The sequence below is a fragment of the Aulonocara stuartgranti genome (assembly GCF_965226115.1).
Source record: "Aulonocara stuartgranti genome assembly, chromosome: 13".
NCBI classification, from domain to species: Eukaryota; Metazoa; Chordata; class Actinopteri; order Cichliformes; family Cichlidae; genus Aulonocara; species Aulonocara stuartgranti.
Genome location: NC_138949.1, coordinates 31,461,483 through 31,749,840, shown reverse-complemented (window position 1 = coordinate 31,749,840; position 288,358 = coordinate 31,461,483). Strand labels below are relative to the sequence as shown.

Here is a 288,358-nt window from a genome sequence, read left to right as displayed (position 1 = left end):
TCATTGTTGGACTTCATTCTGTTTGCCTTCATGTGTAAAGGGCCCATTGACAGGCTGCTGGCACATCTGTGCTGCTGCAGTATGGAGAGCAACAACACAGAAGATGTTACTGATGTTAGCACAGACAGGTCAGATCATGTAGTCAGAGATGAAGGGAAAGAGGAAACAGGGTCACATGATAGGGAAGATGAAGAGGAATTAGAAAGTGTGAGATAAGCAAACACCATCTAAAGTCTTTCTTCAGCTGAAGCCTCAGGCTGTAAGAATTGTTTTGTTGAGTAGTTGGATGATGTCAGTTTAAAAGTAGAAATTGTTTCATAATTTCTTCTAAAGGCCCCGTGGTGGTGAGGTAGCCAGAAGGACCCGGGTTCATATCCAGTTTGGGACCTTTCAGTTTGGAGTTTGCATGTTCTCCTCGGGTCTGTGAGCGCCCTCGTCAGGTACTTTTAATTCCTGCAGTCCAAAACCTGCATTAGGGTTAGTTTAACTGGTGATCCTAAACTTCCTGTAGGTGTGAAGGGTTTCCTGTGTTAGCTTTGTATTCAACTCCTATAAGGAGGATGAAAAGAGACTGATGAAATTTCTTCTGAAGGCTTCTTATATTCAAATATTAATCACAGAAGGTTATTATTATGTTATTGCTTTTTATAAGACATTTAATGATCATATCCAGCTTACATTGTTTTTTTTTAATATCATACTTAATTATATTGTTGTTTAATTTCTTGGATAACTTTTGTTTTCCCTCACAGTAACAATTTATTTCCCTCTGATCTTTTGAGTTAAGACACAATGTAGTGTAATATTAATATTATTGTTGTAAGATGCTTTCTTGGTTGCAGGTTTTTTTATGTTCAAAAATTATTATTATTATTTTTCTGAAGTTTGAACTGAAATACCTGATATTTTCCTCATTTGTTAAACTCCTCTTCTTTGAGATATCAAAAATAAATAACTAAATAAAAATTGTCCATGGAAGTTATGATCCTCTATGCGCATTTAAATGAGCATTTAATTTCTTCTTACAGTGACTCACAGATGTCATCAAAACTTCAGAGCGAGAATGCTGAAACTATTGAATCTACTGAACAAAAACCTAAAGCAACTACTAAGGCTAAATTTATTTGTGGTACAAAACATAGATGGGAACAAACTTTTTTGTGATTCAACAGAACTGGGTGGTTTGAGGTAATACTTATTTAGTTTAGTTTACTGCACTGGTGATATGAGGCACTGTATTTTTCTTCAGAGCTGTATTTGTGAAATAAAATACAATCTAGCTTGGAAAAAATAGCTTTGTCTAATTTTTTGCAGTTACAAATTGTTCATCCATTATGGGTCCTACATTTAATCAAAAGGCCAGCAGGTGGCAGTTCTCTGGTTTTATAAAGATGTAAAATTAAAGTCTATGAGAAAATTGCTTGTTGTTGCTGTCATCTATGGCCACAGTAAACTCCTCACAGATACATTTATGTTGTCAGTTGATAGTTTGAATCTTAAACAGGCCTACCATTTAAAAGTATCTCAATTTGTCAGTCATCTATGCAGGACCGTGTTCATGTAGAAATATTTCTATTTCTGCCTGGCAACACCACAAACTGCTGATCACTGGGTTTATAAACAACCTAAAGCAGTCGCCAAGCATTGAAAGTACTTGTACAAAGCAAACTTGTGAACACAGATTGCATGAAAAAGTGTACAGAAAATTTATATTTTAGGGGGAAATAAATCAATACATAAGTGATAACAATTTAGATTTTAAAAAAAAAAGCAATAAATGAAAAAGTATCATAGATAAAAGGTTTAGTTTTCTTTTATTTTGTATTATTAGTTTCATGTAGCCACTATGTTAGGTTTATAAAACAGCACAGATCAACTGATTAGTATCAACGAAACTTGAATGTGGGCTACATCTTGGAAAAAAAAAGTTGCTTCTATGCTGAAAATAAACCATCTGCACTTTGAGTGTGACCACATGTCTGTGGGGGTGGGGTGTAAATTAGGCTCCCACAACTTCCACGTTCAAGACAAACTCATCATATTACACATTTTACCCACAGTTTCAACTGAAGGCAGACCTCAGGTAAGTAAAGACAATGTTTACAATTATTGTGATCATTTATAAGGAGCATAATTCAATTTATTTTAGATTGATGTTTCTTAAATTAGTTGTCTGATCCTGGTGAATATAAAATAAGTACTGTATTTAGCTGCTGACATGATCAGTTACCAGTTGATTGGGTACACATTCCTAGTCTAAATTAAACTTGCCTTCATGAAAATGACCTTAAATTAGACTGTCTTGATGCATGGTCAATCATCCAGGTAAGTAAATCTCCAAAAGTTTATTCTGTTCTTCTGGATGTAGCACTTTCTGTGGGAGAAACAGTGGACACTCTTTCAATGATGAGGATGTACACATCCTGGACAGGGAGGAACGCTGGTTTGAGCGCGGAGTCAAGGAGGCCATTTACGTGAAAAGGGAAAGACCATCTCTGAATCGAGGAGGGGGCCTAAGGGTACATCTGTCACCATCTCACAATGCTGTGATTGCAGCCATTCCCCAACTCACTGTGAATGGTACTCATGGCCATTGATCAGTGTTTTGTAATTAATCGTTATGAGAATTTGCATAATTATGATGAAGAAACTGACCTCTCAGCCCATCGTTCCTTTGGTGGGCTGGTTTCAGTCATTGTGCAATGGACTGTTTATAAGATTTGGGGAAACCTGCCTTCAGTTGAGACTGAAGAAGTCACTTGGATGAGTGACAAAACATTTCACGGAAAATGCTACGTCCAGATGAACAGAGTCAACCTTTGGAGATGAAATTAGACTGGTTTTAACTTCTTGGGTAAATATAATGTCAAATTTAGCAGTTGCTCAAAGTTAAAACGTAACAATATAAAAAAAAAAAAAACTTTAATATGGGAGAAACACAACTGGACAATCACTTTGGTAACAACATTTAAGTAAAAATCATATGTTAAAAATCCCAGATGTTAAAGTTTTTCGATATTTTCTTTTGTTATTAAAACTTGATGCTTAGTCGGTTAGAGAAAAAAAGAAAAAGCCAATATGAAAAACACATTTTCTGACTGTGGCACTTAGAGTTCATGTAAAACTGATGGTTTTAACAGAGTTTAAACATATTGTTTAGCTCTGAAATTTATATACCTAGTTCCTCTACCTAAGAAGTTATCGCGGATCCAAAATACTAAAGAAATTACAGTTTTAAAAAGTTTCAAATACACATTGGGGGTCAGTAACTGTCACGGCGGGTGAGGAGAGCCGTGTAGAAAAGGAAAAAGGAGGATCCAAGTGCAGGCAGTCGTGAAGGTGTAAAGGTGGTTTATTGAACATGAAAGTAAACACAAACGGCAAATGGCGCTGGAACTAAACTATACTGGGATCAACTAAACTACAGAGCACAAACCTTAACGAGAACGACCAGAAGAAACTAACGGCGGACAGCAGGGAGAACACGCAGATGAGGGAGGGTGGAAACACAGACGGACCAGCAACTACAATGACGGAGGACATGACTTAAATACACCTAGAGAAACACAGGGGAATTACACACAGCTGGGAATGATCAACAAGACGAGACAGAGGTAAAACTGAACACACTCACATGAGACCCAGACCTTCACAATAAAACAGGAAATGAGAACACCACACCAAGACGCAGACCTGACACTGAGAGACAGACAGAATGACACATGGAACCTGAACTAAACTAAACGTGAGATACAACCGAGAACAAATCCTTAAACATGAAACTTAAATAATAAACATCATAATCATCATCATCATCATCAACACAACAAGAGAACAAGAAAACAATCCCTGATGCAAACTAAAACCAAAACATAATAACCTCAAACATGGAATAACAAAAACATGAAACTCCACATACTGGGTCCAACGGACCCAGACCCGTGACAGTAACTCTGAGAAGTTTCTCACAAAGTAAAAGTTTGCATCTCTTTACTATATATTCAGTTCAGTCCAGTTCAGTTCTTTTTTATTTCAAACATATACATTCACCAACGTTTCATAAAATCATTCCATACAGTTGTTTGAAAGGGAGTAGGCAGAAGTATATACTTATTTAGCCCTACCCCCTCAGGTTTACATCCTCATCATCTAAATTTGAACAACAAAAACGTATACAATGCCTTCAACTTAGAACATAACATCTCAAAAAAATATTTTCACATGTTCAACTAAAACTATATTTAGATTTGCTAATTTGCAGAAGAAAATAAACATGAGTTTGACTGCTGTCTTGGGTTAATTGCATTTTCTTCATTCTTATACTTATTTAATATTTCTTTTTTGAGTTTTATTTTAAACTGGTTTATATCACTACTGACCTTTATTTCTTCTTTTAACTCATTCCAGAATTTAACTCCAGCTATTGAAATAGACATCCTTTTCAATGTTGTTCTTACTCTTTGTAATTTTAAATTCCACTTCCCTCTAAAATGATACCTCCCTTCTCTTTCTAAGAATTATATATTACATATACGAGTTTAAAAAATGTAAAGAACACTTTTAAAAAGTCTTCATCGGAATATATCATCAGAGAAGCTAACTACAACATTGATCTGGTAAGTTGAGTGGCGTGGGTGTTATTAATCAGTTTCGGCTGCTTTGGTCTTAATGAAATTAGCAAAATGTGCATCAGAGGGGCAACAATGAGACAACCACCCCAAAAAATGGTTCTGCTGAAACTGCAATGAAGGGACACACAGTCCTCTATGGGTTAGGCAACGGCACCCTGACTGTGATTTAATATCAGGATAATATCCTTGGAACCCAGCCCTTGCACTGGTGTAGTGGGTTCTGGGTTCCTCCTGGTGCAACACAATACTCGGTCTTATGTGGTGAGAGCAGGCAGCTCCTGGAAGATGAAGGAATTAATACCACTGACTGGACCCCAAACTCACCTAAAGCCAATGGAAAACCTCTGGGTCAATTTCCAGGAGCTCAGTGATGCCCTTGTACCCACATCATCCTAGATGTAGGAATAGATCCCCCAGGACACAAGCCATGCATACAAGCATGTGGGAGCATTAATAATTATTAATAATAATTTTTGGTGTTTTGTTGTCTCTCTCCTGTTTCTCCGTCTAACTGTGTGTGACTTTTCCCACACATGTATTTTAAGTCAAACGGGAAAAAAATATGAGTTTGAGGAGGGTCATTTGGAGGAACTCAGTGTTTTTCCAGCATTTAGAGCAAACCAGTGAATCACTTTCACCACTTGCTGTTTCACTTTTTTTTTTTTCAGAGTAGAAAATTCTTCTACAGCAACTCCACCACACAGAAAGTCAGATGGAGATGTGGGGAGTCCTGATATGGATCGAGGTCTGCTTCTTCCTTCCCGTGACCATACTGTTCTTCTGCTGTGTGTGTTGTGCGGTACGTAAGTATGTCACATCTTTTTATGTCTGTGAGTGTGTGAACAATGAAAAAACAAAATTAAAATTAAAATTAACAATAGAATAAAATATATTAAAAAAGAAAAGAAATAAAAATTAGCCCAGCAACAGACTGCCGACCTGCCTACCTTTGGCCCAGTGACAGCTGGGATACGATCCAGCACCCACATGACCCTGAGCAAGATAAACAGTTGGGTAAAAGGAAAAACTGAAATAATAAATAAATAAACATGGACTGTTGAGTCATCATTAAAATTAAGTGATTGCTTAAATACTCACAAATAAAATAGTCTGACAATCAAACACTTTCCACACTGTAAAATATAAGTTGTTGTTTCAACTTAAAAATATGATGTAAAGGGCTGCCTTAAAATTTTAAGTTAAGTCTACACAGTCTCTTCAAGGTAACGTTCAAGGTAACTTTATTTCCAGGGTCCAGGACACTTCACCAAAGTATTGCCCCCCACAGCTGTAGCAGCCACTGCAGGCACTTAAATATCCTAATATCTCTGCCATTACAATATACAATGTGAGAAATCAAACGTAAAGCTGAAGTGAACAGTACAGCAGCGAAATGTCAAAGACCCTGGTGAAGACATGAATAAACACAAGACACTAATAATATCAATGCTAGCTCGCCAGTTAATTTCTCTAAAACCCAGACCATCTCCAGTGTCAAAGATCTTGTAATAATACATTTGGTGTAGAAAAAGTACACATGTTATCATGTGGCATCTACAGGGAGGAGGGAGTTAACCCTTTGAGTTAAAGCTGAAAGTCTGCACTTCAATCACCACTTGATTGTTTCATTTAAAATCCACTGTGGTGCTGTAATTATTAAATTTACTAAAAGAAACAATGCTAACCTTCACAGTCTTGAGAGTCTGTGAGGGATCTTCCTTTAGAAAATGATTATTGGGAATATTTCCAAAATGAACTTCCACCAAAATACAACAGCCTGTGAACTTGAAAGAAATTTACAAGTACAGAGACAATATGAAATAAGCTTTATTAATTAGCTGAGTTAGCTTGCTAATATTGCAACAGTGTTTGAGTGCACAACCTTAAAGCTAGCGGCACAATACTTATGATTTGGTCAGTGCCACATTAAACCCATAAAAAAGGTCATATGTCAGTATTAGGTATTAGGTCAGTATTAAGTTTGGTCATGACACACAAGCTGGACCTTGTCGGCTAAAGTTACATTAGCTAAAGCAAACATTTCGGTAAAAGAGAAAAACCCGCGTCATGCCATAAATTCAAAACATGTTCCAACTTTTGTAGCTCTCTTTCCTTATAGTTATAACCAATGTTACTCACCTTGAAAGCAGATTCCAATGAAGACGATTAGAAAACGTCCAAGTAATGTGAGCATGTGTGTTTTGTGCATTTTATGTTCAATATAGGTATTTGTTGTGCCTGAAAATGAACAAATAAATGAATGAAATGAATGAATGAATGTCGTTAACCGCCAATTCCCCATGATGCACCTCGATAGCAGTCACGTGGAATCCTGCTGTGCTCAACTTCCCCACATTGTCAAGTTCACATAAGTTGCTGATTTAGCTGGACATGAGTTTTTAAGTTAGCTTTTTTTGGTGTAATTGGGACGTTTTTATTTTGTAATTCTATGTTATAACAACAACTTCAGTCATCTATTGTCAAACTGATATAGAATAATATGTTACAATAACAAACATCTAGAATTACATTTTACAGTGCAGTTACACTCTGTAGATTCATCTTACTACAAAAGTAGCCCATTAATAGTGTAGGAATAGAGAATAAAATAATAAATTCTTAACATATTATTTTATTGGTGCAGCAAAAGTAAAGTAAAAATTTAAATCATTCAACTTCACTGAACCAGATACAGTCATGTCATAAATTAACACGTCCCATGTTAACTGTTGGGCTTTTGACATACAGATGAGTGAATAAATGAAACTCCTTAAAGCCAAAATCTCATGTAGACGTTCAACATGTTTGCAGTTTGGCTGAAGAAAAAAACACATGTTGGGTCTAAATTTTAGCCTCACATTTTTAGACCATTCAGTGACCTCTGCACCGGACTATATTGTTATTCTACAGCAAAACAGTCAACACTTAATTTTTTTTAGATATGTCTTAAGGTAGCTGTGATCATTCTCTGTAATATTCTCAGTAACTGCAATATATAATTCTATATACACTGTTTTTTGAGAGATACCAGGTTTGTTTGGTTCTGGTTGTCACTCATCTGTGTTGCTGTTATAGTCAAAGAAAACAGGTTGACACAGTGGGACGCCTGCTGTTCACTTTTTGTAACTGCTTCTGTTAATCTTCCTGTTTGTTCTGCATCTGACCTTTCTAAATCCTGGAGACCAAATTTTACTTTCTTATTGAAAAATTAAATTAAATTAAAAAATATTTAGTATATCTCCCGCACTTTCGCTTCACTGTGATCAGGCAGGAAGGTGCTGTGTTTAAATATTCGTTTTGTTTCTGCTGGACATGCAAGTCAGATTAATTTGATATTCTAGGTGCCGATGTGAGTGTTTGAAATTTGTGATTATTTTGAGGTGTATGAATAATTAATTCAAAACAATACATTGTAATTATTATTATTTTTCATCTTTTCCAACATACAAGTAACTTACTTTTTAAGAAGTAAACTAAATATATTTTATTTATTTATTTACTCTTCATACACATTAATCTACACTTATGACTATATAATCTTTATTACTGTATTAATGTGGTTTCAATTAATATTTCCTGCAGGGTCAAAGATATCAGGTTCCTGTCATCTATTACACAAACCTCATCATCTCCGTTCTAATCTATCGCAACATGATGTTCTTTTGGGAGGAAATACTGCATTACAACAACATTGCACGTTTCATTTACTATTTTGCTGTGACGGCCAGTCTTTACTTCAAGTTGTGCATTGCTTTGGAAAGGTACCATGCGTGTGTGTGTGCATGTCTCTGAATATTATACTGAACTATGAGGCATCGTTCAGAAACAAACTATTCTGTGTGATAATCTGATCATCTGTCTGTTTTGTGTTGCAGGTATTGTTTCATCGCCTGCCCACTGTTGGACTGCCTCAGACAAACTGAGGGTTCTCTGCTGGTCTGTACTCTGGTCTGGGTCCTTTGTAGTGTTAGTGTTGCTGTTGCCATAGTCTTACATGACCTTGTACGTTTAATCATTTATGCCGCCCTCCCTGCCCCCCTGTTCATCTTCTGTCTCGCTGGGACACTTAAAGCTCTGCCTGCTGCCACCTCAGTGCCCACTGAAGAAAAACGAAGAACTGTAGGAACCTTGGTTCTGTTTCTGCTTAATTACTTTCTTATAAACCTTCCTGCAGTCATTCTATTAACTCTTAACTTGCGTCTACTAAATTTGACTTTTTATTCACCTCACTCTGTCACAACTACTGATTTTATCACTATGATCCTATTTCTTTTAAGTTCATTGTTGGACTTCATTTCGTTTGCTTTCATATGTAAAGGACCCATTGACAGGCTGCTGGCACATCTGTGCTGCTGCAGTATGGAGAGCAACAACACAGAAGATGTTACTGATGTTAGCACAGACAGGTCAGATCATGTAGTCAGAGATGAAGGGAAAGAGGAAACAGGGTCACATGATAGGGAAGATGAAGAGGAATTAGAAAGTGTGAGATAAGTAAACACCATCCAAAGTCTTTCTTCAGCTGAAGCCTCAGGCTGTAAAAATTTTTTTGTTGAGTAGTTGGATGATGTCAGTTTAAAAGTAGAAATTGTTTCATAATTTCTTCTAAAGGCCCCGTGGTGGTGAGGTAGCCAGAAGGACCCGGGTTCATATCCAGTTTGGGGCCTTTCAGTTTGGAGTTTGCATGTTCTCCTCAGGTCTGTGAGCGCCCTCGTCAGGTACTTTTAATACCTGCAGTCCAAAACCTGCATTAGGGTTAGTTTAACTGGTGATCCTAAACTTCCTGTAGGTGTGAAGGGTTTCCTGTGTTAGCTTTGTATTCAACTCCTCCAATTGTTATTGTTGGAAGATGTTTTATGGTTGCAGGTTTTTATGTGCAAAAATTACCTTTTTTTTCCCCAACATTTGAAGTAAAATACCTGAATTCCTCATTTGTTAAAATCTTCTTTGAATTATCAAAAATAAATAAATGAATAAATATTGTCCTTGGAAGTTGCATTCCTTCTTATTATCTTTATTATTATTATTTTATTATTATTTATAAACAACACAGAACTGAAAATACATTGTGTTTATTCACAGTATTTTACATTCAAAGATTCAAGATTCAAAGTGTTTACTGTCATGTGTCCATAGAAAAAAAGGCATTTCTCTGTGCAATGAAATTCTTTCTTTGCTGTCCACACACAGATGCCGATTAATATATACAATAGAAACAGAACAGATAAAAATACAAATAGCACAAATAAATAAATGAAGACAACAAATAAGACAAAATATTGAAGTGTGAAACAGAGATGTGTGCAAAAGAGCTATGAGCTTAATATTCATTGAGCCAGTTAAACAAAAACACAACTAAGGTTTACTTAATATAACCGGCCAGACAATTAACAAACAGGGGTATCTGCTGAGAGATATGTGACGTCATGTGCACATCGCTGCATGAAATGAATAGTAGTATCAGTTATATGAAGTTCTAATCAGTATCTGTTTCAAACAATATTTTTGTTTTCTCTTGCCTCCTCTACTCCACCACTACTCTCTTCTCCTCATCTCCATCTCCTCCTGTTCCTCCTCACCTGAAGTGTTCGAACATAAGAAATCAGGACCATGTTTATTTATTCTTGATATTGTCGCAGCTGGTTATCATCAGCAGATATCAGACCCAGCCATCTCTGGACAGCTGACAGGAGTCAGCTAAACAATAATATAACATTGTAAGCTAACATTATGCCAGCTAATATTAGACTTTAGCCTTCTAAAACTCTTTGAGTACTGAAAACCAGTGTGATTAAATATTATATATATATCAGTATGGAGCTGGATAGGTTAGTGGTAAGCAGAGGCGGAGCCAGACATTTGAAACACCCGGGGCTTAGCCCAAAAGGATAGTATGCATGTGGGATTTTTTTTTCCCTGGGGGGGGGGGGGGGGGGGGGTAGAAATGACTGAAAGATTAATTGGCTCTGTTTTGAGTTTTGTTCAAAAAAGAATGACTTCATATAGGGAAAAATATATATCACATGTGCAGAACACCTTAAACTAGTTTTTTAATTAAGCAGCAAGGCAGAACAAAATCAGGGCTGTATCAAGACACGAGGACTAAACCCCAATTCAACCAGACCAAGAACTGATCCAGAATTAAAACAGGACTACAACAGTTCAAAATCAGGACTACTTGGGACTTAACCAAGACAGAACCAGAATCAGAACTAGATGATAGTAGCACTAAAAATCATCATAGACCTGCACTACATTTATTTTTTAATTTTACCAAAGTACAATATTTAGATTGAGAAAGGTTTATATAATTATTTAGCCTTGTTGTGCAAACAAGCCTGCATAACTTAATAAATATAGAATTTGAAAAATAACAAACCTAAAAAGAAACACTAGGTATGAGATACATGAGTACCTATGATACGGTGATACTTTTGGTAAACAACCATTTGACTAACATGTGTGTCTCACCTGCTCTTGTTCCCTCTCTGTTCCTCTCTCTCTCTTTGTGCTGACAATCATCAAATATACAGATATTTACAAACTCTTCAGATAAAAACACAAACACTTTTTAATTGTAACATCAAATCAGACTAAATGTTTATTTTTTTTAGATTGATAAATATAAAAAACATATTTGTTAACTTTAAGAGTAAAGAGAGAAATCGTCTGTATTTCTTAATTGCAAATGGCACCAAATTGTATTCAAAATTGAGCCACACTTATGGAGCTCCATAGTTCTTTTCCTGGTGTTTTGGTTGACATCTCTTGATTTTCCCATGTCACAGAAACAGGCTCTGTGTTTTGCCTTATATGCATCCACAGCTGTGCCACCTGTTTACTCACATGGACTCTACTAACCTATCAGAAGCTTCTTCAGCTCAGAATGGAATCGTCTGGAGTTTTCTTATTAATTAACAATAAACTTAGTGTACATGTACTCCTAAATTTGATGAAAGTGATAAAAAACAGAAAGCTCTGTCTCTCTTTATTGTGACATTTAACTAATTCAAAAGATATTTCAATATTTATCTAAAACAAAAGTTTACTCTAAATTGATGTTGTGCAGTAAAAATGTTTTATGTTTTCTCCCTAAAGTGTAAATATCTGGTTACAAATGTGAATATCCTGCTGTGTACTGAAATTCCTCTTGTTTTGCATACAAATATACTGAACAACATACAAAGCATAATATATAAAATAACATTTACCTGAGTTTTTCTTTGAAAGAACCCTCTAATGTCCATTCTTATATTTCAGTACATAACTGAAACCGATTTAGTCGGGGAGGGTAAGAACTGAAAATATGAAATAAACACACGTAAGCTAAGAATCTCTAAAAAAATAGCATTTGTTCGGCTTTTCATTTCGCCATTTGTTGATTCACTTGAAGAGCAAGTAACGTAATATGGGTCAAGTGATCAGTTTGATATCAATCTTTCGTGATGCACCGTCATATTTACATTATTTGTACGGTACGAATGATTTGCTTTGGTACCTGGTCAAACTTAAGCTCTCCTTAGTATGGCTGGCTCCGTCTCTCCAACAGCGCACTGACGGGCAGCAGCTGCCCCGCCCCCTCGCTCAGTCGCTTAGTGCCTGAGCTTGGATCATACCAATATCAGGGGGGGATTCACGCACAGTCGTAAATTCCCACAGTGTGCACTATGTGCTTCGAATATTGTGTGTACTTTTTGTTTTATACAGTTGTCAGCCAGGCATCTAACTATGAAAAAATTGCACTCCAAAATACCCCGGGCTTCTGACAAAACAACCCGGGCTTAAGCCCAGTAAGCCACCCCCACGCTCCGCCCCTGGTGGTAAGACTACACGCCTTTGGAGCAGACTGAGGAATAGAGGAACTGACCTGAAAGATAGGATTATGGTGAAGCTTGAAACCTGAATCCCCTGTAGCTGGTTACCAAGACTACGTGAAGTACCCTCAGAAGGTCTGCTAGATGATTCACATCATCTAGCAGACCTTTGGTCCTTTTTCTTGGTGTTGCTGTCATTCGGAACCGCTACGTTTATCACTACAGTCGTCTTCTTCTGTGTGCCTACCACCACTATGACCAGTTGGGTAGCCACCACCATTTGACCGTCTGTATCTGGAAGTCCAACAGGTAGTTCGATCCCCTCAGTTCTGACTACCTTCCCTCTCTTTGATATCAAATGACTACATTTCTCCAGTCCGAACAACATTCCAGTGTCATTGCTGTATATCCTGGTGGTGTGGATCAGTTAATCAATGTCACTCTTGGCATACAGCTTGATGTCATCCATGTACAGGAGGTGGCTGACAACTGATACACTCCGTAGTCAGTATCCATAGCCAGTGTTGTCAGTGATTTCACTGAGAGGGTTCAGGCCTGCCTACCCTGCCACTGAGAGTACAAATTGGCTGGTTCTGTGGAGAACGGCTGGTTTATTCTGCTGCCTTCTATCTCTCTGGTGTACCTCATCAAGCAGCTGGCCAAGGCTGTGAGCCATGGCTTAGCAGTTTCCAAGGCTTCAGGTATGGACAGCCTTGGAAACTGCGCCTTGTTTCTTCTTTGTTTTTTTGTTGCTGTTTTTTTTCTTCAAAATACTGTTCAAATATATATAGTGCTGCAGAAACTGTGCACCTCACCCCCCTTTCTTCTCCCACATGTTTGCACTGAGTAGGAGATGCTCTGTATCTCATTGTACATTGGTATAGTGACAATAAAGGCATTCTATTCTATTCTATTCTATTCAACTCTTTCTATTAAAGTAAATAAACAAAATATTGCCGGTAAGTTAGTTTGCATTAAAAGCTTAATAACCTCTACAGATGTGTCAAAACTTTCACACCCTGTCTCTGTTCACACCTCTGAGGTCACAGGTTCTGACTGAAGATAGCGATCTTTAAAAATCATCAACAAGGTGTTTGTTGCCACTTCAGCTACTCTCATCTGGTGGGTCTGTGGGTTTTAATATGGTGCAAACAGGAAGATTAAGCTTGTTAGAGGTTCATACAGTCACAAATATGGGTTCATAAAGCAGCTGCCAACTGCAGGTTTTAATAAAGTTAAGAAAAACACATGTATATACTACATTTGTTTGGGAGTATTTCCAGCTTTAATTCACAAGTGATGTTCTAATAATTATTCCCATAAAAAGGAAAGTGTTTTTATCAAAAAGCAGCTCTGTGCTCATTATACAAGAAAATATAATTGTTAGACATAAATTTTTCAGTGTTAAATAAGAGATTATAGATTCACCAAAACTGCAGAAATTATTTAGTTTGAAACTGAAATACAGATTTAATTTTAGCTGTAATTCATTTATATGGTTATTTAAATGAATACTGCCAGAATTTTTTTATTTTTCAAAGAGCAGCAGATTCTGTTCTTCTTTAATCAGTTTACTGTTATCCACTCGATGATTGTAGTAAAGATACGACTACTTTTGCCTCCCTCTATAACCTGTTATAAAGATACTATTCAACAATGTGTACTAGCTTGTGTAAAAATACTGTCACATGTATAAAGAGACATTAGAGCTTTTTGGTTGTCTACTTCATGGGGATCAGGCCATCAGCTGCCCCGTGGCTTTAAACTGCTACTGCTAATAATGTGCCATGGAAACACCTTTGAGACCAGATTTCTACCTGAATAAAAACTTTTACTAACAGTCACAGGAGCTGATGTCATGTTTGCTGTCACAACGTTTTTAATCCCTGATATTTTAAGTTTGCTGGATCTGAGTTTTGGTTTAGGCAACAGTTGGACTGAGTAAAAATCTTGATTAAAATGCATGTGCTTTTGTGACTGTAAAGCAAAATAAAACCATCAGCAGAACAGAAACGATGCAGCTTAGTTGTTGTACTGATCATTTAAGTTAAAATATATCTTGACTCTCGCTGGCTTCATGTTTGGGCATCTGTGAGTTTGAACATCAGTGAGTACGGGGTGGAGATTATAAAGTTTGTTACCACAACTTCCTCGTTCAACACAAAATTGTCATATTGCAGATTTTACCCAACGGTTCAGCTGGAAACAGTCCTGAGACAAGTAAGGGCGACACTTATTTTATACATGTTCATATTATTTCTATCTGAAGAGAGGAATAGTTATAAAAAACATAGAAACTGACTGAATTAGAACATCTGGAGATAGTTTATTAAAGTCACTACCTTCTTTTCTTTTGTGCTTGGAGTGAGCAGCTTTTTGTGAATGTGTGTGTTGGTAATGCACTAACTGTACCTCCTCGATCTATTTGACTAATTAATATAAATAACTTCTCCCACAGAATGTCAGCGTAACTGTCGCCTGCATAGCAACACAATGTGCAATGTGAACCATGCAGCCTAATCACACATGTTGATTTAAAACAGAGCCTGCAGCAGTAGATGTATTCATATGTATTACTGCTATGGTTAGTGCACTGATAGCTTTGACAGAACTGAATTAGATTTATTTCAGTACATTTGTGTTGGTTCATCACAACATGTTCTTACTGAGAGCTGAAAATTCCTGGTCCAGCCAATTTCATCGCTCTGAAAATTTGCATCGAGGTGTTTTTGTTTTCATTGTTGCTGTGCGGGGATATTTTATGAGCAATTTGTGAATCGTTTTTAAACATTGGCATGTAAAGTTTTCAAGATCAGAAATGCAAAGTAAATTTTTACTTTAGAGTTATTTTAATTGAAATTTATGGTTAATCAAATAGCTGTTAACTTCTCTGTGATCTCACAAAAAAAAGTGTAATCCAGTTGAGTTTTAATCAAGTTCAAGTTCAAATTTTATTCGCCACATGCGGGTTGCCCTGCAGTGGAATGGACCCGCCCCCCGACCTTACATACACGACACAGACATCAAGTGTTAGCAATTGACTTTAAAGTGTTATTTTTATACTTTCATACTCCCTCCCTTCACCACCAATGTTTGTTATTCTGTGCCAACATTCTCCAGCACAATTCGGGCTACTCCATGTTATTATTATTGCGTTGCTGCTTGTTTACCTACAATCAGTAATTTCATGACTGAACAATGTTAACAATGTTTGTTTTTTTTAATTTATTTTATTTTTTTGCTTTGCCACACAAACAAAGTGCATTGGTATAGATTCCAACACAACCCTATCACAGTATCTTTGCCCGAGTTTCGGAAAGTCCTTGAAGTGATTATGTGGATCGACACATGTGTCTGCCTTCCTTTGACCATACTGATGATCTACTGTGTGTGTTATGTGGTAAGTAAATAATAACTTTTTTCTTTGTGAATAATTTGAAGCAGAGATGAAAGCAGATTTTGCAGATTATGTGGTTCTGTTGGCTTCATCGGGCGATGGCCTCCAGTTCGGTTTGGAACAGTTCGCAGCTGAGTGTGAAGCGGTGGGAATGAGAATCAGCACCACCAAATCTGAGGCCATGGTCCTCAGCCGGAAAAAGGTGGAGTGCCCACTCCGGGTCAGGGACGAGTTCTTGCCCCAAATGGAAGAGTTTAAGTATCTCGGGGTCTTGTTCATGAGTGACGGGAGAAGGGAGATCGACAGACGGATTGGTGCTGCGGCTGCAGTGATGCAGACGCTGCTCCGGTCTGTTGTGAAGAGAGAGCAGACAGTTAATCTACGTCCCTACCCACAGCTCGTGAGGTGTGGGTAGGGACGTAGATCGACCGGTAAATTGAGAGGGTAGTGACCGAAATAACAAGATCGCGGATACAAACAGCAGAAAAGGGCGTCCTCTCTCTTAGAGATAGGGTGAAGATTTCGGCCATCCGGGAGGAGGCTCAGAGCCGCTGCTCCTCCACATCGAAAGGAGCAGATTGAGGTGGTTCGAGCTTCTGACAAGGATGCCTCCTGGGCACCTCCTGGGTGAGGTGTTGCCCCCGCGACCCATCCCCAGATAAGCAGAAAAAGATGGATCAGAATCAAAAAGGGTTTTATTGCCAAATGTTGAGCAGGTTTACAAAATTAGGAAATTGCTGCGGCAAACATACTGTCAGACAACGCTTAAATAAACATAAAAAATGGGATAAATTGTAGATTTAGTGAAATAAATACATAAATAACAAGGAAGGGCTGCAATGACCTTTATTAAGGATCATTAAAATTAAATAGTTCCTCACACCTGAGTTCAAGCTTAGTGCGATTTAGCTCACGGGTCGAGAAAATGCCCACATCCCACAAATAAGCTAAATGAGCAGCAGAGTTTGATTCTGACCCAAGGCCCTCTGCTGGGTGTCTTCTATTTCTTCTCCCCAGCCTGTCTCCTCATAATAATAATAATAATAATAATAATAATAATAATAATAATAATAATACATTAACAATGATCAAAATGATGATATAAACATATATTTTATTTATATTTTCTTGTGTGATTCTCTGTTGTTTCAATCCAAATAGTTGAAAAGTTAAAAGCTTATAAATATTATACATACTATCAGAGACTGGACCTTTTATTAATTATTTGTTTTTGTATTTTTTGTTTTTTTGTAGCACTCTATCTTTTGCATACTAATAATTTAGTTTACAAATAATTTGACTTTAAATTAATTTAAGAAACAAAAGCTTTGATCAGCCGATTTGGAGCCAAACAAACTTTCTTCTTTTTAGTGAACGAGCCATAAGAACCTCCATCAGCTGCACCTCGGCAGTACAGATACCATCCTAGTGACAAACTGTTCCTCTAAATGTGCAGTAATTTATTTTTTCACAGTGTTACAGAGAAACCCTGTGGGCAGAAAACATGGAAGCATGTAGTGTTGTGAAGTAACCCGACTGAGTATTTTGTCCTCTGTTGCTTTACATGCACCAGCAGTTTCAACCATAAGAACGTTTAAAAAAGAGAAGTTTTGACATCAGATAAAAGTCTGAAAAGCAAGGAAGTCAAGAGACACTTTGATTTTAAAAAGTTTTCAACAACCTAAAAGAAAAGTTGATTGTTTTGTAAATTAGTCTCCTTCTGGTGCCTGAGAGCATAATAACATAATAAACAATGTCATGTTTATTCCTGCATTTATTTATTGTTATTTTAAATATTAATTTATATTTCCTGCAGGTGCAAAGGAGTCCAGTCCCTGTCATCTATTACACAAACCTCCTCACTTCTAATGTAATCCAGATCTGCATAATGATTGTTTGGTTATTAAGAATAGGAAGTAGCATACCTGCTGTTATTCACCTCTCGTGTGTGATGGCCAGTCTGTACTTCAGGATGTGCATTGCTCTGGAAAGGTACCTGTTTGTCTTTTAGTGTGTGTACCTGCATGTCTCTGAACATTATATTTTACTGTGAAGCATCCTTACAGTCAGAATCATATTATTCTACACTGTGATGATACAAATTAGTGTCTCTCCTCTGTTGCAGGTGTTTTCACATCGCATATCCACTGTTGGACTGCCTCAAAGAAACAAGGAGTTCTGTGCTGGTCTGTGTCCTTGTCTGGGCTTTTTGTATAGTCAGTGTCCCTCTTGCCATAGTCTTAGATGAATTAGGACGTTTAATTATTTATGCTGCCCTCCCAGGCCCCCTGTTCATCTTCTGCTTAGCTCGGACCTTCAGAGCCCTGCCTGCTGCCACCTCAGTGCCTACTGAGGAGAAACGTCGAAGTCTAGGAATTTTAACTCTGTTGTTCTTTTACTACTTTCTATTAATCGTTCCCACAATCATCTCTCGTTACTTCTTTATCATCTTTATCATTTTTTTGCTCAGTCCTTTTGTGGACCTGATTCTGTTTCTTTTCATGCGAAAAGGATGCATTGACAAGCTGCTGGCATGTCTGTGCTCAGCTGATGGAAGAGTGTGACTGACAGCACAGACAGGTGGGCTGATGTGGACTTGATTCTGTTTCTTTTATGCAGAACGGATGCATTGACAGGCTGCTGGAGTGTCTGTCTAAATAGTTTTAAAACTGATTTTATAAACTGCTTTGGACACTTTTTATATCCCAGTTTTAAAGATGTTTAAATCTTAAAAAATAATAATAATTAGTTTCCCACATTAGGTTTTAATGTTTTTACCTTTTTCTTGCTTGAAATTTTGTTTGCCACATCACCTTTCTTTGTTTCTACAACATGTCCAAATAATGTTTTCAGTTCTCTGTAACGTTTTAAGAATTGAATTGGATTTTTTAATTTACATTTTTTTATGGAATCATTTATTCCATAAAAAATGGTAAAATATAGCTCTATTTTACTATTTTACTATCAATATATTATATTTTTTTGGTCCTTCACATTACCAATTCAATTTCCTCTGGTATACCGAGTATTAGAAATAATATTGTACTATTTGTTATGTAGATTATATATGTATATGCAGCCAAGACAATCCTGCGATTGTAGCTGATGACAGTGAGTTCAGTGATGAAGCTGCTTCCCCACAAGTTCATATATTGTAGCAAGAGCCAGCGACTTAATGTCATCATCTCTCCTTTGTTGTTAATAACTGGACTGAACAAACAGCAAGATTACTTGTGATGTGTGACGTGGATAAGAGTTTTGTACAATTGTTAAAATTCATAAAGAAGTCTTTGTATGTTCAGTGTTTTTAAAGATGTAATGAAAAAGATTTACATTCCTGTAAATAATATTTATTTAGTTCAGTTAACTGCAACTGGTGATATGAGACACTGTATTTTTTTTTTTTTTTTATTGATGAAATAAAACAAATCTAGGTTGAAAAAATAGCTTTGTCTAATTTTTTGCAGTTACAAATTGTTCATCCATTATGGGTCCTACATTTAATAAAGGACAACAGGTGGCAGTTCTCTGGTTTCATAAAGATGTAAAATTAAAGTCTATGAGAAAATTGCTTGTTGTTGCTGTCATCTATGACCACAGTAAACTCCTCACAGATACATTTATGTTGTCAGTTGATAGTTTGAATCCCAAACAGGCCTACCATATAAAAGTATCACAATATGTCAGTCATCAATGCAGGACCGTGTTCATGTTGAAATATTTCTATTTCTGCCTGGCAACACCACAAACTGCTGATCACTGGGTTTATAAACAACCTAAAGCAATCACTAAGGGTTAATACACATGGGAACACAGATCATATGAAAAAGTGGATTGAAAATTAATCTTTTAGGTGTTTTAACAATGAGAGATATCAATAAATAACTGATAACTATTTAGATTTTTAACAAAGCAAAAAATGAAAAAGTATCATAAATAAAATGTTTACTTTTCCTTACTTTGCATTATTAGTTTCATGTAGCCACTATGTTAGGTTTATAAAACAGCACAGATCAACTGATTGGTGCATACTAAACTTGAATGTGGGCTACATCTTGGAGAGAAAAAAAAGTTGTTTCTATGCTGAAAATAAACCATCTGCATGTTGAGTGTGACCACATGTCTGTGGGGGTGGGGTGTTAATTAGGCCACCACAACTTCCATGTTCAAGACAAACTCATCATATTACACATTTTACCCACAGTTTCATCTGAAAGCAGTCCTCAGGTAAGTAGAGACAATGTTTACAATTATTTTTATTATCATTATACTTGAAGTTAGAATTTTATTTCGAACATGCAAATATAATTGAAATAACAGGAGAAAAAAACAAACAAACAAAAATTAATAATCATCAAGTTCTCTTGTATATATCCATGTCTACAGAATGTGTGTGCTCGAAAAGGAGTAGGATGAAGTTTACACTTTTCCTGTTCCTGCCCCCTTATTCACTTCACTTATTCACTTAAATACTACAGGTCGTCTTCATGTTACATAATGTTCAACAAAGTCTAAGAGTCTGGTTAAAATACAAAGTGAATTGATCTACAACTACCATCCGGGTTGCAGGGGTGCTGGGGCATAACCCTGAAGTGATAGGGTAAGAGGCAGGGTACACCCTGGACAGCTCACCAGTCAATCACATGGAAACAAACACTGCATGACTTTTAACTGTGGAAGGAAACCAGAATACCCAGAGAGAAACAACTGTAAACTAGCCAGACAGTGAATTTGAACCCTGGACTTTCTTGCTGTGAGACAACAGCACTAATCACCATGCCACCAATCCAGGGTTAACAAAAGTAGGAAAGCTATGATTTCAAGGCTTGATGCAGAATTTTCTGTACATTTTTGTCCTCGACAGGTTAAACCACAATAAATAGCAAAAGCATACATGTGGTGTGTGTGTGTAGTTGTCTGCCTCTTATAACTCCAGTGATTTTCCTGCAGTTTGTTAATTTCATGAGTCCAGCAACTAACCACAAAATTTCTTTAGCCAAGCCAGGACCAACATCAAGAAAAAAATAACTAAAACCATTTGCAATTTGTTTTATGTCATTAGTCCTTGTATTTTGTACTTGAAAGTTATTTAGATATTCCAATCCTTTAGTTCCTTTATTTACAATATTATTTAGTACTGTCCAGTCTTGGTTGTTGAGCAAATTCCTTCTTGAGTTTTAAGTCTAATTAATTTCTTATTAGGTTCACATCTGTTAATCCTGGCATAGCCCTGTACTGTTGCAAAAACCAGTAGATGGTCATTTAATTAATTTATTATTAATCCACTTAGAACATTCCTGTCAACAACATTAGTGAAAATATTATCGCCAAGTGTAGCACTATGTGAGGTTATTCTTGTTGGACAGCGGATTAAGGTATAAAGACTAATGCTGTACATTGTGTGGATGAAATCAGTGATGGCACTGTTCACAGTTGGATTCAACAAATCTATATTGAAATCACCACATAAAATGTCATTTTCATGTTGTTAATGGGATTGTATATCTTCAGCACTTCCTCTGTGAACGTTTTTATCCACGGGTCCTGTAGATACAGCTGATTTGCAGATTCTTTGACTTTTCAGCTTCTATTTCAATAGTTATGCACTCCATTATGTTATCCAGTGCTAGAGACAGTTCACTGATGATTCTACATTTGTAATTATTATCAGTGTACAAGGCAACACCCCCTCCCCTTTTTTTATTTCTATTGATGCAATACATGTCATAGCCATCAATTTTTGAATGATTTGAACTGAGGCTTCTACTATTATACAATACATGTATTTTAGAAAAAAAAACACGAGTTTGATGAGTTTCTTTTACATATTTTTTTCTTTCAGTTTAAAAGAGAGTAGAAAATTCTTCTGCATCAACTCCATCACACAGAAAGTCATGTGGGCAATGTTGGTAGTCCTGAAATGGGTGAATATCTGCTTCTTCCTTCCCGTGACCATACTGTTCTTCTGCTGTGTGTGTTGTGCGGTACGTAAATATGTATCATCTTTTTATGTGAGTGTGTGAACAATTAAAAAACTCAGCAAAAAGCAAAAATAAAATAAAATATATAAAAAAGAAAAGAAATAAAAACCCAGCAATAGAGTGCTGAGCTGCCTGGAATATACCCGACCTTTGACAGCTGACATAAACTTGAATGTCAATTGATAGTCGACAGTGTAGGAATAGTAGAATAAAATAATAAATTCTTAACATATTGTATTTTATCGGTGCAGCAAAAGTAAAGTGTAATAATGGGAAGTTCACTGAACCAGATACAGTCATGTCATAAAATTAGCACATCCCATGTTAACTGTTGGGCTTTTGAGATACAGATGAGTGAATATATGAGACTCATTAAAACCAATCATGTGCCGACAGCTTCACTACTAATCAGAAATTATTCTCTAAATTCCTGGGATTGATGGGATTAATAGTTGTCTTTTGGTGCTTTGATAACATGTAAGAGTATTGTTCGACTAAATCTCCCGTAGACGTTCAACATGTTTGCAGTTTGACTAAAGAAGAAAAACACATGATGTGTCTAAATTTAAGCCTCAGATTTTCAGACCATTCAGTGACCTCTGCACCTGACTATATTGTTATTATACAGCAAAACAGTCAACACTTAATATAGATACAGTGGGGCAAAAAAGTATTTAGTCAGCCAGCGATTGTGCAAGTTCCCCCACTTAAAATGATGACAGAGGTCAGTAATTTGCACCAGAGGTACACTTCAACTGTGAGAGACAGAATGTGAAAAAAAAAATCCATGAATCCACATGGTAGGATTTGTAAAGAATTTATTTGTAAATCAGGTTGGAAAATAAGTATTTGGTCAATAACAAAAATACAACTCAATACTTTGTAACATAACCTTTGTTGGCAATAACAGAGGTCAAACGTTTACTATAGGTCTTTACCAGGTTTGCACACACAGTAGCTGGTATTTTGGCCCATTCCTCCATGCAGATCTTCTCGAGAGCAGTGATGTTTTGGGGCTGTCGCCGAGCAACACGGACTTTCAACTCCCGCCACAGATTTTCTATGGGGTTGAGGTCTGGAGACTGGCTAGGCCACTCCAGGACTTTCAAATGCTTCTTACGGAGCCACTCCTTTGTTGCCCGGGCGGTGTGTTTTGGATCATTGTCATGTTGGAAGACCCAGCCTCGTTTCATCTTCAAAGTTCTCACTGATGGAAGGAGGGTTTGGCTCAAAATCTCACGATACATGGCCCCATTCATTCTGTCCTTAACACGGATCAGTCGTCCTGTCCCCTTGGCAGAAAAACAGCCCCATAGCATGATGTTTCCACCCCCATGCTTCACAGTAGGTATGGTGTTCTTGGGATGCAACTCAGTATTCTTCTTCCTCCGAACACGACGAGTTGAGTTTATACCAAAAAGTTCTACTTTGGTTTCATCTGACCACATGACATTCTCCCAATCCTCTGCTGTATCATCCATGTGCTCTCTGGCAAACTTCAGACGGGCCTGGACATGCACTGGCTTCAGCAGCGGAACACGTCTGGCACTGCGGGATTTGATTCCCTGCCGTTGTAGTGTGTTACTGATGGTGACCTTTGTTACTTTGGTCCCAGCTCTCTGCAGGTCATTCACCAGGTCCCCCCGTGTGGTTCTGGGATCTTTGCTCACCGTTCTCATGATCATTTTGACCCCACGGGATGAGATCTTGCGTGGAGCCCCAGATCGAGGGAGATTATCAGTGGTCTTGTATGTCTTCCATTTTCTGATGATTGCTCCCACAGTTGATTTTTTCACACCAAGCTGCTTGCCTATTGTAGATTCACTCTTCCCAGTCTGGTGCAGGTCTACAATACTTTTCCTGGTGTCCTTCGAAAGCTCTTTGGTCTTGGCCATGGCGGAGTTTGGAGTCTGACTGTTTGAGGCTGTGGACAGGTGTCTTTTATACAGATGATGAGTTCAAACAGGTGCCATTCATACAGGTAACGAGTGGGGGACAGAAAAGCTTCTTACAGAAGACGTTACAGGTCTGTGAGAGCCAGAGATTTTCCTTGTTTGTTATTGACCAAATACTTATTTTCCACCCTAATTTACGAATAAATTCTTTACAAATCCTACCATGTGGATTCATGGATTTTTTTTTCACATTCTGTCTCTCACAGTTGAAGTGTACCTCTGGTGGAAATTACTGACCTCTGTCATCATTTTAAGTGGGGGAACTTGCACAATCGGTGGCTGACTAAATACTTTTTTGCCCCACTGTATATCTTAAGATAAGTGTGATAATTCTCTGTAATATTCTTATTAACAGCAATACATAATTATATATACAGTGTTTTGGGGTTTTAATAGTTTTTTTTTGCTTGTCTGTTCTGGAACTGACTTTTATAAATATAACAGAATTAATTTTACTTACTGAGTTAAAAGTTAAATAACAAATATTTAGTACATGTCTTGTATTTTGGTTGTATTGTGATGAAGCAAGAAAGTGCTGTGCTCAAATATTGTTTTTGTTTCTGTTGGGAATCCATTTCACTATAACAGCCTGAAATTTGTGTTTATTTTGAGGTGTGTGAATAATTAATTACAAAAAATATATATTATAAGATAAATCATTACTTGTACGTTTTCTGACGTACTAGTAAAATATTTCACTTGCTTTATATTTTACCTCTTTATAATAGGTAAAATAAATATTCATTCATTTATATGCATTAATCTACACTTTCATTTTATTTATTCATTTTAAACATTGTATTAATGTGGTTTCAATTAATATTTCCTGCAGGGGCGAAGATATCAGGTTCCTGTCATCTATTACACAAACCTTATCATCTCCCTTCTGATCCAGCACAGCATGATGTTCTTTTGGGAGGAAATAATGCATTACGACAACATTGCACGTTTCATTTACTATTTTGCTGTGACGGCCAGTCTTTACTTCAGGTTGTTGATTGCTTTGGAAAGGTACCAGTGTGTGTGTGTGTGTGTGTGTGTGTGTGTGTGTGTGTGTGTGTGTGTGTGTGTGTGTGTGTGTACTTACATGTCTCTGAATATTATACTGAAGCATTGTTATGTTCTGTACTCTCATAATCTCTCTTTTGTGTTGCAGGTATTGTTTCATCGCCTGCCCACTGTTGGACTGCCTCAGACAAACTGAGGGTTCTGTACTGGTCTGTGTTCTGGTCTGGGTCCTTTGTAGTGTTAGTGTTGCTCTTGCTGTATTTTCATATGAATTTGTACGTTTAAGTATTTATAACGCCCTCCCTGCCCCCCTGTTCATCTTCTGTCTCGCTGGGACACTTAAAGCTCTGCCTGCTGCCACCTCAGTGCCCACTGAAGAAAAACGAAGAACTGTAGGAACCTTGGTTCTGTTGCTGCTTAATTACTTTCTCATAAACCTTCCTGCAGTCATTATGTTAACTTTGAATTCATATCGACATCTTTACGCACCAATTATTAATTTTATCATTATAATCTTATTTCTGTTTAGTTCATTGTTGGACTTGATTCTGTTTGCCTTCATGTGTAAAGGGCCCATTGACAGGCTGCTGGCACGTCTGTGCTGCTGCAGTATGGAGAGCAACAACACAGGAGATGTGACTGATGTTAGCACAGACAGGTCAGATCATGTAGTCAGAGATGAAGGAAACGAGGAAACAGGGTCACATGATAGGGAAGATGAAGAGGAATTAGAAAGTGTGAGATAAGTAAAAACAATCCAAAATATTTCTTCGGCTGAAGCCTCAGGCTGTAAGAATTGTTCTGTTGAGTATTTTGATGATTATCAGTTTAAAAGTCATTTAATTATCATATCCACCTTACTTTGTTTTTTTGTGAAAATATCATGCTCACTTATATTGTTGTTTAATTGTCTGGATAACTTTGGTTTCCCTCACAGTGACATTTTAATTTCCTCTGATCTGTTGAGTTATGACACAGTGTAATGTAATATTAATGTTATTGTTGTAAGATGTTTTCTTGGTTGCAGTTTTTTTATGTGTAAATTTTTTTTATTTAAGTTTCAACTGAATCTGAAATACCTGATATTTTCCTCATTTGTTATACTCTTCTTTGAATTATCAAAAATAAATAAAAACTGTCCTTGGAAGCTATGATCCTTTATGAGCATTTAAATTAACATTTAATTAACTTAACTAAACTGGGATATCACAGGGAACCACACAGAGAAACACAGCCATGACGGACGACATAACACTAACACAGAGGAACACAGGGCTTAAATACACTGGGGAATAATGAGGGGAATGAGACACAGAAGGGGAGCACAGCTGGGAGAAATCAGACATGACAAGACCCGAGGGAAGGGAAACTCAACAGATTCACGTAGGACACAGTCCTTGGCTATTTAAGATTTACTATTTGCACACTGTTCACATTACGTGCAAGACCAGGCCATAAACCACAAGATCCAAGATGCAATATTTTTTAATAGAATTTTAAGTGGAAAAAAAAAGATGTAACAATTGTGACAAAATTGTGATTGTGATTTTTAAAATAAAAAATAATCTCAAATAGTGGTTACTAAACAGGACCCAACCATTGAGCCAGTTAAACAAAAACACAAGTAAGGTTTACTTAATATAACCGGCCAGACAATTAACAAACAGGGGTATCTGCTGAGGTCTTGTGACAACATGTGCACATCGCTGCATGAAACCCATACGAAAAAAATATATAAATGTTATAAAGTTTGTATCTGTCATGTGTGAAACTTGTATGAAAAGCATACAAGAGTGAAAACAGATATAAGATCCCTAGAAAAATTATATAAATAAAACGTTTTGGATACTTCATAAAACAATATATGAAAGTGGCCACTTTCATGAGTAAATCATATAAGTCTTTTATGATTCACTATATGAAGTAGGCCACATCTGATGCAAGTATTTTATAAGTTTTTACTATTTCTTTTCCATTTGGGAAGCCAAACCTATATAGGCTTGGCAACACTGTACCAAGTCTATATACGTTTAGATATTCAGCATGACTTTTCCCACACATGTATGTTAGGTCAAACAGAAAAAAGCACGAGTTTGAGGAGGGTCATTTGGAGGAACTCAGTGTTTTTCCAGCATTTAGAGCAAACCAGTGAATCATTTTCACCACCTGCTGTTTTACATTGTTTTGTTTTTTTTTTCAGGTGAAAAGAGAGTAGAAAATTCATCTACAGCAACTCCACCACACAGAAAGTCAGACAGAGATGTTGGGAGTCCTGATATGGATCAATATCTGCTTCTTCCTTCCCGTGACCACACTGTTCTTCTGCTGTGTGTGTTGTGCGGTATGTAAGTATGTCACATCTTTTTATGTCTGTGAGTGTGTGAACAATTAAAAGATTTGGCAAAAAGCAAAAAACTAAATTAAAATAAAATTATAAATTTAAAAAAATGTATAAAAAAAGAAGAGAAATAAAAATTAGCCCAGCAACAGACTGCCGACCTACCTACCTTTGGCCCAGTGACAGCTGGGCTACGATCCAGCACCAACATGACCCTGAGCTAGATAAAGAAAAAGAAAAAAAGAAAAAGAAAATGATGATGTTGAGTCTTCATTAAAATTAAGTGGTCGCTTAAATGCTCACAAATAAATAATTTCCCCCAGGGATCAATAAAGTATTCTGATTCTGATTCTGATAAAATCAAAAGTCTGACAATCAAACACTTTCCACTTACACTCTGTAAATTCATCTTACTACAAAAGTAGCCCATTGATAGTGTAGGAATAGTTGAATAAAATAATAAATTCTTACCATATTATATTTTATTGGTGCAGCACAAGTAAAGTGCAATAATGTCACTGGAGATCGAATTTTACTTACTTATTCGAGTCAAAAAAATATAGACTTTTAGTGATGACAGTTTAGCACTGTCATTTCGTCATAAATACAACAAAACAAAAATAGTACCAGTACCGAAAAAAAAGAAGATTTATTCATAACACATGTGGAAAGACCCAGGAAAACCGAGTTAACGATAAAAACGATAACAAAATAACGCTGAAAACCGATAAAAACCCTGAAAACCAGACATTTCACAACTGAGCCTCAACTCTCGCGGCCCGGTACCAAACGACTCACGGACCGGTACCGGTCAGAAAAAAAAACTATTCAACAATGTTTATGAGCATGTGCACACATACTGCTTCTACTACTTCCATTAGTGCTTCTTTATTATGTGTCTGATGTGGACCAGGCCATGACCTACACCATGGCTTTGAAGTGCCACTGGTGATAATGTGCCATGGAAACGTCCAAGTTTAGTTGTAGATTCATGATTCTTTCCTTTGCATTAAAAGCTGATCTAACTTCAAGCTTTGTACAAGTTTGTCTTGAGTTCAGTTCTTTTTATTGTGTTTAGTATGTTGCTTTGTTTTGTTTTTGTTTTGTTTTTTGTCTTTTTTTGCTTGTTTTCTATTCTTCTCTCAACAGGTGATCCAGGAGATTTTTATTTTTTTCTCCCCCCTTTCTCACTGTCCCTCTCCCCTTCTGTTTTTCCTTTCCTTCCTCTTTCTTTCTCCCCTTCCTATCTCTCACTCATGTCTGTCCCGTCTGTAACATCTGAAAATAAAATATAATAAATAATAAAAACAAAGATCGACCAAATGGACCAATACGGCAATGCCACGATGATCCATTTGGCAAAGTAAATCCATTGGGTATCCTTGTTGGTCTTCAGACAACAATTCTGATGGCTAAAGAACCAAATGGGACAGGCGGAAAAAAAAAAAAAAAAAAAAAAAAAATATATATATATATATATATAACACCCAGCACGCCCCTGCGGGCGGTTTATCCTTCAAGCTCGGGTCCTCTACCAGAGGCCTGGGAGCTTGAGGGTCCTGCGCAGTATCTTAGCTGTTCCCAGGACTGCGCTCTTCTGGACAGAGATCTCCGATGTTGTTCCCGGGATCTGCTGGAGCCACTCGCCTAGCTTGGGAGTCACCGCACCTAGTGCTCCGATTACCACGGGGACCACCGTTACCTTCACCCTCCACATCCTCTCGAGCTCTTCTCTGAGCCCTTGGTATTTCTCCAGCTTCTCGTGTTCCTTCTTCCTGATATTGCTGTCATTCGGAACCGCTACATCGATCACTACGGCCGCCTTCTTCTGTTTGTCTACCACCACTATGTCCGGTTGGTTAGCCACCACCATTTTGTCCGTCTGTATCTGGAAGTCCCACAGGATCTTAGCTCGGTCATTCTCCACCACCCTTGGGGGCATCTCCCATTTTGACCTCGGGACTTCCAGGTTGTACTCAGCACAGATGTTCCTGTACACTATGCCGGCCACTTGGTTATGGCGTTCCATGTATGCCTTGCCTGCTAGCATCTTGCACCCTGCTGTTATGTGCTGGATTGTCTCTGGGGCATCTTTACACAGCCTGCACCTGGGGTCTTGCCTGGTGTGATAGACCCCAGCCTCTATGGATCTTGTGCTCAGAGCTTGTTCTTGTGCTGCCATGATTAGTGCCTCTGTGCTGTCTTTCAGTCCAGCTTTGTCCAGCCACTGGTAGGATTTCTGGATATCAGCCACCTCCTCTATCTGCCGGTGGTACATACCGTGCAGGGGCCTGTCCTTCCATGATGGTTCCTCGTCTCCATCCTCTTTCTTGGGTTTCTGCTGCCTGAGGTATTCACTGAGCACTCGGTCAGTTGGGGCCATCTTCCCAATGTATTCTTGGATGTTCCTTGTCTCATCCTGGACTGTGGTGCTGACACTCACCAGTCCCCGGCCCCCTTCCTTCCGCTTAGCGTACAGCCTCAGGGTGCTGGACTTGGGGTGAAACCCTCCATGCATGGTAAGGAGCTTTCTTGTCTTTATGTCAGTGGCTTCTATCTCCTCCTTTGGCCAGCTTATTACCCCAGCAGGGTACCTGATCACGGGCAGGGCGTATGTGTTGATGGCCCGGATCTTGTTCTTACCATTCAGCTGACTCCTCAGGACTTGCCTGACCCTCTGCAGGTACTTGGTGGTTGCAGCCTTTCTAGCGGCCTCTTCATGGTTCCCATTTGCCTGCGGGATCCCCAGGTACTTGTAACTGTCCTCTATGTCTGCAATGTTGCCTTCTGGTAGTTCAATCCCCTCAGTTCTGACTACCTTCCCTCTCTTTGTTACCATCCGACTACACTTCTCCAGTCCGAACGACATTCCAATGTCATTGCTGTATAGCCTGGTAGTGTGGATCAGTGAATCGATGTCTCGTTCACTCTTGGCATACAGCTTGATGTCATCCATGTACAGGAGGTGGCTGACAACTGCTCCGTTCCGTAGTCTGTATCCGTAGCCAGTCTTGTTAATGATCTCACTGAGGGGGTTCAGGCCTATGCAGAACAGCAGTGGGGACAGAGCATCTCCTTGGTAGATCCCGCACTTGATGGTAACTTGTGCTATGGGCTTGGAGTTGGCCTCTAGTGTTGTACGCCACATCCCCATTGAGTTCCTGATGAAGGCTCTTAGGGTCCCATTGATCTTGTACAATTCTAGGCATTCCAGTATCCAGCTGTGGGGCATTGAGTCATAGGCCTTCTTGTAATCAATCCAGGCAGTGCACAGGTTGGTCAGTCTGGTCTTGCAGTCTCGGCTGATTGTTCTGTCTACCAGTAGCTGGTGTTTTGCACCTCTGGTATTCTTGCCAATTCCTTTCTGTGTCCCGCTCATGTATTGACCCATGTGCCTGTTCATCTTAGCCGATATGATGCCTGACAGGAGCTTCCATGTAGTACTGAGGCAGGTTATTGGTCGGTATATATATATATATATATATATATATATATATATATATATATATATATATATATATATATATTATCATGCTTTTTTACAACTACATGAATGTACTATTGCTGTGTGATTTATTACTATTACTGAAGGTCCGCGGCTCCGAACTGTAGTAAAGGGACCTCTGACTAATACGTCGGGTTCGTGTCGGGCTCGTAGCCGAAAACTAGCTTTACTTTGTTGTCTAGGTCAACTGTGCTAGCGAGAGACAGAGAGAGGCGTTGAAAGGCTGCTCCAACGGGACTTATTGTTTCGGAGGAAAACACGAACACGCTGTACAGTCGAGTCTTAATAGCTTACTTACAACTGGGCTCGTCAGGCACTCTTCTTGGCTGCAGTGGTTATTATTAGATTTACATGCTTCCAGCTCCTGTTTCTGCTCGGTGACACCTCGTACTTTTCCACTCACCTTTTTCTCCCTCCCTCGCTCACAGACACATAACAGGTATGGCAGTCCATTCTCCCTGCAGCACGGACTACGATGCCCATGAGGCTACATTCTTTAGGGCGATGCCTGTAACACTCTGCCTATTGCCTTCTTATTAAATCATTTTAAAAAATATTTCTTCACATCATCATGAGATGCAAGATTGAGACAGGCATTAGAGCCTCTTATTGTGTTCTTTGTTTGGGTTTCCACGGGTGTGGAATTACCAAAAATAGAGAGGGGACAGCCTAACATATGAAACAGGAAAAGACCTCCATGTAATCCCTTTATTTCAACAAAGTAACTGTATTCTGAATACCACCTTTTTAAACGGTAACTGTAACAGAATACAGTTACTCATATTTTGTATTTTAAATATGTAACGGCGGTACATGTATTCCGTTACTCCCCAACACTGGCTGTATGATAAAGAAACTCTGCTGTGGCAAAGAAAATCTGTCAACACGATTCTTTGAAATTAAACTGTAAAGAATAAATGTGTACAACTGCAGAAAAAAACTTCTTATAACTCATTGTCCAGACTGTCCAGTTTTTTTGAGGTTTTTTTTTCTTTTTTAAAACTAGTTTAAAAAAAGCTGAAATTTCTGTCGTCTAACGTGAAAACCAAAAACATTTGTTTAATTTAATTGTTTCTTGCTTAATTACTTTGTGTAGTATAAATGGCAGTAACCCATTAATAACTAACATAAGAAATTATCTCGCAAAGTATTGGGCAAACAGAATGCTGATACACTTGAATAAGACAAGAATAACGTAAAAGTATTTCTTATCCAATTTCTCAGTTAATCTGGTGATACGATTGAAAAACCTGCAGCCTAGAGCATCCTGGTGCCATGTGCACTTGTGGACACTCTTCTGTTCAAACATGGTCTTCGTTATGGCCAAACTGTGGTTTGCATGGAAGTCCAACAACAAAACACTGCTCAAGGTCAGATCCGGGAGGCCATTCCTCCCAATCATGCCCCTCCAGCTCTCACTGTAATTGCCCAGTAGGACAACAGAGTCCCCAGGTGGAGCACCCTGAAGTATCCCACCCAGGGACCCCAAAAAGGTGCATAACCCCAGACAACAGTCAGGACCATTCCCCAACCCAAAGGCGCAGGGAACAAACCCTCTCTTCCACTGGGAGAAACCCCAACGTACAGGCAGCAAGCCGAGGGGATACTAGGACACCCACTGCCTCTCTTCAAGGGTAACTCCACACTGAGACAGAGTCCAGCACCTCTCCAGGAGACTGAGAGGTACTGTGCATTGACCTCAATGCAGGGCTTGGGCTCTGGAACAAACTCATGCACTTAGGCTCCTTCCCCGCCAGAGAGGTGATATTCCATGTCCCAATTGCTAGTCTTGGTAGCCAGGGATCAGTCTGCTCCTGGCCGCCGCCCAGCACACATTGTAGCCGACCCTTGCAGCACCTCCTGCAGGTGGTGGGCCTGAAGGAGGATGGGCCCATGTCCCTTTGTCAAAGAGACAGTTTGAAATAGTCCATGGTGCCCGCTGACAAAGACCTTTCCACCAGACGCTCGCCGGGCTTCTTGTGAGACCTGCCGCCTCCAGTAATTCCCTCCACAGGGGATTTTCCACTAGAGCAACCTTGTGATGAAAGCCTACATCCTGAAGTAGTGCTGACCATAGCCACATTTTGTATTGATTATTGTTCGGCTGTATTGATGTCGGACGGAAGAGAAACACACCCAGATGTTGGTGCCAAAAAGCCTCTGGGGAATTATTTTACAGGTGGCTTATTATAACCTCATGGTGGGACAAATGGGACAAGACAAAACTCTGAAGCTAATAATGGCAAGATTTTATTGGCCACATGCGGGCAGATGTGTGCCAATGGTATGCGTCCTTCCTGGAATTTTCTGCAATGAATGTGTTACGGACACTGTTTCAGGTCATCCCCCAAGTTGGCACCCCGAAAGAGATACTGACTGACCAGGACACATTGTTCATGTCTCATAAACCTAAAGAACTGTATGAATTATTGGGCATTAAATCTGTTAAGACCAGCATCTACCACGCTCTGACTGACACATTAGAGGAGCAACTTAGTAAGGATTTAAAGTCCATGATTCGTAAGTTCATTCACACAATTGAACACAATTGGGATCACTGGTTAGACCCTCTGCTGTTTGCAGTGCGAGAGGTGCTCCAGGCCTCCACGGGGCTTCTACAGTAAGTTGCGGGGAGTGTTGGACCTAATTAAAGAAAACTGGGAGGAAGGTCCAAGCCCAGCTAAATACGTTCTGGACCTGAGTCACACCCCACTAACTGGATTTCTTTGGACTGTCCGGACTACGTGGTACAAGCCAACGCGGACACAGGTCGAACATGCAAACTCCACACAGAAAGGTGATGGACCATGTTAGCCAACAGTGCTAACCACCATGCCGAAGTGCTTCTTTTTCCGTCATTTTTGGTATGTTAGCTGAGATAGGACAACAGTGAGAAATGCTCCTGTGGTTTTAGTTTTTGCAAACAAAAGCACAAAAATATGAGTGAACAATGGATGAACCACCATACCACCTGTGAATGTTTTGTAGTAAACTTTATTATCCATGTGCAATACACACACAGACACGAGACACACACACTGCTTCTTTACATGCAGAAAAAGCTAAACAAAAATTTTGTGCTATGTCTATGATGCAGAATTGCACTTTCACATTGGTCATAGAGTTACTTTCAATGTAAATGACATTTAAGTCTTTAATTGCTGAATATTCAATTTGAACGAGCTTTAACAGACTACATTCAATATTTGGCCACTAAATTATGTTATGGAGCTGCAAATGGTTCAGTGTTTTAGAGCAGGGGTGCCCAATCGTAGTCCTCGAGAGCTACTGTCCTGCAGTTTTAAGATGCATCCCTACTCCAACACAGCGTAATCAAATAGTTTGATTACCTCTTCAGCATGCCATCAAGTTTGGCAAAGGCCTGATAACAAGCCATTCATTTCATTCAGGTGTGTGTCGGAACAAGGATGCAACTAAAAGCTGCAGGGCGGTAGAGCTTGAGGACTAGGATTGGGCACACCTGGTTTAGAGGCTTTCTGTCACAGTGCGTCTCTGACTGTGTTTAGTTACACAGTGTTTAGAGTTGAAGCTTTAAAGTAAATAGTAAACAGAATGGACTTTTAAGGCAATAGATTTATAAATATTTTATTTACCCCTGTTTTTTTTTCCAATTTATTGTACTGCACTGGGCTGTACAGTGGTGCACTGGTTAACTTTGTGTCAGTGTCACAGTGATGTGTTTAATAGTCAAATTAAAGAAATCAATGGTTACAGAGTGCACACTGCGGTAACTTTGAGCAGATACAACAAAGTCCATTTCATTCAATTCCAAACATTTAACAGATTTTTTTGAAGCAATTTCCAGGTTTGTTATTAACAAGAATTTGAACTCGAGTGAAAGTAAAGAAAAGAGACAAGCATAAAACTGATTTGATGAATTTTACTTACACTAGTACAAGGGAAATTAAATAAAGCACTATCACACAGTAAATAGTAAAAACGATTATGCATGATTCTGTGTTTTCTTTCCTGATATGGAAGCACGGAGCTGTAAGAGCTGGTCTCTTTTAACAAAGTTCTCGCTGGCTTCATGTTTGGGCGTCTGTGAGTTTGAACATCAGTGAGTACGGGGTGGAGATTATAAAGTTTGTTACCACAACTTCCTCGTTCAACACAAACTTGTCATATTGCAGATTTTACCCAACGGTTCAGCTGGAAACAGTCCTGAGACAAGTAAGGGCGACACTTATTTTATACATGTTCATATTATTTCTACCTGAAGAGAGGAATAGTTATAAAAGACATAGAAACTGACTGAATTAGAACATCTGGAGATAGTTTATTAAAGTCACTACCTTCTTTTCTTTTGTGCTTGGAGTGAGCAGCTTTTTGTGAATGTGTGTGTTGGTAATGCACTAACTGTACCTCCTCGATCTATTTGACTAATATAAATAACTTCTCCCACAGAATGTCAGCGTAACTGTAGCCTGCATAGCAACACAATGTGCAATGTGAACCATGCAGCCTAATCACACATGTTGATTTAAAACAGAGCCTGCAGCAGTAGATGTATTCATATGTATTACTGCTATGGTTAGTGCACTGATAGCTTTGACAGAACTGAATTAGATTTATTTCAGTACATTTGTGTTGGTTCATCACAACATGTTCTTACTGAGAGCTGAAAATTCCTGGTCCAGTTAAATTCCTTGCTCTGAAACTCTGACCCAATAAGCTGTAATTGAATGGCCCTGTCATAGAGTCTAAAATCCTAACTTGCAAACATGAAGGTTATAAGGATAATTTAAAGCTGCACTGAGGAGTTTTTGGAATTATTGTTGCCGTGCGGGGATATTTCATGAGCAATTTCTGAATCATTTTTAAAGATTGGCATGTAAAGTTTTCAAGATCAGTAATGCAAAGTAGATTTTATATTAGAGTTAGTTTGATTGAAATTTATGGTTAATCAAATAATTGTAAACTTCTCTGAACTCACAAAAAAAGTTGAATCCACTTGAGCTTTAATCAAGTGTTAGCAATAGACTTTAAATTGTGTTTTTATATTGCCATGATCCCTCCCTTCACCACCAGTGTTTATTATTCTGTGCCAACTTTAGATCTGTTTTTATTTTTAACTTTAGTTTTTAAGAGAAATCACATTAATTTCAGATCGTCCAGCACAATTCAGGCTATTCCATGTTATTATTATCAGTTGGCGTTGCTGCTGAACGATGTCAACCTACTGCTTTTTTTTTTGCTTTTTTTTTTTTGCATTGGTATAGATTCCAACACAACCCTATCACAGTAACTGCCTCTACTTACCGAAATAAGTAGAGGCAGGTGCTCGACTTGACTGAGATGGAAGCCTTCCTCAAACCACAATCCAAAGCGCGCGAGACCGAAATCCCGTGTGGTGTCGCAAGATTTAACATTGCTGTATTATTGACTTACTTCACTCAAACATGATATGAACAGTTTAATCTACCCTCTCTGCATATCATGTAGTTTCTACACTATTACAGTTACACTTAACTTTAAAGCATGAGGCAATTGTGTTGAGTACATACAAGCTGCTTACATAAATTCAAGAGATGGCCAATCTCTTTTTATCAATGTACTTTTCTTGATTTCATCTGTACAGGTGTTCCACACACTAACTCCTCTGACTGCTGTGATATTTTAAATTTGTCATTACTACTGGCTTGCTGAACATAAGGGTTCCTCCCAGGTCATGAGTATTTGGTCTTATTTGGAACAAGCTCTGAATGTTGTGGGGCAAAGATTTATTTGCTGCTTTGTACATTGTTTGCGCAGTTCTGAGGTCAACCAAATCTTTAAATTTGAGAATATTTAATTTGATAAAAAGTGGATTTGATGGTTCCCTTAAAGTAGTTTTATTTATTATCCTTATTGCTCTTTTTTGCAGAATGTATATTGGATGGGTGTGTGTTTTATATGTTTCCCCACACTTCCACACAGTATGTCATGTACGGCAGTATAATAGAGAGTATATAACGATGTTTGATTTATGAGATCCTTAACCTTGTCAGAGACTTCGATATTTTGCCTTTGATATGAGTAATGTGGGGAATCCAGGATAGTTTGTGATGTTTTATCACACCAGGGAATTTTATTTCAGATACTCTGTCTAATTCAGTGTTATTTATTGTCAGCTATTTAATTTCGTTTGCTGCTTCTCATGATCCATATCAATTTATTCTTGTACCTCTTATAAGTGTGTTCAGCTTCTATTGTTCTTTTATTTAACAAAAATGTCTTATACAACAAATTCTCTTGTAAATTTTCTTGCATGCGTTCAGTATCCTCTTTGTTAGCCATGGTTTTCAGTTTTCTTTGATTTAGTTCGTTAATATTATTGATAAGAAGTTTTCATATGCCACGTCAACATCTTGAACATACATGTTACTCCAGTCTTGGTTGTTGAGCTCTTTCTTAAGGCGGCAAATTGCTTCTTGCGTTTTATGTCTAATTAATTTCTTATTAGGCTCACATCTGTTAATCCTGGCGTAGCCAGGATTTACTCCGGAACAAATAAAACACAGAAAAAAGCCAAACAATTACATTTTTAAGTTATCCGAGTTACTTATATATCATGTTTAACCTGAGTAGCGAAAGACAGCGGGGTCTGAAAACGACGAAGCTGGGAGCCCGCTGCTTTCGCCGGCTCGAGGGACTATTGAACCCCCCGGCTAGCTATCGAGCGGGTGGGTAACAGACGTCTCTGAAGACGTCGGAGCACTTTTGCAAATATGCGATGTCTTGATAAACCAAGCAGGTATTTGAAGTTTACACAGCTGCTTTCTCACCTGGAAATATGTTAAAAGTTTATTTTGTGACTGTTGAGAATATATTCCTTAATATACATCAGAGTTAAAGAAAATAAAGTTTGTGATTGCTTGCAACACTATAATATTGCAGTTAATGGGTGTAAGAATACAAATAGAAAAAAGGCCTTGATTAGGAACAAAGAACTGGGGTGCAGGGCAGGAGGACAATCAACCCCCACCCCCAGGGCAGGAAGCAAGAGTTACTGAGAGTGAGGGGCAGAAAAAAGGGCAAACGGACACTACCTTAAAAGGTCAGGGTGTCAGCACCCTTGGCCACTGTACTAGTGTATTGTGGGGATGTTCGCTGTAGGAAAGAGGAGACCAGAGGTTATAACTGTAACTGTTGTGTGGAGTTCTTTAGATCAGCCTTAAGCATAGGACTACATAGGACTGCAGTGTGCTGATCTCCAGATGCATCTGTAAGAATAATGGATAATAAAAGGAGTGTGTAAAACATGGAAACATCTCAGCGTGATCTCTACCAGGACCAAAAGATTACCCAGAAAGATTAATAAAATGGTAAATGGCCTGTATTTGTATAGTGCTTTACTAGTCCCTAAGGACCCCAAAGCGCTTTACACAACCAGTCATCCACCCATTCACACACACACATTCACACACTGGTGATGGCAGCTACATAAGAGTAATATTTAAAGTAGTAGTAATATTTAGTAGCGGCTGCCATTGTTGGAAACTGGAATTGGCTGGGCCGCGCTATGAATTCTGGGATATGGTGGGCCACGAAGGAAACACCTGACCCATCCTTCAAATTTGGGGAAATGAAGGCCGCATTTGTCGGCTGCATTTGAAAGAGTCGACACATTGGGACAGCCTTCATTGCCTGGCTGTGACGTAATCGGCCTTCAAATGCTGCCTCTGGTGGATGCAGCCTACGTTTTGGGAGACAGCTTTTCTCCTCCCAATTCACATACATAATCCAAGCTGTGGTGGTCACTCAGAAACCCTAGCTCAGCGGTGTTCAACTACAGGCCAAGTGTAGCATAATTCAAATTATTTTAGATATACATGTAAAATTATGAGGAAAAAATCATAAATAGGGTAATTTAGTGTAATAAGATTATATAAATCAGATGAAATTTACATTTACATTTATAGAGCAACAAACAATGTTAGATAAGTTAGTTGTCTGATCCTGTTGAATGCAGGATAACTGCTGTATTTAGCGTCTGACATGATCAGTTACCAGTTTATTGGGTACACATTACTAGTCTAATAAAATAATTCTAAAGTTAAACTTGCCTCCCAGAAGATTACTTTAAATTAGACTGGTTTTAATTTCTTGGTTAAATAGAATTTCAAATTTAACAGTTGCTGAAAGTTAAAAAGTGACAATATTTAAAAAAAATTAAGATGGAACAAACACAACTGGGCGATGACTTTGGTAAAAAAAAATCTGACTAAAAATCATATGTTATGCATCACAGATGAAAGCAGGTTTACTCGGAGTGCGCGTGTATCCTGTTCAACTTGAGAGAGACTGTCATTTCATCCGGTCATTTGGAGGAACTAAGTGTCTTTTCCAGCATTTAGAGCAAACCGGTGAGCCATTTTCACCACCTGCTGTTTCACATATTTTTTTCTTTCAGTTTAAAAGAGAGTAGAAAATTCTTCTACAGCAACTCCACCACACAGAAAGTCATGTGGGAGATGTGGGGAGTCGTGATATGGATCATTACCTGCTTCTTCCTTCCCATGACCACACTGTTCTTCTGCTGTGTGTGTTGTGCGGTACGTAAGTATGTATAATCTTTTTATGTCTGTGAGTGTGAACAATTAAAAAACTCAGAAAAAAGCAAAAATGAAATAAAACTTAACCCAGCAATAGACTGCCAAGCACCTGCAATATACCCAACAGTTGACAGCTGACATAAACTTGAATGTCAGTTGATAGTCGACAGTGTAGAAATAGTAGAATAAAATAATAAATTCTTAACATGTTGTATTTTATTGGTGCAGCAAAAGTAAAATGTAATAATGTGAAGTTCACTGAACCAGATACAGTCATGTCATACAATTAGCGCATCCCAGATGAGTGAATATATGAGCCTCATTAAAACCAATCATGTGTCGACAGCTTCACTACTATTCAGAAATGATTCTCTAAATTTCTGTCATTAATGGGATTAATAGTTGTGCTTTGATCATATATAAGAGTATTGTTCAACAAAATCTCCCGTAGACGTTCAACATGTTTGCAGTTTGACTAAATAAGAAAAACCCATAAAGTGTGTAAAATTTGGCCTCACATTTATTTTTGGACCATTCAGTGACCTCTGCACCTGACTATGTTGTTATTCTACAGCAAAACAGTCAACACTTAACATAGATATATCTTAAGATAAGTGTGATAATTCTCTGTAATATTCTTAGTAACAGTAATATATAATTTTATATACAGTGTTTTGGGGTCATAACGGGTTTTTTTGTTTGTCTGTTCTGCAACTGACTTTTCTAAATATTACAGAATTAATTTTATTTGCTGAGTTAGAAGTTAAATAACAAATATTTAGTACATGTCCTTTATGTTGGTTGTATTGTGATGAAGCAAGAAGGTGCTGTGTTGAAATATTCAATTTGTTTCTGTTGGGAATCCATTTCACTATAACAGCCTGAAATTTGTGTTTATTTTGAGGTGTGTGAATAATTAATTCAAAAAATATATATTATAAGATAAATCATTACTTGAATGTTTTCTGACGTACTAGTAAAACATTTCACTTGCTGTATATATTACCTCTTTAAGATAAATATATTCATTCATACACATTAATTTACACTTGGGTACAATCATTTTAAACATTGTATTAATGTGGTTTCAATTAATATTTCCTGCAGGGGCGAAGATATCAGGTTCCTGTCATCTATTACACAAACCTCATCATCTCCAATCTAATCCATCACAGCATGATGTTCTGTATGATGGTCCTTCGGTGGTACATACTGCACGACACCATTGGGTGTTCCTTATACTATTTTTCTGTGACGGCCAGTCTTTACTTCAGGTTGTGCATTGCTTTGGAAAGGTACCAGTGTGTGTGTGTGTGTGTGTGTGTGTACTTACATGTCTCTGAATATTATACTGAAGCATTGTTATGTTCTGTACTCTGATAATCTTTCTGTTTGTGTTGCAGGTATTGTTTCATCGCCTGCCCACTGTTGGACTGCCTCAGACAAACTAGGAGTTCTGTGCTGGTCTGTGTTCTGGTCTGGGTCCTTTGTAGTGTTAGTGTTGCTCTTGCTGTATTTTCATATGAATTTGTACGTTTAATTATTTATGCCGCCCTCCCTGCCCCCCTGTTCATCTTCTGTCTCGCTGGGACACTTAAAGCTCTGCCTGCTGCCACCTCAGTGCCCACTGAAGAAAAACGAAGAACTGTAGGAACCTTGGTTCTGTTGCTGCTTAATTACTTTCTCATAAACCTTCCTGCAGTCATTATGTTAACTTTGAATTCATATTCACCCTACCCTGAAACACTTCACCCTGAGACAGCTACTGATTTTATCATTATAATCTTTTTTCTGTTTAGTTCATTGTTGGACTTCATTCTGTTTGCCTTCATGTGTAAAGGGCCCATTGACAGGCTGCTGGCACGTCTGTGCTGCTGCAGTATGGAGAGCAACAACACAGGAGATGTGACTGATGTTAGCACAGACAGGTCAGATCATGTAGTCAGAGATGAGGGGAAAGGGGAAATGGGAAAAATGGCGAGGAATTAGAAAGAGATATGCACCATCCTTTCCAAATATTTTTCAGTTGATGCCTAAGGCTTTCAGTGATTTGAAATCCTGTTCTTTGCACCTACTGGGAGCCACAGAAAGCTTTATTTTGTTGAGTAGCTAAATGATGTTAATGCAAATGTGCAAATTATTGTTATATCTATAATATATCTGTTGCTGCTTAATTACTTTCTCCTAAACCTTCCTGCTATCAGTCTATTAGCGTTTGAAATTAGAGCTACACTTCCCGATCACAACTATTGATTTCATTATCATGATGTTATTTCCTTTTAGTTCACTGTTGGACTTCATCTGTTTGAAGTCCACTGTTTGTTTTCATCCGTCAAGGGCTCATCATTCCAAATATTTTTAGCTGTCCCCTCAGACTGTCAACAGCCTAAAATTCTGATCTTTGCACCTACTGGGAGTAACATTGTTTTGTTGAGTAGTTGAATGTTGTAAATGAAAATGTACAAATTATTTCATAATTTCTTCTAAATGGCAGGAAGGTGGTGCAGTGATTAGCACAGTCACCTCACAGCAGGAAGTATGGGGACTTTTATTAAATTTTTTTTCCTGTCCTGTCCGACAGTGTAGCAGTCAGAATTGTTGTCTGAAGGACAAAAAGAACCAAACAGATTTACATTCACAAGTGGAGCATTACAGCCTTTGCTATAGTGGTCCACTTGATAGTCTAATTTTATTTGAACTTTATTAGGATTTTTTATTTCAGGTTATTACAACCACAGCGCACGAGGGCGCGGGAGAGAAAAGAAAAAAGAAAGAAAGAAAGTAATGATTGGGAGAAAGTTAACAGCAGGGGAGGGAGAGAGAAAAAACTGATAACTAAAAAAAGACCAGAGCATGATCTCCATGAGTCTGTAACGGTACTTTGACTTCCTCCTGCAGACCAAAACATTCAGTTAGATGTATTTGTGATGCTAAACTGCCTGTAGGTGTGAAGACTGTCCAGGATGTCATATGACAGCTGGGATCAACTCCAGTCACCACCAACAAAAGATTGATGGAGTTTCATCTGAAGACGTCTTAAACTCAAATATTAATCATCTAAAGAGCTTTTGAAACCTTTTTATTTTGTATCATTGCAGTCATTTTAAAAACTCATATTAAGTTTTTATTTTACCGTTAAAAAAATTTAAAAGGACACTTTAAATGTCGAGCATTTGTTTTTTACATTTTCAGTCACAGTAGCATTTGAATGTCCTTTGATCTATTCAGTTACGACTGTGTATAATGTATTATTAATAATATTGTTGTTAAACATGGACGTGTTTGTGTTTAGTTTATGGTTTGTGTTTTTTGTTGGTTTTGTAATTTTGTTATATTTTCTTTGATGTTTTAATTGTGAAATAAAAGTTTCTTGAAAAGAAAATGATTAGCTTTTTTAATTTTTCCAGTTACAGGAAGTAATGATTACATGAAGTTATTAGCAAAATATGATGAATCCTGAATCTACGGTATGTGTGTGAGAGAAAAACATTGGGGAGAAATTGTACTTTTACTGCCTTTTCACTGAAGAGGACAAAACTTTTTTCTAAAAATTAATTGATATATAAATATGAGCATAATTTCTTTCCTTTCATGATTCAAAATTATTTGAAATTACATTAGTTATGTGATTCTGATCTGGTCAACTCCAAACTTCACTGTAGTAGTTCACTTCACTGTTACAGGGTTTGAAACTGAGGCTGTCAACCACCTAAAGCAAACACTGAGGCTAAATTTACTTGTGTTACGAAACATACATGGGAAAAAACGTTCCAAGTCATCAGAACTGGGTGGTTTGAGGTTTTCTGTTCTTTCTCATTTTTCCTTTCATTTTCTCAGGTGAAGCTGCCCGGCTGTCTTTGGCTGAGGTTGGAGTCTCTGAGTGTATGTCAATCTCTGCTTACTGGTGGGTACTTCTTTCATAGGGCTCCAGGTGTAAGAAGGACAGGTAGTGCCACAGTTCCCTGCCATCATTCCCACAGTGACTTTAGGGCCGCATCAGTCTGTAAACTACCAGTTGGTCATCCATTCACAGTCTTTTTTTAATCCCATGTTTTATGCCTGTGCTCCTTCTAAGCTCCTGCTTGGACCCTGACGGCTCAACAATTAGCTGACCTGCAGTCTGATAACCTCTGTTTTGTTCCTTCTCCTCACCTTTCACATGCCTGCACATGGATAATGCAACACATTGAAATCCAGGATGACATTTTTCTGTATTAATTTTTTTTCAGTGCTATAAATAAAGTACATATATTGAAAAGAACATGATTAGCTCTTTTAACTTTTTGCAGTTACAGGAAGTTGACTCAATAAGAAATCTGCATTTAATCTAAAAAACCAACAGGGTTGTTTCCCTGGTTTCATAAACATGTCAGATTATATCAAAGTCTATGACAAGACGACTTATCTGTTGCTATGATCGGTGACCACAGTAAAATCTTCATGGATGCATGTATGGTGTCAGTAAATGGTTTAAAGTCTTAAGCAAGCCTGTGAACCCACAATCATATACATGCGTCTCAACAGCATCACTGCTTTTCAGGACCCTGGTCATGTATTACTATTTATGTAGTTCCAAACATTTTAAAATAATCTTTGAATTGTGAAGGGAAGAAAAATACTTGTTATATGTGAACACCAGGTACTTTCTGTTACCGGCCTAACACAGGTGTTCATAGGTATGTTATATCACGGTCTCTGAAATGCAGTGACTTGTTCTGTGCCCTCCTGATATTTAAGGGTTTAATTGATTACAATTATGCTTGGCATGATGAGCCTGGGACATTTGCTCCTCATAATATTAGAAATTTACAGTCAGTATGCTCAAACTCAGGCTTTAGAAACAAGATTTAGCAACAATAAATTATGTCCATCTTTTATTTACAGTCTATACGCATAACAAAGAAGAAGGCAGGCCTCATCACCGTAAAGGAGAAACATTTTTAGAAAAATTAACAAGAACATAATTTCTTTGCTTTAAAGATTCCACATTATTTGTTGTAATATTAGTGAAATGAATCTGGTCAATGTCCAGAAAGCTTCTTCCTAAATGTAGAATAGATTAGAATAGAATAGAATTCAACTTTATTGTCATTGCACATGTCACAAGTACAAGGCAACGAAATGCAGTTTGCATCCATCCAGAAGTGCTTTAGCCATGATATAGATATATTACAAAATATATATTAGCAATAATATAGGTATATAGATATATTACAGGAATGGGTCTGTTATACGTATGAGGGGACAAAAATGGGTCTATTATGGGTATGTTACAACGTACACGATATGAAGGTATGTTATGAATATGCTATAACTATAAATATGTACAGGCTGTAGTGGGTATACAAGCTAGGGCTGGGCGATATGGCCTAAAATCCATATCGCGGTATAATTTGAAGCACGTGCGGTAACGATATATATCACGATATATTCTTTTCTTCTGTATAACGTATTTCCCACACTATAAGGACTTAAAATCCTTTAATTTTCTCAAAAATCGAGAGTGTGCCTTATGTATGAATTCTGGTTGTGCTTACTGACCTCGAACCGATTTTGACGTGCAGAAATCTGTTAAAAATGTTTTAGTACAACTTTGGTAAGCCGCACTGCTTGATGGATTGTCAGAGCATTACGGCTGCCGTAGGGAGGAGCTTCGTGGAGTAATCTGGGTCCAAAACTCCGTCCTCTTCAGGTCCCAAAGTCAAACGAATACTGAGAGTTAAAAACGGTCTAAATTCTTTCATCTTTAATAAAATCATCAGCGTTGCTGCTTTATTGGGTGTAACAAATAAGTTTAACATCCATGAAAACAGAATTTATTAAATTTAAGAGAGTTACAAGTTAACAGGAAGTTAGCTCGCTAGTTTCCACCTAAACATGACATACCATGTTCCACCAACTTTTTTTTCCACTCGATAAAAGTTAACGTGAGGGATTCTGGTGGTTGGGGACGCATGCAATCGCATAGCAGGATGCTATACACGGGCCAAACTTCAATCAGGAGAACAACCGAGATTATTCATGCACAATACGAGGTTGGTTATTAATATACTGCAACAACATGGGGATAGAACAGCTGCGAGAGAATTCAACATTAATGAATCAATGTTACGGAAGTGGAGGAAGCGCAGTTTTTGGCTTTCTCCATATTTCAAAAGTGCTTCATCTCTTTGCTGTGACTGTCGCCCGCCATAATTTGCAGATGATAATTGTTGTAGCGCTGCTTGGCCAGCTTGATCGTTGGCCAAATTTATATCGTTTCTATCATTTCCACCCCTAATACAAGCTATGTATAGACTATGAAGAGGATATGAATATGAAACTATACAGAAATATGAAATATAAAGCTATACAGAAATTTGCAAGTTAGAAACAGTTGTAAACAGTTGTAGAATTATAATTATCGTATTGTACAGAATGATTGTTTATACAGAATTATACAGTAGTGCAGTTAAGATAACTGCAATATGTGGCTACTTTCTACAGAGGCTATATAAAGTGCTAGTGGTTGTGGGTGTGTGTATGTCCAGTCCATGTGTTAACGTGGGTCAGATGTCAGGAGGCAGAGTTCAGGAGTCTGACAGCTGTAGGGAAGAAGCTGTTCTGGTACCTGGTGGTCCACCCGAGGCGCTACAGGGTGAAGAGTCCATGTGATGGGTGACTGGGGTCTTTGATGATTTTCCCAGCCCTTTTCAGACACCACTTCCTGTAGATGTCATTTATGGCAGGAAGTGGTGCTCTGGCGATGCGCTGGGCAGTTTTCACGACCCTCTGCAACGCCTTCCAGTCCGAGGCAGAGCAGTTCCCGTACCAGACTGTTATACAGTTGGTCAGGATGCTCTCGATGGTGCAGCAATAGAAGTTCACCAGGATGTCTGAGGACAGGTGGTTCTTCCTCAGAGTCCTCAGGAAGAAGAGGCGCTGGTGAGCCTTCTTGACCAGCTTGGAGCAGTTGGTCGTCCAGATGAGATCCTCGGAGATGTGAACTCCCAGGAACTTGAAGCTGCTCACACGCTCCACAGCCGTCCCCTTAATGTGGATGGGTGGATGTGGGTCAGCATTCCTCCTGTAGTCCATGATGAGCTCCTTGGTCTTCTCGGTGTTAAGCAGCAGGTTGTTTGTGTCGCACCACTCAGCCAAACAATACACCTTCTCCCTGTAGGCGGCCTCATCATTGTCATTGATGAGGCCAATCCCTGTGGTGTCATCTGCAAACTTAGGCTACGTCCACACTAATGCGTTTTCGTTTGACCTCCCGTCCACACTGAGACGGCGCTTTCCTCAAGGAAAAACACAGCGTTTTGAAAACGCTCTCAAAAACGCATACATTTCTAAACGCAGCTGTCCCGTCGCAGTGTGGACACTCGGAAATGGCAGACTTTCTAAAACAATGACGTTTTTAGTCATGTGATGCAGTCATGTGACCAAATAAACAAAGATAGCGGAGTGCATTATACAGCGGTTGTTTTGATTGCTCTCAATTTTGACAGCCCTAAGAAAGATGAATATCAGTTTGTACATGCTCCAGATAGCTTTTCTTCAAATTCTTTAATTCTCACTCGCTTTTGCGCAGGACTGGAACGTAAGCGTTTTCATCCGTTTCAGTGTGGACGCACGACTCTGTGAAAACGACTGAAAACGCTAGTGTGGACGCGGAGCGTTTTCAGATGAAAACGCCATTTTCAAATCTATCCGGGCTAGTGTGGACGTAGCCTTAATGATGGTGTTGGAACCATCGTTAGGTCTGCAGTCATGGGTGAAGAGGAGAGGAAACTGATGATTTTGTTAGTTCACTTCTCTGTAACAGGATTTGAAACTTTAAGATAAACACTGATCACTGATGTTATCAACAACCTAAAGCAACCGCTATGGAAACATAGTTTGCAATAACCAGTGCATTGGAAAACTGCATACTTAGGTTTAAAAAAATTGTAATTTTAAAAACAATCAGAAAATCATAAGCATCATCGACAAAAAATGTTAATATCAAGGAGTTTTACTTCTCCCTAGTTTCATGAGGCCACTTTGTTGTGTTCAGAAAACAGCACACATGGGCAAATGGAAATGACTGCATGTTAAACTGTGGAAGACGTCCTGAAAATACAAAACAATGTTTGCATGTTGTGTGCTCTGCATTGTGAGTGTGAATGCCTGGGGTGTAGGTAGGAGCTGGGGTGTAAAGTAAACTATCACAACTTCCCTGTTCAAGATGTTTATAATTATTCACATTATTTCTACTTGAAGAGGGGCATAATGAAGAAACTACCTAATATTTAGAACAAGCCTGTGCTATGATATTGCAAGCATTTCATAAATTATTGTTATTATTGTTATTAAACCTTGATAATCAGTTAAAGATATAATAAAAAATACAAGATTTTAGTTTTACATAAAAGGTTGTTTTAAGATAATGAGAAAGTAGAAGATTCTTTCACAACAACCACACAGCTAGAGATGCAGGAAGTGCTGATATGGATCGACATCTGTGTCTTCCTTCTAGTGACCATGCTGGTCTTTTTTCTTCTTCTTGTTTTTTTTTACTGCATGTGTTGTTCAGTATGTAAATATTTCTGTATTGCTGACATTATTAATACATAATATTATTATACTCTTTATTTCTGTTAATATGTAAATATATTGTTTTGCTTTCTTTTAAAAAAAAAACTAAAGTCATATTTAAAAGGAAAAAAAATGTAATATCTCAAAAATTGTTGACTGAAAATACGAAACAATAAGTCACGAAATTAATAAAAATACTCACTGTGTACGTCAACTTTGGCCCAGTGACAGCTGGGATGCGATCCAGCACCCACGCGATCCTGAGGCAGAGAAAGTAAACAGAAAGGAGAAATGGAAAAAATAAAACATGAAATGTTGAGTCGTCTTGAAGATCGAGTGGTTACTTCAGTGCTCACAAGTAAAGTCAGAAGTCTGTAAATAAAACAAAACTTTCCAGTAAGACTGCAGATTTATTTTGCTACAAATGTAACAATAATAACAGGTTTTTTTTATTTCTTTATTTTAAGATTAATGTGATCTCTATCATAACAGTAATATGCCTCTCTAAGGCATGATAGAGTCAGTGAGTTTAGGAGTGTGTGTTAAAATATGTCACTCATATGCAGATTCAGTGGGGTTCAGTATCTCGGGTACTCTGACGTGTAGACGGGAGGCGCTGGGGAGAAATCACGTGCGTTCTAACTATGACCTGCCAGTGCAGCCTAAATCAGGAGTTTCATCACTGGAGTGTAACAGCAGTCAGTTCAGTTTACACAGTATCGTGCCACTCAGGATAAAAGGCTGCTGCCTGTCTGTCACCAGCAGCTGAAAATTTCTAAATAAATAAATATGAAAACAATGCAATTTTTTATTTATTCTTATTGAAAGTAGTAAATAAATAGTTAAAACTGATAGCATGGTGCCCAGCTAATACAGGCATTTGGAATCACCAGTTACAATCCCATCCATATTTCCACGCTGTGGGAGGAAGTCAGAATACCTCACAGGTGAGAATCCTCACAGGCTCAAGGATAGGGATGGGTACCGGTATCCGGTGCCATGGTAGTAACCAGACCGAAAAGCAGCGCACATTTCGGTGCTTTATTTCGGTGCTTTTTTTCCCTGAGATGTCAGACACTTTGAATTCTAGCCAATCATTTTACGTTTCCGAGGATAGTAGGCGGGTCCAGGTACGTACGTTCTTTTAGAGCAGAGCTACAGATTAAAAGTGTGTGTCCGCTGTGAGAAAAGGTTCATTTAAAAGAAGAAAGGAAAAAAGTCTAGCTTTGAAGGTAAAGAGATGACTGTACTGTAGGGTGAAAATTGTGGCCACACTGGGAGGTTACAGGGAAAGTTTTCAGGTAAACTCTGTGCTTCTCTCACTGTGACCTAATTAGTCCTTACTTTATTTTATTTAAGTTATTTTTACACAATTGCATGTATTTATATTATATATTTAGATTTAAGAACAATGGTAACCTAATGCTTTTTCCACCACTTCCTATCCCACACAACAAAGTGGTTTACACATTGAAAAACCCCCTCACAGAAAGTCATCGACAGGAGCGATGTGTCCTTGAAGTGATGATGTGGATCAACATATGTGTCTGCCTTCCTCTCACTATACTGATCATCTACTGTGTGTCTTATATGGTAAGTAAATAATGACTTGTTAATCTCTTTTTGTGAGTCCACAATTATGTGAATAATTAGAACATTTAGCAAAAAACCCATCATTGCTTACGTCAGCGGTCCCCAACCCCCGGGCCCTGGCCCGGTACTGGTCCGTTTGTCGTTTGGGACCAGGCTGCGAGAGTAGAGGCTCGGTTGGGAAATCTATGGTTTAAGGGTTTTTATTGTTAACTTGGTTTCCCTGGGTCTTTTCCGGTGTTGTAGTTGTGTGTCTTATTTTGAAAGAAATATTTATGCATTACCATAGCAACCAGAGAGCATTAAGGGGCAGAGAGGAGGATGTTACTCTCAATGTTGTTGACACATTTCAGGAGGACGCTGCTAATAAAGTTACACAATTACACAGTGAATTCATGTTTATTATTATATTTACACAATACCACAGTTTTTGTCTTGGTCGTATCATTTCATTTTGTTGTATTTATCCGCAACACCTTAAAGGTCGGTCTGTGAAAATATTTGCTACTGTGTCGTGTGTCTTGTGTCTCCACAGTCTGGTATTAAACCGGTCCTTGGCGCAAAAAAGGTTGGGGACCGATGCTTTTCGTTCCTTACGTCATTTCTGGATGATATCTTCTCTGTTTAAATTAATGAATTGGAGCAGGTCAGTTTGATATTGAAAGCTCTTGATTTGGCATCTGTATTGATGACAAAGGATAACAAAGTAGGGTGTTTAACTCTTGTAATAGCGATGGCCGTATCAATACAAATGTCTTTATTGCCAATACCAATGGTGGTATTAGAGTCGGCCTAATACTAGCATAATATAGTCGATACTTTGTTTCTATAGCCCACCTTTTACAGTTGACTGTCAAATATATTTCATTTAAAGGCAACAGGACATTTAACCAACAGACGTTTACCCAAATTCTTTTAGACACAGGCAAATTCACATTCTAGATTTTTTTGTAAGTGAAGTCTTTATTTGTTTTTAACATCAAACCAAACGAAAACAAAAACAAAACAAAACAACAAACAAAACAACAAACAACAACAACAACAACAACAACAAAAAGACAGCTTCCAATACCATGGTTAATTCACCTTTACATTTTGGGTCTATTTTCAACAGTTACTAACTATCGGTACACACACACACACACACACACACACACACACAAAAGGGACAATAAATCAAATTCTTAAGTTATTCCGTTACTGAGTGCCTAAACAAACATACAACACAGCAAACATAAAGTTTAACAAAAGATAATTGCCCAGACAAAATAAAAAACAATCTCAGCCAAAAACACGTCCCCATGATTTGTCAAAACCCTCCCTATCATCATTAATCCTAGCCAAGAATTTTTCATACGGCACCATTTTCAGCATATTATCTTTCCACCTATTATATTCTGGAGGAGATGGTTCCTTCCACACACTGAGGATAACTCGGGCTGCTGTGATCACCCCCACCTTTATAACCACAAAATCATATTTTGAAACCCCAGGTAAAATGGTAAATGGCCTGTATTTATATAGCGCTTTACTAGTCCCTAAGGACCGCAAAGCGCTTTACATATCCAGTCATCCACCCATTCACACACTGGTGATGGCAGCTACATTGTAGCCACAGCCACCCTGGGGCGCACTGACAGAGGCGAGGCTGCCGGACACTGGCGCCACCGTAGGCAACGGGTGAAGTGTCTTGCCCAAGGACACAACGACCGAGACTGTCCAAGCCGGGGCTCGAACCGGCAACCTTCCGATTACAAGGCGAACTCCCAACTCTTGAGCCACGATCGCCCCACAAGCACAGACCAATCCCCTAATAAGCGCAGTCTTGGTGACAAGGGTATTATCAAACCAATCCACCTTCCTATTTTGTTTAATACTTTTTGCCAAAAGGGATAAACTTTCCCACATTCCCAAATAGCATGCATAAATGTCTCTGGATCTGAGCTACATTTCCAGCATATATTATTGGGACTGATTCCCATTCTATAAAGTTTGGACGGAGTGAAGTACCATCTGTGTATTAATTTGTACTGAGTAAATTTACCCCTGGCCTCGCTTACATATTTAAAATTCTACACCAGTCTTCTTTAGAAATTGCACAACTCAAATCTCTCTGCCATATAATGCTCAAGTTCTCACATATCTATTTTTTTAGATTGTTAAACAGATTGAAAACAGCTGCTCTATGTGCTGTACTGGACAATTCTAAAAACTCCACCACTGTATTTGTGCTTTGAGTAAATTTTCCTTTGGTAATACAATCCCTTATTTGTAAATATTTCCAAAAAAAATTTTCCCTTATCAAACCATATTTTTGGGTTATTTCAGCGAACAGCATAAACGCTCCCCCTGAGTAAAGATCGCTTATCCTGTGAATGCCTTTGACAAGCCATTCCCAGTCTGTACAGCAGTGTTGTTCCATAGCGAGATAAGGTTGTCTTAAATGAGATGCTTCACACATTGTGCACCTCTACCCAGACAGCTTTAGAATACCCGAGCACTGGGTTATCATGAAAGTCTTGTCCATTAATAGCTGAGCCCCGTGAGAGAACATCCAAGGGTGCAAAAGGGCTCACTAGTTCCTGTTTGATCTTCATCCAGCTCAGCTCAGAGTCCGATCCTGTCCAGTGCTTGACCAGTCTTGACATTTCAAATGCTAAATTATACAACTTCACATTCTGGAGGGCCATTCCCCCAATGTCTTTAGAGGCCCACATTTTCTTTATATTCACTCTTGGCTTCTTGAATAATCTTGAATTAGCTTCTCAAATTGACTAAATATGTGTAAAGGAATTCTTACGGGTAACATCATGGAAACATAATTGAACTGCGGGGCCGCCATCATTTTAATCACATTAATTTTACCACATAGTGTAATTATGGGGTAAATGGGGTACATTCCAGATTTTAAAAAACCCGCTTTCAAAATACATGTAAGGTTGAAAGGTATGTTTCTTATATTAACTATTTATTTTGATTATTATTAATGATCACTAATATTTTTTCAGAATTTATGTGTCATGACACACTACTCTGCCCTACATTAGGAGCCTTTATAAGTTAAAAGTATTGTACCGGTAATGTGTAATGCAATTTAAAGTTGCTGGGTTTTTAAAAGGTTTTTAGTTTTTTCTAAGTTCAGTGGAAGAATGGAGAGAACAGAAGCCATTCTGAATATAATCAGAACTTGGATGGACATTGGTTTAAACTGGTTTGAAAGCTACTGGTTTCTGTTCTGAGCAGTACTCAAACATGAAATAAAATCCACCATAGAAAAATTAGAAAAATGAAGTAGGTGATTTAGGCAGTTTGTTAAATGTACTTGTTCTTAAATTGTGCTTTTCTACTCATGCACTCAAAGTACTTCTGTGTCACAAAAGCACTTTTTCTGTTTCAGTGGTTTCTATCTAACATTCACACTGATGAAGCGTACTTTAGCATGTAAACTGGAGCAGCCAGGGATTGAACCCAAAATGACCATCTTTACCTGCTGAACCACAGCCACCAGTTCGATAACCATTAAAAATAAAATAAAGGAGTAGGTATGATATTAGAGCAAAAGAATAGCATATGTATGTCTCATTTTTCGACTTTTCCGATTGTTTTATTTTATTTTATTTAAATTTACATTTCACTGCGTGTTGTACTCGTATATGCACGTGACAAATAAAGAATCTTGAATCTTGAGTAAGAATATTATAGAAAAGTCGAAAAATAATCTAGTCAGGAGCCAGTTTGTGTTTAGCAGGATTGCTACAGTCTAATGAAAACACTGACAGTGTTGGGAACAGTGTTGGTCAAGTTACTTGAAAAAAGTAATCAGTAACTAATTACTGATTACTTCCCCAAAAAAGTAATCCCATTACTTTACTGATTACTTATTTTCAAAAGTAATTATTTATCCTAGTTACTTTTTAAAAACACGATTTACAACCTGAAGAGGTGATAAAGTGATAGATCTTTCAGCCCAATTTTACTTTTTCTGCATAATCCATCATACAAAATGTAATCAAATGGAAAAGTCTCTTTTTTTTTTAAACTTGTTTTATTAGTTTTAACCTTTTAACTTTATGTATCAAGCAAAAATTAAATTATATGCAACATTCTCTGACTGGAAGAAATTTGTTTAATATTTTTCTGCACATTCCAGAACATAGAATATTTTTTTTTGTGTGTTTACACTCACTCTTTCAAATAGATGCAAGTAAAACACAGCAGAAAATAAATAAAGTCAAAGACTAGCGGTCCTGTTGCTCTATTTTCACCTGTAAAGCAGGAGTGGGGTAGGCGGAGGTTTACCCTGGTGCAGGTGTGCTGCAGCGGTCAGTGGAAGAATCCGCGAGTTTCTCTGTGAGTTTCCCATTACGTAACGCGTTACTGCCCATCTCTGGTTGGGAAGGTTACTTTTAAAATGTATTCCACTACAGAATACGTTACTCAATGAGAGTAATGGATTACTTAATATATTATCATGCTTTTTTACAACTACATGAATGTACTATTGCTGTGTGATTTATTACTGTTACTGAAGGTCCGCGGCTCCAAACCGTAGTAAAGGGACCTCTGGCTAATATGTCGGGTTCTGTGTCGGGCTCATAGCCAAAAACTAGCTTTACTTTGTTGTGTGGGTCAAGACAGAGAGAGGCGAGAGACAGAGAGAGGCGTTGAAAGGCTGCTCATACTCATATTTTGTATTTTAAATACGTAACGGCGGTACATGTATTCCGTTACTCCCCAACACTGAACACTGATCACTGTTTTATGTCTCCTTGTGCTGCTCATGTCATGTTTATTACTGCATTAATGTAAGTTATATTAAATATAAATAAAATTATTTACGAGTTAATTACATTTATATTTCCTGCAGGTGCAGAAGAGTCAGGTCTCTATCATCTATTACACAAATCTCCTCATCACCAACCTAATCCAGATCTGCATAATGACCCTTTGGGTGACAAGAGTGGAAAGCATCATCACCATCATTATTTATTACTGTGTTATGATGGCCAACCTTTACTTCAGGATGTGCATTGTTCTGGAAAGGTACCTGTTCAGTGTGTGTGCATCCTTGCATGTCTCTAAACATGATCTTTGTACTGTGAAGCATCCTTACTTTCAGAAATGTACTATTGTGCACTGTGATAATCAGAATTTGTGTTTCTTTTGTGTTACAGGTATTTTTCCATCACACACCCACTGCTGGACTGTCTTAAAAAAACTGAGAGTTCGGTGGTGGTCTGTGTTCTGGTCTGGGCATTTTGTATTGTCAGTGTCACTCTTGCGATAGTCTTACATGAATTTCAACGATTACTTGTTTATGCCGCTCTCCCTGCTCCTGTGTTCATCTTCTGTTCAGCTCAGACTTTCAGAGCCCTGCCTGCTGCCAACTCAATGCCTACTGAGGAAAAAGAGAGAAGTCTGGGAACTTTGATTTTGTTGTTTTTTAACTACTTTCTAGGAACCGTTCCCACAATGATCTTTGATATTCTAGTTATTCAAAGTTATATCAGCTGGATCTTGTTTCTGCTTGGTCCTTTTCTGGAATTGATTCTGTTTTCTTACATCTTCTCTGCATGTGTGTGGTGTGTGGCCACCACTGCATCAGATGAAGAAGTTGATGATGAGTGTGGCTTACTTTAGAACAGACAGGTGTTTTGATTAAAAGAGACACGAGAGAGAAATAAGGACGGAAATGGTTGAAGAGTTTCTGAGAACTGAGGCAAAAAAAATCCTTCACAAATACCGTTGCACGAGGACATCAGACTGTCAGCTGTGCTTCTCTCAACTGAAGTGTGTCTGTGTAAATAATCTTAAAAATGTTTTAGAAGCTGCTATGAACACTCTTTTTATTCCAATATTGAACACTGAAAAAAGACCTTTTTTTTTTTTTAACATTTCCCATATAGTTTACCTTTTTTCCTTTTCTTTTGTTTTCTTTGTTTCTATGGCTACGTCCACACATACACGGGTATTTTTTGAAACCTAAGATTTTCTGTTTTCTTTTTTTTTTTAAAATCCGGTCCACATGTGGTATTCACTGAGCACGCTTCCTGATGTATTCGTGGATGTTCGCTGCCTCCTAGACTGTGGTACTGACACTCACTAGTTACTGGTCTTATCCTTTACGCTTAGCATACAGCTTCAGGGTGCTGGAGATGTTGTGAAAGCCTCCATGCAGGGTCAGGAGCTTCCTGTTCTTGATGTCAGTGGCTTCTATCTCCTACGTTGGCCAGCTTATATAAAGATATACATGTGTGCTTCTGGGGTTAAAAAACCAAATACATGTAGCAAAATGTAAATAAACTTGTGTTTATGCTTCTTCCTGCTTCTATTTGAATAATGGTTTCGCTTATGTTTGACTTTTTTTTGTTTTTGTATAATTGTAACATGTTCAGTAACAAGCTACCTATCAACTAGTATACTGTATGTTGTAATATGTAGCTATATCCATACCAAGCTGTTTTGAAGCTCCTTCAAAATAGGTCTAAATAGCTATATACAGCAGACTTAATGTCTTAACTTAATAAATCAAATCATTTTCTTGCCTGCCTTCTTTGAACCAATTAGCATCCACCATAGTTTATCTCAGTGCTTGTCTGTGTTTTGTTTGTCACCTTATTTCTGAAGAACGAGTCATTTTAATCTCTGCTACTCAAAATTAACAATCTCAGCCAAACTGATTTACTCAGGAATAAATAAAACACTGAAAAAAGCCAAACAATAAAATTTTTAAGTTATCTAAAGGACTTAAATATCATGTTTAACCTGAATAGCAAAACACCGCGGGGGTTTGAAAACAATGTACCGGGAGTTCGCTGTTCTCGCTGGCTCTAGCGACCCTTGAACCCCCGGCTAGATATCGAGCTGGTGGGTAACGGACGTCTCCGAAAACGTCGGAGCACAAATATGTGATGTCTTGATAAATCGAGCAGATATTTGAAGTCTACACAGCTACATTCTCACCTGAAATTATCTTAAAAGTTTATTTTGTGACCCAGAAAGAGTAATATTAACACCAGCACTGCCAGGCTTCTACCTTTAAAACCCGCCTTCCAGCCAAATGGATCATGGTAGGTTTACAGTTGTGCCATACTCCTTCCATTTCTGAATGATGGCTTGAACAGTGCTCCGTGGGATGTTCAAGGCTTGGGAAATCTTTTTGTAGCCTAAACCTGCTTTAAATGTCTCAATAACTTTATCCCTGACCTGTCTGGTGTGTTCGTTGGACTTCATGGTGTTGTTGCTCCCAATATTCTCTTAGACAACCTCTGAGGCCGTCACAGAGCAGCTGTATTTGTACTGACATTAGATTACACACAGGTGCACTCTATTTAGTCATTAGCACTCATCAGGCAATGTCTATGGACAACTGACTGCACTCAGACCAAAGGGGGCTGAATAATTACGCACACCCCACTTTGCAGTTATTTATTTGTAAAAAATGTTTGGAATCATGTATGATTTTCGTTCCACTTCTCACGTGTGTGTTACAGGCCCCACTATGATGGGCGCGTAGCCAGATTACGATCCTGTAAAACAGGAGAGAAAGTGAGCACAGGAGACACGCTGCCGTTCGCCTGGTCAGTCTTGCCAGAATTTATTCATACAACACAAGCATATCTGCTCCACTCTTTTGTTAACTCAATTTCACAATAACTGCTCATTCCTTCACATGGCTTGTTTTCCACCAGTACATTTCAATATTAGTCCACACTACTGGCATAAAACAACAAAGGGTTTAAATGAATGAAACAAATGACAACTACACCTCTTTTCCCATAAATGAGATAAACAAAATAATTCACATCATCATGGTAGTGTCTTATCATAGAAAGGAAACTCTACTTTCAACATTACTGCACTACTTTCCTTGCCAGCATTTTTGTAGGCCGTACTCTTATTAGCGCTCTCACTTCATATGTCTTTTTCAGACCAGTTAGATTCTAACACTGAAACAGCAAGTTTACACATGACTTCAGGCAGGCTCAGAACACTTTACACACACGTTATACAAAACATTTGTCATGAACACAAAGCTACAAGTTTATCAGGAACTGTAAACCCAACTGGGTTGGTGCTTCTTATTATTATATGGCGTATTATACGCAGTTGCAACAGCTTGCTAGCGTTACCCAGGCATATAGCCTAGCTATAACATCTTACAGAGCTAAAGTAGCTCACATAGTGACAGTATAATACATCACATATCACAGACCCGTCTTATGTCATGAAAGTTTAAGTATCACAGTGTCCAGCTGTGTATTTCTTTATGTTTTTGACCACATTACTGACCTGTAAAACAGGAGAGAAAGTGAGCACAGGAGACACGCTGCCGTTCGCCTGGTCAGTCTTGCCAGAATGGAAAACTTACGGCAGCTATGCACCCGACTCAGTTCCCAAAGCACGCTGCTGCCCCCTACTGTCCAAAGTGTTATACACTCTCCTGGCAACAGGGAATTTACATGACATTGTGGCTTTAAATTACACCAATAAACCAGCAAAATAAAACATGCAAAATAATCTCCATATATCACGACACTTAACTCACAATTGTGACCACATTTCTGTGTGGATCACATGTGCACCACTTTGTGTTGGTCTTTCACGTGGAATTCCAATAAAATTGATTCATGTTTGTGGCTGTAATGTGACAAAATGTGGGAAAGTTCAAGGGGGCCGAATACTTTTGCAAGCCACTGTATATCTGTAACTGTCTTGCCTTTTACCCACATATGTCCTGGCTCCCTACTCCTCCTGCTATTCTCAGAAATGGAAATGTCCAGTTGCTCTACTTCTTCTCCCTCCTTACTTCCTCCTTAAGGCCAGGTCAGAAGTCACCCTGTGGATATAGACACATCCCAGGCGTCTCCCCTCCTGAATTAACTACCCCTATATTTACACATGATGCCCAGTTTCACATGATCCTTCCCCCTGCTCAAGCTATTCATACTTCTTCTGCTGCATTTCTACAAACAGAGGCCTCTCTTTTTATCATGCAAACCCAACATATTTATCCACAATAGGTTGGGCAACAAAGGATACACCCAACCCATCCTTCAACTCTGGGGAAAAGGAAGATACATTTATCGCATTTGGAGGAGTCTTCGAATTTGGACAGCCTTTGTCGTAACGCTGTGACGTAATCGGCCTACAAATGCGGCCTCTGAAGGATTGGGCCCCTGAATTTGGAATTATGAATTATGCTCCTCTTCAAGTACCAATAATAATTAAAAAAAAAACCTGAAAACATTGGCTCTACTTACCTGAGGACTGCTTTGAGGTGGTTAAAATCTCTAGTATGATGATTTTGTCCTAAAAGGAAGTTCAGGTGCTTACTTTACACCCCACCCCCACTCACATGTGGTAACACTCACAGCGCAGATTTGACTGATTCGCAGCACAGAACCATTTTTTTGTTTTTTTCAAGATGTGGCCCACTTTTTAGTTTAATATACTGTACAATAATTCCAGTCTGTCTATCTGTGCCAGAGTAACGCCAGAGATTAACAATCTTTATCTTGACGTTTGAAAATATGGGAACATAGTTGAAGCACAAACATTTGTGAACAAAGATTGGTTTCCAGCTTTAGACTTGGGCAAATGTCCCACACGGTCAACAGTTACACATTCAATTCAATTCAATTCAATTTTATTTATATAGCGCCAAATCACAACAAAAGTCGCCTCAAGGCAAATTGGTACCACCTTATTCTTCATGGCATCCTGCTGACTAAGGATGGAAGGGGGACATTTTGACAGCATTATATTATCTTCATCATCAAATTCCAAATTACTTTATTTAATTCATTAAAGAAACTGTTGGACATTATGAACAATGCTGGGCATCCTCTGCACACGGTCATAAACAACCAGAGGAGTCTGTTCAGTGACAGGTTGCTTTTCTCAAAGTCGAGGACCAACAGACTTAAAAACTCCTTTGTCCCACACACCATTAAACTGTTTAACACCTCGCTGAAGGGGAGAGGGAGGGGAAAAGGGGACAAAGGAGGGCGGGAACAACTAAGCTGTAGTGCCTTTTTCACTGTGTAATAATTTTTCTATATTCAACGGTGCAATAGACTCAAAATAGTTGAAATGTGTAGTTCCCTTGCATTCCTATTCCTATTTATATACTATTATATATTATATATATATATACTCTTATATACTCTGTATTTATATATGTGTATATATGATATATTTCTGTTTCTGCTTACATTCTTTTGCAACTTCTGTCGGTGCTGTGCTACTGGATACAGAATTTCCTGGAAGAACCCACCCAAGGGATTAATAAAGTTTGATCTAATTTCTCTCTCTCTACTGATTAATTATCTGTTGTCACGTTTTTGTCAAGTAATCTCTGATTATTGGTGTTTCTTTCTAATACTGTTGGGTATTTATTTTAGAATATAAAGTTTATTCTATTTGTACTGTAAACATGATATACATACGTGTCCCCCTGCTACTCTTAATAATAATAGCTTGCATTTATGTAGCGCTTTCCCTCAAAGCATTTTTCAATTCCACTATTCATTCACACACTGGTGGAGGCAGCTACAGTTGGGGCAGACAGAAGTGAGGCTGCCACATATATAATCTCTCCTTTGTTGTTTTACTGTGAAACTGTTTGGCGATTCCCCCATGATCCTTCAAAGGCCAAAATAACAGTGTCACAGACTCCTTGAACTCTGTCACCAAAGGTCCAAAAAAGTGCACTCATCGCACATGCAGGTTCACATTTTAAATTCTTTTTTACATTTTTTAATTTATTTGACCGTCACAGAGTATTAAAGAACACACACAGCTAGAGTTTTAAACAGCATTTACACAAATGATATGACCCAGCAATGATTTGGGAATTAGATTTATTTTATGTTTACATCATATGTTGACACTTTGAAATTACAATGTGTGGCAGTGAAATTATTTCATATTTGTCATAATTTCATATGTTCTATGTAATAAAAAAGGCAAATAATAAAATAAATATTACTTTATCTCTTTTACTTCACAAATAAAGATGATTTTTTTTAAGCAGTAGTGAAAGAAATGTAATTGTATTCTGTATAATAACATTTAAAGAAACCTTGAACTGGTGGTTCTGCAATCAGTCACATTTGACCCAAACAATCTCAGCAGCTATACAACAGCATAAAATGTTAATTTTTGATTTTTGTGTATTCATTACGTTTTTGTATTATATGTATTTCGGAAAAGTAATCCACTTCCAGGTCGAAAGACAGATATCTAGGATGACTTTTCTCCTGCCAAATGTAAAATGTGTTAAATTAGACCTGAATAGTATGTAAGGGCTAAAAAGTCATATATGACTGCTGGGCTAGGCTCCACCCACCTGCAACACTAAAGCAGAGGAGCAGAAGAGTATGGCTGGATAATTGGATATATTATTTGTTCATAGAAAGAAAGGAGTATGTTTTGGGAAGCATAATTATAAAAAATTATAAAAAAAATGTAAGATGGTATTTCTGTGTTTAATATTGGAATATAAAGTTGTGATTTTTTTTCATTATTACAAACTTCAGCTGAGACATGCATGGCTAGGAGGCTGATAAGGACGGTATGTGATTAATTGAGAAACACTTTAACTATTTTTACTACCATCAGCCAATTTGTTGATCAGCTGCTACATCTGATACAGTGCTCTCTGCATTGCAGCAGCATAGACAACATGCCAATTGTGCATGGAAATAAAACAGAATCAAGTCCACCAACGGAGAGAACAGGTACAAGATCAAAATGATACGATAGAAAGTAATTGAAAAACAGGAAATATCACAGATGATTGCAGGAAAGATTATTAGAAAATAGTTAAGGAACAACAGAATCAGAGTTCTGAGACTTCTCTGTTTTTCCTCAGTGGACACTGAGGTGGCAGCAGGCAGGCCTGTGTAGGTCTGAGCTAAGCAGAAGATGAACACAGGGCCAGGGAGGAGTCCATACATTCTGAAATGTACAATTTCTTTCAAGAGTATTGCAAGAGGGACACTGACAATAGAAAAAAGCCCAGACCAGAACACAGACCAGCACAGAACTCTTAGTTTCTCTGAGGCAGTCCAACAGTGGGTGCATGATGAAAAAATACCTGCATCACAAGATACATATTCTGATTATAACAGTGCAGAATAATATTTTGCTGACAATACAATATAATGTTCAGAGACATGCAAACACAGTGAAAGACAGGTACCTTTCCAGGGCAATGCACAGCTTGAAGTAAAGACTGGCCAACACAGCAACGCAGTTAATAATAACACGTGTGCTACTTTGCACTCCTGCTTCCCAAACAATCATTATGCAGATCTGGATTAGATTAGAGATGAGGTGGTTTGTGTAATAGATGATAGGGATCTGACTCCTTTGTACCTACAGGACACATAAATCATAACTATAATAATGATGTAATGAAAGAAAAGACAGAAGACACAAACAAAGTAACAATCAGTGTTATCTGTAGACTGTAGCAGGGATGTCATGGGCCAGAAGGCAGGAAAATGTAAAGGATCGAATACACTTTTGGATTTTTGTAGTTTTTACAGCTATTCCTTTTGTTAAACTTCTCCATAGTCATTCATGCTAAACCAAAGTAATTAAGTAATAGATACAAAAAAAAATTAACACAGATATATCTGTTTTAACCATCTATATTAATCTAGTTAAAAAAAGAAGATTTTCTGTTAATGATCAAAACCTTTCTGTTTTATAAATACAGGACAGTCTGGCTAAGGAACAATCACAACTTTGTTTTCTGTAAATTGATGCATTTATCATGTAGAAATTTTGAGACATGCTGTTGAAATTGCACCTTCATATATTAAGATACCTCAGGGATTTCATGTGTAGTTAAACATATTTACAGTGACAGAAAGGGGAGTTTCCTACAGACTACTTAAGATCAAAGTGGGCTGTATGTCGTAAAATGAATTTGATGTCCCTGTGAAAGTGGCTCTTTTTTGTTATTGGTTTTCAAACTATTAGTTTGTCAAACTTGACACACAGCTGTATGTATGGAGATCAGAAGGGAAGCTGCTGAGTGAGGTCACTACAAAATGTATGATTCTGAAACAGGCCGCCCTCAACCCACCCAAAATACCCCTCACCCTAAATGACAGGAGCTCCCTCATCTGAATGCCCTGTACACCCAACAGAACTTTTGCTTTAATAAGGAGATACCTAAATAATAAATAAAAAACCAATGCACACATTTATAGTCCCTCAATTTGTACAGAAGCACATTTCAAGCAAATTATTGCAGTCCCATTATTTGCTAAACCTTCACATTGTTCACATAGTCATAGATTTATAAAAATACACAAATCTAAGTTATTATTTACTTACCACACAAATACAACAGAGGATCACTATGGTCAAAGAAAGACAGATACCAGTGTTGACCCATATTATCTCTGGAGGTGCATTCAGCATATCTAACTGTCTAACTGTGCAGTTGGAGTTGCTGTAAAAGAACATACTCTTCTCATCTGAAAAGACATGCAAAAAAACAACATCTGTGTGAAATAGCAGACAAGGTTTGTAAACACTGCTCTTCACAATAGGAAAAATCAGAACACTTCCAACTTGCCCCACGCATAATCACCTAATTTCATTTGCACCTTAATTTTGCCATATCCAGTGAAGCAATTCAAAAATGTACTTTTTATGAACATTGTAGAGTTGTAGTACTTTTGACACATTTCCAGTTGCCATAGTGTTTTCCTAAAAGCTTTAGGATTTTTTTACACCAACTGCAAATGTTACAATCTATAGTGATTTTTTTTGTATCCAACTTTGAGTTCAATATCATGCAATATATACAGTAATATATGTAGTCTTAATATCAAAACTGCACCAATTTAATGACCAAAATGTCCAATAATAATAATAATAATGTCCTTCTACTTAGCTTCTAGCCGTTCTAGCTGATGTGCTATGTTAAACATCTTTTTCATACAGTTACTTTTAAGGGAATTGTCTAAATCCATGATCATACTAAACAATTGGATACAAAGTCTCATTTAAATGAACCATCATTAAGGTAGGATTAACTTAAGAAACTTTTCTATCTACTAAACTAAAAACTGATTATGTTTACAGCTATATATTACACAACTAATGATTTAAGGAAAGATCTTGGTAGCAAAGATTTGAAAACAAACTACTGATCTGTTATCAAGTCTCTATTAACCAATCTGTGCAGAAGCAAGTGTATTTTGTGCATTACAGATAAACACATTTACATTTACTGCATTTAAACAGAAGCTCACTGCAAGCAGAAAATAAATAAATGCAATCTTATAATAATGATTTGTCCTAATTATGAGGCAGTTTCTTCATAATTATGCTGCTCCTGAGGTAGAAAAATTGTGAATAACTGTCAGCTTAGTGTTTACTTACCTCAGGACTGCTTTCAGTAGAACCTGTGGGTAAAATCTGTAATATGAGTTTATCATGAACAGGGAAGTTGTGGTTGCCTACTTTACACCCCACCCCCACTGACATGTGCTCACACTCAAAATACAGAGTAGCTGCTTAATTTTCAGCACTCAAACAATTTTTTTCTGATTTTTTCCCACGTTGAAGTTTTGAATACAATAATTCCACCTCCATGCTGCGGCTGCTTTTGATATAAAAAATGATAGACTTTCTTTTTTCAGAAATACCCATTAAAGAACGGCTTGTGAATTGCGGCTAGAAATAATCCGAAACAAATGCAGTACATTTGGGCGACCGTGGCTCAGGGGGTTGGGAATCGCATCTGTAACCGGAAGGTCGCCGGTTCGATCCCTGGGCTCTCTGTCCTGGTCGTTGTGTCCTTGGGCAAGACACTTTACCCTACCGCCTACTGGTGTTGGCCAGAGGGGCCGATGGCACGAAATGGCAGCCTCGCTTCTGTCAGTCTGCCCCAGGGCAGCTGTGGCTACAACTGTAGCTTGCCTCCACCAGTGTATGAATGCGAGAGTGAATGAATAGTGGCATTGTAAAGCGCTTTGGGTGCCTTGAAAAGCGCTATATAAATCCAATCCATTATTACATACACGTTTGGCTTACTTTTAGTAAGAACTGCAGTTGGCAGCTGCTGTATGAAACCATGTTGTTGACTTTATTAGCTCCTGACAAGCTTAATCTTCCTGTTTCTACCATAGTAAAACCTACAGACATTCCTGAGAGCAGCTGAAATAGCAACAAACACCCTGTTGATGTTTTTAAGATTGCTATCTTCAGTCAGAACCTGCGGCTAGTGTGAAAGTTTGACTCAGGATATAGTAGTTGTTTGATCGAAGGAGTTTTAAGATAAGATAAGATAAGATAAGATAAGATAACCTTTATTAGTCCCACGCGTGGGAAATTTGTTTTGTTACAGCAGTGGACAGTGCAAAGTTGCATAGAAAAATTAGAGAAAAACACTGGAATAAGATATCAAAAAGATACTATACACAACAGAATAAAATAAAATACTATATACAATCGAATAAACTAGAATAAAATAGAATACAAGTGCTATATACAATATGAATATAATACAACCATGCCAGAAAGAATATTGCAGAGCAGGGCGATATGACCAAAAATATTTATCACGATGTGAGGGTGCTGGGGAGCATCTCCCTCACTAAATGATGTACGCACTCACTGTGTCTAATAGGAAGTTTTGATTTTGTTATGCTTTTGTTTTGAAGTCCATTAACCTCTCTCTCTCTCTCCCTTGAAGTCAACTTCCTGAAGGCCTTAGTCATGGAGTGCACACATGATTATGGCTTAATGATGTCCACCTGAAAGGAGTTCTCCAATCACCCACTGATAGTGGGTTGAACCATCTGATGAGAGCTGAGGGGGGGAGTGGGTTGAATTTTCAGTTTGATTTGATTTAGTTAGTTGGGATATTGTTTAGCTGGGGGGTGTTTTGTAATCTGATATTTGTGAGGTGTGTCAAAATAACTGCAATGTTTCACTGTATAGGTTTTTGTAGCTGGGCTGTGTCGGGGTGGGAAGACCTTTTACATTTTATTGGTGATGGTATGACCAGGGGGTGATTCATTTTGAGGGTGTTTCAGCATCCCCAAAATGAATCAAAGCACCCCCAAAGATTTCTTACTTTTTTTTTTGACAATATTTGCTGTTTGTGGGACACACTACTAAAAATATAAAAAGCATACTGAGATCATAATAAAAGTATAGATAAACCCTTCCCCCCTCCCAAAGTGGTTTGTTCCAGCTCGCCTCTCCCCTTCTCTGGCTCTAGCGCCGTTGCTGCCAGAGCGATGGTAGCTGAGACGCAGTGGAGCAGGGGTGTAAGTGCCTGGCTTAAAACAGGACATATTAGCTGCATTTAACCTTCAGTTACTCTTTATATAGTTAGGTAGGAGTCAGGCCATGTTTCTTTTTAGCTGAAAAACATTAACATCTGGTGCCATTCCAGATATGTTAACATTGTACAATCTTCTGGATAATCAGATCTTCCCCACACTGAAAACTGTTATTCAGGTTGCCCTACAAACCCAGTTAGCAGCTGTAGCTGTGAAAGGTCTTTTAGTGTCTTGAGTCAGCTCCATACCTGGCTGAGAAGGACCATGGGTCAAAGCAGACTCCAGCACCTGGCTGTGATGTCAGTTGAGAAAGATGCTTGAGAGACTTGACCACCAAAATGTGATAGACAGATTTGCCAGCCTCAAGGTGAGCCGACAAAGGATAAAAGAAAAGAAAAAATCTGCAGAGCCATAGTAGTATCTGCAAAAAAGATCTTTTCATACATTGTATACATTGTACCATAGGCCAAGGTGTCTCAATTTTTTAAATTTTTTAATAAAAAGGAACACCGCGGGACGTGACAAAACGTCGCCATGTTACGCCTCAGGAGAGAGAACGGGCTAAAAGACACGTTGATGGTTTGGAGAAAGTAATTACTGAAGTTAACTCAGAAAAATCAATTAGAGAAAAAGACTTTGCAGCGGGAATCGCAAGTTTGAGTCCCACCCGGTATCCAGTAAGGGTCCTGGCTAGACTCCCTTGCTAAAACCAAGCACTGGAATGGTGCGGCTACGTCTCCAGTCTGTCCGCAGCTCGGACACAAGCATCTCACTACATGTTGTACTGTGTATGTGACAAATAAAATTTGAATTTCTTTCTTATTTTCTTTAATCAGTGATGAATGGTAAGATGTTCTAGCTTCACGGAGGGCTTTCTTATAAAGCAACAAACTATTTCTCCAGGCTAAATGTTGATTTTCTAAATTTGTGACACGCCATTTCCTCTCCAGCTTACGAGTAATCTGCTTTAGGGTACGTGTTTGAGAATTATACCACGGAGTCAGGTACTTCTGATCTGAAGCTCTATTTTCACAGGAGCTACAGTATCCAGAGTCGTACGTTGTGAGGAGGCAAAATTATTAAGAAGATAATCGACCTCTGTTGGAGTAGCGTTCAGGTTGCTCTCTCTGCTCTGTGTTGGTACAGAGGTTGAGTTCTTTTGCATTTTTGAAAGAAACCGATTGAGTCTAAAAACAGATTAAATGCCGTGTTGAGGCTTTCGTTTTAGCATCTACATGTTACAATCAGCCACAACAATTATTTTATCTGAGCTGAGGATGGGGTTTGGGGGAGATAACAGGGGCAGAAAAGCTGCAGAGAGGCATGTAAGACTGCAACTCTGCTTCCTGGTGCTCACACTGCACCTATGACTAATTTACAAGGAGAGCAAAGGGAAATGTGAACTTAGCACGTTGTAGCTGTGAAGAGAGAGTGATAAACATTCATTAGAACGTCAGAAAAATTTGTTCTCCAGTATTTAGAAAGTTGACAGTCAGAAGAAACCGGAAGATTACCAGAAGCAGTTACAACAAGTGAACAGCAGGTGTCACACTGCATCAGCCTTCTTTTCTCTGCAGGAGAAACACAGATGAGTGACAAATTAAAGAAACACGCTGCCACTTCAACTACTCCCATCTGCTGTCTGTGGGTTTTAATGTGGTGGAAACAGGAAGATTCAGTCTGTAAGGGGCTCATAAAGTTTTTTTTTAATTCATAAAGCCGCTGCCAACTACACTTGATAATAAACAAGTATATACTGTGTATATCTGTGTTATTTTGTTTTTATCAGAATTCTCCAACCCTGGCAGACTCTGTGCTCATTCTGACAGAAATACGAATTCAGTTCTACATGAAAGGTGGTAAAGTCACAGAAACCTCATCAATCATTCAGGACTTCAAAACTGAAATAAAGATTTAAATGTATCCATCATTCATTTAAATGGATATTTGAATAAATCCTGCTATAATGTGACCAGCATTTGGTTTTTTGTATTTATTCACTGGTGCAAAGAGCAGCAGATTCTGTTCTTCTTTAATGACTGTTGTGATCTACTGTTGTCCCAGCCATGATTTTAGTGATGAGCTCACTGTGTTATTTTTGCCTCCCTCTGTGACCCTGTTATAAAGATACTATTCAGCAATTCGCTCTAGCATGTGTGCACATACTGGTGGTTGTATAACAAGACATCAGAGCTTCTTGATGTGGAATAAGCCATCACCTACCTCTCAGCTTTGACATGTTCACTGCTGACACTCTGAAATAATAGCAGCTTACACCATGTTTGCTGTCACAAAGTTTGTTAAATGTTGATCGTTTGTTGTAGCTGTGTTGTGATTTAGGCAACAGCTGTCAGAGGTGTGGACTCGAGTCACATGACTTGGACTCGAGTCAGACTCGAGTCATTAATTTTATGACTTTAGACTTGACTTGAAAAAATGTTCTAAGACTTGTGACTTGACTTGGACTTTTACACCAATGACTTGGGACTTGAATTGGACTTGAACCGGTTTACTTGAAAAGACTTGATATTTCACCCCAAATATAAAATTTAACATGCATATTATATAGAGATTGAAAATGTGACGTCATTCACGGGTAGAACCGCAAAGGATTCTGGGAACTCGTGGCAAGAGGTACTAGCGCACGCAGGCTTTCAATTGAAATCACAGCGATAAAAAGAAACACAAAAATGTCAAGAAGCCGTTGTATTATTAACTGCAATAGCCGGTCGCATGACAGCCACGGGAAGCCGACGGGTAAAGAGATCGGTTGTTATCGGATTACGTCGTTGAAGAGAAATTGTTCAGCCATGTTTCCGAAGTAACAAAGACGCGACGGATGGTCTGGATTGCAGCCATTCAAAGATCAAATATAACGTCCCAGAACACTCCAGCTCACAGGTTAGTCTGCTCCAAGCATTTACATGAAGGTCAGTCTGCTGTTGTAGTTAATGCGTCATTTTTCTTAACATAATTGGTGATATAGGTTACAAGCAAGTCTGGCGCTGAACAGAAATTGTCGCGCTATGCTCCTTTATTTATTGTGCATAAATAGTGAATTGTCCTGACACAATATTGCGTTTCGCTTCTGTTATTATGGTACATTGACAAAAACATATACTTTTATTCACAGGATAAAACAGGTTTTTTGTATCACTAATTGCCCAGTACGATTACAGCATACAGTATTATTGTCACTGCTACATTTCTGTGATGCTACCAGAAATTATTTCCACTACTAATTAATTACCGTTGAGCTCAAAGGTCCTATTAATAAACGGTTAAGGAATGTGTATTTATGACGACAATTTGTGAGACTGGTAAACTTATGATACGTACGATGGTCTTTACTTTCTACACGGTGCATTTCAAGGTCCTGTACCCATCCGTCGGTAAACTGTACCTGGGCTTGTTGCAGTGACCTGAAGTTACTAAACTTCATGAGTGTGTGCACTCACTCCAAGAACCGTATGATTATAAATATGCATATAAATATGCTAAGATGAGATAGCTGACTTCATCTAACTAGCAAATGTTGTCCAGGCTACGTTGGTGATACAGTTTTTTTTAATGTGTATGATATTTTTGTCACGCGGTTTTAAAGCTGGTCCTACAACCGCATCCAAGAATAACATGCAGCTTATCTCAGAACTGTCGGTGAAAATTATTCTTGGAGCTAGGTTTAATTGAGCTGCATTTTAAAGAGGTGCAATTTCACAATTTGTGTATATTTTCTAAGTTCACTATTTTGTCATGTGTTGAGAAAAACACAGATTTAAAAATTACATGGTCTAATATTTACATTTAGCATATAACTGCAACATTATTTTTTCGTTGTTTTTTTTTTTTTAAAGACTCGAAAGGACTTGAAATTCAAAATTTCAGACTTGTGACTTGACTCGGACTTTTACACCAGTGACTTGAGACTCGACTCTGACTTGCCTGACATTACTTGAGACTTGACTTGAGACTTGAGGATAAAGACTTGAGACTTACTTGAGACTTGCAAAACAATGACTTGGTCCCACCTCTGACAGCTGTACAGGGGAAGAAGAAAAAAAGACTGTTTATGTTGAAACGAAATTGCATGTCCCTTTGAGAAGGACAGACATTGACTACAGTCAACAGAGCTGGAGGGATGATGCTTAGCTGTGCAGACAGTTTGAATTAAAATGCGTCCTGCTGTTCCTGATTTCATGTTTGGGCTTTTGTAAATGTGAACACCAATGAGTACAGGGTGGGGTTAGTAAAGTAAGCTAGCACGACTTCCCCGTTCAAGACAAACTTGTCATATTGCAGACTTTACACACTGGTTCAGCTGGAAGCAGTCCTGAGACAAGTAAGAGCAATGTTTACCTTACTCACATTATCTCTACATGAAGAGCAGCATAGTAATGAAGAAACTGACTCATAATAAGGACAAGTCCATATTTTCAGACAGCATATTGTAGTCATGACACCACCTGCTTTTCGTTTGTGCTTGCAGTGAGGCTCTGTGTAAATGCAGTGCTGTCAATGTGTTTCCTGCTAATATATATATGCATGTGTCTGTTGGTAATATAAGAACTGTACTTGGTTTATGAGAGCTCAAATAGTATTAGCAATTTGTGGTGTATATGATGAATATAATATAATATACAATTGAACTGTCCATATTAGATACACATTGCTAAAATAGTCTCATAAAACATATCTTTAATAAATCTTGCCTCAATCATAGTTACTACAGTTACTGTTGCAAAGACATTTTTTTACTGTTGTTGGTGTCCTGGAACATTTTCTGAGGAATTTCAGGATGACTTTTATTCCTTGACATTTAAATATATATAATCCATCAATGAAATACAGATTTTTCCTCACTTTAAAGTCATATATCTGATACAAAAATACATAGTTAATGCTGGGTAGAGAAGGAACATAACTAATTCAACAAGACTGAAGTTTCTGGAATTGTTGCTACTGCCGGTTTCTGTCTTTGGCTTGCAGTCGGTGGGACTAAAAGATTATAGGTACTGTAAATAGTTTAGTGCTATAGAGCAAAAACAGATATGCCTAATTAAATGGCAGAGCAGGGACGGGACTATGGTCTGTCAAAATGAGACAGAGAGGAAATTCCAACAAATTGCAGAATTATAATGACATGAGTAAGGGAGCCACAGGAGAGTACACTTATGTCTCTGTTATCTCTATGTGAGAAGTGGGTTGCACTGTGACTATAACCACAAATGGTATGGATGTGTTTTAAAAACTGTGATTTTTGTAACAATTTTGTAACCATTCTGTGTCACAACTGTGTGTGCTGGGCAAACGGTGTGGGAGAAAATGGAACAGAAAAAGTGGAAAATATAAAATGTTGAAAATCTAAATAAAGGCAAGCACCGCACAATCAAGCGGCCTGTGATAAACGCTGTGAAGCTAATTAGCCGGCTAATAATAATGATAACAAGAACAACAATACTAATAGTACTACTACTACTACTACTACTACTACTAATAATAATAATAATAATAATACCTTAATAATAATACTGTTAAAAATATCCACTTCGCAACCAAAAACAAATACAGAAATGACAAAAGTCAAGACATCAGCCCAGGGACCATTACCAACCGGTCGCAGCAGATGGCCGCCCCTCCCTGAGCCTGGTTCTGCCGGAGGTTTCTTCCTGTTAAAAGGGAGTTTTTCCTTCCCACTGTTGCCAAAGTGCTTGTTCATAGGGGGTCATATGATTGTTGGGTTTTTCTCTGTATCTATGAAGCGCCTTGAGGCGACTTTTGTTATGATTTGGCACTATATAAATAAAATTGAATTGAATTGAATTGAATTCATATTTTCATACCACGTCCCACCTCTATTCTGTATACCCAGAGTAAATTCTGATATTATTTGGGCTCTTTCATGTTTTTGTTTTCTGTTCAACAGGCTTTTTTTCTTCTTTCCCAATTCACATACAGAAAAGTAGAACAATCTTAAACTAATGCGCTTTCCAACACTTCCTATCCCACACAATGCAGTGGTTTACACAGGAAAGAACCCCATCACAGAAAGTCATGGACAGGAGCAGTATTTCCTTGAAGTGGTGATGTGGATTAACACGTGTGTGTCTGCCTTCCTTTGACTATACTGATCATCTACTGTGTGTCTTATATGGTAAGTAAATGATGACTTAGATTTTACATTTCTTACATCTCTTTTTGTGAGTCTGCAATTATGAGAATAATTAGAAGATTTAGCAATAAAAGAAAACTCGTGCAGAGGGCTGCAATGATTTGATCTAATGACAATTAGAAATAATCATTAGTTCCGTATGTCATTTCTGGGTGATGACACAGGCTGATTAAATGAATGTACTAAAGAAGGTAAATTTTATAGTAACAGCTCTTGATTTAAAATCTGTATTTATGACAAAGGATAACAAAGTGGTATGGTTAACTCTCGTAATAAAGGTGGAAGGAATGGTTCAAATGTCATTTGTATCGATACTGGTATTAATAATAATGTATACTTGATATATATTGATCCCCATTGCTGGCCTCCTGAGCCAACAGTGCAGATAGTTTCAGTTCAAGTTTATTCGGTCTAGTCTCAAGTTTAGTTCATTTAGGTCTCTGAGTTTATTTGTTTATTGTCTTGTTCATGTTCTCTTGTCTTTTAGGTTCCCTTTGTGTCTTTGTCTTCGTCTCCGTCTCCTGTGACAGTTCACATCTCTGTGTACTCCCTTCCTCTGTGTATCATAGTTTGCGTCTTACTGTTTCCTTTTTTATTTTGACAGCCTCTCTTCCTGTGTTCAGTGTGTTTAGCTTCACTTCACCCATCTCGCTATGACTATTCATTCACTCTCACATGTATTTATGTTGTCAGTTTCCCCTTGTCCCTCAAGCTTTGCATACACTGTGTGATTTTTGGCCCATTTTGAGCTGATTTTTCAGTCGTGCGACCCTTTTGGTGATCGGCCCGAGTTTCGCCTTAATCGTGTCTTGTGCATCGTGTAGTATACATGGCGTAAGGAGAAGTAATTAACACCTCACAACCAGCTCCCGATCATCAATCGCATGGTCGCAAGAAAATCAAACCTGTTTGAAATCCTGTCATCCTCGTTAGAGTGTCAACGTAACCTCTCACACTGAGCACACGCAAACAGAAATGGAAGTGGAAAGACGGAGTAACACAGCAGTCCAGCGTGTGATCTGGACACAAGCGATGGAGGCACAACTTGTAGAACTTTGGCAAGCTCATCCGAGCCTTTTCGATGTGGCCTCACAAAATTATCACGACCGCACCAACCGTGAAAAGAGTTGGATGGACATTGCTGCTCAATCACAGCTGCCTGATCAATGTTTTTCATTAGCAATTTAGCAAAGTTGATGGTGATGGTGGTGGTGTGCGTGTCTGTGTGAGTGAAAGACAGAGAGGGAGAGAGAGCGAGCGACAGATTTTCTGTTATAACCTTCATGGTATGGACGCACAGTGTGAGCGCTCAGGTCGCATCAGAGCACAACCACAAACTTAAATGTTTTTTATTGCGATTTTCTGTGACAGACCAACACAAAGTAGCACAAGTAGCAAATTGTGAAGTGGTAGAAAAATTATACATGGTTTTCAAAATTTTAAGCAAATAAAAATCTGAAAAGTGTGACGCCCATTTGAATTGAGCCCCCCCCCCCGTGTCAATAATTTGTAGAGCCACCTTTCTCTGCAGTTACAGCTGTAAGTCTTTTGGGGTATGTCTCTATCAGCTTTGCACATCTAGAGACTTGAATTATTGCTGGTTGTATCACCTACGACAACTGAGGAAGTTCAGGGTCTCTCCAAAGATCCTCAGGATTTTCTATACAGGCGCTGTGGAGAGCATCCTCACACAGAACATGACATCGTGGTTTGGGAACAGCTGTGTGAAGGACCAAAAAGCTCTCCAGAGAGTGATCCGTACAGCAGAACGCTGCTGCAGGATTGCTCTCCCCCCGCTTCAGGACACCTACACCAGGAGATGCCGGACTAGAGCAGCGCAGATACTGAAGGACCCGTCCCATCCTGGCAACAAACTGTTCCAACTTCTGCAATCTGGTAGAAGGTTCCGCATCTTCCGGGCAAGGACAGAGAGACTCAAGAGGAGCTTCTATCCCCAAGCCATCCGTGCTCTAAACACACACACCTGCCCTCTCACATCATCTATAACTGACTGAGACAGGACTCTTCCAGACACTAAACCAAGGCACAATGTACATTTCAATTCCTTTAATTTTAAATATGTTTATATTGTCTATCCTGCAAAATAGTCAGATGTCTATTCATATTAATGTACAGAATTCACCTGCTTGCTGCTACTACTGCACATTCACCCAGTGTATGTATATATATATATATATATATATATATATATATATATATATATATATATATAATGTTCTTCCTCTACACCCCCCCCCCCCCCCCCCCCCCCCACCACCAATTTTTGCACATGTCGAGGAGCATGTCAGGCTACATTTCACTGTGTGTTATACTTGTATAACTATGCATGTGACAAATAAAGAACCTTGAACCTTGAACCTTGTTCATTACAAAATAGCTCAAGCTCAGAGTGTCTGTGAACAGCAATTTTCAAGTGAATGGCCAGCTTTACCTGCTGAGACGTTATAATAAATATCGATCTAATTAATTAATAATTACATTACATTTATATTTCCTGCAGGTGCAGAAGAGTCAGGTCTCTATCATCTATTACACAAATCTCCTCATCACCAATCTAATCCAGATCTGCATAATGACCCTTTGGGTGACAAGAGTGGAAAGCATCATCACCATCATTATTTATTACTGTGTTATGATGGCCAACCTTTACTTCAGGATGTGCATTGCTCTGGAAAGGTACCTGTTCAGTGTGTGTGCATCCTTGCATGTCTCTAAACATGATCTTTGTACTGTGAAGCATCCTTACTTTCAGAAATGTACTATTGTGCACTGTGATAATCAGAATTTGTGTTTCTCTTGTGTTACAGGTATTTTTCCATCACACACCCACTGCTGGACTGTCTCAGAAACACTAAGAGCTTGGTGGTGGTCTGTGTTCTGGTCTGGGTTTTTTGTTTTGTCAGTGTCCCTCTTGCCATAGTTTTAAATACATTTCAACATTTAATTATTTATGTCATTATTCCTGCTCCTGTGTTCATCTTCTGCTTAGCTCAGACTTTCAGAGCCCTGCCTGCCGTCAGCTCGATGTCCACTGTGGAAAAACAAAGAAGTCTAGGAACTCTGACTCTGTTGTTCTTAAACTACGTTGTAACAATCCTTCCCACAATTGCCTGTTATGTTCTTGATAATCATAATCATATCAGTTGGATTTTGTTTCTGCTCATTCCTCTGGTGGACTTGTTTTTTTTCATCTTCACTGTATGTGTGTGGTGTGAGGACAGCACTGCATCAGATGAAGAATATGATGATGAGTGCGGCTTACTTTAGAACAGACAGGAGTGTTGATGAAAACAGAGTCAAGAGAGAGAAACAAGGATGCAAATGGTTGAAGAGTTTCTGCAAAATGAGGCAAAAAACATCCTTTACAAATACTGTTGCATGAGGACATCAGACTGTCAGCCATGCTTCTCTCAACTGAAGTGTGTCCGTAAATAATTTAAAAATGTTTCATAATCTGCATGAACGCTTATTTGATTCCAATATTAACCTTTTTTTTAATTTCTCATATTGATGTTAGTGCAGTGGTTCTCTAGGTGTGTGGCCAGAGTTCTGACAGATGAGGTGCAACTCACCTGGCAGATAAGTTACGCAGAACTAATGTTTAACATCAGAATCACTTTGACAGCATAACAAAGAAATGGGCAGCAGTTACGTTAATAATATGCGCATCTGCTGCAACAGATAGCCGCAATAAAGAAGTGTACTGAAAGTGCATGATTGCGGATGCCGCTCAGGTGTGTCCGCCTCCTCTGCATCTGCACCGCAGACCACCAAGTTATATAGTTTTCATCTCTGTTCACAAGTTTCTGGATTTCTTTATTTTTAATAAGACTAAGACTGAACCTTGTTTTTCCATGTTTGGCAATCTTCAAATTCTGTTTAACATGTTACTTTTTAGAAGAAGTGGTGCAGACTAATGAAGCAGTCTAGTGGCAAAAGTTACAAATAGTTGTTTGAAATGAAAGTTGTTTGTTTAAAACAAAAATTACTGAAGGATTCATTGTGAATGAGTTTATTATCTAAATAACGTTGCAGCTCGGCTTTTCTGTCATTGTTTTGTTTAGATGGGGCATGAAAGTATTTTTTTCCTGCCATGTGGGGAATGATATAAAAAGTTTTTTGCCTCATCATATTTCTGTAGTCCTCACCTGTGAAAGGCTGATGGAGTATGATGATGGTGGTGTGGACAGCTAAGCTTGTGAAGGAGACAACTCAAAAACGAGGTGACATATGAGCTTCAAATTGATACCACATCATATCTATTAAAAATCTTGTATAAGTTTAAATCTGCATAACCTCAAACTCACTCTCAGAGGACAAGTTTTCTGAAAATCTTGTGAATGTCATAACTCAAGAACAAGCTGACATAGAATTTTGCAATTGTTGAGTCTCTCATTCATTTTATAAGAGACTCTTTAAAGTTAACACATTGTTTTTCTGGACTACATTTGTGTTGCCCCATAATAACATTTGCATTTCTTCTGATCTATTGGCTGATGGCAGCAGGTATTACTAAAACGTTTGCAATTTTTGCATCTATGCAGTGTAAAGCTGCAGCACAGGCAGATGAACTAAAGCAATGTCTAAGCATGACAAAATACACCAAGGGGCACAAAATACAAGGATGATGAGCTTTGAGTGTTGTTACCGGCTATTTACGCTTATGTTGTATTTTTAATCTGTGTTTGTGCACATGTATGTTTGTGTATGGACTTTTGTACGTATAAGTATATAGATATATGTACATTAGTATATATCTTGTTATTTCTGGGGTTACAAAACCATATGCAAAACCAAATACTCTGGCTTCCTGTTTTTAGGAGAATGGCCTCCCATCTCAGTAACATATTAGCAAAACCTCAGCTACCCAAACCACCTGCTGTTAGAATGTAAATACTATATGCTGATGTAGGTTAAGCAATACTCATGGTTTGTGCATGTATAAAAGGGGAAATGTTGTTGGTAAGTCAGTTACGTCTCTGAGCACATCGGTTTTCAGTGAAGATAGAAATCTTTAAACATGCGGTATCATCGAGGCTGCTACGTTAAGCAGCTCTCATCTGATGTGTCTGTGGGTTTTCATGTGGTGGACACAGGAAGACTGAGTTACTAAAGCTCTCATAAAGTCACACGCGTGGTTTAATAAAAATTTAATAAAGTGTATTAAAAGCCAAATGTAGTTTTTAGCAAAGAGAAGCAAAACATGTATAAACATGAATTAATTTGAGTTTTAATGCCTGCTGGATATGGATCAAGATTAAATTTTTACTGGTTTGCATTGCAAATTTCCAGTCTAGTGCCATCCACTGTAAATACACTGAACAAAACTATAAACGCAACACTTTTGTTTTTGCTCCCATTTTTCATGAGCTGAACTTAAAGATGTGAAACATTTTCTACATACACAAAGGACCCATTACTATCAAATACTGTTGACAAATCTGTCTACAGCACAGTGATGTGTAGCATTGTAGCATATTTACAGGAAGAAATGTGGGATAAACTTCTTCTTGCTGCTCTGCAAGAAGATCATATTCTCCATAAAACAAGTGCAACAATGTTGACTTTTACACATTGTTCATAAATCAGAATAATACTCCATGTGGGATCATAGCACCAAGCAGAACTACTGAGCCACCTTTGTGAACATGTAAAATACATGCAACAACAAACAGGACTTCAATGGGTGACCTCATGCTGACTGCATGCATCTTCCATCTGTGACGGGCGTTCATCTTTGTCAATGAGTGTTCAGAAATACAGCAGAGAAGCAAAATTAAAAAACATGATGGAAAAAATGTTCCAGTGTAAACTGGCTGAACTTACAGCAACATGATAGTTTTATTACATGGAGTTCACATCTCTCTAACACTGAACAGCTTCCAGATAAAGACTGTTAGTCACTGTGGTTATCAACCACCTCCAACAAGAAACAGCGGTATAGAAAGGGCTTTAAAAAGGTCAGATATGAATCGGCAGTTTAGTTGTTGACAGTGTCGAAATACATGAAGCTGGTTAGGTTTGGGAAACAGCTGTACCGGGTTTTTATCATTGTTTACAGGTTATAGAAACTTTTCTGAAATAAACACAGAATTCAAGGCCTGTCTGACCAAAAACAAACATCTTTATAGATCTATGATCGAATTATGTCTGCAGTTTATCTGCAGCCAGTCAGCTTAAGAGAGGGTACGACTGGCCTGTACAGGCAGGATCCAGCTGTGACTACTGTAGAGGCTTTGAGTTCAAATGTTTGATGGTTAATGACAGCATGTTCATGCTGCAACATCTGCACTGTGATTTTATGATTTTACACATTCACGTTTGTTTACATAAAATAAAACATAAGAGATAATTCACTGTTTCATGAGCTACAGTCAGCACTGTGTGTGTGTGTGTGTGTGTGTGTGTGTGTGTGTGTGTGTGTGTGTGTGTGTGTGTGTGTGTGTGTGTGTGTGTGTGAGAGAGCGAGAGAGAGAGAGAGAGAGAGAGTCAGGGGATGGGGTATAATGTAAGCTGCCACAACTTCCTGACTCAAGACAAAAATTATCAAATTGCAGTTTTTACAGTTTTCAGCTGGAAGCAGTCCTGAGGTAAATACAGACGACTCCTATCACTCATATTCACATTATTTCTATTTGAAGAGCAGCAAATTATGAGAAAACTGACCTTCATCAGATATCTTACTGAAGTTTTAAAGTTACACTCTTTTCTTTTGTGCTTGTAGTGAGCTTCTGGATGAATGCGCTACTTTTTTACTTCCTAAAAAAGTTTGATTCTTGTGAATCGAGCTTGCTTTCAAGAATTAAATAAAGATTTACTGAAACTGCAGAGGGAATTTTCTGTTTTCACTGTTCTTGGTGGAATAATGTGGAATTTCTGAATCATTAAAAAAATCAATTTCCTTTAGAAGTCTGAACATAAATCAAACTGAGCAAACTCCGGTCAGCTGTAGTTCAGACATATATAGCATTGGGCTCTATCATAGTTACATTGTCAGTTCACCAGGCCTTGTTTCTTCTTTTCATCCGTTGTTTCTTTTCTAATAGTGTTAACATGCTGCCTTTTCCAGAAACAATATTTTTCTCTGAAGAAAAAGTTTTTTACTGCAATTTCATCACTGAAAGCTGGAAAAAGATGCTGCCCATCATAGTTATGGTTGCATGGATCTATGTTTTCGACTGCCTGCCTTTGACCATACAGGTCCTTTGTTTTGTGGGCTGTGTGGTAAGTAAATAGTAAATTACTTTCATGTGTTTTTATGTCAGCATGTGAATAATTTTGAGATTTTTTTTAAAAGCTGATTTATAATAATAAAAAAAATCATTAGTTATTTGTTGCATGGACATTAAGCACTGATTCTTGTTTACAATGGATAACCTCAAAAAATTTACGTAATACTAAAGTAAATCAGAAACACACATCCTACACTATTTGATTGAATAGAGACCGAGGCAGGAAGTAAAACTAACAAAGGACACAAAAGAAAATGACCTTCACAGTAAACCAGGAAGCAACCCAACCATCAAGACCTATCAGATACAGAGACAAGAACACTTCCATAAACTGATATGGACTGAGCCTGCTGTCCCAGTATGCAGTACAAACACTGTTATACTGAGTCTTCCTTTTACTTCATTAATGTGACTTAAATACATGTTTCCTGCAGGCAAGAAGGAATCAGGTCCCTGTCATCTATTACATAAACCTCATCCTTTCCAATGTGATCAAGATTTGCGCCTTCAACATGACAAAAGCAAAACCAAATGACCGCACAGTCTCCAGCACTGCTTCGGTTTTTTACCTGTTGGGTGTGATGGCCAGTCTTTACTTCAAGATGTGCATTGCTCTGGAAAGGTACCTATTTGTCTCAGTGTGTGCGCTTTGTACTGTAAATGAAGCATCCTTATGGTTCTGAACTGTGATATGCAGAGTATCTGTCTTGTGTTGCAGGTATTTCTTCATCGCCTGCCCCCTGCTGGACTTCATCAGAAAAACCAAGACTTCTGTGCTGGTCTGTCTTCTGGTCTGGACCCTTTGTGTTTTCAGTTGCCCTCTTGGAGTATTATTAGAGCAGTCTGAACGCATCTTTATTTTTGCCTTGTTTCCTGCTCCCCTGTTCATCTGCTGTCTAGCTGGGACTCTCAGATCTCTGCCTGATGCCACCTCAGTGCCCAGTGAGGAAAAACAAAGAATTATAGGAACTTTGGTTCTGTTGTTGGTTAGTTACTGTCTGATTATCATACCTACAATCATCCTAATAGTTTTGGAACCATATCTTTTTGACAGTTACTTCATTTCCATCTTCTCTCTGCTCAATTCTTTTGAGATCTTGATTCTGTTTGTCATTATGTGTAGAAGTCCAGTTGAAAATCTGCTGGCATGTCTGTGCTGCTGCAGCAGATCCAGCAAGAGATCATCAGTGTGAGTGATGGCAGCACACACGAGTGGGTTCATGTCAACAAGGAAAGGAAAAGAGATAAGAGGAGAACACAGCAGGAGAGAGGCTGAGAAAGCAAGCAAACAATCTATTTCACTAGAACCCTCATTCACTAAAATGTGTATGGAACGTAAAATTTGTGCATAAAATCATTGTCAGATTTAGGAAATGTGTGCACGATTGTACATATTTTAGTAAATCAGACTCATTCTAAACGAAGGGGCTTGGCAGCAGTGCTGCCTGCCCCTATTTTTCTATTTAAGGAAGACATTTACCCAGAGGTGAAATTGACTAAAGAAAATGAGTAAAAAAATTGAATTGGCTTTAAATTCCAAAGGCCAATTGTGCTACCACTGCTGGTAACACTAGGGGAATTGGATCAAAAACTTTAATCTGAGCACCCAGAGGAGTGACCCTAAAACTGGGGGCATGCCTCCAACAGATCCCAGGAACAACATCTCTAGGAACAGCAAAGATCCTGCACAGGATGCCCAATCTAGAAGGATAAAGACGGGCCAGTGGGGATTTTTTTTTTTCAATTTCAGTTTAAAATTGTATTAATTGTTTTCTCACAGTAACATTTGTATTTCCTCTGATTTATTGAGTCACATGTCACATGTAAAGGTTTCAGGACACCGCCTCGAGACCTGGAGTTTGACACCTGTGGCCTATAGTAACTTCAGTTTTGTATGTTAAGTATACATCTATATTTTCTTATTCTTGCAAAAGTTTGGTCATATTCCATTTTATTCTGTGCTTTATGTCACTGTCAACTTTTTTCATTCGTGTTGGGTGGGGTTGTGTTCTGTAGGGCCAGGTGGTTTTATCTCTTCCTTAAATCGTGGAAAAAACATTTTTGGTTGAACTAACTTTAACTTTAAAAACACCAAAGATGATATAGTAAACCGTGAAATCATTATCTTTGTCAGCAGAAAGATGTGACAACATTTGAACCGTCACCATTTTTTAGCCACTAGATGGAGACACAGGGTTGAAAATAGGATGGTGTTTTAGAGGTTTGTGTGACGGTGAATCTGTTTGACTATTCTGTGTTTACAGTTGAAGAGGGACAATAAATTGTCCACAGTTTGTTTGTTTTTTTTTTGGTAGTAACTTGTTAGATATGTATTCAATCATTTGTCTTTGGTGTATTTCCTTTGTGGTGCACTGCACTCTGTAATTGTAGACCTGCCTGGAAAATCCAGTAGCGAGTTAGATCCCCGGCACACCACCAACCAATTCATGTTTCTAACCACTTTTTCCCCACTCTGTGACACACTCCCTGAGGAACAAACTCGCACTATTGGTGATTGTGTTTTAGGAAATGTGAGGCTAGAGACATCAGCACCTGGCTGAGGATAAATAAAGACTTCATAAATAATAATTGAGTAAATGATTTAATAACAGATGAACATATCAGTTGTGTGTGTGTGTGTGTGGGGGGGGGGGGGGGTGTAAAAAAGTGCTTTGAGTGTTCAAATAAAGCAGAAGAGCACTATGTAAGTATCAGTCCTTTTGCTTTGTGTAGTTGTGCTTGTGTTAAAGGTGGAAATGTTCTATAGACTTGTTTTGACACAAGTGCTCTCACACTGAAGATTGCACATTTAAAACCCATGTTATCAACTTGGTGTTTGCTGCCACATCACCTGCTCTGTTGGGTCTGTGAAATTTTATTGTAGTGGAAAAAGGAAGATCGAACTTGTAAAGAGTTCATAAAGTCACAAACATGGTTTCAAATAAACTGCCAACTGCAGTTTTTAGAAAAGCTAAGCTAAACGTGTGTACACACACTGCATTTAGCACTGTGTCTATGGTGCAGAAGCTTTAAGTTTATCCTGACTGGCTGTTGTCAGTGTGAACACCAGTGAGTACAGGGTGGAGTCCATAAAGTGTTACCACAATTTCCTCGTTCAAGACAAATTCGTCATATTGCAGTTTTCACCCACTGGTTCAGCTGGAAGCAGTCCTGAGACAAGTAAGAGCAAAGCTTATACTAATTCATATTATTTCTACTTGAAGAGCAACATAGTTATGAAGAAACTGGCTTATAATTAGAACAAATCAGCATTTTCAGACAGCATGTGGAAGTCATAGTACTACCAACTTTTCTTTTGTGCGTGCAGTGAGCTTCTGTGTGAATGCAGAGGATGTAAATGTGCAGCTTTACTGTACTTTTTATTTGACAGAGAAAATCAGATATTTGTGTTCACGTCTTTGTTTAATACAGTTTTAAAGAGGACAGGTGTTTGATCCTGCTGAAGTCAATATATGAAATGAATTGCCTATTTTATCCACAAGTCTAATAAAAAATATCCATGAGGATTATTTAAAGTTATATAGAGGTGTTTTTGTCTTTATTTGTTAACAATTTAAAAGGAATTTCTGAATCACCTTTATTCACATTTAAACAAGTTAACTGAAATAATGAAAGGTAGATTTTACCTGACTTTAAAGTTATTATATTAATTATATATTGATTAATCTTAATTTTACAGGCGTACAGACACGTTCTTGTGTATGCTCTTCCTTGTTTTGTCCTTTTTTAAATTATTTTATGATTTGTTACATCAGTTCAGCAGGTTTTGCTTCTTCTTTATCAGTTTCATCCACAATTTCATGTCAACATAAGAACAATGTTAACCTGCTGTTTTGTTTTTTCTACCACCACCTGTGTGCTTCACAAAAGTGTTGTACATCAGACATCTTGGATCATACATAAATACGATAACAAAATGTTATCAACATGAGCGATATTTCCTTGAAGTGGTGATGTGGATTTACGTGTGTGTCTGCCTTCCTTTGACCGTACTGATCATCTACTACGTGTGTTGTGTGGTAAGTAAATGAAGTAAATAGTCCCTTAGATTCAATGTGTAATGTAATATAATAATAAATTTTTCCATCAGATGCAAAGGAGTCAGGTCCCTGTCATCTATTACACAAACCTCCTCCTCTCCAATCTAATCCGGATCTGCATAATGATCGTTTGGATCATAAGAGTGGAAAGCAGCATGAGTGGTATTATTTACAACTTGTGTGAGATGGTCGGTCTTTACTTCAAGGTGTGCATTGCTCTGGAAAGGTACCTCTCTGTCTTTTAATGTGTGCGTTCGTGCATTTCTATGAACATCATATTGTACTGTGAAGAATCCTCACAGTCATAAACCTTTTTTTTGTACTATGACAGTCAGAATTTGTGTCTCTCTTGTGTTGCAGGTGTTTTTTCATCACACTCCCACTGTTGGACTGCCTCAGACAACCTAAGAGTTCTGTGCTGCTCTGTGTCCTGGTCTGGGCTTTTTGTATTGTCAGTTTCCCTCTTGCCATAGTTTTACATCAGTTCATACATTTACGTATTTATGCTGCCCTCCCTGGCCCCCTGTTCATCTTCTGCTTAGCTCGGACCTTCAGAGCCCTGCCTGCTGCCACCTCAGTGCCCACTCAGGAGAAACGTCGAAGTCTAGGAATTTTAATTCTGTTGTTCTTTAAGTACTTTGTACTGATGATTCCCATTTCCAGCTTTCATAATGAACGTATTCCCTTTGAAATCAATTGGATCTTCTTTTTGCTCTGTCCTTTTGTGGACTTAGTTTTGTGTCTTTTCATGCGGCAGGGGCGCATTGACAGGCTGCTGGCATGTCTGTGCTCATCGGTGTGACTGACGGCAGCAGTGAGAGGTGTGGTGATGAAAACAGAGTCAGGAGAGCAAAAGAGGGGGAAGAGTTGATATCAGAGTGTCAGAATTTTTTGATAAATGAAGCAAACAACAGCTGATATCTGCATCTCAGCCACGCTTTTCTCACTTCAGCTATCCATGTGTAAATAATTTCAAAATTACTTTATAATCACTTTTAAACACTCATTGTATTCCAGTAGTAAACACATTTTTCTTTTCTTTTTCAATTGTTTTTTCATCGAGATTTTAAAAGTGTTTTGTTTTCCCTTCCTTGTAATTATGATCACCAGTTAATATTCATTTGTTTCTACATGCAAATAATGTATCCAAATGTTTGTAACTTTTTAAATTTGAATTTGAATTTTTATTTATACCATCTTTCATTCATTTTTGTATGGAACTCTTTAAGGTTATTTGCATTTCCTCTGATCTACCCACTGATGCTACAGCAGCACGTGTTATTAAAAACTTTGCATCTCTTTATGCACCCATGATCCTTAGTTTCGGCTCTCTAATAAAAAAAAAAAGTCCCTGATCCTGATCCCTGGTCTCAATCCAGGTGTCTTCTTGCTTTCCCTGATATGAAGAAATCTGAACCTTGCAGGTCAAATTATATCAGTCGGGCAGCTCTCCTTTCGATTGTGGTACTTGATCACCTGAGATGGGTTTAGAAGCCTGGACTATCTCTGACTTACATGATTTAACAAAAAGTCTAAACTTTAAGATCACGTCATTCCATTTCCTTTGTTGTTCTTAAGATCAGTGTCGGTCAAGTTACTTGAAAAAAGTAATCAGTAAGTAATTACTGATTACTTCCCCAAAAAAGCAATCCCATTACTTTACTGATTACTTATTTTCGAAAGTAATTAATTACTTAGTTACTTAGTTACTATTAGATTATTCTGTTATTATATGTTACCTTATATATGTAATCAAAGTAGTTGAATTAGAATACTGCTGTAGATCACATTATACCCTTTAATATAGAGTGTGTGAGCTGTATGTAGTTTAGTTCTCATTATACTTTTGAGTTAACAGAACATATTCACATATTAGTTCATTAGATAAATGTGCATCACTCTGTATCCTGGATCAGCTGTGAATGTCTTACACTGTTTTCTTGAAATGTTTTATTGCTGAATCATGTGAAGAAGGCTGTAAGAAGGAGACTAGGTGTCTGGGCAGAAGAGATAAAACCACATTCCTTACCCCCCTTCCTACTTCATACAGAAAGACAGGGAGGCAAGGTCAGGAGCCAGGCTCGCTAAGAATTAGAAAAACATGTGAAGATGCAGCTTTTATGACAAAGAGGGGGGCTGGTACTAGCTATAAAAGTCTGTGAAAGTTGCTACCATTTTGAGACATGTGCCTGACCCTCTGGTAGCATCTCTCCCGTCCGGACGTTGTAATGCTCTGACTGTTGAATTGTATGGAAATAAATGATTGTTGATTGAGCATATATACACCGAGTATTGTCCTTCCTTCAGCCCAAAGATTCAAAGAATTGGGTGATTTTCAACATTACTTTTTAAAAACACGATTTACAACCTGAAGAGGTGATAAAGTGATAGATCTTTCAGCCCAGTTCTACTTTTTCTGCATAATCCATCATACAAAATGTAATCAAATGGAAAAGTCTCTTTTTAAAATTTGTTTTATTAGTTTTAATCTTTTAACTTTATGCATCAAGCAAAAATTTAATTATATGCAACATTCTCTGACTGGAAGAAATTAGTTTAACATTTAAACCTATTTTCTGCACATTCCAGCACATAAAATTAAATATTTTTTGTGTTTACACTCAGTCTTTCAAATAGATGCAAGTAAAACACAGCAGAAAATAAATAAAGTCAAAGACTAGCGGTCCTTTTGCTCTATTTTCACCTGTAAAGCAGGAGTGGGGCAGGCGGAGGTTTACCCTGGTGCAGGTGTGCCGCGGTCAGTGGAAGAATCTGCGAGTTTCTCTGTGAGTTTCCCATTATGTCGTAGCTACTCGGTGCTTATTTAGGGGTTTTCTTCCCACGCACAACGGACACTAATGTTTTGGTCACTTTTTATGGAATCAAACTCAAAGTAAGGTCAGTACTTCCACGCTTTAAACGCTGCACGCTCAAACTCTCTCCCGCACTCCATATATTATCCATTGTTGATCTGCACACAGCTGTTGTCACAAACGTCGCACTCGCTTACATCACTGTCATGAGATACTCTCGCAGAAAAATAACGGTTTTAGTAACGCAGTAACGCAGCGTTCCTACGGGAAAGTAACGGTAATCTAATTACCGTTTTTGCAATAGTAATCCCTTACTTTAGTCGTTACTTGAAAAAAGTAATCAGATTACGCGTTACTGCCCATCTCTGCTTAAGACAGAGAATTCACATCACATTTAAATATTCAGTCATATATGAATATTTCTTGAGCAGTGTTGGGGAGTAACAGAATACATGTACCGCCGTTACGTATTTAAAATACAAAATATGAGTAACTGTATTCCGTTACAGTTACCGTTTAAAAAGGTGGTATTTAGAATACAGTTACTTAGTTGAAATAAATGGATTACACGGCGGTATTTTCCTGTTTCATATTGTGGCGGGTCAGGACTTTGGGTTTTGTTTGACAGCTGTGTTCTGTTGTTCCAGGCGGCAGCGTTACGGTTGCCATGGTGACGCACGCTCTCTGCGACTGTGTGTTTCCTGGGTGAGAGAGCGCTTTTTTTGTTGTTGTTGTTGTGCTAAGCTAATAGGTATGGCGTTATTTTTGTGCCACTATTCTGAGCGCACGTAAAAAAAAGTTTGAGCACACGTAAAAAAAAATTGCAGGTTGTATTTTGAGAAGAAATTGATTTTGAGCGAAGAAAAGCTAAATTTGAGTGAACAAAATTCATTGCTGCGTGCAAAAAATGTATTTCAGTGTTTGCTATTATCCATACACACACACACACACACACACACACACACACACACACAATAGCAGCCCCTCTCGCTCAGTTTTTGCATTTGCGCTCGCTCGCAATGTGTTGCTCGCGCTCTCAACATTTCTGCCCGTGCGCGCTCAACTCTTTCTGTACACCGTTATATCTGTGCCACACAACCAGCCAATCACAGACTTGGATGCAAAAAAATCTGATTGGCTGTTTTGGTCTCCAATCAGCTTTAAATGACGAAATGCAATATCCCAGAATGCATTTCGTCCAAAACTCAAACGAGGCAGTGGCGGAGGAACACCTTTAATGATATATAGCAGTTGGGGGTCAAAAGAAAGCCATATGTAAAATCTAAAAGTGAGATAGCGGTCAAATAATTCAGAATCTCTAAATTATTATTATGCAGTCCCAATCAAAAGTTTAAAACCATTTGAAAAATGGCAAAAAGTCATATTTTTCATGGTTGGATTTTAACAAAATGTTAACAAAATGAACTTAAAATGTGGATTCATTGTTATTTTCTGTCAGGTAATCACACTGTCATGACGTTCTGATGGCAAAGGCAAAAAAACTTTCCCTTGTTGAACGTGGTCGGGTTGTTGAACTGCGTAAGCGGGGTCTCTTGCAGCGTGCCATCGCTGCTTAGTTGGGACGCAGTAAGACAGTGATTTGGATTTTTTCAATAATCCTGAGGGTTATGGAACAAAAAGGCCAAGTGGAAGACCCCAAAAATTTCACCAGCACTGAGCCGGAGGATCCAATTGGCTGTCCAACAATCGTCGACCCAAATTAAGGCCGTTACTGGTGCCGACTGCAGCCCCATAACCATTAGACAGGATCTGAGACTGAAGGGCTTCAAAAACAAAAAACGGCTTCAAAGGCCTCGACTCCTTGAACGCCACAGAACTGACTGTTTGGACTTTCCAACAGCGCACCAAACATGGAACACTGAAAGGTGGAAGAAAGTTTTATTCTCTGATGAGAAAAAATGTAACCTTGACGGTCCTGATGGTTTCCAGTGTTACTGGTATGACAAGCAGAGCAGACCCCACCTGAGATGTTTTCTACGCCCCATAGTGGAGGGGGCGCCATAATGGCCTGGGGCTTTTTCCTTCAGTGGAAAAACGGAGGTGCAGGAGTGTCAAATGGCCGCTGGCTATGTCCAGATGTTGCAGAGAGCATCCCTCATGACTGAGGGCCGTCGTCTGTGTGGTAACAACTGGGTTTTTCAACAGGACAATGCTTTAGTACACAATGCCCGCAGGACAAGGGACTACTTCCAGGAGAATAACATCACTATTTTGGACCATCCTGCAGCTTCCCCTGATCTAAATCCAGTTGAGAACCTTTGGGGATGGATGGCAAGGAAAGTTTACAAAAAGGGACAACAGTTTTTGACAGTAAATGCCCTTTGTGTGGCTTTATTCACGACTTGGTGATCAACAATAACAGTGGAGCCACTCATTACTGAGACTGTATTTTATTTTACATTTACAGCTATTGTCATCAGTCAGGTTTCCTTTCTTTAATGTTGCATCTTTAGCAAAACCTTAACTAACTGAACTGATTGCTATTACAGTGCAAATGCTATGCACTGATGCAGGTTAAGCAAACTCGTGCTTTGTGCATGAGTAAAAGGCTAAATGTTGTCAGTAAAAGACTCCAGTCTCTGAGCACATTGGCTTTCAGTGAAGATATAAATCTATTAAAAAAAACATGTTATCAGCAAGTTAATTTGCTCTCATCTGATGTGTCTGTGGGTTTTAACTCAGTGGAAACACAAAGATAAAGTTTCGTAGGAACTCAAAGTCACAAAGATCATTATATTAAAGTGCAAAGTGCAGTGCAAAGCTTATACATTTATGAAAACTGCATTCATTTTGATGTTAATACCAGCTGTGGGCTTTCGATTCAGAAATGAACCTGTCATGATGGGCTGTGTGGCAGGCTGGGTCAGGACCTAAACACAGGACTCAGAGACAGAATACTTAACCAAAGGCCGCAGCTTTATTGCTGGCAAAAAACAAACTAAAAACAAAATACATGAATACTAAAGAAACAAACCAAACATGAACTGCAACTAAGAAACTTCTAACTGGTCATAGATGACGTGACATGGGACCACGGAACTACACATGACACTAGTGATGGTCCGCTTGAAGCTGAAGCTCCGGTGCGTGTGTCAAAAAAATCAACAAACTGCTTCAGAAGCTCTGTGTCGAAGCTTGATTCGTTTGGCCAGAGTCACGTGATCAGTGACGTCCGAAGCTTCATTTAGAACCTAACTGCTTCGGCATCTGATTCAATGGAAGCGAATCATTCGCGGGATTTGTGGAGTGTTTTGATGGTGACAGATAGCGAACCACTGATCATTCTACTGAGAGATTTGGAGCCAGCGAGGAATAGAGGAGGTTCTGTTGTGTGGGAGAATTTTGAGTTGATTTTTGTCAATCGGGTGGGTTTTCCAGCTTTGTGTTCTGGCCGTTTGCTTTTGTTTTGTGCGTGTTTATTATATCTGAAAACGGGAAAAAGGTAAAATGTCAAAAATCTGCTTCCATAATATAAATATCATTAAATAACTTTAGAAAAACTTCCACTTGATTCTTTACATGTAATGTTGTTGTTGGGTCTGTGTTTCCACAAACCCCGCTAATTCTAGAGACTTATTCATCATGAAGAAAACAAGACAGTCGATCGATCCACTACTTGCGCAAGGGAGGCCTCTCATCTGTGTCCAGCACGACAATGACCCCAATGGTGGCCTCCTCTCGCTGCCTTTTATTGACAAACTTCAAACAATAGTTTACAAAGCACCTCCCCTTGCAACCCCCCTTTGGTTACATAGACAAGGCACTATATGTAAATGTATATGTGTGAACTTCTGTAAGAGTGTGTGTGTGTGTGTGTGTGTGTGTGTTATGTGAGAGTGTGTGTGTGTGTGGCCTCCTGCTGACCAAAGGGTCGTAAACGCAGGAAGCTTACATCAAAAGAAACAGATCTTTCAGGTAGGATGTATCTACAATAAAACCTCCCCCAGTACAGAGTGGTTGGAGAGGTGGTCAGGATCAAAGGAATAGCTTTGATCCTACTGCTTAAACTAAGACTATACAAATTTAAGAAACACAATGGCAACATTCAACAATTAGACTTAACAGTTGTAAAAATATATATTTTATTGTTTAATTAATCTGAAAATGTTAGTCTGCCAAATGTGCAGCAATTGAATTTCTTTATTCTCTTTAGCTGATAGTTTGTGGGGCCCAGTTAGACTGTATAACTGCATCGCTACCAGTTTCTCTGCACTCCAGCCTCTTCTGTTCCATGTGAAGGGATTTTCCTTAAGGCAGGAGAAATTATCTCCACGAAAAGGAACAGGGTCGGCCATCGCACACTAGAACAAATTCTCTTTTTAAATAAAAATGAAAAAGGGTTACCGTCAATGCATCATGTTTTTAATTTGCAAGTTCATAAGCATTTTCCTTTTCCATTTCACAATCAATTCTACCCCCAGGTCAAAAATATGTCTGGGAAAATTTCCTTAATATAATATTATTTATAAATACACCCCTCCGGCGATTAATTGCATACCTGCATGGAGGCAAGACCTCACAGCGGAAGCATACTCCATAATGTGTTTTACATTATTATATGTATATATATGTAACGTGGTATTTTTCAATTATTGTATTTACCAACATCAAGAAGTCACAAGCAAAGAAAGACCACACCATGGTGCATATTTAAACAAGGAGAGTTTACTGGTCAAAACTATTTATTAAATGAATAAAACACATTTTCTTAACCACCAAAAAAATACACGTTCAAAGCAACACAACGGAGGCCCAATATCAGACAGGATTCCACTCAGTAGAGTGGGCAATCATAATGAAGCGGTTGGTTTTATTTTGTGGATTCAAGCTGCTCTTCATATTTTTGGCCACCAGATGTCACCAGAGAGGACTGTGTTGAGAAGCTTCGAGTAATGAACCGTTTTTCAATACAAGCTTCTGTGCTTCAGAAAGCTTCATTTGGCCATCACTACTGAGGACTTAAATACACAGGCAGAATAATGAGAGGATGGGGAACAGCTTCACACTGTGACTGGGGGAATGAAACAGACATAAGACATGAAAACTGCATGACTAGACCTATGAAAACATGAGGAAACAACACAGACGACGTGACAATGAACAAGGGAGGCTTAAATACAGACATGAGGTGATCAGGGGGAGTGGAGACACATGAGGGCACAGCTGACACACATGAACCTAATGACGGGACAGGGAGGTAAAACTAAATACAATGAACAAAGAACAGACTCTTTCAAAATAAAACAGGAAACATGATGGGACAGACATGACAGCACAGGCTTGACAACATAAACCACGCAGACATGAGACATGACAAATTAGACACACTAATCAACAAGGGAAACTTACCACAGGGCGAGATGGCACAGTGATTCTACATGAACAAAGAACTAAAACTAGGAAACCTAGGTGCTAAAGAAGACTAAATATAACAAAACATAAACAATGAATATCAAAATGCTATGAAACACAAAAACACTGGGTCAAAAAAACCCAGGACTGTGACACTAATCTAACTTAGAATAGCCTTTTAACCCAATAAACACAGTCTGAAACCCAGAGACTAAAAAGTAACAACAACCATAACTGATACAAAACCAAGAAATATTAACCACACTCAAAAACACATGGACTGGGTCACCAGACCAGGACCATGACAGAACCAGGTTGGAATTACTGTGGTTTATGGTTAAAGAAAATATTCTGAAATGAACATATCATACAGAACCTGTCTGACAAAAAACCCAGGATGCCTGACCTGTACCAGAGGGGTGCAGCTTACACAGTGTGTCTACTGTGCAGAGGCTTTGAGTTTAAATGTTGCTTGCCTGTTAATGACTTCCTGTTTAGGTTCATGTCTAATGGTATGATAAAAATAAGAGGCTCGCTCATGACTGGCTTCAAGGCTCGTGACTATCACGTTACCATATAGATTATATTTTATTTGTTATCGTAGGATTAGCATTTCTGAGATATCATAACAAACCTACTGAATTAAAAAGTAACATAAATCACCATCAACAGTAAATGGAAATGTGGATTACTTAATTGCAACACATTTCAGTGACTGAGCAGATTGAGCTGCAGTTTCACATTTACTGCTGTGTATGATTCTGAGCCACTTGGAGTCCCACGTGTCCATCTAGTGGCCAAACAGTAAAAAAAGGAGAGAACAGTGTGTGTGACTGGTGCACAGTGGCTGCAGTTCCATGGTGAGAGGCAGCTTACACCAAATGCAGCAGAGATTAATTTAAAATCAAGATGATGATGCTGAGATTCATTTACTGAATTCGACCTTCATACCAACTGTATACTGTCTAGTATAAAGACAGCATACACAGTGTACTGTCAGTGAAGAGGATGGAAATCAGCCAGGACAACTCATGAAGCATCTGCTGACAAGCAGGCCAGCTGACCACAACTTGTAGACTAAAAAAAAAACAAAAAAAAAACTGGAGCTCTCAATAGAAATGATTGTGAGTTGTGATTCTTTTCCCCACACTGAGCCACTACAGCTGACTTTATGCGTTCCCCACCTGCTGAATTCCACTGAACCTCTTCCCTACTCATGTTCCTGTTTAGAGGCAACATCTTTGCTGGTGTTCTACTTACCTGATTCAAGCTGAGTACCTTGATTAGAAAATTAAATTTAGACTGAAATAAAGTCAGTATTATACACACTAATATTATTTTTTACTTTAATGTAGGACAAGGTTCAGTTAGCTTTGCACAAACATAGAAGCGTGCTCCAAAGAGCTACTTTTTCACTTTGAGTAAAGAAGTTGAATCAGTACTTTAACTTGTACTGGAGTATTTTTAACACTAGCATCTGTACTTCTACTTAAGTACAGAATGTCTCTACTTTTGCCACCTCTGGTCGACTGAAGCGCAAGATCAGTCATACCATGTAGTTGATGGCTCAGCAGCGCCCTCAGGTGGTCATTGGTGTGGCAGGTTGATCCGTTCTTAGTTTCAGAAATGAACTCTGGTTTTTCAAACCCTCACTCAGCACCAGGAAAACAGAGCTATCACTAACCTAAACTAAAAACAATAAAGGATGTAAAAATGGTTTGATTGGAGCCAGATACAGCATTTCACCATATTTACTGCCTCATGAGGCTGACAATGCAATCACATGGTGGACATTGTAAGCTTTAATCCAACTTTTGAGATCTACGATCATGTCTGAGAAGGTTGAGGTGTGGAGACCAACTGAAACAGCACAAAGTCACTCGATGTATTGCATATCACACAGATAAATGTCAAAATAAAATTCATTAAAATACAGAAGCATGTCCTCATTTTGAATGTCCAATAAAATCTAAGGAAGAAACAGATTGTAAATAATGAGACTGATCCAGCTCGTGTAATTCTTAATCTCTCTTTATTGCATTAGAACATACATTTCTCATATATATCTATATATATATATATTTATAAATGTGAATTTGTACACTACAATCTTTTATTGTAACATGTTAGAAAATACTCGTAACGCTCCAAAAACATAGCACTAAAAACAGTTACCAAACAATGATTATTACATTTCCTCATTTTGTTTTGGCCGCCGAGAACAGAAGGAAAGAAAAAGATGGTGGAGTTGAACCTGTGGATGTAGAGGAGGAGAGGACCACTGTGGCACAAGCAGGTGGGCTGTTGCAGTTTTTAAATGGCAGCCAATTCATAACTAAACAGAGACGGATGAGGGGAGGCTGGGGTGTGAGGACGGGAGAGCATGGATAGCCACGCAGGAATGAGTCACATGACCACGTAAGCCAGAGAGACAAAGGATCCAATCACACAGGGTTTCACTTCAGTGAAACATTCAGAATCCTCACCGGCCGTCTGATCTGCAGTTAACTTTAAAAACGTGACACACGGTCCACAAACAGAAGCAAGTCAGTAGCAGGTGTAAACCTCAATGTTTTGGATGGTCTGAGCCTCCAGTTTGGTCTCATGTCAGTTAAATTCAATAAACTCGAGACTTCACTGGCTACATCACCCCTCCATCTAAAACACATAAAATGGTGTATTTCAACACAAACTAACATTTTTAAAAAAATCTAAAATCTAGCAATTAGTTTTTAATGATAATAACCAGATTCAGTGAACAAAACCCCCTCAAAACTCTAAAAACCTCAAAAGATTAGCAACACCTGCTGCCTACAAAATTCAACCCGTGTACAGTTACCATGAACAAGCAGCCAGAGACCAAACCCGCGTCTTTTGTTTTTTTAACCAACTCAAAATTCAACGGAGGAATCTGAAGCAGTTGGACTTACTGAAAGCAGCGTGAGCAGGACAGACAGCAACAACATGGACACTGAGGCACGTTGAGAACAGGGAACAGCGGCGTGACAAAGCAGTGACAGCAGAAACAGTGAAAGTACAGTTTAACCATCTAACGAACACGCACACGGCAAGGCTAAGGTTTAAAAACTAGCAATACGGACAGAAGAACTGGCACTGCAGGGGTTTGCGCAGGTTTGGAGGATGTAAAGGAAGAAGAAGCAAAGTGAGGCATCAAGGGAACATTTAGGATTCAGTTCCCTCTCCGAGCAGTCCTCTAAATGTTCAGCTGGGGTTAAGGGAGTGATTGTCCTCTTGAACACACCTCTCCTCCCCTCCTCATCTTTTAACCAAAGCGTTCCTTTTCTTTTTTAACCTCCCCCTCCTCTTCATCCCACAACATTTGGCAGATTTTCTTTCCATGTATTTGCTCTTTCATTTTTACATGCGCAGACACACATACACACGAAACCCTGTTACCATAAACGACATTTACACACACATACACACACTCTCCCACGAGCAAAGACACAACAGGTGGATGCGTTTAGATCCAGTGTTACAGCGGTCGGGTTTGTTAGCAGAGCTGAAAGACGGTTGGCAAAATGCACAGACTCGTGAAGTCTGTTACTGATATGACAATCAGCGCTACAGTGACACAATATAACTGTACTGGTACAAAAGTGTTTTACAAATGAGATCGTTTTTCCCACCTATTTGTCCAAGAGGTGCATTCAGATTACCTCTGAGCACAAGTGTACAACACTGCAGTTCCCAAATGATAAATCAATTAGGGCCAGATTTATTAACAATCTGAGTTTTAATTAACTGCAAACGGTTAATTAACTGTTTGTATGCTTTATTTTTTACTTATTCCTTGTGGGGCTTTGACAAATCTCACAAGGAATGTTGCATTTTTTGGAGGGGAAGACGTTACGATGTGTACGCAATTGGTGCAGGTGGAGATCTAGAAGTTGTGAACAAAACTGTTTTGTGCTGAGGTTCGCAGGCAGGTAAATCACTGACTGCTTTATAATGCAAACTGCAAAGCTCACAAAGTCTCTGCATTCATTCTCTCAGCAGTGCGCATACACACGGAGCTCCATGACATCATAAAGTGACTTTCATTCAGTTGTTTTTTTCTAACTTCTGTCTAGTTTTGGATCATTATTAATAAATCTGACCCACGCTGCAATTTCAAATTAGTCATTCACCAAGAAAAAAAAATACTGTTTTATAAATATTTACTGAATTTTATATTTTTTGGGTTTCATTTTTTTAGTTGGAATTAAAAGAGTCAATTTTCTGCAATTTTGTAAACCAGACAATAATTCCGCCCCTTGCACCCCTATAAACAAGATAAACATACATTTACCTACATTTAAGACATCTCATGTTTCCTTCCCTCCCCTCCTCCTCTCTGTGAGTAGTATTGTGGTATTATGATGTTAGATTCCTAAGGCAGTATCACAGTACAGTCCATAGAGAAACAACAGCAGTACAGAAATACACTGACTTGCCCAGAACCTTACATCCAGCTCAGGTGGATCACTGATGGCTTCTGGCTGTTTTTTTTTCTTTTTTTTAAGCCTCTGAATATTTGGTTGCACTTTCCAAAATTGAGGAGAAAAAAAGATTCTGGAGGTAATTTAAAACTGAAATCTCCTTTCTTGTGGTGCCCTTGTAGCGCAGTGGGCTAAGGCACATCCCAAGTTCTTGCGACATCATTGGTTTGAAACCAGCTCATGACCACTGTCGCCATTTGCTCTCCTCTCACCCTTCCCATCACGTTCCACTGTGGAAAAGCTACAGGTTATAATACCACCACTGGTTTTGGTTTTGGTTATAACAAATATTAATGTAATTCAAAAGCTGATACTCTGATTTTGAAACCCTGACATTTGACTTTATGTGTTTTTGTACAACTAAAAATTAGAGAGGCATTTTTGGGGCGCATTTATTGTTAATCACTTTTGGCTCTGGAAAATTGTTTATATTGTGACATTTGTAAGATGATGATTTAACTGAAACTGTTTGAACAGATTAAGCTGTACTAACGACTTAACTGTATTAGTTTAGTGCAAAACTAATCTTTCGTTTCAAGATTCAACTCACAGCATTTGGTTGAAATTCGACCTACTTTTACTGCACCCACAACAAACAGAACTATTTCTACATAACACACCTAATGACTACTTTTAAACATAAAGGTAATAGGAACTCGTACGCACATGCACAGACTAATTCAGGTTTCTGGTACAGATTAAGACGTGACAGAGACCACAGTGGAGTGTGATGGGAATCAAAAGCTCATTTTTAAAAATAAAAGTTTACAGAGCTTGTAGATGTTATCGATACTACTCGAGGCTTCCAGTAAATTCAGTGGCTCAACTTTCAGATATAGAGTTCTGGGCGAGAGCTGGGCCGGCAGCCGTCCGGCGTGACGTGGGTTGGTTCTGGCACTGAGGTGGCCAATTTCTGAGTGGTCTACAATCAGCTGGGGACAGCTCAGGCAGCTCGGGTTGCCCATTTTTTTCATGTTGTGCTAAGATGAAAAAGGTTCAACTATACACTATGATTTTTAGACAGTTACTATCAGGTGACAACAACTAGAGGCACTGAAGCGTCTGCGAGTGCCACAACCAACCCGGACGTCTCCTGTTTGAGTGATATTGTAGTGCGTGTAGTCTATAGTACAGTAGCATCAACACAATGGTCCAATAGACAGATCAGATAGAAGATATCATACAGATGGTCCAATACAGTTATAGTACAACATCTATACATTGTGCGTTTTTTTTTTGTTTGTTTTCTTATATTTTTCAAGAGATCTCAGGGGTTAAACTTGGTCACCATTACATCACTGCTGTAAGACGGGTAAGGGATTAAAAGAGTGGTGGGCAGAGCCATAGAAAAACAGTGTTTGATCTTTAGAGTCTTGCAACTTGGTGTCAGGTGTGGAGAACCACTTCTAGAGTGCAACACTGTCAGAAATAAACAGAATATGCCAGTTTAACAGGGTGGCAGTAATAGAGCAATAAAGTAGGCAAGTTTAATAATTTTGAGGTAGAGTTTTGGAGAACTTGTTCAGTGGTTCCACAAAGAGACTTTAGTTGGGCGGCCTGCCCGGTTATAATTTGCAACTCATTTTTCAATTTTTATCCGTGGACAACTGCCTCGCTCTTTGGATGAAAGGTAAGTCACTCCTAACCCTGACCCTCTAAGCCTTTCTTCCTCTATCAGCCGGCTTACTCGCCAGATCCAGGATCCGTGATGTGTTCCATGTAGGTTCATACGTTCCATTACTCAACTACATCCACCAAAAAGATTTCGTCCCACAGTCATGCGTACTCCAAGTCAGCTGTTGACAGTAATTCTTGTTCTGCTCTGAAAATCAGCTTCGACCCAGAGGTCTGCCGTATCCTTGGCAACACTGTTTTCTCACATCAAGAGGGACCTGGAGTTGACTCCATGCAGGAGTTTGTGGAGTTTACATGTCTTTACTTGTTGGGAAAGGTTTATGTAGCCATCTAGTCCCAGTAAACTCAGATACTCTTACATCATTTCCTAATTAAATAATTTTAAATAAATAATCAGAACCTGCAGCAGGTGGAGAACTGTTTCTACTGCTCCTACGCTGAGCTCACTGCAGAGCAGAACAAGGATGGCCTGTAGATGCAGCTGATTATTGCTATTTACCATGAAAATGTTTGCATTCTTTATTGTTTTTTTTATTTTTTAAGAAAGCATGGGTGCACCTATTTTCATGTGCACGTGCATACATTTGCACGTACACATGACCCTTACTAACACCACAAATACAGTCTAACTCTGTGCGAGAGCTGTTATTCAGCAGCTGGGTCACTGTGAATAGACTGACGTGCATCCAAATACACTGACATCACTATTCAGTGTGGCTACAGGGGCAAAAAACCAGGCCAGACTGAAGAGAAGCCACAGAAACTAAACCCGAGATCGTTATCAAGTTATCCATGAGAACTTTTTGAAAAGACTTATTAATAAGTCTTATGAAACTTAAAAAAGGTAAAATATTATTTTAAACCAGAGGTAAGACTATTAACTTATCCTAGCAGCACTCCAAGGACAAAACCTCTCCCATGTTTTCTATAACAGTTGTGAATTTTGCCCAGATCTCAGTTTACCAGCTCCAAATCAATTCCACTGTCGTGCAGAAGATTGAATACTGGATGATTTTTTTTTAAAGCCATCACTCTCATTAACCTTAACATATGACATTTTGTGCTTGTGGAAGTTCCCTATCTGAGTCATCCGGAGAGCCCTAAAAATTTCTAAAGAGCTGCTGCAAAGTCCTCTCGGATACCCTGACCAAACCTTCTGTCTATCCATGGCTCTGGTTCCAAAACAGGGTTAAGGGTTAAGTTAGGGATCAGGACACTGAGGACTTCAAAGGGTTAAAGGACTAAAGGGTTTACAATACTAAGGTGTTTAAGGAGTCTGGATGATGAGTTATTGAAGTTAGGCAATGACAGTCAAGGTTTACAGTAATGAGAGATTTACCGAGATACAGGAGCTGAGAGATTTATGGATGGAGAGGTTAGTATGAGTCTTATGGGTGGGCAACGTTAGGATATGACTGTGGCCTCCGTAACTATGGCAGGATCTTCTATGTCAGCTTTACTTTGGACCATCCGCAGCTCCAGCTGGGGCGGACTGGGCCTCCGACCAGGACCTGCTAACTCTGAGGGCGAGAGGGGCAGGTAAGGGTCACACAAAATTCAATTAACCCGCAAAGTTTGATTGTGCAAAGTTTGGAATCTGAAGACAGGTGTCATGAACAAACTGCCATTCATGCAACGCATTTAAAAGCAGTTATGCAGGAGAAGCCAGTAACTGATAACAACAGGAGCAGAAATCCAGACTTTATCAATGAGCTGCTGTAGTGAGGACCCATACAGGTAAGAAATATTACTGCTAGTTTTTATTTTTACCACCCAAAATTTTTTGAAACTCTAAAGTAAGACGCTGTTTAAACTGATTTCACATAATTGTTAGTGTTTTTGTTCATGAAATTCAAACAAGGAAAGCTTTAGACGCTGATAACTAGTTCTGTTATTCTCACCATGAGCGTAGGATATGGTCCTCTGGATAACGTGATGCATCACTGAAAACGTTTTCTCACAGGCCGTCTGAGAGACAGAAAAGAAAAAACAAAACAGTAATTTATCTTTTTTCTTCCTGACTTCAAATATGTCACCTTATCTTTTATTTACTTAGCTGTATTTCCACCATATTCCTATTCCTCAAACTTTCAGTTACTTTGGACTGAGCTCCAAACAGTTTTTCTGTGTTTGTTTGTGAGTGTGTACCTTTAGGTCAGTGGGGTAGTGATGTGTCCACGCTAGCAACATAGCAGCAAACAAGTCTCCAGTTCCTACAAAGACAGCATCCACTTTGGGAACTTCTAATCGCACTCTCTGTGTTGTCCTGCTGCCATCTGGACGAACTGAACAGCACAACAGACACACAACAGGTTAAATTCCTGTATTAACTCATTCACTGCCAGCCATTGGCAGTGAATGAGTTAAACCCATTGACTCATTCACTGCCATTGACGGCTATAGACGTCAATGGCAGTGAATGAGTTAATGTCAAACTACATTCCTAATCCTGTCGCCTACCATGACGCTGGCTGCCCAATGACACCAGGAAGCGGTCTCCCAGTCTAGAGGGAAGATCAGAGGACGTAATAACCACTGTGTCTGGGCCCATCGCATGGAGGAGGTCCATTACCTACAATCAGAACATGAGATACAGAAGTATGAAGCTGGAAAAGGCAAAAAGACAAACTCTACTTTTACAGCAAGAACTAATGTTCATGTAGAGAAGAAAAACAGGATAAGTAGATATGTTACCTCTACAGCGTCTTTCTCTGTGCTGATGTTTTTCCCCGTCAATAATCTAAAACACAAGCAAACAATCACAACAGCTGCAAAATAAATAACGTGTGAAAACATAGTTGCAACAAAGACCCTGAAGACACTAAATCAAGACTCTTTCATGAACAGAACCTGATTCAGTCTGATTCTGCAGGCATACAGACAAACCAGCAGGTGGAGTAACTTCACAATAAAGCTGTGACAGATGTGAGATTCTTAAACTGCTTAATATTACTGCAAAAAAGAGGCTGTAAGGGTTAAAAAAAAAACTTCACATGTGACTGTGGAGATCATAAAAACGTCATTTAAAACCTAAGCAGCAGATGTTACACTTTTAAGAATATATAACAAAGAATCTGATGGCTTCATCTGTTAGGTCCACTGAGTCCTACTATAAAGGAGGTAAAAATAAGGCTTTAAATCTTACCACGTTAAATGACTTAGTGCAGAAAATTGTTTTCTTATAGAGACACTAATATACATTCAAAAAGGTTTTCAAATAGTTTCATGTTTATTAATGTGATGAGAAAACAAACAGAACGCGAATGACATAATGCAAACTATTAGGACTGGGCTTCAACCACCATCTTTACTTTTCCACGAGCAGGCCGACTAACAAGAGGTTCAATTTAGCAGTTTCCATCAAAATGCTTCAAGTTCCAAATTATTCGAATTGTGTATTTTAAAGATCATTATATATAGCGTCAAGCTAAAACTGTACCTAATGTTAGCTGTTAGGCTATTATGCTGCTTTACAGGATGCACTAATCACTCTGCCTGGGTCCATCTCGTGGTCCATGACCTACAGATAATGGACCACTAAAACAGTTTGAACAGACTACAAAAACAAGATCAAAGCAACTGTCAGAATTTTTTTTCTTCTGTTGCTGAGCTGACAAATTATTTTCGACTTAATCAATCATTACTGTACTTGAATGGCACTAACCCTATTCTGCACTCTCCTGCTGGTATAACCTTTGAACTGGAGCGTGAATCAGACTTAAGCTTGTTCCAAAAACAGCAAAGCTCTAATGATGCAATCTCACTGTGTGATCTCAGGGTATAGAGGAGTGCTAAATACTAGGGCTGCACGATTAATCGTTAGAAAATCGCGATCTCGATTCATACTTATGTGCGATATCATTTCCAAATGACAACGATTTAAAAAAAAAAAAAAAAAGACGACGACGATTGTACCGCATTTTGATCCGGGACGTAATCTGCATGAAAACAAGCGCTCACTCTTCCTGCTCAACAAATGACAAGGGCGGAGCCTTATACCACGTGATACAGAAGCTGGCTGCTAAAATTAGCAGGGAAAAAACAACGGAGAGCACGTCAGGGATGACGAGAAAGTGACAGGAGAAAATCCGTCCCGGTCAACCACCCAAACATCAATAACGGGAACCTTATACAGCGCTTCCCTATACCCGTCGAACTCCCGCAGGCACAAAGAAATTACGGAGGCTATCACTTATCACCTGACCAAAGATATGGCTCCCATCAACACTGTGCAAAACGAGGGATTTAGGAAAATGATCAACACCCTAGACAAACGCTACACAGTGCCGTCCCGCAACTATTTTTCTATTGTTGCACTACCTGCTCTATACACGCAGCGTCGAGCAACGGTGGAGACGGAATTTCAAGCAGTACAACATTTTGCAGCAACAACAAAACGTGAGACATTTGTTGTTTTTATGTTTATTTATTGTTTTTATGTTCAGTCTCAACTGTTACAAAGTTGATGTGCAGTTAATAAGTGCAATAAATATTTATACTGGAAAAGAGAATCGTGATCTCAATTCTAAGCAAAAAAATCGTGATTCTCATTTTATGCAAAATCATGCAGCCCTACTAAATACACAGTGACAGAAGAAAGGATCCATTTTTATTTACACAACCGCTATTTATAAAGAAATATTTAGAGAGGAAATAAGTAACTGATTAAAGTAATGTATTTTCAAAGAACTCAAGTCATCTTGGATTTACAGTGCTTAAATTAAGAATACATAAAAGAGATTCTCATAAAGTGTGGAAGGAAAAATTAACAAGAAAGATAAGAGAGGATACAAGGGGAGCAAAGATGTATTTTTGGGACCACAAAATGGAAGTATTAGGTAACATAAGTGGCATTACATAAAGACCGTTTGCACCAATATACTCAGAAAATCAGAACAACTACAAAACCATTCAGGGAGAGTTTGTCTCAGACATGAGCAGAGGACCGTTGTAAGGACTCACAGAATGTGTGTGTGATTGCATCTGCTCACATGTAGCGGTCACTGTCAGGGAACCAGGCAATAAATAAATAAAATGAAATAAAAACACTCTTTATGAGACCGACTTGCTCACATTATTACATTACATTATTATTACTTTGCAGATTACACTTAACTTAGGGATCAGGGTTCGGAATTAAGCTGTGATGATTAAACTTACCTGTAAGAGGATTGGGAATGCATTCATGTCAATGAATGTTCTTACTAGGGAACTAAAGTAATGCATTCACTTCCTGTTTAAAAGGAGTTCTTCCTTCTTGCTGTCACCAAGGGCTGCTCATTGGTGACCATATGATCAACATCTAGTTTTTACCTTGCAATATAAAGCACATTGAGACAATGACCATTGTGAACTGGCACTATATAAATAAAACTAAACTCTGGCAATAATATAAGGCTTTGTTATGCAGTGATATTAGTCTACTAATCAGAAGGTGAATGAACAGATGGTCACAGAGTCGTCAAATTGTCAAGACTGAAAACACTTTTACTTACTCAGCCTCAAACTGGTTAGGAGTGATGATGTCAGCAACAGGAACCACCTTGTTCTTATAGACGGGATAAAGATTTTGAGGAACATACTGTGGAAACAGAGTCACACAAACACAGAGGACTTCATCTGTGGGCAGAGTTAATACAAAGCTTTTCTCTGATGTTTGTTTTCATGCTTTTACATGATCAACACAAACTGTCCGCATAATGTAATACATACACAATATAGACACACACACACACACACACAGTAGATATATATACACACAGAGTGAGTCACTGTGTATATATAATACTGTCAGATCACAATAATCCCTCTGTCATGAGAAATTAGTCTTGTAACACACCCACAGAACACGAACACAAATATATATATTTGTATAAACACACACACACACACACTAAATCCCACCCACACAAAACTGAAAGGCACAAAATTCCTTCTTAAAAACAACAGACATCAGCATGGACACACATACAACAGGGTACACGAATAATCAGTAATCTCACCATAGATCCATGATCTCCGAGGACGGGGTCACACACTGAAACGACAAAAAGATACTGAGAGTGAGAGCACACCAGCAATCAGCGCATTACATAAACACACTGCAGTGATGGGAGGCATGAAAGTGGATTTGGAGATGAGCGCATCCAAGCTGGGAATGAGACTGACAGAAAAACCTATTATCCATTTTTAAAGTATTAAAACAGAAGACCTGGAGACCCTGCTTTGGGCTATAGTGTTTATTACATATCAGTTTGGGAAATGACCAATTTAATACTTTTTTTCATTATTGGAGTCTCTGCTGTGGTGAAGGCAAAAATGTAAGTTTAGTTCTGAGGGTGGAGTTGGACATCAGGTCTTGAAAGGTAACTATGCTATAACTCTGGAACTGATCTGATCAAACATCCATCCATAAATCCATGCATCCATACATCCTCTTAACCACTTATCCAATCAGACTTTTATCCAATCCCCACTCTCCACACAAAAAAGTCACATTGAAATGTTTCCATGTGTTTCTAACTGCAGTAAAAAATGTACAACCTGTTACTGGGAAGATGTTGATGAAATAATGAACTAATAAGGCAAAGATTAAACATCCAGTAATGTTCTGATATGACAAATAAATATGTGTAATACAACCAGAAACACACATACAATTACTCTCACTTCCATAAAACACCCATGCTGTCTTACAGTCACTGCTCTCCTATGTTATTAAAGTATGACAACATTCAAAAGCATCTCGCAGCAGCAGCAGCAGCAGCATGTAACACAGGATCTTCTATAAGTGCTTAGGTAAACACATTGTGCAAAACCCAATGTTTTTCTTATTATTTTGAGCAGAGGCAGTAAGTCTCACTGTATATCTACTATTACAGTGTCCACAGGCAAAACTGCAACAGTCTTGATTTGAGTCAAACTGAGTGGTGTGACATGAGAAAAAAATCCTTCAGGCTACAGAGTCATCCCTGGAGTGAAGTGGATCTACTTTGAATAAGCTGGTTAAATAATAAATGCCTTTGCTGCCTCACCAAAAATGTGTTTAAACTCTGATAATGAAGGCTTGGCTTGAATGTAAAAGCATTCAGCCCAGGAGCCAAACCTCTCATCTTGATAAATCTGAGACTGACCTGTGGAAGGACGCTGCGGTTGTTTTTGTCCCTCCCACTCTGTCCTCCACCACATCTACCACTCTAAAAGAAACCTGTTTTTCCTCTGAATTATTTACTTAAGTTTAAGTTGAAATCCCCAGTAAAAAGACACTTTTCTTAAAATTAATTAAAAGTATGACCAAAACAATCTGATTGCAGTTTTTGCCATAACTGAGCAGTTCTACTAACTGCAAGAATTTCCTAAAGGTAACAAAGGTTAAAGCTTTATTGCAGCCAAATGCTCAGTCACAGCAGTGGATCTTTTGTTGCATTTAATGTGATTCTTGTGCCCTTCTCACTCTGTGAAACCATGTGTTTGCTTACCGTACACCAGGTTGGGGTTGGCTCTCTTTAGCTCCTGAACAATGTCCACCACCATCTCCAAGAAGGACGTGTCTCTGGTGTACCCTGCAGACATCACACACACACACACACACACGGAAGAGACAGAGCAGAGAAATTATTATAGGCTGTGTATGAAAAGATTCATAACTAACTATACTTTTTGATTTCTGTTAAAAACTGTAAACTTAAACTGCTCTGTATCTCAATAATGGCACCCAGTTGAACTTAAACTTACTTAAATCCAAACCGATTCTCAGATTTACCTTAAAAAGTTTTTACAGAAGAAAATTGTGACTTCTTATCTCTTTTTTATTCCCGTGGTCAAAATTGATCTACTGCTTTGATAAATGTAGATAACATGTGTTATCTACATTTGGCACACAAGTACATGATGCTAAAAAAAAGTAAGAAGACTGCAAGGAACTTATTTAAATTTAACCTCAGGGGGATCTAAAAATCAACTCTGATTAAACTAAATTAAACTGTCCAGATATCTGCATTTTGAGCAGCGGTACATGTGAAAAAGTAGGACACCCACCTGTTAAAACATAGTCATAGTGGTGCACGTTGTTCAGTTTGATCCCCTCATAAAGAACGTGAAGCTCATCTGCTGTCAAGACCTGACCTTTCCAGTGAGAATATCCTTCAGAAAGCACAGGAGAGATGTTACTGTGTTTGCTGTGAAGAGACCAGTGGATAAAACACACTTCTCCTGCAGGGAAATGTGAGCTTTTCAACCAATTCACAACAAGTAAATCAAAGAAAGTTTAAATGAGAATCAAACATGACGTGATGTGATTAGAAAACTGTACAATGATACTTTAATTAGTCGAGCCTCTCTCTGTGTGAGTTTGCTCCAGTCCCTCTTTCAGTTTACTTCCTGTTTTATTCTGAAGGTCAGACCCTCGTGTGGTTTTCTTTCCTCCTTTATTATTTGTATTTTTTAATGTTTGCTTAGGCTCAACTGTTCCCTATTATTCCTCCCTTCCTGTCTGTGTCTATGCCCTCAGTCTTTTTCAGGGTTCACACACAGGATAACTTTTCTACCCACATTTCATAATATCTAATGTTTCATTATATCACATCTTATTCACTGACATATCAAGATTTTACATTTAATATCTCATTTCAATTAAACCTTGCAAACATCATCCAAAGGATAAGACAAACACCCTGATCATAAATTCCTGAGAAGGTCTTTGTGCCCCAGACATGTCTTTACCCCACAACCCAGAATTTGAATCTAATTGCATGAAGAACGCACACACATACATGCACGCACACACAGACACACACACACAAACACACAGCAGACCTGATACCTGCAGACACAGTATCTGGTTAGACAGGGACAGAGTGGAGGCTAGCAGCAGGACAAAGACGTACATGCTCCACTACACACTATACACACACACACACACACACACACACACACACACACACACACACACACACACACACACACACACACACACACACTGTGTTTGTGTGTTGCCTCAGCATGTGCTGAATACTGTATACAGGTGTGCATGTATGTGAAGTGGCCACAAGCATATAAGCCAGTGTGGAGGGTGTCTGTCTGCACATGACAGGTTTGCTGCAAGCTGGTGACGTCGTGGCTCCAGGTGAGTCACAGCCAGGTCACGTGGTTGTGGTGGGGGTTCTGGTTGCTAAGCAACAAGCCAGGAGAAAGCCAAAGGGGGCTAAGAAAAGAGATGAGCAGTCAGAGTGGTGTGTGCGTGAGAGGGAGGGCAAAATGAAGGCAGGCCTTCAGATAAGAGCTGCTTCTGACGTCACGCTGCTGTCGCAATTTCCCAACGCCCGCTGCTGTTTACTGCTGCGTCGCATGGCCGCTCCCAGCGTCTCTCTCTCCATCATCTCTCTCTTTGATTCATTTTCTCTCCTCTCTCCAGTTTTTTTCCTCTCTGTTCACCTTCTCTGCCCCTCTCCTCAGCCGCTCTTCTCTCCCTTTTCAGATGAAAACGTCTTCTTCAATATGTCACACCAAATTACACACTCTCCTCTGAGAAATTGCAAATGTAAGATCTGATTAAAGTCTGAGGCATTTCTGCGTTAAGGTCACTCAAACAGAATCCCACAATTGATGTGAGGACTTTTTCTTCTCTTCTCCACAACACACCGTCCTCAGCTGTATCACTGTCTACTCTGCAAGTGGATTGATAATAACAGTGAGCTTACAACCTGTGATTAGATTACTCACTCCTGGCTTTAACTCGTCCCCAAGGGTTTAAATTGAACTCCAGTAATTCTCTAAGACAAGAAATGCAAGAAAAAACTAATTTCAGAAGGACTGTGTGGAAAATTCTGGAGTTGGCTCAACTTTTCCTGCAAAACTATCCAATGTCATCCAGAAAGTGATAATGAAAAAGGTGACACTGATTCAGTAATTCACGGTAAAGGAGCTCCAGCCTGTACTGAGTGTATAAGAGAACATACTATTCAGAAGTTGGACATTTCTCTTTTGTAAATTATTTTTTGTATGTCCTATGAAATATTCTAAAGAGAAACCGGATTTCTGATTTTCGTGAGCTATAGGTGATAGTTATCTAAATTAAACCAAAAAAAGGCTTCAAATTTTTCACTGTGAGATTTCACTATATATGCACCAATAGGACCCAAAAGCAGGACACAGAAAAAGGTAAAGAAACAGAAGATAGACATTAAATAGCTATTTACAAAGATCAATCTCAGTGGGTTTGGGGTTTTCTTGAACCAGCTAACACAAAGAAAGCCTACTTAAGTTGAATCTAACCTCTCAGGTACATAAACTTTCTTTAAAGCTCACATGTCTGTCATGAAACGTGACCTAGGCAGTAGTTGAAAATACTGAAAAAGGCTGCAACAGGCAAATATAAATACCACCATCTGCTGCTGCTACATTTAAGCTCCAGGCTCGCCCACATGACACTTATCCTACAAAAACTCCTACAATTATGTTTAGCCTCAGTCTGCAACATCACCACAGGTCACTTTCACTGTTTTTAAGCTCACTATTATCTGTGTCGATAACAACTCCGTACAAAACAATCTGAGGCTGACTTCAAAGCAGTTCACTCGTCAATCAGACTTTCAGCTTACAGCTAAGTCAGCAGTAACCGTATGGAATCGGTTGCATTAAACCATAACACGAGGGGGTCGCACTGTCTTTTAGGTCACGTGAAATCAGATATGCAGATAAATTAGTTTACCACCCACAAACAAAATCAAACCTTTGTTATGATCTACTATTTCTTGACTCCACTATGAAGCAACAAGCAACAGCTGGACAAATATGTTTGTTTTCACAGCTGATTCATTCTTCAGGTTCAGTTAGCTTGGATTCCATGAAGTGGGGCCACACATCAGTGCGACAAAGGAGACACGGTGCAGATTATTCACTCACGTCTGGCAATCAGATCCAAATATTATGGCTAAATGTGACAGAGAGATGATGCAGACAGCCCAGAGGCGATGTCTGCATCATCTCTGTAACAAGATGCATCATCACTGCAATCATACAAGTTCCTTCAAATCAAATTAGTTCTGTCACAAGTACGCCTTTGCAGAAATTTTACACATCTCTTTCAATTATACTGATTAGATTTTAAACTTTGAGAGTCATCAATAAACTTTCATAATTATTTAACCCCTTAACATACAGCTAATAAGCTTAAGGATGTAAAAAAACAAAACAGTTTTACTGGAGAGCCAATTAAGCAACTTCAGATTTTCACGGCTCATATTAAAAAAATCTCATAAAAGTATAAAAATGAATTTTTCATGAAATGGGATCTTTAGATGATTCTTCTTAAAGAGAATAGAGATGGCACCAGATCAGCAGCATCATGTCCAATAAGAGAGAGACAGAGATGGAGCTTGTATAAAATGTGAATGGCGTTCATCTCCCTGCAGCTATATCTGTGTTTCCAAGCTGTTCTGGTGTCTGAGCATGCAGCCGCTGACCTCCACAGAAACTCATTTATCTGTCGAGTCGTCAGTCTCGGCACGGTCGCTGCCTCGAAGGGAACCATGTCTGTTAACACTCGCCAACACCTCATCACGACACCGAGGGAACTGACTGACTCACACACACCCACATAAAGCAGGCACGCACGAACTGAGAGATACACAGGCTAAGTCAGTGGCCTGACCTGTATGGTTGGAGAACTGGACGGAGTTGATTGAGTCCACCTCAAACCCTAAAAGCTGAAAACAGAAGACACAGAAAGAAAACAGTTGTCAGAAGATATCAGGAGAACACACTTTTACAGCTTGGCTGTGTTTTAAAGACTTCATTCTGTAGTCTCAGGCTGCTGGTGTGTCTCAGGTACCACAAGGAGTTCACTGGTGATGATGTGTGAGGCACCAGGTTATGACATTAGTGAGATATACTTATTCCTAACAAAGCTTTCATCTTTTCAAAGACCGAGAGCATTATGTCTTAACTGGAACATTGCTGGAATATTGATGCTTTCATTGTGGAGGAGTTGGACCCTCGGGCAGCACAGTGATGCCCAGTGGTTAGCTTTGTTGCCTAACAGCAAGAAGGTCCTGATCTAGCTGGGGCCTTTCTGTGCAGAGTTTGCATGTATTCTGGCTTCTCTCACGGTCCAAAGATATGCCGTTAGGGGGGGTTAGGTTAATTGGTGATTCTGAATGTGAGTGTGAATGGCTGTTTGTCAGTCTGTGTTAGCCCTGCGACAGACTGGCAGTGTACTAGAACAATTATTAAAAAGATTTAGAAATATGGTCATTACATCGTCATGATTCCATCACCATGTTTGGTTTGCATATTAAAATATTTAATCTGAGTTTTCTCCACAAGTAAGGGTTTATTGGTTGCGGCAAAGCAGTAATTGCCCACCTTTGAGCAGTGGGAGAAATTATCTGTGATGACTTAACCAAGTTAATTTTCTTCATGAAAGCAGAACAAGAACAGAAGGGCAGACACATTGGTTTCTGGGTGAACAATTTGATTGAGTTTAATGTATAATGTGTTACTTCTCCATTGTGTCAAGTCAACCTCAAAGAGAGGATAGTCATTTGTCATTTTTAATGCAAAGGCTCACTAAAGAACAGTCCTTCTCAGGTTGACTTTGGCGGTTCAGTTGTAGCTAACTAGATAGCCTCAGTGCCTTTGTTTTGTGTTTGTGATATTAAATCAACATAGTAAAGCTGCAAAATAATGAGCTGAAAATACTTTAGTACTGTAAAGTTGAACATGAAAAAGTCAAACTGCAATGGAGGGAAAAAGAAACACACTGTTAGACTTCATTTAACCTTGATGGATATACAGACATCGTCTAAATGTAACTTCTGCTGAAGTCTGCACACAGATCTGCAAGAAACAGCTCGTGGTGTCCTCACTCTCTCTGTTTCTTAACAGATTTGTTTTTATAAATTACCCCAGAGAGAGAGAGAGAGAGAGAGACACCCACACATGGCTCATCCACGTGCTGAGTTAATTGTTATCTGAATGTCTTTATTTTAATTGAGCTAAAGCTGGCAGAGTGAATGAGGTCTTTGTTCTTTTCAACTGACTGTGACTTTGAGATACAAGAATCCTCTTTCAGAGAAGAGCCCCTCCACCCACCCAGGAACACAGTGTAGATATTAACTTTGACCTTGTACGGGTTTCTGAAAGGTGGGACACTGTATTTATTTCAGCAGCGTGAAGCATTCAGAAAACACGATTAACATGCAGAACAATTCACTGCAGTCACATTACACTCCTGTGCACACAGAACTGAATGAATTATGACCTTTTTTGATATATTAATATTTGCATTATCCTTCAAGGAGAGTCTTCTGTTGTCCTAACTTACAGGACTGTCAGTGATCATGTTACACTTTAAACCTCAAGTGATCGTTGCCTTGCCAAAATATTTAATACAAATTTCCTAAATAAAGCGAGGTAAATGGCTAAATGTGGCAATGAAAATTGCTCCCTGTGTAGCTACAGAGCAGATTTCCAAAAGGGATCAAGCCCACTGTTGTCTGGACATCCTGGTGTCCCTCTCTGTCTCTCTACCTGGAGCCAGTAGTTGCCTTTACAGACGAAAACACCTGCTAGTCTGGGACTAACTTCCTACTGGATGTCCCTGACTCCCCTACCCCAAACACTCTATTTCCCCCTCTTAAAAAACAGTTTTTAATGTTAAAATAATCCAAATTGTAATTACTGACCAAAGCAAATTCGACTGCAGTTTCTCTATAATCAAACAACTGCTGCTGTTTGACTTGTTATTGTATATTTTTAATCTAAATATCATACTAGTATTTTGGTTTACTGCAAAGTACATGCTGTCCAAGAAGTCTGTGCTTCAGTTCTGATAAACACTCATTCATTTTATGTAACTTTCACAATAAGTTGTTTGCTATTTTTACATTATAAGAAAATTAATAAACAATTGCCCCATAACTTTAACGTTTCAATATCAATGTAAAATAATATGCAGAACATTTGCAGCATTTTGGACTGCATGTACCTAAAAAAACATGGCAGCTTTGAGCATAACGCTACTTTCAATCCTATTCAAGATATAAGACTGTTGTTACTCATAGTAGTAGTGGGTGTGGTCAATAAATGCATGATGAGGTTGGATTTTACCATTTAGGAATTCTTTCAGCTTCAGTTTTCAAATTTCAGTCAATTCAGAAGTGATTTTGAGCTTCCAGCCTATCACCTCCCGTCTGTTTGGAAACATCTGTTTCTTTGCTGTGACTACACAAACTGTCACTGACATTTATCGCAGCGTGTTCTTTTGCCTCAGCGTGGATCCAAATTGGCCGTTGATGCAAAACCGTGTATTTACAGCGGATGTACATGGGTGGGTCTAAGAATATGTTATTTAGGTCACATCTTCCCGTGCTCTATTCATGGGCCTCAAGTCACTGACAGACTGTTTGCACCGCTGCTGACGGGAAAGCTTTCTCTCAAGGCGAGGATCTTAACAGATTAAAAAAAATTTAACATTTTGCCTTCTTGGAGAAAAGCTTTTGGTAAATTCCCCCTGCGAGGAAGCCCCTTTCACAGCTGACGAAAGACGAGTTCAATTAACGAGTTGCACTTCTGGCTCATCACATCTGAGGCAACACAACAGCTAATTTTACTGCATCGTGACTTCGCTGGCACCATCCTTCTGCAATGACTGTTCAGTTCAGTTTGATTTATATAACAGAGTGAGAAATAAAAGTCAGCTTTTCTCCCCTATTTGGAAATGCCCATACCTGTGGGTGCATGTCACTAAAGTCTGATATAACTTAAAAGTTTTATAATAAGGATCACTTATTCCACTTTAACTGCTACACTCTTCTCTTGTGCAGTTACTCTGGACATTATTTTTGAAAGAACTATTCCTTTCCACTTCTGGCACTTAAAAGAAATCAAGATGTAAAATTTATATGTACTCATTATTTTTTAATGTTAAAAAAAATCGCTATTTGATATTATGGAGGGTGCCAGTGCCCTTGAATGCTGTTTCTATGTGAAAGCTGAAGCTTTAACTTTAAGGCAGCCTGTCTCCATCTTTTCTGACGTCATTAGGAGGAATCCTGTGGCAGCCAATCAGAGCCCTGCTTTCTCATGTTGCCGTCTCCCGGCTGCTGACATGCCACAGATTCTCCGTCGTGACAAGAGAGAGGGATGCCCGGCACGCTCGCTGACATCATTGTCATCACCATCATCATCTTCTTCTCTCTGATCTGTGACACCAGCTGAATCATGGTTGTTACTGTGCATGGTGAGACTTTCTCCTTCATTGACCTGTGGGTTTTCCATTGAAGTCTAAATTTAACACACTGCCCTTTTTTTAATTAATTAATTTTTGCTTATGTCCACAAGCATCAGCAGTGGTTCATTCACACAGTCTGTCTGCCGCAATCACCATCCAGACACACTCATTATACACACTGGCACCATGAGCAGCTCCTAGAAAATGTATGTTCTTGCAGACTCTTGATATTCTAACACAAATGCTGGCTCTCTTAGCAAGGCTTATCAGTGTATTCATAATGGACACCATGTTCAAGCATGAGCGTGTTAATTATTGCACCAGGACACTCTGCATTGCAGAACAATATCAATTTTGTAATTCTTTCATCAGATCTGGGACCATATGTCTCAGACACTCGGGTGAAGAGAGATGCTAAGCGGTTAACTGATCACCACCTGGTGAGTTGGATCAGGTGGCAGAGGAGGATAGTGGACAGCCCTGGTGCACCCAAACCTAAACCTATTGTGCAGGTGCACTGAGAGAATCCAGCAGAGGCAGAGGCACTGGTCCACAAAATCTTCAATTCCCACCTTCAGCAGAACTTCAAAAGCATTACAATGAATATCAGAGACATTGAGACTGAATAGACCATATTTTGTACCTCCACTGCCGAGGCAACTGCACAGAATTGCAGCCACAAAGTAGTGGATGCCTGTTATTGAAATAGTCCCTAAACCAGATGGTGAAAGGATCCATCATGCTCAAGAACGAGTTGTACTGGGCTTGGTTACCCGGAGGTATATCAGAGGTAGCTGACAGATAGCAGCAAGCTAAGAGTGTGGCTCTGACAGCAGCTGAAGCAAAAACATGCATGTGGGAGGATCTTTGTGAGGCCATGAAAGAGTTTAAGTTGGTTTCAGGCAATTCAAAAGGGGAAAGTAATGCTCCAATCACAAAAACAGACAGGTGAGGTGGTTCAGGTATCTGACTAGGATGCCTCCTGGGCTGAGGTGTTCCAAGCATGCCCTGTCAGGAAGCACCAGGGTAGACTCCAGGCACAGTGAGTAAATCTTTCAGCTGGTCAAGGAATGCCTTAGTATTCCCCCCAAATGAGCTGATGGAGGTGGCTAAAGAGAGGGATCTGAGCATCTCAGCTAACGCTGCATTACCGTTGTGTTATAAAATAATATTAAGGAGAAACTGAAGAAAAAAAACAACCTACAACCCAGCAAATTTGTTACCTATTCAGACGTTTATCATGAATCCAAAACATCAGTCTTGAAAACTTAGGGACAAGTGTCAGTGATCCTACTCACCTAAGCTGTAAGCAGCCATAATGACAATTTTTTACAGTACACTTTACATTGCACTAGTTAAGACTGCTTTAGTATTAGCCTTGTATAAACAGGCTTAACCAGGCGTAGTAGTTGAACATTAGTGTCTCTACTGGACTCTGGTGACATGCATCAAAGCCTACAAGTCACTGGGATAACCGCAAAATTCACCCTGGGGTAATGCAAGCTAAAAATAAACCTGAACCTTCTTACAACAAGCTCCAGTCTTTCAGGGTGATGTACTGTACTGTTGGCCGATAACGCCTCACTACCACTACTGACTGCATCACTACTGGCACACTAAAATTATAACCATCCTCAGTGTAATCAAGATAATCACAGGCTCAAAGCAATCCATCTGCATCATCCTATGTCCTGGTTTAAATGTGCTATACAGTAAATAAAGGTGATATACTGTAAACATCAGAGATCCTAAAGGAAAAGATTTTCACTGTCAGTTGATGGCAAGAACACTAGGTCTCTAGGTCTCACATATCAAATTAACTATAAAGGACCAACTTTAGACTCTAGATTCAAACGGTGCATTATGTGAAACAAAAGAGGAAAATTTCTTAGGAAAAAAGAAAAAATGGCAGATGTACAAAAAGGCAAATTTAAGATAAAAAATGCCAAGTTCACAAGAAGCAGGGAAACTGACAAGAAAATTGTACAATGGCATTTCTTAACTTCTGAAGAAATAAAGTTGGAAAGAAATTAACATACTTGAAATCCTAGTTAGATAAATAACTCTAACAAAATGCTACGAGGACACCAAACCAACCAACATCTTTCCAATGTTGTGATGAGGCAGCCACATTATAATGTGTAATGAAATGATTTTCATTTTATGAATCTGGAAAAAAAAAGTCCGACCTGAGCAATTCAGAACCAGCTGAACATTTGTTATGATCAGCTAACAAATGTTATATATCATATGATATCCAAAGACCATTACAAAAAAAATTACCTTCACAGTACGAAGACTTTCTGAGTTACAGGCTATTAATCTGCCTAGTTTTTTTTTTCTTCAAAACATCTTAAGTACAAGATACTGCTGCATTAAACTTTCATTTTACATTTATTAAACAGCATGTGGTTTGTTATCAGACAAAACTCTGTCACAGCAAAGTTGTTCCCACTGTTAAATAAGTTGCTCTACAACCTTTATCATTAGTGCAACACTTTGTGATTAAGACAACTTCCAGCTTCCTTTTACCTCCCTATTGGGCTTGAGTACTGTTAATACTTAACACTATTCAATGATGGTGATAGGACTACTGGTGGGATGTAACGTAGTACTTCTGCTCAATTCTTTTGTGTGGTACGTTAATAAACTACTTAGCAATTACTATCATAGTTAGCCCAAAAAATCATGGAATCATGGTGTCTAACCAGGTATGGCCATCAAGTACAAAATTATCTTACAATTTTTAGCAAATCTGTGATAACAGTATTTCTGCTGATATAAAAACTCTCTGACTTTTAAGTAAAAGTATAACACAACTGTTTAATTTAATAAAAAAGTATGTCACATAAAAACATTTCACCAAAACAATTAAATGCAGTTCCCGCTCATGGTGTCGCTTACCACCAATACATTTATTAAACTACAAGGTTCCAGTCCAGTTGACCTTCATCAGGTAGATGATTGTAATTTAACAACCTAAATGTATCAGCAATAAGCATTTTTCTTTCACCTGTTACACACTCAGGTGAACAGAGATTTTGAATTAATAGCTTGTCCCTAATAAAACTAAAATGAAATATATATTCTACCCGGGATGGTGTATCTTGGGTCAAGCTTTTCAACCAGTTTCCTAAAGCCCTACTTTGCCACACCATGTAACCACATCAGTAAATTACATCCATTTTGCTCTTCCTGACACTTGGAGTACAGCTCCAAGTGTCTTTCTAACTGTGTCCTTGTTGTTATTATAACTACCCTTTTACTAAATTTCTCTCAGTTGCAGACATGTGTGCGCTTGTCTTGTGTTATATCAGGGTACCACTGATATAACACTGTATAACCATGTAAATAAAATTTTCAGTATTACTGTGAATGATGAGACGTGGTGCAGCTAATAGCTATGACTGCCTTCTTTCATTTGCCTTCTTTGTATTGATGAAACTCGTTACATCTACTTTGACCTATTGTAATTATTAATTATCAAGTTCTCCCTGAAAAGCCTTGATCTCAAATAGAGGCCATATTTCTCCAATATCAGCCTCTTTCCAGACTGCAGGCTTATTTGCAGTTCCTACAGTTTCCAAAAGTTGAATGGAAGGCAGAGCCTTGAGCGATCAGGATCCTCTGCTGTGGAAGCAGCTTCCAGTTTGGATTCAGGAGACAAACACTTTTGTTTGTTTCCAGTTCCTGAGCCAATTTCTGCGGGAGGTATTTTCCTGGTAAATGGGAGTTCTTTGTTCCCATTGTCACCAAGTTCTTGCACATCATTTGCGGTTTGTTCTGTGGTGTTGTTGGTCTTTCTACTTCTACTACTTTAAATTTTACAAATGATACTCTGCATCATTTATATTAAAGCTTTGGTTACCTATTATGTTCCAGAATTGAAACTAGAAATATAAAGGTATATTATGCAGTATTATTATAGAAAAGGTACCCAGCAGATGCACTAATGTATCGTATGCTATTCTGCACAAGGAGTCCTGTTACTTAAGTTTTATTTTGATCAAAAACTTCTATAGCATTACTTCAGTCAGATTAATACTTTGATTATGACTTTTAGCTATATCAATATAAATAAAGGGCTTGAAAATCATGCCCAATCATTTCTTTATTTTAATTCTGGCTCAATATTCACACTTGCTTTCCTTAAGGAAATCTAATGTCAGGGGGTGCAATCCAATTCACAAGGAAGACTTTAAAATTGTAGTAAAGCAGGGTATAGTTTAAGGGTTTTTTCACTGCGATATTTGTTTTGTAATGACAATAATAGGACATATTATAACTGCACTGGTTTTGTATGCAAATCCTCAGGCTGTTGATCACTGTTGGATGATTCATTCAAAAAGTACTGGTAGGCTACACGTTTTTATACAGCTTAAATATACAGCCTCGTGTTTTCTCTCCACGGATTATGATGAAGAACACCTTGCTCCATTATCGGACACCCTCAATGACATGTGTCGCGCCGCAATTTCTCTAGCAGATAACGACTTTCCTCTTCATTTGGTGGCTAAATGTGCAGATAACGAAGACGCTGGTAGAAAAAAACACCTCTGCTGATTAACATTCCCATCTCTGATAAGGATGCACAGGTTTGGGGGGGTATTATGCACGACACCTGTCGTCGCGGCTGTCCCTCAATATCTGGGCTACTACACAGTTATTTTTAGATTCTCGTTGCACATCTAACATCGCCGTCGATTATGTCCGCTTTTCACTCTCACAGCTGGGAAATTACAACTAACCGGAGCCATAAATAAACGCATCCAAGACTGTACTAACTTTCCACCATCTAATTAGCCATTTACACGTTCCTGTTTGGCGCTGATAAGAGTGCCGCAGTCGGATTTTGTTGGCAAAGGGCAGTGAAACACGTCAGACAGGGTCGTGTCCGATAACGAGCGTCTGGTCGCTCGTTGTCCGAAAACGGGTGCATGCAAATTGTATTTACCTGTAACGGGAAAGAGGCGCTCTTGTTGCCCACATATCCCCGGACTACATGGCTCTGTATGGACAGGACGCGGCATTCCATGGCGGCTCCCGGTCAGCCGAGGAAGAGATGCAGATAAATATTCTCCGTTATTCGACGAGAGTCACGTCTTCACATAACAACACCGGGAAAACACAGTTTGAACGCAACGACCGCACCGCCGGTAGGGAAAGAGGAAACGGTAGTTAGCCTGCTGGCTAGCGGCTGTGCGCGCGCGTACGTCTGTGTGAGCGCTGGTTGTAGCCGGAGCCCTTAACGAGTGATGGAGAGCGGTGACGTCGGGAGGTGGAGAGAGGGGTGTCGCGCGGATACGCCAATGATACACACGCGCGCGCACACACAAACAGCGGGAACCGTTTTATTTACGGTAAGCGCTGTGTGTACTTTGTGCAGTGTTGATATCAAAGTCCTTCGTGTGTTGACCCAGGCAACCGAACGGTCGCGCGCAGCAAGGACAAAATTTACACACATACACGCACGCGCGCTCGCCGTAATTCTACACAGGCATTCTGTGTGACCGCCTAACGACTGACGTCAACACCACTAGCGCATCCCCGTCAGCACAGCTGGATTTGAATGAATGAGCTCTTATTTTTTCTATTTAGTTCTATTTAATTCTATTCTGTATACAGCCGAATTATTGTGGATAACATTTTACATTAACTTATTATTCAGATGCAGGGTAAAATAAATGATTAACACGTAAATGGCCAAAGCAAGAGCAAAATTTAGGATTTGGATTTTTTTTAGGATGTAGTTTGGTGCTGTGTTCCTTTTTTTTGGCGTTTTATGACTCACACCATCTCTATGACAGAGTCGTGACTGAGGGATGGTGGGTGGGGGCTGGGGGTTTGAAGTGACAAGTGCTGCTTCTGTCACCACATGCCAAAACTGAGAGAGGCAACACAGAAAAAGATAGCTCACATATGCAGAGAATACAGAGAAATGTGAGGGTGTAAGGTGCAGAAACAGAGAGGTATATGGAAGATAAATGGAGCCAAATGAGAGCGATGTGGCTGACAGCTCCATCTGCTGTTCAATGAGGCATTGTGTGTTATACTTTAATTGCGTCTCTCTCTCTCTCTCTCTCTCACACACACACACACACACACACACACACACACACACACACACACACACACACACACACACACACACAAATGCTGCTGAACATTTAAAAAAATGCTTTTTTTGTGTTTTAATCTAATAAATTTCAGTACTGGACATCACACAGAAAACAAACACCCACAAGTAACACGTTCCCCACATTTTAGCCAGAGAACCACACCATTAGATTTCAATGCATATGCTTCCTCTTTTTTCTTCCTTGGAATAAAGATGAATTGAGGAGTTAATGGAGAGGGAGAGGTTGAGGAAGAGTGTAGAGAGTTGGAGGCACCATTTACAGATCATTTGGACTCCTGGTCCAATTTGGGATCTAGAGAGAAAACAGCAGAAGTGTGTTAATTTCTTTTAATTATCTTGTAACATTTTTGTCATGTTACTGCCCATCATTAGCAGTGCTACAGAACAGCAGCATCATAAGATTCCAAAGAGAATCATCTCCACAGGGAGATATTCTGAGCATTTCTATACATTTTAAACAGCTTTTTAAAAAAAGTTTTCCTCTTGTATTCCTACTATAAATCAAAGGGAGGTTTCTTCCTGTTAAAAGGGAGTTTTTACTTTCCACTGTCACCAACTTCTTGCTCATTGTAGTGTCTCCACCTTACAATAAAGAACATTTTGAGGTGACTGTTGTTGCAAATTGGCACGATGTGAATAAAACTGAACTGAAATTCTCCCCTTTTGGGTGGATGTTTCTGTTTTTCCCCATCATACTTCTAGCTGCTGCTGTGATTAGGTATCCACCAATGCGATATTTGGAATTAAGGATCTCAATCAGATTTATGTGACAACACGCTGTATTTTACAACCTGCAGCTTATCCATCTAGCAGTCTAAGTAGAGACACTCAGACCTCCCTGTACCCAGCCACCACCCGCAGATCTTCTGGGGGATATGAATGCAGTATGTCTTGGTCCTGTCCCAGGGTCTCTCCTCACTTTAATTTAAGCCAGATCCCCAAATCATGCAGTACAGCTCCAATTTTTTCCCATTCATGAATCTATTTTATGAGGGCAATTTGCCACCTGAAAAGGTTGGAACAGAGCGGCGTTATACTTTATACACAGTCCAGGTGGATTTCTCATACACTCCACAATGCCATGTCACTGAGCATTCCCCATCACTCCCTTCATCATCACTCTCACCATTGAAGGTGAACTGAGGGAAGCTGCTGAGGTCTCCTCCTCCATAGACTCTCTGGAGCTTGGCCGTCTCCTCTGACAGGTTTTTTTGGTAATCTGGCTCCGCCTCCAGGAATCCTGCATTCGACCTTAAAGAGTGAGATGACAAATCAGCTGATGTCTCTTTACACGGCTTGCTTCCAGTTAAAGAGTTTCACTCATACAGTTTGAGGAAAGGAATACTCAAAGTTAAATAAGAATACATGTAGCATGGAACAAACAGTAGGAATAAACAGTCCACATGTGGCCAATACCTGGCAGACACTTAGAGAAAATGTAATTACGGTTGATTTTCTGATAATGGGATTCAGACAGATAATTATATCTGGTAGTGTGGATAATGCTTCTGAGGAAATGTACAATAATTAATGTGTTGGTTATTCTAGCTGTAATGTAGACTCTCTAAATGTTTTTCCTATTAAATTCAACTGTAACTCTTTATCTCTCTACCTGTGCATGTTAGTGTATTCTCTGATCTTCTCCAGGAAGAGTCTCTGCACAGGATCCAAATCTGAAAAACACACATTAAAACAACATTTTCTGACTCCCAGCTGATACTGGTCATTGGAAAATACAGCATGATCAAAGTGAGACAACAAAACACAGACACCATTAGGACAGAAAATGTACTTTAATGTAGACAAACCACCTTATAGCTGTATATGTCTGTGCTCTTTACCTGTGTGTGTCCCTGTATCTTCTTTATCTCCTGTGGCTCCTTCCTCTTCTTGTACCAGCAGCTCCTCTTTCAGAGGAAGAGGAGGAGCTGGAGGATGATCTGACTCTGCAGCCACGTTATCAACAGAAGCTGTTACAACTGAAGAAACAGGACAGTGTAAAGTACGTAGGTCCAGAGCTTTAGTTGACACATTCCTTGGAATTTTATAGAAAAACTGAAAACCCTTCCTGCCTTTTATCTGCTTTTGTCAAAGTTTGAATGAAGGTCTTCATCACAGAGTTTATATTTCAGTGTTTTCAACTACGTTTAACCCCACAACATCCATCAGCCCCCATACAGGAGTATTACGAATGAATTATATGGTATTTGTATACAAACCTTAGTCATCATCATACATACAGCAGTATAAGCACTGTGCCCTTAAGCTTCATAACACTACATACAAAGCAAAAAGGGAGTTTCTTGAAATATGTGTTCCCAGTTGGAGAACATAATAGTTGAGTCGTTGTTACCACTGACATGATGCTGGTGAGAAGTCAGTCCCAACAAGTCTTCTGAAATCCAACCACATTTCAGTTGGCTTGTAAACTGAGTGTGAGGCTTCACTTAAATAGAAAATAATGGTGGAGATAATGTCATCTTATAAGGTGGGTTGGCATCAAGTACATTTAATTTCATTGATTTCATTATTAACCTCTAAAAAGAGCCTACTCTGTCACCAGAGGTAACCACTTTATATCACGATCCTGGGTCTCATGGCCCAGCGTTTTGGAGTTTTAGTTTATGTTCATATTTAAGCCCTTTAGGTTTTCTAAGTTTTTATCATGCCTAGGTTGTTATAGTTCTTTGTTATTAGATTCCCCTTGTGTCCTCCAACCCCTGTTAAGTCTCCCTTGCCCTTCATGTGTTTCATGTCTGTGTCTTACATTGTCTAGTTCAGGTTGTCATGTCTGCGTCTTATGTTTCCTGTTTTATTTTGAAGAGGTCTTGTGTTTCTATGTTCACTGTATTTAGTTTTACTCTTTCCCTGTGAGTTCATTATGTTCATGTGGGTTGTGCTGTTTTGATCTTTATAGTTATTATTTCCGTAGGTTTCAGTTATGGTTATCATCGGCTTAGTTCTTGTAATATGGCTTCACTGTGTTCCATGTTGTGTCTACTGTGCCTTTCTGTACCATGTTTCAGGTTCCTATGTTCTGTCTCCCCAGTTGCTGTTACGTTTACATGTTTAGAGTTCAGTCAGTGTGTTTCCTGTTTTACTTTGAAGGTCCGTGTCTCATGTCAGTGTTTCTAGTTTGGCTTCCCTTGTCTTGTCCAGCCTGATTACTCCCAGCTGTGCTCTCTTCCTGTGTCTCATTCCCTCGTTATCCCTCAGTGTATTTAAGCCCTGTGTTTCTCTTTGACAGTGTCATAGTCTCCCTCATAGCTGTGTTTCCCTGTGTGTCAGTTTATCCATGTCTTAGTTTAGTTTAGTTTAGTTTTTCCATGTCATTCTGCAATAAAGCAGCTTTTTGAGTTTAATTTTGTTGTCGTGAGTTTTGCGTTTGGGTCCTTCTCCTGCCTGCACACAGCCGAAACATGACACTTTATGTAATAACAACCATTTGTCCTGTTTTTCCAGCTAATAAATATTAAGCATTTAATTATTTCCTATACTGAAGACAAATGACAATTTACAGTTTAATTTTTACTTATTTTAAATGAATATGTAAGTTGAATGTTTGGAAATGTTATCTAGTGTTATTCATCTTCACACATTTGTGGTGTACCGCACGGATTAATTTTGGATCCCATTGTATTTATTTATTTATTTTCTCCACATTAGATCCATGGCTAAAGTCAAACCCAAGCTCTGAAACTTTAACCTGTAAGAAGTACTGCTGTCAGCGTTAATCTCGTTAAAATGACGTTAACGCCATAACTCCATTAACACGGCAAATCTCTCTTAGCGAGTAAATGCGGCTCGCCCCGTGCGTGGGGTTGCACGGCGCTAACGCGTTAACGAGCCTACAGCGCTAACGCGTTGATGCTGTGCAGCCCCGCGCACGGGGCGATCCGCATTTACTCGCTAACAGAGATTTGCCCCGTTAACGCGTGCTGTGTGTGTTCAAACTGGATTTCAGTTAAACTAATGTGACTCTCCTGGATCTAGCTCTTGGTAAGAAAACCAACTAACGTACCAAATATCAGTTTGCCTTTAAGAAGCTGTTTCTTCTACCATCGCTTCACCGCTCACAGGAGTTTAACTTACCATCCGGACTGCCTGCTGTTACAGCCTCCTCAATAATCGGGCTCTCTCGTGCACCCTCTACGCTAGCAGGAACAGTAAAGAGCAGCTTCTCCATCAGTGCATCAGTCTGCACATCTTCAGGCAGAGAAACGACTTCAGGCAGAGACAGAGGGTCAGCGTGTGTAGCCTCAGTCATCTCTTTGGTAGTGGTTTCCTCCTCTACCTCCATCTTCTTCTCTACAGCAAGAACTGCAGCTTCTTTCTCCAGATAAGTCGAGGTTTCACTCAGAGATTCGCTTTCCAGAGTTCCCAAAGACACCTCAACTTCAGCCAAGGTCACAGACTCAAGAGACATGGCCTCCAAAACATTTCCTTCGGGCTCCGCTGCCCCTTTTACTTTGTTCTGATTGATCACCCCATCGTTTAGTCTCAGTTCCTGGTCAGTGTCAGACGACTGTATCGGTCCTTGCTCAGATCCAATCACAGCTTCAGGGACTGCTGATGTTTCAGCTTCCAGTGTATCCGCAGCTTCAGGGATGGAATCTAGTGTTAAATTGTCCACCTCTGTTGCACCTTCAGAAACAGAAACATCTTCTATTGGCATCTTCACTTCCAACTCTTTTGCTAGCTCCTCAGCTCCCTTCTGGAGCGAGTCACATGTTTCTTGCAGAGCGTCAGCTTCAAGACTCCCCACATCAGCCTTCACTTCTGCTAAAGTTGACTCAGGTATCATGGCTTCTGCTTTGCTGGCTTTCTCCTCTTCTTTCTCCAAAGAGTCTCTGTTAGCTGCTTCATGTGGATCCTGGGCTGAGCTGGTATTTATCATGGTGGCAGCTTTGGAAAGCTCTGCAAGAAAAAAGGTCTTTAACCAGAGTGAAACCTTCTCACCTTTCCTGGGTTTTTGTTAATTATTGTGTAGAAATAATGGATTTCTTTTAGGTGATTCAGTAGCAAGCAAGCAGGAATTTGTCACTACCTTTATCATACTCCATATACTACTCTGACAGGTTTATGCATGCAGCCAAAAATTTTATAAACATACAAGAAAGAAGAAACGTTTTTGTTTTTGCACGCAGTCATTACTGCCAAATTTAGACCCTTTACTGTTAGCGTCCGCTATGCTATATGAGCTCTCCTGCCATGATAAACAGAGCGTAACACAGATCTGAATACATCAGCTGGTTTCACTGATACCCACTTCAGCTTTTTGAATCAGATTGTACTAATCTTAAGATGATGACTGTTCCATTAGCCCTCCTAAAACTCCCAGTTCTGTTTTTAATGGATACATTTTGGTTTCCTAACCAAGCAGCAGCACAAAAAAGCTGTTTGTAGAAACATTTTACTCATATATTTACAGTGAATTAATTACACCACTATTACACCACTAAGTCGTGTCTACCAACTGTTACCCTGACTAAGCACATCCTGAATGTACTGACCTTCACCAACAGCAGGGGGCGCTGTGGCTGGCCTCCTTTCAGAGAAGAATTTGTCCAGACCTTTATCAGCTTCTTCTGCAGGCTGGGCCTTGGCTTTCTCTGTCAGCAGAGAGAAGACTGTGAGCAGTTTCTATTCCGTGGGGTAAATAATCTTCTTCATATTTTATCAAAGCAGGAGCTGAGATAACAGATACAGTTATGTTATTAGATTTTAACAAGTTTCTAGCACATAGCAGTACTTTTTGTTAGTGTTATGGACACATCAGACCACAGCACCATTTTGATTTTTAGAAGTAACCTTCGCCCACCATAAACACCTGCTTCTTATAGACGCACGTTTATGTTGTGGTTTAATTAAACCTAGTTATTTTTTGCAGATGAATACCATCAAAAGAATGTGTCCTGTCATGCATTCTTAACAGGCCACTCAGCACGCATTAGCAGAATGCAAAATCGTCTTCCCTGTCAGGGAAACTAAAACTGGAGACTGGAAGGCTGGAGTACATGAGAGCTGTTTTACTTTTGTTTAGAGGATTTTTATACTGCAGTTGCATGAAATGTGGAACTTTTGACTGGAAACAGATGTAATTGTTTTAAGCTATCGCACTCATTCCTATTCATTGAGGACTATCTTTAGTTGCAGGCAATTTCTGCACAACAGGAAGTGTAATAACCCCCAAAATCAACTCCTATACCCTTCGTCTGCTGCGACCTTTGCTGCATACCGTACTTTTCTTTGTGTGTCTCTCTCTTTGACCTTGTTTCCAGCCTCTGTCTAGACTGCCAAAAGAAGACAAAAGGAGAGGACGTGTGTTTTCTTACTGATGTGTGTTCTGCGTGGCGGGTCTCTGTCTGATGGTTTGGAGCTGAACCGAGCAGCCTGTGGCGTCCACATCACTCTACAAAACTCCCCGTGGATCCGCTGAACATGCACACATACAGAACCACACATAAATCATGAATGCTCACATTTCATTGTAAAACTGTCATTTTTTAAAAGTCATTTACTTTCAAATTAACAACGAAAATAGAGTAAACCCCAACACTCATATGACCCCCTATAAGCAGATGCTTTGGCAACAGTGGGAAGGAAAAACTGCCTTTTAGCAGGAAGAAGCCGCCAGCTGAAGGGAGGGGCATCCATCTGCTGTGAATGGTTTTCAAGACCGTGCCTAAAAAGGGCCTGTGAGGTGGGACTAGAGTATTTTATTCTTACAATGGGCGTTATGTGTTGTAATAGTACTCAGTACACGAGAGAAAATGCTTATATTGCATAAACTGAAACTTATCTCGCTCTGCTTCTGAAACAATCTTTGCCTGTTGTCCATAAATATAATATAAAAATAAGAGAAAAACACCATCACAATTTTTTTTGATATAATATTAACAGAATCTTATGGAAGCCCGTTTCCACCACAAAAACAAAGGATCCATGACTCGAAATTTTTAGTTATTTTCTCGAAATAAAGTTAAATGGAAGTGTTTTCCCCCATTCATCTGATTTGGGATTAATAGGCGATTAATAGCCATAGTACCCGATATTTAGCCTCAAAATTTTGAAAAACCTTAAGCTTAAGAAGCATTTTACACAATAATAATTTAAAAAACATCTCTCAAAAAGTTTGAGAGTAGCAGTAACATCTAAAACAGCCCATCTTCATGCCCTCTTGCTACATGGGGTCACCAATTGTTTGATTTGGCAGTTTTATGTCGGGTGCCCTTCCTGACATAAGCCCAAAGAGGATTTGTGCTCTGCCTTCATCCTTTGAGATTTTTTTTATTATTATTTTTGTTAAAGAAACCAAATAAGAGTAGGGATACAAAATTGTGCATATTCCCTTGGATTTTTTCATTTAAATGTCAGATGGTCAGGTCAGACGTATTTGGTGGACTGACTTGGAATTACGTCACACTCTCATTTCCAGGATGGCCTTGGAAAAGACAAACATAAAAAATGGAAAGGGATAAAAGAAAGAAAAAAAAAAGAACCTGAATAGTAGCACAGGTCTGAGAACATTTTACACGCCCACTGGTAAAACACTGCCCCCTGGTGGTAACAGTTTATTTTACAAACAGTAGCCAGAAGAACTTTAATTAAATTCAAATTTCCACCTTACAGTGCACATGACGAGATTTCATTGTATTTGCTACAGTAGTGGAAATAATAAGCAGTATTTTAAACAAAATCTCAAAAACATGAGTGGTAAAAAGTCTAATTGTATATACAACTAAGTGCAGATAGAAATATGTTGCAAATGTCTGCGCCTACTTTTTATTGCACATTACAAACATTTAGCAGCTTTAAAGTCTGGGTTATTTAATATGCAGATATTAAACTACTTGCATAAATGATCTCCAGCTTATGAAACAATAACCATGATCCAATTTGACTGGTTAACTTGTGTAAAATGATTAGTCTAAATACTTGCAGTTATTTAGTATAAAACCACGCTTAGACTCCGTGACTGAGCGCCACTGCCATCTTTATTAGAGCACAGCGTTACTCATGAGCCTGAAAACCAGAGCCCAGTTAATCTAAACTGGACTCATTTACAATAAAATGATTCGGTTTCATGTGGGGCCTCTCAATATCAGTCCCTAGAGCTCTCTCAGTGATGATCTGAGGATTAGGATGTTACAGAGTTTCAGGGAATAAAACTAAAACTTGTTATCAGTGTGTGTGTGTGTGTGTGTGTGTGTGTGCATGCCAGGCTGTTAATCAGCTGTAAAGTAATGAGAAGCTGCAGACACAAACTCGTTCTATCAGCTACAGAATAAATGTAAAAATAAAGTATACCTACTCTGACACTCAGTCCTGTTGCAGCTCTGAATAGCGCAGCAGCCATGCTGGTTTAAATGAAATCTATCAGAAGTTTGGAGAAATATTCCCAGTGTGTGTTTGGGAAGTGATCCTGAGGGGTTTCCTCCCTCTCTGTGAAAGAACTGAATGTCCCGAGCCTCCCTCTCCTCCTGCGCCGCTGTTACCTGGGCCGGTTTAAATAAAGTTTTTTTCGGTGTGTTTTTGCTGACTGTCTCACGCGCTCAGCTCAGTTGTCGTTCTGCCTGTTTTCCCCCCCCCCTTTTTTTCTAACAATGATTGCATAAAGAATTTGCTTATTTCCTGGTATTTTCAAAGTAAAAGCTGAAATAGTTCAAACACATCCAAACAAATGTTGCTGTCAGACGCAGATCGGTTGATGTGCTATTAGGTGCTTATGTTTGCTCGAATTAACCCCACCACCACTTCACTTTCTTTTGGTAAAAATAAATAAAAAGAACATGTTAGAAATCTGAGTGCCTTTTACAAAGCCAGATCTGCATGCAGTGCCCGAACTAGGATGTTTTGAGAAGCATCATTGCTTTTCTACATACATTTTTACTTTAAACCTGCACAGACATTAGCTTTATTGAAGAACAATAATAAATAAAAGAGGGAGCCAACATGCCAAGAGCTTTGAATATCCTTCCAGAAGCCCAGAGAAAATTCCTGAAGACTGCTTACAGAAAGCTGCCTCAGAGAGTTCAGGCTGTCGGAGAATGAAGATCGTCACACCAGATATCGACTTTCAAGCTCGTGAGAACAGTTTTTGCCTCATATACTGTCTCTGTGCATGACTGCATCCGTGCCCCATTTTCCTAGTAAAACATTGAACAAATTAATGGTGGCTCAAGAATTTTGCACAGTCCTGTACATACATCTTTTAGTTACAGTCTATGATTGGATCATACAAGTAGTTAAATCCATAATGAAAACAGCAGCACAGGCAGTGCAGTTCTTGGTCCAACTGAAGTTTATTCTGAACACCGAAAGACAACAACGTACATCATCTTCTACAGTGATAATTAACAGCAGGCTGCCTTTATCGCTCATATATTAACTCTCAGATAACAGCAGTATTATACACAACCTGGAAGGTAGACAGTAAGGTTCAAACTGGATTGGGTTAGTTTCAGTACAGTGAGGAGAGGAGGAGGCGAGAGGGGTACTGAGCAGGACAGTACAGAGGGGTGTAAGACAGCTTTATCATCATTCATCATCATCATCATCAGCTTCAGTCTGGGGAAACACAAACATTCGTTCACACCTTCCTCCATAGTCAAGCTGCTGAAGCTGGCCGAGCCTCGCCGACTTCTGATTGGACAGTGGCTGGTCACTAAGGTAACTGTTGTCTTCGTGGTAATTTAGAACATTACTGTAACTTGGCACTAAATTAAAACACCTAACTAGATTTACTAACCGGCCGAGTGGCTCGCTAACTAACTTATCTACAATCTTACTAAGCAACCTAGCTAGGCGATGTTTCCGGCCTTGTCGGCGAACGCAGCCGCCGTTTTGAATAATCAGCTCGAGGAAACTTTAGGAGGAAGATCAGAGAAGTATTCATTTCAAAGTGTGCTTGAAATTGAAACATTGGGACAGTTTTTGAAAGAAGATATAGTTTGGACAATAAATTCAGTCCACAAATTACAGCTTCACAGTTATTGCCATTACTTTAAATATAAAGTTCTTATGCTGAACAAAAATGGTAGCAGTCTGTGCAGATCACTCTTTTCTTTTTACATTCTCTCCATTTAAGAAGAAAATCCAACGACTGCATCTGAAAATCACTCCTGACTTTCTTTTATTTGCTGGGATCCACCTTTGGGCTCAAGTACAGTTTGCTTATCTTCATTAAAATGTCTTTAAAATGATAAGACTTTAATAAAAACACATCCTTTGAGTGCCTCTTTTTATTAGACTTCCTGCTCTGATTACCCAAAACAGCTGCTGGGTGAAATTCAGGAGATTCGTGTCCTGCTCTGCTCCAAAATCTGCTTTTCAAAGTGCTGGGAGTGCCGACGCACAGTACCGTTGTTTCTACTCTGAGCTTTTCATAGGGTTAAACTGTGAAAATGGTCAAAATGCTATTCCTATAAAATACATCTGTGCCCTACGGAGCCTGCTCGAGGGCCCCAGTCCAGCAGCGGGCCCTCGAAATCCCTCAGGGTTTACCCTCCCTGCATAGTGACGGCCACTGTGACAGCTCAACACAGCAGCAACATAACATCAGAGTTCAGATGTGTGACAGAAATCGTCTAAATCTGCGACCCCCCCACATATACATAAAAACAAAAAAACAAAAACACCCTGAACAGTTAAGACATTCTTCTTTACAGTACCTCAGTTTAAATCAGCTTTCACGCCTGTTCCCTGTCTTATTATCAGCATTATTACCACAGACGCATGTGAAGGGGACATCTTGTCTGTAATGTATTTACACCAGTCATATATCAGGGTCTCTATATCTTCAGCTTATTTTGCATCGTTAGGATTTCTCATTTAACCTGTACATATTTAGCACTTTCTGAGATAACGTGGCGAGCGTTCAGTGAGCGTCCAAACTGAGCGAAATTATAAAAAATGTCCCCTCACATGAGCCGAAGCCCAAAGAGTTGATCATAAGACTCTGAGAGACTCTGTGTAAAAATGCATGGAGACTGAACCGTGCTTTTAGTTAGCCTGTCCATCTTTACACTCGTACCGTCATTCGCATCGGCCGTCTGCCTCACACACACGCACACACTCTCACAGACACACAAACACACTCTCTCACATAAAGGTCTGGGTTTGGTTGGACAAAGAAGGAGGGCTGGGATTGTCGCTGGAGTGTTTGTGAGACTGTCTGGATGAAGCAGAGGGAGAGGAGACAGTAAAGACCTGACTGATCTTCTCCAAGACTCGACTAAATACTGACGTGGACCGGTCCTGAAGGAGGGAGGGGGCACAAGCAGACTGGACTGGACTGGACCAGGTCTCGGATTTTCACTTCTCAGTGGTACCAACATGACTGAGAACCATTTGCAGACTAGAAAACCCGTCGAGCTGCTTCTTTAAATGTCAGATCACAGGACAGACCTGCTGAAACGGTCCAATCTCTAACCACGGAAGCACCAGCACACCAGATTTAAGACGTGAACGTGTATGTGACATTTAAAAACTCCACACAAATTTAGATTTAGATGAATAAAATCTATAAATCTCATTTGGATGTTGAGCTCTTTATTTACCCTCTCCACTGAAATGAATAAGCCAGAAATGATAAGAATCTCATACCAACTTTTTATGATCCCAGTCCACTTCATCTCTATTTTTATATCAGTGTGTCACATATTTGGTGTGATTGCTGCAAAGCAAAAATCCCAGCATACTGTATATTATTATTAGTGGCTAAAAATGCATTAATATTTGTATTATTCACATATATTAATGCAATCTCAGTCAGATGAATGGGCGTAATGTTCATCTCGACTGAGGGAGGAAGTTCTTCTAAAAACCCTCTCTGCAATCTAACACCAAGCCCACTAGAGCTGATCCAGACTATAAGCAGAACATGGGATCATGTGTCTGCTCTATCTTTTGACTATGGAGGCCTCAGACTCACAGGAGCTCCGCCTGCTGCACAGAATCGAATGGAAATCTGATCAAGATGTTCTGACAGAAACAGAAACGCTGTGGAGAGTCTTCTTGCCGCACCCACGGTGTGTAAGCAGGTCGATAGGAGGCACAGACTGGAGGCGGTGATGTGTTTTCCAAGAGGCGTGCTCAGGATTGCCATGGTGACCCTAACTGCTGCTTATCTTTAATGTTTAGGAGCTGAAATGGAGTTACACACATTTTCAGCCACTTTGGCTTTTGTGTGTATGTGAAGGTCCTTTCTCCAGCTGGTAATTCATGAAGTTATTCCTTTTTGTTTTAAACTTGAAGATGTTTAGTAATGGCATCATTGTACCCTTAGCTAACTGATCCTTTCTCTCTGGATATAAAAAGCTCAGATGTACACGCGGAGAAATAAAGATTTGAGACCAGTCCAGTTGTCCAGTCCAGTCTAATCCATCTAAGCTGTCCAGTCCAAACCATCATCTCCTACAGGTCCTTTTTGGGCCAGTCCAGTCCGCCGTGGCCCCGTCCAGGTTTCACGGTTCTTCAAACAGCTGAAGGTCGAGCCTAACGACGATCTCTCCCGTAGGAACCTCGTGGAGCAGCAGCCTCTTTGTGATTGGTCCTTTAGAGCCCTGGTCCTTCTTTATTTCCGCTAACCGGATTTCTGTCCTGCCCAAGAAGTCTGGAGGCAAAGAGGATGATAAACAGACAGAAAACAAAACCACTCATACTTCCTGAAAAGGACAGGGAACGTGAAATGAAGGGATTTAAATCAGCGTGCGACTATCACTGACCATCAGGCGAGAACTGGTCTCGTTCAAACACAGTGATACAGAGGACGTCCTGTTCCAGGTCCTTAATAAAAAACTGACAGTTGGAATTCCACTTTGGATTCAAAGTGTCCTGAAAAAGAGAGAAAACAGCAAAACGATGGTGTGAAATATAAATTATAGCAGACATATTTGTGTCCCTGCAGCAGTGAACCAGCACTGCAGTGGTGTACTGTAGCTGTGACTGAGCTGTCAATCGTTATGAATTAATACATTTTATTATGAAAAAGTCAATGAATCTGAAATATGGAATAATAATGAACGCCTGCCTGTAGACCTGTAATGTTTTACCTGTAATGTTTTTGTGATATGGCACTGGGAGCCCATGGTCACCTCGCAGTACGGGTTGCTTTTTCCTGGAAGAACAGAACTTATGTATAACCAATAACTGAAATCAACGTTTTTCCTTTTCCAAATTTAGTTAAAAGGAGTTCACACGTACCGTGGGAGCGACAGGGTTTGAGCTCAATTCCCTCCACAATGTTGACCATCAGTCTCCCGATACCTGTAGCCCTCTGGGAACGTACTGAGGCACAGAGACATGGAGGAGTCAGAGGACATTTCTGATCATGGTCAATCTGAGGATGTTTATTTCAGTGGGACAGGTACCTAGATACGCTTTCTCCCGCTTCTTCTTCTCCGTCTCTATGAACAGCTCTGAAGCTGCCTTGATTTTCTGAACCCACGCCGTCCTGAATAAACACACACACACACACACATTTAGAGACTAGCAATGATACACACAGCTGAAGACACTGCTAACTTGTGAGGCAGTCATGTTATTACTCACAGACCTAAACTTAAAGCGAATCCACTAATCCTAGATTAAGAGTGACTTTCAGGTTTGAGAGTATGACTGCAGGCATTTCCTGTTCGCTCAGTCTGGACCGTGAAGCGTCTCACCTTTCGTTGATGCTCTCGGCTCGCAGCGTGTAAACTCGGTCTATGTGGGAGATGTGGAACAGAGGCTCGTCTCCCGACGGGTCTGTCGGCAGCTTCACCAACACCTCATTTAGGAAGATTGGCTGAGAGTGAACACAAACCTTAGTTAGGACATGTTTATCCAGCTCACACTACATAACCCAGGGCAGGTTTAACAGCGAGTCTCTCTGGAGAAAGAGATTGTGTAGTCTCACCGTCTTGTACATGCGGTACTGCAGGTGCGTCTTTGCAGAGAAGACTTTGTCCGAGCCTGACGAGCCCAGAGGTTTGGTCACCTGTGAGGGTCATTTTTTAAATTGAGTAGAAAGATGCTACGTCAGTACCAGCCCAGCCACATTCAGACATGTACAACATAAAAGATGGATTTAAGGCAAGAAACTAAACATGTAAACTGTACAGAGGTGCAGGACTCACCTGTGTGAGCAGCAGGAAGTCGTTGAACAGGAAGCCGTAGAGCTCTTTGCTGCTTTTGGCTTTGAACAGCTTCCCGCTGTGGAGGAACTTCCTGGGACCCAGACAGTTGGTGACTGAGTTAAACACCAGTTGCTGAGGGATACACAGGCAGATATTACTGCTATTATTTCCTAATTAACCCACTTTCAAGTAAAGATTCAACACTTAAACTGTGGGCCTTCTGACGGGCTTGGAAAGACGCAGGATGTTTATCATCCTTCAGAGGACTGAGCTATGATTTCAGAGTTAATAGAAAGCATTTTATGAATATAAAAGTTAAACAGGAGTTTATCAAACTGTCGTCTGCTGATCGAATACAAATAAATTTACGTTGCCTTGTTTTCAGAGGGCATCAGGAGGATAAGATGTACCTCTGACAGGCCCTCACACTGAACGTGAGCCTGAATCCACTCCAAGCGATCCGAGTTCTCCTTCTCCCTGACGCCCTCGTTCACCTGAAAAACCCACAAAAACACATCGAGTGAAGTCCCATCCAGCTCCAGGATCAGAGCCAAAGTTTACCTGAGCCGGAGGAAGACAATCTGAGTCTCTCACACCATACTTAATGCTAATTCAGGAATAAACAACATTTGAAACCAGGGTAAGACGTTATTTTTGACCTTGTTGGGAAAACCTGTGGACCTCTCTAGGATCAGTTTCTTTTTCCATCCAGTCTTTGACTTCAGCAAAGCTATAAAAAATGGTTTCAAACCCAGAGAGACGGGTTTAAGCCAAACATGAAACATTTTCATTTAATGCGTGCGTCTCCTGCACTTACGAAGTTATAAAGGCTGAAAAACCCCCCACACAATTTCAACCTGCCCCGTGCACTTTGAGAGCCTGAAACTCTGATAGTAGTTAAAGTAGGAATATAAGATTTTGCAGTGTGAGAGTTTCTGGTCGATGTTTCATCAAATGAACCTTTGGATCAATTATTCTAATCTGTGGGATTTCACCAGTGGATGTCAGGATGATACTCATGGATATGCATGCAGGCATCTGCTTTATGTTACCTACTGAACTATAACGCAGGTGTGAAGCTTTATTTCTAGACTAACACATTTGAGGCTTTCACTGCAGTGTGGACATCGTCCCGTGTTGGGTTCTCACCTGCGAGCACAGCTCCTCTGCTTTCTCCAGAGCTGCTTTCAGGTGGCTGTGATCTGGATGAGACTCTGGAGTATTTTCTAAAATCTAAAAACAAAAAACAGATCAACTAGAAAGCAAAACACTGAGAAAACAGACTGAATATGAGGGAGTGTGATGTGTGTGTGGATACTGTGCGTACGTTTTTGATAATGAGAGGGTAGCGCGTGACTCTCTGCATAGGTTTGAGCAGGAAGCTGGACAGAGGCATTCCCTTACACCGGGGATCCATGGCTAACCTCTGACACACAGAGAGTGAGGGAGTTGGAGAAAATCAGATCTTTATTCTGCAATTATTCATCCACACTTTCCCACATTTATAGTGTCCATTAAAATTACCCGCACAACAATCGGACGAAAAAAGAAAACAGGAAGACCAAAGGTATGTTTGAGTTGCCAGTTTTCTTAGTAAGGTTTCAAACTGAGGGAAGCGTCTGTGTGAACCATGACAGGACCGTGCATGAGTAAATAAAACCCCACTATAAAAAGCATCCAGGTGATTTTCCTTTGGGACGAGGGGCTAAAACCTTGCCCACAGTTCACTCTACAGCGCTGTACCTTGAGGAAGTCTTTGATCTCGGGGTTGTCGTCGGTTTTCTGTTGGATGAGCGTGGCTCCGTTCAGCTGACACGAACAAAACCTGAACACGAGAACACGTTAAGAGTCATACAAGACACGAAACTGAGGGGATGATCCCCCTGCAGGCCGACTCAGGACTGAGAGATGGCAGACGGCACCTGATGTACGGCTGCATGTGAGGAAGCTGGTTGGTCAGGATGTCACCAATCATCTTCACAGGCATCCGATCGCCCGACATCTTCTTCCTCACTCTCAGAGCCCTGCAGAGGAAAAGTTTCACCGTCACAGATACAAACACACTGCAGCGACTGTCTGACAGGAGGAAATAGAACAAGGTGAGCTTTGCAAGTCAAACGTGCACCAGATGCAAATGTCTCTGTGTCGAGTAAGTGCATGCGCAGTGTCTGTGTGTGTGTGTGTGTCTGTTTCACAGCTTGGTGTGTTTACTTCAGCAGTTTGATGTTGCACATGATGAGCTCCTTCCAGTTCACGAAGATCATGGCGACCTCCTTCTCTGTCAGCAGCTCGCACTCCAGCAGAGGTTTGTGGAAAATCTGCGCGCAGACACACACACACACACACACACACACACACACACACACACACACACACGATTGTGTGATTTTACCAAGGGAATCGATCATTTCCTGCTTGTACTCGTCCTCGAATATTCAGATCAAATAAAATATTAAAGACAAAAAATTTTCAGAGAGTGATGAAACTCACTGAACAGAGAAACTGTAATGTGCACAGAATAACTCAGATAAACTCTCAAACTTTTTATGATCTGTTTGATAAATGATCTTTCTCATTAAATGAGGAAAAAATTGTGCTAAAACTCAAAGGAGTTTTTTATAAACCCATGCCTTTAATTTGGGTTTATGTCTTCATCTTTGGCTCGGACGATCAGGACGATTCTTTTTTTATTTTTATTACTGGTCCTGTCTACTTCCTGTTAAAAGAGTTTGTATTTGGCTCATGGGCAAAAAACGAGTGATCGATGAAAGATAAAAAGCCAAAACAATAAAATAAAACGAGACTTTCTGGAGAGATCACAGCGAGTCGTTGTTACTGCTGGATGTTAAAGCTAAAAACCTTTTTAGTATTTTATCTCTCTTTAAACCCACAGTCTGAGTGTTCTGCGTTTGCCTTTCTGTCACTTTAACTTTGTTTTTAGAGGTGTTCAAATAAAGCTTTTGATTAAATTTGTAACAAGCCTAACGCTTCAATGTGTTCTCCTCCATTTAATTCAGGATTTATTGTTGTTAATTTACTTTTATTGACTTTTTTGTTGTTGTTTGTCAACAATTGCACATATGCCTGAAATAAAAGTCATTGTTATTACTGAGAAAAGCCAGAGAATTATATCCTGAGCACATGCTGTGTTACATAAAATCACTCCTTGTGCAGGCCTCCTAATGTTCCAGCTGTGTGCCACGTCTCTCTGATATGTGCATCCTTCCGCCCATGCTCCTCTCATGTCCAGATACACTTTACAAACTGAGACATGCTTGGAAATTGATACCCAGATAAAGTCAGGAGGATGGAGGAGACCCCGTGTGTTTACCTCCGTGACGAGCTGCAGGTCGTTGACGTAGTTCTCCTCGGTGACGATCAGCTCGTGGATGTACCCCTGCCTCTTCCTCTCCATGGGGCTCAGCATGTCCAGCAGATGCAGGTCAGCGCACCCTGAAAACGCAGCATCACACACGCACAGACACACACACACACACACCAGCAGTCAGTCAAACATCCTCAAATGTGGAAGGAGCAAACATAGAAAACCTGTCGAGCTGCAACAGCATACATACCTGAGATCAACTCAAAGGCATTTGCAGTAACAGACTTGAGGGAGTCAGTGTGTGTAACCATGGGCTGCTTTTTGAGACCATTTATATCAAATTATGGTAATTTGACAGCACTCATTTCTAATCTTAGAGTTTTGATATAGTTTTCACAACGTTAAACGACAGTGTTGTTGTTGGTTTTTTTTAAACTATGTAGTCCAAATTTGTGCTTTTGCCACTGTTGGCCACTAGAGGGCAAACAAAGTACACAAGAAGCCAGGAGACAGCCTTATAACTCTGATTAGCTGCAGAGTTGGTGGCACGAGAAGCTCAAACTGTTGGTTTTAAGACAGAGGATGAAGGGACAGCAGAGAGGATTTATTTTGAAAATCTCAAACTTTAAGGGTTAAAAGTTAAAAATTGATGGTGGGTGTAGCTCGGGAGGCAGAACAGTTCATCTGCTAATCAGATCGATCCCTAGCTGCTCCAGCCAGCATGCCAAAGTGTCCTTGGGGCAAGATACTGAACCCCAAGTTACTCTCCGATGGACCCATCAGAGTGTGAATATGTGTGAATGCTAGACAGAAAGCTTGTATGGATGGGTAAGCGAGGCACTTTTGAGTGCTTGAGTAGAAAAGCGCTCAATGAGTCCGTTACATTTATTGTTTCCAGGCACGCTGTTAACTTTAAATATGTTCAGCTTTAAAGGATCAGGTCTGATAATCTAAGCCAGGGGTGTCCAACTCCAGGGCTCAAGGGCCGGTGGCCTGCAGGTTTTAGATCTCACCCTGGGTCAGCCATGATGAGTTCATTACCAGGCCTCTGGAGAACTTAGTCATTTAAATCAGATGTATGAAGGACACATCTAAAACCTGCAGGACACCGGCCCTTGAGCCCTGGAGTTGGACACCCCTTAATCTAAGCTCTACTCGTGAATGTGTGTGATGTCATAAAGAGGGGATACACCATTGTGGTCATCTTGGGGACATGGCTGGAGTTTGAGCACAGAAGCCCCGCCAACCTGCTTTTCAAACCATATTTGCGAGGGGCAGCCAATCAGAAGAAATGAGTTAAAATTCAGCTTTTGTTGTTTTGGTTAATGCACGGTGAAAATTGTGGATTTGGAGGTTCTGGAGTGAGCAATAGCAGAAAATGGATGAATTATGGGCTCCACCAAAGCCCAGTGGAAGACAAATTAGCATTAGCATTATTCCAGAGTGTAAATCATGGGGTTGGAAACCTTTAAGATACAGGAACAACAAAGCCAAGGGAATGAAATGAAATATTTGTATTATTAAAAGACAGGTGTTACTCGCTGTGTGTGTGTTTGTGTGTGTGAGAAAGAATGAGTAACAAGGCCAGTCGCTGCAGTCTGTCTCAGAGCGTTTAATCATCAGGAGCAGTCAGATTCACCACCAAAATAAAATCCTGGCTATTTCTCTTCATCAGCTCTGTGCTAGCATTCTGTACATTTCATTCACCAGCATCACCTTCTTCTTCTCCTTTTTTAATACTTTATGAATCTGTTTGATCATTCGCGCTTTATTTTCACTCACTCATTAACACCGACACAGAGTGCAGTCTGGTTACATTTGGCTTGGCTGTTAATTCACTCATTCATTTATTCACTCATTCATCAGATTACTATTTATATTTATACGAAGCATCACCATTACCATTCATCAGATTATGTAAAGAGCATACACAGATTTATCTCTTTGAACACGCCGGACCAGATCAGAGCCAGGCTTCAGCGTCTTTGAGCTGCAGCGCAAACTAACCCGCAGCGCTGCAAAGTGATGAGGACAGAATGACAACGGACAGACGTGGAGCGCGGCTCTGGTCCGGACGGGTCTCTGATCTCATGTAAAACTCTGACTGAAAGAAGTCTCGACCATCGGTTACCAAACTTCCCCTCGGACCCCGAAAACAAGCAGCTGTTATTAAAAAAACAGAAAAGAAAAAAAAAAAAAAGCTCCCAAAAGAAACCAGATTTGTTAAAACATCAACGGTCTGGACTCATGAACCAATCAGAGAGCTTTAGCTCCAACACTGACACACTGAGGAGCCAATGGGATCCAAGCAGGGTAATTATAACAATAACAATAATTATAATGACTGTATTGCTCATTGTATAAAAAGTTGCGTAGTTTAACAATCATTTCTTTCATTATTTCTTTCTGAGGGTAAACATTAAAATCCCAATACTGTCATCAACAAACTGAAATAAAAATCTAATATGGCAACCCCTATTCTCTTAATACTAGTCTGTTGCTATGCCAACAAACAGAGGGGAAGGCGGGGCGAGGCCGGAGGTCTCTGCGTTCGTTTCTGTAATGTCCTCTGACGATGCTAACTTGGTAAAATGACATGAGGAGAACGATGCTTTCAGGAGGTAATTATTGAGATAACGACGTTTTAGCGGAACAACCGTGGCTCGTGTGTGATGCCCAGGAAAAAACACGGCGGGCTGTGGGAAATAAAGCCACAGGAAGGCAGCTTCGTCTGCTCCTGTGCATCGGAGCAGACGATTTGCTTTTTAATGCTCGGTGAAAATGTCGCAAGTCTGCGGAGCCCCTGAAGCCACTGAAGAGACAAAATCTTGTCCGCACAAGTTTTCACGTGTGTGATTTCAATGTGATCAAACCAAAACCTGATTATCAGAGTTGTGTGAGTGAAGCTGCACACTCGACACACGCAAGTGAATTTATAGCAAACAATCCACACGCGATAAATAACTCATAAGGAAAAGATTTCAATGAATTCATCACGCAACATTTGAATAATGCGTTCATACAGTAAGGATAAAATGTGTGCACAAAAATTGCACCACAATTAAATGAGTTGTGTGGAGAAAGTTTAAATTGCGCGCACAAGATTCTCCCATACAGATGACATTTATTGTTGTTGGTATATTTCAATAAAAACAGTTTGCTGAGGTTACTCCTTGTAGGCTTTCAAACAGTTAAGAGCTGAAGTGCAAAGTAACTCATTGTGAAAGATAAATATTGTGTTCACAAAAGATTCAAATATCCCACAAGCACGAGGTAAAGTATTTAAATGCTGTGAGACTCCAGGAGCTCCGTACACTTCACTTTCCCTTCCTTAACTCTGATTTATTTTTGTAATGATGGTGCAGTCGGGAAAACGGGAAGCAAAACTTTAAAATCAGCTGTTTTTCACATAAAGTATGGTTGACATTAAGCTAACAGACTTTGGTGCAATGCAGTGGGACAAATATGCTTCTATAAATTTAAAATAATGCTAATTTGTGACATTAAACGTCAGCTAAACGACTGTTGGAGGAATATTTGTAGTTTTCTGACTGAGAAAATGAGATGATATCTGTAAATATGAGGCCACTCGAAACGATCACACCAGATTTTGGAGGTTTAATCTGGAGTTTCACTCACGAGGTTACGAGATTATTTTAACGCGGAGGCTGAATTTCAAACTGCTCTTTTAACTGGAATGACTGAAAGATACAAGCCTTTTTTTTTTTAGCTAAAAGCCCCGCCCCTCTGTGTGTCATATCAGTTTTCCTCATTTTCCTCATATATATGACATCCCATCATCATCGTAGCAACAGACAAAACAGTAAACATGTAAACAAAAACAACGGAACAAACATTTAAAGTTAATACATATTCATATGTTAAACTACAACGGATAAAAACGTGTGTGTGTGTGTGTGTCTGTCTGTTAGCTAAGCAGCACGGCTTTTTTTTTTTTTTTTAAATTCCAGCTGCTCGCTTCCTTTTATGCCTCCTTCCCTACACAAAGTGAAAGGAGGGCAAACTAGCAAAAGGAAGCAGCAGCGAGGATTGAAACTTGGCCTGTAACTGCTGCTGGGACGCATCTCAATACTGCCTCACTTCCTCTCCTCTCCCGTCTCCTTTAGAGCAGGGGAAGGGAAGGAAGGAGACGAGGAAACAGGAAGCTGGAAGGCGTCTTTGGCGTTGAGGAGAGAAGAGTTAAAGACTCTGACATTGAGACTTGTCCTCCAGCAGATAGTGGGTCTTTCTGTGAAGCTGTGGGAGGGGGAGGGGTTAGTGAGGGAGGTGGAGACAGCGTTTCTGACTGACAGGCTTTGGAACCAATGGGAGCGAGGTTAAAAAATAATTTAGAAAGAGGAATGAGGAGGGAGGATGAGCTGAGCGACTGATTCTAATGAGAGTCTCCCATAAAGCCACAAAACGACCCACTATCCACTTTACCACGCTAGCACGGTGTGTGTGTGTGTGTGTGTGTGTTTACAGTCACTGTGATCCAGTCAAAAACATGTTCATCAGTCCAGTCTTGGATAAAAGGAGATCAATAGTCTCCTCCTTTCTCCCTTCCCTCCTTATCTAAGCATCTCGGAACGGATAAAACAGGAAGAGAAGAAGAAGAAGAAGAAGAAGAAGAAGAAGAAGAGGAAGAAGAGTTTAAGAGGAGGAGAGGAGTCCTGACTACTGATCTCCCTCCTGCTGAACAGTGCTGTGTGCAGCCAGAGCCTCAGATAAACAGAGTTTGGCCAAGTCCAGTCAGAGATTTCGCCAGCAGAGGGCGCTTTAACGTTACAGTCTGTTTGTCTGTCTGTCTGTCTGTCTCTCTCTCTCTGGCTTCTACTGGTGGAGAGTCGCCATTTCCGGGTCATGTGACCTCTTGCTGCTGTCCCATTGGTTGAGTGGCCTAGTGGGCGTGGCCTAGTGGGTCTCTTTGAGGGCTTTGAGGAGAGGGGGGTTCTGGGTAATGATATGATCCTAGAGAGAGGACGACAACAACAAACATCAACAAAAACAACTAAACAAAACAACAACAAGAACAACAGCAACAACAACCAGTCAGGCCGCTAGGTGGGTGGAGCGTGCAGCAAGGCGGAGAGTGTGGAGGCGTGGTCTAACCCAGCATAGAAACAGAGGAGCTACAGCGGGCAGCGAGGCGAGTCGGCAGGAGATCGTTTGGTTTGTGTAACGTTTTAAAGACCAGCCATAATCCCCACTACTGCAATCATTTAGAAATACTGTCATCACTGTATTTATTATTATTGTTATTATTTATTTTCAAATAGAAGAAAGAACCAGAAAATTCACAGATTTCTATTAAAAACTGGACACAGACTCTTAGTTTGTGTTATATGTGGACCTGTCACACTTACATGTGCAGTAAACAGTAACCAGCAGCTTAACAGATGAACCTTTTCTCTCTATAAAATTCACATTTACAGAGATCAGAGTTTAAAAAATTAAATTATTTTATTTTCGCTCTTCAACACCGACCACAGGAATCGGTGACGGTTTTTGCTGTTTTCATTTGAATCCACAATAAATTTAATTTTGGATTTCTAAACATGAAATTCTGAATTTTGAGTACTGAGGTTGTGTTACGGTTCGAAGCTGTAACTGATCCAAATACTCACTCAGGAAAACACGATTTTATAAACTTGTTATTATTAACTTCTAGTTCATATGTAGATGTATGCAGCTCATCCAAAAAGTCCAGTCGTTGTGTTGCCCCATGTGGCTTCACTGTAGGTGGCAGAGCAGCATCTCACCCTCTGTAATATATAAGTTGTGGCTCAAACAAGCACAAAAAACCTGATTTAGCCGACCTTCATTAGTGAAGGCTCTTTAAGTTTTTGACTTAGACCAGTTTGATTTTTTTCTCTAGCTTAAATATCTCACCCTGCCCACACACAGATGTGTTTTTCCCCTAAAAGAAACACCCGGGGTGGGTGGCTGGGAACAAGATTTACATTAAACTCAGATTTTAAAAATCAATCCAACAGTAAGAAATATTCTCCTGCTCTTGTTGTCATTTGATATGTGCAACACACATGTGCACAGGTATATGATACATGTGTTGGTTGTTTGTAGACGATGAAAGTGAAACGACTGTGAAACAGACTGTTATGAATCTCACAATAATAAAAACTTAATGGATCAACAAGGAAAACAGATAAAAATCACTTTAATTGTTGACGTATCGCAGTTCGCTTTGACCATCATCGATCCCTGGCACCATTATGCATACTGGGAAAGAGCGGGGCTAAAATTTGATGAGTATTTGATGGTTTTTATATTGTTTTGTTTTGTTTTTTTACCATTACCAAAGTGACTTTTCGTTACTTTACATCAGCTCTGCTCTACTCAAGTTCAACAGGTTCAGTCTGCTCAGTTGGCTCGATCCAAGGATCAATATTAAGGAGAAATGCTGCCTTGGTTTTTGTTTCGTTTTTTATCTATGTGGCTTGACCTAAACTTCGGTCCACCACTAGTCCACGAGCCTCACTTTGAGAACCCTGCCTGTACACAGACACAGTCTGTTTACCGCCAACATCTCTCTGCTCCGCTCTAGAAACTCTACGTCTATGGTGGATCATGCTGAAGGGACACATGCAGGGAAGAGGGGACACTTGCACACTAATACATGCAAATACACACACACACGCACGCACGCATGCACATACGAACACACACACACACCACCCAGAGGTGGTGTATGACTGGGAGGTTATCAAAGAGGCCCAAAGGAGTGTCAAGGTGAAAGGTGAGAGGTCAAATCAGCCCGGGGAGGTCAATCACAGACTGAGAGAGGGACAGCATCTCCACACCTGGCTCTGGGCTGTGTGTGTGTGTAGAGAGTGTGTGTGTGGGAGAGTTCGTTTTAGTGTGTTACACTACTTTGTATTCACATTGGGAGTCGGTTAGTACGTCTGTATATGTTCCACGCAGGAAGTGTGTGTGTTTGTGGTACTCACACTGCGTGCTTGGGTCAGTATCTGTGGTGAGTTTGACGTAGTTGCTAGGAAACAGACCCTCCCTCCCATTGAGCTCTCCTTTCCACCAATCACAGTCGTCTTTGTTGAGCACTGTGATCACCTGACCCTTCTGGAAGGCCAGCTCGTCGTCGTTCTGCGCCACGTAGTCGTACATGCCGATCACCTGACACAGAGCTTCAGGACCAGAGACGGGGAACAGGGAGAGATTATTAGTGTCCGAGTCTCTCTGGATTCTTCACGTTCTGACAATCAATAATTATTAACGGCATCAAATCTGCTGAACTGTGTCTCTTTAAGTCCATTTGGTTGCACACAAAAGCTGCAAGATTGGCTGCATCCAAAATACAAACTACCCGACAATACCAATTATTTTACTCTACATGGGGTCAAAAACAAAAATTCTGGTATATTAGACTTCAAACTAGGCACAAATACCATGAACGCTGCAGGAAACTGAGGTCTGGGGTCCCATAGACTTGTATACAAGTTGAATCCCTTTTACAGCCACAGGAGCTGCCCCCTGCTGGCCAGTAGAGAGAATGCAAAGCCTTTTTAAAAAAGGTGCACCTCTTCTTCTTCAGCACGTTTCACAATGGACTGAAGGGCCTCTGTAGGTGTTGTGGTAAAGTGTGTGGATTTTTCTGTGTTCTTTGTGTGTGGATGTACCTGTGCTGGCAGGGGCCAGTTTAGGAGGTGTGGGCTCTGTGGGCGTCGTCTTGCTGGTGCTGGGACTCAGCAACTTCACATAATTGGCTGGAAACCAACCAATCTGGCGCTTTTTCCCTCGAGCCTGGACCAATAAAATCAAAGGATGCCATCAGTCACAAACCAATATGTAAAACACATTATGTACATAATGACAAAATACAGCAGGTAATTCCTTTAGCTTTGTTCTGTAAATAAAATGATACAGATTAAAAAAAAATCCTCAGTTATCTGGTGAATATTTGTGTCTCATTTAATCCATGTCAGCGTTTCCCATCATACCTATCCTTCTCTACCTCATTACACTGTTTCAGGCAGAGATTAAGTGACGGTTGTGTCTTGTGTACCTGGAGCTCGCCCTCCCACCAGCCCCCTGGGTTCTTCTTCCTGATGAGGATGAGCTGTCCTGGGGCTAAAGTCAGCTGCTCTGCTCCTGTAGCATTGTAGGGGGCGATCACCTGAGCGATCTCTGAACAGGAACAGGAAGAAGATGATGAGGGTTTTTATTTTTTTTCTTCTTTTAGTCTCTGACACCTGGTCTATGTGAGTTTTATTTTGAAGGTTTAAATCAGACAAGTTCTCTTTCACATGGCTTTAACTTCAACTGGCACAACAAGGACAACGAAGAGTGAATTAAGATATTTACTGGTCAGTTTGACACTTTTATTAAGGAAACTCAGTTTGGTATTCTGAGGAAAACAGGAAAAGTGCATTTTGGTAACATTACAGGCCTACCTGGTTTCTTCCCAAGGCTTCCCGTCTTCCCTGCTGTTCCCAGTGACTGTGGGCAAAGATTCAGAGTCACAGTGATTAGAAATATTTACCTGAAGATCTTCTATTCTTCCCCGAATTTGTTCAAAATGAGCTCTCACCTCTGATGTGGAGTCCCGTGGTTTGACGTAGTTGGATGGAAAGACTCCAGTCTTTCCTCCGACCATCCCCGTCCACCAATCGCCTTCTTTCCTCGTCACCACGACGATGTCCCCTTGCTGGAAACTCAGGTCCCCCTGTTCATTGCTCTCGTAGGTGTACATGGCCACGTATTCTGTATGAAAGCATGAAGACAGAGTGAGTGACGAGAAGCTCGCTGACGTTTCAGCAAACTCGCCCACATTTGCGTTCGTTACCTTCACCCGACTCTGAAGGCTTTGTTGGGGAGGGGGAGGGGCGTTTTCCATTGGGCGGGCTTTCCGATGCTCCTGTTTCACTGGGAGAGACAAAGAGATAAGAAAAAAAATCATTAAATACATGAAATAATTCTTCTTTTTTTATGTGAGCAAAGTCAGCAGGTCCCCTTGTACTTTGGGTGTCTTGCCCACTTTAAGCGCCCAGTGTCACAACATAACAGCTTGTTTAAACTGTGCTTTGTGTCAGGAAAAGCCTGGAAGCTTTTTGACGTACTTAGTGTTTTTGCTGCGTGCTGCTGTTGCTGGAACACCAGGGGGAGCCGTCATGGTGGCGGAGATGAGCTTCACGTAACTTTTGGGGAACCAGCCTCTTTGTCCGGTCTGCAGTTCACCCAACCACCACATGTCCTGCTGCTCCAACACTGTTATTATCTGCATCAAATAAAAAGTTCAGTTATTACAATTAAAACGCAACAAAAAGAGAAAGAAATTAGTAATCAGGAGATCTCTACCTCGTTTTTGTTGAAGTTTAGGTGGTTCTCCTTCTTGGCTCTCCAGGGATACAAGGCCTGAGCCTGAAGACCCTCGACCTTCTCTCCCTGAGAGACACAGACAATCACAGCCGTTACTCTCAGCAGAAAGAGATGCAAAACCAGAGAAATATTGTTTCTGTCGTTACCTGTCCCAGTACGGGAGAAGGAGAGGAACCCGTCGTCATGGTGGCGGGAGTGAAGGCAGAGCGTTGTCGCAGCTGTGCCGAGGGAACGCTCAGAGATGGATTCTGACTGGCCGAAGAGGTGGGCCACGCGTCCCAGCCCTCGCTGTCTGATTGGCTGGTTGTGTTTGAGGGCCAGCTGGAAATATTGCAAGCATGCATATTAATATGATGTGACTGACGTGTCTGTGGGTCAGTAACGGAAAAACAAATCGTCAAATGTCAGCGAATCGGACTTTAATGGCACTTACGTTGTGCTGAAGTCCGCCCAGTTGCTGTTAGAAGAGGACGTGGTGGAGGAGGCGGTGTGTCCTGGGGCGGGAGGGGGCGTAGTCATCGGCTGCTGGGTTGAGGAGGTTGTGGCTGAGACTGTGGAGCGCAGCGTGATTGGCGCTTCACTGTCAGGTATACGCTCTGCATAATTGGCAGGAAACCAACCGGTCCGCCCTCTGAGCTCACCCCCCAGCCAACCGGGCTCACCTGTTTGCGACTCATCGACCTATCAGAGCACAGGGACAGGATTAGGATAGCTCTCATGACACGCAAGGGATAGAGATGCACGTGTCATGTTCATGGTGGGAGTGGCGCAAACAATAACAACGGTGGAAACGGCAGCAGCTGATCAGATCCTGATTAGTGGACAAATGATGCAAAAAACAACACGAGGCGCAAAAAGTCCCACGACTCTGCCCGAAAACAACACCCGATTTAAATTTGGCTCCTAAGCATCCTTGTGCAGCTCTGACATTAGGATATCCTCAAACAGAGCAGTGCACCATGGGCAGGCATGTATTTTAACATACAGACAGACAGAACAGGTTTACTGCTACGGTGGCCTTGAGGTGGATTTTTAACAGGTAAACCATAGCTGAAAACCACAATTAACTACATCTGTAAATTTTAGGATATTTGCCATAAATATAAGAAAAAAACCCACAGAGCCATTAACAAAGTATTCCTGTATTAAATACAGATGAAAAATTGAATCCATGCAGGTTTTAGCAGCTAAACTAAATCTTTTTTTGACTTCTTGGCCACACCAGCACAGTCTTTGCTCACTCACAGTCCTACGTCTCAGATTCGGCTCCCTCTACCAGAATGTATTAAATTTGCTGCTGTACTGAAACACGTGAGGATGCAGTTGGTAGAAACAAGCTCCTAGTGACCAATCTAAAGGTAGGAGGAGTGCTAGAAGCTTTACAGAGATGCACAAGGAGACAATGTCAAATTGGGCAAAAATAAAACAAGTATGAGTTTTTTTTAATGCACTTTATAAATTTGAAACCTCCATTTTAAACAGTAACCCCCCTGTTCCTCATGGTCCCAACCCCAATCTGTCAGAAACGACACTGCAATACGTAACATCTCACTGAAATGTGGCTACAAGCTAAAAAGTATATTTCCTCTGTTTTCCCTCCTTAAAATGGTGACAGGGAAGTGGGACGGAATAATGTGATATGTTTACATGAAAAATGGAAAACTGCAAGCTGGGATATTTTATTTGTTTAGTTTATTTATGTGGGAATTAAAATAGCCTCTGTGCTGTAGTCACCAGTCTTTGGCTGATAGTTAAGCACACTCACAGGTTTCCACACTAACTAAAAATAGCACGACATTACAGATCTGACTGCAATAACTTAAACAAACAAAAACTAAACAAACAAAAACCACAAACATTCATCCACTGAAAATGAATGAACATGGAGGCGACATGAGATGAAAGCGTTTCTGGCTTGTGATTGGTGGAGGCACATCACTGGGCGGGTGGGGGGGGCAAGAACTTACCCATTCCCCCTTCACCTTCAGTTTGCACAGCAGAGGAGAGAGGAAAACGTTAATACACACACCGCACAGCCACACACACACCCTTCAGAAAGAATAAACACAAACAAATACAACACAGGCAATAAGACACGTGTGTGGAAGTCCTTTACGTGACCATCACTGACTGTAGTGAGCTTAGCTGAATTCATCTGAGAGAGCAGCTTTTTCTGCAAACTACATACCATAATAACATCTCCGGGAGTGATACTGATCTCATCATGGCTACGAGCGTCGAACGGATACAGAGCCCTGTAGTACACCACCTTCACCGGCTGCTGCTGCTGGTCGAAGGCGCTGGCTGAAGCCTTCTGGTCAAATAAACTGGGACCTGGAGCTTTTTCCACTGTGACTAAGCAGAAAAATAAAACTATTAGTAAGAGAGAATAGATCACTGCTAAGCAAATGAAAAGGCTTTATAGTGAAGCACTTCCTGCTAGACAGGAATTAGGTCTTTAGCACTAAATTCAGAGTTCAGTGTGTTTATGTGCACTCGTTTCTCTCCTGAAATATAAAAGAAGCTTTTCTGCTTTTTTAAAAACACCTACCAGAGCACACAGGTTTTTTGAATGATTAAGTCAATGGGTTTTTGATGTCACAGTCTCAAAGGGCTAAAAAGAAATTCGTCATCACGGAGCCGAGTTGTCAGAAGTGGCAAAAGCCGCAGTTCCTGTAGCTGCCACTTGAGGCTGACTCCAAAATTGAGTCTCTTCTCATACAGTGTAAATTTAAAATACCCCAAATCAGCTGTGAAGATGTCGTGTTTATAGACCAGTGAAAACCCAGCTTGCGTGTCTATGGATAGTTTCCACTTACATAACAACCGCGTGTGACATACAGGTGGATACCGACACCTGCTGGGTGTCATCTCAGTTAACTCAAGCAGAGGAACTGAACCTCCACACTGTGAGTTTGGTGTTTGTGTCATTTTGGAACATTTTTAACTGAATTATGTGACAGTTATGGGACATGCTGAGGTCTGAGCTCCAGTTTGAAGTCAGTGAAATAGTGACATTTTATTTGCATGTTACGCATTATTTAGCAGACATCTGTCATCCTTCTACATGAATACAAAAAAGGATTTCACATAAGCAACACGCCGGTGGCCAAAACACTAAATGCACGTGTTAACACACCTGCTGACGCCCAGGGATCGGCCGGCTGGCTGAAAAGCTTGTTTAGTTTGTCCTGCATTTCCTTCTTGCCTCTTCCCTCGTCCTCCTTCTCTTCTGTCGATCCTGCTCCCTTCCTGACCTCTTGCTCCTCCTCCATCCCTCTCCTTTTCCTCTCCTCCTCTTCCTGCGTCACTCTGTTTAGCCATGCGTGGGATGCAGGAACGGAGGCGGGGCTTGGAGCTTGTGGAGCAGAGCCTCCTGCTTCCTCCTTCCAGGCGGCACCTTCCTCTGACGACAACCTGTGAAATAAGATCATTAAAACAAGTTTTAAAACTCTGATTTTGGGGCAAGTTCAGCGAAACTTTCCAGCAGTTTTTCAACTGGATTTGAGAAGCAATTCCACAAATACAATTTTAACCACTCAAATTAAAGTTAATTTGTATAATGCTTCAAAACAACCACAAAAAAAATGGCCCAGATGGCTGCTGAGTGACTGACTTTTGCATTTTCTGGTACTGCATCATCTCCACTTGACTCTTACCTGCCCTCCTGCAGCTCAGCGGACTTCCTCTCGCTCGGGGTGTGTATGTGAGACTGTGTGTGTGTCTGTGTGTGTGTGTCTCCCTCCAGTTCCTTCTGTTTCTGTCTCTGCTGCCGGGTGTGGATCTCCCTCAGCTCCTGCAAAGCATCACGGGATACAGGAAGGAACAAGCGATGAGGAGGAAGTGGGGTCACAGGGCTGGTTGCTAAGGGCGTCCAACGACAACAAACAAGAACACCAACACCGGCAGTAGCAGCACGTTTGTATTAGTCAGGTGAGCGTGGCAAGCTCCGCCCCTTTACTTTGGTAGTCTTGTTAGTTTATTCTAAAACGGACGAGGCAGGACGCTAAACTGAAGCCTTCTGTTTGGGAAGTCTCATTTCTTTTAACCAGTCACTGCACTCGAACTAGAACATCACATGTCACAGAGAACCTGAAGACACTGACGTCGGGGCTTACAGCTTTCTGAGCTGATGTGCAATGGAAGGCACAGATCATCCAACTCTTCATGAAAGGCTTTTTGTGGAGCGATGGCGGCTGCTGCTTTTGATCGTGACCATAAACAGATTTGATCCAAAGTTTAGGATGTCATGCATTACCTTTATATCTACACCTGGCAGCGTCTCTCCTCGAGACTCAGTGTAAGTCACTCAGAACAGCCAAGTGACAGAAAGGTTAACAAGGCAATGGTTACCATGAGGGTTCTTTCTCGTGGAGTTTCCCTTTATTCAGTTCAAGCTAGTTTTGAACTTCCTCTGTGAATTTATCAGGATGTTCTGATGCTGCAGACTTAACACAAATAAGTGAAGGTGTGAAATAGGCTCAATATATTTCATCGCAACTAAAAATGCACTCACTTTACACCACTGTGTAACAGTTATTACACAACAAGAAAGTGAGGCAAGGAACATTTGTCCTTATAGAATCCTGTTTTATTGTTACTGCTCAGGTGACATTATTTTATCTCCACTGCTTCTCTGATTTTCCTGGAACAAGCCTTTGAATGCACATACTGTTCATCACCTATGAGTGTGATGCTGATGTTGTGAAGGGAGCGCAGAGTGTGAAAGAGAAGCTGTCGATTTAATGATCACAGCTGAAAAGATAAGACTGCCGATACAAGTGGTAGAAATTACTTCTTAAGTTCAGGTGTTTCAGGCACGTCCCCACCTCTCTTCTTAAAGGACCACGAGGTATCCAAGAATAGCGTCTCTGCTCTGCCCCAGAATCAGATAGGCCGTAAAAAGGAAATGGTGGTGATGTGGGGGACCAGCTGCCTGCACTCAAGTCCCTGCAACTTGTGTTTCTGTCCGAGTATGATTAAAAAACAAACTTTTCTATATGTTATCAGTACGTGGGAAGGGATGTGACTTGGAAACAGACCCGGCCCGTAATAGAGGGCTCTGGTCATGGTGGTGGGGCGGAGCTTGCACGGCGCACAGTATGTTCGTGGGATGGGTTAGAGGTCAAAAAAAAAAATGTATGGGAGGGAGGGGGATTGAAGGGAAGTGAAGGGATGCAACTGTGGAAGGGGCAGTTCTGTGTAGTCATGACAACCAGCTGTGCCATTAGAACACACTCTGTTACTATAACAACAACACAAGGCAGCTGTCGTGTTTCAGCCAAACAACCGATGTGAGGAAACCTCCAGAAACGAGCAATCGAGAGACACAACGAGCCGAACTACAAATGTGAAGACAGAAACCTCCACATCACCTCAAACAGGAAGTGGAGGATACACGAAACAACAGAGACCACACGCACACACACATACACACACAAAAACACAAACGTTTGTCCAGATCAGGTCTAGTTTATTGCCACATTAGGCTGGTTAACTTCTAGTACCTTCTACGTGTCTGGCTGAAACATAATTTGGTAGCACGCAGGCTTTAGGATTACAGTATAGCATCTGTAATCTAGTAAATCCCAGCATAGCAACAGCATAAAGTCACCTAAAGTAATATACCTGCTGTAGTGAAGGGACATTTCACCATAATTTATCATCATGGATACACACATTTCACCCGGTGTGTAGCGCTCTCTAGTCTATATTGTCTTGGTGTGAGTTGCATAGTTACAATCATCATCTACGCATTAATCTACAGGTGTTTACTTTCTGTTTTGTTTTTTATATTATTATAATCAAGAAGTAATATCAAAAAAACTAGTTAGTGAGAGCAAGGACATCCAGATTCAAAGACCCATGACAGGCATGACCCAGTGATGTGTGCCTGTGTGAGGATTGTCCGTCCTGTAGGTTAGCTAATTGAAGAAATCTACATAGTTTACTGCTGACTGCGTCCACCAAGCCGGCAGGTGTAGTAAGAAATTCTGGAAACCCTGTATGTCAGGGCTGGGGGGACAACAGGCCTCAAGGGCTGGTGTCCTGCATCAAGATGTGTCCTTGATCCAACAAAGCTGATTTAAATGGCTAAATTACTTGAAGTTCTCCGGAGGCCTGGTAATGAACTAATCCTTTGATTCAGGTGTGGCTGACCCAGGGTGAGATCTAAACCTGCAGGTTTTTGCTTTTCAAAAGGTGAGTTTCATTTAGTTTCATTTTATTAAAGAGTCATCGATCATCTCCAAAAACGGCGCAACTCAGACCAACTTTGATTCTGGGCTGAACTGTTCCTTTAACTACAGCAGCACAGCTAGCCAGCTGGATCAGTAGTGAGCCAACACCAGCCTAACAGAACAAAAGATCAGAGGCAAAGATAGAGAGGATGACAAATTTAGGGTGAAGAGAAGAAGAGACAGAAAGGAAGACGAGTGATGAGGAAAAGAAGGAAGAAGAAGAAGAAGAAGAGCAAAGAATGGCGACAGGAGGAGGGGCGTGATGGGAGGCTGGTTTGTTTCATGGACCTTTATAACGTGGTCTAGCCGAGTCAGACACACTCTGACAGCTGACACACACTCCTGCAGCTGCCCCTGCTCCTGGTGCTGAAACACACACGCATATATGTATACACACACACACGCACACAGTTCAAAACACAGACACACACAATATTTGTCAGTAGATTTCTTTGTTGGTTTTTTTCTGTACACACCAAGTCATTTTTGTTGGGGTTAGTCCATGTAACCTCATGCTCTTGTCACATGACCAGTTAATTTCAATATTAGGTGGATCAGTCTGATTCTTCTGAGACACTAAAGGAAAAGCAGGCTTGCACAATATGGCCTTGACTCATGAAGGGAGGCTCTCATGAGTCACTGCAATGACTAATGTGCTGTTAGTTTCATCAGAGGTAAAACGCTGGCTGCCTCTAATTGTCACCTTGCTTTGGATCATAAGTAAGAGTTTTAGTAAGTAAGCTTGCTCAAACCGGTTCTACCCATTTTAATTCCTGCTTTGCCTTTAAAACAAACATACGCTCGATAAATATGTTTTTTACTGCAGGCATGATCACTTAATCAGAAATAGATGAACAAAAAAATAAACATTATTCTCATGTATATCCAGATTACTCATCATGTGAATAATCTTTAGAGATGTCAAAAAATCCTGCATTTAAAAAAAGTCTTAAAATGAATTAAAGCTACCAGCAGGATGTTAATGTCACCTTCGAGTCTTTAACTCAGCATTAACAGCAGCAGCAAACATTCGTGTTGACGTTTCCGTCTCCGAGTCAGAATCGTTACAACCTTATTAAAGGCTTTGTCGTTTCCTGTGTCAGTCGTGTCCTGCTGCTTCATCAGTGCATCTACAGAGCCGGGATCAGTAGCGAGTGGTGCACTCCTCCTTGTTAGAGGCTCTCCTGACTTTGACGTGTGAGATTAGCAATAAACAGCACACAGACTACATCGGTGCGTCACAGCTCGACAATTACAAGACCTCGACTGGCCACGGTACATCTCTCTGGCTGGCAGGGACAGCACAGTGCAGTACAAGCGATGCACTGAAATGTTACCACAAATCAGACCAGAAGTCTGGTTTGTTGGTGTTAAGGACAGCAAAGCCTTCTAAAGTGACTAAAACACTTCAAGCCTGCAGGTTAGTATTCTCACAAGAGGGTGTACAGTGTTTTAGTTCAAATCATTCCTCTGATAATCTGCCAAATCAGGTCCAATCAAAATGCAGAACCCACTCCTTCTTCCAGATTTTGCCATTAATGGCTTAGTGTTAACTGCAGAATTTGATATTGTTTTATATTAGAGTATGTCCCAGCTGCAGTACCACCCCAGTCCAGCAGTGGCAGTGTGCTCTACCTGTCTCCCTCTCTGTTCCTCCTGAAGCTGGCGTCGCAGGGCATCTATCCTGGCACAGTGGTTGGCATAGAACTCACACAGAGACTGGCATGGGAAAGGGAGCAAAAGGCCAGTATAGGAAATAAAATAAAAGAGTAGAAAATATAGAAGGAAGGGTTTATTATGTGGAATAAACAAAGAGTAAAACAGGGAGAAAATGAATGCAAGAAATACAGGTGGAAGAAACGGGAACAAAATATAGACGAGGACAGCCAATAGAAGCAGAAAAGGCAGAAGGTGCATTGTGCCGGATGAGGCACAGCAGAGTGACAAGAGAAGATTTCAGGGAGAGGAAGTGGCGTAGAAAGGAAGGTGGAGGGAAGGATAGTCAAATATCGATTATGTCTCAGTGGCCTCTGCCTCTGTTTGCAAAGAATAACACCACTCAGAGACGGCTGCGTGTTCCTCTGCAGAGAAATGGTTACATACGCCGCTTATGCGTTTGCTCCTATGCTGCTAGGCTTTACCCAATCACTGCATCGTGGTTTTTACACTGAATCCAACTGAGAGTCAACTTTATTAGATTAGCTGCAGGAAAATCAGTTTACTGTGGTCTGTTTAGTCTCTGCTATTCTCCCTTTCTTCTCATTCTCCTCCTTGTTTAAGCAGACTGTTTCTCCCCTCTCTGACCTGTCTCGCTGTCCGGGGTAAATCCAGAGGAAATAAATAAGAAACGGGGACAAAAGGTGCTCTGGGACACGTAAACAGACTGCAGTGATCCAATTCCGGAGGAATAAAATCTTCATCTCTCTGTAGTAAACTGTGTGAAAGCTACGCGAAGCAGCTGGACTCAGTGTTCCTGCGTACACTCTCCAAAAACACGACAATCAGCGTTAACACTGAAAACAACAGCAACATGAACACAAACAGAGCAGCAGTCAGGTATAAATAGAACATCAGTAAACATGGAAACTGTGACAAACCAAGCTGTGAGGATGTAGTCATGAGGGATGGACAGGACGTGATTCAGTCAGAAAAACAGCTACTGCGTTAGAAATTACTTTGTTTGCATTTATCTGGACAGAAAACATGCAGCTACTTCACGTCTACGTTACAAGGAAATAAAATATGCTTCTCAGCACCAAAATTAGATTTTATTTACTCTTATAATCAACAGATTTAATAATGTTAGGTTTATTTAAATAGAATAGGCAGTTTTAACAGAGATATATATAAGGTGAATTGGAAAAAGCACGTTAATATCCTCACACTTGTGTGAAAACACCAATGGAGCGCAGCTTCCAAACAAAAATGAACAACAACAAGACAAATATCACAGTGTGCATCAAACGTCTCATTGTAACATAGTATTAGATTCACATCTGTTATTTTTATGTTAAACTCTTTTAATTTATTAGGCAAACCACATAATACTGTGACCTGGCATTTCCTGGCTGGGTTTTTCCTGTGGGGTAATGACACGCGTGAGCACAACTGTTATACATTTTAGTATATTTTATGCTAGAATAAGTGAACCATGATATTAAATAATGGTTAAAATGTCTTTTACGTTGTCTCTTTTGGGGATGCCAACACGTACACAGGAAAAACCCTGCCCAGTATGTTTGTGGCTTTCCTGTCCTGCATGGTGTTGTTGATCATTTGTCTCTTTACCTTCAGCTGAGTGTTGAAAGCGTCTATTTCTAGCAGTTTGGCCCTCGTCTCTTTCTCCACAGCATCAAGCTGCTCTCTGAGCTGCTGTCTGCTCATCTCTTTCTGCTCGACAGCCTTCTGCAGGGACGAAAGACTATCACCTAAGTACACACACACAGACAGCATGAGACAGCAGCAAGTTAATAAATCAAAGTTTCCAAGCTACGCAGTAATTAGCAGAACAGACAGTTAACAAGGTAAAACGTACGCACTCCTAATCCCTTTTAAAAATTGTAATATCTGAAACAAAACATTTACTTTGAACGTTTTTATCAGAAACAAAATATGGCATCACAACCAAGGTTAAAACATTTACCTTAAACTAAAAACTAGATGCTAAAAAACATTTGAGTTAACTAAAATGAAAATAAAAGCGCCACCCCTCAGCCTCCGAGTAGACCCACCTATGGTATCAGTTTCAAAATCGCGCCGTTATCGCGTTCACAAACTACAAACTTCCATAAGCCTTTTGCGACTGAGGGATAAAAACGCAACTGAAACAAGAAAATCTCCTCTGGAAACTGAAACTAAACTGAATTAAAAAGTGGGGGAAAAAAAGAAATTAAAAGTCGTAGCGACGAAATTTCAGCTGTTCCACAACAAGAATGAATGATAATGTTTGCATGTGAGCCGAGTGTCTGCGGTACTCACGGTGCAGACTGTTCTGCTGAACCTGTTTCAGCTGCTCGTTCAGACTCTGCTTATCAGGAATGAGCCTCCCCAACCACTGCTGGGAGTCCTGCACGCAGCCAGAAAGACCAGCAGAAAGGGTTAACACGTACACAGTAATGAGCCGGTCGTCAGTGGGGTCAGAACTGTATTCTTTTATTCATTAGCTGCTGGTTTTGTTTGCTTGGCACACCTGCAGCTGTTGTTGCAAAAGCGTGATTTCAGTGATGCGCGTCTCTCGGGTCTGGTTCGTCTGCTCCACCTCTTTCCTCTGATTCGACAGACGAAACCGAACATCCTTCAGTTTACCCTCCAACTGGCTCTTCTTGTCATTCTGGAGGAAACACACAGACAGAATAGATCACATTTAATACTTAAAAACAGTGAAATCCAAACTCGAGTCATGTTGATGGAAGATAAAATCTTTAATTTAGCTTTTTCTGTTGTGGAAAAAGAAAAAAGGTCTGGATTAGCTGCTCTAATCTGTGTGGATTCATGTTTGACCCCACGTTTCAGCCACTTTTCACAGATTTATTTTCATCTTCTATTCATCACTTGCTGAGTTTGATTCTTCATCAGAAGAGACCCTTTAGCCTCATGAAAAACACGCCTCCACTTTACCAAATATCTCCTCAGGGCAGAAGAATGAGATAACACTTAACCTTAATCCTGTAGCTTTATTAGCAGTGATTAGTCTGATTTAATGAAAACATCAGTTCATAAATGCTGAAGTTTCCATCTTTTTCTTCCAAATTAGAACACTGAAAGGAAAAAAGTAGAATCCCAACTTTCTATTGTCACATTATCAGCTGTGTCTGACCTACTGACACTAACAGTCTGACAAAGAGGCAGGACAGTGATCAACCAGCAGCAGTCTGATGGTTTCGTGCAACGACGATTCTGAGAGTCAGTTACTTACTATAGATGGCAGACAGTTGGTGTCGTAAGCCACCGCCTCTGTTCAAAGATGGTCGTTCACAGTGGACATAGATGCTTCTTTGAACAGAGACGGTGGCACCAACTGTCTGCCATCTATAATCCAGTTTTGAGTTCCCTTCCCAGACGCCTTAACGCCCACTCACACCCTGGGCCATCTGACCTCAGGAAATCACATGATAGGGTGGGGCCAGGTTTCACAACGAGCTCACCAGAAACCCTGGCTGATTGTGACCCACACCCGCTTTCACACCTTGGCTCATGTGATTAGAGGATCATCAGGGGGTCCTTTTGTCCCTCTTTGGGGGGTCACTCCCACTGGGTTTAAATCTGGGACTCTCCACCATTTGACCTTAGAACTGAAGAAGCTTCTTGAATGAGAGGTGAAACATCTTCAAGGAACTTAAAGTCCAGACGCTTTTCTTTCCAAGCTCCTTAGACTATGATGACCTGGATGACTGAGAACCTTCACAGACATACTGAGTATTTTTGATTACCAGAGCCTCCAGCTCAAACTCCAGCGTCTTCTTCCTGGCTTTGAGCAGAACTATGCTCTCCTGCTCTCGGTTTCTCTGAGTCAGAAGCTCCTGCCGCCGCTGACGCTCCCACTCCAGCTGACGCTGGCGCTCTAACTCTCTCTTAGCGGCCTGCCACACAGACACAGAAAGTTCTGTTTACGCTCAGGACGCAGTTTTATAAAGAAACTGCACAACAACACAAAAGACTGGAGGTTAAACATTATATACATATAGTACATCATACACTTGATTACACATGACTAGTTATCTGGTGCAGCGGTGTGAATCGGGCACTTTGCTGTGAGTGATTTTAGGGGGGGGTTGGTGTGCGCTTGTATGCAGCACTAATTACAAGTTTGCAGCAGTTATGCTTCAGCCCAGCTTTGGCTCTTTAATTAAAATGCAGATGTTCCCTCTGTCTCTCTATCATACCTCTCGCCTCTCTATCTCTTTGCGCCTCTCTTCTTCTCTGTGCCTCTCCAGCTCTCTCTGCTTCTCCAGCTGTTTTTCTAGTTCCTGTTGCCGTCTCCTCTCGTGCTCCAGACGCTCACGCTCCTGAAGCACAAACGTAGAGAAATGAGCTGGCAGAACAAACAAACCGGTATTTGTCACGCGTCACCCCGATGCGTTTCCGTATCCTCCAAGTTTCAAGAGTTGAATTAAATAATTTACTGACGCAGGAGATTGTAGCCAGAACTTTGAAAGCGCTGTTTATTTTACGGCCTCATAAAGAAGCCTTAAACCATGAGCAAATCAAATGTGCAGTGCACAGTGAAAAGAGCAAACCTTTCTCTCCTGCTCCTCCCTCTCCAGGGCAGCCAGCCTCTCCTGCTCTTTCCTCTGTTGCTCCTGCAGGGCCTGACGTCTTTTCTCCAACTCCAGATTCCCTCGCTCAAAGTTTTCCCTCTTCTTATCCTCAAATGTCACTGCAGGGAGACAAAGAGGACGTTTATGAAGTGGGCTATGATAGATGGTTTGTAAATTATTTAACTGAAACTGCTAGAACCATTTTAGATGAGAGGAAGAAGCTTGAAAACAGAGCCGACTACACAAGCACGGTTAGGTTCTGTCAGCATAATGAACACTGTGGCCACAAAAAGGTCAAAAAGAAAAACACAGGTCACATAATATTAGTTTATTACAAAATTACTGAAGGTTGCAGAAGCCAAAATAAGTCAATGATGTCTAAACGTCAGTAGCAGCTCAGGGTGAATCTAATTCCACTTTGGCCAGTAATAAAACAGCGTGTACTCGCTGGTTAGGACGAATCACCTGGTAATTTCTTATCTTGGCTGGTCTCCGTCTCCTCTTCCATCTCCTCCTGGACGCTTTTCTGGTCCGACTGAACGCTGTCGCTGCGCACACGCCTTTCACACACAGGGACGAACAACGACCGATCAGATCTTTCAACCTTTATCATTTAAAATAAGCAATGCCGCACAAAACAATAATCGAGTATTCCATCTTTGCATTTAGCATGTAACAAGTGGTCAGCTGTAGGGGCACTGAAGGAAAAGAACTATTAAAGATCGAGGGGCAAATGCCAGAAACAAATATAAAATGTTTTAATTAAAGTCATAAATTTCAGAGTAATAAAAACCAAACCTGCAAGACATTTTTTTCCAGTGCAGGGATTGCAACACTTCACTTTGTAATGCTGAATCAGAATAAAACTCACATATTTGATCACCTGACATCATTAACTCCAAAGAAACCTTTTTGAAAATGAGAGCAAAGTTAATACTGACTGTCTATTTTTACTATTATGTGGTTATTATATGATTGTAAGGTCCCTGCACACAGACTCCAGCTGCACACAGAGACCAGTGTGGTTAGTTCAGGTCGAAGGAAAACTCATCGTCTGCCTTAATGACATGACTGGAGAGAGGTGGTGCTGGTGTTTCTTATGAGCTCATATGTGTGTAACAGTCTCATCAAGAAGTAATTGTTAAATACCAGTGCAGATTAGTATGACCATTAGGGGTGCAACGATATTCGCATCGATATTGAACCGTTCGATACAGTGCTTTCGGTTCGGTACGCATATGTATCGAACAATACAAAATTTTTAATTTATTTTATCAACTTTCCTTCTGACGATGCTGTCTGTGTTGAGCACTCAGTGGATCTGCGCTCGACAGTGCAGCCTAGGCGGAGTAGTCGAACGCAGATTCACTGAGCGCAGGGCAAGCTAGCGAGACAGGAGTTAAGCTGTCGTTGCAACATGGCAAATTGAACCTCCCCCACCCTCATTCAGATCTGGCGTTTGGAACTATTTTGGTTTTCATGTGACGTATGACCCTGAAGGTAAGCGAGTCATGGACTAAAGTAAAACAGTATGTTGGATGTGCCATGCAATGCTCAATTACATGGGTGGGAACTAGTGCGTTAGCACAGTTAGCTCGTTAACATGTTGGCCGTCCAGCCCCATGCACGGGGCGATCCGCGGTAGCTCGTTAACGGAGATTTGCTGTGTTGTGGCGTTAACGTCATTTCAGATTAACGCTGACAGCACTAGTGGGAACACAACGAATATGACTGCACATTTACGCCGACATCATCCTAGTGCAAAGACAAGTGGAAGCAGACAAAAACAACAAGCATGCTACAAACTTTAGCCGAGTCATTTAGACAGCCGTTAGCACATGATTCTCCTTATGGGGACCTGATATGTTTAATATGCTGCTGAGAATATAGCCCAGAAGAAGCGTATAGTATAGCTTTTATTTTGGAAAGAGACATTTCTCTGTAATAAACTCTCTTTTCCAAAGATGAGTGATTTCTCCATCAGATAGATTTATTATTTTAATTACTTTGTTGTTTCAGCAACATTAAATTTAAAAACTGTACTTTTGAGTTAAAATATATATTTATACTTTTAATAAATGACAAATTAAAAAGGCATGAACATTGTTTTTTGTATCGAAAAAATATCGAATCGTGACACCAAAGTACCGAACCGTGATTTTTGTGTATCGTTGCACCCCTAATGACCACATGTAACCTCTGTGCTCAGTTCTAGCTTCTTTTTTCTTTTTTTAAATGTTTGGAGGTTGATTTTTTGGTTCTTGTTTAAGTGACCAGCACATTGTCAGTAACATCCTCGTGTTTAGTTCAGCATTTACCTGAATGATGGTGGGAGGTATTCTGGAGGTAACACAGGGGGCAGCGGTAACCCTGACATAGCCATATCTATGAGGTGCATAGCTAAGATAAACTCCTCAGCTGTCAGTTTTCCATCCTGGTCAATATCTGAAAGACTCCTGAGGGGAAAAACATGAAAGGAAAAAGTCAGATTTAAAGGACTGCTGTTTTCTGTTCTGATATGGAGGGTTAAATTCAAGTGTACTCACCATATCGTGGCAAGCTGGGTCTGAGGAAGACTGGACTGCATCAGGATTGTGCGAGCCTGGGGACCTGAAACACAGACGTACATCAAATGTAGAGAAAGACACACACATTTACATGCAAACATAACAGAAACATGATGACAATCAACAGCATGTGAGTGTGTGTGAGTACCAGTGAGGTGTCCACTCATCATCTTGTCATGGGAGTTAAAAAGCTGTCTGTACTTCAGCCTGGAGGACTGAGGAACTGCCCAGTCAGCAGGGGGCTGAGCACTGGGAGGAGGACAACAGAATAAAAAGCAAGAATGAGAAACCAATGAGATTTTATAATTAAAGAAAAAACTACATGCTACGAAGGACTATAGGTTCAAGTGCACAGCAGACTTTTACATGAACGTAACAGCTAAATTCACCAAGTTCAGAATGGTGCAAACATTTGGATTGCTTGACCTACCCAGCAGCATCAAAGGACGAGCCCTTCTGCAGCTTGGTACTGGCCCGATTAAACGAAGAGGGAGCTGAGAGCGACAGAGAGGAGTGCATTTTAGGACTTGGTGAACTGCATGTGTTGTTGTGTAATTTTACTAAGAAGCCTCTAACTTAAAAACAAAATAGTGACCCGTGTCTTAGAAAAGCATTCATGCAGAGATAAGAGAGCGTGTGAATGTCTGAAATGTAAATACATTAAGCTTGTTATGTGTAAATACAAGCTTAGCGATGGAACGCATCACAAAGATGTGACGACAATGCTCTCCACTGTTACCTGGGTGGGAGAAGCCTGAGATAGGCTGTATTATGCCCGTGGGAGGAGCTCCGTTGGCAATGGGCTGTGGGAGGGGTGGCGGCGCAGACGAGACGAGTGGGGGCGAAACCCCGACGGGAAGAGGAGGCAAGGGGAGCGGGGGCACGCCGGGCAGAGGAGTAGCGATGGGTGCCATGGGAGGCATGCCTGAGTTAAAAACAGAGCGAGAAGACAAGATGATGCTGTCTGTACACACAGGGAAGGAGGCAGGACCATTATCACTATATATGAGTTAATTTAAAAGACAATTATTTATTATAAGTTATCTGCAGTATTTTTAAGAAATGAAGATGCCCCATGAACTGTCCTGACTCCAATGATCTGATCCAACTGCTTTTTCCTTGACACTTCTGAGCCCTCGTAACATCAAAGGTTCAGGAGATAAATTTGTGGCTGATCAAAACAGGTTTATATCAAATGAAATTTTCAATCAGCTCATCTTGTAGAAGAGATTCATTTAGTTTCTTTATAAATTGAATAAATACAGTAACAGGTATTGCTGATTCTCAGAAAAACGGGAAGGTGCTCACTTATTTTTCATGGAATTAGTTCAAGTGTCAGTCTTACCAAAACCAGTCTGTGGGGGTAAAGGTAGCGGGGGTTGTTTCATACTGGGAGGAAGCGATGGGGGCAGAGGGTGACCCTGTAGTTTCAGCTTGATGAGCTTCATTGCGATTGAGAACTCGTGGATATCCATTCGGCCATCGCTGTTCATGTCAGCCAGAGCCCTGCAGATTCACACAGAGCATGAGCACTTTAAAACATTAACGAGGGGTAAAATCTGACATGGATTAAAAACCACTGGTGCAAAAAAAAAAAAAAAAAAACTTAGACAATAGTCTGCAACTTTTAAAGGAGAGTAATAAATGAGCTGACTAATTCCTGGCTATGTGACTCACCATATTTGGGCGAGGACGGGCGGGGGAAGCCCTGATTGGAGAAAGAAGTTCCTGGCCTGGTCACCTGACAGACAGACAGACAGAATGTGAGATCACCACAGAGCCCAGAGAATCTAAATGTAAACGACCTCTGACCTTTATTACAATGTCAACTAAATCATAAAATGCAGATAGTCAAACCTTATTGAAGTTTCTCTGAATCAGTAAAACATAATCTATGATATGAAATGGCTTCCAACTTTTCATTCTTGAACTAAAGCAGCTTTACATGACTCACAGTCCAAAACGTTGTTGGTTTTTTTGGTTTTCTTTTTCTCTTAAACTGGGACTCAAATTCCCGTTTTCCAACCCTGGGGTAGGGTCTGGGAGATAAGCCAATCATTGGTGAGCTATGGCTCTTGTGCAGGTACACAAGCAGAAGCAGGGCAGTGATCAGCGGGGTGTGATTGACATGTAGATGCTAAACAATGCCAAAGGGTTAGATCAAGGGTCCTGCAGACAACAATGGTCCAACTCCAGGAGGTGAGAAACTGCCTCCTGACGTTACTCGATTACAAAAACAAATAGATTAGAAGCTCTAGATAAACAGTAACAGGTTTTGTAGGCGGTGTTTCCTTAGCATGTTAATTAAGAAGCAACACAATGTGTAATAGTCAAACAACAGTGAGTCTGCCCCTTGATTCTTCATCTCCTCAGCTCATCCTCTGTCTGAAACAAGCTCTTTTCCTTCTCCCTTTAATGTTTCGGGTAAGCCTGGCACTTTGATCACTGTTCCCGAAAACTGTGACAGCAACTCAGCCATGTGACCGTTTTTCTCATGCCTGACTCAGGAAAAATAAATCATCACATCAGCACTGGAAGAGAAGCAGAAGTCATTGAAACAGGAAACAGTTTTATTTTTTTGGTTGCAACAATCTCCGTCTGCCTCATCACGGGAGTCTGTGCGCCTGCACTCTTACATCATTAAAGTGCACACAGAGACCGACCCGCTTGAAAAACTTGTGCGTCCAGTCTGACCAAAGCAACAGTTGTGAAGTTGCTTTTGGCACATGCTACCTGTTCTTAAGTACAACATCAACTGCCTGTGAGTCAACTGTCTTCTGATTTGCTGCCCGTCACAAACAGCTTGGGAAGAGCACGTGGGGTGGAGCTCTTTCGGTCAAAGATATCCACTCTCACTGACTCACACAGAGAAAGGAGAAACAGCTGCCTGAGAGTGACCGTTTAAAGCAGTCTGATGCCTGAATGAAGCTTTGCCTCATTATGTGTTAAATTACAGTTAAAGTTTGTCTTTATTCTTCAAATAACAGCATTTAAGCAAATATCTGAACAGCTGTATTTGTGAGGCACATTGAGATTTTGAACTGGATGAATTTACTATTAAATTGCAGTCATGGCTCTAGTGGCTGTGATGATTTCTCCTAATGAAGTCCAGTTTTCTTTGATCCAACCACATTTCCCACAACGCACATCGAGCACTTAGGACATTTGACACCTGGACAGCAAGTTCCCCACAGAGCCAATAATAAAACACGTGACACTGGCATTGTGCATGCCCCTATCACCCCTTACCCATGTTTGTGTGAGAGCGAGAGAGTGTTACCTGTGATGAAACCCCCAGCAGTCGGAGAGAGGCTGTGAAACTGCTGGTCATGTTTGGCTCTCTCGTCCACAGAGATCAGAAACACATCTGGACCTAACGCATCCATAAGAAACAACAAACACACACAGAGCCAGTTACAACCACAGAGGTCGAGCCCAAGTCAGATACAGACAGGAAGAAAAGGGAGGCTTGAGAGGAATGCATTAGTCATGAGTCTCACTTCCTGTTATATAGCTCCTATAAGGGTTGGACAGAGTGCCAACTCAGAGATGAATGGATGAGGAACTGAGTGCGTAATTAACATGCGAATTCAACCAATTCATCAGCAGTTGACAGAAATAATGTGAGCTTCTCTCATCACTGAGTTTACTACTTAAAAAGCCATTTCTGCTTCACCAGCCCTCATGCTCTACCCTCAGCTATAAAGATGTTGTGATACAACGTGCTGGTGTTAACTGTGATACAGAAAATTATTTAACAAAGATAAGATAATCCAGTTCCAGCACAGTTACAGTGACAGGCGGTAACTTTGCAGTTTTGGTGGCTCTCTTCTCTTTACAGCCTTTCAGTTTCTGCCATTGTGCAGCCACAGCTTTTCTGAACACTTCACAGCTGACTAAAGTAAAGTGACCGCTGCTGATGGCATTCATGTTTCTACTGCTGAAGAACGTTACACAGTGCAGCAAACCCACGAAAATCCCACAGAGAGCCCCACAAGGGACAAAGTAATAATTCAAGGAAATTAAGAAAGAAGATAAAAGAAGGAACAGGGTGCAAAAGTTTTGTTATAACTATAAAAGACACCACACGATGAAAAAAAGAATATCTCATGTATTTGCACACTACATATATATGGTGTGTATGCCCTTTTTTTAATACTATACATTTAAAATACAAGAACAGGAATTTAAACTACACAATATCCATCTTTTCTTGCATAAATCCATATTTTCTGTAAATCGCACTACCTTTCTACCATTTGTCTTACTTCCATTTACTTGGAAGAGAAGGGAGTTAAATGTTTAGTGAGTCATTCTAGTTCATTGGAAAATGAAAGACAAATCACTGCGGACTGAAAGTCATTTCTCTGTAACTGTTGATAAAAATTATACTTGTCGGCTGTCTTTTGTGCTGGAAGCTTCTGCCACAACATTTCAACAGAAACACAACAATTATCCTGCTGGCAATGTGTTTTTTAATTCTCTTCTATTTTTATTAAAGAAAAAACTGTACAAACATTCATTCAGCCTCAAATGCTTCTAGCTGCAGAGATTTATTTCCAGCATGTTCCCCTGATGACAAAACGCAAGCAATGCTGGTCCTCATTCAGTGTAATGTGTTTTGGGTGACAGCTCACAGTCTATGGTCTGACAAATCTCAGTCTGTGTGCTTTTTAACTATTCGACTTAGTCTGCCTTTGCCTCCATCTCTTAGTTGTTGTGATGGGAGATCTGTCTCTTTGGCTACAATTTTAGAACAACTTGGTTGTTGTTTTCTTTGACAGGAGCTACATCCACTCATAGCCACTCAGCTACAGTGCTCCCCAAAACTATATTACCAGAAAAGTAAAATTAATTGTTTTACTACTTGGCATAAAATGGGCATAAAACAAATATATCTGAAAATATAAGAACAATGTAAGTATCCAAAGTAGCAACAATATCAGCTTTGCTGTACGGCTAACACACTATTTAGAGGGCGTCATGTGAGAGACTTTATTCTACTTCAAAGATGTGGTTTGTCTGATGAACTCTTGATGTCATTTAGCTTGACTGAGAGAAAACGTTCACTATAGCTCTCTGTTAAGTCAGCCACATGTAAATACTGACCTGTGAACGTGGTTGGGAACTGTGCCATGGTTCGCTCAGTCTTCTGCAGCTACACAACACCTGAAACAACACATTAAGAAAAACAGATGAAAGTTTTATCTGATCGAACCAACAAAACCTGTTCACCTCAACACTATTTCTCTAGTGAACCAGAAAAATGCTTTTATTGTGAAGGAGCCAGCCTCTGTGTGCGAGGTCAGCAACCCAGCAAGATGTTTAAAGGACAAAACAATGTCTGGTCAACAGCCAAAGGTGGTGACACAGTGGACAAACTCAGTGAGGGGGAAGCAATTTTCCAGTCCAGTCTGGAGCTCATTTTCCTCTCTGCTGTCTTTCTTTTGGGTCTCCATCCCAGTGATCCTTACACGCTTACACTTACTAACTTTTAAAGAAATTTATCTGGATGTTTTCAAATGTTATGTTTAAAAAAAAATCTCCAGTTGTCATCTGTTCAGACTGCATCCAGTCAGAGCACATTAGCTATGCTTGTGCATGTCAACAGGGCAGCAAACTTCTCTTCATGCAGAGCAGGCTGAGCCTGAGCGCAGTCACTTGTTTTCAGGACCACTTTGCTTCACCAGGGCTTCCGCGCATTTTAACAAGAACAGTTTTTAGAACATAATGCATGCAATTAAAACCTAGTTCACCTTCAAAAAACATAGAAGAAATTCATTGGTTTTATAAGACTAATCTACAGCTATCCTCCAGAGCTCCTCTGCTTCTAATGTCTTAGATGTAAAAGGCGTCTGGAGGTTGTTTAGTGGAGGAGCAGAGCGGGGCGCCAGACTTTGGTGATAGTCCAGATCTGACTACACAATAACACTGAGCAATGACCCACACATAAAAATACCATCCATGGTAGTGTCTTGGTAGGTACGTTGCAGACTCACACCCACATGTTACAGCTGTGTATCGTCACAAGGAGTTAGTGTCAAAAAATGTGTGAAAAAACAGTAACGTTGGCCACTCATGTTCACAGTGTTGATCCTTTATTCTGCCTCTGATAAACAAGAAGACAGAAGTCATAATAGACAAAGAACATCTTTGTAGTGAAGCGAAACAAGTTAATAAGAAAACTCTCAACTGAAGCCACTGTCTGTGCTTCTCATCAACGCTTTCTGAATATTAAATGTTTTCCTTGTTTTTTCCTGGACTTTATCCTCTTGTGTTCAAGCTGACCTTTCTACCAATCAGCACCCTGCACATGGCAGAGTACAGGCTTTTAGAGGATGTCACCCAAGCATGTTTCCCACAGATAACACTTGACTCATATTGGCCAGTGACAGTTGCTCAGGTATATTCTGTGATTTCAGTTAATTTCTCCATCCGTCTAATATGATGACATGATTGATTTACTAATGGAAAATCCCTTCACTCTCATTATGCACTGTAAAAATGACACGAAATATCGAGCTTGGTTCAAATGCTGCAAATTTGTCCAGTGAAATTACGCAGTCAGTGTAAACGGCTCCATTAAAAATGGGAGGTCGGAGAAATATTTTTAATGACAGAAATATTTGCACAGATTTTACACGCCTGGTGTGAAAAGGCCTTTATTTTGAAAGTTCAGTTGCTGTAACTAGCTAGTTCTAGTCCATCTTGCGTTCCCCTGCAGGCCAGCAGACGGGGTAGTTTTTGTGGTAATCGGACAACTTACACATTCTGGTTACAGTCCCATAATCGCTCTCTCTGCAAATTCAGAAACCAATGCAAAAAGATACCCACATACTATAAATTGTGCATTAGCTGAAGGTACTGCAATTATTTCTGAATAGTCTACACAGCTCGCATTAGTAGTTAATGGTTCCTTGTTGGTTTTATTATAGAACCAAGACACTTTGAGCCAGTGAGCTACAACTGTAACTTCATAAAAGCAATGTTAGCGTCAAATCTAAATAAATATTTTAAAGTCAGTATTTCTTACAGACAACACAGACAGAAAAGTTAGAAAAATAAATGTAACTTATATTTCCTCCAGCACTCTCATCTCTTACAACAACAACAGCTCATGTGTCTGCATTAGCAAAGGCATGATAATCAGATCCAGACCTGCCTCCCACCCCATGTATCACAGCTAGCAGACAGCCCACAATAACAATGTGACATACATTGCAACAGACAAGGACTTAGGACGGGTGGATGAGTATATGTATGTGTGGGTTGTTGACCCTTTTACTGTGCCCAAGCTTCACGCACACAAGAAATTACCAAACAGTGAGGCCAAATTCTGTTTGAGAGTCCAAATCAAAAATTTGCAATTTTTCCATTTAGTCCCACAGGAATCGTGCCACGCATGATAGCTAGAGTTTATTACATTAAGTTCTCAGATGGCGACTCATCAGATTTCAAAACAGCATAAGGACAGATGGAATTTAGTCTACAGTGCTCAAACGAATCATAAAACTCAATACAAAGATGGTTTTCCAAAATCGCTCTGATATTGCTGTATCAATAAGACTGCTAAACCCTTCAGTATGAATCTGTCCTTGGCCGATTGAAGGGCTTGCTGTGGAGTGTGTGTGCCCCACTCTCATCAGAGTGGGAGGACAAAGTAACCAACTTAAGTAGGTCAGAGGAACAAAGCCCACCCCACACACACACACACACGCATGCACGCACACACATGTGGCTCGATATTACACGAAAGAATATTGAAGCAGCTGAGCACCTGCAAACATTTTTGCCTAGTTTAAACAACACACAGGGAGAAGTGATTAAACTTCTAGTCATCTACAGAAAAATGATAGCAAAACACAACAGTTTGGAGGTGATGCTCAACAGATGGTGCCATTTACAAAGAATGGAAACAGGAGCAGAAAGTGTGGGGCTTATAAACTGCTGAATTATTTTTACCTTCCAGCATCTCAAAATCTAGTGAATGAAAAGTCAAGTTGCATAAAGTCCTCACCACAGATTAAGCTGCTTGTGAAACAAACTGACGTTTGTGTACAAGAACCAGTTATACACAAAACCCAAGTAAGAACAAGAGGATCACACCCATCGTGACACTGGAGGAAAAAAATAATAATAGCGCTGTCCAAACATTCGTACTCATTAGGGCTGAACGATATATCGCATTTGCGATAATATCGCGACATGATCAAGTGCAATTTTCTAACCGCAAAGGCTGCGATTATACTGCGATTATATTATACAATTCATGGGCTGCATCCTCCTGAGGCCGCATTTGTAGACCGATTACGTCACAGCGACGCGCCGAAGGCTGTCCAAATTACTACCATATCCCAGAATTCATAGCGCGGCCCAGCCAAACTCCAGTTTCCAGCAATGGCGGCCGCTACTAAGTTTTAAAATTACTCATACTAATCTTTCTGGGTCACAAAATAAACTTTTAACATATTTTCAGGCGAGAAAGTAGTTGTGTAAACATCAAATATCTGCTCGGTTTATCAAGATATCCCATATTTGCAAAAGTGCTTCGACGTTTTCAGAGGCGTCTGCTACCCACCAGCTCGACAGCTAGCCGGGAGCTCGAGGGTTACTGATGCGGCCGAGAACGGCACAACTCCCGGCACATCATTTTCAGATCACCGCGGAGTTTCGCTGCTCGGGTTAAACGTAATATATAAGTCACTTAGACAACCTAAAAATGTTATTGTTGGGCTTTTTTCAGTGTTTTGTTTGTTCGTGAGTAAATCGGTTTGGCTGAGATTAAAGTTATTAGATTAGATAAAATAAAACTTTATTAATCCCCCGGGTGGGTTCCTCCTTGGTTTTCACACAGCTGACTAAACGTCAAACAGAAAACTTATTAAACAGAAGTATGAGACAGTCGAGAATTTACACCAGTGTCTGGTTATATTTTAGATAGCAAGAAGCAGACGGCCGAGTTTATTAAACTCCACCGAGACAGCGGTGACGCTAATCAGAACTAGACCGTCCAATTTCACGCCTTTAAACTTTAAAGGTGTGTTTGTGTGTGTGTTTATACAATTGCTATTATGTTTGCACTTTATGTGTAATGTTACTGACTGCAGAGATCAGTAAGATGTGTGTATTTTTTATTTATTAGTTTTATTTATTTAATATTATTTTTTAATCATATCAGGATAAAGACATTTGTGCCTTCAGTCCTGAGCTAAAGCTGCAGGATGTTAAGGCAAACATATGGAGATGACATCAAATTCAAATAAATGCATCAGGAGACACATATTCAACGGCAAAGGCTCCTGATATGATCTTTAGGCCAGATCCCCCAGCTTACTTTATTCATCAGCACGCACAGCCTGAGTGTGACCTTTCCTTTGCAGAACTGTACGACAAAAACAGGCACAAATCTTTCTGAAACAATAGCAAGTACTGAACAGAAATTAATTTGAAGCCCTTTGTTGCATCGAATCTTTTGTCATATTTATCATGTGCAGTTAAGGGTTTAATGCTCTGTTTACCCCGTATATATATACACAGTAATTGTGGGATTAGTCTCCATAATTAGAGCACTGGGATGTAACTGGAGTCTGTTATCATGGCTTGTGGCAGATGACTGTTTAAGCCCCTCTGTCCCCCCCCCCCCCTCTCTCTCTCTCACACACACACACACACACACACACACACACACACACACACTAAAGGCTTCTGGTTGTCCCTCCCCCTCATTTTCCTGCTGAAGCTCCTGCATTACTGATGCTCCATCCACTCCGATATTCTTATGGCTGTGGACATCCTCTGAACTGTACTGTGCCTCGCAGAAAAAAAAAATGCTGCAATCTATGCTTATAGTTTCCAATTCCCCTCAAGCGCCTTTTCTACTTCTGTCTTAAAGTGAACATGTTGCTCTTAATCAGAGAAGTGAAAAAGCACCTTATGAACACAGCAGTTAAAAGAACTCCTGACACTGCATTCAGCACAGAGAAAATGAAATGAAGAGTAAATGCGATGTTCACTCACAGTATAAACATGGAGATAACACATAATGAATGTCAGTTTTTTAAACATTTACTCTATGATCACTTCACATCACGCTGGATCAAAACTCAGTCAAATCAGACAACAGATTGCTCCACCTGTGATTGCAAACATTGTCAACACAATCTTCTCAATCAGCTCTCCTGTTTTAATTGTTGGTCTAACATGTGTCCACTTATGTCAACTAATCAGGATAACGCAGATCATTTGTTACCATTTTATATCGGTGCTCTTTGATACACCATTTTTAAACTTTTAGTGGGTCAAAAATTCATGTGACAGGAAACACATGGGGCGATCGTGGCTCAAGAGTTGGGAGTTCGCCTTGTAATCGGAAGGTTGCTGGTTCGAGCCCCGGCTTGGACAGTCTCAGTCGTTGTGTCCTTGGGCGAGACACTTCACCCGTTGCCTACTGGTGGTGGAGGGACCGGTCCGGTGGCGCCAGTGTCCGGGAGCCTCGCCTCTGTCAGTGCGCCCCAGGGTGTCTGTGGCTACAATGTAGCTGCCATCACCAGTGTGTGAATGTGTGTGTGAATGGGTGGATGAATGAATGTGTAAAGCGCTTTGGGGTCCTTAGGAACTAGTAAAGCGCTATACAAATACAGACCATTTACCATAAATGTCACATTGTGGAAATGTCACCTGTTATTCACCCGATACTGTTGCGTCACTAATCAAGAGATTATTATTATAATAATAATCACAATTCTAATCATAATTATTATGATTATAATATCATCAAGTAGAATGTGAAGTTGTTTTCTCCAGTTAATATCACAGTACAATGTGATGCATTAGAAAACAGACTTCTTGTAGTTGAAAATCGAGGTCTGGAGCACGACTACCCATGTAACAGCGCCGCTATACTCGACGCTTTGTTTGTGTCCTGGGCTGATTTTGATGTCATTGCGCCACAATCTTCACGCACCTCTCTAAGTAGTTTTCGAGGAAAAAACAACTTACCCACATTAATAATTAATATTTCCCTATATTTTTAAAAAAATAAAAACTCAGCAAATTACTAAACTGTAAAGAAAAGGACGAGCACATAAGAAGGAGAAGCAGAAGATCATTGAATGACAGAACTAAACCCTGATCTTAAGAACATTCATTTGTTATTTTGTTGTTGCATCCTGTCAGATGGCTTAACAGTGACAGTGTTGATATTAATAACTGCAGGCTCCTTGCATGAGTGCTCACACGCGACATACTCCCCCCACATATAAATAACATGTGCATTTTATCAAACACACACCAAGTCCAACCCCCTCCTTCCTCCTCTTCTCACTCACACGTGAAAGACACACCCCGCTCTGAACACACCCTGTGCCACTGACCCCAAGCTCTGCATCCAACACGCTCTACCACATTTTTTATCACGTTGCTGTCAAGAGCTGAGGCTTGATAGGTGGCAGTACCCACTCCCACCCAGCACAAACACAAGATTACCAGAGCAGTGTCAGAGCAGATTATTTAATAATGTAATTATCTTGATAATTGTGTAACTCTGTAAATACAGTATCCTGTTTGAACGGGCCTAAAAGCACTATGTTAAAATGCATTAGATTCTATAATGTGTTTCATTGATTAGAACTAGGAAAAGTTAAATAAATGTATCCACAGACATTTAAGCAACTACCTACAAACCATTTTTTAACCTCAAGAACCAGCATCGTTGAAATATTTTGCAATATTTTATCAGCCTGAAACACAATGGCCCTGCTTACCTCATCGCACACTTTGGAACCGCTGGTACAATCAAGAATAATGCTGGTTGATTTTAGTGCTGCCCAGCTTCAGTTGAAACTGTTATCAATATGCTGACTGCTCTGAATAATTTTAGTTGCCACTATATGAGCTCAGCTTGTGCCACATTATCTGGAGGGGGACCTGCTGCTGCTTCACTCTGGCTGTTGTGCTGGGTAAATTTAATAGGTACAGGGTCACATCTGACATCTATCGGTCTCCTACAGCTGCTCTTAGCTAAAACATTCTTGACCTGTTAGTTCTACTCTGTGTCTGTTTCTGTGGGTGTATTTCTTAAGAGTGGACTTCCCTATTTTTCCCCTTTTTTCTTTTTTTAAAAACCTGAGTTTTACTGTCTTGAGGAAACAGAAATCGGAATACATCAGCTGTGCTGTGAAGTAGAGCAGGGCGATATGACCAAAAATATTTATCACGATATACATTTGAAAATTTGCAATAACGATATAACTGACGATAATTGACGCTAGACAAAATACTTTACAACTCCTCAACTTTATTAGTGCAAAAAAAAAACAACCCATCAATGTTTTTTCACTTAAACAAGCAGCTTTTTTTTAAGTGCATTAAAGTTATATAAAAAATTAACAGTGCAAATGCAAATTCCTTGCTGACAGCTTAACCAAAAGGCATTTCCAGTGGAAATTGGCCGACATATCCTGAGCATAACCATGTATAATATCCAAAAAACTTAAAACGAGTGTTATACACATAATACGTTAATATTATGTTGAAGCACAGTACGTATCACTTGGCGAGGCGCCTGACTACGGTAGCCGTAATGCTCCGACAATCATCGAGCATTGCGCCTTCGTAGCTTAGCAAAGTCGCACTAAAACATTTGACAGATTTTCGAGCGCCGCGCACATAAAATCATTTTGAGGTCAGTAAACACAACCAGAATTCATACAGAAGGCACACGGGATTATAAAGGGCACTGTCGACTTTCAGAAAAATCAAAGGATTGATTTTAAGTGCGCCGTATTTTCCAAAAAACACGGTAATAACGACGGCCCGCTAGCATGCGCTACCAAAAATAGTGCTTTGTTGTGTATCTGACGGACGAAAGCTAAACCAGTTCCACACCACTGACGTTGCAGCATTTTTACAAACCAATTCTGGTTCGTCCGTTTCATTTAACGATCCACTTTCGCCCTTCTCATTCTGCATCGCCGCCATGTGCGTATGTAAACAAAGGCACTGCGCATGCGCGTTTTACCCATATTCTATCGCGATATTTCATTTTCTTATCGTTGCCCAACATTACACCGGTATTACCGTGAACGTTATGATATAGCCCAGCCCTACTGTGAAGCCAGACTGACTCCATTATTTTTAAGTTGTGAAAGTGGAATCAGAGGACCACCATTCCCCATTTTTTGGAATTAAAGTTTATCCACCCGCTGGATTTATTTAGGCAATTTAATCATGGCACCAACAAGAAAAAAAATATTCAAACCAAAAACATTTCATTTCTTGAAAAAAAAAAAGGCCCCTCCTGCTACCAGGGTCCTGGATAACATGTCTTGCCTTCTCCCTGATTAGTAATGCTGCAAAAACTTTAAAATCTGAAGGCAAGACCAACTTCATCAGTGGTACAGCAACTAAAAAGGAAATACAACACTATTCTCACCATGTAGCTTCTTAAATTCTGAGTAGATTTGGAGCCTCACAATTTTGCCTCACTCAAGCTGCTCAAACACTTTTTATCCTGAGATTACTGTTAGTGCTGGTGCTGATTACCTGTTATTCTTGAAATGTGAAATAAAATCTCGTTAAACAATGATTACAAAGCAAGTGATGAACAACTGCGTCATTTGTCCTGTATGTTCATACTGTACATCCTGTATTGTTGTGAATAAACATGTAATAAGGCAATATCAGTGGCAACACCCAATGGGGCAGGGATAGCTCAGTAGGTAGAGTGGTGGCCCCATGATTGGAAGGTCGGGGGTTCGACTCCACTGAACGGCTACCCTGAGGTACCCCTGAGCAAGGTGCCGTCCCTACACACTGCTCCCCGGGCGCTGCACTGGTGGCTGCCCACTGTTTCACTGGGTGAATGGGTTAAATGCAGAGGAACTATTTCCCTATGGGGACTAACACGCACACTTTACTTTACGATGGCTGTGCAGGAGCTTTGAGCTCAAGCTGAAATTCTGACCCTGATACCAAGGTTGGAAATCTTATTTAGCACAAAACTGAGAAATTCCCATGTTACAGCAACCAAAGCAGTAAACAAAGCAGCGAAGGTAGTGAAATGAGAGAATAGAGATGTGTTGAGTTGCAGTTGCAGTATATACTTCCTATATCTGTCCTTCTTACACTGTTAACCGTCTTATCAGGTTAGCCAATGGTATTCTTTGTCATACGGTATGGCAGTATGACTATACAGGGTTTCATCACTGATACATGCATGTACACAGATAAGAAAAAACTCCCAGGTCTCTGGTAGAAGATCAAGTTTACCAAGATAAGCAGATTTGTTAAATGTTGAGTTGGGCTCCAGGTTATGGTTTCCATGTAATAGAATGCAGATTAACCACCTAATCTATCTTAAAACTTTGTCCTTGTTTGTGCACTATACTGTATTTTTTACCCTCTAAAAGTCCTGCAGTTAAAAAGAGTAAATAAAATAAAACAACCAACCCTGTTGAATGGAGCTCTGGGACACACTGGAACAAACTGTTATGCGATGCTGAGATTGATGTTTGGTTAATTATGGTGGGATAGACTCCCCTTGTTTTACAGTATTTTTGATGCATTGATGTCTCCTCCTCAACACCTTTTGAACTCTCGCAGCCCCGTAGAAATCCCACTTCCACTTTCACACCTCACTGTTGGGATGTTGTCTTCGCTGTAGTCTTCACCAGGTTAACGCCGAACATGCTAGATGACATCTAATGCTATCCACTGTTCGTCACACTTTCTAAGAAGTCACAGAAACTCTCCTTTGCCACATATCACTCATATATATCAACATACCACTCATTTGTCGGTCTGTTTGTGCACACACAATCACTTTTTTCAGCTCATCATTTAGAGTCACAATGAAAACACAGAGATAACTAAGAAAAGTCTGTTGTGTCCGACTCATTTTTAAAACCCTTCATGCAGTTAGGTTTATAGGAAACCACAGGTGTGGTATTTTAGTGACCACAGACATATTCACCTTTGTTGCACTGAGCTTCTTCTTTTTCGCTTTATTAGACAACCGTACTGGTTCACCAATTACCACAATAGTTCACGTTCTTTCCATACAATAAATACACTGTTGTGAGCATTGTTTGTGGCTGTTTCAAGCCCTGCCTTCTATCTACAGGAGAAGTCAGGGCTGTATGATATCATATATACATAAAGCACATTTTACAAAGAAATATAAAAAAGGCCCTCCTCTGTGGTAGTTGGGAGATATCTTGGCCAATCTGGTGCAGACAAAATAACCACTGGCAACACGAAGTGAGTGGATGATTTCTTAAAACAAACGACTGAAGCCAGAACCAATCAGGGAAAATATATTGAAATGATTGACTTATGATAGGGATAGGGACTCTAAATACACTTAGAAACAATCAGAGCCTTCGATGTCTACCACCAGTCCACCTCAGATTATCAATACCAATAAAGGAGCCCTCTGCATATGCCACTTTTAAGGCGCATCTCAAACAATGCTTTATCACAAACGAAGCATGTGATCATTTTAAACTCTTTTATTGTCTGATATGTTGTTTGTTTTGTTACATATCTTGACGTTTTTCTTTATCACATAGTTTTATGTGACCTGAACAGTCACAACTGAGGCAAGTTAGCAGTTTTGCTAAACTCTGGCTTGTTAGATCTTCTTGCACTGATGTTCATTAACATGCACTGTCCCTGTTAAATAAACACAGACCTGCCTAAAGCCAAAGTCCAGCACAGACACAGAGAGCAGTTTTAAAAAGATGCAAAACAGATCCTCTCTAGGTATAAGGTTACTCTGATGCATGGCTGCTCCTTTCTACATCTACCATCAGTCTCTGTTGTGAACTGATGGATTCCCTCGTAACTACTGAAAGACTGTTAGCTAGCATTACACAGCATGCTATTCAGTGAGTGCATTTTTGTAAATGTACAGTAATTAGTGCATGTCATTATGTTTTGTTCTGCTGAGGAGAGTTAGCTGTGGATCACATTTTTTGTCTCATGTTAATTTTGTGTGTCAGGTTAACACAGGTCCCCTACCAATAACGACCATTATTAAAATGCATTAGACAGACTTGAAACGCTACATCTGGCATTTTGTCTTTTTACAAGTCTCACGTTATTGAATTTAAATCCTATTACCTGAACATTATCACTGATTAGAACACGCGGAAATTACAATCCCAAACAAGTGTAATAGTGGATGCAGACCCAACAAGCACCAGCCATGAACTGAGTGAGAGTGCAAAGCAGAAATACAACAACACTTCCAAGCAATGTCCAGTTAGGTTAGCAAAAAATAACGTGCTCAGATTTCTTCCTTTCATTCTTAGCCCACTTTCTTCCAGTTTTCATAACAACATCAAAGCAGTACTGGCTAGATTTTCTTTTCTTTTTTTTTAATCAACTCGGGAATGAAACAAGCTCCAGTCCTCCCACCTTCACGACGGCCACTCAGCATCCACGTTACCATGGAAACCAGACCGAGCCGACGAAGCCTAGTAAGCCCTGTCAATCAAAACGCTGATGTTACACCTTCTCTAATGCAGAGGGAGTGTGCTAAATTCTCTGGAAAACAGTAACAGGAAAGATTCGTTTGGCAATCCCTCCTCACTTCCTGCATCATCTCAGCTGGACTCGCTAAATGATGAAGTGTGTCGCTCAACACACACGGGCGATTTTAAGCCCTTTCAGATAGATTATAAAGCACTCGGAGCGTTGTTTTGACTGGACAAGCAGCTGTGGCTAAAATCCGGACTTATATCAGCAAAGGCTAGGCTTACTGAACAAACCACCCTGAGAGCAGCTCTCTGACCTCGCACCGTCAGCACTGTCGTCTCATCATCTTACTCTCAGCCGATCCGGGTACTAGCGACACTCCATATAAACACAAGGAACACGTTTGTGAAATTAAACGTTAGGTCGCAGGCAGGCAATGCAGATGCAGTGATTTAACATTAGCATGCAGGCTAACTATTAACAGTGGGTGGGTAGCATCGTCTTAACAGTTTCCTTACGCTCCGATCTTGTTTCAATAACTAATATCACGCATTTCCTTAAATTCTTGAACATCTCATCACATCACTCATGGAGGCTGATAGGAGTACATCCCACGCCGGTAAAAAAAAAAATCCATTTATTGCCTCTAAAGCTGTCAGTGCAGTTAGCGAGCAGGCTAACCAGTGATGAGCTAACGCCAGCCCGCTCAGGGACATTCTTTCACATCACCCACACTGCATTCGGCTCTTACCTCATAGTTCACTTTCCATCGTTGAATGCTGAATAAATTGGGCAGATGGGTGCTTATGTGACCACACAATGTGGTCTCTTCTCCCAAAATTTGCTGTTTTATCACTAAAACCCTTTCCGGTGAACCTCCCTTGGCTCTGGAATCCTGACCGACTGAGGGACAGCTGGAAAATGGGGTAACGCCACTGAGATATCGCGAGATGTTCTCTCACGGTAAATTACATCGACGCAATCTCGCGAGAACGGTTTTCTTGTCCGGATCACAGGGATTCTCTGCGAAATAAACGGATTAGTAGCGCTCCTGTTGGCAGCTGTTAATTAGAAAATACATACATTCATACATTTTAAGAATAAATTAATAATAATTTTAAAAACTCTTAGCAATAATGTAAAATATGTAATGAATCACATAGATAAATAAATACGACATGGCTAAGATTTCATCCTTGCAGGCAACACATACAGAAAACCAACACCAAAATAAAATAGCCTTATTAAGTAGAATAAAACCGAGCTACAAAACAAATACTACTATAGTAATATCACTCAAGTGGAAATTACTAAAAACATAATATTTTGACCCTTTGACAAAAAATAGCTCATTGTTGTAAAATAAAATAAAGCAAAACTAGAACAGAATTGGTTTAATGTAGCAGAAAAATAAAATTAACTAAATAAATGCAGAAATTCATTCATTAAACTGAGGTTTTGCTAGTAATTCACTGGCTTTTGTTAAGGCATAAGTTTTTCTTAAAACAGTTTTAATTAACGTACTGTTTTCCTTCTTCTTGTATTATTATTATTATTATTATTATTATATACGAAATCGAACACCAATGATTCATTTCATATTACATGTCCAGTAGTGGGCGGTATTGTAGTCATAGAAAGAAAAAACAACGAAGAAGAGGAGGTCAGCTGATTGACTTTATCCATCCGATCCCGGCGGTTTGATTTTTCCTATATTAGACTCAGCTGTTATTTGAAGAGCACTAGTCCAGTCGGTCACGTTATAATATTTTGATATTCTGTGTTTGTGGATTTGATGAAAATCTGCAGCGTTATGAAAGGTCTGTACTGCCGAGCTGTCAGTGATGCTGAACCCAAGTTCGTTATCCAGGAAATGGTGAGTTTGAGGTTCCAGCTGAGCAACTACAGCACGTCAGTATTAAAGGAACTTATTAGAAAAGCAAATTAGCTGTGCAGGCTTAATCTGCATATTTAACTCCCTGCTGCTGATTAGTCTCAGTCAACTGAACAATCCCTGCTTCTCTGAATATGTATAACAACTAACTGTCTGTAAAAATGATTATTTAGCAGGTGTTTTTGCTCTTTCATAGTAAGCTGCATTAAAATGTTTAGAAGAAGATCATGTCAGATATATGCATGATTTATTTCTTAGTTAGTGTAAACATATTTTACGTTTCTGCTGTTTTTTTTGTGTTTATGACTTCTACCTTTGTCTTCATTGTTACACTGAGCGGCTTTGTGTGTTTCTCTCCAGACTCTCCCAGATGTCCTGAGCAGCCATCAGGTCAGAGTTCAGGTGAAGGCGTGTGGACTCAGCCCACTGGACCTTAAGGTACTAACAGTGTGAGACCTGTGGCTGAACATGTTTCCCGGTGGGTTAGTGTAGCTTAGTTATAGTGCATGTTAGTTCTGCCAAAACTGGAATTAATCCACACAGTCTATCCCAGCTCTCATAGGTCAAGAGGGCTGGACAGGTCCAGTCTGTAACGGGGCTAACACAGGGCGACAGATAACCATTTAAACTCACAGTCAAACCAGTTAACCTACCCCACGCATGTGTTTGGAGAAAGTCCGGAGTACACGGAGAGAACCCACTCAGACACTGGGAGAGCATGGAAGCTCTGCCAAAACATCCCCAGATAGATTCAAACCCAGGATGTTCTTGCTGCAAGGCAGAGCCACTGCACCACAGTGCCGCCAAGTAAAAGAATAAAACTACAAAAAGTAAGAAACATAATTGTTTCATAAGTGAACCATCCAAAAATAAATATAATGACTCAGGGCTTTACCTTATTTCACTCCGGCTCCAGGCTTTCCCATATAGGTAGTAGCTCATCGTAACTCCCATTAATGAGCTACAGTAGCCTACAGCAGGGCTTAATCTATTATTAACTGTGATTTTGTAAATGTGGAAGAGATTTCTAATCGTATTAAGAGGATGGACCTGATCTCAAAATGCTTTAAAATATTAATTAAAAAAAAACTACCTACCTGATGGGTTAGAAAAGCTGTTTGTTTAAAGCTGCTTGTTTGTTTGAGGCACACTCACAATGTGTTTAAAAACATCAAAAGAAGACATATTTGTGGTTTAATTTTTCTTTCTTGCTGCTTTTGTTGCCTCTGAACTGAAATAATTTGATAAATGCATCACTGATAATAACTCACTACTTTGCTGATGTCTATTACAGCTGTTCAGAGATGTCGGGATGCAGAGGGATTTAATCCCTGTCGGCAGAGAGGTGGCCGGGGTCGTCCTTCAAGGTCGCAAACAGACACAAATTTTGACTCTGAAATTAGCTTTATTGTTCAGAACAAATTCACACGTGTGTGTTTTCGTGCCGAGTGAGTAAGAGACCTTGTGATGCATCATTCACGGGTCTTAATTTTTGTGTCTGTTTCCTTGTTTGTTTGTTTTTTCCTGACAGTTGGTCCCAAGGTTACCTTCTTTCAGCCGGAGGACGAGGTTGTGGGTAGGGATGATTTTTTAAATGGCGAATGTGAGGTTTTCTGTAGGATTGCAACTTGGGAATTTCTATAAGTTTAAATCTTTTTAAGAATAAATACTTGTGTTTACAGACGTCTTTGATTGTTCATTGTTTCTGAACTGTGACTCAGTTTTCTAAGTTGGACATGTTTTAATATCAGATCTGACTGAAACCTTGAATGTTGTTAGATCATATTCAAGAAGATGTCATAACCAAAATAACTTTAACACACTTGGACTGGTTTTTAGGGTTAAACAAGTCCTAACTTGCACAAAAATAAAGACACTAACAGTCATTTAAAACCAAAAGAATTTGATAACCTTGACGACCCCGAGCTAACTCAGTGATGAAGGATGAGGGTTTTTTTGTCTCCTTAATGCACAGTCGGATTAACACTTTTTTTTCCCACTAAATTTTCAAAGTAAAATTTCCTTTTAACTATTGAATTGTTAGAAAAGATATTTCTCTGCTAGGGTAAATAGACATGGAGTCACTTCTTCTTACAAGCAAGTCTTAATTCATTGTACTGTAGTACAAAGAACTTAGAGATCTCTCTGAAGTCTGTTTGATTTCTCTAAACTTTATCTTTGTGAAAGCGGCTCCACATTTCCCATTTTCATCTTCCCTCTTCAGGTATCCTTCCCCTGGACTCCAGCTTCTCAGGACTCTGTGAGGTCATTGACACCGATGAATATTATTTAGGTGAGATGCACGCTCTCTCACATCTTTATTATGTGAATTTTCTTTTTCCTACTTTCATCTATCAGATTTTATGACATAGTAAACTTACTTCTAAATTCTTTTAGGTCTATGTTATGTTTTTTATTCTGACTCTTGACTTTACTAAATATCACAGCACTGACTCACCGATCATTTCAGAAAAAGGGTCACTCTGATCTAAAAGGTGAACCCGTTCTCGGCTCTGCTTCAAAGTCGACGGGCAGAATGTTTTTGTGTGTGTCCACCTTACCTCTGCACCGCATGGACTTTCAACTTTTTTGAATCAGAACTTTCAGATTGAAAGAAATGTAAAAGCACCTGAAGTGCACACACTGCCCTGATCCACCCCCATAGTCTCTGACTACATTTATAATCTTTGGAAAAGAACGGAGTGACAATCACCTTCTAGGCAGATGGATTTTAGAGCAACGTAAAGTTAAGAACTTTAAGAATCTTAAAAGTTGAAATCTTGTAAATAAAATCCTATAAAAAGCTGTTCAGTGAGCATTTTTGTGTTTCTGTGATCTCAAGTTCAGAAGCCAGAGAAGCTCAGCTCGGTGTGTGTGGCAGCAGCGCTGCGTGACGGCCTTTGCGCTTACACTGCTCTGCACACACATGCTCGTATGGCGGCCGGACACACGCTCCTGGTCACGGACGGAGCCAGCGTACGTAAAAACACTCAAAATATAAACTGTGTGCGACCTTGTAAAGCAAAGCTCTAGTTTGATTGCACTCACGAGTAATGATCTCATCCCTCTTGCTGCGAAGTCTTTTGGCCTCATGTGTATCCAGCTGGCTTGTTACCACGGGGCGAAGGTGCTGACGACGTCACACTCTCCACAGAATCACACTTTCCTTGAGCAGCTTCGGCCCAGCGTAGGTGCGTACCGACCCACGCTGACATTTCTGTAGCTCGCATTAAAAAACTTGATGATCATCTTTGAAATGTTCTCCAAAATCACATTTTGAGATACCGAAACTGGCCTTTTCTTGTCATTCCTTTCATATTCACATACTCTGCTTCCAACCTGTTTTCATCTCTGCATCCTGTCCTCTCCTCACCTTCATATTCTCCTCAGGTGTTCAGGATCCCTTAGTAGGTGAGCTCTTTTCCTCTCTTCCCCACTGACTTGCCTTGCTTCCTAGCTTGATTAGTAACATAACTGTCATTGGTGTTTGAGCTGTAATTCTATTTATGGGAAGATAAGCCATTAGTAATATTTTTTTTTTTCTAGTTTTGCAGAAATAATTATTTCATCTAAAATCTGCTGCCATCATGTGGTCGTTAGTGAAAACTGCAGTTTGCAAATTAAATGTGATCAGAGTAGAATTACACACAACTCAGTCGGTTTCTTAGTTTTAAATGTTTTCTGAGCTGCAGTGACTCATTCTCTCATATATGTGTGTTTATGTGTGAAGTCAGAGTTATTCCAGTGTATAACAGCTCATCAGAACTGCTGTCGGCGGTTATGGAGGAGACGGGAGGACTGGGAGTGGATATCGTTGTTGACTCTGGAGGTAAAAAATAAAATTGCTTTTCCTCACATACTTGAAGTTTCTACACTATCTGGATGTCCAATCATGCAAAACTTCAGTTTTGCAGATGTTTACAGCCACTCAACAAGGCACCTTTGATGAGTTGTGATGGAATGACTAAAATATCTGTAACATAAAGACTTCCTGCCACAGCTCGTATATTGAGACTGTGTCGTGCACCTGTTTTATACGTCGTGGACACACCTGTGCTCCTCTCATGACTCTCCTCCATCCTTCATTGATGCATCCTTCAAGGTGCTGCAGTCAGACATCTGGTCACAGGCAGGATGAAGAGGCACAAATCAGACACATTAGAAAAGACCTTTGTGTATGTTTGTGTGTGTGTGTGTGTGTGTAGTTCATCTGCATGAAGGGGAGGAGGAAGTGGAGTCAGAAGAGAAGAAATTACTTCCACACAAACATGACATCATCAGTGTGCTGGGAGTGGGCGGCCACTGGGTTACATCCCACCAAGACCTGCAGGTGAGCTGGGGTCAGACTCAACAGCGGCATCATAAATTGATAACTTCATAGTTTATTATTACTATTTGAATAGAAATAACCTCTCTGGCTTTAAAGCATCTGAATGCAGCTCAGTCTGGTCTGTCTTCAGTATCACTTTCCTCACCTCTCTGTGTCTCTGTGTATTTGCAGTTGGACCCTCCAGATTGCAGATTACTTTATTTAAAATCAGCCTCTGTGTCCTTCCTAAACCCTGAAGTCTGGACAGCATCATCATCACAGCAAGGAAGATACCTCCGTATCCTGTTCTTGCAGCATATAATCTAAAACCTTAACTCTATAATGTGCATTTCTGAAGCCTTAACTGACTTTTGCAGATATTCTGAAGGATATCGTGGAGAAGATGTCAAGCGGAGTACTCAGGTAACCTCAAAATCTAGTTTAAGCAGTGCTGGATCACATTTCTCAGTGGGATCATACTATCTTAGATAAAGTCCACAAATCCACATTTTAACACGAGGTCAACTTTCCAGTTTCCAGGATGCTCACATATGATTCCCACAAACATGCAGAAGTCCCAAGTCCAGCAGCTTAGACAATTTGTACATATGTTTGGAACATTACCAGAAGTGTGATGAAGTTTCACAGGGGACATATGTCCTCATTAGCCACTGATATTGAATTAGCTTTAATGGTGTATTTGTTTGGAATGAAGCCTATTTAAATGCACAAAAACAGTTTGTTTCACCTCTGTCTTCTTGTATGCTTTTTTTTTTTTTCTCCAGGCATTTAATTTGTTTATTGCTAAATCTTTACAAGCAGACATTAAATAAATTCTAACATATAGAAGGTAGGCCTTTCCCTTTCACATGTCCAAGGCAGACTTCTTCTATTTTTGACAGCTCTGGAATTTGCCTAATCTGTCTGGATCTGGATGAAATATCTCATTATTTTTAACATTAGACTTCTGCTGTAACAGCACTTGCAGAAGTTTAGTTTCCAGTTTAGTGCGGGGGTGTCAAACCTGCTTTGGGTGAAGAAGACTGGAACGATTGCTAATAGCCTACCATTCTTTTAAGGTTAAGAAGTAAATGTTTAATTTAATAAGCCTTTAGTTTAAAAGACAAATGACATGTTGGTACAGACCGTAGTTATTTCATGGATTTGGGGATTCAGATTGTTTTAAAATTAGACTGTAATGGGTCTCTGATCAAATTCACCTTGTGTCTCTCTGCAGGCCTCAGCCCGAGGAAGCAGTCCCCCTCTATGAAGCCACAGTTGCCATGGAGACTGTCCAGCGTCACCCAAAGACGAAGGCTGTTGTTCAGCTCTGACCTAACTAATCACATTATGCAGAGATAAAAGAAAACAGCTCAGCTGGATCACTTCTCTCTGCAGTGACACTGTTCCAGTCAGTCACTGTTTACTTGTTAACACAGAACTATGATCTGTTTCAGGCCCAATAATATGATAACAACAGGAAAAAAGGCGCTCAATCATTACCTGCTTGAGTTTCAGAGTCACCTGGACAGTTTTACTTCACACTGCAGAAGAAACTCTTTTCCCAGAGCCAGTGATATCCATTAAAATCTGATCACTCTTCATCACCTAATGTTTGTTTAGAAATGCACAAGGTGTCATCTGACTCAATAAAATCATATTTCATTAAAAAACAAGGCCGCTTTTTTGTTTATTATGCAACAGATCTTTTGTTTGTTCGTTTCAGATCCATCTGTTTGTGAAGGGCAGCCAATCAGAAGAAAGTTGGCTTAAAGGGGTTTTAATAGACTTAAAACATCAAATTGAGGACCAAGTCCTAGTATGACAGAAACAGGGATTATATTGAATCATTCAAAGCTGCTCTAGTAGATTCCAACACTAAAAAGATGGAGTTGAAAATTGAAATATGTCCCTTTGAGCTGTAAATTACAACATAAACAGCAGCTGGGATATTTGGTGGCTTCATAAAATGTGTAATACAAAATCTAACTAATTAAAGCAAAAATAAATATATAAAATAGCGGATTTAAAACTGGAGATGCATCCTTTCTGTAGTAGTATTTTGCTTAGAGCAGTTAAGCTGGTGGTGATGAGAGCCTGTAACAGAGCATCCTATTGCTTTTCTCAGTCAACACACAGCACAGGAAACGCTTCAGCCAATCACTTGACTTCTTGCAGCAGCTGTCAGATCAGAGGGCCAATCAGATGTCAGTTCACAGCACCGAGTGGACTGTCATTATGTCTGAGTGATTCCTCCAGTGCCTTGAGGCAGCTTCCCAGGATGCACCTCTCTTCCTGCCGCAGTGACTTGACCACATTTAGCTGCTCCCTAATTGGCTGCTCACATTGTTGGAGGAGGTGTGAGACCTACACACACACACACACACACACACACACACACAGTGCAGGAGAAAAAAGGAATCAGGTGAGGTGCTGCAAAACAGGGACAGAGTTAAATTCTTGCACATGTGCACACACCTTATCTAGTGCGCTGCATGTGTCTTGCAGTAGTTGCTGACAGAGACTCTTAGCCATCCGGACGCTCCACTGCTCTCTCTCCTCACACACCAGCTGGCCGAGCAACACTGCCTTCCACTGGTGGCTGTAAATTACACACACACATGTTCAGGCACACTCCACAGACAGAGAAACTGATCCAGATTGTGCATGGACGCCCAGATTTTGGAGCAAAACACATCGATGTACATGCATAAATGTGTGTTTAGGCTTACTACAGTGTTTGTGGCAACGACAACAGCCTGAGAGCCGTCATCAGCCTCCAACTGGGGCCGTCACTGGACACAGTGAGATTACTGGCAGGAAGGCAGGAAACATATGAAGGCATTTTTCCATTTTGCAGTTGTATCCGAGTTAAGTATTAGTCCTGTTTACAGCTGAATCATTAAGTATGTAAACCGAGTCTTACTGAAGGAAACTGTTCTCTCTGAGAAACTTGATCTTCTGAGTCAAACTTCTGTCGCCTCTTAAAACATCACAGAGCAGATCTGAGGGACCACAGTGAAACACACAAACATCAAGTTTTAAGCCAAACAGTTTTCCATATTTTCTCTTATATATCTAATGTTACACTGGCAGATGCAAATAATAAACATGTTTCCAAAGTTTTAAATAATGAGGTCGGTGTATGTGCAAGTAATCCCTCTAAGCAAAGGCTTAAGCTTCATAATACTGCTTTAAACACTCGTTTTAAATTTATTTTTTCCCCTGTTTGCTTTGTAGCAGTGAGAGGGGATGATGGCTGTTTGTGAGAGGTAGCCAATCAGAATGAACTTAAAAGAAGAATGAAGGAAGGGAAACAGCTTGTTTCAGATTACCAACATGTAAAGTAATGACCTATTTTAAGTCCAGGGAGTGTTCATAAAAGTTCATTAGCACTGTCATAAATATATCATGATCAATATATGTAAATATAAATTTGATTCGACGATAGGGCAAAAACTTCCCCATGATAAAACCTACTGCAGAGATTTACCTGTGTCCACATAGACCACACTGTGGGGATTGGCAGTGGTGACAAATCCGTACTCCAACAACAGCTGCTGGTTATCGTGGGAACCGTAGTTAATGAAGGCCTGCTGGTAGCGCAGAGTCCCAGACACACTCCTGATTTCATAACATCTTGTCACATCGTTAAAACCTGCTTTTACCTGACAAAAGAAATGCAGTCATACACTCTCAATCAGTACAACCAGCTCCGACTCAACAGCTACAGTATTCTTGCAGCATCACATTTACCTGCACGTCAGGGCGATGGTTGAGCAGATCCAGGAAGGGAGCTAAAGCATAATTATCAGGTCCTGACAGGAAGCTGCTTGAAGCATGGCTCATGAAGACGGTGCGTGTGTTGACACTACACCACGCCCACCTGGGAAAGGAGGAGGAGCTTAGTTAGAGATACTATTCTCATTCACTAATACTGTTATGTAAATGGTTCATTTGGTCAAAGATAAGGAACATGTACCTCAGCGCCTCATAGGTCAAAACATCCGCTGTGGGCTGACTCAGAACCGGCTGCAGGGACCTGAACCAGTGAACCAATCACAACGCGATCATTCACTTTTCACACAAGAAGACTAAACATCATTTGAACAATTACTTTTATTCTGATGCATTCAGCCAATTTTTAGAAAACGAGCTGATCCACAAGCGAGTACAAATCCCGGCCTTAACCGCACTCACCTGAAAAACTCCTGATTGGTGGAGTGCATTTCCTTCACTGCCTCCCTCTGCTCCAAGGCCCGCCTCCGCACACTGGCAGGTAAAAGAGCCATGACATCATCGCTGAAATAGGCGGGGCAGGTGTAAACTGTGGGCAGCACATTGATGTAAGGGAACCAATCAGAGGCCTCTCCTCTGTGCCGCTCACACACCAAGAAGATGCAGAGGGTCAGGAGGGGAGACAGACGAGGTTTCCAGCTGCAGAGAGAAAAAAAACACACACCCAGAAACAGTTTGGTTTCATCTCATTCTGGCTAAAATACTCAGAGTCCATCAGCTGAATCCTTCTGTGTGCTGAGATAGTGTGAAGTACAGGCGCACAATTAACCTGGCACTGAGTCTGAACTTGTGTAAGCTTATGACGATCTAACACATACATAGTAGGAGTGCAACGATACTCGTATCGATATTGAACCGTTCGATACAGTGCTTTCGGTTCGCATATGTATCGAACAATACAAAATTTTAAATTTATTTTATCAACTTTTCTTCTGACGATGCTGTCTGTGTTGAGAGCTCAGTGGATCTGCGTTCGACTACTCCACCTAGGCTGCACTGTCGAGCGCAGATCCACTGAGCGCAGCACAAGCTAGCGAGACAGAAGCTAAGCTCTCCTTGCAACATGGCAAATTGAACCTCCCCCACCCTCATTCAGATCTGGCGTTTGGAACTATTTTGATCTTCATGTGAAGCATGACCCTGAAGGTAAGCGCGTCATGGACAAAAGTAAAACATTATGTTGGATGTGCCACGCAATGCTCACTTACATTGGTGGGAACTAGTGCGTTAGCGCAGTTAGCTCGTTAACGTGTTGGCCGTCCAGCCCCACGCACGGGCGATCCGCGGTAGCTCGTTAACGGAGATTTGCCGTGTTGTGGCGTTAACGTCATTTCAGATTAAAGCTGACAGCACTAGTGGGAACACAACGAATATGACTGCACATTTACGCTGACATCATCCTAGTGCAAAGACAAGTGGAAGCAGACAAAAACAACAAGCACTACCTGAGTCATTTAGACAGCCGTTAGCACAGGATTCTCCTTATGGGGACCTGATATGTTTAATATGCTGCTGAGAATATAGCCCAGAAGAAGCGTATAGTAGAGCTTTTATTTTGGAAAGAGCCATTTCTCTGTAATAAACTCTCTTTTCCAAAGATGAGTGATTTCTCTTATCCCTTTGTTGTTTCAGCAACATGTAATTTAAAAACTGTACGTTTGAGTTAAAATATATATTTATAATTTTAATAAATGACAAATTAAAAAAGCATGAACATTTTTTTGTATCGAAAAAATATCGAATCGTGACACCAAAGTATCGAACCGAACTGTTAATTTTGTGTATGTTGCACCCCTAATACATAGATTAAATCCTGCATGCCGTATAGAGGATGGAAATATTGGAATATGTTTACATTCTGTGTTTACCTCTTGATGTACCGTCCCAGGTAGCTGTGCAGAACGGTGGAGGTTGTGAGGAGGCACGACTCCGGCAGAGAAATAATCAGCTGACCGGGCTGCCACACAAACACCAACAGATAAAGCTTTAACATTCAAACGTCACTACAGGATCTACACTTGATCCTGTAACTAATTCCAAACAGTAACCAATTCAAATGTTTAAAAAAATGGTGACTACACAAATTACCTCACTAATCATATTTGTATTTTTTTATGAAGCAGCAGTTTAACTTATTTCTTTCTTATAAATTAAAAGGCAAAACACACATAAATAAATCATTAACTGCCTAACAGATCGAGCACAAAACCTATAAGAAAGCTATATAGACAATATACAGTTATTTCTTTATGAATAATATAAAACTTAATATTAAAATAACATTTTGTGCATATGTCAGCGTGTGCTTTGTGATGGTTTTAAATGTATGCTCGTGTTTCAGTTAGAATTCAGAATTACTGCAAATATCAGGCACGTGGTCACAAAGAAGGTGAACAAGTGGGCGTTGAGTTTAACAAAATATGATCAAAGTTTAAAAAGTAATTTTAATAAACCATTAAATCATTTATTTTTAACATTATAACACTTTCATAACAACTTCAGCCTGTCAGCGACTTGCTATGTTTATTCCTTGAAGTTTCCACATTGTGATTTTCAGAATAAAATAACATTTTTGATTTTTTTTTCTTCCTGAAGATGCAAAAAGTTCATAATATATGTTGATAAAAATGTGGCATTTAGGGAATCTGGATTACCTTGATGGTTCTGAGAGTCTGCAGTCCTCTGCCTGTGTCTGTATGAACCAAATGTACATGTGAATATCATGATTTAACACACAAACTGTCAGTGTAGGTAATGTCTCTGATTGGCCCAAGAAGATACCAACAGAAAACCTCCTCACAGTCATGCTCTATGAAACCATGCTGAAGATTCTGGCTTTAGGTGTCATACTTGGGTAGAGTATAAAACTGATTAGGGTGCTCCCGTACTTGGGAAATTGTGAAAATTTAAAAACTCTGGAATACAATAATGTGAAGTAGTTTGGAGGTCAGTTCATACAGAGTGTGTACTTCATGTCTATGTATTGTGAGAGGCTGTAACTCAGAAGACATTCATAGCATGATGGTAAAATCTGGCATGGCTTCAGTAAATATATTTAGTGTACAAAAAATCCTGATGAAGTCAGGTGGGAAGTTCTGAATGAACCTAACATCACCCAACAAACAACGGGCAGCTTTCCTTTTCGGGTTATATGATACTCCTGAGGATGTGGAAAACAATATAGGATGTGGTACCAGTGAAGAGAGCTGGCTGAAGCAGTGTGGAGGAAAATCCTCTGTGGTGAAGAAACTTCCAGAGCTTCACATGCTGCGGCTGGTGACACAGAGACACTGGAGAGACAGAGAGAGAGAGGGGCAGAGAGTCTGAGCTGAGCCAGCATGCAGCACTGAAACACTTTAAACTCAAGCAGTCAGCGTGTTTCTACCTGACCGGGCGCTGCTTTCGTGTTTCTGCCTCCTCTTCCGGGCAGTTCGTCCAGCTCTGTGACTGTGACCTCTCATGGTCTCTTTTTGTAGGTAAATACACGCTCATCTGGACAGCTCTCTCTATCGAAACACACAACATACGTAAGACTTTGTGAGTCTGAAGAGCACAAATAAACTGTAATCACTGTAACAGTTTTAACAATCACAAGGAACTACAAATGGACGATCAATTAAGAGGTTTTTTGTAGGGTGCTGGAGGACTACATGCCACATAAAAATCCTTCAGTGAGCCACAGCACTGATCTCTAATCTGTTCTGCTGTCGTTTATTTTTATCAGATGATCCTACAAACCTTCCTAAAAGTTGAACCAAAATATAGAGAAATGCCGAAATATTGTCCATATTAACGTGAAACTCCTCGCAGTACAGCTCATCCATAACCCAACCCACGTGTTCCACTTGTTTTTCCGGGGATGCGCACCGATCCTGCGCAGAACGCCGCCCTGCTTTTCTTCTTTTTCTGTTTTTTTTACAGTCGTGCATTTTCATGTGCAGCGCTTTTTGTCCTCTCTGCAGCCTCATTCAGGACCAAACCCCAGCTTCAGTAAGTGTGAGGCCTCCGCTACATCTTACAGTTTTCGTTTGTCAGCAGCTTGTTTGAATTTTAGCGGATTTAAGGAGGCGTCGGGCCGACCTGCAAACTGAAAGTCAGCGTTATGTAACAGAGAGAGAGACGCTGGTGAAAAGTCTTCTGATTTTCTTCGATCAAAGGCTTTCAAACGGGAAGTTTGGACAAATTATTAATTCCATGCTGTAATTTACAGTCGCGTGCTGTTTGTACATGCCTCGTAAAACCAGCGTGTTTGTATCGTTTGTATCTGGACTGACTGATCGCACTGTCTACACAGCTCCTTTAACTGCAAATACAACTAAACTTATTTAATCCACATTCTGCAGTGCATTTCAGAGCTGCAGTATGTGCATTCAATTCATTCCCCCCCCCTGAAATTATTGGAGCAATATATGTGGATTTGTTTTCCCACTATCTTTCTCTCTGGAACTGGCTTTTTTTTTTTTAAACTTTATTTAACAAACAATGAGTATACAACATACGAACAGATGAAGTATACAAAACAACAACGTGAACACACAAAGCCAGGGGTAAAAAGAAAAAAGTAACAATTATAAGAATACATGCAAAAATTCACATATATATATTGTTTTGAGAGCCTTTTTGTTGGTGGAGTCTGATATTGATTGTATGTACAGTTCCACATCCTTAAAAAAATGACAGAAATATGGTGTTTTGTTAGTAAACTTACATTTATGGATAAAAAATTTAGCTAAAAGTATTAACAAATTTATCATAAAAAACATTTCTCATTCTTCTTGGGGAACTTAAAGAAACAGAATAAAACATTTTCCCATCGTAAAGAAAACTCCCTTAAAATATGGACAATGACAAAACTGCTAAATTCCTTCCAGAATCTCTGTGTAAAAGAACAGTACCAAAAAAGATGTGTCACAGTTTCTGGATGATCCCCACAGAAAGTACAATTAGTATTTATGTCCCTTTTAAATTTGACCATGTAGTGACTGGCTGGATAACATTTATGTAGAATTTTAAACGAGACTTTTTTCACCTTATTTACAATCAAATATTTATGGGGGATCATCCAGACTGTCTTCCACTTGATATCTGGAACAAATCGGTTCCAATAAGATATTATATATGGGAGAGAGCCGATATCTTCTTGGAATAAACTGAGTATTTTCTTATTGCTGTTACCAAGTTCCTGTGAAAAGTAGATTTTTCCTATTGGTGACTCAGCTGGATCAGGGAGAGTGACTGAGGTAGATATTGAGCTGTCAGTGTTTTTATATAACATTAAAGTCCCTGAGGGTATGGCACCAAGCACCATTGAGAATTCCTGAACACTGATTGGAAAATGATATAGTGCAATAAAGTCGTTGTAAATAAGTAGTTGTCCCTCTTTATTAACCAGCTGAGCCCCCAATAGGATCCCAGTTTGGACCCAAGTTTCCAGGAAAAGTGATTTATTTTTCTATAAAATATCTCTGTTGTTCCAGATAAGGTATTTGTGAGGTGAGAAGTTGTGTTTATAAATGAGGGTCCACGCTAAGAGGACCTGCTTATGGAAGGATGAAAGCTTTACAGGGAGTTTCTCAACATTGTAATTACAATTTAAAATAAAATTAAAGCCACCAAAACGAGAGAAAATACGATATGGTATAAAGTTCCAGATAGAGGTAGGGTTTTTAAGAAAATGTTTAGCCCAATTAATTTTGAAAGTGTTATTTAAAGTAGAAAAGTCTAAGACGTTAAGCCCACCTGATTCGTACTTATTCATCACAACAGTTTTTCTAATATAGTGCGTACGGTTTTCCATATAAAATTAAAGAGCATGCGGTCAATATCTTTACTAATTTTCTTATCCAGATGTAAGGAGAGAGCAGCATATGTTCATCGGGATATCCCTTCAGCTTTAGTAATTAACACTCTACCTTTCAAAGACAAGTCCCTTTGCAGCCACTGGTTGAACTTTTTTAGGATTTTCTGTATAATTGGAGTGAAGTTTGAAGAGCATCTTGATTTTTGGTCTTTGGATATTAACAGTCCCAAGTATGTGACTTCTTGTTTAACAGAAATATTACAGATCGTATTTGCAGGGCAGTCTTTAATTGCTAGTAACGCACACTTTTTTAAAATAAATTTTACCATGATCTAAAGTTGTATTTTTCTTAGATAACTTATGGTCCCAGTCCAGAGCAGGGCCCACCTATGAGTTTAACCACCACTTGTGTGGAGTTCAGACACTGATGCCTCTCTCTCTTTTTGTACAGACATGCCAATCCGAGTTGCCGTGGTAACTGGAAGTAACAAGGGCATCGGTCTGGCCACTGTCCGAGCGCTCTGCAAGCAGTTTGAAGGAGACATTTACCTCACTGCCAGAAATGTGTAAGTGACTCACCTGGTGATACCTGGACCAAGTTGATGATGTATCTGCAGTTTAATCATCTCAACACTTTTGCATACCAAGAGCTTAAACAAAACTAAAGCTCGGTCAGAGCTAACAGGAACTGCATCTGTGGTTTGTTTGTTCATCCAAGCTTCTTGCTTCAGGCTCTGAGCACGCACACGGAGTGAAAAAGGGCATTTGATGCATCATTTGACTGTCCTTCTGCACACAGTTGACCAACTGATGTGCTGGGAGTTTTGACGTTCTAGTGATCTAGTGACCCTCGAGCTCTCGGCTAGCTATCGAGCTGGTGGGTAACAGACGTCTCCGAGAGGCCTCTCGGCCTGGGGCTCGGTCACTCAGGCGCAGCTGGCTGCCGGCGGAGCTCACGGGCGCGTCACTGCAACTCCCCCTGGCTTCTGCTCCGCGGCTGCTGAGTGAGCCCTCATCTGGGACTCTCCTCAGCTCTTTCCGGGACAGTGGCGCAGCTGCCCCTCTGTTGGTCTTCCTTGGTCTCTTGTGTTCTGGGGGCCTCTGGATGTCTGGAGTTTTGATCTCCTCCATACCTGCTTCACGCCCTGGAGGACGGGGCTGTGGCCCCCCCACACCCTCTAGCAGATCATTACATGAAGGAACCTTTTAAAAAAACAAGCGCGTCCATGCTCACAGGTGTACACACGGGTGATCACACCCACAAACTACACCCTTTTTGGCTCCTACCTCAAAGCACACTGTGTTCTGTTGATCTTATGTGCTGCACAATAATGTTTAACATTTAGTATTTACTGTCATATTCCCATATATCATTGTGATGTTGTTTATTCTATTACTCTTGTTCTCTTCTGCTTGCTTTCTTGTTTCTTTCTCAGCAGGTGATCCAGGTGATTGATATATGCTTTTTTTTTTTCTCTGCCCGTTCTGTTGGTTTTTGTCTTTTGCCCTTCTCCCCGTCCCTCTTCTCAGCTGTTTCTCTTTCCCTCTTTCTTTCTCCCCTTCTTTCCCCCAGTCCAGTCTGTCCCGTATTCAGTAAGTGAAAATAAAATAAACAATAAAAGGTGAATCAAATGGACCATTACGGCAAGGCTGGGATGGTCAGTTTGGTAAAGTAAATCCGTTGGGCATCTTTCTTTGCCTTTAGACAACAATTCTGAGGGCAAAAGAGCCAAACGGGACAGGCCAAAAAAAAAAGGAAAAAAAAAACCAAAAAAAAAAACCAGACGTCTCCGAAAACGTCGAAGCACTTTTGCAAATATGCAATATCTTGATAAACCGAGCAGATATTTGAAATTTACACACCCACATTGTCGACTGAAAATGTTAAAAGTTTATTTTGTGACCCAGACAGATTAATAAGAGTAATTTTAAAACATAGTAGCGGCCGCCATTGCCATTTGGCTGGGCCACGCTAGGAATTCTGGGATATGGTGGGCCACGAAGGACACACCCGACCCATCCTCCAAATTCGGAGAAATGCTGATGCATTTGTCGGCTGCATTCGGAGGAGTCTACGAATTTGGACAGCCTTCGGCGCGTCGCTGTGACGTAATTGGTCTACAAGTTTTTGGACACGACCAGAGCAATACGGGAAGAGTACGGCGTTATTTTTGTGCCACTATTCTGAGCGCACGTAAAAAAATGAGCGCACGTAAAAAAAGGTTTGCACCTTAGTTTGCGTCTTAGTTTGCACTTACACCTGCAAATCTTTTTTACGTGCGCTCAGAATAGTGGCACAAAAATAACGCCAGAGGGAGAAGGCTGCAACCCATAATGCAGGGCTCTAGCGTGCGACCAAATTTTTCAGTGGTGCGACTAAAAAAAATCCTAGGTTGCACTGGTGCGACCAGCAGCTGTTCAAATAAAAAAGAACAGAAAAAAAGTCTCCGCAACTCTGAAAGTCTCTGTGTGGTCAACAACATACACACATTATGCCCCTATCGTGGTCTAAACCAATCAGTGATAGCCAGGGGCGGGACCTCTCTGATTGGCCGTGGTCCAGATATTTCTGTAGTCCTTCGTGTGTACATTTGAAAGTGCAGGTGGATGGAGAGAGGTGAGTAGTTTGAATAAAGCTCACAGATTCTGATGCGTCGACGGTCCGGACTTTGTGTTTACATCTTTTTTGCGCTCGATTCTGAGCTGCAGGTTTTCTCTCTCTCCAACCAAAATTCACTGAACCAGCAGCAAAAGAAGATCCAAACTATGCTTCAAATTTAATAAATATCGTTATTAATTCACTCTTACTTTTGCAGTTTTTCTTCCAAATCACACTTCATGTGCAGCTCTCTCTCTCTCTCTGTACTTCAAGAACAGTTTCCCATCTCAAATCTCTGTTTTCTGCATTATTCATTCACTTATTACCCACCAGTCTACTGTTGTTTGCAGTGCTGTCGACCGCTGTCTTTTTTTCCCCTTTTTTTTAACTTAAATGACCTCGGACAAGAAAGCCTAATTTCTGCTGTTCAATACTGAAGAAATTTATACTTTTTAAAATTATACAAAATTGCAGGATATTTTTAAGGTAATCTGCTAAAAAAAAAAAGCCAGGCCAGGAAAATCTCCTTCATGTTTTTCTGTGTTTTATCCTCAGTTACATTGACACAAAGGCATCTGCTATGATGCTTATACCTCTGGTGAAGTCTCACAAGTGTCAATACTAATAAATTATCAAAATAATAATATTTCTGACTGTCTGAGGCGAAATCGAATCGAATCGGGACCTTGTGAATCGGAATTGAATGGATTATAGAAATCAGTGATAATACCCTGCCCTATTGAGTAGTCTAGACCTGACTGAAGTGGATGTAGCTGTGGGTAATAAGAAAAAATGAAAAGAACTGTTGATAACTTTTTTGTTAAGGTAAGGCCTGATCTGTCTGAAATTCATAGCCAGTGCTCTGACACGGTGCCATCAATCTTTGAATGCTGAAAAAGCAGTGTATCCAGAAAACACATTATATGCTGCGATAAATGCACTGCCCAACTGTCCCCTCGTCCCATTGCCTTTCAGCGGCAGGTAGCAGCAAATAGGTCGTCAGAGGAGGCCGAGATGATGATTACGTTTAACATCGTCTACAACATTACCAAAGAGTGCCAAAGCACTTTAAGCACAAGCACCTTTTCAGTAATTTTTCTTTCTTGTAGAACTGTGCTCCAAATGAAGAACTTTGTGTTGACAAGATTGTTAGTTAATCATTTACAAATTAATATTGTCTGTATAGACAGCAATTCCCCCCCCCAAAAAAGTGCACATGTAAAACTGCGGGGTTAAGCGATGCGGTTGAAAAATTTGGGTGCGCCTAACTTTTGTGCTGATGTGCCTAAGATAAAAACGTTAGGCGCACCAGTGCAACTGCGGCAGAAAGTTAATCTAAAGCCCTGCCATAATGGCAATGATCAGTGGCTTGTGGATCTGAGGGCAGTCCACAGTAACCTCCCTGAACAGGGACCAGTAACCATCACCGTGGCAGACATCCAAGAAAGGGTCTCCAGAGTTGGACCTGGTTCATGCCTACTGGCTGAAGAAGCTAACTTAACTTCATGAGCGCCTGGCAGCACAAATGAACCAGCTGCTAGTTGATGAGAGACACCCGGAATGGCTAACCGAAGGCTGGACAGTCCTGATGCTCAAGGACCCACAGAAGGGGCCGGTCCCATCCAACTACCGACCAATAACCTGCCTCAGTACTACATGGAAGCTCCTGTCAGGCATCATAGCAGCTAAGATGAACAGGCACATGGGTCAATACATGAGTGGGGCACAGAAAGGGATTGGCAAGAATACCAGAGGCACAAAACACCAGCTTCTGGTGGACTGAGCAGTCGCCCAAGACTGCAAGACTAGGCTGACCAACCTGTGCACTGCCTGGCTTGATTACAAGAAGGCCTATGACTCAATGCCCCACACCTGGATCCTGGAATGCCTAGAACTATACGAGATCAACAGGACCCTAAGAGCCTTCATCAGGAACTCAATGGGGATGTGGCAGCCCATAGCACAAGTTACCATCAAGTGCAGGATCTACCAAGGAGATGCTCTGTCCCCACTGCTGTTCTCCATACGCCTGAACCCCCTCAGTGAGATCATTGACAAGACTGGCTACGGATACAGACTACGGAACGGCAAGGCATACATGGAATGCCATAACCAAATGGCCGGCATAGTGTACAGAAACATCTGTGCCGAGTATAACCTGGAAGTCCTGAGGTCAAAATGGGAGACATCCCCTAGGGTGGTGGAGAATGACTGAGCTAAGATCCTGTTTGACTTCCAGATACAGACAGACATAATGGTGGTAGCTAACCAACCGGACATAGTGGTGGTAGACAAACAGAAGAAGATGGCCGTAGTGATCGATGTAGAGGTTTCGAATAACAGCAACATCGGGAAGAAGGAACACGAGAAGCTGGAGAAATACCAAGGGCTCAGAGAAGAGCTCGAGAAAATGTGGAGGTCCCAGTGGTAATCGGAGCACTAGGTGCGGTGACTCCCAAACTAGGCAAGTGTTGATCCCAGGAACAACAACGGAGATCTCTGTCCAGAAGAGCGCAGTCCTAGGAACAGCTAAGATACTGCGCAGGACCCTCAACCTCCCAGGCCTCTGGTAGAGGACCCGAGCTTGAAGGATAGACCACCCGCAGGAGAGGGGGAATTTGTTTTTGTTTTTTTTTTATTTAGAAAAACCTGGAGAAGGTGACACAGGTGCTGCTGAAGAGTCAAGTGAATATTTTCATGTTGGTACTTGGTATGCTCACGCTGCTATTTATCTCCAACGTGATGGGATGCACATTAGAGTAATGGGCTCTTCAATGCATTCCTGTGGGACACTGTCTCATACTCCCATGATGGAAATCACTGCAGTTTGAGGTCAGATGAAAGTGAATCTGTTTTTCAGCCATTTATGTGTTCAAGCCTATAAATTGGTTCAATAATTGAATATATTCATGCAGCAGGTATGTTACATCTTTAATGTAACTAAAGGAATGAGTGAAATGTTTTTACAGATGATTTCAACCTGAAATTGTGAACACGTCTTGCTGCACATTTGTTCCATTATGTGTACAGTAAATGACCGTGGTAATGTGGCCAGGCCAGTGATGGAACTTCATCATGTTTCAGGGCCTTTGGGGACAAAATGAAGAGAGAAAGACTGAGAATCTCAGCTGGTATAAGGTGTAAACGATGAGATCGAAGACAAAGTGAATATAAATGAGGATGTTTTGCTCCTCTTGCAGAGGCCGTGGTGAGGCAGCGGTGAAGGCTCTGAACTCAGAGGGACTGAAGCCCCTGTTTCACCAGCTGGACATCGACGATCTGAACAGCATCAAAACCGCTGCTGAGTTCTTCAAACAGAAATACGGAGGAGTGGACGTCCTCATCAATAACGCTGCGATAGCTTTCAAAGGTAATTAACTTCTTGTGCTGATGTATATCATAGTGCTGTGGAGCTGCACACACTGATGTTGTAATGTTGACGGAGATCACGCTGTCTCCTCAGTGGCAGACACGACTCCGTTTGGCATCCAGGCGGAGGTGACTCTCAAGACAAACTTCTTCTCCACCAGAAACATGTGGACTGTCTTCAGTGAGATCATCAAACCTGGAGGTACAGCTGGACCCAGTCTGCATCATATTTTACTTGAAAGTTTGCATTTTTAATTGAGTGAGCGTACATGTCAGTAACTGATAATGAGAAACTTTTAGTTTTTAAATATATTAGACATCAATCAGGAAGAGTTGTTTGGAGTCTTCTTCTTGCTATGATGTCTGTATCCTAGCTGTATGCCAGTTCGCTTCTGCAGATGATAAAACTATGCATCTTCGATTATGCAGCCTCCCTTGCTATTTGTCCTCCAAATTAATTTTAAGACCTCCTTCAGCATGGCTTACTGAGATTTATTTCTGCCTGACAGGCAGGAGAGCAGAGGACAGATGAGAAGAATAGGCATTGGCTAAAGAAAGCAGGAAAGCTTTTTCACAGCAGCCATTCTGATACATCATAGCTAGATAAACACGGGTCTAAAAAACAAGAACACACATTTAACTGAACATCAGAAGTCCTCCTGGAGAACCTGCTCAAAGCTTATCCATCAGTCTCTGAAACAAACCTCAGATGGAAGCTGTTTGGAGTTTAAAGTTTAAAGGACTCTAAGAGCACGAAGGAGACAAACGTCCTGTTTGTTTTCCATCTTCAGATTCTTGTGTGTGTACGTCTGTGTGTTTTAGGTCGTGTGGTGAACGTCTCCAGCATGAACTGCGTCAGTGGTTTGAAGAAGTGCAACTTGGACCTCCAGCAATGTTTCCGCAACGAGAACATCACAGAGGAGGAGCTGGTGGAACTGATGCAACGATTTGTCGATGAGGCCAAGAAAGGCGAACATAAAGAGCGCGGCTGGCCTGACGGGGCCTATACAGTGTCTAAAATTGGATTGACCGTACGTTTGATTAATGTGTTCGCTGTTATTAACCAGAGACATGAAGATTTGACCTGAAACCATATTATGAGACACTGATTATATTTGTGTGTGGATGTTTTTAAAGGTGCTGTCCGTGATTCATGCTCGTCGTCTGAGCAAGGAGAGACCGAATGATGGGGTAACTGAAATATATAACTAACAATGCAGAACTTCTATATTCAGTGGGGTTTTTGTCATGGTTTTATGTCCATTAAATCGTCGTTGCTAACATTTTGTTTTTAAATTTGATTCTTTTAAAAGATCCTTTTGAACGCCTGCTGCCCAGGATGGGTGCGCACTGACATGGCTGGACCAACTGCTCCCAAGTCACCAGACGAGGGCGCTGTCACACCGGTCTACCTGGCTTTGCTGCCATCTGGAGCCAAAGAGCCTCATGGAATGTATCTCTCGGACAAGGAAGTCCAGCCGTGGTGAAAGAGAGTTTAACATGAAAAATAATTTGCAAAGAAAGTTTGTCTCTGAAAAGACTGTTCAGAAGTGGTGATGAGCGTGTGAGACTCGCAGTGTTTCCACATCAGCGATAACAAAATGGGGTGAAATCGAAACTGTGAAACATTTAAAGAATGAAAGTCACCCAACAACAAAAAAACTGTAACATAAACTGACATTGCTAGACGGGAAGCTCTCATTAATTCACTTTAACATCAGAAGTATGTACTCTAATTTTGATTTCATTAAGGACTATTTGCAACAATTTTCTCGCCCCTTTAGTGTTATAGCCATCACTGAAACTTGGTTCAATGTCGATAAAGGAATAGATTTTTGTTTGAATGGATATGATTTAAAATACATGAATAGATTAAATAAGGCGGGCGGCGGGGTTGCTATATATGTTCATAACTCTATAAAATATAATGTTGTAACAACTATGTCTATGGCTATTGATGGAATTTTGGAATGTTTGACTATTGAGATTATGAATGAAAAAAAGAGAAATGTTATAATAAGTTGTATATATCGGACACCCAGTTCAAGTATTGACACTTTTAATGAATGGATAGAAAAAACGTTTGCTTCGGTGAACCAAAAATTACTATTTATCTGTGGTGATTTTAACATTGATTTGCTAAATCCAACAAGGTTAAAAGCCATTGATGACTTTACTGACACAATGTACAGCTTATCACTATATCCAACAATAACAAAGCCAAGCAGAATAACTTCACATAGCGCCACTATTATTGACAACATTTTTACTAATGTCATGGATTTCCAAATTAATAGTGGTCTGCTTGTCTGTGATATAACTGACCACTTACCAGTTTTTACTTTGTGTGACTGTGATTTAAAAAAAATAGATACCAAGATCATGATAGCAAAGCGAACAATAAATGAAGAAGCAATTCATGCCTTCAATTTCGATTTAGCACAACAAGATTGGAGTTCGGTGTATGAAGAGTCAGATGTGGACAAGGCTTATGATAATTTTCTAGATATTTTTACTATGTGGTACAATAAACATTGTCCTGTAAACGAACACATGACAAAGAAAAAAAAGATAAAAAGTCCTTGGCTCACAAAAGGAATTATTAATGCTTGCAAAAAGAAAAACAATCTGTATAAACAGTTTATCAAAGTAAAAACAAAAGAAGTGGAACAAAGATATAAAGCATATAGAAATAAATTGACTGATATTATAAGAACGAGCAAACAACTTTATTATAGAAGAAGATTATATGAAAATAAAAACAATATAAAAGGAACTTGGGATGTGTTAAACAACTTAATTAAACAAGGATCTTCTGGAACATCATATCCTGAATATTTTACTGATGCAAATGGTGAAAATCACAACATGAGTAATATTGTCGATGGGTTCAATAAATTCTTCATAAATGTTGGCCCTGAACTAGCAGCGGACATCCCGTGTCATAAAAATGAAAATATCAGTAATATAAAATCAAATCCCTTTTCACTGTTCCTCTCAGCTACAAATGAGCAAGAAGTAATAAATATCACATTAAAATGTAAAAGTAAGTCTTCAATGGATTATCATGACATAAATATGTCTGTAGTTAAACAGGTTATTCTGAATATTGCTAGTCCCTTAACATATATCTGTAATTTATCATTTCAGTCCGGTTGTTTTCCAAAAAAAGTGAAAATTGCGAAAGTAATACCACTATATAAAAGTAATGACAAACACAGTTTTACCAATTATAGGCCTATTTCTCTACTGCCTCAATTCTCAAAAATTCTAGAAAAACTTTTTAATTCAAGATTAGAAAAATTCCTTGAAAAACATCAAATAATAAATGTTGGTCAGTATGGTTTCAGAACGCAAAGAACCACTTCAATGGCGATAATTGAGGCAGTAGAAGAAATTACTGATACACTGGATAAAAATAAATATGCAGTTGGTATTTTTGTTGACCTCAAAAAGGCCTTCGACACAATCAATCACTCAATTTTACTGGATAAATTGGAAAGATATGGTATTCGAGGGAAAGCTGGTAACTGGTTAAAAAGTTACCTAACAGGTCGGGAACAATATGTTAGCATAGGGCATTACCATTCAGAGAAACTTGGTATTACATGTGGTGTTCCCCAAGGGTCAGTGTTGGGACCAAAACTTTTCAATGTATACATAAATGATATTTTTGATGTTTCTCAAGTACTTAAACTCATACTGTTCGCAGATGACACCAACATACTTTTCAGTAGCGATGATTATACTGATCTTGTAATGACTGTAAACAGGGAGCTAAAATTAATAAAAAAATGGATGGACATAAATAAATTATCATTAAATATAAATAAAACTAAAGCAATGTTTTTTGGTAATTTAAAATATAATATAGAATTACCAATTATCATTGAAGGTGTACCAATTGATAATGTGAGTGAAAACAAATTTTTGGGAGTTATAATTGATAACAAAATTTCATGGAAACCCCACGTCAGACACATAAAAACCAAAATTTCCAGAAGCCTCGCAGTTTTGAACAAAGTGAAACAATTCCTTGATAAAGATGCACTTCGTACTCTGTACTGTACCCTGGTTCTTCCATATCTTACATATTGTGTGGAAGTGTGGGGAAATACATATAAAAATACAACTAATCCATTAGTCACAGTACAGAAACGAGCACTGCGTATTATTCACAAGGCTGGTTATCTAGATCATACTCACAAATTCTTTCTTCAGGCAAAGTTACTTAAATTCCAGGATCTGGTTAATTACAATACATCCATAATTTTGTATAAAGCTTTTACTAAACTTTTACCGGCAAATTTACAAACTAGATTTGAAATTCGAGAAAAGGTTTATAATGTGAGAGGCTTTGGAGAATTCAAATTACCCAGAACTCGAACAACCCGTAAAGGCTTTTGTGTGTCTGTATGTGGTGTGAAAATCTGGAACAGTCTGAGTTTACAATTGAAACAATGCAAAAATATTCATAGATTTAAATTTCTCTACAAACAGTTGGTCTGGTCACAGTATACTCAATGATGGGTTTTAGTGTGCTCTGTAATGTCTGTCCTCTTACCATTGCTGGTATGGATTCCAAAATAAAAAATAAAAAATAAAGTGTGCGTATGTATGTACATATATGTACTTGTGTGTGTAGATATATATGTATGTATATGTATGTGTGTCTGTTACTTGTAGTTATTACTGCCTGTTACCTGTGGTAATGCAATTTATAATTTATATATTCTGTATTCAGTTATGAAGGCTCTAATTGTTGGTTGCGAGCTGCCGCTTAGATGCTTGTATCTGCCCGGGGCTGTTGATGGGTCTGTATGCAATGATGGGCGTAGCTGCGGGAAGTTTATTGTTTTTTTTTTGTTGATGAGTGAGTATAGGGGTGGGATTTAATAAGTTTTCTTCGTCCCACTCCTTTTTCAGGCAAGTTTTGTTTTTTGTTTTGTGTATTTTATGTTCAATATAGGTATTTGTTGTGCCTGAAAATGAATAAATAAATGAAATGAATGAATGAATTGCTAAAGCTCAGGGATGTTTTTTTTAGGACAGAGTTTAACTCTTATCCAAATATTTTGATAATAAAACCAAAATTGTTCATTTTATTCTCAGTGTGAAGGACCGAGCAGTGAAGGAAACTTAGGCACAGGTTAAAGTCCAAAAAAATGATTTTTTATTTAACCCAAAAAACACAATTGGTTAACTCATGCAAAAAGAATCAAAATCTTGGGCCCATAAAAGAGGTCAAACTAACAAAAACTCTACTCAAAGTTGACAACACTACTGATAACTCAAACAAACTGACCTAACTTAATGAGACAAAGGGGAAACTTAAATAGTGGCTGATCAGCCCACAAAAACAGGAGAAGGGGTAAAACACACAAAACCTAACTAAACCAAACATAATGAACTCCAATTCCTCCCCATGGTCCTGAGTTATGGCATGAACCAATTTGTAGTCTTCCTTTAAAGCTCACTCCGCCCCTTTTCCACCTCTTGGCTCCTTAATCAAGGGACTGGAACAGCTGCAACTAAGGTAACTCAGAAAACAAAAAATTAATCATACATAACAGTGTAAACTAAAATGTGCGCACTTATTTTAGAATGCAGTGTTATGTGGATATGTGAATTAACTCTAAACCAAAACCAGTTATTTATTGTCCTGTAAATAAATTCCTATATTTAAAGAAAGAACTGTGAATGCAAGGTTACTTATAAGCCTCTACACTAACATGGTGATATTACCACTGTGTGGCTGTAAGTGCAGCCATCACACTCAGTAACAGTACAGTACTGTGTTATGTGTGTGTCTGCTAGCTGGAATGAATCAAAATGAAAGTGAATCCGTGAAATGTTGAATTGTCGGCAAAGCCTTCAGTACATAACATTTTCATATCTTTGACATCATAAACTTGCCTTAACTGGATTAAGCTAATTGTTCAGAATTACTAGAATTTTATACAAAATGCTGTTTTTTTGTGTTTCTTTAAAATAAAACATGTGGATCTCCAGTCAAAATACCAAATAAAGTGACTTCAAAACATAAGGTTGAGTGGTCTGAATGTTACAGTGTCCCTGTATTACACACCCAGAGTGCATCAGCCACTCCTCCACCATCTTCACCTTTTCTTTGGTTTGTCCAGTTTCCTCTTCACGTTTCTGTAAGGAAATCTGTCTCCAGCATCTCGGAGCTCTCGGATATTTTCTCTATAATAAGATTCTTTGGAACATTTTTGGCCATTTTGAGAATAAGCAAACCTGTAAAAGCTGATGCTCTGCACTTAACCAGCGTATAAACTATTGTCTGTTTAATCAGGACAGCAGCAGTTTTCAGCTGTATTAACAGAATAATTTTTTTCATTTTGGTTCAGTATTGAATGTTATTGTTTTATGTGTACTTTTAATATTCAACTACCTGTTAGTTTATCATTGCTTTACATGCTGATAATGTTCAAAACTCCACCCAGCTTCCCTCCCACTATTTGCAGTATATCATTCATTGTCCTCTGCATCCCTCTCAGTGCTGCTACAGCTCCCTTCAGAATCACAACAGCAGTAAGTAAGAAACCTTTTTTATCTTTTGTTCCACATTTGGTAGCTGACAGTTTCTTAAAATCTTCTCATAATTCTGAGGAAATGGTTATATCTACAGTGGGGCAAAAAAGTATTTAGTCAGCCACCGATTGTGCAAGTTTCCCCACCTAACATGATGACAGAGGTCAGTAATTTGCACCAGAGGTACACTTCAACTGTGAGAGACAGAATGTGAAAAAAAAATCCATGAATCCACATGGTAGGATTTGTAAAGAATTTATTCGTAAATCAGGGTGGAAAATAAGTATTTGGTCAATAACAAAAATACAACTCAATACTTTGTAACATAACCTTTGTTGGCAATAACAGAGGTCAAACGTTTACTATAGGTCTTTACCAGGTTTGCACACACAGTAGCTGGTATTTTGGCCCATTCCTCCATGCAGATCTTCTCGAGAGCAGTGATGTTTTGGGGCTGTCGCCGAGCAACACGGACTTTCAACTCCCGCCACAGATTTTCTATGGGGTTGAGGTCTGGAGACTGGCTAGGCCACTCCAGGACTTTCAAATGCTTCTTACGGAGCCACGCCTTTGTTGCCCGGGCGGTGTGTTTTGGATCATTGTCATGTTGGAAGACCCAGCCTCGTTTCATCTTCAAAGTTCTCACTGATGGAAGGAGGTTTTGGCTCAAAATCTCACGATACATGGCCCCATTCATTCTGTCCTTAACACGGATCAGTCGTCCTGTCCCCTTGGCAGAAAAACAGCCCCATAGCATGATGTTTCCACCCCCATGCTTCACAGTAGGTATGGTGTTCTTGGGATGCAACTCAGTATTCTTCGTCCTCCAAACACGACGAGTTGAGTTTATACCAAAAAGTTCTACTTTGGTTTCATCTGACCACATGACATTCTCCCAATCCTCTGCTGTATCATCCATGTGCTCTCTGGCAAACTTGAGACGGGCCTGGACATGCACTGGCTTCAGCAGCGGAACACGTCTGGCACTGCGGGATTTGATTCCCTGCCGTTGTAGTGTGTTACTGATGGTGACCTTTGTTACTTTGGTCCCAGCTCTCTGCAGGTCATTCACCAGGTCCCCCCGTGTGGTTCTGGGATCTTTACTCACCGTTCTCATGATCATTTTGACCCCACGCGATGAGATCTTGCGTGGAGCCCCAGATCGTGGGAGATTATCAGTGGTCTTGTATGTCTTCCATTTTCTGATGATTGCTCCCACAGTTGATTTTTTCACACCAAGCTGCTTGCCTATTGTAGATTCACTCTTCCCAGTCCGAGGCTGGCGTGAGGTTCTGGGGGTTCACCGTCTCCGGGCTGGGGCCCTGGCTGGGCCTTGGGGGCTTGGGTCCTGGTTGGTGTGTCGTCGGGGTTGTGGGCGGGTGGGTGTATGGGGGCCCAGCCCTGGCGCGCGGTGCCGCCAGTGCATCGAGCCACCCGGGGGGCTCTTCAACTGGTGGGGGAGGCTGTTACATCTTGCAGGAGCTCTCCTCTCTCCAGGAACTCACTCTGTAGGAGGGGGAGATATAGGAGAGGTGGAGGAAGAACTCAGCCTGGGTGTCTATTGTCTTGTGTAGTCTGGAAGATGAGTGGATGACGGGGTGGGTGCAGTTTTCTCTGTGGGGCCGGGTGGCGCTGCTGAACTGGGCCCCGGTCCGGATGGGCCTGGGCCCACTTGCCCTGGTGGGTTGCAGAGTATGGGGGTGCCTACTGGGTTCAGCTGGCCGCAGGGAGGGGCCTCCCTCTTCCCGCTGCACCACAATCACCCACACATGCAGGGCCTTGGGGTAAAGGTGTGTCACCAGGGTGCAGGGGAGGCATCCCCCCTCTGTCCCCTTCTGGCTGCCTGTGCCTCAATTTTATCCCACAACTTAGACACTCACATTACTCACACTCTCATAACACATACATATAGGACCTCTGCTTCTCTCCACCCCAGGGAAGAAGGTAACACTACCTGGATCTGGGTGCAGTTTCCCCCTCCAGGGGCAGGGGTACCTAGACCTGGGGTATAGAGTACGCTTTCCGTACGCGTTCCGGGATAGTGGCGCGGCTCTTCCTTGGTCTCTTGTGCTCTGAGGGCCTCTGGATGTCTGGAGCCTGGATCTCCTCCATACTTGCTTCATGCCCTGGAGGACGGGGCTGTGGCTCCCCACACCCTCTAGCAGATCATTACATGAAGGAACCTTTTAAATACAAGCGCGTCCATGCTCACAGGTGTACAAACGGGTGCTCACACACACAAACGACACCCTTTTTGGCTCCTACCTCAAAGCACACTGTGCGCTGTCGATCTTACGTGCTGCACAATGATGTTTAATATTTAGTATTTACTGTTACATTCCCATAGATCATCGCGATGATGTTGTTTATTATATTGCTCTCTTTTTTTACTTGTTTTCTCTTTTTTCTTTCTCAACAGGTGATCCAGGTGATTGATAAATGTATTTTTTGTCTGTTTGTTTTGTTGGTTTTTGTTTTTTGCCCTTTATCACTGTTCCTCTTCCTCGCTGTTTTTCTTTCCCTACCTCTCTATCTTTCTCTTTCCCCCAGTCATCTCTGTCCCGTGTGTAGCAAGTGAAAGTAAAATAAAATAAACAACACCCCCCCCCCCAAAAAAAAAACAACAACAACAACAACAAAGAAACAGAAGTCCTCTGCAGAGCTGAATAATTAAAAACACCAGAAATACCACCCTTATTGCAGAACATGGTGGAAGTAGCATCATGGGTGTTGCTTTGGAGCAGCAGTGAACGGCAGTTCTTTGTATGCATTTTAGGTCGTGTGGTGAATATCTCCAGCAGCGTTTCCGCGTTTAACTGAAATCAAAGAAAATAAAATGCTTTTAATTAAGACTCATTTCGTGTCAAAACAATTAATGAACTTAAAAGTAAGGTTTTTAAAAGCACCTCATTTTAATAAATCTACAATGTAAATGTATTGTAAACTTGATCTTTGTGAAAGCGGCTCCACATTTCCCATTTTCATCTTCCCTCTTCAGGTATCCTTCCCCTGGACTCCAGCTTCTCGGGACTCTGTGAGGTCATTGACACCGATGAATATTATTTAGGTGAGATGCACGCTCTCTCACATCTTTATTATGTGAATTTTCTTTTTCCTACTTTCATCTATCAGATTTTATGACATAGTAAACTTACTTCTAAATTCTTTTAGGTCTATGTTATGTTTTTTATTCTGACTCTTGACTTTACTAAATATCACAGCACTGACTCACCGATCATTTCAGAAAAAGGGTCACTCTGATCTAAAAGGTGAACCCGTTCTCGGCTCTGCTTCAAAGTCGACGGGCAGAATGTTTTTGTGTGTGTCCACCTTACCTCTGCACCGCATGGACTTTCAACTTTTTTGAATCAGAACTTTCAGATTGAAAGAAATGTAAAAGCACCTGAAGTGCACACACTGCCCTGATCCACCCCCATAGTCTCTGACTACATTTATAATCTTTGGAAAAGAACGGAGTGGCGAAGGTGCTGACGACGTCACACTCGCCACAGAATCACACTTTCCTGGAGCAGCTTTGGCCCAGCGTAGGTGCGTACCGACCCACGCTGACATTTCTGTAGCTCGCATTGAAAAACTTGATGATGATCTTTGAAATGTTCTCCAAAATCACATTTTGAGATACCGAAACTGGCCTTTTCTTGTCATTCCTTGTCATGTTTTCTGAGCTGCAGTGACTCATTCTCTCATATGTGTGTTTATGTGTGAAGCCAGAGTTATTCCAGTGTATAACAGCTCATCAGAACTGCTGTCGGCGGTTATGGAGGAGGCGGGAGGACTGGGAGTGGATATCGTTGTTGACTCTGGAGGTAAAAAAATAAAATTGCTTTTCCTCACATCTTCTCCTTCTAGTTTAGATACTTGAAGTTTCTACACTATCTGGATGTCCAATCACGCAAAACTTCAGTTTTACAGATGTTTGCAGCCACTCAACAAGGCACCTTTGATGAGTTGTGATGGAATGACTAAAATATCTGTAATATAAAGACTTCCTGCCACAGCTTGTATATTGAGACTGTGTCGTGCACCTGTTTTATACGTCGTGGACACACCTGTGCTCCTCTCATGACTGTCCTCCATCCTTCATTGATGCATCCTTCAAGGTGCTGCAGTCAGACATCTGGTCACAGACAGGATGAAGAGGCACAAATCAGACACATTATAAAAGACCTTTGTGTATGTTTGTGTGTGTGTGTGTGTATAGTTTACTCAAATTACTTCCACACAAACATGACATCATCAGTGTGCTGGGAGTGGGCGGCCACTGGGTTACATCCCACCAAGACCTGCAGGTGAGCTGGGGTCAGACTCAACAGCGGCATCATAAATTGATAACTTCATAGTTTATTATTACTATTTGAACAGAAATAACCTCTCTGGCTTTAAAGCATCTGAATGCAGCTCAGCTAGGGGAGGGTCTGTGCTGACAGACGTGGGTTACTGACCTGATAGCCTGACTGCCTCTGGGTGGGTCCGAGGGTGGCGTGAGGTTCTGGGGGTTCACCGTCTCCGGGCTGGGGCCCTGGCTGGGCCTTGGGGGCTTGGGTCCTGGTTGGTGTGTCGTCGGGGTTGTGGGCGGGTGGGTGTATGGGTCTGTCTTCAGTATCACTTTCCTCACCTCTCTGTGTCTCGCAATTTGCAGTTGGATCCTCCAGATTGCAGATTACTTTATTTAAAATCAGCCTCTGTGTCCTTCCTCAACCCTGAAGTCTGGACAGCATCATCATCGCAGCAAGGAAGATACCTCCGTATCCTGTTCTTGCAGCATATAATCTAAAACCTTAACCCTGTAATGTGCATTTCTGAAGCCTTAACTGACTTTTGCAGATATTCTGAAGGATATCGTGGAGAAGATGTCATGATCCTACAAACCTTCCTAAAAGTTGAGAAATGCCTAAATATATATAGAGAAATGCCGAAATATTGTCCTCCTCGCAGTACAGCTCATCCATAACCCAACCCACGTGTTCCACTTGTTTTTCCGGGGATGCGCACCGATCCTGCGCAGAACGCCGCCCTGCTTTTCTTCTTTTTCTGTTTTTTTTACAGTCGTACATTTTCATGTGCAGCGCTTTTTGTCCTCTCTGCAGCCTCATTCAGGACCAAACCCCAGCTTCAGTAAGTGTGAGGCCTCCGCTACATCTTACAGTTTTCGTTTGTCAGCAGCTTGTTTGAATTTTAGCGGATTTAAGGAGGCGTCGGGCCGACCTGCAAACTGAAAGTCTGCGTTATGTAAGAGAGAGAGAGACGCTGGTGAAAGGTCTTCGGATTTTCTTCGATCAAAGGCTTTTAAACGGGAAGTTTGGACAAATTATTAATTCCACGCTGTAATTTACAGTCACGTTCTGTTTGCACATGCCTCGTAAAACCAGTGTTGTCAACTTAGCGACTTTGACGCTATATTTAGCGAGTTTTCAGACCCCCTTCGCGACTTTTTTCCTGAAAAGCGACTAGCGACAAATCTGGCGACTTTTTCTGGTGTTATTAGAGACTTATTTATGACGTTTTTTTTGACGTGAACGAGGGTATCGCCCCTACTCTCAACAAGCAGCGGTTGCTGTCGTTGGCACCTCGCCCGCGCCAAAGCGCTCACAGGTGGAGGATGGTCCTCACGCAGCTGCTATCAGGGTAGGAGATGTTCACCTCTATGCGTCCAAACTGCAAATGAATCGCGCATGAGCGAAGCCGCTGCTCCCGCACTGACTAACGCAGTCAGTTCTTCACTGTTATGCTGTTTTGTGGATCACAAGGTTTAAAACTACTCATAAACACACACACACACACACAAAGTAACTCCACCAGAGTGCCTATTTCGGGTCACTTTTGCCGGTGCAAACCCGGATAAAGGTGCAGGGTTGGGATTGTGACATTAAAAAAAACAAACAACAATTGCTAAAAGAAATTTAATTTGTAGTTCTAAATAAATTCTAAATGCATTTAAGACGTTTTTTACTCACTTTGTCTCTTCCACGATGTTATTTCTCTCTCCAACAACGTAGTTTACAATTAAACTAAACTTATTTAATCCACATTCTGCAGTGCATTTCAAAGCTGCAGTATGTGCATTCAATTCATTTCTCCCCTGAAACTATTGGAGCAATATATGTGGATTTGTTTTCCCACTATTTTTCTCTCTGGAACTGTCATCGTGACTCAGCAGGCTTCCGTTTTTCACTTTGACCTCTACGCACTTACAGAGCTGACTCACTTTATCTAAACGTAAGTCTGTTTGCCTCCTGTTGGTGTGTTTAACGCAGCGGTTGTCAAACCCTCTTTCACAAACAGAGAAAAACAGCCATGAAAAACTTTTGTTTGACATCCGCGAAACTGCTCATTTACCCGTGCAGCGCCCTACATGTACAATATCCAAGTAAGAAATACAGGAGATGAGTGATCTGGTTTACAATGAGGCACTGTTTCAATTCTGCTTTAAAAATATGCAGAACATCCCTTTATCCTAATTAAAGGGGGGGGGAGAGGAGATGTGTGTATTCATGATCGTTTATGTTAATGAGAGTGTGGGGAGTGAGTTGGAGGGCGGGGTGGGGTGGGCTGCTTTTAACCATGTAAAGCACTTTGTGCTACATTTTTTGTATGAAGAGTGCTTTATAAATAAAGATTGATTGATAATAAGCTATTCCAGTATTTACTTCCTTAAACTGACAGTGCACTTTTTTCCCTCACTGATTTTTCCCCTTAGACTTCCACCAGGCCTGAAGCTGCACTTAGATGTAACATACATATTCACGGTTGGGCCAGTTATCCAACAGCTACAGATGAAAAACTGGGGAGAGAATTTAAAAACTAGAGCAGACAAACACTAAATTGAGAAGGAAATAGGCCATCTATAGTATCTGACACATAAAGGACACACTTGGAACAAAGGGACAGAAAACTCAGGCGGTGGCTGCCCTCCCATGCAACCACCGTGTCAGGGCAGGCACCCCAGCCTCAGTGAGCTAACTGTGCCTTCAGGCTGCAGCAACTAGGAAAACTGCACAGCCCAGAGAACCAAATAAAAGTCTACATTGGGGCTGGACTGTATGCCTGCACAGGGACACAGGAAAAAGTGACAGCACTGTGTAGCATAGAGTGGAGAAAAAGTCAAAAACACCTGCCAGAAAATTTTCGTGCAGGAACCCCCCCCCCCCCCCCCGCCTTTTTTTTTTTTTTTAAACGTTTCCCACACAAATAAAAAATAAAACAACACAGATGATTGTGCTTAGCTGTGAGCACTGGGTCGTGATGCTGACATCTCAGTACATTCATGTCAGGCTGCAATTAAATGAATATTTTAGAGAATTCTTTAATTTTATCTGTTTGTACGATTTTTTTTTTAATATAATAAAAAAATCAAATTCAGCCTGATAATGTCGCTAAAACTTTATTTTTCTTAGATAGCCATTGCTCCCAGAGCAGGGCCCACCTCCAAGTTGAACCAACACTTGTGTGAACTCATGACTTCAGACACTGATGCCTCTCTCTCTTTGTACAGACATGTCAACCCGAGTTGCCGTGGTAACTGGAAGTAACAAGGGCATTGGTCTGGCCATTGTCCGAGCGCTCTGCAAGCAGTTTGAAGGAGACGTTTACCTCACTGCCAGAAATGTGTAAGTGACTCACCTGGTGATACCTGGACCAAGTTGATAAATGTTCACGTATCTGCAGTTTAATCATCTCAACACTTTTGCATACCAAGAGCTTAAACAAAACTAAAGCTCGGTCAGAGCTAACAGGAACTGCATCTGTGGTTTGTTTGTTCATCCAAGCTTCTTGCTTCAGGCTCTGAGCACGCACACGGGGGTAAAAAAGAACGTTTGATTATTTCAACCTGAAATTGTGAACACGTCTTGCTGCACATTTGTTCCATTATGTGTACAGCAAATGACCGTGGTAATGTGGCCAGGCCAGTGATGGAACTTCATCATGTTTCAGGGCCTTTGGGGACAAAATGAAGAGAGAAAGACTGAGAATCTCAGCTGGTATAAGGTGTAAACGATGAGATCGAAGACAAAGTGAATATAAATGAGGATGTTTTGCTCCTCTTGCAGAGGCCGTGGTGAGGCAGCGGTGAAGGCTCTGAACTCAGAGGGACTGAAGCCCCTGTTTCACCAGCTGGACATCGACGATCTGGACAGCATCAAAACCGCCGCTGAGTTCTTCAAACAGAAATACGGAGGAGTGGACGTCCTCATCAATAACGCTGGGATAGCTTTCAAAGGTAGTTTACTTCTTGTGCTGATGTATATCATAGTGCTGTGGAGCTGCACACACTGTTGACGGAGATCACGCTGTCTCCTCAGTGGCAGACACGACTCCGTTTGGCACCCAGGCGGAGGTGACCCTCAAGACAAACTTCCTCTCCACCAGAAAGATGTGGACTGTCTTCAGTGAGATCATCAAGTCTGGAGGTACAGCTGGACCTAGGGCTGTTCGATATGACCAAAATCTCATATCCCGATAAAAGACCTCGACCGTCCCGATAACGATATAAATCATAAAAATTTTAAATTTTCTGTAAATTCTGTGAATCTCGGGCAGCTCGACTTGCGTGACGTGTTTCCAGCTGGGCGTCGTGTACCTGGAGTTGAGTGTTTTAACCGATGCATGAAACGATACATTTTTAGACATAAGTTGTAAAGGCCGCCGTTTTCTTTGTGAGTATTTATTTCACGGCGTGCTGCGGGGAAAAGCCTGTTCTAACGTTTGAGTCTAAGGTTTATTTTTTAGCACCTGGCGGCTCTTCTTTGTTCCTCATCCATAAACACTCTGCATACTTTTTCACGCGATTCAGTTTATTTTGAAAAGTTTCAACAGGATCTTGAGCTTTATTCTGAAAGGTTTATGTCGAAAATAAACAAGCGGACACGTGATGGTTTTACCGTCGTTGTTGCTAACGACAACGCATAAAAACAGTCGCTTGTCCGTCCTTAGTGTGGTTATATTAAATATAAGAGAAAGAGAGAACTTTAAGAAATTAATACAGCCACTACAGTGACCATCAGAACCATGAAAAAATATTGCAGTAAACAGTTTATTTTGCGACACCATGAAACAAATGATAGCGCAAAATGAAACGATAGATGTTTTTATATCGTCATCTGATATATATCGTTATATCGAACAGCCCTAGCTGGACCCAGTCTGCATCATATTTTACTTGAAAGTTTGCATTTTTAATTGAGTGAGCGTACATGTCAGTAACTGATAATGAGAAACTTTTAGTTTTTAAATATATTAGACATCAATCAGGAAGAGTTGTTTGGAGTCTTCTTCTTGCTATGATGTCTGTATCCTAGCTGTATGCCAGTTCGCTTCTTCAGATGATAAAACTATGCATCTTCGATTATGCAGCCTCCCTTCCTATTTGTCCTCCAAATTAATTTTAAGACCTCCTTCAGCATGGCTTACTGAGATTTATTTCTGCCTGACAGGCAGGAGAGCAGAGGACAGATGAGAAGAATAGGCACTGGCTAAAGAAAGCAGGAAAGCTTTTTCACAGCAGCCATTCTGATACATCATAGCTAGATAAACACGGGTCTAAAAAACAAGAACACACATTTAACTGAACATCAGAAGTCCTCCTGGAGAACCTGCTCAAAGCTTATCCATCGGTCTCTGAAACAAACCTCAGATGGAAGCTGTTTGGAGTTTAAAGTTTAAAGGACTCTAAGAGCACGAAGGAGACAAACGTCCTGTTTGTTTTCCATCTTCAGATTCTTGTGTGTGTACGTCTGTGTGTTTTAGGTCGTGTGGTGAACGTCTCCAGCATGGTTAGTGTCAGTGCTTTGAGCAAGTGCAGCCCGGACCTCCAGCAGCGTTTCCGCAACGAGAACATCACAGAGGAGGAGCTGGTGGAACTGATGCAACGATTTGTCGATGAGGCCAAGAAAGGCGAACATAAAGAGCGCGGCTGGCCTGACACGGCCTATGGAGTGTCTAAAATTGGAGTGACGGTACGTTTGATTAGTGCGTTCGCTGTTATTAAATCAGAGCCATGAAGATTTGACCTGAAACCATATTATAAGACACTGATTATATTTGTGTGTGGATGTTTTTAAAGGTGCTGTCCATGATTCATGCTCGTCGTCTGACCAAGGAGAGACCGAATGATGGGGTAACTGAAATATATAACTAACAATGCAGAACTTCTATATTCAGTGGGTTTTTTTTTTTTTTTTGTGGTCTTGGGTCCATGAAATTAGGGGTGGGCGACAGAAACGATATAAATTTGGCCAACGATAGAGAATTGCGCTATCGCGCTAGCGCATGTTGATGATGTCATCAAGCTGCGCCTGTTTTGGTCAAAAGCATCGCAGCGGCTACAACCATTATCATCTGCAAATTATGGCGGGCGACAGTCATAGCAAAGAGATGAAGCACTTTTGAAGTATGGGGAAAGCCAAAAACTGTGCTTCCTCCACTTCCGTAACATTGATTCATTAATGTTGAATTCTCTCGCAGCTGTTCTATTCCCATGTTGTTGCAGTATATTAATAACTAACCTCGTATTGTGGATGAATGATCTCAGTTGTTCTCCTGACTGAAGTATGTATAGCATCCTGCTGTGCGATTGCATTTGTCCCAAACCACCAGAATCCCTCACGTTAACTTTTATCGAGTGGAAAAAAAAGTTGGCGTTCATCCTCCAGCTTCACTGTGCTAATGTTATGCTAACATAGCTGTGTCGCTAGCAATCACGTAGCACAACATTATATACCAGGTAGTCCAACTTCAGTAACCCTGCGAACGCCACTGCTGTTTAGTTTTCTGTCTTCATTTATGTTGGAAGTGGTAGCAGAGCTGTACGTTTGAATTCGTTTCAAAAATCTATCAGTCAGAACATGGTATGTCATGTTTAGGTGGAAACTAGCGAGCTAACTTCCTGTTAACTTCTAACTCCGTTAAATTTAATAAATTCTGTATTTACATATATCGCCCAGACCTACATTAAATCGTCGTTGCTAACAGAGTTTGTTTTCATTTGATTCTTTTAAAAGATCCTGTTGAACGCCTGCTGCCCAGGATGGGTGCGCACTGACATGGCTGGACCAAAAGCTCCCAAGTCACCAGACGAGGGCGCTGTCACGCCGGTCTACCTGGCTTTGCTGCCATCTGGAGCCAAAGAGCCTCATGGACAGTTTGTCTCTGAAAAGACTGTTCAGAAGTGGTGATGAGCGTGTGAAACTCAAAGCGATAACACAATTTGGTGAAATCGCAAAACTGTGAAACATTTAAAGAATGAAAGTCACCCAACATAACAAACAATCAGTAACATAAACTGACATTGCTAAAGCTCTGGGATGGGTTTTTTTTAGGACAGAGTTTAACTCTTATCCAAATAGTTTGGTAATAGAACCCAAATTGTTCGTTTTATTCTCAGTAACAGTACAGTACTGTGTGTGTGTCTGCTAGCTGGAACGAATCAAAATGAAAGTGAATCCTTGAAATGTTGAATTGTCGGCAAAGCCTTCAGTACATAACATTTTCATATCTTTGACTTCATATACTTGCCTTAACTGGATTAAGCTAATTGTTCAGAATTACTAGAATTCTATACAAAATGCTGTTTTTTTGTGTTTCTTTAAAATAAAACATGTGGCTCTCCAGTCAAAATACCAAATAAAGTGACTTCAAAACATAAGGTTGAGTGGTCTGAATGTTACAGTGTCCCTGTATTACACACCAAGAGTGCATCAGCCACTCCTCCACCATCTTCACCTTTTCTTTGGTTTGTCCAGTTTCCTCTTCACGTTTCTGTAAGGAAATCTGTCTCCAGCATCTCGGAGCTCTCGGATATTTTCTCTATAATAAGATTCTTTGGAACATTTTTGGCCATTTTGAGAATAAGCAAACCTGTAAAAGCTGATGCTCTGCACTTAACCAGCGTATAAACAATTGTCTGTTTAATCAGGACAGCAGCAGTTTTCAGCTGTATTAACAGAATAATTTTTTTCATTTTGGTTCAGTATTGAATGTTGTTTTATGTGTACTTTTAATATTCAACTACCTGTTAGTTTATCATTGCTTTACATGCTGATAATGTTCAAAACTCCACCCAGCTTCCCTCCCACTATTTGCAGTATATCATTCATTGTCCTCTGCATCCCTCTCAGTGCTGCTCCAGCTCCCTTCAGAATCACAACAGCAGTAAGTAAGAAACCTTTTTTATCTTTTGTTCCACATTTGGTAGCTGACTGTTTCTTAAAATCTTCTCATAATTCTGAGGAAATGGTTATATCCAAATATCCTCTTTTAAAATAAAAATGGACTTAAAACAGAGAGTACATTTTAATCATATCTCAACTTAAAAGTAGGTCTAATCATATTTTTACATGTTATTAAAAAGATGTCCCAAATCGGTTTATTTTTTCTTGAAGTTTCATCAAGGCTGTCGTTCTTAACATTCAGGGGATTTCATAACATGTTTTCCTTTTTCGAATCTAATTTATGATCAAACTGATTTAATGCGATGCTATAATTCCACAGCCACATTTAAAACGGTTTCAAAAACATGAGTTTACATTAAAAATGAGTTTTATGATAAATTCTGCAAATTTTGATTTAATCCATCTTTAATTTCTTGTGTTTTTCATTGAAAATATATTTGGATTTGTCTGTTTTAACATGTCGTCATGACTCTGCAAGTCTTACAATCAGCCCTCTTACACTGCTGATAAGAGAACTGACCTACAACTAAGGAGCTATTCCATAAATATTCATACATGTTTTTTCTGATGTGGGAATACATGTGAATGCCTCAGCCTGATTCTCCTGATATTGTCCTGCAGCTTTATGTCCTCCAATCTGATAATCAGTGGCTCAACATGAAACTTCATACACTCATATCTCTCTTTCTGCATGTGCAGACATGTCGACCAAGGTTGCAGTGGTTACTGGCAGTAACAAAGGCATCGGTCTGGCCATCGTCCAAGCGCTCTGCAAGCAGTTCGATGGAGACGTTTACATCACCTCCAGAGATGTGTAAGTGACTCACCTGGTGACAGCTGGACCTGGTTGATGTGAAGGCCTTCACGTGTAACTGTGGTTTTTATATCTAGACATTCACCTAACTCTGAAGTTTCACAGTGAGGTCCACAAATATTCAATTAACTGAGAAGTACATGAAACTTTTTTGGTCCTTTTGCAGAGGTCGGGGTGAGGAAGCAGTGAAGACTCTGAACTCAGAGGGACTCAAACCCAAGTTCCACCAGCTGGACATCAATGACTTGAACAGCATTAAAAACGTTGCTGCCTACTTTAAAGGGAAGTATGGAGGAGTGGACATTCTCATCAATAATGCTGGAACAGCATTCAAAGGTAGCATTAGAACTCTATAATAATACATATCATCCTGGATCAATGTATATGGTAGTTTAATACTGCAGCTATGAATTGAAGTGGATGGCGTTCACAGCATGTTAACTTTTTCCTTTCAGCGTCAGATCCAACTCCCTTAGGTGTTCAGGCAGAGGTGATCCTGACGACAAACTTTTTCGGAACTAGAGACATGTCGACACATTTCCTGCCAATGATCAGAGCTGGAGGTACAGATGCAGAGACTCTGGTGCTAAGTGCACAAAAAGTAAACAAAGGCATTCAGATTTGGTGTCACTCTAAGATGGGGTCACATGCATCCTGTTTGTTTGAATCAGTTTTAATTGTCATTGACATTAGTCTATCAGGAGTAATAAATATCCTATATATGTATCTCTCTCTCTCTCTCTGTGTCTATCTATCTATCTATCTATCTATCTATCTATCTATCTATCTATCTAGATATATAGATATATATAAACTGTTTCTATAATTTTGAGTGTTTCTAAAGTTCACTGATCTAGCTGTAAAATGGAAGCTGTATAGTTCTGCCTAAGCTGAGTAACCCAGACACCACTTTAACAAAAGTCCTCTGCAGAGCTGAATAATTGAATGAAACACCAGAAATACCACCCTTATTGTAGAACATGGTGGAAGTAGCATCATGGGTGTTGCTTTGGAGCAGCAGTGAACGGCAGTTCTTTGTATGTATTTTAGGTCGTGTGGTGAATATCTCCAGCATGCTTAGTGTCACGGGTTTAAAGCAATGCAGCCCAGAACTCCAGCAGCGTTTCCGCAGCGAGGACATCACAGAGGACGAGCTGGTGGCACTGATGAGAAAATTCCTCGATGATGCCAAGAAAGGCGAACACAAGCAGCATGGTTGGCCTGATATGGCATATTCAGTGTCTAAGATTGGAGTGACGGTACATTTACCCAGTTTTTCTTCAGGATGTTAGATTAGGAGGTTGACTAATGAACTGATTAACTGAATCAATTCAAGCCTTGTTTTTTCTCGGAGACTCTGATTATAAATATGGGTGTTTGTTTGTGTTTTAAGGTGCTGTCCATGATTCATGCTCGTCGTCTGTCTAAGGAGAGACCAAATGACAGGGTAACTAAAATAAGACAAGCTCTAATGAACTTACATACAAAGCCATCTCCGAACCTTTTGGAGTCCACTGAAACCTCATTTCTTATTCATGGACTCGTTGTTATTCGTTTTTCCAGATCCTCTTGAATGCCTGCTGTCCAGGATGGGTGCGCACTGACCTCACTTCACCAGATGCTCCCAAGTCACCAGACGAGGGCGCCATCACTCCTGTCTACCTGGCCCTGTTGCCTCCAGGAGCCAAAGAGCCTCAGGGAAAGTTTCTCTCCGACAAGGAAGTCCAGCCGTGGTGAAAGAGAGTTTAGTGTGTGATTCCACATGAAGAATTATTTGCAAGAGATTTAAGATTTAAGAAAAGTGATGTTCCAGGCATCAAATACACACACCATAGCATACCATAAAATAATCTGTGTTAAAGTGACAGTGTTCATGATGACTACTCAATTTGTGGCATGTTTCTAAAACTGGATTCCTTCCTTTTTGATGTACAACTCAAACTTGCATTAACTGAAATCAAATAAAGTGCTTTTAATTAAGACTCATTTTGTGTCAAAACAATTCAACAACTTCAAAGTAAGGTTATTAAAAGCACACAATAGCAATAAATCTACATTGTAAATGTATTTTTCTAATATAAAATCATCCATACTATCATAGATCATCATAAAAAATATGATGAGGCTGGGGTTTTAGAAGTAATGCTGCAGCTGCATTTGGCACCATGAGACAGTTTTTGAGAGCATCTTGTCAAGTCACACTTGCATTTGTACCGCAGGGTTCAAGGTGTGTCTAAATTAAACCGCTACTTAAAGACATACAGCTGTCTAATGTCCAACCTTCCTCTTATTTGTAAAATTCTTGAAAGAGTAGTTATCAAACACCTGACTGATTAGTTGTAGAGGAATGGTCTATTTGAAGAGTTTCATCATAGCACAGAAACAGCACCAGTGAAGGTTGAGAATGACCTCGGACAGTGAATTTGGTACTTGTCATGTTAGAACTCAATACAGCATTTGACACTTTTGACCTTCATATTGCACTTCAGAGATTAAAACAACACTGGTATTAAAGAAACTGCGGTGCACTGGGTCAAATCATATATATTAAACAGAGTACAATTTGTGCATATGAATGGGCTGTCTTCTGCACACATGAAAATTAATAATTGTGTTACACAGCACAATTCTGTGATGGGACCATTACCATTTTCATTGCTATGTAGATGACATCCAGCTTTATCCATGAAGCCAGATGATACAAAGTAACAAGTTAAACTAGAGGCATGACTTAAAAACAAAAGGCTCTGTGGCGATCGTGGCTCAAGAGTTGGCAGTTCGTCTTGTAATCGGACGGTTGCCAGTTCGAGCTCTGGCTCGGCCAGTCTCGGTCGTTGTCCTTGGGCAACACACTTCACCCGTTGCCTACTGGTGGTGGTCAGAGGGCCCAGTGGCGCCAGTGTCCGGCAGCCTCGCCTCTATCAGTGCGCCCCAGGGCAGCTGTGGCTACAATGTAGCTGCCATCACCAGTGTGTGAATGTGTGGATGACTGAACGTTCCACCCCAGCTTTGGGGTCCTTAGGGACTAGTAAAGCGCTATACAAATACAGGCCACCTACCATTTACCTCTAATTTCCACCTTCTAAATTAAGATAACACTGACGTTATTGACCTTCAAATTTAACCAGATACTTACTTGGCTTTGAGTAACACTTTAAGGAATTCTGGACTAATTTTTGCACATTAAACAAATATGTAGTGCCTTTAGTCATTCACAGTTCCCACAACAGATCAGTAGAGTTGGCTGGTTCCTCTCCAGATGGTTTGAAACTTAGCAATTGCTCCTCGTTGTCTAACCAGTCAGGACAGCAGCAGTTTTCAGAGGTACTAACAAAAATTTTAAATGTATATTTTTTCATATTGTTCCAGTATTTATGTATGTATGTATTGCTTTAGGTGTACTTCACCTACCTATTAATATTCAACAACTTGCTAGTTTTTTATAGCTTTGCACACTGTTCAAAACTCCACCCAGCTTCTTTATCATTGTTTGTAGTATATAATAAGTAATTCATTGTCCTCTGCAGCGCTCTCAGTCCCGCTACAGCTTCGTTCCACATTACAATAGCAGCATAAGTAAGTAAGAAACATCCTTTTACTTTTGTTCCACATTTGTTAGTTGACTGGCTCTTTTGTAAATAAATCACATGACATGTCCTCCTTTATAGCTGGAATGTACTGAAACAGGCAGTTAAACCCTCAAAACAAACATTGTTGACATTAAATGTAAGATTTATGATGAATTCACAATTTTTCAATATTACTTATTATATATATTTTGAGTTCTTACTGTTTCGATGTATCATCATGACTCTGCAAATCTCACCGGTTTACAGCCCCCCCCCACACTGATAAGAGAACTGCCTTAAAGTTAAACAACTTTTTCATATACACGCTTCACACAGTTTTTTTAATCATTGTACCCATTACACACTGTTCAGGTCAAAGGTGACCTGACATTTAACAGCAGTAATGGTATGATGTGAATGTGAAACTATACACGCCAACGCTGTGTGTATTTCTTATGGCACGATGGTGACAGAGTTCAGAGAAAGACTTAAGACTGTCAGATAAACTTTCTGTGTTCCCACCATATTTGATCAGGTTCTGAGGCACCTTTATCCAGCAGGTACATACTGGTCTTTGAAGGCAATGCAGGAATCTCAGAACAATGAAATAGCAAAACAACATAGGAATCAAAGACCTACAGAGGTCAGAGGGTGCCTGTTTTAAATTGTAGGGCCTTTCTGTGTTGTATTTGCATGTTCTCCCTTCAGGTATACTAGCTTCTTTCCACAGTGCAAAGGCATGCATGGCGCATTAATTATTCTAAACCGGCCATTTACAAAGGCAGAAAACAAACTAACAATATCAAATTAGCATCTATTTATTTATTTATTTAATTAACCCAGAGGTAACTGAGATTTAAAGAAGGTTCGTAAGAGGCGTTGAGGGGTGGATGTGGCTTCCTACTACTGCTTTGAATATAAAGACTACTTAGCTGTAAGATGGCTGAGTAGTAGTTATAGCTTAGCAATAACAAATGCTGCTTTTAACAGTTGAAGTGGTTATGCATGCTTAAATAACAAATCTCAGCAGTTTCAGAATGCTCCAGCCATTTTCACTTTTAATAAATCACATGTTTTATTATGTTTTCTCGTCTTAGGTAAAACAGGACATGATATCGTGTGATAACAGATGTCCAAAAGTATAAAAACCTCAAAAACGCACTCCCTTCTCGCTTTTGTCTGAAATGTTCATCACGGCGGATTCATCCATTTCTTCATGTCAGATCGCCTGTTGATATATTCTAAATTGATCAGTAGTTCAAAATTTGGCATATACATTTATTACAAGGGAAATGACTTGATCCACTTGATCTGACGGATTAAATATGAAACATATGTAAGGCTTAAAATGCATTATACATGCATATTCATTACTTTTGTATTCTGGGTTCTGTTGGTGTTTAGAGTTATTTCTATCTGTTTCTTTGTGCTCAGATGTATTCTAGCCTCCCCAATATCTCTTTGTATCTTCTCAAGTCTTTGTTTCTGTGTTATATGTTGTTGACTGAAGGTGAAAAATTAAATTTTCTAATTAATGGATCTTTAACCTGCCAGTTCCCAAGTACAGAGTTTGCTTGATTTCCAGCTGTGCACATGTAAGAAAAATGCATATAATCATGATATGAGGTTCCAAGTGGTTGACTGATAGCGATAGTGCAAAGTGGAGTGAACTGTGACCTAAAGCTGGCTCTTTTTTTTTTGGCTAATGTAATAATGTGATTACCCTGTGTGTTTAATAGTCACTTGTTTTCTTACTTCCAACCGGTCGCGGTAGATGGCCGTCCCTCTCGGTGTCTTCCTGTTAAAAGCGAGTTTTTCTTTCCCACTATTAAAAAGCGATCGCTCATAGGACGCCATCTGATTGTTGGATTTCGGTTTCTCTTTACTCCGTATTATTGTAGGGTCTCTACGTCACAATATAAAGCACCTTGAGGCAACTGCTGTGATTAGGCGCTATATAAATAAAACTGAAATGAATTGTATTAGATTTTTGTAAGGAAAATGTAGCTCAGACTGGATGCTCACGTAAAGTAGTCAAAGTCAATATATAATTATCTTTTGTTCTGCATTGTAGCTCTCTCTCTCTCTCTGTGCAGACATGTCGACCAAGGTTGCCGTGGTCACCGGCAGTAACAAAGGCATCGGTCTGGCCATCGTCCGAGCGCTTTGCAAGCAGTTCAATGGAGACGTTTACGTCACCTCCAGAGATGTGTAGGTATCTTTACCTGGTACCACCTGGACCGAGCCTGGGTCATGTGGGACAAATATAACTGCAGTCACATCCTTAACTGCAATCTATGTGGATTTAATAGCACTTGTGGACATTATTACAATATCCTTGAAGACTGTGTTTTAAGTTTTAAAGTTTTGGGGAAAATGTAATATTCATGTAAATATTCATGAATATTCACCAACTGCCAGAGTTAATGTCAACGTCAATGTCAATTTTATTTCTATAGCACATTTAAAACAACATAGTTGAACAAAGTGCTTTACAGCTTAGTTAATGAACAGAAAATACAATACACTGTGACAACATAAACAAAAAACTTAATGGTACACAAACTGAATTCTAATTAAAGGCCAAGGTGAAAAATTGAGTTTTAAGATGGAATTTTAAAGACTGTTTCAACTCTGAAGTATGAATATCGAGTGGCGAGTTATTCCAGAGTCCAGGGGCTGCAACAGCAAAGGCCCGATCCTCTCTAAGGTTTAATCGAGACTTTGGTTGTACTAAGAGCATCTGGCTCGATGATCTCAGTGCTCCTTTGAGGTTATACTGTATATGTTGAGGTGTTTGCTTAAACAGCTGAGTCCCATACCATTTAAAACTTTGAAAGTAAAAAGTAAAATAATCTGAAAATCAAATGGACAGGGAGCCAGTGCAAATTTGCTAAAGCTGGAGTGATGTGATCATTCCTGCAGTTTGTGGGGATACTGTAGGTTAATTGATTAATCTAAATTGCCCGTAAGAGTGAATGTTTGTCTGTCCCTGTGTGTTAGCCTTGCGACAGACTGCCAACCTGTCAAGGGTGTATCCCGCCTCTCGCCCTATGACAGCTGGGGTAGGCTCCAGCACCCCCCGCGACCCTGAAAAGGATAAGCAGAAGCAAATGGATGGGATGGATGTTGAAAAATGGAGGAATATTCAGATAGGGCAACTTGATCCCTAAACATTTGGAAAACTTCAAAGACAAATTTCAATTAAAATGCTTTTGCTTCAGTTTTAAATTCTTGAATCTCATTTATTATGTTTGTTTGTGTTTTAAGGTACTATCCATGATTCATGCTCGTCATCTGTCTAAGGAGAGACCAAAAGATGGGGTAACGGAAATTTATGATCTTAAAATCAAATTATAAACAACTGTCTTGATTCTTCTATGCTGTGCAGCAGACCAGTATGTTTTATTGATATAGTGCCAAATCACAACACCAGTTGTCTCAAGGCACTTTATATTGTAACGTAAAACAGTGTGAAAATAAATTAAACAGGACTTAATATGATATTATGTATTCTTAAAGATTTTGTTCTGTCTTTGAAGCCTCCCTTCTTATACTTGTTATTCTTTTTTTTTACAGATCTTGATTAATGCATGCTGTCCAGGGTGGGTACGCACTGAGATCGCTGCGCCAGGTGCCCCAAAGTCACCAGATGAGGGCGCCATAACACCGGTCTACCTGGCCCTGCTTGCCCCCGGAGCCACTGAGCCTCATGGAAAGTATGTCTCCGATAAGGAAGTTCAACCATGGTGATAGAAAGTTGAATATCTAATGACATAAAAAAATAATGTACAAAAACAATGTAGTTATTTTATAAGTTTATACTTTTTCTTGCCAGAATGAAATTTGTAATATTTAAGGCCATAGTGTGATACATTAGATCTACAAACGCCCGTATCACACAGCTAAAACCAAAACGTTTTCCAGTTTAAATGTTTTGTTAGGTTAAATCCATCAATTTAAAAATGATGTTCTGATAACTGACAGTGTTCAACTGATGAAAACAAAACTTAGCTATATTTTTTTCTTACGTGTTTTAACATGTGAAAAGTAAACTTGCTGTTTCTGAATGAAGATATTTAAAAAAATAAAATAAAATGCTTGTTATTAAAACTTTACTGTGATTTTTTAAAACAATAAATTGACTTTAGGTTGAAAATGTTTTTGAAAGAACATAATAGGTTTATGGCTACAATGTAATTTTATTTATACAATATAAAATTACAACATTGTGAATAATTGTCAAAAAGCAGTGAGCTTGAGGTGTGAATCAGTTTTTAAAGCAACTTGTCTGGGGTGTAGAATAGGTCACACGTTGTACCCATGCTGTCGGTGTTTTGCTTATCGGGGCAATGTAGAGCAGAACCACAAAGGAAGCTAAAACATAAACATCCTGTCCTGACAAAATGCTGTTTGCTGGACAAAAGCACATACTCTGTTCTAAGCCTCATACTTTTATATGTCTGTAGTGCTAGAGATGCAGTCTTTGACCCTCTTGCTGAATGTGTAGTTGCAGCAGAGGATAGTGTCAAATGTGCAGAAACGCTTGCTGGTTTGCAAACTGCACAATGTGATCGGATCAATAGAACAAACTCTGGCTGCTTGTTTAGACGCGCAGAGAACTTTTTGATTTGCGTGACTTGACGGTTGACTCGAGTACAGCTGCAGAAATCAGGATCAAGATTAACTCAGCTCTGTCAAGTTCACATGAGAGTAACTGGGTGTGTCTGTTTCTTTAGTTTGTATAATTCAATGGTTGATGTTTAATCAGCAGGTTCTTACTCACATATTTAACTAAAAGAATATATATCACAGAATGGCAGCTCCAGAGGCCACAGAGATAAAGCAAACACTGTTTTGCCTTCATCTTTATAAATGCATCCGATTAACAGAAAGATACGTTAGTTTAAACTTCCACACCCCTCCACATAACCTGTACAACTTGCTTTTGTGCTGCGTGGGACTCACTTGAAAGAATGTTTAAAAGTGAAATGATTAGAGAAATGGGTGAGGCAGCAGCGACAGGCCTAAGCATTGTGCAGCATATCAGCGATGTATGTTTTTAAGGACAATGCAGTCATTAATACGGGCTAGCTTAAAGCAGTGGAATGAAAATTTGATGATGTGCTGTGCCCTGACTCTTTGCACGTTCAACTCGTGTGACCTTTTGATATGTGCAGCTGACGATGGGAACTAGACACCACTTTCATTTTCATTTCCTGCTAAGGTGCAGACGCATGCACGCAGGTGAGGTGGAGCAAATAATTCTTTGAAGTTATTTTCACTTAATAGAGCTTCCACTGTGTGACCTGATACCCTATAAACTTTATTTTAGATTCACACAAACACGTGCGCGCGCGCACACACACACACACACCCATTGACAGCATGTCTGAACAGTTGGTGACTTATCAGATTGTAGCACCACAAAACAAAAATCTGCATGACAGAGAAACAGCAGGTTTCACTGCATGTATAACGTCCTGCAATGACAAAGTTTAGATTTATTCCCATGTTTTTCTATCAGTGGTTCCCTTAAAACTCTGCCCCTGGTTGGTTGAAGATCACAAAACACAAACTGCTGAATCTTAAGAGAACATCCTTTTGTTAACATCTACATGAAACAGCTTTCATTCTGATTCCCATTTAGTAAAGCAGGAACCATTCAAAACATTTAATAAACTCGCTAAATTACTGTTAATTAAAAATAAAAAGAGCTGCCTCAAAGCCACATTGCTACCCCATCTAAAGCGTCTTGTTTAAAGGACAAACAATGTCAATTAGTTGAGTTTACACTGCTAACACGTGTCAGTGAAAGCAGAAATAACTGAATAACTGGAATCAATAAAAGAACTGGTTTTGTTTACTTAACTGTCCATGCAAAACATTTCAGAGATGGAGGAGGAAATAGATTTTTTCAAATTTAATTCCAAATCAAAGGTCTTCATAAGGAATTACTCAAACTCTGATTTCTTGAATATTTTTTTTAAAAACTGATTAAACTTGATCTTGCATTAAAAATGTACCTGGCTCTGTTACCTGGGTCTTCCGTGTAGGCGCGGTATTACTGCGCAGTGCTCCCTCCTCCTTTGTCCCTCTGCGAGCGCTTCACTCCTGTGGTAATCTTCAGTCAGGACGACAGCTTCAGCCGCAGGTAAGAAACGTCTGCAGCCTGATTAATATAACTGCGTTTTTTTTCCGTGTGGGCGAAGAACCAGTCCCCATTTAAAAGTTTGTCGTTTTGATAATTAGGCAACAAACTTTTCCTGTTTTAATATCACACCACGTTAGTTCATCACGTTACAAAAGTCGTTATTTTGCAGAACTTGCCCGGTTAAAATCCGTTGTTATAGCAGGACAGAGTGGCTCTAATGTCAGACCGTCGGGTGGTGTTAGAATGAAAAAGGTGAGGTGGCCTGAGCAATTAATTAAAATACACGAGAGGTCTTTTAGGTTTTAATGGCAATTTGCTTCCACTTTGTTGAAACATAATCATTGTGCGTTCGTGTCTATGTGTGTGTGGTCCATCTAGAAGCCCCCTAATGTTGTACCAAGTGTCTTTACACAGTGACAAAATGCAGAAGAAAACCTTTATTTTTTGTAACAACGTCAAAACCCCAGAATGGGTTAGATCAGTCATGGATGCATGACTGTGTGTGTCTGCGTGTGTGATAGATCATCTGGTGTTATGCATTTCAGTCTGGGATGCTCTGTCTCTCCGGATTTGAGAAAGTACTAATAACAGGATGAATAATGTAAATGTTTTTAGTAACATAAAAAGAAAAAAGGAAACTATGTCCCAAAACAGGAAAAAGTCAGAACAACATGGAAAAACCCTAAAAAGAAATGCAAATGTTTTATCTACTTTTGCAGGCGTAGACATAGGCTGGACTTTATTATCGAATTATCTATTTATTATCTCCTAAACATTAGATCCTAGCAAATATATATGTATGTGTGTATGTATGTATGTATGTATGTATGTATGTGTGTGTGTGTGTGCGCCGCTGGATGGATTCTTTGGCTGTGTTTTGATGTGTGTGATCCCATAACGCTATTTGCACATTAATTATTGTATCAACACTCGCCTGGGAGCGGCACTGTGAACCAGTGATACAGATAGTGGGAGAGAAGTGTTACTACCAGGAGGAGACTGTCAGGCAGACAGAGAGAAAGCACAGTAAAAAATTCTGGCACACCTTCACCTACTTCCAAGGTGCATGGAGAGGATGAAAGAATTCACAATGCAGGAACTCCAGCAACACTTAAGGGAAGATGAACAACTTTAATAATTGACCAACTTCATGACCCTGATGAAAGCCACAAGCCGAAACGCGTTGGTCAATTATTAAAGTTGTTCATCTTCCCTTAAGTGTTGCTGGAGTTCCTGCATTGAGGAAGACAGAGAGAGACAGAAACAGGAAGGTGTGTCTATGAGGACAGGTACATTAAACAAAGTACGAAGAATATGGATCTTATATGAAATATGACAAATCTCTGGCTGGTTAATTTTCCTCTGAATATCACATACTTCAAAGGTTTTATCGAAGCTGTATTGATTTGTATTATTCATTTCCCATCCAGAACTGTTCAGTGTACACACATGTACATGTCCTCTGTGTTATGTTTTAGTATTGAAGAAATAAAGAACTTGACACACCAAACACTTGTGTCCAGGCGTCTGTGTGACTGTGAGTGTCAGAAGTGGCCCAGATGTGTTTGGAGCTTTCAGACTACAAATTTGTCCATAGTTTGGCCTTCTACTAATGTTTGTATGAGTTAGCCAGCTTTATATAACTAGATCCTGCAGGTCATCTCTGAAAGCTAAAGTCAAAGACTTTAAGTACTGACAGCCTGAGTGTGGTTGCTTAAAAACCTGTTAGAATGATATTTATGCAGGATTATTGGAATTTATTTAGCCAGAAGTTTGTGTCACACCTGTAGGTCGTAACAGTCGTTACAGTGACTCTTTAAATCAGGGGTGTCAAACTCAAATACACAGTGGGCCAAAATTCAAAACTGGGACAAAGTCGCGGGCTAACATTAATATTTATTGAAATATATTTATTCCTCCAGATATAAGAATGAATCTTTTCTTATGGACTCAAACACGTTTTGCTGAAAAACTGAATATGGAACAAGCAAAGCTTAATACTAAACAACATATATATTAGCTGTATAATACCAGTAGGCCAGCTCTAATAGTAATTTGGTATGGCTTCGCGGGCCAAATGTAATTAGGCTGCGGGCCAAATTTGGCACGCGGGCCAGAGTTTGACACCTATGCTTTAAATGATTGCTTTAGTTTGAAACTGTTGCTGTTGGGCTGGTTCTACAGCTGTAAACCACACTTATATGTATTATTAAACTGGAATAAAAATGTGTTTCTATAAGCAGCTTAGCAAATCCTTTAAGAGTACTTTTATTGCATTAGCCCTACCTAGTGTTAGCTGAGGTGACTCAGCAGTTATTTGGAAGGAGTGGACGTCCCTGGCCTTTCATAGAGTTTATTTGTCAGCTATTGATGAGTTTAATACTTTGTGTGTTTAAGATGTTACTTCACATGTTGCTCTCTTTGTGAACAGACATGTCAACCAGGGTTGCTGTGGTAACAGGTAGTAACAAGGGCATCGGCCTGGCCATCGTCCGAGCTCTCTGCAAGCAGTTTGAAGGAGACGTTTACCTCACTGCTAGAGATGTGTAAGCACCACAGCTGGTAACACCTGAACCACACTCATGTTTGCACCTGATTTTACTGCAAAATCATCTGTTTTACTTTATTGCTGTAAGGATATTTTTGGTTTATTTCCATGTATTTGATGTTTGCCTCTAACCTTTTCAAACACTTAAAAATCCTAAAAAAAGGCAATGAAAAAACCTCTACCCCTTGAAAACATAAAGTTACATCATTATTAATTTAAATCTGCAGAAAACAACTAATTAAAAACAAATATTTATCTCTAAATTACAAAACAATTGTAGGTATTAAGATGAAAAGATTAAAAGTGCTGAATCACAGTGACTCCTTCTGTTTAACAGTTTTGAATTCAGTGCAGATTGGCGACATCTGCTGGTCACATGTTGGTATTTGTTTTTGATATATATGAGTTTAGATTTTTTACGTTAGTTTGTAAAGTAATTGCATCTAGGAGCAGATTTGATTACATATTGCAGTTATTTTAAGACAGCAAGAAGAGCAAAGAGCACACACAGATGCTGTTGTCCACACTAGGAGGCTGAGTGAGAAACAATAAACCAGCATGGTTTTCCGAGGCAGACAGTAACGCTTTGTGTGTGTTGCAGCGGGCGTGGTGAGGACGCAGTGAAGGTTCTGTCCTCTGAGGGGCTGAAGGCCATGTTTCACCAGCTAGACATCAATGACTTGGACAGCATTAAAACTGCTGCTGCTTACTTTAAAGGGAAGTACGGCGGAGTGGACATTCTCATCAATAATGCTGGGATAGCATTCAAAGGTAGAATTAGATATATACATTGATTTTAACTGTATTGTGCACTACAGCCTCATACACAGGAAGTTCAATTACAACGTCTAGTACTACTGACACCACCACTATTTCTTTTTATCCCATGTGAAACATAAAGCTGCAACTTGCTGCGACCGATCTAGAATAAGAAAGTAGGTTGTGTGATGATTTTTTTTTTTCCTCCCAGTTTCTATAACAGAAGGTTGTTTATGTGAGGAGGTTGTTGGCCTCTTGCACAACCATTTGTCTAGCTCCTTGCCTTTGACTAACCTGGTATGCTATGTAGAGCTGAGGCCCTGGGGTCTTCAAGCATGCAACCCTGCCCACTATCGAAAGCCAGGATGTTAATACTGCTGTGGCTTCTGTTTAGACACACTGGAAAAATACTGCTAAGATTGATGCTGCTGGAGCATCAATCTTTATCTAGAATTTAAAACAGTTTACACTTCAGCAGTCAAGATTAACCAAAGTTGTCCTTTTGTCCATTTTGGAAAGGATCCTAATCAAAGTGGGCACAGGAGGCAGGACGGTCGGTGGCTGTAAAGTCAAATGGACACACACAGATTTTGTACTAGAGACCTGAAAAGCTAAAACTAATTTATTATTCAATTGATTCTTTGTCAATATTTGAAAAATATTAAAGTATCCATAAACAAGAACCATTTGTCCTCCTGTGCTACATTTCCTTTCCCCCACTTTTAGGCCTTTTCATTGCATAAATGATCAGAAAGCCGTTTGGCTGTGCTTGTAGCTCATCACACTCACCGTATATGGAGCAAAGAGTGACGTTTTAAGTTAGCAGCTAAAGTTAGCAGGCTGTGACTGTAGCCTGTATGGGTCTAAAGGGCACCAACACCACAAACATATTCAAGGGGCCCACTTCAGGGAGTCCAGTTAGCTGAGGTGAAGCCAAGCTGAAGCTAGCAGATCTGTCACTTAAAGTAGCTACGCCACATATTCCCCCAGCTGGGCTGAAGGGAAAATAGGTTGAGCATTTTAATGTGGGAGTCTGTGGGGACTGACTTGCTTTTAGAAGAAACCACCAGCGGCCATCAGAGGAGATGCAGGTTTTTACACCTCCGCATTAGCTTCAGTTTTTAGCCCTCAGGGCTGCACTTTCATTGTCACATGCACTTCCATCATCCATGTCTTTAAAAGTTCAGGGTTGCTGTGTATGTGTGACTACAGCTATACAATAATATAAGAAATGCTATGGTGCATATGTAAGTGAATGAATGTGTTGTAGTCTTCCTGAAAACCATCAGATATTCGCCCCTAACATCCACCGTGATGAAGAAGAGTCAGATAACGTAAACATTCTGAAAATTGTCCTGTAGCTCTGAACAAAAAGAGGATTTTTAATCAAATACAATTTATTTGATTAAAAATCCTCTTTTTAATTAAATAAAAAGATCTATAAATTATTAAGGCTGTGATGAATAAGGAGGTGACAACATGTGAACTTTTTTTTTCAGTGGCAGACAAAACTCCATTTGATGTCCAGGCCGAGGTGACCCTCAACACAAACTTCTTTGCCACCAGAGACATGTTGACTCACTTCCTGCCGATCGTTAAAGCTGGAGGTACGAACACGAGGCTGGATCCAATCTGCCGGTCGTGCCCGTCGCTGCTGCTTGAATAAACAGCTTTGGTCAGCGTTTGATTAGAGGAGCAAGTTTGGCTTTGATTCAGACTATATTAATGACTGTGGATGTTCTAAAATGTTCTCTGTTGGCTCATCTTGAACATTTTATCTATAATTGGAAAGCGATATCTTTTTTTTGCCCTCAGGATGTGTGATCACAATTTGCGGAAAACAAAGCACGACAATAAGTAAACATACAGACACACTACAGCCAACTCGCATGTAATCTTTCCTGGAAGATGATGAGTTTGCTGTGAGAGATGCACATGAAGAGTTTGTTACCCTGTGTGTGTTTCAGGTCGTGTGGTGAATGTTTCCAGCTTTGTCAGTGCACTTACGTTGAACAAGTGCAGCTCGGAGCTCCAGCAGCGTTTCCGCAGTGAGGACCTCACAGAGGACGAGCTGGTGGCACTGATGCAGCAATTTGTCAGCGAAGCCAAGAAAGGCAAACACAAAGAAGGCGGCTGGCCCGATTCAGCATATGGAACATCTAAAGTCGGGGTGACGGTACGGCTGATGTGAAAATGAAGTTCATATCAACATGTAAAGAACCTGCTCTAAATCTTAATTGGCGTACTTCTTTGATTATGATTATGAACGTGTGTGTTTTCAGGCCCTGTCCATGATTCTTGCTCGTCAAGTTTCCAAGCAGAGACCAAATGATGGGGTAACTAATATTTAAAATCTTTAACGTTGCCAACAACATTATCTCCTAGTTTCTGCTTTGTTTCCTTTTTATTTTCTGTGTCTTTTATTCTTTTAACAGATCTTGCTGAACGCCTGCTGTCCAGGATGGGTGCGCACCGACATGGCTGGTGATAAAGCCCCCAAGTCACCAGAGGAGGGTGCTGTCACTCCAGTGTACCTGGCCCTGCTGCCACCCGGAGCCACAGAGCCTCACGGAAAATTTGTGTCTGACAAGCAAGTTCAGCCATGGTGATGAGTGTGTGATTGTCAGCGTTTCCACCCAAACGACATGTCGAAGATCCATATTTAGAATAGATGAACCTGAATAACCCAGACACATTAATACAGCAACCTGAAGATGCCCTTTTTTCAAAACGATGCATTTTTAACAGTTTGAGTCTGTCAGTGTGCATCTGCTGGATTATAACATATACAGTAATTAAACTTGTGTATGTGTAAGGGCTAATGTTTTTGATACAACACTTTGCCTGTGGCAGTATGAATGTTTGATCATTTTTTTACATGGAGGAAAGTAAATGTGCTTTGTGTATGAAATATGAATCTCCCGAAGAACTAATAGACAGTTTTCTGCAGCACAGGGTTTGTGCATTAACTGGTTATGAGCAGAATAGAAACATTAAATTTATTACAATGATATAGAAGAAATGCACATAAAACCGAAGACTTGTCTTCAGTTAAAAATAATGACATTTATTGTTAGCTGAGGATGAAAATGATTTTGTTATTCAGGTACATTTGTGCCATTATAAAGCATAAAAACTTAAGAAAACTTGATGGTGGAGAGGAAAGGAAGCCATTTTTTTCCTGCTCTTCCATCATCTCTTGAACCAGAAAGCCAACCATACAAGCAGCATGCAGATACAGATTATGATGTAAATATCATGTTGCTGTGAGGTCAGACTGGCAGCCCGTCCTGGATGTACCCCACCTCTCACACGACGACAGCTGGGATAGGCTCCAGTCTCCCGACAACCCTGAATTGAATAAGCAGAAGAAAATGAATGGATATAATATTGGAGCTTATATAATGAACTTGGAACAGAGCGCTCTGGCTCTTGCTGCAGTGGCATTCTGGGATATGACAATCAGATAATCAGCGAAAAGTAAACACAAAGCAATTTCCACAACCTCATCTCCAGCTAAAGGAGTTATCAGCCTCTGATAAGGATAATGACTTTTATTTTTGGACACTGGAAATGGCAACTAAAAACAACAACTGCCAATAAAAGTAAATAATTCACAGCAAAATGTCATAAGATGGCAGCATGAGCTGATTATTATGGACCAAAATGCTGGAATAAACAGGTGTTATGCATTTAAAGGGAAACTCGAAGCAGGAAGTTACAGAGCTCGGGGTTCACATAGTTACGAGGACCAACAATCAGCAGGTGTAAACAGAGACAATATATGCACAGGTCAGCTGGAGAGAGCAGACAAAATGAGACAGGGGGAGTAAATTTAACATTAAACTAAAAACAAAAAACTTTTTTTCATCTTTTCCCAGGATCTGCAGCTATGGGAAATAAATTTCTCATAAATAATACATTTAAGTCATGGCCCTTTAATACTCTTTGTTTTCAGCTCTGCAAGTTATTTCCCCCATTTCTGATATTCCATTTGAAGGGTTCTTTCCAGTTCTTTATTATTAGCTTCAGTTCTGGTGTTTAAGCATTTGAAAGGCACTGGTCTGTTTCATGCTTTAACTCACCAAACTGCTTGTTGCCTCCTGTAACTCAGCACTAAAATTCAAAACAGCTCAGACACTAAAAATTGTAGTTTGCCTTTGTGTCACCGTGCCACTATATTCATTTCTGCCAACATTTAGAAAACAGAACATTTTAAATGTAAAACCAGAGGCTTAAAATTTTAACAACATGGTTATTTGAACAGTTCTGTGCAAAAGGTGATTCCCAACATGGTATTAACTGAAAACTCAAAAAATCTCAGCACAGTGTGCGTCCTTGTCCAACATTGCAGGACTAAAGAAATGAACAATTTCTAAAAGTCCTTAAGAAATAAGAAAACATCCAGCAAAGACCTGGCACGGGACCAGAGAGATGCAGCTGCCCCATCAGTTGATCCATCCACTCTTTACTGAATAATCATCAGAAAAGGATTCAGTGGGATGGCTGGCCGTTCTGGAAACAGAAAAGAAAGTCTGGAGATGCCAAATCACACAAGAACAGAACGTCAAACAAGGGAAAATGAAATTTGGGGTTTAAATAATCATCAATATGCGTCATCCAACAGTCTTTCCATCTCTTTTTGTACATTGTGTAGGGGCGTGGTCTGCAGTGCCGCTGCAGGGGAGGCGGACGCACCTGAGCGGCATGCGCAATCACGCCTCGCCGGTCGGCTTAAGGTCTGTGCTGGGTTCTGCTGCAGTTATTGTTGTTGATGTGTGTGTGTGGGGGAGTGTGGAAGCTGCAGCCTGTGTGTGAAAACGGCAACCGTAATAATAAAGAATGCTGGAAAGCATGAATGTGTGGACGTGTCCTGTCGTGGGTCTGTTACACGCATTTCAGTAAATCACTGCGCCCACAGGAAACTCTAAATTGGCTGTTTCAAGCGCCTTAGTCTAATGTTGGTGTTTAAAGACTTCTGGTAGGAAAAGGGTGGTGTGGTCTGAATTTGCTGCCAAAAGTCTGAGAGCAAAATAAAAGCGCAGCTTCATGGAGATGTCACGACACCTGCTGGTGATACTGCACATTTATTATTACCAACGCTTTATATTCAAAACGATGAGTATTAAGTGCGATACTAAATGTGAACAAGAGCAAATCAGATAGGCTCCAAAGCAACAACACAGATATATGCGCAGTAAAGGTCAAGTCAAATGTAGCCTTGTAATTCTAATTCATGAGTACATTTATGTTCGGAGACACAACAACATGCACACAAAGGCAACAATAAATGACTCCCTGAAGCAACATTCACAGTGTTGACATGTTTATTGGGGCTGATGTAGCTGCGCAGCTGGAAAAGCAAAGCACACAGAAAGCCGAGCCTGAGGTCTTCTTCTCCCTTCACGTTATATTCAGTCTGTGAAACAAGCTTCACAGTAATGCTGATGTTCTCTTTTAACATGTCCGACTGCATGTAAAACAACTGCCTCACCGCAGATATTATTAAATATAACGCCAGTTTTCAAAGGACTGCAAAGTGAGGCCAAGTGTATCATTTTTAATGCATGACTTTTTAGTTTTTAAGACCTCTAAATCATCACTGTGCCCCCAAAATAAATAATAATAATACATTCTTAAGCAATAAATTACACAAATATTTAAATGTTGCAGAAATGACACATATTAAAATTCAATATGGCAATATCAATATCTTTTTTAACCAGAAATTACCCAAATGCACAAGTTATTTTATTTTAACTTATTTTATTGTTTTTTAATAGTTTTCATTGCTGGATACAGTAGGTGTTTCAAAATGCTGTTTGTCTTACATAAAAACATACATTACATTTCATGTTTCCATATATCCTCCATAAATGGCCAAAGTTTAAGATTTCTTTAGCCTGAAAACATTTCATGCTGTCTTAAAATAACAGATAGATGTAATATCTACTGTGTATGCAAACCGCCCGCCGCCCCACTAATTCCCTTAAGTAATGCAAAAAAGGACCTTGGTGTCCTTTACAGCTATGATCCTGCGCCCATTAATAATTTATATGCCAGCTCAAAATTTCCGGAGGAAAAACAAAAAGATCACTCAGTACCAGCCCCGGTTCGTTGTCTGAGCTGTATTTTGTTACTACAACAGCTCTCTACAATAGGTGTTGAATATATACAATATTTACCTTTGGATTTTGGTATCTTTCACCACTCCTGGAATGAAATCTCACTGCTCAGAGTGTTTGTTTATACCAAATGCAAAGAACGTCAGAGAAGGAAATCTCATTCAGGTGGTTTCATATTGTTTGTGCGGAGATAAGAAGAGATTTCATACAAAATAATTCCTGTGGAAATCCAGATTTTTCTGCTTTATCGCATCCCTTTCTGCCTGGTTTAAGTCTCTGAGTCAATATCGCAGTAGACTGTGCAGTGTCGATGTAATCTCTGTGTGTATCTGTGTGTCTGTGTGTGTAAAAGTGTGGGAGTTGTAGTCCTGTCAGACAAGAGAAAAGCCCCGATTACTTTGTAGATAAAACCTAATCCAGGGAGCGAGAACGATAGAGAGATGGCCAAAGACAGGGGAGAGAAATAATCCTCTAATCCCTGCTGCCTGCCAATGGAAGCCCCATCACACGCTCACTTTGATAATCATAATGATCGTCATTGGTTGTAAGTGCTGCACAAGCGTTATAATTTCTTCATTGATCCTGCTGCCGGGAATTCCCTCAAAGCCGAAACACAATTTGTAGACTCGAGAGCTGAAGAGAAGGCAAGCGAGTTTCTTTTTGGTTTGTGAAGATGTTTCCTCTCATCCAAAAAGCTTCTTCAGTTCGAAAACAACCCAGAGAGTCCCAGGTTTTTAACCCCTGATTGTCATTGACCCAGTATTGATCACGTGAGTGTGAAACCAGTGTAAGATATCGCCATCATTGTGTGAACTATTGAGAGTGGGCGTTTAAACACCCGGGAAGGGATCTCAAGACTGCATTGTAGATGGCTGATAACTGGTGTCATAAACCTCAACCTCTGTTCAACGTCGGTCATTCGCAGTGGATTCCCAGCTGTTGAGGTGGCTCTCTTGTGTTGTGGGCTGATTGGTTTTTCCTGGGTAAACGCTCCAAGCACTCATCACTGCACTGCATAACATACATGTTGGTCTTTAGTTTGTGTTTGGGTGTTTTGTCCTTGGGATGAACGAGTTTTTGCCCGAGGTGCACAGGGACGTTAGGTTTCTCAGTCTGCCATGTAGGAGATTTTGTTTCCCCCGGCTGCTGTCTAAGGTTCTTTCCTGTACATCTTCACCAATTTAATGAAAGCCCAGTTAGGATAACCACATGTTTAAGGTGCTTTCTTAATTTCTGTCCCATTCTTGTCAGACAGAGGATTCTAGCTGCCCAACAGTCCTTGTTCTTCTTTGTTGTATTTTTCATGATGTGTCAAATATTTTCAAATGATCACAGGTCTGGAGTACAGGCAGGCCAGTTCAGAGCCATGCTGTTATAATAGCTGCTGCCTGCAGTTTAGCATTGTCCTGCTGAAATATTCAAGGTCTTCCCTGAAAAAGATCCAAATGGGAGCATATTTTACTCTAAGACCCAACTATACCTTTCAGTGTTGCTGGCACTGGTGATGCCTTTCCAGATGTGCAAGCTGTCAGTGCCACTGGCATTAATGCACCTCTGTCCAATCAGAAATGCAGACTTTTTAACAGCAGGATGAAAACAAGCCTTTTTACATTTTTTAGTCTGGAGGACCCAGGCTCTTGTTTTCCCAAAAGTATTTCCACGATTGATTCGTTTTACTTCAGAACTATTTTCTACTTTGTCTCGGGCCATTTTCAGCCTTTTCCCTCGCACACGGAGAGTCCCTTAGAGTCTCTGAACCTTTTGATAATGTTAGGTACTATATACATGATAAGATATTCAAGTCTTTGCAATTTTACATGGAGAAACAAAATTCTGATATTGTTCCACAATGTGTAGACATAGTTTTTGCAGACAAATGAATGTGTGAGATGTTTTTTGAATTTCTAACCAATCACAGTACTGATCTGTTGCCAGTTAACCAAATTAATTGTAAAATGTTCCTCCGGATGTTTCTTTTTAGTACTGGTTACTTTTCCAGGCTTTCGTTGCCTCTGTTCAAACGTTTTTGAGGCATGTTGATGACTTCAAATTCAGAATGAGCTAATACTTTTCATGAAATAGTAAAATGTCTCAGTTTAAACATTTTACATGTTTTTTGTGAATTAAACAAAACAGCTTTATGGGAGTCGCTAATTATTTGATTATATTTTTGTTTACATTTTACACAGTGCTCCAACTTTTTTGAAACTGGGGTTGTAAATGCAAAAAAAGAGAAATGTGCACAGAAATGTGAATGAGGCACAGCTGAATATAATCAGGTTGATGACGGGGAAGAAATAAAAATCCAAGTAGGAACAAGAAACTTTCAAACTAGAACAGAGAAATGAAAACTCCTGAAGACTCAGGAGTGATTATAAAAAGGTCATAATATTGCAAAACTAAAATGAGTCACAATAATAATAATAAAATCAACACAGGCACCCAAAGTAAAAACACAAGAATCCAGAACTCAAAACTGAAGAATCAAAGAAAGCAGAAACACAAACTGAAATATATTTCTTACTAAAAAAAAAAAAGACCAATCCCAGGGGATCATGACGACCGTATTTAAAAACAAGCAAACACATCCCCCAAACAACAACAACAATAACAACCATATTTAGCATTATTTTGTTTTTTACTTGACAGATTGGGGTAAATTGATTCAGATTGTATTACACTCCCTCTGTCACAGCTTTGATTTGAACTCCCATGTTTCATGTCTCTGTGCAGCAGTGCTCTCCAGGAGAGAATGAGGAAGAAACTCACTTAAACTTAAACTTAAAAAATGTCACCATGGAGACCAACATAACAGCAGCCCGACGTTCTCCTTTGAGCAACACATTACAGTGGGGTTCAAAGGTTTGACACCAAATCAAAAATCTGTCATGAACCTAGAAATAATCCATAAAATATGCACAATGAACAGAAACTATTTTAAGTTAAGTTTCTGCACCTCGATCAGGGATCAGATTTAAGCCAGTTTGGTTCTTTTGTGTGAGACATTTTCTTTGATCCTTCAACTGAAGCAGCATTCAGATGACAGCCAGGCTGACGTGATCACCTCATCAGGGTTGTACTTGTACAAATAAATACGGCTGTGCCTCAATTTTCCAGCAGACCATTACTAAGTACCACTGCGGATAAGCAAGTAGTAAAAGCATCAGAAGACAGACTCTGAAGTAGGGAAACTTAGATCCAAATCATCATTAGAGTGAAGATGGATAAGGAGTGTTGACTCTCACATTTAATTTATAGTCTAGAGCACATTTAAACATCAGAAGATGACCAAAAGCATTTTAGAGAAACAAATCTCCCCAAAACACGAAAAGCTGGTGTTTTGTTGAATATATATAAATATTTAGATTATTTGATTATTAAAATGTGTCTAGAATTCACAAATTTATGATGATTCATCTTATAAAGCATGACACACTGCTCTTATAAGCTGCCAGTATAGTATTTATATTGGTATTGGCATCAGTAATATTAGCCCTGTATTTACTTGATATTGAATCGATACCAACATTTGCAGCATTGCACAGAATGAATAGAAAATCTAAATAAACAAGATAAAAATAGCTGTAAACAAAACACAGCCAGGCAGAGTGAAGGAGACCACCATCAACAGCTGGAACCTTAACCAGTTATATGATTAATTTATGAAATAGTTAATCTATTAAATATAAATCAATTAAGAAAACATGAAATAAATTAATTAAATAATGTGAAATGACCTTATCTTGATGATAGCTAACTAGACTAATCTAACCTGGAGCTCCCAGCATGTCATCATGGTTTTTAATTCTGTCTTCATTTATAAGTTAGTGCACTAGCATGTAGAAAACAATTCTACAAATGCAGCAGTGAAAACAGGTTTAGAGCACTGGACACTATTTTACTCCATGTCCCAGTTGTGTAGAAAAGATGCACTGAAACAGATAAAAAGGACAGAAATATGAGAGTAAGATGTATATGTGAATGGATGTCTGTCTCTCTGCAGGTATAAATAATATATAAAATAATAAATACATCAGATTTATGAAATATTAAATAATAATCTGACATTCTGTCAGTGTAAATTACATATCTGTCGTGCTTCCTCCTGACAAAGTAAATTTAGCCATGTCACATGATGCCTAAGTCTCCTGAGCTGCACAAAAAATACATTGCTCTACATTTACTGTACTTTACGATGGTTTAACATTATTAAACAGCTGACATGTCAATTCAAACAAACACTAATTGTTTAATTTAATTATTATTTGTACACTGCAGGGACCTGCGCATAGGGACTACACATGACATACAGCTTTTAACCATATATCTGGTACAGTATATTTATATTATTTATAAGATTTTACCTGCAAAATGAAATTAAACAAAATTAAATGAATAATGCACAATTTTCTGTCCCTCATGTGCCATCAAATGTCAAAAGTCATCCTTGAATCATTTCCCAGTAATTTGTGTGTTATTCATAATCAAATCAAATCAAAATTTATTTATATAGCACATTTTAAAGATCGAAGTACACCAAAGTGCTTTCCAGTAAAATCATGATACAGATAAAAAAATATCACAATATAAAATATAAATTACAGATATAAATAAAATAAATAAAATATAAAATAATTACATAATCTAAATGCAGAGCCAGATGTAAATTACCCTAATTAGCCTTGAATGCCAGGTTAAACAAATAAGTTTTTAGACGTGATTTAAAAGACTGAATGGAATCTGATGCGCGAATATGAAGAGGAAGAGTATTCCATAACCTGGGTGCAGCAACGGCAAAGGCACGGTCTCCTCTGGTCTTCAGCCGAGACCTAGGTTGCACTAAGAGCAGTTGGCCCGATGATCTTAGTGCTCTCTGAGGGCTATACAGACAGAGGAGATCAGCTAGGTAGTCAGGTGCCATATTGTTGAGGATTTTATAAGTAAACAATAAAATTTTAAAATCAATTCGGTATTTAATAGGAAGCCAGTGTAAGTTGGCCAGAACAGGGGTGATAGAGTCATACTTTCTAGTGCCGGTCAAGAGACGTGCTGCGGCATTTTGGACCAGCTGCAATCGCTGAAGAAGAGAAGATTGGAGGCCCAAGTAGAGAGAATTACAATAATCCAGTCTTGAAGTGATGAAAGCATGAATGAGTTTCTCCAGATCTTTGTGTGGTATATAAGGTTTAGCCTTAGAAATTAGGCGTAGTTGGTGAAAGCTGGTTTTTACCACAGCAGAAACCTGTTTATCTAGTTTGAAGGAACTATCCATGAAAACTCCAAGATTCCTAACAGCATCAGTGAGGTGGTTAGCAACAGGCCCGAGTGTGCCAGCCAGTTGTCCCAGAGGCATATTTCTATCAAAAACGATCATTTCTGTCTTCTTTTCATTTAAAGTAAGAAAGTTACGTGATAACCAGTCTTTGACATCCCTCAGACAATCAAACAGAGGATGTAGTGAAGATGAAACATCCCCAGTCAGGTGGAGGTAGATTTGAATATCATCAGAATAGCAGTGAAAAGAGACATTATGTTTTTCAAAAATGGAGCCCAAGGGCAGCATGTACAGGTAAAACAATACAGGACCCAATACCGAGCCCTGGAGCACACCACAGCGAAAAAGGGCAGAAGAAGAGGAATATTTTCCCATCATGACAGAGAATCAATACATCCTTAATGATACGAGAAGGAATAATGTCATGCAGAGAATTTGAGCTTCTCAGGTTATTAATTATTTCCTTTAAAGTCGAGAATGACACAGGTTCCAACTGTTGAAAAACTGTTGAACATTCGGAAACTGGGGCTTGATTTACTACCGGAGAATGTGGGGCCCTTAACACTGAGATTTTATCTATAAAATAATTAAGAAATTTTTCGCAGAGGGCCGGGGAGGCACCCATCGAAACATCAGAGCAGGGATTAACCACTGAGTTAAAGATTTTGAACAGAACTCGAGGATTATGACTATTAGTTGCAATAATGTTTGACAAAAAAGAAGTTTTTGCCATTTTGGCAGCCTTCTGAAATTTAGATCGGCTCATATGCAGGATGTCAACGGACACCTGAAGTTGATCTTTTTTCCATCTCCTCTCAGCTTGACGACATTCACGTCTAAGAGCGAGGGTGGATTCATTTAGCCAGAGTTGGCGAGAGGTTTTATGGCATTTAGTCTTTACTGGAGCCACAGTGTCCAAAATAGAAGAACATGTAGAAATAAAAGAGTTGACTACGCCATCAACCGAGAGAGGTGCATTACTGATGTCATCATAACAGACAGAGGCCGCAGAGAAAAGGGCAACAGCCTCAGAATTAATCAGATGCGATAGGCTCGGTGGACCCTCAGAGTTCAGTTCCATATTGCATAACTGAACATCAAACATAACTGGGAAATGGTCCGAAATCCCAGCATCATTAATGTCCGTGATGCAAATATCCAGTCCATACGACAATACCAAGTCCAGCATATGGCCTTTAGTGTGGGTTGATTTTCTCACCCACTGAGTGATATTAAAAGAGTCAATAAGGGCAAGAAAGTCCTTAGCCAATAGGTCCGCCTCACAGCATATATGAATGTTAAAATCACCACAAATAAGAACACAATCATAATTTAAAAAGATAAATCCTAAAAGATCAGCAAATTCACGGATAAAATCCTTGTTGCGCTTCGGAGGTCGATACACCACCACACAGAGGCTCCGGGGGAACCGGACAGCTCCAGTAGTTGTACTTCGAAGCTGGAATACGAGGCAGGAGGCAGTTGCCGCACTCGGAATTTACTTCTAAAAACCGAGGCTATACCTCCACTCCTAACTCTCCTAGGAGAGTTAAAGAAAGCACAATCCAGTGGAAGAAGTTCCAAAAAGGAAGAGGACTCACCGGGGCGAATCCAGGTCTCCGTTAGAAACAGGACGTCCAGTGACGCGAGAAAAAAGTCGTTTACAACGAAGGACTTGTTCACCAGTGACCTAGTGTTTAGCAGAGCCATTCGGAGCGTAGCCACGTTGACGCTACTAGGAGCACGTCCCAGCCGGCGAAGATTGCTGTGATCCACACCTCCTCCAGAGACCCGCTTCCAGCTTCATACACGTGGGCACTCAACTGGTAGGACCGAGTGGGCTTGCTGGCCAGCATAGCAAATCCATCGATGGCGACACAGTCTGAAAGTATACTGGGAGGGCCGCAAGATGTTTATGATGGAGCGGTAATTAATCACTTCATGTGCTTTTAAATAGGCTTTAATACGAACGCGAAAACCACTCCGTTTACCCCGTTTCCTATGTCGTTTATTGTGTGGTGGAAAAAAAGGCAGGTAGTATGTGCAGGCGGAAGTATCCGTTCGAGACTGGGAAAAATTCCCTAAGTTCCAATATAGATCCGGCTTTTGATGATTCAAGGGTCGAAGATTTAAAAGAGTTTGTCGATCATAGGCAATTAGAGCAGTAACATCCGGAAAGCGTATAGAAAATAGTAAGGAAAGAGTAAACAACACTCAGGAAGACGGATCCAGAGACGGCTCGCCGTACACACTGGCGCCATCTTGTTTGTGCTCATAAGGCAATATTAGGATTATATTGTTGGAGTTCAGTATAATACAAAAATCATCTCCCTACATCACACTCGTGTTGTTTTAAGTCTTTAATATATGAAACAGCTCATGGACTGTTTGATTGTTTGCCTTATGAAAAAAGGCTGCAGGGCATCTGAGCCAAAATCCATTTGTAGGCAAGTTATTAATATTTACAACAACAAAATGAATGGATTTCTAGGACAATTCTTTATGAATATTTTATTACCTTCAGCTGCATTTGACTTTCTGACTTTTGCTGATGGTGTGTAAGAAAATGAGACAATGATCTAACTGCTTAATAATATTTCACAGGTAGTAAAGTTATTAGTCTCTGAAATGAATGAATGCCTGTAATAAATCAGAGGGCGGCTCCTCGTGAAGGCACAAACTTGTCACGAGTCTTGATCAGTGAATACAAAATGACGCCCAGTGGTTGCACCGACTCTAGTGATAATCTTTTCGCAGCCCGTTGTTGTTTTCTTGTGATCACTTCTTGTGAGGACACTGGCAGAAAAACCGCAGGACTATTTTACACTTAAACTTCTCAGGACTTTCTAAATGTTTCCTCATTTAATTGACACTTCTGCTGCTTATAGTTTGGGAATATTTAGGGCAGGATACACCCTCCGGCATCCTGCTTCTCCTTATTCAGAGGTCAGTTCCACCTCTCAACCGGATGAGCTAAATGAATCCTTCGCTCACTTTGAGGGACAGAATGACACCCCTCACAGAAGACTCCACCCACCCCAAAGACCAGGTGGTGCACACTGGATGATCTGATATCGTCGTGTTGGTGTTGTTCCCAGATCATCATGAAAATGTTGTTCCAGGTTCAACATTGCAAGTGACCAATCACATTGTTGTGACGTTATTATTTTGGGCGCCAAGCCATTCGTGCATTTATTAAATTCCAACGTTGCAAGGACAATATCAATTCTGCTTACCGTTTATTAAAGGGTTACGGTTAGGGTCAGGGTCCATTGATCGGCGGACAGAGGTGGTTTCTCGCAGCTTAAGTACAGTTTTTTGTTTTACGGCAGTTTTTCCCGAAGTCGCAAAAGTATGACGTCACAACATTCTGATTGGTCACTTGCAATGTTGATCCTGGAACAACATTTAGTATGATGATCTGGGAACAACACCAACACGACGATATCAGATCGTGCGGTGACACTATCCCCAGAGTGTGTAAAGGGGTGACCGTGGTTCAGGGGGTTCAAGGTTGCCGGTTCGATCCCCAGCTCTGTCTGTCTTGGTCGTTGTGTCCTTGGGCAAGACACTTCACCTGCCGCCTACTGGTGATGGCCAGAGGGGCCGATGGTGCGATATGGCAGCCTCGCTTCTGTCAGCCTGCCCCAGGGCAGCGGTGGCTACAACTGTAGCTGCCTCCACCAGTGTGTGAATGTGAGAGTGAATGAATTGTAAAGCACTTTGAGGGCCTCGAAAAGCAGTATATAAAGCAATCCATTATTATTATTATCAATACACGCAAAGCCCCCGGTCCTGATAACATCCCTCATGGATCCATTTCAGTTCGCATACCGATCAATCCGCTCGACCGATGATGCCCTTCACTCTTCCTCACACATCTAGAAACTAGAGACTCATATGTTAGAATGTTGTTCATAGACTTCAGTCCAGCATTCAACAAGATTGTTCCCCAGCAATCGTGCAGACAGTATGGGTCGGCAGCAACACCTCCAGCACAAGAACACTGACTATGGGGGCTCCCCAAGGATGTGTGTTGAGCCACCTGCTCTTCACTCTTCACTCTGCTGACTCACGACTGCACACCATCACACAGCTCCAACACTTTCATCAAGTTTGCAGACGACACAACTGTGGTCTGTCACATCAGCAACAATGATGAGATCTACTACATGAGTGAAGTTAACCATCTGGTCGAGTGGTGCAGCAACAACAACCTGTCCATGGATGTGGAGAAGACTAAGGAGATCATCACAGACTTCAGGACGACTCACACCCTGCACACCCCACTAACCATCAATGGTGCTGCTGTGGAGAGGGTAAGCAGCACCAAGTTCCTGCACGTCTTTGCACGTCTCAGAAGATCTCTCCTGGTCAAAAACACTGCATCACTGGTCAGTAAAGCCCAACAGCAACTCTACTTCCTCTATAAACTGAGGAGAGCGAGAGCCTCAACCCCATTTGAGCACCTTCTACAGAGGCACTGTTGAGAGTAGTCACCAGCTGCATCACTGTGTGGTATGGCTCCTGCTGGAAAAAGCTACAATGAGCAGTGAGAGCAGCTGAGAGTATCGTGGGTGTTTCTTTCCCTCCCTCCAGGACATCTACTGCACCCGCCTCACCCTAAAAGCCCTCTGCAGTTCAGGTGACTCCACTCATCCGTCCAACAGCTTTTTGAGTTTGCTGCCATCGGGGAAGGAGACTGAAGAGCCTCGGGGTGAAAACCAGCAGACTGAGAGACAGCTTCGTCCATCAGGCTGTCAGGATGCTGAATCCTCTCCCTGCTCTGTCCTGACTCTCACACACACACGAAGAGACCTTCATTCACCTCTTCCCTCTGCACCACCTACACACACACATACACAGACGGACATAAAAAACTCTGACCCTCCACCATCACCCTTCACTGATTCAGCCACCCTACTTGCACATGAACTCTTGCCGATGCAGATTTATAATAAAGTGCCAGAAAAAAAAAAAACATGGCTCGTTATTATCATTGTTGTTTCCCTGAGTTGCTGATGACCAAATCATTTTACTGTGGCCACTTACTTTTACCAGTTGATTATAGAGACCTGACTCCTGTTTTGTAGCTCTCGTATATAATTAGCTTTTTATATGATACTCGCAAATCTGTAAAGGTTGCTGAAGCAATGACCTTTATCATCAATTAAAAGGAATGAGATAACTCCAATTTAAATGGGTGACTCAAATATGTCTGTGCAGCTATAGAGATGTGGTTACTCCCAGACAAACACTGGATGCAACTGCAGTCATATGAGTATGGGTATCTCCATAATGGTCTTCATTATGTGAATTGGCTAGAGTTGGCTCTGAAGAGGCTGCCTCTTGACTCTGACCCTGGTGTCAGGCTGATGAATATTATGTGAAGAGCTCAGGAGCTCTGAAAGCCAGCAAAGCTTCTGGGTGCATGTATTGTTTCAGTTAAATAAAAACAGTCAGTACTGTGCCACAAAGCAAGAAGGTCCTGGACGGCTGGAGCATCTATGTGCAGAGTTCATGTGTTCTCCCTGCACTGGTGTGGTTATCCAGCAGATACTCCAGCTTCCTCCCACAATCTAAAGCATGTTTGTTCAGCTTAAAATCATTTATAACCTTTTGTACTTTTGATAAACTGAAAAACTTGAGTTGATTGCACACACATCTCAACACCTATGAGTAATGAGCTGGGCTGACAAAGGCAAACCTCACAAAACTGTCACAGATCTGCTTTATATTAGAAGTCAGAGGTCAAATTTCCTCTTTCTCTCCTCTCTCAGGTGGAGAGGTGGGCCGGCCTGCTGGTGGCGTCTGCTGTCGCACCTGTTTTCTATCTCCTCATCAGCCTGCAGTCTTTAATGACCAGCTTGTGCTCCACTCTCTGCTGGAGACACTTTCACCTTCCCTGCTGAAAGGGTGACTGAAAAGCTCTACTGCTGATCCCGGTGCTCCTTTGGGAAACTTATCTCAAGCTTGCTGCTTTACTCACTTCCACAAGCTGGTCCTCTACCTGCAAAAGAAAATAGCTCACATATTACTCACTTGCCTCCCCTCTAACTATCTGCTGAAAGATTAAAAACCCAAATCTTGGACTCTAATTCCTCTTAATTATCAGAAAGCTCTGATAACACTTAACTCTGACTGGGGCAACTTGTCTCCTCTGCTCCCAGAGCTCCCTGCCTTGTTCCTGTAGAAAGTCTGCCGTTAAAGTTCTTTAAACTGCCTGTAAATCATGACAGACCGCCATTTTTTTTGTCATTAGTTATTTTAATTTAAACTCAAAATATTCTGACCAGTGCTACATTTGGCCCGTTTCTCTTAGCAGAGCAGCAGTAAAGTCAGAGCCTGTGACATTGTTTCACAGTCCATGAACTTTCACTCATGCGTCCTCTGGGACAGTCTATATCAAGACATTAGCAGCTACTCTTAATTTGTGCACAGTTATGTGCTCTTGCGTTGTTTTATCTTTCACCAAAGAGTTTTTAGACTTAGATTTTTCAGCCACTGTACCGAGCTTCATTTGCTGCCCTTTGTTGGGAGAGACAGTGACAAACAAGGCAGCTTTATAATACATGGATTTTACTCCAAAGAGCTGCATTTTGAGCATAGAATGAAGTGCTGTGTGAATCTGTGTGGGAAAACAAGAGGCCAGTTTTTTCCATGACTTTATCATAGCCTATTCCCTCGTTTTCAGTTTTTATAATGCTGCTGCAGGACTCACATGATGGAACATGTGATGCTTTTATCCAACAATGATGAAGCTTTTTAACTTTGGTTTAAACTTTGGTCTCTGCCTTCTTGGGGCCTATAATAACGAAACCTGTCTTTTGAACCAAAGCAAAAATAATTTCACAGTTTATAACAAGAATTGTTTGGACACCAGTTTCCAGAATCATTGATTTCACTTCCAGAAAAATAAATGAAAGACCGTCAGTTGAAAAGTTTTGACCGCAGCATGTCTGCTGGATGAGCGGATAAGGACTGATCGATACTGAAGTGTTGGGAGGAAATGTACTGCCACAGCAATCATCCATAAAACCACAATTTAGTTTTTACACTTTGTATATGAGGGAAAAAATATATATATATCATTACCTAGGAGATTCAGTCTTTGTTGTTAGGTTATGCTAACTTGCCTGCATCATTTTTTAAGATTTGGGTGTGAGAGTTGGCAATAATCTAGCCAGAGAACCAGCTTAGGTATCCTGCCATCTTTCTCAAAGCTTCACCAAAGAGCCTTCAATATCTAAAAGATTCACCACCTCACATGTGTCTCTCAGATGGTTAATTTGGGTGCTGAAGTTAGATCTTTTTCTTTACTCCCTCCACTTTTCTCTTTTTCAAAAGAAAGTGGAGGCTTTGGAGCCCAACCTTTGATTCCCCACTCCCTTTCAGACTGACACAAAGCCCCCAAACCCGTTAACACTGAACACAGCCTTACATCCACTGCTTCCTGCGTTTATACGCCCCACCTAATGCATCTTTCACATGAACCTGTAGCTCAGTGATAAAGATCTAGCAACAACAGTTAAACCACAACAAATGAATTGACCTGAGTCAGAGAGCATCTTTCAGATCGCAGCTGCACTCAGTGAACAAAGGTTTTCTCTTCTAAAGATTAGCAGAAATAAAAAATATATAGGGAATATGTTTTGGAAATAATTTATTCTGTCAGACAATTAACAAAGTAACTGCAAACAAAAACCCGTCAAAATAGAACAAAGGAGCAATACAAAAGGAGTCATACTTGTATAAAGACATTGGGGTGCTGACCCCAGTGGATGATAATCACACTGGATTGGTTTGCAGCTGAGTATGGAGTGACGTGGATGAGAATCAGGACCTCCGTAGCTCTCAGCAGGAAAAGGGTGTAGTGCCCAGAAATACTTCTCCCAGCCTGGGCTCTCTCCCTTAGCCAAATACATGCTCAACCGAGAGGGTCTCAGAATAGAGCTGCTGCCTCTCCAAAAGTTGAGGTGGTTCAGGCATCTGACTAGGATGCCTCCCAGGTGAGGTCTCTTGAGCTTGCCCAACTGTGAGATCCAGAACATGCTGGAGAGATCATGTCTCTCGCCTGGCTTGGGAATGCTTCTGTGTCCCAGCAGAGGAGTTAGGGGTGGTAGCTGGAGAGATGGAGGTCTGAGTAGCTCCACTGAGACTGCTTCCCCTGCAAGCCCAGACCTAGATCATGGCATAAGATTGATGAATGAAAGAGGGTTCAAATCCCCCCACTTAAATGTATGTAAGTGTTATTTAACAAAATTTTAAAGACGTTCATGCATCCAGGATATTGATAAAATAAATTATAACACTGGCAAAAGTTCCAGTATTAGCCAATCGGGATTTTACGATTAAAAAAAACCACATCAATTTATAAGCGTGTGAAGAACAAAAGATGCAAGGATCTACTTCAGTTTAAAGATGATTTGTCTAGAAAAGCACCAACAAAGCAGTTGTTGAATGCATGACCTGCTTAAATACATGCCTGATTAACTGGAATAGTTATGACTCTGAAAAATGATGCTGAAAAAAATCCAGCATTCTCAGCTTTAGATAGAAAAATGCTGGATTTTGCTGGAACAGAGGCCCATCATATTGTCAGGTCTTTTATTAATAATGCTTCTGTTTCCACTGTAGCTCCCTGCACAGTTTAAAATACGAATTATAGATACCACTGTGACAGATTTGACATCACTATCGTTGGAGTTCACGCTGCATACCATTAGATGTCAGTAAAGCAGCGTATCGCGCCTCTGCAGGATTCTGCTCATGAAAGATACCTGTGCTGCATTTTAATATGCTGCAGCTGGTGTCTCCACATGATCCTCTGCTTACTCCAGTCTGTCTTGCTGTTAACTGGAGTCAAATTTTGCTAAATAAAAACCGACATTTCTCATGCAGTAACCCTGCACACGAGTCTAAACCTCAGGTGTTTGTTCTTGAATGACCTTCAGGGGAACGTGGCGTCCTCACCAGGATGGAAATGTAGGATTGGAGTCATTTTAGTTCAGTTGCCATTTGGAGGTATATTTTTTGCTGCATGGTTCATTTTTGAATTTAGCTCATGCTAGGTTAAAGCTAAGGGTTAGTGATTAAATGTCAGATTAAATGCCATGTTTAAATGTCAGGGAAGAAATTCGAGCCCTGAAATGCAAGACAACAAAGTTAACCTTGTTTTTATGCCATTTTGTCCCCACTGCTCTAAAACAAATGCACATGGAAGCAGTTTTCTCCCTTTCTCTGCTCTCGTGCAGGAGCATAAACATAACATCAAAGTCAGTAGCTGCTGCATGGGGGGGAGGTTTATGTTGAACCAAAATGATCTGTCAGCTCGACAAGAAGACTGTGTCCACCCCAGAGACCTGTCCTCACAGGACCTGCTTCTTATTCTCCTGCTTTGTAATGGAAAGGACAGCATGCTGACATCAGATAGAGCGGAGCATCTTTTGAGCCCTGAGATGTAGAAGCGAAAAAAATTACAACATCAGCAGGGGATACTCTTCTGTGTAAAACACACAGCAGGGAGCTGGCTTTTAGAGCACAAGATGTTTGAACACGACTGAGGCTGTGGGGGAAATGCCACAACCTAGTGGACGAACCAAAGAATTACATGTTTATTTGAATATTGCATAAAGCAGCTGTATTAGTAGATGTGTGTAAATAGCGACACTTTTATAACAGCACTACAGCATCTTAGTGGTGCTTTTCTACATCATGTGACTTTCACTGTTACATATAACAATAATTAATATAAAAGGCTGTGTTTGGTTTAGTTTGAATTGAAAGTGATGGCACACAATGAAATTTTACTTATTTTGATACACTGGCAATGTCATTATAGTTCTGAAAGGCAAATTCTTACACTTGTGTTTTTACAACGATAATTTTTATTATTATTCTTTGTTTTGTTCCATGTTTATTAGCTGCCATTCATCTCAAAAGATGAAGGCAGTCTAAGTTTGCATGCAAAGCAGGACATCTGTGGAGTTCTTTTATTATTAGAATTGATAATTTCATGCACCCACAGCTTTATTAAAGGTGACATTTTGCCTCTGGCCATGTCGCTTCTTTGTCACTGCTGTGACAGATTCTGTCTAAGATTAAATTTGTCTTCTGAAAAAACAACAGCAAAACACTCGCGCTGGCAATGTTTTTAAACCTGAACAACTTTTATTTATTGTTTAAAACAAATGTGCAAATGCCCTAAGATGCAGGTGTTGGTTTTATCAGTATTGTTTTCTATAATAATATAGAAATGAGATAGATATCTATCTATATACACTACTGCTAGTAATAATTATAATAAATGTTTTGTGAAAGATGCCCTCTGCAGTCTTTTAGCTCTAGGAACACTTCCACATCAATGGGTATCTCCATTCTATATTTTCTATATATATATATATATATATATATATATATATATATATATATATATATATATATATATATATATATATATATATATATATATATATATATATATATTCTTGTCATCCTCATACTGACCATCTTCCCCCCCCCTCACTCTTTTGTGCCCCTGGTAGCATTAAAAACACACTACACTACCTAGAGCAACAAGATGTCATCAGTCTCGGTCAAAACCAAGGCAAAAGCTGTGTGGCTGAGCCGCAGCATAAAAGTGCAGTTCCTCGAATGGCCACTTGAGGCTGTCCCCGCAGACTCATGTGACAGTACCCAGTTTTACAGCAGGAACAAATATGTGTCTGTGTGCTTTATTGATTCATTTTTACATTTTTATAGTGGTAAGACTACACAGTGGTAAGACTGGCGGGAGTCGCCAGTTCGATTCCCGCCTGGGGGTGGTATCAGTAAGGGTCCTGGCTAGACCCCCCCCATACTAAACCAAGCCCTGAGATCCTGCGTCCACGTCTGCAGCCTGTCTGCTGGGACACAAGCATTTCACTGCATGCTGTACTGTGCATGACTGTGTATGTGACGAATAAAATTTGAATGTAAACCGGACCTCTCAGCCGTGTTTGTGATGCATTGTCAATGCAGAACACAACACGGCTCCCAGGTTAAATGTTATTTTCAGTTAGCAGTTATCGTGTGGCAGTGTTGCAGGTACAGATGGATGCAGCTTTCTAACTGAGCTTACAGGCTTTAACTGATTACTTGACTGCATGCCCTCTCCTCCAAATGTGTTCTGCTGTTGCTTAAAATGGGTTGGTTGTGGTGGCTTTATAAATGTAGTAAATGTTAGGTGTGGCTGTGTGCAGGCAGGAATAGGACCCAAGGTGCAGACTCCAGAGACAGATGTAAACTCAAAAACCGTTTTAATGTTAAACTCAAATATAACATAACTGGAAACGATCAAAAAAATAAACTAATACCGGAGGACAGACAGAACACACAGCTTGGTAAACAGTAGATCGCAACACGGACACAGAGAAACACAGGGCTTAAATACACAGAGGGAGCAATCAGGGAATGGGTAACAGGAGGGAAACACAGCTGGGACAAATCAGAACTGATGAGACCAAAGAAGCGTAAACTGAACACACTGAGAAAAGACAGAGACCTTCAAAGTAAAACAGGAAACACATAACACAGACTGAACAAAGACACAGACTCACATGCAGGTACAGAGGGAACAGAGACGTGGGAACAGGGCAGACACAAACACTGACTGAACACGGGGATATAAGAACTTAAGATACACATAGACGCGAACTAGACAAGGGGATGCAGGTGATAGGGGAGACAGAGCAACTAAAGAAGACAGAGACATAAGCCATAAGACAGAACTCAAAGAAACCAAAAACTAGACAGTATAAATAATATCGTAAACTCAAAAACCCTGGGTCAACGACCCAGGCATCCTAACAGTAAATTACAACAGTACATTTTGAGGACACTGGGACTTTACAGATTTATGCAAAGTGACGGTCAAACAGAATATGGCTCTGGAAGAAAATCAAAGTTTACAAGCATAAATGTATGTTTACATTTGTTTTTTCATTTACTGGTCAGAACAGGTTAACCACTGAAACTCAGCTTTTTATTGGTTCTTGTTCAGCACAGTTAAATTTCTACATTTTAGTGTTAGATTTTACTTTTATTACAACACCGAGGGCATTTTTTTTCAGGGAATAGATTTAAGAAGTTCAGAATGGGTAAACAAACACAACTTTATGAAGGCGTTTCTGTCACGCTCACGTACACATTGGTCTCAAGAAACATGAAACTCAAGAAGCTCCTCAGGGTTGACAAATTTAAATAATATGAAAAAAACTACAGACATCCTCTACATTATCTTGGTTCACTTTCCAAGCCATTAAAGATTAAATTTTATTTCTAAACAGTTTTTTCCCTTTTAGCAGAGCTTTAATTAATTTTGCTACAAGTTTTTCGTCATTGATTTTGTTTTGTCTTCTTTGATTTGTAGTGCATGTTATAGAAAAACAGCTAAATGACGCCTCTGGGGATTTGTGTGATTGTGTTGATCCTACCTGATGAAGATTAAATTGCGATTCATCAGGATCTGATCAGCACAGTGATAATAGCCACAACTCATGAATATAAACAATGTCAGTCATAATTGGAGTTTTTTTTTATGGATTTCAGTTCCAGTTTGGGATTAGGTGGACCTGATAAGTACAAAATCAAGCATTGCCAAACAGTCACACCCATCGAGCCATGTCAAAAACTGTGAAACAGTTCACTTTGTAAGCTTAGACACAGATTACAGATCACACAAATTTCTCAGCGCTGCTCGTTTCTCTGAGGTGGTGATGGAGCTACGTGGTAGCCGGGGGGCGGCCACAGCCTCCACAAACTGTGGCCGGCCCGATGCTTGACTGCACACGCAGATAGTGACAGCTGTGGACATCATGGAAACATGTGTATGATCCTAATTTATTCATTTCTATTAGCCTGGAGTACGCTTGGAGGGTTTGTTTCAATTTGTTTGAGGAGTTTGAGCAGAAAATCTAATTTCATTGACATTATCACTGCTGGAAAGTTGAAGTCTCTGTCCTGGTGTATCGCAAAGCTGGAGAGCCAGCTCGGGAGGGAAGCAATTGGGAACCCAAACATTACAGCCTGCTGCACCTCTTCTTCTTCCAGTTCTGAGGCAATAACGGACCTCTTCACACATCCTCTCATCAAATCCAGCATCCATTGCGATGCCTTTGAGGCGCTGTGGTTCTACAAATGTCTGCACAAAGCCTTGCATTCACCCCCTGATGACAACACATGACCCTTACACATTTACAGATGTGGAAACTAGAACGCAAGCAATTGTAAGGCCAGTTCGGGCTAAACACACACAGTCACGGAACTGGAATTGCATGCAAGAGCTACTTTTCTGGGAGAATGTATTTGCAGACACACTTATCTGCATTTGTTCACACACAGTGGGACAAAATGTTCCATTAAATTGTAAGACCCAGTACAAGTGTCCACCCTAATATAAATACTCCAAGACTGACATGACCACACCTGTTTGCACTGCAGTAGTGCTCCGGTGTGAGTTCATAAGGCTCAGAATGATGGGAATAGAAACGTGACGGCTGGTCAACCTTTGCTCACCTCACCTACGGCCATGTACTAAAATTGCAAAAATAAGAACGATTCATCAATACAACATCACAAAGGAGCTCCTGCTGCAATGTTTTCATACAGTAACAATTAAAAGTTAATGAGGAGAAAGTCTGGGAGAAACAGAGATAACTACAAGTGACACTTTTTATTAAATATTAAAGTAAAGTTCTTAAAACAGGGGCCAGATAAGGACAGAACAGATACCAAACAGGCTTCCTGCAAGTCTTTAAAAATCAAAAATCACAAACACATACACACAACCCCCCCCAAACAACAAACACTCCCCTTGTAAAAGAGGGTAAAAGCCACCAGGCTTCATTCACTATAATAGTGCACACAAACAGCCTGAATGCTTCCCAAATGGCCCACTGGCTTCTAGCAGCACTTCCTTCTTCAGCTTTTGTTGCCCGGGCCTGATGAACAGGTGGGAACACCTGCGTCCGATCACCTGCTGCAGAAGGGGGAAGGGCAGTACACAAAACACACACATGCAGCTCTGCAGCGCACAAATGCACATATTTTCATGTATTATTAAATGTGCACGTTTTATCAAACACCATTATGTCGGTTGAGTGTATTATCAGCAGGAACACTTCCTCTCAGGGCCTGAAAAACCTATTACAGTGTGAATTCAGGGCAGAGGCTTTCATCTGTTGACGACTCTATTTCTGGGCTTGTGAGAGATTTTGAAGTGAGTCTCAGGCTGGGAACTTCTTCCCCACATAAAGTGAGTTTTTTTTAGGTGACCTGACTAGAACATTGGTTTGGATACTCAATAACATATTTAACTGATACTAAACAGTACATTTTTCCAAGCCCATCAAACATGTTTAAAATGAAATATATGTTCATGTATATTTCGAGAGGACTGAAAATGTTGTTAAACTGCTCTGCAGAGCAAAACATCAAAGTGCCATCCTCCCTTACTTGGTGTTTTAAACTTGGACCTGATCTTGGCTGTGACTGTGGAGCTAATCAGATATCACTGTTGGTAGGCATTCTTTCAAAATGTGCCTGTGTTTTGAAAGGGGTAATAAGATGCCTGGGGGAGAAATCATACTGAGATGAGAGGGTGACTGATCAAGCAGCAATTTAAAAAATGATACTCCTCACCTCTTAGGAGTTTTGAGTTAAAAATATAACTTTATGAATTAATATAACACAAATAAAATCTGCACATATTGTTCCAGGGTTTCTGTGAGCAGTTGTACCGTACGTTATCTGTTTAGACATTTAATTGCTTGGGAGTTATTTGCAATTAGCCTCCTCTAACGCCTGAGGAGAAATTCTGCGACCCCTTGAGAATCTGAAAAGTGAAAAATGGTAATTAAAGACTAAACAATTTCCATTACAACATACTGCGACTACTTGTGATGTCCAGCGTCCTCGATGTTTGCCGCTGTGGTTAAATACGTTTGTGACTTGCACCCATGTGTAATTTTTTTTTTTGCCTGTCCCGTTTGGTTCTTTTGCCATCAGAATTATTGTCTAAATGCAAAGAAAGATGCCCAACGGATTTACTTTACCAAACGGACCATCCCAGCCTTGCCGTATTGGTCTATTTGATTCACCTTTGCTTTTATTGTTTATTTTATTTTCATTTGCTGAACACGGGACAGACTTGACTGGGGAAAAGAAACGGGAGAAAGAAAGAGGGAAAGAAAAAGAGCGAGGAAGAGGGACGGTGATAAAGGGCAAAAACCAAAAACCAACAAAACAAACAGACAAAAAATACATTTATCAATCACCTGGATCACCTGTTGAGAAAGAAAAAAGAGAAAACAAGCAAAAAGCATGAAGCAGGCATGGAGGAGATCCAGGCTCCAGACATCCAGAGGCCCCAAGAGCCTCAGAACCAAATTAACTCTGATGGAGTAAACTTAGAAACACTTGTGGTATGTTTTCCACACTTCAGTGAACACTGATGACTTTGCTAAAAAAGCAGACAAAACTGTTTTGGAGATTACCACGGTCGAGTTCTGGCTCACACGCCTCATATGGTTTGGGGACGATTATGCTGAGTCGCATGTCTCAGCGGCGCAACGTGTAGCTGACACCTCACACTGTCAAGACGCATCCTTGGGGCCACAGTGTCCTAATGGAAGAAAACATCTGCCTGTGTTATGTGGTGTATTATGGCTGAACCTTATAAGTTTCCCCCCCTCCCACTGAGATCTCTTTTGCACTGCCCTGCTCTTTGTGAAATATAGCTACAAAGCAGGAAAAACCTAAACATCAAGTAGCAGGAGGAAAAAATAAGATAAATGGCCACGACAGAGAACTGGATAAAATACATGAGCGACAAAAAAGAGGGGCAATTTCAATTTATATTCAGGGATTAAAATGGACAGGAATGATAGAGAACTGAGATCTTCACCAGCAATTATTTGCAAGATTGCTGTTGCTGTTAGCCGCCCCCCAATTACCTGCTTGCATTTGCCTCCTTGGAAGTGCACTCGTCAGCTACCTGTGGAAAACTCCAGCCAAGGTTGGATTCACCAGCCTGCCTCCTCTCTGCCCACAGACCATCTCCTCGACTCCATTCTCCAACAATACAAGTAAGACTGACACAGTTTATCAGACACATCTCTGTCAGTAATAGCTCTTTCTGGATGTCCTCTCTGCCGGAGCTTCGCATGCGAAACAACTGAACTCCCACCTCTTATCCATTAGTTCTTTAAAATTCACCAGTTGTCAATAAACACCTTATATTTGCCAGCTGTTGCTTGAGTCTGCTCTCTGGGTCTGTTGTTAGCCACATGATGACAGGAATAGCTTCCAGCTCACAAATGCTTTCTTAGCGCTAAGAAAATGTCATCCCTTCACCTGCTTACACCTTCAGCACGCCATTTTTTGCAGACGGTAAAGCTGTGGTCAAAACTTAAGTGTCTAGCTGAAGGTGCAGGCTAGCACTACAGAACTCTATAACATTAAAACTTATTCATTCATAATAATATTTAGAACTGGCAGGTATGCTCACTCTCAAAGATGTCAAAAGAGAGGAAGAGATATTAGGTTAGGTCAGTTTAAATTTAGCTAAATTGAGTTTGTAGTCCAGCCAGTAGGTCACAGCTTCTGAGATCCACGCTTGTCATCCAGATATGTTCATAAGACGTTTCAAAAGTAGCATCAACAAACCAATCAGTGATACCACAGCAGCTATGTCAATCTTTTATATAGTCTGCTGGTTTAGTTTGTGGTTGAATAAGTCATGTTTTCCTGACCTTGGATAGATCCATCATATTCTATGGAAAATGCCATGAGGCTAACACAGGCTCTCAGAAAGATTGTGTGAAGGAGAGCAGGTACCCAGAGCCTAAAAATGCTTTGTGAACTGCTTATCCTCTTCATGGTCATAGGATGGCAAGAGGCCAGTACCTCCCCTGTCACAAATGCTATAAGATCTACTTTTCAGAATGTTGAATTGCTCATTTAAACAGAGAAGAGGAAAAAAGCAGCATTTGTTTGCTCTAATGCAACCCAGGTATCATCTGAAATTGTTGTTTCTGCCTTCTTAATTTCTTTACTGATGCCTTTTGTCGGTCTTGATTGCAGCAATACTGTTTAAAATTTGATCATTTAGCATTCCACAAACCATAATCAGACATAAATTGAATCTCATCTTAAAGAAAGTAAACAAGTGGAAGTCTGATACAATTAAAAATATCAGATGCTGACACCCTGCGGATACCAGGCTGGCCTTGTTTTTTCCACACGAAACATTATCTCATATGAATAATTTCAAGGACACTTTCATTACACATTAGAGGCTCTAACTGCACAACAATACACTGCAAATGCCTCCATTACATCTGCATCAAATAAAAGTAAATATGAAACATTAAATAATGCGCCAAGTAAGATGCATAATTTTGCAATTATCTTCATAGATCCAGCCTATACCACTTCGTAGTAAACGAGGCAGAATTCTATAGTAGATTAGTCAGGCAGTGTCTCATTTAGCTGACGATGATGGGCAGAAAATTACCCGTTTCACATACCTCCACTATTTATTTAGGCTGCTATTTCCACTCTGAAGAGCTTGATGATAGAAAAAGAAGATGAGTGAGTGTCTGCCATGCAGATAGTTGAGACGTGCTTTTATGCAAAGCTCCCTTTAGCCCACAGCTCTGACACACAGCCAGCATCTCACCTGGAAACTAGAAGCTCTGTGAGCGAGTTCAGCTTTAAAAGGGCTTTGCAATAATTTTTCTCCTGCTCCAGGTCCAAAAACTTTCTAATAAGATGTTGTATTTAAAAATAAAATACACAGTTTTAGGTTAAATGTCAGCTGTATGTGTTTCTAATATGTAATTTCTTTATTTACACAGATTGTTTGTTTATACGTTGTTATATCTGGAGAGATGTTGAGCATTGGGCAGCAGAAGAGAGCTGCTGCAATTTCTTTCAGGAATTGGGTCAGTTCCATTGAAGTCTTCAGTTAATTGTCAGATCAAGAATACTCTGTGGAGAAAAGCATCAGACTGGAGAGAGATTGTCGGCTCTCATTACAGTGCAACTAGGTCAATGGCAGTCAAGGAGCGTTAGTGAGGGATTGTACTGACTGCTGATGACCTCCACTGGGGGACTTAGACCAAACATGATATACTAATATGAAGATGAACAATGCCTGCACTCCTGCAAGGGCATCAGAGTTCCTGCAGTGGATGTGCGCACACACATGTTTAATGAGTCCGATGCAAGATTCATGTTGTCAGAGGAAATTGGAAAAAAAAGTTCAGCGTGCTGATGATGCTCTTTGATCAAAGTCAGAAAATACATGTGGGGCAACATGTCTTATCTAACAGTTTCCTCCCATGGCTACTCCAATTTTCTTAAGTAATGTGTAAAACCTCTGGGATGGGGTTAAAAGGTAAACTTGCAGAGGCAACTAATCAGTGGTCCGACTAAAACTGGGCTCTCAGGTGGTTCAGTGGGAATTTAATCATTTTAAATAAATTCCACCATTTGTCAAACATATTAAACACACAATCAAAAAGTCATATAAATTTTAATTGAAGGAGAATCCCCTGTTTCCACAGCCAGGAAATGGGGCTGAAGAGCTTTTGTGGTGTTGAATATCCATTTCAGATTTGACAGTGATTTCTGTAAAGGTCCATAAAGAAGCCTCCGGCTTTCACATGTATTGATTTTTATTTAATTTTAGAGAGTTAAAGTTCTCCTGAAGCCTGGTTTGAAAGAATTAAAGGTGAGAAAAATATCGACTTCTTAGATTTCACCCACCTTTGGTTAAGGGGAATAATATAATCTTTGGACGCACAGTTTTTAAAAGACCACCCAATAGATGTGACACTCTTTCATACAAGGTTAAAATAAACATTGCTGAACATATTTTTCTGCATTATTAGAAGTGTGTACATGTACCTGTGTGCATCCAGAGAGGCCAAATGTTTTGACACATACTTGTCATCCTTCTGTTCAAAATGTCCACAGCCCTCAGGAGAAAAGCTTTTCATATCAAATACCTATCTGGGACAAATGTATGTAGTTTCATACATTTGAAATGATTTATGATTTATGTCCACGAAATGGACATAAATCATCCTTTTATCCATATCAATCCAAATGACTTTGAAACCAATCTAAGCATGTTTTTCATGCCACCTTAAAACCAAGAAAACTGAAGTTTGAAACAACCAAGAATCAGTTTGTTTTTCAGGTGAAAGACACATGAAACATGGAGGTAGACAACATGATGCCAACTAGGGCTGGGCTGTATCATACTGTTCACGGTAAAACCGGTATAATGTTGGGCAATGATAAGAACATGAAATATCGCGATAGAATATGGGTAAAACGCGCATGTGCAGTGTCTTTGTTTTCATACACACATGGCAGAAAAAGCATGGTGGCGACACAGAATGAGAAGGGCGAAAGCGGATCGTTGAATGAAACGGATGAACCAGAACTGGTTTGTAAAAATGCTGCAACTTCAGTGGTGTGGAACTGGTTTAGCTTTCGTCCGTCAGATACACAACAAAGCACAATTTTTGGTAGAGCATGCTAGCGGGCCATCGTTATTACCGTGTTTTTCTGAAAATAAGGCACACTTAAAATCAATCCTTTGATTTTCTGAAAAATCAACAGAGCCCCTTATAATCTGGTGCACCTTATGCATGAATTCTGGTTGTGCTTACTGACCTCGAACCGATTTTATGTCGTACACGGCGCTCAAAGATCTGTCAAAAAATGTTTTAGTACAACTTTGCTAAGCTACGAAGCCGCACCGCTTGATGGATTGTCGGAGCATTACGGCTATCGTAGGCAGGAGCCTTGCGGAGTGATACGTACTGTACTTCAACATAATGTTACCGCATTGTGTGCGTATAACCTCTTTTTAAGTTTTGTGGATATTATACATGGTTATGCTGAGGATATGTCGGCCAGTTTCCACTGGAAATGCCTTTTGGTTAAACTGTCAGTGAGAAATTAGCATTTGCACTGTTAAATGTTTAAAATAACTTTAATGCACATAAAAAAACAGCTGCTTGTTTAAGTGAAAATAAATTGATAGGGTTTTTTTTTTTTTGCACTAATAAAGTTGTGGAGTTGTAAAGTATTTTGTCTCGTGTCAATTATATCATCAGTTATATCATTATCGCAAATTTTCAAATATATATCATGATAAATATTTTTGGCCATGCCCTGCCCTAATGCCAACCACAGGTTAGAAAAGCCTTTTTGAGAAGCTTCACCATTAGTTTTCTGGCCACCATCATGGTTTTCTGAAATGATTTGGAGTGTTAAGTTTAAAGTGGTTATCAAGCATTTATAAGGGCCTTTCTCACACAGTGCAGAACCCTCTGCCCTCTGAAACCCTCCCTTTCTACATCTAAGATTTGTTTAACATGTGACATGTTTGTGGACTAATACAAACAGACTGGCAAATATAAAATCCATGAGTGGCTGTAAAAAAACATGAGATGGTACATGTGGGACACAGTGGCCAGCAAAAAGCCGATTCTGGGCCTGTCAGAGAACCAAGTGGTCAGTGCTGTGCAAGCTGCTTTTTATAGATTGTATGGATGCAATGCTGAAACACCGATAGCAGCTCTGCAGGTTCTCGGTGATACCAGCCTGCAGGGCTGTTTTGTTGCTCATTTAAAGGGGAGAACTACAATTTGTGACTATGGTCATGAGTGAATTGATCATAATTCATGAACTGCTGTGAGACTGCATGAGATGCTCCAAGAAGATCTATTTTCAGTTAATCTGTTTCTATTTCATGTAGTTTCAGTGACACTGGGACTATTGAGTGATGATTGGTTTGCACTTTAGGGCTGAGAGTTGCTGTCAGAACAATTTATCATCAGATCTAGGTGAATGGAGGACACGGGCAACTTATTGCTAACAGCCTGCATCTCTTTGTGTGGTCTCATTTCCCTCCTGGTCATCGGTGTTATTTGATATTCCAGGTGTAAAATAATCCCAGATTCAGTCGCTGGAAGGAAAATCAGCAGCGCTCTGAATCCTGACCACCAGGATCAATGCTCACTAATGTATATTATTTCTCTGCACACACGCGCACACACACACACACACACACACACACACAGACAGACACACAGACAGACAGACAGACAGACAGACAGAAAGACACACACACACACACACGGTTGGCGTATTATACTTGTCAGGAGCATACACATGGTTTAGATCATAACCGGCTGCATTTATTCCCCCCCTGCTACTAATCTTTAATTACTCAGTGTCACATCATACCCTAATCTAAATGTAATCCTAATTAAACTTTAAGGACTACTCTGGTGGTTTTAGCCCATTAATTATAAACCAGATACATTTAACATTGTGGCAAATTAAGTCTAGGCGGCCATTTGTTTCTACTGGTGTCAGGGCAGAGTAAAATCAACTTTCAGACCTGAAACTTCCAAGCGCAGCTGTTACATTTTAAAACATAGCTCATTCTTGAAGTTGGGTAGAGTATATGTGGAAAAATAATGTGAACCCCAAGGTCTAGTTACTAGTTTCTTCAGAGTATTTTGATGATGCACTGGAGAGAACTACAGATGAGAGTCAGTGCACCTGAAGATCCATCACCGGCCTATGTACAAGACAGAAACTGAAGACTCTTAATGGACCACTACGACCTGTGAGGCCAGGATTATACATGATTGTGAACATGCACGTTGCTGTTCACAATCTGAACAATTTGTCTGTTGGTTCATGGCCGTTTTGTTTTGACAGTTTTTTCTGACAGTGAAAAGGACATGTCACCCTGCAAACCAGAAAATTGATGCTTTAACCCAAACCATGATTTTTTTTTCTAAACCTAAAACATTAGTTTTATTGCCTAACCCTGATCTAGTGGGTTTTAATGATCATTAATAACAAAATTAAAGTAACACAACCAATCTGTCCCTGGGGTCTGACAAAGAAAAATAATGTAATAGATTAAGGATCCTGTCTGTTTCACAAATACACCCTTGCTGTAGGGACACATGTAGATGTTACATCAGAAGACCTAATATTGACATACTGACTAACTCATTACATTTACATTTATTTGTAATACTACGTTACTAGTTTTGTTCAGCTGTGTTTTAAATAAATGGTAAAAGTCAGCAACAAGTTAACTTAGCTTAAACTTTGGTTACTTTAACAGCTTGAGATTTTTTTTTTTTTTTTTGCAAAAACAATGTTGGGGGTGTCAACCCTTCACTCCATGGACTGTATCTGCTGACCGCAAACACTGACTGAGCCCAGCTGGAACAGACTATCAGTGGTCACGATCATTATCAGCCTGACAGTCGTTATGTGTGTGGTCAGCTTAAGTGTACCGTAATAATCAACGTGCTGACGGCATGTATGTTTGAAATCCACGACAAAGCTAGCAGTAACCAAAACACTAAGACAGTGCAAGACAGCTTTGTCTGTCATCAGTCATATATGACAGAGATTCATGGTAAATGGTAAATGGCCTGCATGTGTATAGCGCTTTACTCAGTCCCTAAGGACCCCAAAACGCTTTACACTACATTCAGTCATTCACCCATTCACACACACATTCACACACTGGTGATGGCAAGCTACGTTGTAGCCACAGCTGCCCTGGGGCGCACTGACAGAGGCGAGGCTGCCGGACACTGGCGCCACCGGGCCCTCTGACCATTCATATGCTGTAGACCTTCTGTATTATTGTGATAGTAATAAAAGTGACATGACAAATATGTAATGTCAGACTCACAGTTGCCCCATACGGGCACCAAAAGGACATGTTAGCTGGGAAACTGTCCTACACAGAGAGCTTATCATAGAATTAATTTACACAGATGATTCCTGGAGTCTATAGATGAAAAAACAGAGTGATTAAAAAACTGATTGTGACCTTTTGGTCTGTCATTCATTCCCCAAGAGAATTGTTGACGTTACACATGAAAATGAGTTGGTTAGTCTACAGCAAAATATCAGCTGTAATGCACAGTTCAATTCAGTTCAATTTTCAATCCAGTTTTATTTATATAATGCCAAAACACAACAACGATCACCACAAGACACTTAATACTGTAAGGTAAAGACCCTACAATAGCACAGAGAAACTCCAGCAATCATATGGGCCCCTTTGAGAAAGCACTTTGGCAACAGTGGGAAGAAAAACAAACTCCCTTTTAACAGGAAGAAACCTCCAACTGAACAAGGCTCAGGGAAGGGCGGGGCCATCTGCTGCAACTGGTTGGGGGTGAGGGGAGGAAGATGCCACCCACCAAGTATCTGGCTTTTAGGGCCAAGTACAATAACCTCAGTGTTAGCTGAATTTAGAAGCAGGAAGTTTGAGGTCATTCAGGTCTTTATGTCTTTAAGATATTCCCGGTGTTTATCTAATTGGTGTGTGTTATCTGGCTTCATGGATAGATAAAGTTGTGTGTCATCTGCATAGCAGTGAAAATGTTTGCTATGGCTTCTACTAGGATATTTATAATTAGAGCCATTTGTATTTCTTATAGCTAATTTGTTATATTTTGTAACCTTGTAATATATTGTTATTGCTCTTGCCTGGGACGAGCATGTATGATGTAAACAAAACTGCATCTAGCACAGAACCCTGTGGAACACCTCATTAACATGAATAAGTTGGAGTCTATCAGATAGACATGAGCCACTTTAATACCTGCAAAATTCTCTAATCTCTAATAAAATAGTGTAGTCGGTAGTATCAAATGCTGCACTGAGGGCTAAAGCATGTACAGCACTGCTGTTTCATATCAAGACAATCAAATGCAAGTTCAAACTTATTGTTGGTTTCATGTTGACAGATTTGAGAGAGTTCACAGACCACCTGTTGATCAGATCATCGTCATATTTCCTGAAGGTTTGCTTGGAGCGTAATAGAAACAGCTACAACTTGGCTATGAATCTGGTGATAGTGCATAAAATTAGCCCTGGGATTTTGGATAATGTCAACTAAAATATTTTGTTATGCTTGTGTTTCAATCATTGACAGTATAAACACTGACATAGCTGATTTGAACAGTTAGGTTTGAATAACTTTTCATTGACTGAACTCTCATTAAAAGGCCACAACAGAGCGACGGCTGTTGTCGCTTAAAGATTTCTAGTGCTACAGAAGTTTACTGTAAAACAGCCAACTACCCTGCACAGACCTCTGTAAATACTTTCCTCCTTTTGGTATCACTTGCTCATTTCAGGTCATACTGATTAAGTCAATTTTTTACATTTTGGTCATTGTAAATTTCATAAAGGATGATAGCAGGGATATCCTCAATAAACATCTGATTTTACAGTCAGATTTGGCACTCGCTGATCACATCTAGTTTCAAAGCACCAAGAGGCTTCAAAATGGGACTTCACAAATCAATGGGGTCCATCTTTCGTCTTATATACAAATCTCAAAATTGCATATCTCTTGAAAATGCTCCTGTTCTGTAAAAATGTAAACAGAACCCTTTAAGACAGTTTCATCAACATCATTGTCTGGAAAAAATTCAGAAGCTGGATTACTATGATAATACAGTAGACAATAAACTGAGTCAAATATTCAGTTTTTAATAAACAGTGTAATGGTAGTGACTTGAGCTTGAACTGAAGTTTGTACTTTTTAATGCTGCTTTGCGACGCTGACTAAATAGATAAATTGGATGTAAGAAAAATCTCAGTTATTTCATCAGCAATTATTTATATAACCAAGGACATACAGACATCAGACAGCAATTCACTGAAAGTCACGATCGCATATCTTTTAGTACTTGGAGCACACACCCACATTCACACAGTCTGACTCGTATTAAAAAAACCTCCCTCTACAGTGGTAGTCTTCCCACGGTCTTCATACTTCAATTCAGACACAGAGGAGCTTGATTTAATAAGAAATAGACAAAAGTGACGACTAATGATCTGGAAGATCTCATATGGGGTAACAGGTCTAATTTACTGCATATCAAACAGACCGCAGATCTGCCTTTTCCAAAGATCCTCGCTCTTGTAATGCCATAAGAACATTCACTTACTGCCCCGCTTTGGGAGGGTACATCAGGGTTAGGATGTGCTGAGGAAATGAAGTGCGGTGAGCTTCAGAATATATCTTTCAATACTGCAGGAATCATCCCGTGCCAGAAGGGAAGAAAGTAAAGTCAAAGCTCAGTCAAAAATAACATCGAAATGACATTTAGAAATGATTACTGGTTGTTTAAAAATTAATGAACAGAGAAGTTGACTCTGTAGCTTACAAGCAGGCAGTGGGTTGTTTGCAGTGGAAAATAAGGACCACACCAGCATCTAAAATGAACCAAATAACATTTTCAGCTTTGCTTATGTGCTGTTTAATGGGTTGCAGCTAAAAATTCAAGGCCAGGTGCACAACAAAATGTTTGCTGATGTTTCCACATTAGATAAAAAGGCAACTTTAGCAGGAAAGCTAAAGTGTTTTTTCTTCTTCTTCTTTGGGCTTTGTAGCTGGCTGCTGTCTGGCTCAAATTGGCTGTTTTCCAAAGATGGAACAAACATGTCCAACAGGAAGCTGAAATTTGAGTCTTGTCAAGGACCATTTTTAAGGTTTGCTTTCACTCGCTGAACATTGGTCTGCACCAAGCACACAAACTACTCATTCGGGGTTAAGAAAACCTTGTGAAAACGCGCCCTTTTGCAGCATTAAACATGTGAGAAAGTTCAGTTTTCAAGGTTGTTGTCCTGCCATGTTTGCCACATCTAAAGATGAAAACACCAGCCCTCATTTTAGATGATGTTGTTAATACTACTGCTGCTGTCTCCAAGCTTGAAAACAGAACTAAAGTGTTAATAACGGCTCGCACAAACTGCCTATTGAGTCATTTTCTCGGGGAAGACTGTTTCAGTAGAGCAGTGACCTTATCGCTTTGGCAAATATGGTTTAGAATAAAGTCAACATCTTCAAGAAACTCAGAGGTTCAGTTGCTTTTCTTTTCTACATACATGAAGAGAGAGAGAGTATGCATAGTATGCAAACGGCTACCAAACAGCCATCATAATTCGCCATACAATGAGAACAGGACAAATAAAGAATTGACAATGACTAATTAATATTGTGCTGAACACACGCTCTTTTCTGGAATATTCTCACTAATTTATTTATTTATTTATAATCACCTCTGTTAATCCTTGATATTTATAATTGAGTGATCTGTATATATTAGTGCTATTTCTTAAATGTGTAAAATCTGTAACATAAGGTATTGTTTGGAGTTTAGTCTGTTACTGTTACTATTTTTACCATTTCTTCTTGGAGCAACTGTAACGCACATAGTTTCTTTAGGGATTAATAAAGTATTCTGATTCTGATTGTTTCAGGATGACCTGCCATGATCCAATGATACATCTGCTTACTTGCATCTTTTGCTTGTTTCTCTTCCTCTTCTCGGGCGACCGAGGCTCAGGGGGTTGGGAAGCGCATCTGCAACCGGAAGGTCGCCAGGCTCTCTGTCCTGGTTGTTGTGTCCTTGGGCAAGACACTTTCCCCTACGCCTACTGGTGTTGGCCAGAGGGGCCGATGGCGCGATATGGCAGCCTCACTTCTGTCAGTCTGCCCCAGGGCAGCTGTGGCTACAATCGTAGCTTGCCTCCACCAGTGTATGAATGCGAGAGTGAATGAATAGTGGCATTGTAAAGCGCTTTGGGTGCCTTGAAAAGCGCTATATAAATCCAATCCATTATTATTATTAACTGAGCACCTGATGGCTTTGAACTTTTCTTGTTGTTAGGTATTTTAGTACCATGGTAGCATTTACTGGATATTGTTTTATAGTGACATTATGCAGGAAAACTCTGTCATTCAATAAGGCCCCTTTGTTTTAGTTATTTTTCTCTTTGACCCAAGAATTGATGTGTGAGAATCACAGGCTGGTACAAGGTTGAAATACCACAGAGATCACTCCCTCAGCTACATTAGTTTCTTAATCTTTTAGACGCCTGTTGAAGGCCAAATGGTTTGTTTCAGATTTCACTAATGAAAGAACTCTTCGTTTTGTGCCTTGAAAATATGTCGCTGAGATAATCACAATTGTAGCTGAACTAATAAACTACACAAAGGATGCTTCTTCACCCAAGGGCAGGAAGACGCTGCCTTATCTTGGTCTGTACTGGTTTAAACTGATAAATCTGCTGTCTCATGAATTTTACCCTCTATATAAACTGTTGTACTTGTGAATAAAGTTGAGTCAATTTGGGAAGACAACCTGAAGCAGTCTCTGTTTTCTTGTTCTCCCAAGCTGCTCCCGAGCTCGTACTAACACGCTGAATGGCATGCTTGAATATTACTTGAGAATATATTTGACTGTGTTACAGACTAAGGGACATTCTCTGCTGATAGGTGAAGGTACATTCTCTGCTGATAGACGTCCACGCCTCGGAGGAAGCCGATCCACGGATTAGGCCCTGGAAACCGTTTCCTTCAATTTTGGTGTCAGAAGTGGGATCCTGACGAAGGTAGGCACTCGTCTTTTATTTTATAAGACTGTGTTATGCCTTTCTCAGTGATCCACATAGAAACGGGATACGCTGACGAGGCCTTCTTCGGTGGCCCACATAGTAACAAGTGGGATACACTGAGGAGCCTTCTTTAGTGGCCCACATAGAAACACAGGAAGTTGCCTGTTGTTTTGTAAATAAAAGCAGAAAGGACACAGGAAGTTGCCTGCTGTCATAAACTAAGAAGTTGCTCACCAGCAGAAAGGACACAGGAAGTTGCCTGGGGTCATAAAACGAGAAGTTGCTCGTTAAAAAGTGAGAAGTTGCTCACTAAAAAGATAAAATTGCTAGCAAAAAATCAAGTAACCTCAGGTGTGCCACAGCAAAAATAAATACTAACCTAAATCCTCCTAGCGTGTAAACCCCTCTGGAAATCACTGAACATGGGTCAGAATTATTCAAAGACCACAGACAGGTCCGATAAAAAATCTAAAGTACCTGTAAAACCAAAAATTAATAAAATACAAAATAAAGTCTCAAATAACGGCTCAGTACAACTCCCATTTCCGGTTACGTTTAACCCACGCTCGCGAATCAATGAAGACGTCCATGATCACGTATCCAGAACATGCGGGAGTGCTTATGTGACTGACTTTGTTTACAACTTAAGAAGTTCAATGCATTCTAATTTATTTCCGGAGCCTTATCCCGAACGATTATCGCCAGGAAACAGGTCAGTAGAAATGTTGAATATCATTTGTGATAAGAAAAGTAGTCTGCTTAAAAAGTCCTGTAGAAAATACATGATAGAATGCCGCGACGTGATACATCAAATGTTACCACTATGGAAAAAGGGACCGGAACCAGGTGTAGATACTTTAACATCAAATAAAACTAGTGCAGGCTCTAGCATAGAAAATAAATCTACTGCGGGAAAAGCTAGTCTTGCATGCTCAGCCATTCAGCCCACAGCCCCGCCGCCTTACGAAGATGAGACCGAATTAATAGTTGCTGCAGCAGCTGCACGCAAACAATGTCAGCATTCTGATCCAACCAGCTCAAAAGAAAGCGACGAAAAATCTGAATCACATGCAACGGATCTTAGACACCTAATTGAACAAGATCAGGAAAAACAATATATACGCCGCGAGGAAGAATTAGCAGAACATAAAAAAAAGAGAAAAACTTTTGAAAGAAGAATGTGAGGAACTTATGAAAAACAATTTAGACGACTATGAAGAAAAACTTTTGCATCAGGCAGTGTCCACGATAGACACCCACATGAAACGCCACGATATCGTAGCTAGAGGTTTAGAGGTAGCTAAAGAAATACCTGTTACCCGAACTTTAATAAAGACTTATCTAAAAGGAAAAAAGGAAAAACAAAGCCAGGATGACAAAGGTCCTCACGCCAACACTCGCGGTAGTAAACAAACAGACCCAAAATCTAGTGACGTCAATGACACTTACCCCTTTATGATAATAGGAGATCAGTGTTGTATTCAGCCCCCTAAAATCTCAGAATTAGTGACAACTATTAAAGAGCTTCCCTATCCTCTTAAAAATCCTACAGCCTTTGTCTCTGCACTACAGAGAAGTACCAGATATCACCATTTGGGTGGTCCGGATTACAGGTACATATTGTGTCAATGCATTCCTGGAGTAACCGAGTCACAACTCATAAGAGAGATAGGTGAATTAGACCCAAAGCATGATAAAGCATCCACAACTGCAGAGTTTTTGTGGGTAAATAATGACAAAATCACCAATTTCTTTAAGAATCTAAAGAAATTCCTGCTAACAATGTCCAGAGACAAAATTGACTTAAATGCAGTAACTATGTGTAAACAGAAGCCTGATGAATCCATCCTAGTATTCATAAAACGCTTTATGCACTGTTGGACAAGCTAGAGGTGCAAATTTAGCTCAGTTTTCCAGCAGCCGCAGACACCCAAAGCAAAAATGAATTTGTGTATTTAATTTAACACAAAGGGTGAAATGTTTGCTGACACTGATAACAGCTTATGTTTTCTCTGCCCTATGTACCGACATGATGGAGAAGGAACATCCTCTGTGTCAGCTGGACCCTCAGCAGAGAATGAACTCAACATCCTTTTGTCCGGTACTCTATGTCACACACTGTGCCAAAAAAACGTGTACAGACGCCACTAACAGGTAATCCCATGACTGGGAGCCACACTTTTGTTTCTCTCACACTGTTCAACAACATGATAACTGCTCACACAAGTGAAGGTCAAACAGTGATTTTGTCACATAACTCAGACATAGGTTACGAAATATGTCGACACATAGATCTAACCTACCCTATCCACTGTACTATTTCTGCAGTTACATTGCCAGCTGAATACCAGAATATGACATTATGGTCAAAAAGTGAGAATGATATAGGATTTATTGACTGTACACTTTATCACGTACACCTATTAAAACACAACAAGCCAGTATATGTCAAGCAACATCCCATTTCCACGGAAAAAGCCGCAGCTCTAGATGTCATCATAGGAGATTTATTGACTACAGGAGTAATAAAGCCTACAGTATCTCCATATAACACTCCTGTCAATCCTGTGCCAAAGCCTAACAAACCTGGCGTATGGCGTTTCATACAAGACTTAAGGCAAATTAATGCAGTCAACATTCCTCTGCCACCTCTCGTTTCAGATGTTCACAGCATATTGACATGCATTGCATCACACATAGAAATAAGCAGTACACTTGGACTCGTTTGCCCCAAGGCATGATAGACAGCTCTGCTGCTTTCTCAATGGTGCTTCACTCCTCCAGGGCTGCACCCTGATCCACATGTGGATGACCTCCTCCTCTGTGCTGAAAGTGAAAAACTATGTCAAACTGCTACACACATGCTTCTCCAGCACCTCCAAAAGACTGGCCACAAAGCATCTGCAAAGAAAATGCAGTACTGTCAGACTTCTGTTCAATATTTGGGATTCACACTGTCTCACGGAAAACGTTCCATGACTGCAGACAGGGTCAAAGCTGTGACCTCCGTCCCTCGTCCCACTACACAGAAGGAAATGTTGTCCTTCCTGGGCATGGTGAACTATTGCAGACAGTGGATACCAGACTGTTCTTTTCATGACCACATTCTGCGTGACTGTTGTAAAAAAGAGAAGCCTCCTCGAATACTGTGATCCACAGAAATGACTGTCTCTTTCAATGCATTAAAGGGAGCGCTGACCTCCGCCACTCAAAGGTGCTGCCTGAATTGTTCAGGGAATGCCGGCCTGCCTGAGGGCAGTAGCAGCTTGCTCTATCATGATAAGGGACTGCGAGAAGCTCACACTCTCACATGACACTATTCTACACACCAATCACCAGGTCACGACCATTCTAGCAAACATAACTACACAACATATGCAAATCTCACTATAAAAGCGAGCAGCACACCTGATTCGCCAGCACATTTATTGATCCTATGCTGTGTTCTTCTGACCGACAGGATGGCTCAGACAGGCTTGATGATCATGACTGCATGACACGTATACAGGAATCCACAGCACCACGTCCAGATTTAGAGCAAACACCTATCCCAGACTCAGCCACGGTTTATGTGGACGGGTCCTGTTCAAGGCCGAGAGACAACTCATTTCTTTGTGGCTATTCAGTGGTAACAGTGCCTGACATCATACTAGAGGCTCACTCATTACCATTTCACTCAGCACAAAAAGCAGAGCTCATGGCTTTAATACGCGCCTGTGAGCTACATTTGGATAAGCATGTGACAATTTACGCAGACAGCCGCTATGCATTTGGCGTTGTGCATGACTTTGGCACATTGTGGAGACAGAGAGGATTTAGATCTGCTGATGGAAAATAAATTGCTAATTCTGATCTTGTGCAAAGACTTTTGCAGGCTATACAGCTGCCATCGGCCGTTGCAGTTGTAAAAACGAAAGGACACAGTACAGCTGACACAGACGAAGCAACAGGTAATGCCTTAGCAGACGTGACAGCCAAGGCTGCAGCTGCATCACAGCTCCCACCTCCGCAGGAAGTATTATCTGTGCCCCTACAGCTGCCACTTGTTACACTCCCAGACTATTTAGAAACAAATGTTGATTTAAAATTCATACAAGAGCAAGCCTCTGCATGTGATTACACCTATTGGGAGAATAATGACTGTACCTTAAATGACAGAGATGGCTTATACAAAATCTTAAGGGTTTGATTGCCCTCCCATATTCCCTGATGCCAGTCTTTGCCCGACATTTTCACGGTGTGAGTCATGTCGGACAAAGAGGGGTAATAGGGGCAATAAAATCAAGATTTGTAATTGAGAAAACATCACATGCAGTAAAAAGCATATTAGCAACCTGTCTAACATGTGCACGAACTAATGTAGGAAAATCAAAAGCAAAACATCAGCATTTACCACAACCAGATTTTCCATTTCATACATTACAAATTGATTTTACACATATGCCATCGCAAGGAAGCATCAAGTACTTACTGGTAATAGTGGATCAATTTAGTAAATGGGTAGAAGCTTATCCAACCTCAAAAGAAACTGCAGAAGTAGTCTATCAAAAGTTGAGCAATGAAATAATACCCAGATTCGGAATACCTCACCAGATTAACAGTGATAGAGGACCTTCATTCACATAAGAAGTAATTAAAAAATGTGCTAAAACTTTAATGACCTGGGTCAAATTACTTACTCAAGTCCTGTGTGAGATTAGAAGGACTCAATCTGCAGTAACCAAATTATCTCCATTTGAAATAAGACTATTTCCAACACCATGGTCAGCTTCCAGAGGGGCACCGCTAGTAGAAGGTGATGTATATTGCATTGTCCACTGATGTTCACAACCTGGTAGAAAAACTGAATAATAACTATCAGAAAGTTTGTCTCTCTCAGCTTTTCCCCTCCACAGTTCCACCAGTGGAGACAAGGAGATGCATGTTGGAGAAGCCACTAAAACCAAGGACTCTCTGGGAGGCCGCGCGTGTTCCAGCCCCAGACTGTACTGGCAGTGACGAAGAACCAGCATCCTTACGGACGGACAACCTCAGTGGATTCATGCCAGCAGGGTTAAGACCAGCCCAATCGGACCATCTCAGGCGTCGGATCAAGCAGACGACATCTCCGGCGAGCCAGCGCCCGGAACTAGAGCAAATAAACACACACGGGTAGATGACATCTCAGGCGAGCCAGCGCCAGGATCCAATGTACATACACACACAATCACTGATTAACACACAACGTCTGAAAGAACAACGACAAGGTACTCAAACATCCAGCAGGAACAGAAAGCCAAAAGTACCACATGATGTCTAACCTGATAAAGCCAGACTCATTTCATCCTGATAATGGAGAAAATGAAATGCCCATTGTCATCACACGAACCTGGGACCAGGCCAGGAGACGACTAAAGAACTGTCTTTTTTATATATTTAGGTTATTAATCATATCTACTGCATTAACCTTAGGATTTTTATTTACTATTTCGTATTGTAAAGTGCAACCCTGTTCACATTTCTGCAAGCCACATTTTCAATGATAACCCATATAGCTACCAGTACAGCTACTTCAATGTATTTGCAATTAGCACAAATTGATCCTGAGGATGTGCCAGATGTTACCAATGATGTTCCTGATGTGTATATTGAACATTAGGTTGTGAACTATTACATTTTATGATTTGCTTTTTATATTATGTTATTACATTTGTGATTTTTCCTTTCTATTTGAGTTATTATTTTTAAAAATAATAAAAGAGGGGAACTGTTAGGTATTTTAGTACCATGGTAGCATTTACTGGATATTGTTTTATAGTGACATTATGCAGGAAAACTCTGTCATTCAATAAGGCCCCTTTGTTTTAGTTATTTTTCTCTTTGACCCAAGAATTGATGTGTGAGAATCACAGGCTGGTACAAGGTTGAAATACCACAGAGATCACTCCCTCAGCTACATTAGTTTCTTAATCTTTTAGACGCCTGTTGAAGGCCAAATGGTTTGTTTCAGATTTCACTAATGAAAGAACTCTTCGTTTTGTGCCTTGAAAATATGTCGCTGAGATAATCACAATTGTAGCTGAACTAATAAACTACACAAAGGATGCTTCTTCACCCAAGGGCAGGAAGACGCTGCCTTATCTTGGTCTGTACTGGTTTAAACTGATAAATCTGCTGTCTCATGAATTTTACCCTCTATATAAACTGTTGTACTTGTGAATAAAGTTGAGTCAATTTGGGAAGACAACCTGAAGCAGTCTCTGTTTTCTTGTTCTCCCAAGCTGCTCCCGAGCTCGTACTAACACGCTGAATGGCATGCTTGAATATTACTTGAGAATATATTTGACTGTGTTACAGACTAAGGGACATTCTCTGCTGATAGGTGAAGGTACATTCTCTGCTGATAGACGTCCACGCCTCGGAGGAAGCCGATCCACGGATTAGGCCCTGGAAACCGTTTCCTTCACTTGTCCATCTTCCATTGGTTTTAATTTTGCACTCCAGTATGAACACCCACCCTACATCACCACAACATAACCTAATAGACCTACACCTTAGTTCACAGATTTGCTTTGTCTAGGGTGCATTTCTGGGATTTCGCACAACCCAGGGTTCAAATCATGAATACATAATGGGCTTGGATTTACAACATTATGAATGAAATGTGCTCTATTTGGAAGCAGCCGGTCCTCTTTCGACGGGTTGTGTGTGAGACTTTAAATCATCAAACTCTAAATTATAAATTTTAAATTGTTATTGATCCCTTTACCTCTAGTCCTAAAGTGTATATTTATTTTCTTACTCTTCTTATATTTATTGTTTGTTTACTTGCACTACTGTACTGTAGGTAGCGGAGATGACAATAAAGTTTACTTTGACTTCAGCAGCGTGCAGGCGCACCGAGGGCTCTCGCGCTCACTTTTCGTGTATAGAATTTTGAAAAAAACATTGGTGCAAATTATAAGTCTGTATCACAATGTCTGGTGTTTTCATGTTTGTTGGTTTGTTTTAATTTTGTTTTATTTTGCGAGTTGGTTATTAGATGCTGCTCCAGCCAGCCAGAGAATCCCCCGCCGCCCCGCCCTCTCCTCTCTGTGCAGCAAGCAGCAGGCGCACCTCGCAAACGGAGGGCGCCCTTACTCCCAACAAACCCAATCGGTGCCTACGACATTCCCGATATGCGCTGGCATGATGTCGGGGCACCATGAGTACGAGTATTTATTTATTTATTTTTTTGCCGATGCCCGTGATGCCGCCCCGGGCAACCGCCCGTGTCGCCCATATGAAAAAACGCTACTGACTTGGAGCATCATACTCAAAAAATGTGTGGCTGTAATTGCAAAAGTGCTTCACTGCACTACGCAAAGGCTGTGAATATTCATGCAGATTAAAAAAAATGTTTTTTTTAAATAAATTTGCAAGAATTTCAAAAATAATTTCATCTCTTTTAGAATAATGCGGTAACATGAAAAATGCAGAACAAGTGAAGCTCTGTGGATACTTTGTGGACTGACTATAAAATGTGCGCATTCTGCTAATGCACGCTTACTAATCGGTTAAAGATTTATGAAATATTCCCCAACGGCATGCATTAGTTAGTTAGTTAGCAGGTGGTTTGGGCGATTGAAGTGGACACAATCAGGAGGTCAGAAGCTGACAGATATTCTCTGCTGCTGCTCACTTCATGGCTGAAATAATAAAAATGGTGGTGGTTGGCGCTGTGATTTTCTTAATATTCACAAAAGGGTGTCGTACTGTAGTACAGTGAAAACTAATTCAAAAATATAATATGTGGAAATGTATTTGTTTCGATCCCTTTGATCAAATGAAAAATATTTTCTTATATGAAATGTTCATACTAGAAAATGTAGATCCACAGGATATCATTCATTCTGGGCTACGTTGCGAGTAGGGATGGGTATTGATAAGATTTTCACGATTCCGATTCCATTTTCGATTCTGTTTAACGATTCGATTCTTTATCGATTCTTTTTAAAAAAGGAGAACACTAAGGTCGATTAGCTTAGAACTTTGTTTTATATCTTCTCTTTGAACAAGATAGAAATTTAGGAGTAACATGGCCTTACAAACCCAGCAGTGAGATCTTAAGAGATCCACAGCCTACGGCTCTTTAATGGGGTGTCACAGGGTCCCCAGGAAAAAAAATGTAAATGTAAAATAATAAAATAAATATTCTTCTGTAGCAAAGTATAACATAAATTATTCTGTAGCAGTTACACAAGAATATCCAGTAATGTCCCTGCCTACAATTAAACACATTCACTTATCGAAAATTGGGGGCATCTGCTGTGGCAAATGGGTTCAAGCCTTTGACCACAAACTTAGTCTCTGCTCGGTGACATTCGTCTATCCTGGCCTGAAAAGAGACGCTACCGGTAGACTGCAGCGAGAAGTGCCAGCATCTGAGCCAGACTCTGTCTGTCTCTCTCATCATGGTCGCCTAAATGCACAGTAATGGCAGGTTTTGTAATAAGACAGATCGCGCTAACATAATATGCACTGTTAGTTGATTATTTACCTGCTGCATTAACGGGAGAGGACGTGCAAACGTTACCGCTGCTGCTGGGACGAGATTCACGAGTCTGGAGCGGAATTAAAAACACGACATTCATTTAAGGTCATTGCGTGTTTTGTGAGCAAATGCTTTTGCATATTCGTAGTGTTTCCTCCCTTGAAACGAAATATCTACTTTGCAAGTTGCCCTGTTGTCATCCGTTCTCGTAAAGTATAACCAAACTTTTGAGCGTTTGAGCCGCTTAGGTGCTGTGTTTCCTGCCAGGTAAATGACGCTCCGCAATGTGGTGACATCATTCGGGGTGACGGGAACCGATAAGGGAATCGTTTGCAAAAGTGGCAAACAATTCCAAGGAATCGAAACAGTGGGAACCGGTTTTCAACAAGAACTGGGTTTCGATACCCATCCCTACTTGCGAGTCAGTCCTATGAAAGCAGAAGAATAGCATCTCTTATATCAATTGGATGCTAGAGGTACTGCCTTAAGAGCTATCATTCTTTCCTGTAATGACTGCTGTGGGCTGCTCTTCTTCTTCATGGAATATCATTGTTTAAAATCACAAATAGCAATATGAGTTGTTGTCGTAGTTTTCTCCTACTGAAAGATCAATAAAGTACACGAACAGCACAGCATGGGGGAAGTTAAAGTTAAAAATGCAATTTTGCTTTGCTACTCGTGAGGCTGAGCAGCCAACGCATCAACACAAACCCTGACTGCTGCATTTAGAAATCAAACCTGAGGAAGTGAAAACACGTTTGCAGCATCAGCTGACTCGGAGGTCTTACCTCCTGTCCACAGATGCTTCCACAGCTATAGCTTGACCCCAGCTCAGGTGGATCTCCAGGGATCTCTTTGGCTGTCACATCTCATCTCATCACAGCCTGGTTGGCCCATATGTTCCTGTGGCTGGTGTCCTCCTCTCTGTCACCTTTGTGTCCCACGCTGCCCCTCTGAAACTGGAAACCAGAGTGTATTCCATACGGGACGCATGTAACCAGCAGAGGCAGTGGCTATTTTAAGGACTGGTCATATTTGGAAAGAAAAATAATCAATTTCTGTTTATTTAAGCACATTTGTGGGACAGAAACGTTTCTGTTAGCTTGCTGAGACTGGACTGGGTGACAAAAAAACCAAAAAAAACCAAAACATATCTCATAAATAATCCATTCATAATTGAACACCCCAAATTTGATAATTTCTTACTTTATATTTAATTCATCTGTACAAAAAGGTTTTGGATGTTTATTTGAATTCAAAAATGAAAGCAGTGCTGACACATTTCAAGCTTTGGAACAAGGGTTGCACATCACGATGCCGTAAGTCTGCAGAGTACAGCGAATCTCAACCACCAAATCCATTTATCTTCTATTGCTTTTCACGTTGTGTCGGATGCAAGTTGTATTTCCATGCCTCCTTGGCATCTTTCCTCCTGCTTCTGTTTGTGCTCTTGCCTTTGGCTGATGGATTGAAAGGCTGGTGAGGCCTGAGCCAAATAGATTTCTGTTCTGGACTGAGATGGTTTATTGAGTGGATTTTTCTACCTGCTGGGAAGCTGTCAATATGCCAAAATCTGAAAGACTTCCTTTTGATTTGTTACTCTGTTCCATTCAACCTGTTAGAGGACAAAAGGTCACGTGTGTGTAGTTTGTCAGCGTTGATATACACATGCGGATGTAATGTTTTTGGTGCAGCAGTTGCGAACAGGGGGAAAAGCAGTTCCATTTTAATCTATAATACACTGTTTTGGCAACAGTAAAGCAAAAGAATGGTGAAGGGTTTGGCCTGGCGAATGAATAACTGAATATTAAGATGCTAATTAATTATTCTCCTTTTGAAATAAAGTCCAATGTTTCACTTTAAAAGGAAAGTCCAAACAGACAATATAATTGCAAAACTGCTTTGCGTCTTGGCATTTCGAGAGGCCAAAGGTTAAGGCAGAAGTTAAAGGATTTTTTTTTCGAGTCTAGACGTGATAGATATTGATTATCCATGTGTGCCATTTAAGGTGGAAATTGTAAGGACAAAAGATTTAGAGGCCTATGGCAGCAGTGGAGCCTTGTTGGTTCATGTCGCGGGTATCCCTGTATTTAGTTTTTGTTTTAGATGCAGGAGTGCCATTTTCAAATGCCAAGTGAAAACTTTTCGGTTGCACATTTTCTAAACAATGTTGCTTCATCTTCATTACGTTTGAGACAAAGTAACCAGCTGAGATCTTTCACAGCGACTTTAGCGCATCTTTCCCTCGTAGACTTGAGAATTTTGATCTTATCGAAAGCCTGGATTCCCAAACCTAACCTTTTTTTTCCTCCACTGTCACTTTTAAGTTGAAAGTTTTGCTCTCATATTTTGGCACTTCAGTCTTTCATTTAAAGCGTTATGAATACCCCAGCTGTGCTCTTCATACAATGTTTTGCTTCTTTCCACAAATCTGAGGCCGTACACTGTAAGCGTAATAATGGAGCAACACCCAAAGGACACCCAAAAACTAAATCCAAACAGAATAAAAATGGCCCAGAAAGTCCAAAAAACCTCCTGGTTGATTAGAAAAAGAGAAAATGGAACTGATGGCATTGATCCTAAGGTCAGTTTCTGTGATGCAGCAGAAAACAGTGAAGTGTGAATCCTTCTTGATTTGAAACATTGCCTGCTCTAATGATTCGTGGCTGCTGTTATCTCACACTGATGAGAACACTGGAGAAATGGGTTCACACAGAATAATGCTTTGAGGCTTTCTTAATCAGAGTAGGAGATATTTTTTAAAGTCTCTTTGCCCAGCAAGAAAACAGAAAGCGTAGCCAAATGCATGACTTGCGAATAAAAAAAAAAAAAAGTTAAATAATAATTTAAAAAGGTCATAAAGTTACTCCAGGGCAGTAGGATCAGGTTTGAAATAGACGAGTCGAGCTTGTTCATCCAATCCAAACAGACCCAGACAGAGAGAGCTCCAACCCTGGATGCCTGTCAGCGCCGTGTTGCTCTGCCAGTTAATGAGCAACCGTGGTTCAAAATAGCAGCAATCATTTTTCACTTATTTTTTTCTGCACATCACAGTTTCCACTCTGTGTCAGCTCCAAAAACCCAATTTGCTCTTGTGACATATCACATGATCAGAGCTGTCAGGTAGACATTTATTTACAGAAACACGCACACCTCCCCTCCACAGACCTGTGGCGATACAACCAGACTCGGTATAATTTAAGTCTGGGTGTAGGTTTAGCTGCGACTTACCACAAACTAAATTAAACTTTAGCTGATTTTAACAGGTTCACTCTGTATTCTTTTGGTAAAACATCAGCAGCACAGCTTTAGGCCCCATGTAATAACTTTCCCTATCTTTCTAAAGACTGAGAAAAACAATAGTCAGTTAAAACTGCGCTGTTAATTCTGGGCTTTTCATTTCATCTCATGGATTAACTAAAGAGAGGATCCAAATGCAGGACACTGGAGTGAGATAAACCAAAATCTAGCTCAGAGGTAGGCAACTCCAGGCCTTGACTGTCGGTGTCCTGCAGGTCTTAGATGTGTCCTTGATCCAACACAGCTGATTCAAATGGCTTAATGACCTCCTCAACATGTCTTGAAGTTCTCCAGAGACCTGGGAATAAACAACATAAGCATTTGATTTAGTGTGTTGACACTAAAACCTACAGGACACTGGCACTCGAGGCCTGGAGCTGCCTACCTCTGATCTAGCTGATAGAAAATGAAAGAAAAAATCTTAAAATCAAAAGTCCCGTTCGAAATAAAACAGGAATGTAAAAGGGGCACAGGAAAACAAACAAAAAAGTCAAACTATACACGCCGTATTTACCCAGGGCATCAATTAGCAGAGGCTCCACTTGCCACCAGACAAGGCAGGCAGCTGCAAGGAGCCCCAGGCCAGTGGGAGCCCCCCGAGTGCTGAGAAACTTTAAGCTACAGCAGTGGCAATGTGCAAAGTTTGCAGTAAGAGTTGGAGAGGCCCGACCTCCCTAAGGTGGCTCCACCTGACGCCACTAACTGCCATCGTGGCGAGCGGTATTAATAATTCTGTTTAAACAAACCTAATGACTGATGGCAGTGAATGAAAATGAAGTGGAGTTATCCCCCCAAGAAAAGAGGAAGATGAGTGAAGCAGATAATAACAATGAAATAAATATACAGCTAAGCTGCTAGAGCAACATAGCTCCCAGCGGTATCATATTATTTATTTTACTTTCACATTCAGAGCAGCCTGGTGTGTCCATCTCTGCTGGATGTCATGAAAAAACAAACAAACATCCACTCTAGAAAATAAACTCAATTGAACTGAAACAGAAAAAATGTCAAATTAAAACAGCTAAAAACACAAAACTGTGACTGAATGGAATAATTTGTGTTTCTTTACCTTGGTCCTCATCAAAGGATGAATGCTGGCACTAAAGGACATACTCCTCTCTCCTCCAGACTTTATCCTTAAAAGCCAGGACTGACTGGGCAAAAGTCTAATCGCACTGCTCAGCGGATCCCCAGATCTGTTTTTGTGCTGAGGTTGAGTTTTGAAGGGATTAATCAATAGGAACCTGTTTGAGGATGGAACATTTACAAATAGATCTAATCATAGATCTATTCATCTAGACACCATATATGTAAACACTGCACACATAAAGGCATAAACATGTGAAGCAGACCACTTAAAGCATGTACAGGAACCAAGAACACCACAAATAAAATCATTTGACTCCAAGTTTGTTAGTGTGGAGGATAAATTTTGCATTAATGAAATCAGTCATCAAATGACCCTCATATCTTGGAACCACAGTGTTTACAGTTTGATAAGTCAGTACTCTTTATGCAGCCATTTCCTGACTGCACAACCATGTTTTCAGTCATCTTTGTAGATTGTCTTCTTTGCTGTGTTTTGCAATACTGTAAAACCGTGGTAATGTGGGAGCAGGCAAACAAACAGAAAGACGGAAAGGCATATCATCCTGCTTCTATGTCGGCATCTCTGCAGCTGTAGTGATGGCGTATGCTCACTGTAAGAGGCTAGAACTCAATTTTTTCATGCTCAGTAATAGATTTTAGAGGGCTGAGGAATCAAAACCATTTGTCATCGTCGACAGTTGTGCCAGTACTAAAAGCAAGAAACCTCCTGACACACTGGACTGACTTATGAGCTTGTGGGTCTTTTGGGGAAGACAAAAAAACTCATTTCTCCAGCTCATTCTCTGAATCTTTGGTTGCTGTTTTTAACCTCTTAGTCCTCAGACATCTAGAGTTAAAACTCGGCAGAGCAAATGAATGTTGCAGTTATCTCTGGAAAGCTGTTCTTTCCCTCATGTCCAGATTTACTGCAGAAGCACGGCACCCTTTTCTTTTACTCAGTTCAAATGTAAAACCCATTTTTTAAGTTTTCCAAGTCCTATTTTCTTTTCTTTTATATTAATATTCTTTTGTTTTTGGCACAGTATGATTACCCTAACCCAGTGGGCCGATCAACCAGAGGCTCTAAACACCAAATTTCTGCTGGTTTCTGGTTAATACTATTGGAAATATGTAAAAAAGGAAAGATCTTCAAAAGTATTCCTTCCTTTTTTGGGCACAAATGTAAATAGGTATACTGAACTATAATGTAGGTCATTAGATTGATGATTTTCTTTCTAACAATTTCGGCATTTCGACGGCCACCACGTGGTGTTTGTGGAGCCAGCAGACTTGGTTTGGTTAAAACGCAGACACACATCTGCTCATAAATTATTTCACATTTCACTCTCCAAATCTGAAGCACGGACCTCTTGGATGATACCACACAGCAGACTAGACAAAAATGCTCCAAAGGCACTAACAGCACACACGCAGTGAACAAGTCCAGGTTAATGACTTGAAGCAGCAGAGGTGAGGCCTAACCGACACCTATCGGCTCCACCTGCCTCTGCTGGGACGCCTGTCAATCAACTCTAGTATCCAGAAAAATTATTCAGTTTTTTGGCACTTCCGTGTTAGCTTCTGAGGAAAAATAAGATAAAATGAAGATGGACGGATCAAAGTACATTTATCTGTGAGGCATTTGGTGTCATTTCGTTCGAGACCCTAGAAGACATCACGTTAAAAGGTTTGGAAGTTTGCCTTCGTTTTCGCTTCTCCTTCAGTTTTAGTTGTATAACGGCAGTTCACAAACACACACAGAAACAGACAGAAAGAGAGTGAAGAGCAACCTGGAGCTGTTAGAAAACAGTCTTCTCAAAGCACTTTCAAATGTCACGTAAAGACCCTGCAATATTAAAGACAGAACTCAACAAAAGAGAGCTTTTGTTTCCTCAAATATGTCATTTAAAGGAAAGAACCATAACAAGAAAAAATAAAAGAGAACTAGAGGAAGCAGATCAAAAGTGAAATAAAGATTAATTAAAACTGAATAAATAAGGTAATAAAAAAACGACCATGAATAAGGTATTTAAAAAAATATTTAAAGCCAGTATTTTTTCCTCTTATAAGTGCTTTCAGCATTGAAGTATAGATATATACCGATGATTAAATGTGGCCTATTAAAACACACTCACACTGATACATGGTCTTAAATGTTTGGTGCAGGTGCCAGTGAGCAAGCACAGGAACACACCTGGAGTGAAACTAAAGCAGAATGTACCAGAACCTGCCAAACAAATGCAGGTGTAACCAGTCACACCACTGTCAGCAGGCCTGCATTACAATAATTGGATCGCATTAGTTCCCCACGTGGGAATGCTAGCATTTCTAACTGGGTGGTCAGAGAATATTTGGGTAGAGACTTTTAGGTGGAGTGCTGTGGGAACAGAAAGAGATTATTTAAATGCTGTGAGAATGGCTTAATGAATACCTGGCGACCAGTGTCTTTAATGAAAGCAGCAGGAAATTACAGAGGTGAAGGAAGAAAAGCCAAATAAGTAGCTGGAAACCCGGTGCCACAAAAAGCAACAGTAGGAAGCTGCTAAATTGAGGTGGCTTTGGCCCGAGTTACAAACTGGAAATTGTGAGAAAACACTGAAGTAACACACTGTGGAGAATGAGAGCGAACCAGTGTGTCTACCTAGACTTCACTTTTAAATTAGCTTCATTACTTTAGCTTAAAATGTTGAATCTTTTTTAAACCCACAGGTCAAATTTCCATGTGCCGCTGCAAAGCTCGAACTGGCCAATATGTTGGTGCACTTAATGGGACACTGTGTACATACAGAGGGAGGTAATGGGGTTTGAGCAGGGGCCCAGGGTCCATTTTTCCTCTCAGGTCTTCTGGAGTTAATACAGTAATGTGTGTTATAAAGAGCTGGCACATTGTAGTTTCCAGGCAACAAGAGTAAGTGTTTCCTCCTCTCAATGCGCTTCTTTAGAAATCTCTGTGTCAAGGTTATCATTACCTGCATAGCTCTCCTCTCCTGCTTTGCCAGAGGAGATGTGTTGTGTTTCTAGAATATTTCTCAAAGTGCAATTTCACCTGTTTGCAGTCATGAAAAAAAGCACCCGAGTGCTGCGGTGACAGCTGATCCCGCAGGCTGCCCGAATCAAAGATTAACGGCTGTTGAACTTCCATGGAGGAGTTGTAGTCTGAAAAGTGAAAGTTTACTGCTTTAAAATGTTGATTGCTTGAAAGTCAGTCATTTGCAACACCTCTGTATATGGTATAATAAACCATGATATTAAATGTGCCGTCCTCTGCTCCTACATACCGTACCTCAGAGAAACAGGAATGATCCCTTTTATCGGGTCGGCAAGTGTTGGTATATTCAAAGAGACTTAAAGACTGGAAACAAGAAAAAAAATAATTCTCATGCTGCTGCCTGGGTTTTGCGCCTAGTAACAAGTTGCTTTAAATATAGGAGAATGATTGTGATCATTAGTATGTGCAGAAAGCATCTTGGCAACAAGAAAGCTGGAAGAAAAATGTGTGGTCCACCTGCCACTTCACAGCTGCATGGAATGACTGCATGGAAAATGACTGTTTAATCATTCAATGCAATGCCTCACAAAACACGTGGCTTTCTTTTGTGTAGCCTGGCATTGTCTCACAGAAGCACTGTGTGGGATGGTGTCTTCAATATCTACAACTAATTTGAAAAAGGATACATTTTTTTTAATGCTTTCATTATGAAAATGTCAGCAGTTAACTGATCTTGAAACACATTAGTTACATGTTTGCTTGCAACAAATTGAATTTATTTAGCTCAAAAATCTAAACTATACATTAAAATCATCCACATCATCAATAGACTCCTTTGTTTTTGTCTTTTACTGAGCGATGGTATTTATCCTCTGAAACTCTCTATTTTAGCTCGTCTTGGTTGGCTCCCTCTCACCTGCCTCTCAGATTCAGAACTTACTGCTTCTGAGCACAGCTTCCCCGTTTTGCAAGTGCCAGAATTAAACTTCAGGCCGAGCGAGTAACACAATTTCTTGGTCTCGATTGGAATGGTAATTTCTCTAATCCATCTGGACATGTTGGATCCAGAATAGCAGACAACACAAACATCGGCAACTACAACAGGAGCAGTCTGAGAATGAAGGACCGAAAATGTCTTTCACACCACGCACGAACTGAGTCCCCGGATCCAGAATATTTCCATATGCATTACTTTGTGAAAGATAATATCTCCCTGTCTTTCTTTGTTAAGTTTCATGTGCATTTGTGAAGCTGTGATGCTCTGTGGGATAGATTAGGGAGCAAGGGAACGTTTGGTCCTCAAAGTTGATGTTAGAAGCAGGAAAAATGGGCAAGTTTAAGGATTTGATTGAGTTTGACAAAAAGCCAACTGTGAAGGCTACAGGACTGGGTCAGAGCATCTCCAAAACTGCAGGTCTTATAGAGTGTTTCCGCTCTGCGGGATTCAGTATGTCTTAAAAGTGGTCCAAGGAAGAAATGGTGGTGAACCCTGTCTCGGGTGTCCAAGAATCACTGATGCCTGTGGGGACTGAAGGCTGGCCCCTGTGGTCCGATCCAGCAGTTGAGTTACTGCAGCTCACTTTGCTGTAAAACGTAATGTTGGGTCTGATAGAAAGTTATCAGAAAACACAATGCATCATAGCTCGTTGTGTATGAGGCTGCATAGCCACAGACCTGTCAGAGTGCCCATGCTGACCCCTGTTCACTGCCGAAAATGCCAACAATGGGCACGTGAGCATCAGAACTGGACCACAGAGCACCAGTGGCCTGGTTTAATTAACATCTAATTTACATGGATGCATGTGCATCGCTTACCTGGGGAACACTTGACACCAAGATACACTATGGAAAGAATTCAAGCGGGCAAGAGGCAGTATGATGGTTTGGGCAATGTTCTGCTGCGAAACCATGAACCCTGCTATGTTACATACCGCCTATCCTAAGCATTGTTGCAGGTGATGCACATTCTCTGTGGGTTGTTGCCTCTTCCACCAGGATAATGCACACTGCCACA

The 288,358-nt window shown here is 40.2% G+C and overlaps 12 protein-coding genes and 4 long non-coding RNA genes across 21 annotated transcripts; 10 read left to right on the top strand and 6 right to left on the bottom strand.

The window, feature by feature from the left end:
- Positions 1–10,563: 10,563 nt before the first annotated feature.
- Positions 10,564–12,442, bottom strand: LOC309720361. The gene is made up of 3 exons (XR_014280475.1): positions 12,130–12,442; positions 11,843–11,929; positions 10,564–11,142 (listed from the first exon to the last, which is right to left on the bottom strand). It is a non-coding gene; the product is annotated as an uncharacterized lncRNA (long non-coding RNA).
- A 2,191-nt stretch (positions 12,443–14,633) lies between these two features.
- LOC309720123 lies at positions 14,634–18,713 on the top strand. The gene is made up of 4 exons (XR_014280413.1): positions 14,634–14,665; positions 15,706–15,845; positions 17,659–17,834; positions 17,968–18,713. It is a non-coding gene; the product is annotated as an uncharacterized lncRNA (long non-coding RNA).
- Positions 18,714–34,809: 16,096 nt separating this feature from the next.
- LOC309720120 (uncharacterized protein) lies at positions 34,810–56,897 on the top strand. The gene is made up of 6 exons (XM_082556708.1): positions 34,810–34,823; positions 43,025–43,091; positions 49,236–49,339; positions 54,204–54,379; positions 54,511–54,733; positions 56,868–56,897. The coding sequence occupies exons 3-6, from the start codon at positions 49,271–49,273 to the stop codon at positions 56,886–56,888; spliced, it is 489 nt and encodes a 162-aa protein (XP_082412834.1). The 5' UTR covers positions 34,810–34,823; positions 43,025–43,091; positions 49,236–49,270; the 3' UTR covers positions 56,889–56,897.
- Positions 38,842–42,497, top strand: LOC309720124. The gene is made up of 3 exons (XR_014280414.1): positions 38,842–39,187; positions 40,295–40,482; positions 40,591–42,497. It is a non-coding gene; the product is annotated as an uncharacterized lncRNA (long non-coding RNA).
- On the bottom strand, positions 44,888–57,817 carry LOC309720121 (uncharacterized protein). Of its 3 annotated transcripts, none has more exons than XM_082556710.1 (3): positions 57,629–57,817; positions 54,648–54,734; positions 44,888–48,006 (listed from the first exon to the last, which is right to left on the bottom strand). In XM_082556710.1, exon 3 carries the CDS (start codon positions 46,262–46,264, stop codon positions 45,818–45,820), a length of 447 nt encoding a protein of 148 aa, XP_082412836.1. In that variant the 5' UTR covers positions 46,265–48,006; positions 54,648–54,734; positions 57,629–57,817; the 3' UTR covers positions 44,888–45,817. The 3 variants fall into 3 exon arrangements, with proteins under 3 accessions (XP_082412836.1, XP_082412837.1, XP_082412835.1); XM_082556711.1 differs by lacking the exon at positions 54,648–54,734 and having other exon boundaries at positions 44,888–46,383; positions 47,949–48,006; XM_082556709.1 differs by lacking the exon at positions 57,629–57,817 and having other exon boundaries at positions 45,011–48,006; positions 54,630–54,694.
- A 24,409-nt stretch (positions 57,818–82,226) lies between these two features.
- LOC309720461 lies at positions 82,227–85,411 on the top strand. Its single transcript, XR_014280491.1, has 4 exons — positions 82,227–82,260; positions 82,972–83,120; positions 83,192–83,367; positions 83,502–85,411. It is a non-coding gene; the product is annotated as an uncharacterized lncRNA (long non-coding RNA).
- A 7,947-nt stretch (positions 85,412–93,358) lies between these two features.
- pdxkb (pyridoxal (pyridoxine, vitamin B6) kinase b) lies at positions 93,359–118,779 on the bottom strand. 2 transcript variants are annotated; one of them, XR_014280412.1, is made up of 12 exons: positions 117,651–118,779; positions 109,115–109,169; positions 105,502–105,606; positions 104,943–105,026; positions 103,467–103,501; positions 102,960–103,045; positions 100,159–100,204; positions 99,925–100,036; positions 99,613–99,749; positions 99,366–99,432; positions 98,804–98,984; positions 93,359–97,248 (listed from the first exon to the last, which is right to left on the bottom strand). XR_014280412.1 is itself a non-coding variant. In XM_082556707.1 (11 exons), the coding sequence occupies exons 1-11, from the start codon at positions 117,729–117,731 to the stop codon at positions 98,869–98,871; spliced, it is 924 nt and encodes a 307-aa protein (XP_082412833.1). In that variant the 5' UTR covers positions 117,732–118,779; the 3' UTR covers positions 97,974–98,868. The 2 variants fall into 2 exon arrangements, 1 of the variants encoding a protein (XP_082412833.1); XM_082556707.1 differs by lacking the exon at positions 93,359–97,248 and having other exon boundaries at positions 97,974–98,984.
- Positions 118,780–118,872: 93 nt separating this feature from the next.
- LOC309720118 (uncharacterized protein) lies at positions 118,873–127,426 on the bottom strand. The gene is made up of 8 exons (XM_082556706.1): positions 127,150–127,426; positions 125,171–125,270; positions 124,349–124,447; positions 122,928–123,752; positions 120,677–120,814; positions 120,448–120,508; positions 119,962–120,086; positions 118,873–119,127 (listed from the first exon to the last, which is right to left on the bottom strand). The coding sequence occupies exons 1-8, from the start codon at positions 127,192–127,194 to the stop codon at positions 119,099–119,101; spliced, it is 1,422 nt and encodes a 473-aa protein (XP_082412832.1). The 5' UTR covers positions 127,195–127,426; the 3' UTR covers positions 118,873–119,098.
- A 695-nt stretch (positions 127,427–128,121) lies between these two features.
- itsn1 (intersectin 1 (SH3 domain protein)) lies at positions 128,122–178,102 on the bottom strand. 2 transcript variants are annotated; one of them, XM_082557487.1, is made up of 46 exons: positions 177,928–178,102; positions 165,807–165,866; positions 163,978–164,070; positions 162,375–162,438; positions 162,043–162,203; positions 161,437–161,622; positions 161,128–161,191; positions 160,846–160,946; positions 160,677–160,740; positions 160,449–160,586; positions 158,596–158,690; positions 158,110–158,249; positions 157,756–157,878; positions 157,303–157,452; positions 156,063–156,203; positions 155,852–155,939; positions 155,162–155,301; positions 153,509–153,592; positions 149,294–149,430; positions 148,774–149,051; positions 147,823–147,989; positions 146,068–146,315; positions 145,781–145,955; positions 145,614–145,700; positions 145,376–145,533; positions 145,102–145,181; positions 144,847–145,019; positions 144,710–144,755; positions 144,322–144,443; positions 143,936–144,059; positions 143,249–143,443; positions 136,287–136,408; positions 135,167–135,273; positions 134,878–134,979; positions 134,699–134,780; positions 134,283–134,381; positions 134,105–134,188; positions 133,366–133,449; positions 132,956–133,087; positions 132,736–132,816; positions 132,503–132,624; positions 132,209–132,291; positions 132,042–132,125; positions 131,891–131,955; positions 131,564–131,672; positions 128,122–131,451 (listed from the first exon to the last, which is right to left on the bottom strand). In XM_082557487.1, the coding sequence occupies exons 2-46, from the start codon at positions 165,832–165,834 to the stop codon at positions 131,303–131,305; spliced, it is 5,355 nt and encodes a 1,784-aa protein (XP_082413613.1). In that variant the 5' UTR covers positions 165,835–165,866; positions 177,928–178,102; the 3' UTR covers positions 128,122–131,302. The 2 variants fall into 2 exon arrangements, with proteins under 2 accessions (XP_082413613.1, XP_082413614.1); XM_082557488.1 differs by lacking the exon at positions 153,509–153,592.
- A 714-nt stretch (positions 178,103–178,816) lies between these two features.
- Positions 178,817–185,055, top strand: LOC309720505 (quinone oxidoreductase-like protein 1). 2 transcript variants are annotated; one of them, XM_082557511.1, is made up of 13 exons: positions 178,817–179,052; positions 179,431–179,508; positions 180,365–180,437; positions 180,602–180,646; positions 181,295–181,363; positions 181,913–182,046; positions 182,150–182,261; positions 182,461–182,481; positions 182,801–182,899; positions 183,276–183,400; positions 183,572–183,677; positions 183,757–183,802; positions 184,617–185,055. In XM_082557511.1, exons 1-13 carry the CDS (start codon positions 178,972–178,974, stop codon positions 184,711–184,713), a joined length of 1,086 nt encoding a protein of 361 aa, XP_082413637.1. In that variant the 5' UTR covers positions 178,817–178,971; the 3' UTR covers positions 184,714–185,055. The 2 variants fall into 2 exon arrangements, with proteins under 2 accessions (XP_082413637.1, XP_082413638.1); XM_082557512.1 differs by lacking the exon at positions 182,461–182,481.
- On the bottom strand, positions 184,887–191,010 carry setd4 (SET domain containing 4). Its single transcript, XM_082557510.1, has 13 exons — positions 190,916–191,010; positions 190,563–190,683; positions 190,372–190,467; positions 189,832–189,869; positions 189,046–189,134; positions 187,580–187,816; positions 187,362–187,421; positions 187,136–187,265; positions 186,873–187,047; positions 186,306–186,384; positions 186,112–186,192; positions 185,858–185,981; positions 184,887–185,746 (listed from the first exon to the last, which is right to left on the bottom strand). Exons 2-13 carry the CDS (start codon positions 190,636–190,638, stop codon positions 185,588–185,590), a joined length of 1,344 nt encoding a protein of 447 aa, XP_082413636.1. The 5' UTR covers positions 190,639–190,683; positions 190,916–191,010; the 3' UTR covers positions 184,887–185,587.
- A 32-nt stretch (positions 191,011–191,042) lies between these two features.
- On the top strand, positions 191,043–200,625 carry LOC309720508 (carbonyl reductase [NADPH] 1-like). The gene is made up of 7 exons (XM_082557515.1): positions 191,043–191,167; positions 193,429–193,543; positions 198,777–198,946; positions 199,040–199,147; positions 199,768–199,976; positions 200,083–200,136; positions 200,259–200,625. Exons 2-7 carry the CDS (start codon positions 193,431–193,433, stop codon positions 200,430–200,432), a joined length of 828 nt encoding a protein of 275 aa, XP_082413641.1. The 5' UTR covers positions 191,043–191,167; positions 193,429–193,430; the 3' UTR covers positions 200,433–200,625.
- Positions 200,626–208,223: 7,598 nt separating this feature from the next.
- Positions 208,224–210,298, top strand: LOC309720782 (quinone oxidoreductase-like protein 1; the record flags this gene model as incomplete). The annotated part of the gene is made up of 6 exons (XM_082557956.1): positions 208,224–208,227; positions 208,499–208,636; positions 209,187–209,327; positions 209,426–209,471; positions 209,660–209,810; positions 210,161–210,298. 6 exons carry the CDS (start codon positions 208,224–208,226, stop codon positions 210,293–210,295), a joined length of 615 nt encoding a protein of 204 aa, XP_082414082.1. The 3' UTR covers positions 210,296–210,298.
- A 210-nt stretch (positions 210,299–210,508) lies between these two features.
- LOC309720506 (carbonyl reductase [NADPH] 1-like) lies at positions 210,509–217,162 on the top strand. Its single transcript, XM_082557513.1, has 7 exons — positions 210,509–210,636; positions 213,014–213,128; positions 213,570–213,739; positions 213,822–213,929; positions 215,266–215,474; positions 215,582–215,635; positions 216,519–217,162. Exons 2-7 carry the CDS (start codon positions 213,016–213,018, stop codon positions 216,690–216,692), a joined length of 828 nt encoding a protein of 275 aa, XP_082413639.1. The 5' UTR covers positions 210,509–210,636; positions 213,014–213,015; the 3' UTR covers positions 216,693–217,162.
- A 486-nt stretch (positions 217,163–217,648) lies between these two features.
- LOC309720509 (carbonyl reductase [NADPH] 1-like) lies at positions 217,649–220,488 on the top strand. The gene is made up of 7 exons (XM_082557516.1): positions 217,649–217,668; positions 218,388–218,502; positions 218,669–218,838; positions 218,958–219,065; positions 219,553–219,761; positions 219,896–219,949; positions 220,066–220,488. Exons 2-7 carry the CDS (start codon positions 218,390–218,392, stop codon positions 220,237–220,239), a joined length of 828 nt encoding a protein of 275 aa, XP_082413642.1. The 5' UTR covers positions 217,649–217,668; positions 218,388–218,389; the 3' UTR covers positions 220,240–220,488.
- A 7,636-nt stretch (positions 220,489–228,124) lies between these two features.
- On the top strand, positions 228,125–234,347 carry LOC309720507 (carbonyl reductase [NADPH] 1-like). The gene is made up of 7 exons (XM_082557514.1): positions 228,125–228,225; positions 230,657–230,771; positions 231,375–231,544; positions 233,032–233,139; positions 233,500–233,708; positions 233,815–233,868; positions 233,968–234,347. The coding sequence occupies exons 2-7, from the start codon at positions 230,659–230,661 to the stop codon at positions 234,139–234,141; spliced, it is 828 nt and encodes a 275-aa protein (XP_082413640.1). The 5' UTR covers positions 228,125–228,225; positions 230,657–230,658; the 3' UTR covers positions 234,142–234,347.
- The last annotated feature ends 54,011 nt before the right edge of the window (positions 234,348–288,358 follow it).

What these genes read in the sequence shown, in the direction of transcription:
- LOC309720121 (XM_082556710.1), bottom strand. Translation starts at nt 46,264, where the DNA reads ATGGACTACAGGAGGAATGCTGACCCACATCCACCCATCCACATTAAG.
- LOC309720120 (XM_082556708.1), top strand. Translation starts at nt 49,271, where the DNA reads ATGATGTGGATCAACATATGTGTCTGCCTTCCTCTCACTATACTGATC. An exon ending in TCTACTGTGTGTCTTATATG is followed by an intron (nt 49,340 to 54,203) that starts GTAAGTAAATAA and finishes TATTTCCTGCAG; the next exon opens with GTGCAGAAGAGTCAGGTCTC. An exon ending in ATGTGCATTGTTCTGGAAAG is followed by an intron (nt 54,380 to 54,510) that starts GTACCTGTTCAG and finishes TTTGTGTTACAG; the next exon opens with GTATTTTTCCATCACACACC.
- pdxkb (XM_082556707.1), bottom strand. Translation starts at nt 117,731, where the DNA reads ATGGAATGCCGCGTCCTGTCCATACAGAGCCATGTAGTCCGGGGATAT. An exon ending in TCGGAGATCATGGATCTATG is followed by an intron (nt 103,046 to 103,466) that starts GTGAGATTACTG and finishes CTGTTTCCACAG; the next exon opens with TATGTTCCTCAAAATCTTTA. An exon ending in ACTACCCCACTGACCTAAAG is followed by an intron (nt 99,433 to 99,612) that starts GTACACACTCAC and finishes TCTGTCTCTCAG; the next exon opens with ACGGCCTGTGAGAAAACGTT.
- LOC309720118 (XM_082556706.1), bottom strand. Translation starts at nt 127,194, where the DNA reads ATGGCTGCTGCGCTATTCAGAGCTGCAACAGGACTGAGTGTCAGA. An exon ending in CAACAGGACTGAGTGTCAGA is followed by an intron (nt 125,271 to 127,149) that starts GTAGGTATACTT and finishes GTGCATGTTCAG; the next exon opens with CGGATCCACGGGGAGTTTTG. An exon ending in CCCTCAGTTCACCTTCAATG is followed by an intron (nt 119,128 to 119,961) that starts GTGAGAGTGATG and finishes TTTTCTCTCTAG; the next exon opens with ATCCCAAATTGGACCAGGAG.
- itsn1 (XM_082557487.1), bottom strand. Translation starts at nt 165,834, where the DNA reads ATGGCACAGTTCCCAACCACGTTCACAG. An exon ending in CAGAGGAGCTGTGCTCGCAG is followed by an intron (nt 133,450 to 134,104) that starts GTGAGAACCCAA and finishes TGGGTTTTTCAG; the next exon opens with GTGAACGAGGGCGTCAGGGA. An exon ending in AGTGTGAGGGCCTGTCAGAG is followed by an intron (nt 133,088 to 133,365) that starts GTACATCTTATC and finishes TGTATCCCTCAG; the next exon opens with CAACTGGTGTTTAACTCAGT.
- LOC309720505 (XM_082557511.1), top strand. Translation starts at nt 178,972, where the DNA reads ATGAAAATCTGCAGCGTTATGAAAGGTCTGTACTGCCGAGCTGTCAGT. An exon ending in TGTTCAGGATCCCTTAGTAG is followed by an intron (nt 182,482 to 182,800) that starts GTGAGCTCTTTT and finishes TTATGTGTGAAG; the next exon opens with TCAGAGTTATTCCAGTGTAT. An exon ending in CATCCCACCAAGACCTGCAG is followed by an intron (nt 183,401 to 183,571) that starts GTGAGCTGGGGT and finishes GTGTATTTGCAG; the next exon opens with TTGGACCCTCCAGATTGCAG.
- setd4 (XM_082557510.1), bottom strand. Translation starts at nt 190,638, where the DNA reads ATGAGAGGTCACAGTCACAGAGCTGGACGAACTGCCCGGAAGAGGAGG. An exon ending in CGAAAGCAGCGCCCGGTCAG is followed by an intron (nt 190,468 to 190,562) that starts GTAGAAACACGC and finishes CTGTCTCTCCAG; the next exon opens with TGTCTCTGTGTCACCAGCCG. An exon ending in AGACTCTCAGAACCATCAAG is followed by an intron (nt 189,135 to 189,831) that starts GTAATCCAGATT and finishes TTTGTGTGGCAG; the next exon opens with CCCGGTCAGCTGATTATTTC.
- LOC309720508 (XM_082557515.1), top strand. Translation starts at nt 193,431, where the DNA reads ATGCCAATCCGAGTTGCCGTGGTAACTGGAAGTAACAAGGGCATCGGT. An exon ending in TGAGATCATCAAACCTGGAG is followed by an intron (nt 199,148 to 199,767) that starts GTACAGCTGGAC and finishes TGTGTGTTTTAG; the next exon opens with GTCGTGTGGTGAACGTCTCC. An exon ending in TGTCTAAAATTGGATTGACC is followed by an intron (nt 199,977 to 200,082) that starts GTACGTTTGATT and finishes ATGTTTTTAAAG; the next exon opens with GTGCTGTCCGTGATTCATGC.
- LOC309720506 (XM_082557513.1), top strand. Translation starts at nt 213,016, where the DNA reads ATGTCAACCCGAGTTGCCGTGGTAACTGGAAGTAACAAGGGCATTGGT. An exon ending in TGAGATCATCAAGTCTGGAG is followed by an intron (nt 213,930 to 215,265) that starts GTACAGCTGGAC and finishes TGTGTGTTTTAG; the next exon opens with GTCGTGTGGTGAACGTCTCC. An exon ending in TGTCTAAAATTGGAGTGACG is followed by an intron (nt 215,475 to 215,581) that starts GTACGTTTGATT and finishes ATGTTTTTAAAG; the next exon opens with GTGCTGTCCATGATTCATGC.
- LOC309720509 (XM_082557516.1), top strand. Translation starts at nt 218,390, where the DNA reads ATGTCGACCAAGGTTGCAGTGGTTACTGGCAGTAACAAAGGCATCGGT. An exon ending in TACATCACCTCCAGAGATGT is followed by an intron (nt 218,503 to 218,668) that starts GTAAGTGACTCA and finishes GTCCTTTTGCAG; the next exon opens with AGGTCGGGGTGAGGAAGCAG. An exon ending in TGCTGGAACAGCATTCAAAG is followed by an intron (nt 218,839 to 218,957) that starts GTAGCATTAGAA and finishes TTTTCCTTTCAG; the next exon opens with CGTCAGATCCAACTCCCTTA.
- LOC309720507 (XM_082557514.1), top strand. Translation starts at nt 230,659, where the DNA reads ATGTCAACCAGGGTTGCTGTGGTAACAGGTAGTAACAAGGGCATCGGC. An exon ending in TACCTCACTGCTAGAGATGT is followed by an intron (nt 230,772 to 231,374) that starts GTAAGCACCACA and finishes TGTGTGTTGCAG; the next exon opens with CGGGCGTGGTGAGGACGCAG. An exon ending in GCCGATCGTTAAAGCTGGAG is followed by an intron (nt 233,140 to 233,499) that starts GTACGAACACGA and finishes TGTGTGTTTCAG; the next exon opens with GTCGTGTGGTGAATGTTTCC.